This window comes from Dicentrarchus labrax, unplaced genomic scaffold (assembly GCF_905237075.1).
Source record: "Dicentrarchus labrax unplaced genomic scaffold, dlabrax2021, whole genome shotgun sequence".
NCBI lineage: Eukaryota > Metazoa > Chordata > Actinopteri > Moronidae > Dicentrarchus > Dicentrarchus labrax.
The window spans coordinates 24,466,869-24,699,936 of record NW_026136711.1 but is presented as its reverse complement, the minus strand read 5'-3'; the positions used below and the strand labels follow the sequence as shown (position 1 = coordinate 24,699,936).

The following is a 233,068-nucleotide window of genomic DNA, read 5'->3' as shown; positions in this document are numbered from 1 at the left end:
TTTTTGAATTTGAATGACCAACAACCCAGTTACCATCTGGAATAGAATCAAAAGTGGTTCCTTTGTACCACTGAATCACAGCATTCATGTAAATTATTGTGGCATTTTTCTTGCTTCAGTACAGTAAAACTGAACCAAAGGCGGAAATGATAAATTATTCATGTATGCTTAAGCAAAAATAATGCCAATGTGTGTGTGTGTGTGTGTGTGTGTGTGTGTGTGTGTGTGTTGACAAGCATGTCTGCATAAATGTAGCAGCTTGCAAGTTGCCCACCTGTGTGCAGCTTTTGCTTATGCGTGTGCACACAGTATGTGCACTTGCACAAGTGTGTGGCTGGAGTGCGTGCAGTGATTAAAGTCAAGGTCCGCAGCGAGAGAGTGAAAGAGTGTATGTATCATCAGTGCGGTGATGGTGGCGGTGGTTTAAGGAGGAGGAGGAGGAGGAGGAGGAGGGGGGTCGGACACAGAGAGACAGACGCCAGCCTTGGTTTGGAGCTGAGCCTGAGGAGGGACTGTGGCTGATGGAGAGTGGAGGGACTGGGGAACGAGGGAGAGAGGGAAAAGAGGAAAGGAGGAGAAAATCTGGAGATTGAAATGCTGAAATATAGATGAACGACAGAGAGGAAGAAGCTGTATGAGCGATGAATGAGCCGACAGAGCGGAAAGAGGCAAAGAAGAGAGATATGAGAAGTGTGGAGAGGCAGAGAGAAGGAGGAAGGGAGAAAAAAAAAGGAAAAAGAGAAGGGGGGGTGTTGCATTGTATGAGCTTGCCGCTGGAGGGATGCCGGGGCTGGGGGGGGGGATGAGGAAGAAGAGAAGGAGGAGGAGGAGGAAGGGGGGAGAGGGGGCTCATTAACCAGTGCGAGATTGGAGCCTCAGTGGCTTGCTCGCATTCAACCACACTCGGCCTTTGATGAGGGTTGGATCCTCAAGCTCAATCAGTCCCACATGAGTCCAACTGAGAGGGAGACAGAGAGGCCAGAAAGACTGGGAGAGGGAGACAGAGGGGGTGGTAGGGATGGAGAGACTGAAAGAGGGATGGAAGACAGGAAAGGAGAAAAGAGACAGGAAACGGTATGGTATAGAACAGGAGGAGCGGAGGAGGAGTGACAGCCCAGGGGGAAGAAAAGAGCAATAAAGGAAGCAAACGTCAGGATATGGCTAAATGGGTGCTCACAAAGAGCCACAGAGAACTGGTTTTGGGACTTTTCCTTTTGAAAAACAAACTACTGTCCGGAGTGAAATTGTTTTTATAATACAAAAATATTTGAGTGGATACATGAGTCATTGTGAGGGAAGATTCATGAAAAGAAAACATACAGAGAAGTTTGTGACTGTACATATATTTGCATCACCCATAACAACATTACTGTGGACTGGATGTTTGCACATCCCACTTTTTTCCTGTGTGTTACTTATTTGTGCATTAGTCTGTGAGTTTAACTCTTTTATTTGATTAAATCTGTGTGTAGAAAACTAGTCTCTCCATGTGTGTTCATACATAATTGTGTGGCATGTACGCATACTCTTTCATGTTGTGTTTTATGCCTCACCATATGTGTGTATATGCGTACGGATACATGTGTATGAATGGCAGTCAAGACCACTCAATGTACTGCTTAAAGGTTCAGTGTGTAACATTTAGGAGGATCTATTGGCAGAAATGGGATATAATATTCATAACTATACTTTTATTAGTGTATAACCACCTGGAAATGAGACTCGTTATGTTTTTGATACCTTGGAATGAGATGTTTGTATCAACGGGAATGTGATTCGCCTCTGTGGAGTCCACCGTAGTTTCTTCTTTGCACTTGGAAGAGGACAGTGAAGTGAGCAAGTAGATGCCACTAAATCCTACACACTGGTCCTTTAAAGGCAGAATTAGTTGTATTATCCTAAAAAAAATTATAGACTCAATTATCACTTAGAAATCAACGAGAAGTGTTTGGCTGCGTCTGTATCTGCAGAGACCCTGCCCTCTGCCTTTATTTTCTTATTTTTCTGTGTTCGGAACATTTCTGGTCATCAACTTTTGGGCAGTGGGTGTGTAATCCACAGCCAATAACAGAGTGTGAGGGCAGGACTCGTAGTGACCAGGTGCCAGATCCAAGCAAGTATCCAAGAGGAGCCATTGAGTCGGGGAGGACGAGCCAACTTTGAATCTTGGGTTTACAAACCGCAACTGACAAATACTACTCATTCTGCCTTTAACTTACACAATGGGCAAAACTCAAGTCAGTTGAGAAACACATTCACCATTTTGACAATGCATACTGTGCGTCGCCTAAAGAAACATGCCACAAATACAGAAATGCTGCAGTTGCACCAGGGGACCCATAAACTAATGAACATGCTAGTATTGAGGTAGTGAAAGGCTAATGCTGGATATATGACCAATATCTCAACAAGTCTTCCAAATTAAACAACGACATGGACCATGTGTTTGTGCCCTCGAAAATAACACATAGGAGCGTCAGTAGACTAGTAAGGGGCAAAATGCAGTCCATTTACCATTAGGAAAAAGTCATGTCTCGGGTTGTCATGGTTACAAAAATAAACACTTGGTTAAATTAAAGTTTGGGGTTTTCCAGTTAAAAGAAAGCAGCATTGACTGTAAGTTGGAAATAGGAAATGAACAGTCTCCTGCGATAAAGTCTAATATCTGATGAAGAACGTCATCAAATATCCTCCTTTGCATCTTTGTTACTGTGGTCACTAGAGGCCTTTGTCACTTCCAACGTCAGCATTGGGGGAGCAAACATTCAAAACTATTGGAAGTTTTCAAAAAACAGATAGCATAACAATGAGAAAGTAAGCAGAGTTTGAACGTCTCTCTCAAGCTCATTTCAATCTTCACATAACTACTTCTGTCCCTTTCTGTGTGAACAAATGAGTATCCCAATTTGTGCTATTCATCACATTAAGGCTACATGACACATGGTTCTTGGAGAGAGATCAATGCCACCATCAGGAGGATTTGATGGCTGATTTCCCCCCCGCCTTCGACTGTGGCCCTTCTGAACATCTACAAACACTTTTACCTTCAAACGTGGGTTGAATAACACATATGATCTAGTTTGTCTAAAGCATATACTAGCTTTTTCCTGAGCTTTCAACCATATCACACAGCCTTCATCGGAGAGAAGAAGACTCCATCCAACAAGTCTTACAAATTAAACTAATACATTGTTTGCCTCTGCCCTTTGAATAACACACAGAGGTGTTTTACGATCAGTCAGGACAGGGTTGTGATTGTTTTGTTAGACTAAAGCAGTATTTTCATATTTACTTTTGTTTTCTATATTTGCAACACGTTTCTGTTTGCCACGTATGTGTTTTCAAATTTGTCAGTGCGTTTCTCAATTTGCTAATGTTTGGTTTTCTGTCTCTTATCAAAATAATGAAAATGTATGTGTGCTTATAAGTAGGAGAAAGAGTGAGATAGTGCTTGTGCACACATGTGTGTATATATGAGTGTGTGGCTGATCGGGCGACTGGCGTGTGGCATGGCGTCACTGCCGTGGATGAATGTGGCAGCATTTAGTGGTTCTCCTGAAGCTCAGGTCTCTCTCTCTCTCTTTTCCTTTCTCCTTTGCTCTCTCAACACCACATCAGCACCAGAGGGCCACAGGATCATTACCCAATTACTGTGTCTCTAGCAGAGGCAGGATTAAACTTACCGCCCCATCTGCCTCCTTCCTTCTCTTCTCTTATCTAAGGCGTTCTGCAGGAACCAATTAATGGCAGCAGCCATGAGGATTAGCAATTAGCAAGTGTTTAACTAAATCAAAACATATCCCTCTCACTGCTCCACTGCTAGTTAGTCGTCCTGCCAGTGGATGTAAACATTGACTTAACTAATGAAAGGCCATTAAGCTAGCTGAATTATTTTGTCTGGTTGAGACAAACTGTGATAGATGAGCTGATAAGACATTAAATCAACATGAAACAAGCTCATTCCAAGTGAGAGAAAATCTGTTTTATATGATGTCCTGCTTCTGTAAAGGCAGAGATGATAGCAGCAGAGATGTAATTTCATCCATGATATAAAACGGGATGATGTTATCTGGATGATAACCTAAAGGCTGGATGTAACTCTATACTCTCCAGTTATATCCCCTCTACCACTTGGCAGACGTATAGAACTGAGGTTACTTTACTGGTTTCCCTAATTGGTGCCAGTTTCCATTTTCATTTCCAAAAATTACAGTGGCATAACGTTCTGTTCATTCTGCATGTGTGTGTGTGTGTGTGTGTGTGTGTGTGTGTGTTAGAGAGAGAGAGATTGAGAGAGACATAAATAGATGGGGGGGTGACAAAGAAAAACAGAGATAGAGGGAGCTGAGAGACACTGCTGAGCTGCATTTGTAAACGTATGCAGTAACTCTATGATGACTGTTTGTGCTTTGTTCTGTTTATGTGTGTATAATGAGTCATCAGTGATTGGCCAAGTTGATGTGGTCAGCGATGGAGGCAGAGGGAACACTTTACAGTAAGTGCATCAATGGAAAGAACCTCTCTGGGAGGGAGGAGGGGGAGGGATGGATGGAGGGGAGGGGGGGCTGGTCAGAGCACAAGAGCACATCATTCCTCCAATTGTAGGAGTAAATTACACAAAAATACACAAAACTCACCACAGTTGAGCACAAAAGCCACCATGACGGAGGAGCAGAAAAAAGAATACTTTAGATTTGGATAAACACACGTGCAGGGGCTGCAGGAAAAGTAAACAAGGCAAAGAAATTTTTGGCTGGGACGAATGCATCACTGGAGACGGTGAATATGAGAAGGGGGGAGGTAAAACTGCATTAAATTATAAGTGTGGCATTTTGAAGGGAAGGCCTATTAGAATCAGAGTGTGATCTGGTATATAAGGGAATATGAAACTGCTGCTTACTATTCAAACATTAGCTCATTGTGTTTCATCCTGAAAAGCAACTGTTAATCGAATGTCTTCAGGTTTCTCTCTCTCTCTCTCTCTCTCTCTCTCTCTCTCTCTCTCTCTCTCTCTCTCTCTCTCACACACACACACACACACACACACACACACACACACACACTGGGAGGGGCCGATCAGGGAGGATAGACTGCCCTGCGACTACACCCACTGTGACCTATTATTCAGCAGCTCTTCCCTGTAAATGTGATAATTATATGCTTGCCCATTCACAGAACAGCACAAATATACAAACCATGCTGCTTCTGTTTATTCTCCCTGTAATTCCTCCATTATTTCCTCCAACACTTAGTTAATCCATTATAAACCAACATTGTTACACCATTAAGTTGTTTCCTATGTGCACTATTATATGGTGGCTTGTGAGCGGTAACATTTGCTTTTTTTTTTCAAAATGCAAAAGACAGTGAAATAAAGAATATGAAGCTGTTAGGAAATATAATTCTACAAAAATATACTTAGTTGGGATATGTGCATCTGGTCTTGCGTGTTGATCAATGTGTGTGTTCAAGTATGCATAACACGCTTGTGTGAGGGTGTAGGTGCATGTGTGCGAGCATCCATGTGTGTCTTAATGTGTGTGTGAGTGTGTTTGTGTGTGTGTGCTGGCAGGCCAAAGCGCCATTGTGCAGCGGCGACCGCAGGGCCTCCTTCTCCCCCAACCCGCCACAACAAAGAGCAATTAAACGCCGCTGCCTTGCCAGCTGAGGAGCCAACCGCCAGCCACACTTCCACAAACAGGCAGATCTGTTTAAAACCAAAAGGGAGAAGCAATAAAAGCCAACCTACCGAGAGCAACCCCCTCCAATCCCCTTCTGTTGATTCAAACCAGAAGGTGACTGGCTGGCTTCACCCTATCACTCACTATCACCGTTCAGGCCGCATTACCATCAGATGTGCAGTTTTACATGCAAAACTTCCAATGACCGTGCAATGATGTATTACACATGGTTAGTGTGTATCAACTACACAGACCGGGAGGTTAAAATTCAACACAATCAGCAAGTGAGGAACTTTGATAGGATGTGTTGAAACATAATAAGGCTACTGTGATCACGCAGCTTCATTCAAAACTTTAGTTTTCTGTGTATTACAGGTCTTCAAGATGTAAAAAACAAAAAAAGGAAAAGAGCTTAGATGTGCAGTGTTCTTCAGGGTTTGTTGCTGTATGTCTTTTTCAATGACAGGCTAGTTCTCTACAGGATGCGTACATGGAATTGCACTGTGTTTGTTTGACCTGCCAAAGATCCTTTTAAGGATTAAAGCCTTTTCTTCACCACATTAAAACAGTGGAAATGGTAGCACATAGCTTACCAGCTCATTTCATTCTCTCATTTTTTGGCGTCAGTCTTTGCCAGGCACCTACTACTGACTGCACATACTGTCTGTGTTTTGCATAAATGTACTGTATTTGTTTTTACTTCAAATGTTGCATTGGTGGAAGTAGTATTCAGATATTACTGCTAAAAGTAGCGAGTATGTAAAATAGCGATAGTAATGAGTGTAAAAATACTCAATTACTAGCCGTGCATTCAAAATTTTACTTAAGTAAAAGTACAGTATTATCAGCTAAACACAGTTAACAATAAAGTGTTATATAATTGCATATTAGATCATTATTACTGATGCATTAATGTGTATACATGTCTTTTTGCTGTTTACCATAGTTAAACCTATAGCACTGCATCATATTTTATAGACTCATTGAAAGTTCTGTATGTAAAATCTTAATCTGGTAACTGGTGACTATTTTTCAGACAATGTAAAAAGAAAAAACATTTCCTTCTTAAATGTGATTGTGAGTTAAAATCATCAACTAAATTACAAGTACCTCAAAATTACACTCACTGTTGTACATGTTGTACATGGGTAAATGTACCTCGTTGGAATGCTTTTCATCTTTTTTTCCCTAAAATATCAAAGTTAACTAAATGTACATAGAGATGAATTAATCAATAAATACGTGAAAATAAATAAATAAATAAAGACACAAAAAATGCGGCTTAAATACTTCTCAGTGGGGCTACTGGCCTTCTTTGTCAGGTTTTCATAAAACTTCAGTCATTCAGACATACAAGTCTTTGATGGACTATTCTGGCTTCTTTTTTTTTTCGCACACATTTTTTTGTTGTCTTATTCCTCTGTGACCCCAGCAGAGGGCAGGAGCGCAGGAACCTGCCATGAAGCAGCTGTGGAGCCTGTCCTGGCCCTGGCCTAGCCCAGCCCACCATAGCCCGGCTCGGCCTGGGTTCAGCGTGGGCCGCATCGCGGTGTCTCTGGTCAGGCAGCCTGGAGCCCTTGGGCGCTGGCAAGGGGTGCGGGCGTCCGGGAGGGGCCCCCTCAAAAGCCATCTACGAGGGGCCACACCCACACGGCCATTACGGTGGAGGCTGTTCTGGGCTTCTCCCGAGGCCGCCCGCCTTCCATTTTTAGAGCAGCAACAGAGTAGACCACATGCTGTGGCTTCAGGCAAGTGGGGGGAAGGAAGGTTTCTTCTTTATTTTCAGTCAAAGCGCCATGGGCTTTGGGAGAATTTCTACATTTGCACTCAGTAGATTCAGTCAGTGTGGAGAAATTGCTCACCTCTTAGACTGAATAAAAAAAAAAACCTCCCATCTTGCTTCCTGATTAAAGTTCTGTCCCAGCTTTTGTTTAGCAACAGGACACTTTTCACTCAAGAGAAATTAAAATGGCACATCCCAGCACCTTTAATCAGTCTGTTTTAGTCGTGTGGTTTGGTGTTTCTCCCAATCATAAAAGAATAAATGAACTGAAAGTATTACATTTAGTTCCAAGATCTAGTGAAATATGTGAAGTTCAGTTGATTCAGTCCTGCACAGTCTCAGTGTTTTTCAGGAGAGTGTGTGGGTGAAGCGTTGGGTGGTCTAAAGGAGAGAAGACTTGAGCTTCCTCTTGCACACATATGGTGCGGCTTGGCCTTTTTGTTTTGATTTTAGGGGTTTTAGGTTATAAGTAATAAAGTCCCCTTTAGGTACGGCCTGCTTATTTTACCTACCTATAATGTCATTCTATTTCTGTATTGTATGCCCTGCCCATTCCTCTCACCGTTTCTGAGTCCTTACAGCCTTTTTCCAGCTTCAGCTTTCTGCACATTCAAACTCTAGACCTTTTGCATCTATCAAGCACCAGTTATGACAGTTTTGAACCCCACTTTAATCCACAACCCCTTCATTTCTAACCCAGTTATGAGCCCCCTCTCTTTTCCTGATCAGTATCACCAGGAAGTCCCCACATCAGTCTCCTCTCCAAAAGAGGAAACACAAGTCAAGAACACTTCACTTCTGTTCCACACAATCACTCAATAGATGGGGACATCTGATACTGTTGGTCACCCGTCTAGAGCATAGAGACGAACGCACTCTTTTGACCCACTTGAAGATGTTATCCCTCTCCTGCAGCGCAATATGTCTCTCATAAATAAACAATCATTCCAGTCCTCCAAACCACATCGTTATGGCACTAAGACATCAAATGTAAAGCTTTGAAATATCCTCTTTAGGAGTAAAGGAGCAAGAGAGATGGAGGCTTTGTCTTGTGAGTGGCTGAAGTGGATCTCATGAGGGAGAAAAAGTAATTCTATACAGACAGAAACACTCACAGTTATAGTTACGTTACAGGCCAAGTCTGTAAAAGTAAAAGCCGTGGTGGAGGAAGTATTCAGATCCTTCTTAAGCAAAAATACCAATACAGCAATCTATAAATACTCCATTACAAGAGTCAAAAAGTCCAGCATTAAAAATCCTTCTTTACTAAATGTACAAAGGTATTATTTTCTAAATGTACATAGAAAAGTGTCTCCTGTGACTAACATATTATTAAATATGACATTATTGGATTGTTAATACTGATGCAACAATGCATAAGCAGCATTTTACTGTTGTAGCTGCTCGGTGTGGAGCAAGTTTTAATTGTACGATTTGGTAGTACTTGTGTCCAGCGTCCCAGTGTTTTACTGGATAAATCTGAGGGCTTGTGAGATGATCAATGAATGGAATAAAAGTTATTTTATACAACATTTGTTGCCATTTTTTGGACCATTGTGAATAAATGAAGCAGGTTTAGAGGAGATGACATGTCTCTTTGGTAGAACTGCTAAAAACAGACATCTGACAGTAATATGCACATAACTTGTACAAGCCAAAAAGGTTCGGAGCCAATGATTTAGTCTCTAACAAGGCATCTTATTTCAAAAGCCTTAAACATTAATCTGAGAGGCAACTAACTGTAAGCTGTCAGATAAATGTGACAAAAGTACAATATTTGCCTCTGAAATTCAGTGAAGGAGTATAAAGTAGTATGAAATGGAAATACTCAAGTAAAGTAAACCTAATTTACTCAAGTAAAAAGTAACCTAAAGTACCTCAGAATTGTACTTAAGTACACTATGACAGTGCTTGAGTAAATGTACTGAGTTTTTTTCTACTATAGATTATTATTCTATTTAAGTATTTAAGTTACATTCAAGTTTTTACATAAGACTGTAGGTTGACATAATTTAAAAAAGTATAAAAGTATAAAAGCATGAACTATTTCTAAGTAAAATGTCATGTCAAAGGGTTTTATAAGTTGACAAAAATGTTAAAATTAATTAATGGACATGACTTCAAAAGCAAGAGGCTTTACCAAATACAGGGTATAATTCTGGTTATTTCAGTGAAATAAGCACGAGAGGGGAGTTCATTAAATTAAATAGAACGGAAGTTACTTCTAGGGTGAGGGGACCAGAGAAGACTGCTGGTGGCACACACACGACACATGGAACAGATCACACGACGCATGGAGTCGGATTTGCCCGTACGAAATAAAGTAACCCAAAAAAGAAACCTCAATTTACTCCCTTTAAAAAACCCTCCCCTCCTTTTGGCAGGGCTCCACCAAGGAGTAATGAGCTCCTACCCAAACCTCAGCACCAGCTGCTGTCAGGGTCTGGGGGCACTGACTAAATATGTATAAACCAGCAGGGGGAGAGGGGAAGGTGGTGGGCTGCCCTGTGGGGTACAGCTCAGAACCTTCTGACATGACAGTGTTTAAAAAATTAACAAGGTGACAAGTAAAAAATAAGCTAATTGATCAAAGAGATCAAGAGCTTAACTGATAACTGATAAGTCAAATGAAACATCTTGAAGCAAACACACATATACAGTTCATGGACTTCTAACTCACACATATGAGTTATTTCCGCCCCCCTGGACTCAACCACAGTTGGCTTAATCAACTACAATGAGTATTTATGTACTGTTTTTTTTTGCTTATGTGACTTTGCACATGTAGCCCACCAAGCTGAATAATCTTTACGGGGGTTGTGATGATGTTTGAGTCTGAACTGTTCTACACTGGTTACAAACTGAATTACTTTTTTAACACAATAAGAGAAAAGGCTGACTAGCACTTTATTGAAGTTGAAGCATACTGAAACTTGTGCTGGGAGGTGCAGTACACCGTGTCTGGACTACTTATTTGGTGCACACTGATATGGTATTGAGTGGAAGTTAAGCAATATGCTTCTTTATCCTCCCAAATAATGCCATATGCAAAAGTTTGTGCACCCCTTGACAAATAACATATTTTGGTGATTTTTTTATTGAAAAGATGTCCACACAGCCTCTTTAGGGTTTGGGACATAAAACACAATATTTTCAGCAAACATTCATGCATAGTTACATTTTCTATTACAAACTGAACACAAAAAAAAAACATTATTGTGGTATGTGCAAAGGTTTGTCTCAGATTCTTTTTACAAGGTCTCACACCTTCATCAGCTCCTTAGGCCTGAGGCATGTTAACAATTGCAATTAGGAAGCATCAGGTGGTGCTTGTCAGCTTACAGTTACACTTTGTGAAATGTAATTAAAAGATGCAAGTTTAGGAGGTCCAGATGAGATCTGGAAGACCAAGAAAACCCTCGGCAAGAACTGCTCGTATGCCAGTCAGAAAGGAAAATCCAAATGTAAATGCAAAAAACCTGCAGAAAGATTTATCAGACTCAGGTTTTCCACTGTACAGAGCTTCTAGCACAAACAAAACCTTCATCGTGGGGATACAAAGTACTGAGAGTCTAGAATTAATCAACAAATCACCAAAATATGTTATTTGTCAAGGGGTGCCCAAACTTTTGCATCCAACTGTAGCCTTAAGCTGATACCGTATTGTGTTGATGCTACGTGTGTTTTATTTTACAATAAATGAATAAAAATGTATCAACTCATTTGCATGTTGAAGCAGAAATAAGAAATGGCCTGGAGACAATAAAATAAAAATGCAAAACATCATCAGGCACTGAAAGTCTAACTATCAACTAAACAGCTATCGAAGTCCACAGGCAGCAGGTACAATAACAGGCTAACAAGAACTGAGTCCGCTGTGACTCTGGTGCATGAACAAATCAGGTACAAGCTATCTTCAGCGGCAGCTCAGTAAACTCAGGTTGAGTCCGGTCAAGTATACAGGTTGTAGTACTGAAAGGTCTCAGCAGCGAGTGCATACAGCTACAGTAAGCCCCGAGGGGAAATATGTATCAAACATGTATATGCAAACTTTGTCCACAGTACTGATTGAGTTTGTAACTCTGTTTCGGGTTCATCTGACTGGCAGTAGGTTTGGTAACATATAAAAGCTGTGTAGGTGGGAGAAGGTGAGAGCCTTTGTCTGTAAACAACTTTGCGTGAGCATATAATGTATGTCTATTTCCTGGAGGCAGTACACACCAGTGCAGTGCAGTATGAATCAAAATTGTCAGTAGAAAAGAATAATTCATTCTGCACTAACTATATTCCTTTAAGCCCTTGAGGGCTGGTCCAAGTCATAAGTCTTCAGAGGCAAGTCTTTTAGGTCTGAATGTTGACCATAACAACCATCACAAAAAGATCTGAAGATTTTCCTTTCAAACCTGTGTTACAGTAATCATGTCAAGTCTGAAGTCCTCATGTTTGTGACTAATGTCTGAGTTGTCATGTCACAGCTTCGTCATAAAATAGAACATTTGTTTTTCCTTCAAAGAAGCAAACGTTTTCCACACATTAACCATCAAATCAGTTTATTGGAAATCCTAGTGTGGATAGTCCATCAGATATAAGACGTTTTTTTTTCTAATATGCAGTGCAGGTCGCATAAGATATTAAGGATCAAACACATGTCCATCATGCCACACTGCATGTATGTTGCTTCCCAGACAATGTTCAGCGTCCAGTGAAATGCGTAGTACTCCTCAAAGTCCCTCTCATTTCACAAATTATGTATAAAGAGATATTGAAAGAGACTGTCATTGCGCCATCCTTAGCAATTGCATGCATGACGCCTGTTGGGGTCATTAGGTGGCCACAGGTCTCCTCGACAGACGGGGAGATTACAGGCCAGATGTCGGCTTGTATACAGCAAGAAGGCGGTGGACTGGGATTTGTTTGGGAGTAGATGGACTTCTGTGTTTCTAGAGCTGATACTTGCATGTGATACCCTGTATGATAAACAGCATATTAAGCATGTTGCATAACATTTGCAATTCCAAAGTGGGATGATAACTGATGTTGTTCTGCGAACAGTAAAAAATTCTTGATAGAGGGAAAACAATTAAAGTCTCCCCAATGCCATGTGGGATTATTCCTGACGTGTGGTCATTGAGACATCACAGCAAAACGGGAATGAACCAGACTTTGCTGGGGGTGGGAATGTCAGACAGAAACTGTTTTGCTCTTTAGAAACAATGTTCAAAGTAATAGCAGCAGGAAACATTTTGCTTCTTTTTTATTTGCATTTATATAGGAAAGGATTACTTTCTCCTCATTGCTATATGTGATTACCACCATGTCTGGTGACTGAATATGTTCTGTCCACTGGTTGAAATGCAGCCTGTTGGTGGTTGAATTAGTCAAAACCGCCAACATGCCCCAAAGTAGAGACAGACCACTCGAGCCGGGCAGGTCATTTTATTAAAAGCATGTTGTCGCTTTTCATGTCTGACTCCAAAAGGCCTAAGTGACTAACATCTGATGCCATAATCAGCAGCATCAACAGCAGTACAAATGAACATGATATTCACTAGTGCGTTGTATAACCCACCACCCTGTCTCTCTCTCTTTCTCGCAGTCTTTCTGTCTATACATCTCCCTCTTTCTCTCTTCTCCCCCACTTCTCTCGCTCTCTCATTTTCCGTTGACAAGCTCTCTGAATCTTTGACCACACAGCCTGGAAAAATAGCACGGAGTCATGCTGCAAGGCAAGTCTATCCCTGACCCTGATTCCCTCTCACCACATTTCCATCAGCAGCGAAGTAAAACACATCTAATCATTTCAATTTTCCCCCTCCGTCGCAGTATTATTAACATTGTTAATTTTCTGAGGGTTGCAGCCCAGAGGGGAATGTCAAGGGAAATGCATTATGGCGAGATATTCCATTGATCCACCATTATACACACTTACTTGGTGGCTGTAATGGCCTAATGATACCAAGAGGCCAATTTAGAACAAATGTAGAAAACAGAAGGCTATTCACCCCCCAAAAGAAAGATACATTAAAAACCAAGCATGTGATGTCAATGTATAGACATCTGAGGAGTCCCACTGCTTTGTTTCATGCTTGTTTGTACTGCTGCTGTGCTTTCGTCTTACCACCAAGACGAATTATCTGGCAAAGCTTTCACTACTATTTCAAGAAAGATGCCTGCTGGATGAACTTAGTACTAAAGTGCACAAAAAGAAGCTACTGAGAGTACCGCATGCCTGCACTGCTCGAAATTCTGAATGAAGTAGGTACTCAGATCAGTTCTAAAAAAACTTGCTAACAATATTTTGTAAAACATTTTCGGAGATATTTAATGGAAGTGAAAACATCATGATTTAGATAGTTAAGCAGAAAGAGTTAAAACTGGACTGTTTTATGTGGAAAAACCTAAAATGAATTAAAATTAAAATGATTACACAGATTACATTTTTCTTGTTTTCTGAATGACTATTTAATGTAAGCTGCCACACAGTTGTCCAGGTTCTGAGGCAAACAGCATTGTCCTTTGCAATGGATGTAATTTCAGCAGTTATGAAGTGAACTTCAATAAAAATACTCAAAATAATTTGTTAACAGTAACAAATTTTGTACAAATACTAAAATTAGACTTTTTTTTAAAGACCATAGTTTGAAGATGATTATATTTACTTTATTTACTTTAACAGGATACTCAAAACTTCTTGAATGCATCAGTGTTTAATGCTATCTTAACACAAAGCAGCCGTACACAAACTTACAACCGTTCGATTTAATACAGTGTCTACATTAGCAAAATGATGGTTATATCAGGACATGTCTAATCAAACTAAACAAGCATTCAAAAAAAGCATCACCAGCTTTTGGTACCTGACAGTTTTCAATACCAGTTTTAACAGAAACATTTAATTCGAAACTCTAGCCCTGTATCATTCCCCAATTAGTCATCAGCCTTTGCATGCTTCATCACCTCTATCTTCTTATTCTCTTTCACACACTTGTGCACACAAGACAAAGAACTTATGCCACTTAAGCTCTAAACACCACTTTCCAGTGGTGACAACAGCAAAAGGCAAACTATGTTGAGACAAGGAGTAGACTATCTCCTCTCAGATATAAGCAAACAAATGGCGCACTCACTGCCATCACTTCAATCAACTTGTTACTGGGAGTGGTTTCATTTTCTGTAGAGCTGAGCAACCAGAGGAATCTTTGCCAGCATGAAGTGGCTCGACTATAAGGTTTGCACGGAAATGTTTACCACTGGTGAACATGATGGAGACAGTCTATGTTGGTCTTATTGCTTCCTGCTTTTTTTTTTGTTTTTTTGTTTGTTTGTTTGTAGTGAATAATTGTCTGGGAAGAAAAAGGATAAAAACAATCAAAATGCACAAGAAGTTGATGCCAAGCCTTTGGAATACATTATGACTTCTATAAAAATAAAAAATAAAAAATACTGCAATTAACATTTGTCTCTGTTCTTGATGGTTGTGAAAGATTGTGACAGTCTGGTATATGGCACAATACGGATTACAACAAACAAATATCCTACACATACACCTATAGCATTTGTATGCCTGTATAGAATTTTGGTAAATGTCTTAAGGGTTGCTTATTCATATTGCCAATGTGAATAAATGTTTGTGCTCGTGAATCCACGCTTTTGAAGCAGCTGTGTCAGGTGTATCCAACGGTTAAAACAGTCCTAGGAAAAAAACAAAACCCTTCATGTTGACAGAAAAAGGAGAGGCTCCTTCCCTTTCAAAGTAAATGTCACCATTTCTATTCAATAATTGTATTTTTGTTTTAAGTTTTGAAGACCCTCTTCTTTTTGGGGAATTTTTTTCTATGATATGGACAAGTTCAGTGTTCGCCATTAAGACCACTCTAACGATTAAACACACTGATAAAGTCAAAAACAAAGTTAGTTAGTACAAAGTACTGGTATATCTGTTACTTGAGCTCCCAGCCCTGAGACACAAGTCTGACTTCTGCAGTGTTAAAACTTTACCCAGAATTCTCTGAGGGCAAAGGTGCAACATGCTTACTTGAGTTATATGTACCGAAGCATAGAAAGCTATGAATGTTGGGGTTGTTAAAGGGAAAACAAGCTTGCAATGATTTTTGTTTATTCACATGCCACTTGTTGCATTCAAACAGGCTTGTGCTAATGAGCTAGCAATACTACAAAAACCTGGAACTACTAATACATCTGATCGCTGTCATATGGACAATAGCCATCCATAAGAAACATATAATCAGCCCTGGGGAACATAATTGTGCCCACCCAACGCCCCGAGGTTCATCAAGCCTTCAGTGCCTACTGTACATACCCAAAAATCTAAACCACACAGAGCAGAAAATAGTAAATAGAGCAGAGAAAGCTTTTTGAAGAGGCTGTTAAGAGCTTAACGCATTCTCTAATTATAGATCTCACTTGCTCCCTTTTGAAGAGACCTGTAAATGGGAACACGCCAAAGTTTTAGATTACTACAAGTCTTATAAAAATGAGGAAAAGCAGCCCATTTTGGACCACATCGCAGCAGAATAGGAGCTTTTTTTTTTCTTACCTCCCCTCTCATTTTACTGAAATGTAAAACATAAAGTACTGATGAACTCTAAGAAGAAAAGGAACAGTTCACTTAAAGACTTACACAAGTAACACACCATGTGTCAAATGAGAGGGGAAGAAAAGGCTCTAAGAAAGTGTGAAAAGATTGCCACGTATAACACATAGGCTATATATCAGAGGATTTTGGCACAAGATAGATAGATAGATAGATAGATAGATAGATAGATAGATAGATAGATAGATAGATAGATAGATAGATAGATAGATAGATAGATAGATAGATAGATAGATGACACTTTACAATCACTCCTACAATGCTGTAGGAGTGTGTGACAGTGTAAACTACTGCATATAGCAGCCTTTGTTCTTCTACTCACACCCCTTCTGGAATAAGAAAATAAAGCGATGAAGGTCAGTTGGAGAGCAGACTGCCAAATATAGCCGCTGTGTTCATGTGAGGGCCAGACTCTCCAGAACGACAAGCCCAGCTCTGACCATGCCCTGTAATTGAGGAGAAAATAAGGACAGAAATTATATGTTTATTTTTGACAACAATTTTAATCTTCTGTGCTCTCCTTCAGAAATCGAGACGCCCACAAAAAGGCGCTGAATCTGTCTCACTCGAGACTGAAAGTTGAGTTTTTGTCTTTTTCAACAAATAAATGAAATTCTAAAATGAATGCAATATACCTGACAGACAGCCTGGATTACAATAAAATATAATAAATGTATCTTCACTGTTTAAACATCGCACAGTTTAATAATAGCACATTGAATAATATGACTTTTCTCACTAAATGCAGATTTATTTATCCAAATACTCAAATTAGTATATTCTTTTTAAAAATAATAGTTTTCTATGAAAAGCTTTTTTCTCATGTGTTCATTGTGACACTGGAGTTACATTGTATGGGAACAAATGAAGTTGTTTAAAATAAATACATTTAATGAACACATTTTTCATGTAGCTTACATAAACTTGCTTGTTGCTACTATGATGTGTATGAATATTTGAAATGTAAATATATGCTATAAGATATCTGTCAGGCAATAATATAAAAAGAGAGTAAAACTTTGGGTTTGTAATCCTGCAATGTTGAAGGTAATTACTTTTTATTTAAAATAAAAGATAACTAATTCCCTGGAGTACTGATAAACCTGAAGTTTTACAGTGAGTCAGTATGGAGTTATATGATTCTTGTCCTCATTTTAAATTAGTTTAACAGGCAGAGAGAGACCACTGCCATTAGCTTACATGCATGCAGCAGTTTGGGGGATACAACTTTAAAATTGGTAAGTCAACTAAATGCACATTTTTCTTCTGAAAGAGTTTTATCCCAGAAAATCAATAATGACAGAAAGTTATTGAGACGATTTGGAAAAAAAACCCACTTCGCAACCGTCTTTGGCAAGACTTTATATTCTTACATTTTCAAATGTCTCCTCTTTAATTTCTTCCTTTTTTTTTATCAAACGTCTTATTGAGGACCCCCCTCTCCACCCTCCATACCTCCCCATCCCCGTGAAGTTGCCTGTTTGAATTCATTTTATTTGATGCGATAATCTCTTCTTTATTTTATTTAATGACTTGATCCTTTTCTTCTCCGCCTGTCTCTGTAGTTCAGTCCCTTTAACCATCACAGTTAATGTCTAAAAAGGCAGTTAACTGCATTTAAGAATATTGGAAACAGAGAGAGGGTTGAAACCAGAATAATAAAATCTCGGATGGAAACCACAGACTCGGGCAGCTTAATTTTTTTGATTTATGTGTCGCAGGCCGAGGCTACATGTTCTATTGTTATTTTTCCTCTCTCACAGGAAAACGGCAGAGCGCTTTAGTCTGTTTTCACTTCTTATTTACAGTAATGTGTCTAATAGCGGCAGTACAAATGTACAGCGTGCTCTTGATGGATAAATCCAGGCTTGATCATTCTCTTGTGAGATGATGTTAACTGTTTTCCCCTCAGACTCCACTGGACTAATCCCAGTGGAAAAAATAATGCTAGTGAAATTGAAATAATGTCCGCATGGTGATTGATGAGTAACCCATTCATGCATTTATCTTGAAAAATGATTCAACACTCTCCGTTTTGGTGGGGGGTGGGATGTCCCTCTTTCTATCCACCAATCTCCGTGCATTCTCCTCCATCTCTGGGTTTTTTTTATTGCCTCTTAGCGAGTCTTCAAAGAGCCCAGAGCCTGTAATTAGGGGGCGGGCTCCCCGTGCCTCAAAACACTTCCCCGCGTTAGTGCCCAACTTCTCCCAAACTGTCCCGGGACTCAGAGCTTCTCCCACTCCCCTCAGCTTCCTTAGGATTTTGTTTCTCAGGGATGGCCGCATCTATTCTGGAGGTAGGGAATGTAATTGTAAGTAGATCTTTTTTTCTCCTTCTTCCTATTTCTATTTCACACTTACTTAACTGTTGTTGTGTCAATGCTGTTGAACCTCCAGCGAGAGTTTATATTAAAGTCCTGCAGTTGTGAGCTGGAGTTAGGGAGTAGTTTGGCGTCTGAAGAATGATATATGGCTGACTGTAAATGTGTGACACAGCAGGATAATGAACATTATAATGCGCACTAATGAGGAAAGATCTCAGGTCTTAATGGTGGGTGATTTTAAGCAATTTAAGGGTGAGCTGCTGAGTGAGACTGCCTCACTACCATGAAACTTTACAACTCACGTCTAAGCCTCTGTTTAATCTGTGCATGAGGGTACATTTACATTTCCTCTTTGAATATTACCTCTATATCCAAGAGCAAACTCAAAATGACAACTTTATAGCAGTTTATCTCAGATGGCCATGGGAGCTTGTTCAGTGGATGGAGGAGGAAGTCAGGAGGACAGCAGGCATTATCAAAAGAGCTTAAAGTCTGTGATGAAACATTATTAACCTGAAAACCCCCCCTAACCCACCTCTGAATGGAAAAACCTCTGTCTATGTCTTAAAGTTATGATAATATCTGAGCCAAGAACTATAGACGAGGATTGAATTGAGATATAGTGCGCCTGGGCTGAAAAAGACAACTTTTTATTTCCCGTAGGATTATCACAATAGCCTCATGATACCATAGCATAAAACTTAAAGAACAATAACATCAGTAAAATTACATATTGTAGAAACACTGCAAAGTTCTATAGAGATATTATAGGAATATAATAGGGATTTGTCATTGGTTATATCCACGTGTACAGGGTGTTACAGTAATAGAAAGACAGACATCTGATATGTTGTTAGTTACCTGCCACATGGAAAAGGGAAATACAAGAAAAGGGAGTGTTACACATTCCTTTGGTAGTGGGTTTCAGTCAGATATGCCCAAGAATCAATTAAAAAGCGGAAAATGATTTGTTTTCTAAAAGATTTTGAAGGTTTATATGGAATGAAACATGATGATAAACAGAGACAACAGTAGGCTACATACAGTACGTACAGTCTGTAATAAAATTAAACAGAACAATGGTGAGATTGTTGTGACACAACATACCATTAGTTTGTCTTCAATGCCATGGTGACCATTATAGAAAAAAGCCCACTTGGCAAGATATCTGTGTTTGCTATAACTGAGAAACAGTTAGAGTCAATGTTACAGCACTCATGATTACACAATGTCAGTCTCTGCATGTTGCCTGCGAAGACAAAACTTTACAGCAAACACGAATGCAAAATTAAGAATAGCTTGTAGATAGTGGTTTAAGTGAAACAAAAGAGCAAAAGGGAATTCCTTCTTTGCTGAGCAGAGCAGAACCTTCACAAGCATAAACATTCACTGCTAGAAATTACCCTGACCACTTTGAAAACGGAGAGAGCAGAAAAAGCCAGCGGTGGCAGTCAGACATAAGTTTTTTATTAGAGTTGACACTGACAGAAGCAGCGGCAGCAAGCAGCCATTTCCTGCAGACAGACAGTCTCATTTTCTTCCCTGTCTCCTTCCCAGGAAGACGCACGCTATGGCTCCAGTCCTCTGGCTATGTTAACTGCTACCTGTAACAAGTTTGGCAGCACAAGCCCCGTCAGGGATTCAGCTACACCCGGAAAGACCGGCAGCACTACTCCAGTAAAGAAACCCTACAACATGACCTCTGACCTTCAGACAGCTAAGAACGGGCGGACCGCAGACGGCAGTGGCCTGGCGGACTCCTACACTGGCTCCTTCACCACAGCTGGAGGAGGAGGCGGTGGGCTGCTTACCCCCACTGGAAGCCCCCCTCCTTCGGCCGGAGGCTACACTACAGAATATAACCCTTTCTCCCACTCCTTCCAGACCTCCGTCTCCCAGGATCCGTCTCTTTTAGTGTCCAAGGCCCACGCTACGGCCGACTGCCTTACCAGTGTCTATACCTCGCTGGATATGACACACCCCTATGGCTCCTGGTATAAAGCTGGTATCCACCCTGGCATTACTGCTGCTCCAGCTAATGCCACGTCTTCCTGGTGGGATGTCCACCCCAACTCCAACTGGCTGTCAGCAACCCAGCCCCAGACTGACGGAGGTCTCCAGGCCTCCCTGCAGCCTGTAGCACCCCAGGCCTCCCTTAGCCCACAGCTGCCCAGTTACAGCACCGACTTTACGCCACTCAACCCAGCTCCTTACCCTTCTGTGGGGCTGGGGTCCTCCTCACACCTCCTCCAGCCCTCCCAACACATGCTGCCCCAGGACATGTACAAGCCCAAGCCTGTGCCAAGTGCAGGGCTGATTGAGAGTCCCATGGGCCTAAAGCCTGGTAGGGGCTCAGGGGGCTACAGTGGAGGGGGTGCGCCCACCAGGTCCTCATGTGACTGCCCCAACTGCCAGGAACTGGAGAGGCTGGGGGCCTCGGCTGCATCCCTGAGAAAGAAGCCGGTCCACAGCTGCCACATCCCAGGCTGTGGGAAGGTCTATGGCAAGGCCTCCCACCTCAAAGCCCACCTGCGCTGGCACACTGGCGAGCGGCCCTTTGTTTGCAACTGGCTGTTCTGCGGGAAGCGTTTCACCCGCTCAGACGAACTGGAGAGGCACGTGCGCACCCACACGCGTGAGAAGAAGTTCACCTGTCTACTGTGCAACAAGCGTTTCACACGCAGCGACCACCTTTCAAAGCACCAGAAGACCCATGCGGACTCTGCAATGCAGGGGAAAGCTGTAGCTGTGGAGGGCGAAACAGATCCTAGGAGCGAAGAGAACACAGAGCTCAACACCAGCGCTGTACCCACCAATCCTGTCGCTGACCAAATCACCAATGGAGATGAGAAGACTGGCACACCTAATGGAGTGGAGAGCAGCAGTGGACTGTTGGAGATCTGACTTCATTAAGTCTTCAATCCAGTGGGTTTGTTGTAATGGTGAAAATATCACCTTTTAAATAAAAAAAGACAGTATTTTGTTTCAAGACATACAAAGGATGTCAGACCATGTTTGAAAAGACTTGATAATGATAAATGACTGAACATGTTGCAGGTAGCAATCATTTCATTTTCTCTGGACCACACACACACACACACACACACACACACACACACACACACACACACACACAAAGCCTGCAAACATACACTAGTGCACAAATGTATGCAGACATACACAAATACACACAAGTATGAGCAACTAAGTCAGGATGTACATGGACACACATACGCACATGTGAAAATACACGTGTACAGAAATGAGAAGTATACATGCTTGCACACGCACATAGAAAAGTATGCCTGCATGCACACACACACACACACACACACACACACACACACACACACACACACACACACACACACACACACAGAAGTAAACACACTCATGCACACATTTAGCCTTATACATTTTCTGCCTTTCAAATGAGATAAACCACTGGGGAAATTTAATCTGCAAAAGCAGAAGGAAAAGAGCTCTGAAGCCGCAAAAGGAAAGTAGTTTTAGAAGGAGACTTATGGTTAGGATGGTGGAGTTGATGGAGCATTGCATGCCTAGAGAAAAATCTGATTTACAGCTGTACTTTGATACTTATTCATTATTCTTGAAACAATCAATGGACAGTCTTACTTACTGCTTCTTGTTGCCAAAGACATGTTGATGTAAAGGGTTTTGCATTTAACTTTTGTTTGCTGTTTGCTTCTTACTATGTCTAATTTAATTTCATATTTACATAAATAATCTAATTTATGTCTTAAATTATACACAAGGAATATTATCTTGCACCCTGCAGGAAATATAATGCCTGAAATAACGCAAGATGGTTGAAGCTGGCCAAAAAGAAAATAAAATGCATTAAATTAAGATTTTTTTTCTTATTTATTAGCTATTACGTGGAGTTTGGGATTATGTTTTTAAAGATTTATTTATAGATCTTGAATTTAGATGTGTGCGTAAACTATTTCTATATAATCTTTTAATTGTGAAATCTTCCACACCTGGCAAAGTTATGATTAATAAGGGCTTCCCCTTATTTGTACATACTATATATTTACAACAATATATAGATATTGTTAGGTGTGTTATTTTTCTACTTTTTTTTATGTATTTTCTATATTTTGTGTAACTTTCCACAATGAGCAAGATCTCTATGATGCATCAGTTAAAAGAAACATAAACATAAGAGCTGAATTTGTTGCTCATGGTAGAACTGAACTACCACTGTGTGCTGATCTGTTTTGAAATGAGTGTATAAGATACTGTAAATAGCGATAAAGCATTAAAACCTCGTAAAGGTAAACATGTTGTAAAAGTTGTGGAGTGGAATCATGACAATTTTGGTGCTTTTAAGAGTAAAGAAATTTCAAAAGCATTTTCTTCACTGGTGTTATTCGTATGCAAAAGGTGCTTTAAGATGCAAAAAAAAAATTAAAAGCAGTCGTTCCTTCAGCATGAAGCTCACTCCTCCGCACTTCATCACTCACTGTCGTTCTCTTCATATCTTACTATATTTCCACCTCACCATGGCCAACCAAATACTTTCATTATCTTTTGCAGCACAAACAAAGCCGTCCACTGAAGTGAAGTCTTAACTCCACACAATGACCCCCTTTCAGAGAGCCACTGTAGTTACACTCAAGACAATTACTCCACTCTCCAGCTTGAGAGGGGTAATTACCGAGAGCGATGCTCCAGCAGAGTCAGTAGAGAGGAGAAGAGAGGATTAGGACAGGGGAGCTGTGGTTGTATTGTTTATTGAGGGAGGCGGTCAAACAAAGGAGGCCAATTAAGGCAGGATGCAGGATGAAAGATGTGATGTGGAGATTCGTACGCAGAGGAGAAGCTGGGCTGACCATTGAGTATATTTTACAGTCCGTCAAAAGTCTCTGTGCTGTAGATGACGTTGTCTTAAGGTTGTGCAAGAGTTGAAGTCACGACAAGTGGCCCTTGTGTTTCGTTCTGTCAGGTCATTCAAGCTATATTGCAGACTAATAAAAATACTTGAGGTGGGAGGACACTGCATTAAAAGAGAGATAGCCTCAGGGAAGACTAAATGAAGCCTACAACAGATGTGTTGAGTGCCAGACAAAGTCTTATTCGAAGAGTGAATCTATATAACATATAAACATAGTGGTTTACAGGTGAAACTGATTTTAAAGATGTTAAACAATTTCAGACATATGTTAAAATCCTTATCCCCAGCATGATTGTAAGACTACATATTCCACCAGTCTGGAAAAAGGAAAACAAACACTTTTTTCTAAATAAAAGTAAGTAGTTTCATCACAGAGGTGAAGACCTGTACAGCTGGAACCCCCCTGAAGCTACTGACTCTCCTGTTGTAACATTTACACTTCCCAGGCTGCATGGTTCCAATTTAGGGCTTCTAATGAGCTGTAGTTGAGGTCAATTTATATAAAACGTCCCAGGGCCGACTCTGTCATCAGGGACCGACATGTTTATGGTGGTCTGAAGTGGGCGCACGGTCGAGTCCACAACATAAAAGGCAAACAGGGGGAATGGGGTATGGGTAGGGTGTGTCAGGCCAGCGGGTGAGGGTGGGGGGTTAGGAAGATGGTCAGTGGCTTTTAAAACCTCTGCTGCTACTGGTATTTTCTGCCTTTTTAAAATACACTCCCTCAGTGGTGGTGGCATACTGTAGCCTTAACTTTATTTTTACTTCTTTTATTTAGAAAGCCAGGAAACATTAAGTGTTGCTTCAAATAAGGTCATAAAAAGAAAAATATACATGGAGTGACACATAGGGGCAAAAGAAGAAGCTGGACAATCTGTTCCATATGGTTTGCCCACACGTGCCCCTGTACTCCTTTTACAGAATCAAATCACTGCATTACACAGACTTGTTAGGACTAAAAAGGTTATTACAGTGGATCCCAGACACACCTGTTAAAGCCATCACACAGCCCATTTCCGACCAAACTAACACGAAGAAGTAATTTAAAAACATTCACTCAGGCAGTGTTTAGTTTAGCCATAAGACTTGATGAGTTACATAAACGTTTGCGTAATGAATTACAGCAGGGAGTTTCAGCTCCCTGACATTCCAGCTGTTTGAAATGAAAGAACAACTCATTGTGATGTGTTGAACAAAATGCTAATGAATCTCCTTTTCCTGCTATTATCTGGACCTAACTGAATAGTCAGGTAAAACAATGGACTGTGCTCTGACATAGCCACAGGCATGGGTGAACTACTTAAACCATTCCAATGCGTGCAGGGCAGGGGGGGTTTGTGGGAGGCATAAAGCCGGGACAAAAGCACAGGTGTCTGCAGGTGTGACTGGGTCTCTGTGGCAGAGTGGGGGGAGAAAGGGAAAAGAATGTCAGCACGCCCAGAGGCTCAGCAGTCAGGCCATAAGTAAAAACAAGATAAGGCTTTTTGGCAAAGGGGAAAGGTAAACTGACCTGAGTGAACCATAACATGACCTTAAGAGCAGAAGAGGTCAGGCTACATAAAAAAGGGGTTGAAGAGGAAAACACAACAGATAAGAGAGGGCAAGAGGTAAAAAGGTCATCCTATCTTGCAGATGTACTCTATGTCTATTTTGCTTATCATTTTAGGCCGTCATTAACATTTGTCAGGAATGGAAGCAGCATGTTACAAAACAGCAGACACAAACAGATGTGTCTCTGTGATTAAGTGCTTTTCTTTGTTCATGCCGTAAATTCACCACACACTGTGGTAACATGAGTTCAGATGATGCAACAATCACGTATCTTGCAGCACTACTTCCTTTCTCTCCTCTCTGAATCATTATCACATTGGTGGTGGAGGTTCAACCACCATCTCACTTTTTTTTTTTTTTGGCCTTTTCATGCCTTCATTAGACAGGGACAGCTGAAGATAGACAGGAAATGGGGGCAGAGAGAGAGGGGATGATGCGCAGCAAAGGGCCGCAGGTCGAAGTCGAACCCGGGCCAGCTCTACCCACTGCGCTAAACGGGCGCCCAACACCTTCTCACTTTTGACAAAGCCAGCAGCCGTGCATGTGCCTTGCATCATCACACTTGGAGTGCTTTTCATATTTTCAACTCTAACCGTACAAAGTCACAGTCTTTTCTAGCCCAGAACTGTCTTTAAAGTTTAAAGGGAGTCCTCCCTTGCTGCCCAATGCACCAAATGCGGCACTAAATGAGGCCATTTTGTTTATAGGAACTGTGGGAGGGTTGTGGGTGACTCTGTGCCCCTTTAAAAAGATAATATGCTTCCCATTTAATGGCCTCCGGATGACAAATTGCTTCCAGGGGAAAATTAAGTTACGAAAATTGCATGTGTGACACGTAAAGACATATCCACTCTACTTAGGATGTTTGACATCCATAATTCAATTATACGCAGCAGTAGGTGCAGTTAGGAGTTTTTTGAATAACCACATTTGCCCATAAGGCATGAATAAGAAAAAAAGTACATTCTTTGGCTCTTTGGCTATCAGTGATCACAAGTATTTCTCATCATGTAACCTTAATGTACATTTACTTGATAAATTATTCATTTTACTTCCAGGTTTCAGATTTAAGTTTACTTGAGGGGACCTTTAGTGAGAGCACATACAGTAAAGCTGGCATAGTTTATTTCATTTTGGCCACCATGCAAAGTTTTTTTTCACTGACAAGAGGAATAGCTCTATATCGCTCTTGGATATGGTTGGAAAAGCATTTGGCCAATTATAACCTAATACCCTTACAAATATCTAGAGCGCCCATAAACTGTTCTTTCCTTTTGAAAATGCTTACTATCTTCATGGTATTCTGACTTACATACAGCCCAAACCTCTTGTTTGCTTTTTTTTTTTTTTTAAGTTCAAGCCACTAAATGCTTCCTTGGAACATTTTAAGTGAAGGGATTTGACAGAGACAGTGCAGAAAAGGGGTTGTGGATATATAAAAACACAAAATCCTCAGGAGAAAAGGTAGAGAAAACACAATCAGGGAGACCTGCCACTAAAAGTACAGCGGTAAGTGAGAAATGAGAAGGCGGCCAAATAGCAAATGAATCTGGATTTGGATCAACTGAATGAGGAAACTGAAGAAGGAAAAAGAGTCAGGGAGGAAGGAGGGAGAAGAGAGAGAGAGAGAGACAGTAAGACAGACAGACAGAGAGAGAGAGAGTCAAAATGCAGAAAGAGAGCTGAGTGATTTGGGTTGGAAGCGGGGAGCAGGGAGCCAGGGTTGGCAGGGTTTTGGTGGAGGAGTGTGGTGGTTCAGAAGTCCTCCAGCGCGAGGCGCCAGTGTGTCCGGCGGGGGCCCTGACCATGAGCTGCCTCACCCCCCGAGAGCCACGGCCACAAACCCCCTCTCCCCCTTCACCACCAGCACCGCCACCCATCCAACCCAAAACCCACTGGCAGGCAGCGCTTCACTGAAGCTGCTGCTGCTGCTGCATGTTTATTTAATATTCTGAAGAAATTGAAATATCTTTGTGGGTTAACACACATACATACACAATTACATATCACTCACCCGCACACACATACATACTCGCACACATACGTTCACACACATTACCACCACAATATATAAATAAATAAAGTAGAGTAATAACGTTCTCTTGATCTGTGGCCAAGAATAGAGTTGGAGAAAATCTTTTTCAAATGGTGTTTTCAGAAGCGTAGAGGGAGGAGCGTGAATGTCTGACACTGCATGTTGCCTGAGCAGGCGGCGTGTCTCAGACTGACTCCCACAGAGGAGAGAGAGCATTACCAAAGTGGTTGACAAACAAGAAATAGTTCCCATGAGACAGGAGCAGAGTAACTGCAAAATAAATATTTAAATATATTATATTTAAATTTGCTGCTAGATTTCAAATGTTGGTTCCACCATACAGGGAACCATTTCACATGTTAAGCATATGAGCAACTCTGAGTGTGTGGTCTGTGAATGAGAACATGTATATGAGGCGTTTGTGAAGTGTTAAATGAATAAAAGTGCATGCCAGCCTTTTCCTGTGTGTGTGTGTGTATTCATGCACACACACACACACACACACACACACACACACACACACACACACACACACACACACACACACACACACACACACACATCCATAATGAGTCTCTGATCATTACAAAGCAATTCCTTCAGACAGAAATCCCTTAAACAGCCTTGGTTTTTGGGCTTCATGCTATCCCCCTTCTGTCTCCTCTCTCCTCAACAGCCACCAACCACTGCTGCTGCCAAAAATAACACAGGAGCGCCACTCGAACCCGCGCCTCACCACAGCACAGCTTGGCCGCAAGAGAGGGATCAAAACACACACAAAAAAGGAAACACATCATATTGTGGAAGGAGGGAAAAAGAGCATTCATACAGCTCCATGCTTGAAGATATCTACTGATGATTTTGGCAACCAAAGAACCACACACACTAATGCGCCAGGCCAAGACAGGGAAAAGGAAAGTGTGTTTGTGGATGTGTGTGTCTATGTGTGCATACATTTTGGATGTCCTGTAAACTCTAAGACGGCATTCATTTCTGATCTCATTCAGTCACTGATTTAACCACAAGCTCAATAAAAACACATTATCACGTTATAGGTCAATAAATTAGGGCTTTCAGCTGACAAATTAAGGCCCGGTGAACAAAGCGAATTAACGCTGAAAGTATGAATAATGAGTAGGAGGGGTATACTCTGGTCCCGGATAAATCATGGTGCTTTGATTGTAGGTTTGGGAGTTCAAATGGGAGACAACTTTACTCATTGTCATGGCCGGTTCACTTTGTGTTGCACTTGGCAAAATGTGCTTATCCACACGGACACACTGATGCCAGTGAATGAAGCCATCAGAGTGCAAGCTCTATTTCAACGGTGGCCAGCAGGGGTTTACGAGAAAACCATCATGAGATTAATTGTCCAGCCACAGAAATAAAGGAAATGATGGAAAGGTGGAAAATGTACTGAAATATTTTATGGAAGTGCTGCTACATTAGTTGGGCAGGAGGTTCTGAACGTGTGGGTCCGAAGGATTTTAAGGGTCTGCACGACTCCTCCGGGTATTCACCAGAGCAAAGGGATCCAAGCTAAGCAAAGAAACTCCACCAAAATTAAAGTTGTCCTTCTAGGGTCTTATTCTATAATTAATTGCATTACCATCACTTTTTGCTTGCCTAGATTATAAATAATATTTTCTATTTTATTTAAGCTTTATTTAGCCAGAGAAAATCCCAATGAGGCTGAGGTCTCATTTTGAATGGTGCCTTGGATACAGAACATAATAATAAAAAAAATATAAAAGAAATAAGAATAAAAGCAACTATCAAATGTCATATAATGCATAGTGTTAAAAAGTACAACTCCTCATATAACATATAACAAAGGGTAAAGGCTGCATAGGCCTATTGTCAATTCAACAGATTCTTAGTTGTATATTTATATTTCACTGTGTTGCATTTTGATTTGCAGGACATTCACTGTTGATTATATATAAATATATTCATTTCATTTTGGTACGTTGAATTTCTTTTATTTAATTGTAGTATGGAATTTTCTTCTTATTATAATAATAATTTTGATTAGATTTTTTCACGTAAAGCTCCATGTACCTTTGTTTTGAAAGGTGCTTTATCCATAAAGTTTGTTGTTATTTTATTTTATTTTTTTGCTTGTTTTTTTATAGATGTATAACTGTACATAGCAGTTCATGTCATTTTTGTTAAGTCCTGTTTATTTATGCTGTGTTTGTACACTGGGGGCAAAAAACTCCTTGTATGTGTGCACACAGCTGACCAATAAAGTGATTCTGATTTATTATTGAAGGGTTTATCTTTTTGAGTGCATGCCACAGACAGTCTGGGTCCAAACACTCATCTTTAGTCACTCTACCAAACTAGTGAAATCCTCCGTGCTTTCTGTGTTGCTCTTGAGTTGAGCTGACAGGTGCCAGACAACCCAAAGCACCAACAAAGCCCCGACTGAGAGGCTTGTCGGAGGGCAGATCAGTGACTGGCTGTCGCCCTCTTCTGGTTGATTGCAGTCATAACAAAGTACTTCCCCCAGGGAGGCAGAATGCATTATAAGTGGTCAGGCAAAACAAAGGCTCTCTCGGTAAATACTTGCTCACATGCAGAACCAAACGCGGTAGAAACAACTAACATTTACGCAGGTACAGTTGGCACTGGCACTTACTTGAGTACCGTACTTACATTTTCTGGTACTTTTTCCCTCCACTGCAGTTGTCTCACAGCTGCAGTGGGAAGATTTCAGCTAACTGCTAGCTGCAAAAAAATAACGTCACACTCATAAAGTACGCACGTTTTTTTTTTTTTTTTTTTTTGTTGCTTTAAATGCATTATTAACCTTTTTTAGACATTTTCCTTTTGGTACTGTGTTAGGTTAAATGCGTTTATTCTACTGTACTAGCTTTATGCTCAATGTTAAATGGACAACTTCTACTTTTTGGGTGACTATTTCCACATTGTGAGAGAGGTAACGTTTTCTCCCCATGTTTAACGTAAGTAACTCATTCACCTGTTTCTCACAATCGTCCATGAGGTCGCTGTCTGTGTGCTACAACCGCGTCGGTGTTTTCCGGTGCGCGAAACGAACGAACCCAAAGCGTCCGCGGACCAATCAGAAGTCGAGTTTCTCTGGGATCCGTCTCACGTCATATCTGTGCTGCGCATTTCTAAACTCGGGAGGGCGGGGAGGGTGGGCTTCGTTCGTCTACTCTTCACATGTTGTTGCTTCATTATCTGTCTTTTTTTGGGGGCGGTGGGGGTTAAATACCGTCAAATGAAAGTGTCTGCTTTGGTGGGGGGGGTTAACCATCCGGAACCGATCGGCTCTGTCTGCGTGAAATAGGGAATGAACGACGAGACAGCACCGGACAGCTGGAAGAGAAACTCCGGGTGCTCCAGGTGAAGATGCTATGCTACCATAGCACAGTGGCTAACGGGGAGGCGGTCTGACCCTTTAGATCCTTTTTTATTATTCAAAAAATAAAAAACCTGCAACAATAAATCTGTTAGCTCTGACTAAACACATCGATGTCAGGTAGCTTCAAAATAAAGTGCCAGAAGTGAGACTGAAAGAGATCCAGGTACCGACATTAGTTTACTGTTATTAACTTCCACCTTTGGTTATTAAGCTGTTAGCACAGTAATGAGAATAAACTTATATGGAACTTCATAATAATCTGTTATTAGTGTACACAGTTCCCTGTAGGGAACACACCGGACCCAGTAATCTGTTGTGGTTAGTGTTTGTTATTTAGCCTACTCTCATTGATAGAAATGAGGTGGAGTAAATAATATAAAACACCTGTCAATATAGCGCAATACACCTCAAAAAGAAGCCCAACATCTCTCTAAAAACAGATTGTAATCTTCATGAAGGTAGGAGTTATTGCTTGACTGTTGTATTCCAGTACTAACTACTACTATCTAATAAACTGGCATCACAGTGTAGACGTGTAACATTGCATCCTCCAGTCTTGCATTTTTATTACTACTCTCTTTAAATACAATTATTTATAATAAGTTTTCTAATACCCTTTAGCTTTGTATAAATAAATACTTGACAAAATTATAATTGGTATTATAAAATCTGTGATGGTTTTACTACTGATATTCCTGTGGCCACAATGTAAAGGAGGTAAAGGGAAGCTTAGTTTATGGTTACTTTCAGAGTAAGTTTTATAGATTTGAACAAGCTGGACATTGTTTCTAGAAAGACACATTCAAGTCAATTTTCAGAGCATCGTAAAATGCAGTAAATTCCTGTCACTCTATAGCTGTCATCCATTAAAAGCAATAAAAGGTTATCATAGCAAACAAAAGGACAAGAACACATTCCTGAATTAATCATGCAAAGACTTATTCAATGTTTCTTAAAAGGTAGGAATAACGCTATTTTCTAAACAGTCCTTCTCATGCTGGGTTTTTCTTTTGTTTAGTATTGAGCAAATGCTGGCTGTGAATCCCGGAAAGACGCCCATCAGTCTGCTGCAGGAATATGGAACGCGGATAGGCAAGACCCCAGTGTATGACCTGCTGAAGGCCGAGGGACAGGCCCACCAGCCCAACTTCACGTTCCGCGTCTCCGTCGGAGAGATCAGCTGCACCGGCCAAGGGCCCAGCAAGAAGGCAGCCAAGCACAAAGCAGCCGAGGCTGCTCTGAAGATGCTCAAAGGAGGCCTTGGAGGTCCCGCCGGAGTTGGTGTTGGAGTAGACGGTTTTATTGGGGTTGACGTGTCTACTGATGGAGACGGGTCAGTTTCTTGTTTAATTGTTTTCTTTACACAAACTCTAAAGTTCAAATGAAACTTGACTCAGTTAATGTCAGCATGACAAAGCGTTTTGAGACGGAGATCTGTGTGGTTTCATTACTTCCTCTTCTGTTTTTGTTTTATCTCATCTTCTGCACAGCTCCCAGTCAGAGATGAAGACCTCAGGCAGTTCTCAGCAGTCTGAATGTAACCCTGTAGGAGCTCTGCAGGTGAATAAACAAAAATAACTACTGTAGTTTAAGGTTTTGTGTTGACTTGGTTAGTTGCATGCCTTTTTGATTTTATAAGTATTCACCTGTATGCTTCTTTGCCAGGAATTGGTGGTGCAGAAAGGATGGCGTTTGCCAGAGTACACAGTCACCCAGGAGTCCGGTCCAGCACACCGCAAAGAATTCACCATGACATGCAGAGTCGAGAGATTTGTTGAAATTGGTATAAGGAATCACTTTATTAAGATTTTGTTGTGTGTATTTGCAGCTTTTGTCTCTTTTTTTGCAATATTTAATGAATTAACATGGCAAATGTAAACTGTCTTTATAAATGGCATGCAGAAAACTAATTGAATGTCATGAACATCATATGTGCTGCATGTTAGGTGCTGAGTAATTTCTGACCTTCACTAACCTATACTAGCAACACCTGAATTGCATGTGCATAGATAGTTCTCTGGCACAGCTTACAGTTGCCTCTGATAGACTGAAATATTAATGTCCCATTTTAACAAGATTTAGATCAGGCTAGTTAAATTAGAGCACATATCAAGCAAACTCTTTGTTTGATTCTGTTTATCAAAGTCTAAATGAATGAATATCAATAAGTCAAAGTTGTCATCAATCTGCGGTCATGGCTTGTTCCACATTACTCAATATTACTCAGTCTCCTTCTCCGCTCTAGGAAGTGGAACCTCCAAAAAGCTAGCCAAGAGGAACGCTGCAGCTAAGATGTTATCGCGCATACACGATGTTCCAGTGGACCTGAGGACCAGCAATGACGCTGACACAGAGGATGACACATTCAACATGGTAAAAAAACAAACAGAAATAAAATTCCTCTGTGCACTAGCCTATAAAGATCCTGCATGTTAAATTATTTGACACATTACGGGAAGGGATGCACAACGTTGCATAACCTGTAACTAAAACCCAATTAACAAATGTCAACAAACAAAATGTTTGCATTACATAGTGTGTAATTACGTCTGCAATTTCCAGTTGTTTGTCCTTCAAATGTTATGCAGAAAACCTTAAGCTATGCACCCCATTACCTCCTTTCTTGCTTGTAAATCTTGCAAAGCGATCATAATAATGTTTATTTAATTACCTTTATCTCCTCTGCACACACAGCACATGGGGAGCAGAGCTGAGTCAGGCAAAAGTAAAGGCTTCAGCTGCACGTGGGACTCCTTGCGGAACTCTGCTGGAGAGAAGATCCTCCAGCTCCGCAGCCACCCTCTGGGCATGCCCTCCGACTCCAACTTCTGCTCTCTGCTGAGCGACCTGTCTGTGGAGCAGCGCTTTGACGTCAGTTACCTGGACCTAGGTCAGTTCACAAGCGATAGCATTAAGAAACTGACTTTCACTTCTGCAGAGCACCACATTCTGACAGCTTAGGTTCAACACTGAAAGGTTAAAAAGAAATGTGCAGTCAACCGACATCACTGGCTGTATACATAAAGAGCTGCGTTTTAGTTAGGAACATGTAAATATAATGAATGGGTTGGGCTGACACTGCATACGTAAACCTCTGACTGCTTTCACATCTGCTTTACACCATTTGCACGAGCCAAGACTTTCACAGCATTATTTTTACATTTTGATGGCAGCATACCAAAAAAACAAACAAATGGCATGTTGTGTGGTTTCTATTACTGTCACCAGATATGGAAGAAGTAGCCCACAGCTGCATGTTGTCACAGTTTTATCTGTGGACAGCACTTCACAAACGGACCAGAACTTTAAGCTTTTTTTTTGAGTGGCACGTTTCAACTAATGTAGTGCTGAATTTACTAGTTGAATTAGTGATATTTATTTGTTACTTGTACTGGAAGTTGTTGAGGAGCCAGCACTCAGTGAGTTTGAGATACACAGTTATGTCCATATGATTTATCTAATAAACATAGATTCATACCTTTTTATTTTATTGAGACACACAGAACAGACAGCTAGCATATTGTGAGGAGATATTCACTGAATTTGAAAACATTTTTATTGGAATAGAGTGGCTGACCGCACCTTTAAGTGACACTTAATCTAACTAGTCTGATATCCCCACATCCCAGAAAAATAGAGGGTACTAATAGCTGGAAGTGAATGTAAATCTGCTCCTTCTTGTCAAAATTAAGGTAATTCGCTCTAATCATTTTAATGTCTTTTCAGCCATATATCGCTACAGAGTTTTAAATGTTCAAACATCAAAATAATAAGATCGTAACTGAAGTATGGCTGGTATCTGGGTTACTTTCAGCATGTAAATCACAGTGACATTTATGGTTAGAGTATGAAAAAGGGTCGTAACTGTTAAATCCTTCATCAGATTTATAATGGAGATAGAAATGCCTATGAAATTGACTATAATGGAGAATGAAAGACATCCTCTACATAAACAAACGATGGTGGAAATATCTGTGCTATATTCAAAATCTTGCTTAATCCTGCTGTTTGAAGCAAACAAAACAAAGTCATTGTTTAAAAAAAGAAAACATTTGTGTTCTTTCTTGTTTCAGAGGAGCGCAGTCTGAGCGGCCTTTGCCAGTGTCTAGTGGAGCTGTCCACGCAGCCAATCACAGTGTGCCACGGCTTTGCTCCGAGCATAGACGCTGCTCGAGCCAATGCAGCCCACAATGCACTGCAGTACCTCAAAATCATGGCTGGAGGGAAATGATCAAGTCATCTGCCTCCTCACAGACTCAAACTCATCACGCCAGGATACATTTCCACTTTGGATGAAGGAGGCACTTTTGTGATGAGTTCAAATAACATGAATTACCTCAAATTTGGAGAAGGAGACTTTTTCTGTCCCTAGATGAACCCCTGGAGCCCTTTTTTTTTGTTGTTGTTGCGTCGATTTCCTTTTTTTGCCAAAGAAGATTTAGTTGCCCAAAACATCTCATACCCCTCTCCCAAGACATTTTATTTGAAAATGCATTTTCAATAGTGTTTGTTTGCTCAGCAACCATATGCAGCACTGTATGTTCCTCAAATCTAAAGTTTAAGAAGTCTTTATCTGAAATTATGAATGGTGCTCTTGCTGTGAGTTCCCAAATAACTGAAGACAAATTTTGATGCAACAAAAAGTGCAAAAGTTCAAAGGAGTTTGTAGAAATTGGACTATGGAATCGCCAATTATTGGTGCTTTTGTTTAATCCCCATTCCCATGGATGAACGTAAGAAAAGAATTTCCAGCCGTGTGCCGAAACGTGGAGAGAAATGGACTCTGCTGAATAAGATATAAGAGGAAAACAATTTTAAAGACTGCCCTGTTTTCAGATGAGCCTGATGAAATTGTATTGAAAATGTGGCTTTTGTTGTATGTTCATCTGAACCCTAAAATCTCAAACTGTTAGTATCTGTGATGTATTTAATGTTCGGCCTTAAAGATTTAAATATTTGAGATTTTTCTTGTTTTAAAACTCAGTTTAAGATTACAGTCAGTTGAAACTCACCCTGTTATCTTTGTTTAACATTATGAACTTAAATAAAGTTTAAAAGTAATTGTGAAACTCTTAAGCGTAGTAGAAATCCAGAGAAGAATCAGTAGACTCAGATGGCTGAAATCAATATGAATTGTCCTTAATGTGTTTAATTTTGCCCCTTTAGAGACTTCGTTGCTAGAGTTGGGCTTCTGTTGATGCAACACGATTATGAGAACACTAAGAGAGTATGAAAACACAGTGTGAGTCATTTCTGTCTATTTAATTGTGATGATTAAAGAAAGAAATTACAAAAAAACATTACAATTACATTTAAAATTGACTTACTGGTCCCATTTACTCCTGAATTTTAAAACATTGTCAAGTGTAATAATCACAGCTTGAAAATTATAATTTTTTTCTATTGCTCTTCTTTTAGCACTCAGAAGCTCTAGGAATGCATTTCAGAGTAAAACAGACACAAAGTTTGTGATTAGCGGGAAAAGTACTGTGAGTCTTCTGATAAAGCATTGTTCTCCTTATAATAACATATTAACAATAATGTTAAAACCCACCTTTGACTTTTTAATATCATAGACCAGACAAGCAAAGCTGCCACATATTTTATGTGGCGTTTCAATGTTATCAATATTCCCAATATTGTTTTGTTTATAATGTTGTTTATATTTTTTGTCTATGATTCCTGTAATTGATGACGTTGATTCTCCAGATTATATCCTCCAACTATCTGTTGTGACTCGGTGTATGATTTTATTATCACCCACTTTACTGTATTTGCATATCGGTTGATACACTGCCTTGCACTCATCTAAAAAGTATTGAAAGTAGTAAGCAGTTTGCACTACTTGGAAAGATACTGTCCTTTGCACAATGCAAGCTGACCAACTTTCTGTACGTCTCCCACTGGTTTACAGTACAGTGTGTTAGATGTAACCTCATTATCTGAAGAGGCAGATCTGCATATTGTTTTCTTATTATTAAAAAAAGGAACTTAACTTCTAATTTTTAGTGAATTTTAGGTGCTGAGACCATTGACATCAATGCTGATGTTGCCCAGTTTTAGAAAAACAATTCACTTTAATGTGAACTCCATGTGAAATTGACTGTTTCCAATAAAGGATTTTTGTAAACAACTGCCAACTGCTGTTGTAATAACCTGCACATGCTCTAAATTCCCTGTTGAATTAACATTGTAATAAAATACAGTCCACACAGTATATCATCAAGACCTTTGAACAGTCTTATGTTTACGTATTCACAATATTCTGTATTCAGTGCGAGCACTGAGGAGAAACTGAGTGCTTTGCAAATTTGGAACTTTATTACTGCTTCAGTGTACGTCCTCATGTGACCAAGTCTCTTACAGTACCATGACATCTTAATCTGTTGGGCCTGTTTGACTGGCGGTCTTTACTTGGAAGTGCTTTTCAAATCCACAGTGCAGGAAAAGGTCCACAGGCAGTAAAACACTGCTTAGAAAGTTGTTTACAATGGAGTTCCTGGTTTTCTGTCATCTGCGTGTGTTAAATGAGGAGCTGCCTTCTTCATCCGCGTAGCCGCTGCTGTCTGACTGCATGCTGTCGCCCCGCACCACTTCACCTACACAGGGACACAAACAGTCAGGCAGCACATCCATGCACTGTATACCACTGTATAAATGCAGCTGCAGTGTGACCTGATTAGACACACAAAGGAACATACAGCACTGTATGTTCCTAGTGAAAAATACACCTGCTCAGTGACCTGTATACACATGTGCTCACACATTCATCATTTTCTACATACATTTGTTTACTGTATTCAATTCCTCACACATCATATCTGACCTCAATACAAGACCTACAGTGATCCCAAAGTAACATATTCAAGTTTAGACATTTCACACCCACAAATTGGTTTGTGCATTTAATACACACGTCTTTGTGTGAATGCTGAGCCAAAGCGTTCTGGTTACAGCAGCTGTTATTGTGTTAACTGGCTACACCCTTTTCTTAACACATGTAGAACCATTTGAACTGTGTGAATGCTGTTTTTGTTCTTAATGGGGTCAGCATTTTGGTGACCACACAAACAATTATGACACATTATGTTCCTCATGTTCCTATAAAATATGACTGCGTGTAGCAAAGCAACAGTTTGCCTTTGATCTGTGATCATACAAAATGTTTTAGACATACTATACCTTTGCATAGGCTTTTTTTAAACAACAGGGAAGTTGTTTTTGTAGTATCTGATTGTCCAAAATCTTCCTCTCCTGCACTGTGTACCTATGGAAACAAAAGATATGAAGTTTATGTTATATACTGTATGTCTGTTTTGACTCTTGTATCATCTTGTATTTTAAGAAACAATATCATGAACGATTATATACCATTATGGCTGAACAATGTATTGTTTCACCATGAACATTATATGCTACGCTTTTAGGATACTATGTAACAATCTAAACTACAATATTTACTGATGGAATATCAGTGGTTCAGTGATCATCAGGTTATCCACGTAAATATATATGTCATTTTTCATATCTTATCTTAAAGACAAACAGTCTTAAAGATAAGATATGAGAAATAATGAACATACTGCCATTTAGCCTAATCTAATTACATTTAGTTTACAGGATTTGCAAGCGTGCTTGTTCTGAATGACCAATCAAAATCACCCTGAGAGTGGACTGTTTAGCTTAAAAAGCAGATATCTATTTTAACAACTTATTAGGAAGAAGAAAGAAACTGTAGGAAAGAAAAATGTTGTGGAGCAACAACATTCACTGTGTTGACAGTACTTTTCCACTCTTAACACAAAGAAACTCAATTTATTTTGACCATTAATCACAAAGAGCCATGTATGATGAGTCAATTGCCTGAACCAAACAACGAGGATGATACTCTAAAGATCCCCTCCAGACATGTATTAAGATATATATATAAATATAGTCTTGTCTTGGGACGATGTGTGTCGTAAAAAAGGCATATACTCCTTCTACCTAATTTCTTTTTAATTTCTTTTTTAGGTTTTTCTTACTGGACACAAGATGTCTCTTACTTCACTGTAAAGTCCATTCTCAGTATTTGTGCACTGCTGGCTTCAAGTTTCTACATCGCCCCTTAAAATCAGATTTCCAATGAGCACAGAGAAACTTTCCACTTTCAGCAGATGAATGTGAAAACATCCTTCATGTTTAAAAAATCTGCAAACCATATTTCTGACTGGAGTGGATCTTGAAACTCAAATTTTAATTTAATTAAAAGAAATGTTAGTATCAAAATCTCTTCTTTGTTGTCAGCTTTTTGTTGAATGCTTTCATCGTGTTTCTTGAACTCATTTATGGAAGAGGTTTGTAATTTAAAGAAGTATGATAATCATGGACTTTAACCAGGATTAAGTATGGAGTATTTAATTATATTGCCATGCTATATTCTGATGATGGTGATGATACAAATGCTACATATACTTTATCTGGAGAAACGTTTCTTTTAAATATTGCAATTTATAAAAACAAAACGGACAAAAAAATATACAATATGTTATTTTTCCCCCCATCGTTCCCCCACATTCAATCTATGTGCAGTACAGTTGTAACTACTGTACCTCCTCCAGGTCAAAGGAGTTGCCCTGTTGCAGGCTACTGGAGATGTGCCCCAGGCCCTGAGGTGTCAGTGGATTCAGGTACTGGCTTTTCCCCTCGTTAAATGACTCCTCACGTGTCTGGACAGCTGAAGTATGACCGGAATCTGGCGTGTTCAGGGAACAGGAAGAGATGTTGTCACCCTCCCAGCCAGTCACAGTGATGCAGCATTGGGTGAGGCTACCACTGGAGGCTAGGACAGGAAGTGATCTGGATGAACCTGTGTGTGAGTCCTCGTCAGGCTCAGAGACAGTAGTTTGTTTATGAGATCCAGGACATGGTCTATCAATGCGTTCTGTCTCTGAGGAGATAGGAGGTAAAGTGTTTGTTTTTGGACTATGTGTGCAGAAAGGCGCCTGGTGTATGCTCTCGACTATCTGCGGACAGATTAGATCATACGTAACCTTGGCAACTGGTTTTAGAGCAGTCCTTGTGTCACTTTGAGTTGAGTCCAGCTCTGGATGATATAAAATAAACTGATGACCTGTTTCTATGACCGTTTCTCCTGATAATGATGATGCTAGAGATGTTCTTACAGGGTAAGTCGTGCTGTCAAGGTCTGCTGTGTTATCTGTTTGTTTACCACCCTGCGTCTCCTTATGACAGATGTTATTTCCATTTTGAAGAGTTTCTGTGTCCGCAGCGGTCTGCTGTGCTTGCTCCTCTTTCCCGCTGTCACAGAATTCATCACCATCTGCAACCAGTCTGACATCCACAGCTGAATTACATTCCTCCAAATCTAGTTTCTTGTTCACCCCAGTCTTGACTTTGTCCAGTACGATATCCACAACTTCGGGGAGGCTGGACCTTTTCCTGGGTGACGGCTGTGGAGAGGTGGAGTCTGACTCGCGAGGAGAGCCCGTGTAGAGACACATCTTGGAGACGGTGTCCTTCAGCCTCTCTACTGGAGAACGTGGCTCGCTGCGGACGCTGCTCCTGAAGCGTTCGATCCTCTCCACGGGAGATGAGAAGTTAAACTCAGGTGTAGCCAGTTTCTGTAGAGGAGTGCGGGACACGTGAGAGTAGAGGGAATAGAAAGCGTTGGCCATTGCTGTGAGCACTTGCACTTGTCTGAAACGACCTGTGGAAAGAATAAAAATGTAAATTATTACAAGTAAAATGGATCTCATTTACTACATCCCAGTATTATTTCACCTTATCACACAATAAATAATATTATACAGTTCACATGGCAAAGATAACTTACAGAAGAGTGATTTAACAACTGTTTAGTCTTACTAGCTAGAGAAAGGCTGGGGTCTTCCTCTCGTATCCGCCGTAGCTGTGAGTCCAGGAAGAGGCGGAAGTTGATACCCTGAGCCACAGAGGGGAAGGTGAAGAAGCGAGGAGGGATGCGAACAGTGACCTGTGGCTCATCGCAACCGAAACCCAACTCATACAGTGTCTCCTCTGCATCCTCCGAACACAACTGCAGGACCTCTGATATACTAGTGTGCATGTGAGAAAAAAAGTTCCCCTGTTAAGCCCTGTGAGGCCAATTTGTGATTTTGGCCTTTATATATAATTGACTTGAAAGTTGTACTCAAGCATGTGCAATGCTTATTAAGAGAGTTACAGAGTGCTTTACAAAATAATGAGATATGGGACCAATAAATATAACTGAAAACAATAAATAAAGAAAACAAAAGGATGAAATACTATTAAACAGAATAAAAACCGTATATATCATTCAGGTAAAAGCAAGAAAACTGATTTGGAAAGCAGCAACATGTCAGGTCATTCAAAGGCAAAGAGCAGCCTGGGTATTAGTCTTCATACCTACAGAATAATAAACCTTTTAGACGTGTTGAAGCCTCACCTGGATGTAGTTTTACAGGTGGAGGAGGAGAGGCAGCTGGAGGCCATGCTGTGGCCCAAGTTCAGTGACGGCAGACATAGTGCCTGGCGAGGGGTACTATAGAGGAAACATGTGAAAAGTTATGACGTGGAAGAAACATCCAGCAATTTGAAGTATTAACCTTAATAATAACACACAGTTGCACTTCCGAATGTAGTTAGACTAGTCAGTTGTTAGACTGGTCCTTTAAACAAGGAAGAGGTCGGACACTAACCTGGTGAGTCTGCTGTGACCTTGTTTGGAAGATGGAGGCTGGGAGAGGCTTCACGGTCCGCACAGATTGAGGAAAGGAAGAAAAATAACAATTCATTCAACAATACAATTCTTAATAAAGTGTCTTTAGTGTTGATTTAGTAATTTCAGAGACACATGTCGTCAAATATTCTTTCAAAGGTAAAAAAAAGTCCACATAACGGACCACAGTTTAGCCGATCAAGTGATTAATGAGTGCTATCTCATTTACACTTTACAGTAAGAACAGCCTCAGTATGTTTGGGTGTAACCAGGACCTAAAAATATCAGCGAAGAGACACTGCTGGAGTTAACTGTGTTGGTGGTGAGGTGGGAATTAAATTGAACATAGTGTTTGGACTGTGTAGTTCACATGCCTCTAGATCTGATAGATCTAAACATCAAAGACAGTTCCGCTCCCGCCCGAATGAATCGTGTGTTATTCTTGTGCAGCAAATAGGAAGTGGGTTTAAAAATACAGAATGACCTCTGTCTGTACAATGATTAAAGCAACATGGATTCATGTTAACTAATATTCACTAATTAAATAGCCCAACATTCCTCGTTTCTTGTTGTTTGCAACTGTAAGATTGCAGTTGCTACTCACCCAGCTTCAGACGTAATTTCTCCACCATTTAACACAGAAGCTGGAACAAAGAAGAATGTGTTGATATGCATCTGAATGTCAGTTTCACGGTTTATTTGCAAACATGTGCCCATACAAATATGTGTCTGTGTATGTGTTACTCAAGTGAAATTTGGATTAAGAAGACAGCACACCTAGGCGTACAGTCATTAACACTTCATGCCTAATCTTGTTAACAGAAGCTGTCAACTGCTGAAAAAAAGACCTTACTTACACCTCACTTACCAGAATGTCATTCAAAGATTAATTCATATTGTAGTATTGGATTCATATACAAAAGACCAAAGGACATATAAACTTAACAGCAGTAAGCGATGAAAAACAAAGGCATTATGCAATTCTTTACCCTGCTGTTACACCCCAGGATATGAGTTTCATCACTTATATGGTAAAATAATATGATATTTTGATCTTCCAAAAACTATTATATAACTTTCTATTCAGATGCAAAAACTGTATGTGTGGCCTTGATAGTTCTGTAAAGGTAAGTGTAGTTACATGTCATATAAAAAAACAGAAATCTTTTATAAATCATTCATTTTTGAGGTATTAACAAAAAAATAGAACTTCCTACCCAACACTTCCCCTTCTCAAAACATATCCTTCTTGGCAGAGGTACAGTAACACTGGACATTTTAGTAAAATATTACAGTTGATATGAACAAACGGATCAGTCTCTCTTTGTGCGTCTTTGTCATCACTTTAACAAACAATGCATTAGCTTGTTGCACCTCATTTTCCTACAAGGACATTTCCTGCTTTGTGTGCGTGTGTGAGTGTGTGTGTGTGTGTGTGTGTGTGTGTGTGTGTGTGTGTGTGTGTGTGTGTGTGTGTGTGTGTGTGTGTGTGTGTGTGTGTGTGTGTGTGTGTGTGTGTAGCCTACTTACCATCAGCACCAAGACTCAACTCATCGTCAAAGTGGTTGGCTTTCAGCACAGATTCTAAAGAAAAGAAACACATAGTCAACACATTCAGTCATTTCATACGTAGTTTCACATTATATCTTAATTTTCTGAATTTATCAACTGTAGGTGTGATTGGTGGAAAGTACTTATTTTTCCATTTAATGCTACTTTCTGCTATTACTCCACCACAGTTGAAGAAATATTGTTCTTTTTACTCCTCTATATTTATATATAGCAACTATTTACTTCACTGATTAAGATTTTACACACAAAACATACAGTGAGTTTATCACCTATGATGCACTGTTATAGGTTAAACTGCTCAACACTATATAAAATAATTACCAGCTGTTTTCAGTATTTCAACAATATAATACCATTATATTCACAGTAACAATTTATTCTGAATTAAAGTATTTTTAGTCCACTTTGCTGATTGTAGTTACATACTTTTACTTATGTGACTTTTGCTTGCTTAGTATAATGGAGTATTTTTATTATGCAGTAATGCTACTTAAGTAAAGGGTTTAGATACTTCCACCACTGCTGGTGACTATGGACAGGACTTAAGACAAAAGTTTTTTATGTTACACATTTGAGTTGATTTGCATTTACTTCATGCAACTATAAATATGTTAAGTGCATCACACATATCGAACTTGGTAAATTATTAAACGGTAAATGGCACATTGCTGTCTGTAACAAGGCTTCCTTTCTGTTCATACTCACCAAAACTCAGCTGACCAGTGTTTTCTGAGCGGGGCTCTGACCTGTGAGATATAGCCCAATATTAATGCTTAAATACACACGCACACACAAATATCTAGTCAGTGACATTTGAATGCTTCTTCTATCAAATAAGTGATTGCGTTTGCATAGATAGTCTCATCTGGATTATGATATCAGCCTAGCTCCAGTATATGCTTGTTCGAACCACTTAGACCAACTTCCTACTCAGCTTTCAACAGGCTGCTCAAACTTCCTCTTGTATAAATGTTCACATGCTGAGCAGAATTAACGTCTTAACACCTCCAAACCAATCCGGTAATTTTCACGTTGAGTTCGCAGAATGCATTAACTGTCCCATCACCCCTTTTACTGTATTCTTACTTAGTGTTAGGAGCCGTTTAGACGCTGACACACTGCATGTGGAACATCACTGATTACCACCAGTGCAGCTTCCTTTTCAATGACTGAAATAAGAGACATTCAATAATGTCTGTGTGTGCTGACGTCCCAACAGGAAGAAGGCAGTGTTATTTCTGTCTAGTTATGTAATTATTTTACTCTAAACCATAAGGACATTTTGAAAAAGGTCAAAGGGCTCACGAGTTGTGTGCTTTCTTGGACTTACCCTGACAGTAAGATTTTTACCATAATCAACATTACCTTAAAAAGCAGTCTGCATACTAACATTATGGTTTTACAGAAATAAACAAGCTTATTTTCCCCAAATGGAACTGTAAAAATACATCATTTATGGCTATTGTAGCGAACACAGTACTGTGGCTTCCTTACCACGCTGTCTTCCTGGAACACCTGACCTCAAAGAGTTTCCACTTTCTACTTACTCTTTGTTAAACCAGTTTCCAGCGACTGCCACATTGTCCTTAAGAGCCTTTTACAATCAGGGCTAAAAAAATGTCATCTTAAGAAAAAAAAAAAAAAGTAGTAAAGCAAGCTGGCTCACCCACAACCCAGGAGCCAGTTCTCAATCTTTCCTGTGAAGCATCCTGTGGAAATCATACATGTACAACACTTAGCTTTGTGAGTAATCCTCAAATTAAACAGATCTTTTCTTTTGAAATGTCAAAGTTGTCTGTTTTTTTACAAACACGCCCACTCTAAATACAAACTGCTGATGGATTTTTTTTAATCAAAAACTGGAACCTCTGGTTGCATTGAAGTTATACTTTATCTTATGCTATTTCTAAAAGAATAAGTGATCTAAGTTTCTTTCATTTTATATCTGTAATGAAGAAATTTCAAAATCTCCAACTACTTTCCCTAAAACCCAGACATGATCATGGGCATCCTACATAGTTGATACTGGACAGAAGATTAGATTACATTAGATTAGATTAGATTCAACGTTATTGTCTTTGCAAGTACAGGTAAAGGACAACGAAATGCAGTAAGCATCTAACCAGAAGTGCAAAGTAGTAAAGTAATAATAATAACATTATAGATAGCCTATATATATGAATATACTGGCAAGATATTTACATTATGAACAGTATGAACAGAACGAACGGAATGAGGTGAATACACCAAGGATTCCTCACACTCCTATGTTTGGACTCACCCTCAGAAAAGACATCGTCGTCTGCTATAGAGGCAGAGGGGAGCTTGCACGGCGTCCCTTCGGGGTCCAGTTCCTCCAGAGTGAGCCACTGTCGGCTGCTGTTAATCCAGGCTCGCCGCCTCACTGTGGATGACGGGCTCTCCATCGCCTCAGTTCACGGACTGCTGGGGAACATGTAGCTACTGTAAAGAGGCACAAAGATGATAAAATGTGTTTTAGTTTCACCACTGACGTTGGTTTAAAAGGCAGAGACTGAACATTACACACTGAAGTCCATGGTATTCAGAGTTTTGGAACTGTATCCATTATCATAAAGTTGAGCTCTTTATGCCATAGATTGTTAACAGGATGCTTCCTCATAACTCTGGCAAGTTTGACAAGCATTTGAAACAGTAGACTATGTTCCGACACTAAATCTCAGAATCATTTCATTCTTTTACATGGATTAGCAGCCAGCACCAAGAGAAACACTATTAATTAATCTAAAAACATCACTGAACAATTCATAAAGCATAAACGACTTTTTATAGAGATATATTTCCATAAATGTAATTCACTCACCCAGTAAAATTGGATTAAGCGCCAATATAACCATAATAAGAATTAAACTATTCCATAAAACACAGCTACACTGTATCAAGTTCAGGTTCACGGTCAACTTTAAGGTAACTGTAAATAGGTATATATAGTTATATTTTAATAGTACTACTTTGGGACATAATGTAAGACAAACCATTAAAGTACGAAGACAATAACATCAAATATCTACATTGTATTGTTGCGTGAAAGTGTGAGTGCAACAAAATATATCTCAGTAGGCTTATGTTCAAATAAAGTGCACACAGCAGAGTAAAGAGATAAAAGGAAACATAATGTCAGTGGCAGACATAGACACAGACACAAAGAAAGAGTGGCTGATAGACCCATCCAAAGCCATTTAAAATAAAACCTGCAAAGGATAAATAATACATCATTTCAATTCACTCTTATGTGAAAGTCCCAAATAACTCATATATGAGCCCAACTATCTGGTTAGTTTAGAAATAAAGACGAATAAAGAACATTGCATCATATTAAAATGATTTACACTGATCGATGTTGTGATGGATGTTGTGATTCTAAAAGTTTTTCTTTATGTCATCAATACATGAAATAAGACTTTCTCCATAACCAGCGATGAAAAGGTGTCTCCTCAAGTTGTGTCAATTCATACACTTTTGTTTTTTTTCTGGCATTTGAACCTTAAAATAAAAGCAGCGCATAAGGTCGACAGAAGGGAAGCAGCTCTTACCTTCATCGATTCAGGTTTCAGTTCTGTCACTGGCGCTCTTTCTCTCGTTTCCTGTTGTTGCAGCAGGTTGACATGTCTCAAACTTATCTGCAATCTTCAGCAAACCCTCGAGCTGAGTCCGGCATGTTTCTGGGTATTAATGATTAATTCACGATTACGGCTTTCTGCTCGTTTCCTCCGATTCACGTCACCGAGCCTGCATCTGTGGTTGGAGTAAGTGTGAGGATGAGGCTTCGAGCAGACTGTAGGAAGTGACTTTGCATCTCATCTGAAAACACAAGTTTTATCGGTGTGGGACGCAGCTACGACACATCCTGCAGAACCAAAACGAGACAGACTCCAGAAAGTTTTTTGGAAATGTCAGTGGTTAAAGGTTGATCGTGATCAGAATAATTTCTGTTGCATGATCATGATCTTATTCACATTACAGACTAACTGTGACCTGCAGACTTCAGAGCAACTCTCAAATGAGCTTATTTCTGTAAAATGAAGAATTTATAGTCGATCCATATCATCGTCTCGCTGCAGCCGACAATCGCACATTAACTTTGGCACCATTTCAGACTCTATAAACAGAATATGAGTAATTAAGGGTTAATTAATAATTTACTAATACTGTATATATCATTTATAAGTTACAGGCAACTTCTCAGTTGCCAGGTTATTAATGTTTGTTTTCCTTCAGCATCATGCATTGTGTCTTTATAGTTCATCATGAAGACTCCTCCAGTGGACTGTTTGACCTCCACAGGACCACACAGACCAGAGTGTTCATTAACAACTTATTAACATTTAATATGCATATCTGGATATTGCAAGATCCCTTTATCAATGACTTATTAACATTTATAATTAAAGATGCTTTGCATTAATGTTTTTTGTGTCATGCCTGTAGCCTACCATAGGCATAAGTGCTTAAGCTTATGTTTAATTTGTTGAGTTTATATATATATATATAGTTTATATAATGTTTTTGACACTTATACAGTCTCATGTATTGGCTTGGTAAAGTAAGCTCATGTGAAATATGAACTCATTTATATTAATGCTTATCTATAAAGCATTAGTTACAACTTATAAAGCCTTCATAAGGGCTGCTGTTTAGAAAGTTGTATAAACTGTTCTTATGCAACAGAAGCCATGTGTGATTTTGATAAAAGAGATTAGGCATGAAAAGAAAAACTTCATGCTTTAACAGAGATAAAACAAAAATGGCAGATAAGTGCATTTACTCACTGTACTTAAGTACAATTCTGAGGTTCTTGTAGCTACTTTACTTGATCGTTTTTCCTATTTTATGCTACTTTATACATCTACCTCACAATTAGACCTTTTATTCTATATTTATTTGACTGATGAAGTTTTTTGTTACTGTGCAGAAGATAAAGGATTAGACATTTTGACAGGTCAAAGCATACAAACATAGGTGTTACATAATTAAATGAATGATTTTGTTCAGTTTCAAGATCCTGGTGTTGTGTATGCGGACGCACTGTCTCACTGTCTCACTGTCAGGGCTTAAAGAGCCATCATGAATGTCCTTATGTAACACCTGTGCTTTTCCAGTCTGCTTTGAAAAGGACCTTTTGTACATACAAAGACTACGATACACTTATAAAATATGATGTTTTGTTACCCAACATTGTAAAAGGTAGTTCAAATTATCTTTAGCTCGTCAAACTAAAAAGCATTATGCTGGTTATATATTAATGCATCAGTAATAATATAATATATAAAAACACAGTGGGCAGTCTGCTGCATGATTAGCAGGCTACTTTTAGTACACTATGTTGTACTTGAAATGTAATGAGGTATTTGAATTGTGAAATAAAGGATCTAAATACTTCTTTCACTAAATGGAGTCAGTGCATGGTGCACTGGCAGCCAGATGCGGTATACTGCAACATGGTTAGACTTTACTGGTGTGTGTTTGTGTGGAGGCGGGTTGGGAATAAATATGACTCAAATATGATCAGACGGTGTGAGACAGAGTTGCGTGGATTTAGGCCTGATGATGGACTCCACCCTCTGTCCTGTTTACATGGACACATGTGCTGCTGCACTGACAGCCCACTCGTCCATCCAAATAATAAAAGCCCTCCCACAAGCGAGCCATTTTCTCCTCCCAGCGCGGTTACAGCCAGTGTTTGAGTGTGATGGGGTCTCCTCTCCTCCACCCTGGCTCACTCCTCCCGCCTCCTTGCTGTTTCCCAACCCACAGCGCGCCACCAGGGAGTGGCCAGTGGCCACGGAGGCAAGACTTAAATGCCCAGTGCGCCTTCCTCCTTCCCCACCTCCGTGTTCAAGACGGGCATAACAAGAGATGAGCCTGTAGGACTTCACACTGTTGAATGATAAGACAATATCAGAGCTTAAGTAAGGGGAAATATCGATGTTTACGTGGACATATTTACTCATGGCGCCTTTTAAGCGGAAAACAGATAACCCGACGTCAATCATACTCAGCGGTACAACCTAACTTGCGAGGTCTCGCCCTATTCTCCGCATTTAGCCCAATCACATTGGCTGGTTGAGTCTCGTCGACAGAGACGACCTTTCCCATTGGAGGAAAGCAGCAATCCTTCGCAAGAAGCTCGCAGAGGGGTGTGCTTCCTTTATGTACCGGAATAGGGCGATTAGTTCAGTCATCAGGTGCCAAAATTACAAACACGACAGAAGCATTCATACCCTTACGGATTTATTACGGGTTGGACATGTGGGATTGTTTAGGGGCAGTGTTTAAGTCTAAACGTTAGTAATTACAGCAAATAAAGTTTATTAATCAAGGTAATTGCGTGTTTTAAATGTGGTTTTGGTGAAAAAACCGTGATGACATAACTCATCTTAACGTGTTCGGTCCGATATTTACCGTAAGTTTACAGCCTCAGCTGCAACTTAGATCTCCGAGCCTTTAAATATATATATATTTAAAAAGCGGCCACTGGGTCAGTTTCTCGTCAGTGCATAATTAAACCCTGTACGAGCTATTTTCTGGTAAAAGTCCGTCATCCTCGCAAACTTAACGGGCCACACAGGTCACACAATCTAACGCACCCGTCTGTCTCCTTCATTAGGAGGAGGGTGGGGGGGGGGGCAGCCCGTCAAGTTTGTGTGAAGTTGTGAAAAGTTGTCAACTCGAAAAAAGAGCAGAGAAACTCCTCCTCGTCTTCACAATTATGAGCAGTAAGTGAACTTTATTTTTTGTTGCGTGTACAAAAAAAAAAACCCGTCGCTGGCATGTTTGGGAACGAAGGGTTAAATTAACAGTGAGAAGTAACGTCAAATAAATACCGTCGGTTTCAACAAAAAAAAAAAGTGTATTCCCTGTTGTAAGCATGATGTATTGTTTAGCTAGCGTCTCAAGCAGTTTTATAAAAGTAACCCAACTACTCAACGTTGACTGCTAATGGTAGCTAACATTTAGCCCACTAACTTAACTTCTGTTGTTAATTGACAATACCTGCGTACACAATAATGTATCTGTGTCCAGTTCCCGTGAGCTAGCCGACTAGTTATATTTAGTAGTGCGTTTGAAAACACTTAAGTTCGCTCTCTCTTTAGCTAAACTACTCGGCTGCTTTTCTTTTCCTCTTTTTAACGTGACTTGTTGTGGTTGAGTTCACGTTAGCTTAGCCATTAGGTTAGCTGGCCCTTGGAGCACTTGTGGCATTGGTTTCCTTTTGCTTTTCTGTCCTGAGGTTGCTTCACGTTGACTGCTACTACAAAATAAATCCTTAGAAATGTGGCGTTATTTAGGTCAGCCGTGCGTATTAACGTTATGTGTTATGTGTGTTTTTCTCTCTCATCCTTCAAATTGTTGACCGTAACATCAACTTGGATGTTTGAACTACTTTTTTTTTTTTTTTAAATGATAAGTGATCTTACAAACTCTTCTTCCGCAGATCAGCAGCAGGGTGAAATGGCCGCTGCGGAGAGCGGTGGAGGCTTCAGTCAAAAGCGAAACACAAACTCACAAGTAGGTTAACCGGACTTGTTTGCCAAAAAAAATCCCCACGAGTGTCAGCATTGTTGAAACATTAACCGTGCTCCCCGGTCATACCCACTGGACCTGTTGTGTGTTTTATGTGTGTTTTGATTGTGTTATTCATTTGTGTGGCGACTTGAAGCGCGTTGTTGATTTTCTCACCAGAGCACATGTCACTGGGGTGGGGAATGGGCAGGTAAATTTCGCCCACACGGGGTGTTCCCGTCAAACCCCGGCACTTCATGTGCATTTCGCTCGGCCCATTTGGCTGGGTTTGGAGGGGGTGGCTAGAGGAGTGTCTCAGTTTATAGGGCAAAATAAAGTGTGGGAGGGAGATGGGTGGGTTTGGGGGGAGGGGAAGCCGAGCCCGCCGCTGCACTGGAAAAAAATGCGGTCCCTCCCATACTCTCCCACCCTGCTCCCCCCCCCGGTCACTCTACTCTCTGTGAAGTGCTGGGAAGAGACTTGTGTGATCAAAGGAAATAGGTTTCATTTTATGAATGGCGTATTGGGAGTGTGTAGCATTTAAAAAGCCAGTCGCACATTTTTTTAAAAAATAATTTATTTGAATGTAAACTCCATTAAAGGAATTTAAAATTTTAAAGTGAAAATGTTTATTTTTAAAACCTAATTTGCCCTCTTAGTTCAGGCTCTTGGACTTAGCCCCTTTTTAATGTTGTTCTTCCTCGAACCCCCATTTATCTTTATCAGGTCAGCTTTTAATTATGGGTATTGGTTTTTTTTTATCACTTGTACAATTATCCTCCTTGATTACATTTTGTACTACTTTTTAAGTTTTCTCATAAAAGTGCTTGAAAATTATTGTTGGATTGCATCACTACATTGGTATTATTTCAAATTTGAACTGTCAGTAATTGTAACACTGCTCAAAATATGTGTGGACATTTGTACAGCCAGTTATACTTTTTGTCACACCTTCAGCATTAATGTGTATGTTAGATAGTGAGATGTATTTTTTGCTATACAAAGTCCTTATTTTTTCCTTTCTGTCTTCTTTCTCTTTCCAGGACTCTCAGCAGCCATCTCCTCTTGCCTTGTTGGCAGCCACATGCAGTCGAATTGACACCCCAGGAGAGAACGATTCATCTTCAGACCAACAAAACCAGCAGCAACAGCTGGACTTAAACCAGGGTGTTTTCACCACTAGTGCCAACGGCTGGCAGGTTATCCCTCTCAGCATTCAAGCATCCTCAGGCACTAACACCATCACCACCGACTCCTCAGGGGTGATGACAGGAGGTGATGGAGGCAAGGGCAGACAGGTGCTGTCACAATCAGTAGCTGTCGCAAGCACTCAGGGACAGCAGCATCAGCCACAGCAATACGTAGTAGCTCAGGCTCCATCGATGCAGGGTCAGCAGGTCCTTACCACCATATCCGGTATGATGCCCAACATTCAGTACCAGGTTATTCCCCAGTTTCAGACTGTGGATGGCCAGCCACTGCAGTTGGCACATGCTCAGCAGGATTCTCTATCTGCTGCAGCACAAGGGCAGCAGTTTCAGATAGTGTCCTCTCCTAATGGCCAGCAGATCATAGCCGCAACCAACAGAGCTGGGGCAGCAGGAAACATCATAACAATGCCCAGTCTCCTTCAGGGAGCCATCCCTATTCAAAATATAAGTTTGGGCAGTGGTGTGCTACAAAACCAGCCCCAGTTCCTGGCAAATATGCCTGTGTCACTAAATGGAAACATCACTTTGTTACCTGTCAGTACTGGAACAAGTGGTACAGGGGGAGATGGGGGTGGAGGTGATGCAGGGGGAAGCCAACTTGTACAGCAGCAGCAACAACAACAACAACATCCAGTGTCCTCCAACAGCGGGGCAGGTTACATGACAAATACGTCCACTGTCACCACGCAGACTTCCACTTCTTATGGAATGACCCAAACGCAGAACAGCAATGGAGTGATGACCGGGACATTCCAGCATAACACAGCATCTTCTCTGGGTGTCCCGATACAGCCAGACAACAGGGACGGGCAGCAGCCACAGCAGATCCTCATCCAGCCTCAGCAGGTTATCCAAGGTGGAACACCCCTCCAAACTATCCAGGCCGGTACTGTCACGACCGCTGGCGGTCAGGTATTTGCAGCTCCAACACTCAGTCAGGAAGGGCTTCAAAATCTTCAAATTATGCCAAACACAGGGCCCATCTTCCTGCGCACTGTAGGCCCCAATGGCCAGGTGAGCTGGCAGACCATTCAGATCCAGAGTCCGACAGGGCCACAGATCACGCTGGCCCCCATGCAGTCTCTCCCCCAACTTGGCCAAGCTCAGGGAGGTGCTGCAGCTGCAGGAGTATCTGTCAACACAGTGCAGATCCCAGGCATCCAGACCATAAATCTCAACACACTTGGAAGCTCTGGGCTGCAGATGCACCAGCTGCAGACAGTTCCCATCACCATTGCCAGTACAGGAGGTCAGTCACTCACCCACTTTCCAGAAATAATCAGTCAAAACAAACCATATTAACATACAGTATATTAAGTAAACAACTGTTGTGTTTCAAAGATTTTGAGCTGTTTGTAACCCAGTGGCCCTTGTGTGAAAAAGGACTATATGGTACTAAATGATGTAATCCTCACGCAGGGCTATCCATATTTCTTAACTGAATTGGTTTTTATGTTATTTGACTTTGTCATTTGTAGTCATTACTTTTCAGACATGATAAAAATAATGGAGGTTGAAATGAATCGTTGATTGTGTTTAGTTATTTTAGGCAAGATAGGGGACCAACAAGGAAGGTCCAACTTTTAAAGTACACAGTCATTGTTCAGAAGTAGCTGGCAGTTGAGCTGAGTAAATATTGTTAAGTAGTCTGGTAGACAATTAGGTTTCCTTGCTGTATTCGAGGTGTTTGCACTGTAGTATGTTGTATCTCTGGGTTTAATCTCCTTTCCTCTTTGTGTGTCAGGTGCACTACTGTATACTAGTTTAACCAGTTCTGCTGGCCCAGTGTTACCCCATGCTCTGCATGTGTTTGTGTTTAAATTTTCTTTTTTCTTTTCTTGGTGACACTTTCTTCATATCATGATTACACTACTGTAGTTGTGGGTGGCCACAACTTCTGTGTCACAGTGGGGGTGTAACTTGACCCCTCCCATCTTATAGCAACCTTTTATCATAAGCCATTCTTCACTTCTGTTCAAGCAAGTGTATATGCTTGCTAGTCTACATTTGATCAAATACTAATGTTTGTGAGGAATAATGGAGCCTGTTGTTAGTGCATGTAGTTTGCTCTGTTATCCTTATTATGAAGTCATGTGCTTCCCATCAGCTAGTATGTAACAGGCTTTGTTTGGACTCCAGCAGGACTGAATGGCAGGCTTTTCTACACACCAGTGTCAGTGCTCACATTACACTAACATTTACTTTAGCCTAGAACTTAAAGCTTGGAGGGCTAAGGCTATTTGGCATTCGACTTAATATACCCATGCAACTTACAGTATTACTTATATTCAAAAAGTACTTCTCTGAACACCCTGTGTTGTTATCCGCTTCTTAAGCAATGTTGAATCAAGTTATTGTAATGCTCTTTAATGAGGAAACATCAGAAGTAACTGGTGAAATTCTTGACTCTTTATGTCACTGAAAATGACTTGCAGTAGATCAGAATTGCCCTAGATCCTTAAGTTGCAGGCAACATACAGTTCAAGCTAGTACACCTTTATACATACATATAACTGGTTTATATTTATTTTTTTCTTAAATTGGTAATTAAGGGTCCCCTGACATTTTACCAGGTACAGAAAATATTGCAGAAAAACTTGGTGTATAAATGAAATTCTTTTTAGTGTGTTGTGAATCGGATTAACTAAATCTTATTAACCAAAAAAGATCTCAAGCTATCGTATAATTTATCTCACACTTAAGTATTTTCTATTCAATCACAACAGGAGAGCAGAACTTACAGACAGGTGGAGAAAGTTTGGATGATAGCACAGCTATGGATGATGAGGATATAAGCCCACCACCTCAAGGACGTCGTAACCGCAGGGAAGCATGTACCTGCCCCTTCTGCAAGGATGGAGAAGGACGGTATGTCACTGATGCACGTTTTTTAGACACCTGCAATCACACTCTAATGCAATCCAATACAACTGCTCCAGCATAAATACCAGTTTTATGACACTTATAAATCAAGTTAAGCTGGCAAGTTTTTGTTGACACTGTCAAAAGGTATTAATTGAATTATATGTTTTAACATTGAGGGTCATAGTTATAGTCATGTGTTGTACTGGACTGCATTATATTAAAAAGTGTTTCTAATATTCTGCCCCCCTTGTGTATGTAAACATGAGGGACAACACAGTAGAAACAACTTTTACTAAAATGTCCTGTACAACACCACCTTTAATTATGACGTCAATAATAAACAATTAAAAAAAGTAATATAAACTAATGATGAAATACTTTGTAAAGATAGATGTGTTTTCAGAAATTACCTATTTAATTATTTCTAACTCATTGTTAGATGTCAGTGTGTAAGATGACTAATAATAAACTGTGATTGTTAATACTTAAAGGGAAAACTACAATTTATTAGAACTGTTAATGAGATCAAAAATAAGTCAAGTTGTAACAAACTATATTATAGTTTCACATAGAAACTGCATTTTCCATTGATTTTATGTGGTCTCCTCACAGAGAACCTAGTAATTGTCTTTTTTTGTCTGTTTGTTTTAATTGAGCAGTGATCCAAATAAAAAGAAGCAGCACATATGTCACATCTCTGGCTGTGGGAAGATCTACGGCAAGACATCCCACCTGAGGGCCCACCTCCGCTGGCATACAGGAGAACGACCCTTCGTCTGCGGCTGGTCTTTCTGTGGCAAACGATTTACCCGTTCAGATGAGCTTCAGCGCCATAAGAGGACGCACACAGGTGACATTGAGGATTTATTTTAGTTTATTTCACAATTGACATTGACAAAACATCAAAGATGAAGAGACAATTAAGTCTGGAGACTCCTTTGTGGTCCTTGATGTAAGAATAGTAAAGAACAAGCCTATGTGCATCCGTAAACATCTGTTTCTTGGCAACATAGCTTTCAAAGGAATGAATTTTTTGCAACAGGATTAATTAAAGCTGAAACAAGTAACGGTTTGATCGACCGAAAATTAGAAACTACCCTGATAACTGATTTATTGTTTAGGTCTGATTTTAAATCACAAATTTAATTTTATTGGTTCCAGTCTCAAATGTGAATATCTGATTCTCTGATGTTTTGTTTTTGGCTTCTACAATATTAAAGGAAACCTCTTTTGGGCAAATCTAGCAATTTGGGGCTTTGAGAAATTGTGCTTTTTTTGTAGTATTACCTCACATTTTATGGGTCAAATGATAAATCTAGATAATAATTGACAGATTATTGATAACTAACATAATTATAATGTAATTATCTTAATATGTTGCATATCCTCAACCCCAAAATATATTTTTAAAAATGTGTTATTATTATTATCATTAGTATTAACTGGTCATACCAGCTGCAGCTATTTTTGTATTTATTTTTATTTCCCCTTCCATATTCAGGTGAGAAAAGGTTTGTTTGCCCAGAGTGTCCCAAACGCTTCATGCGCAGCGATCACCTCTCCAAGCACATCAAAACCCATCTGAACAAGAAAGTAGTAGCCACCAACACCGGCAGCACCACAGGCTCGACTGATGCTGCTTCCCCTGCAGCAGGAACAAAAGTCGAAACAGGAGCAGTGTCATCCAGTGACCAGCACACCATCGTCACCATGGAAACCTTATCTGCAGAGAGCATAGCTCGATTAGCCAGCAGTGGGATCAACATGATGCAGGTGGACCTTCACCAAATTAACGGCAACAACTACTAAGGACAGTGGAGGAGCAGGAAGACACCATGGTGGATGTTGCATTCGGACATTTGGGGTTAAAAAGGGCACGTCTGACTGCAGACACAGAACCTCTCAAAGGCTTCAGACAGGAGAGGTTGTCACAGATGCAACACAACAGACTATTGAATTTGAGAACTGAGGCAGGAATATGGATTTCCGTCTTGTATTTAAATACCTGTGGGATTTAAGGGTCAGAGTTGGATTAAAATGTAAGACTAGAGAAATCATCATGAAATCTTATTTCCCCTGAATGGAAATGGCACTACACTAACATTTCTCCCACACGAAGGCCCGATCTTACTTGATGGTGAGATTGCAATAAAACACACAGACCAGCACACTTGATGTAGAATTGGTGGCAAGTGATCTCTACATGCTTCTTTTAGTAAAGAGATGACACTACTAAGTCAGATTCACCCTTGTTTCCAAGGCTGTGAGCTTTGCTACTTGTCCCTCTTCACTTCAGGTGTCTCCTGTCCTCTCAAACTGGGCTGCTGTATCAGGCCAGGCATCCGCAGGCCAGGCTAACTGGCCCATATTGGCCCATAATGCTAAATTCATCCCTAAAACTGAAATTATAATCCCGATCAGCAAATATTTGGTTCCCACATTTCTGCGGTTGCAGTTTTGCGAGAACCTAACATGTTCCCAGCCTAACGATCCCGGTGTCATAGGAATAATAGTAAAGCGTTTTAGGGTGGACCGTTAAGACGAGGGCTGGAATACATGAGGTCACAACCAGGTCAGAGCCAAAAGCACTAATCAGTGTGAGGACGTAGGTGTGTCAGGGCACTGAAATCCTGAGAATAACTCTTTAACCTCTTATGTAGGTACACACATTCAAGCCATCATGCTTTGATATGTTTATCATAGCAAAAACATTTTGATTTTTTTTTTTTTTGTGTATATATAATTTTGGTAAAGGCTAAAGAAATTCTTATCGTAGGCAGGATTATTTTACACGTTTGCAAGAGATTGCCTTTCAGTTGTATGAATCTCTCATGCACAATCAATCTTAATCTTATGTTATTACTTTTATATATATATATATATATATATGTAGATTAAATGTGTAAACTTACAAACCTTTTGGTCATAGAATAATGTATTCTATACGGTCAAGATCTTCCCAGTATGTTTCTTCTGTGGTATACTTATCAACTTTGCCTTGCAGTTCCATCAAGTTTGTTTCCAGTCTGAGGAAAGGTGTTTCTTTAGTCATATCTGGTCAGAGTCAAGTGTTTTGTAATAATGTCCAGACAGCATAAATATGTAAGCTCAAAACCAAAGGTTCATACTCATTTTATGAGCAAAACTAGGAAATCTTTCTTTGGTCCATGAACTTTCTAATAATTTTTACTCTTGTAATACATGTTAAAATTCTAACTGGAAAAGATCCAGCTAAAGGCAAACCTCGGACACACATCCCTTTGTTGTCCAAATAAATAAGTTGCATAAATATTAAGGGTCAAAGTTTTTCTGAAAAGATGCCTCACCTTTGTTCAAATTTTCTTTGCTTTAGAGTTCTGTTTTATTTGAGAGATAATTGTAACTTGTATGTCAGAAAATGTGTTTAAAAGCGCTCCTTTGAAACTCTATAGACTAAGTTCATTGGACAACAAGTGCTCTTATTTTTTTGCCCCATTTTAAATAAGGGATTTTATATTGTGTGTGTGTGTATACAACTACTGCAAATGCCAACAGCTGGATTAAAATTATAAATATACCATGTCTCGTTTCTTTGCAAACATCTAAAAACAATATTGCAGACCAACTGTTAAAAACAATCCTTTATTCATTAAAGATCACAGGTTGTGTATGTTTTTACTATGAATAAAACAGACCCAAAACTTACACAGAAAACAATAGTTTGAACAATTGCTCCCCCTAGTGTTGATATCACATCTCTACATCGTTGTCCTCACTCTTCAGTTTGTTACGCAGGCTGTAAGGAGAAGAATGACACATTGTACATGTTTGTCAGTTCCAACACTTAGTGTCACTCATTAGGATAAGCAGCATAATAACCAGGTGTCTAATATGACAATCCCCCAGACTGAACGACTTGTGTTTCTGCAAGCACCCCACCTAGGGCCACATTGTTGGACCTGGTGGGGCTCCATGTAAATATACACAGCAGTATTTTCCGTGGTAAAAAGGTGATGTCAATTATATGTTGCTAATACATTAATCAGCAACTTGAAAACGCCAGACATTATCAAATAAAACCTTATGCGTCGTTCCCCACCTGCTGAGGTAGGAGTGGACGTCAGAGAAGCCGTGGTATTGAGCCAGGGGGAACAGGATGCCAGTGGGGCAGCGACCATCACGCTGGCGGCAGAAGCTGCAGTTGCAAATGCCGCGACAGGGAGGACACTTCCACTCCTGAGGAGATCACCAAATGGTTAAAACACTAAACTTACTGGTGTCAGACAAAGTACACATGTAAAATAATAAAAACAAACAAACAGTATTTAACTTCATAGAAGAAGTGCAACTACTTTGACCTGCAGGGCTGCTAACAAATAACAAACAGTTATTAATCTACTGACGTGAATACATTAAGTCACAAGATCCATTAGATCCGACCTTCTAAGTCAAATTTCAATGTGCATGAAAACAAAACGTTTGCTGCAGCCTTGGACTTGATTTTAAAGCTACGCACAAGGGACTGATAAAAGCCAGATTAAACCCTGCCCTTAAATCCATCCATCCATGGAAGCCTGAACACTCACTGACAGATAATACTGAAAAAATGTGTGTGAAATTAATCTTTTGTACATCTACACAAGTGCAGAGTGTATGTTGGTGTATCAGCCGTCTAACCGGATCACGCAGCGCCTTCTTGACATCCTCTCCATATCTGTTCCTCAGGCACGGCCCACAGAACTGACCCTGAATCCCTCGACAGTCCTCACTGCGGCAGCACGTCTTAGTGTCGACAGTTTTCTGGCGGCACTGATGACATGTGGAGCCCTGGAAATATACAAAGAAACCTCAACAACAGAGATATAGTTTTATAGAGATTGAAAACAGTTTTTAGGCTTCAGTAATGGAGAGTTCGGCACCTGATATCACATCTCTGAACCAAAGTTGCCACAGCTAACAGATTTGCCAACAAACCAAGCTGATATTGGTACAAAATCTATCATGTCCATATATCTCACTGGAGAAGAACTACAGGTACAGTCCGGCAGAGAACTCACTGTGACTCTGTTGTAGACTTTTTCAGTCATGTTGTCTGCGACCAGCTGAATCTCATCCTCTGTGATGTCCTCCACAGGACGGATCATATGCGGTTTGCACTGGTTCGGACGTGGGGCGCCTCTGCGCTGTGGGGCTCGGCGTACCTGGAACACAAAGATGAAAATAATGAAAAAATAATAAACATTTCCCACTGGTCATTTATAAATGACAGAGCTGACCTCCAGCAGCTCCTCCTCCAAGCTGAGCTCCAGTTCTTCCTCCTTAGGGGTTTTAGGATCCTCACTTCCCACCATAGAGCGGGTCTGTCTGCGAGTCGCCCGCTCTGGGTTCTTCCTGGACTCTCCTCCAGCTGCACCAGAGCGTGGTGGACGCTGCAGGTGATGGTGGATAAAATCACCTCATTACATCAGTTTATTTATTCAGAGCTCTACCACCTTGTTAACTGAATACGCTGATTCCCATTCTGCTTACTTTAGACTTACAGTCAAATCTGGGGATCTAAATTTCTTCCCACCATTCCTCATGTGAAGTATTAACAATTGCCCTTGGGACAAAACTCACTGGTGTGTGAGATTTTTACATCATCTTCTACTCACAGAACTTCTCTCTTTTGTCTTCTGTTTGGCTTCTTGTTTTTTCAGAAACCCTGCACCTCCTGGCATCTTCTGCAGGTCCGCCATCAGCTGAGCCAACTGTTAGAAAACAATGAGGATTAAAGAGGATTATAGATTAGATGGTAAACATCCTGAGTCATTTTAGCTGGGCAAATCTGTCAGCACTTGAGACTAGAAGTATTTCTGCATTAAACCGATATTACAATTTACTTAACTTTTCAATTTCAACAGCCCTGAACCTGCACAGTGTAGGTACTCAGTGTCAAATAAACATTATAACTTTTGAAAGCAAAACAATCAGGTACGTTGTTGACAAAATTACAATAAGTCATTTCTGAGCAGAATGTTTTGCATATTGCTGTTCACATACTGAGTACAAATATAAAAGATCTATAAAAGATAATAAGATCTGCAATAGATAATAATAATAATCTCTGTGGGGTTACATGCAATGAATTTACAGTGAGTCTAAACTTTAATTTGGTTGGGAACCCTGGGTATTCTTTGGCACTAGTTTGGGAACAGCCACACAGTTTGTTGCATCAGGCTGTCAGTACTGTAAATGGTCTTGTGTCTATAGTGTACCATTGCTTTATTGGCCTTGATGTTCTGTTGCCTCTTGGCCAAGAAAGAAACAGCTGCATCATCGGCTGAATCGGATCCACGCTCCTCAGAAGGAGTCGGTGGGGCCACTGCGGACTCTTCATCTTCAAATTTAACACGTCTCATCCTCTTTGCCTGACTGGTCTTTCCTGCCTTCTCAACCCTTCTCTTTTTTGTCTTCTGTTCTTCCTCCTCTGCCTCCTCCTCCTCATCATCAGTGGACTTCTGGGTAGAGACAGCGGAGCGGAGAGCCACCCTCAGTCTGAAGGTGTGGGCACCACAAGATGGTTTTGATGTGGCTTTCTGCTCTTTGGGGGAAAGGTCAGGCTTGGCTTCATCTTCATCTTCCAAATTTGAATTCTGATGGACACAAATAGAAGTGATTTCTCTTACACTGTAGTTTTCACAGTTAAATGTAGGGCTGCACAATTAATCGCAATATTATTGAAATCACAAAATGCACTGAAGAGATCTCCAGATTTAAGAAAACATGTTTGTGTGGTATATACCCCAACAATTGTTACATCATCTTGATTTTAATCGGGTTTTTGTTTTCAGTGAAAAATGAATTTGTGATGCAAAAATGATTATTCACATACTAATCATATCTGTCAAAATAACTGTGCAGCCCTAAACCAGCCAAACCAGGTGCCTATCACACACCTCTACAACATCTAACCACAACAAGAACCACACAGAGAACAAGTGCTGAAACTGGGTCCTTTCAAAATAAAATTAAGGTCAAATCCAAGACATAAATTAATATTTATTTCTGCAATCTGATGCTGGATCTGCCGCTATGAATGCCTCAATTTAAACCAAATTACTCACCTTATGGCAATGGTCGCTGATTTCATGGTCAGAAAAGCCGTGAAATGTTCGCTCACTATCGGAGTCCTCCGCAAAAACATCCGCTAACGCTAGCTCTTTCGGGACCGTTTGCCTTCCTTGAACCCCTTCCTGAAGAGATAATAACAACAAACTTAGTTTACAAATATTAAACTCATGTGTACTGCGTGTTTACTCTGATAAAATACGAAATTTTAAGTTACTTTTACCATTTTATTCTTGATAACCGTGGACTAGCTGCTCAAGGTTAGCTAGGTCCGCCCGCGCTCAGGTACCTGTCCAATTAATGTGATTGCCTGTTTTGTGTATTCGGGCAGCACGGATGCAAAGAATTAGCCTCGGAGAATGGCGCGTTTTTAAACTCCGCCCTCAAGAGCTGAGCTGAATACCTAAACATGCAGCCTTTCAAGACACGAAAGTAGTACCAGAGTTTAATCCTAAGTGTTAAAATGTTTGTTACTGTTGGAGGTTTTCTTCGAAATAAAAAGTCTAGATAATCAAAATAAGTGAAATAAGTGTCTATTAAGAATATATATGATTTGAGTCTCAGCTAAGCAGCAAATGGGAGGTTGTATTTGTATCAGTGTGGAGGGGAAAGGCTGTTGATGAGTGGCCGAAAGGGAAAAGGGAAAAATACTCATAGTAAGTAAAAAGAGAGAAAATATTAAACATTTGGATATGGACTCTAAGTTAAAACTGAGAGAGTAAAAAAAAAAAATCTGACTTTTTAAAAATAAAAATATGAGTCTCCCATCATGTGAAATGCTGATGTAATGGTTAAGCAGGCAGGTACAATGTTTACCATGTTCTTAGTTCTTTAGTGTGTTCAACTAAGGCTGGTGGGAATGTCAGCAATTTTTGCAGGTATTTAATCATAAACCAAAAGTGATTTTATATTTTAAAATGTTGACGCTGATGAAGGTGCTAGAAGAAATGTCAGGGGGTCAAAGTCAATAGGATTCATCCTCAGGGGGACATGAATTTGTGTACATGACAATCAATCCAATGTCTGTTAAAACATTTCACTTAAAACTATAAGTTATATAATGGCACCAGAGAAAAAGTCAGGAGATGGCTTATAAAGTAAAGTGATTTTTACATAATGGAACAATTTTGACTCAGAAAGACAGATATTGACTTAATATATTGTGATTTTTAAAAAAAAATCATAACTTTAATAATTCCTCTATATGACATATAATCTACATTTGACTCACTGTGAGTGTTTTTATTATTGTCTTTCAAATATTTAAGCGTTTGTCTTCTTATCCTGACATAATTGGGCTACCTTGCTCTGACGTACTATGGTGCAATGAGGAATAAAAACAAGATCCCTGGATGTTGTTGCTGAGTTAAAGTTCCTTGTCCTATGGCCCTGGAGAATTTCTCCGAAACCTCTTCGCTTGTTTGAGTTTACCCATGGCCCTAAATAACTAAGTCAGCTGCAGAAAGCATCCCACTCGAATGCAGATCATATTCCTAAACAGTGGGAGATGATTGTGTTGACGGTATATGTTGTACACGCAGGTGTGTGGCAGTGGGAGTGATGCTGGGAAACGTGGGAAACTCCTCTCACATTCCCAGGAATGACAAATATTCACTCCCTACTTGGCTGGTCTGGACTCAGAGTGACCATGTTCCTGCAACAGTGGCGACTGATTTTGGCTTTGGGTGAGTGCATTTGCTCTTAAAAAAACCCCTCTGTTTCTTGTGTTTCTTTCTATTTTGTTTTACATTTCAATCTTAAAATGAAAGACTTAGATATGCGTGTTTTGCTTGGATAGTGACAGTAGAGAGACACAGGAAAGTCAGGGGAGAGAGAGGGGATGACTTGCAGCAAAGGGTCCAGGCCGCTGTGTTAAGAACTCAGCTTTGATATGTGGTATGCGAGCTACCGGGGTGCCCCTGATTAATGACTAATAATTTGCAGTTTGATAGCTGATAGTAATGGCTGTGTCGCTGAAGCATTGTATAATTTGATACTGAAATGGCAGTTCAGTAGGAGTATGCCTGCTGTGGCTCCTAACCTTAATAATGAAATCATTATATTGTGCATATTTTCTTTATTTTTATCTTTTTTTATATGACTTATGTATGCCTACCTCCTTTGAGTCTTGTTTTTGCCTAAAATCAATACTACATAGGTCAATAAACACATTAAGATTAAGATGGCCATGCTACCTATGCCCTGTAACTACAGTGAATGTTAAATGTTCCTGGAAAAGATTTTTCTTCTTCAGTGGATAGTATCACCTGCTTCAATAAATATCAGGTAAACAAAGATGGAACTGATCATTTGAACAGTAATTCACAGGAAACCATAGAGTCAGAAACAGTGTAACAACAGTAAGCTCATATGTGTTGTGATTTTTTAATATTTTTTTTGTTTTTTTTTTTTTTTTTTTTTTTTTTTTTTAAACCCATTTATAAATTTTTAAAAAAAAAATTTTTAATATTTTTTTTTAAGGGAAACCTTTTTTAACCTTTTAAAATTTAAAAAATACCCTTTTTTAAGGTGTTCATCAAGTCTAACTGTTTAGTTTACTGGAAGTGAAGTTGATTGTTTGTGTAAATAAATACAATAAATCTAATGACATAAGTCCTCTTGTTACAATAGAACCATCACCAAAGAAGGTTAGTCTTACTCTAAGACTTAATTATAGCTTAGCTTGTAGTCAAATATTTACTTTGGCATTTAGACAATATAGTTGGCCCGAAAGACAAACTGTGAGTGCAACACTAGACAATAAGCTGAAGAACCTTAGTTTGTAAGATTATTTTATAAAGTACAAGAGTCACCATAAATGCCAGATCACACAGATCACTGTTACGACCAGAGAGAAAAGATCACATCTACAGCTGCTATTTGTCTTTCTTTCAGAATGCATCTTTACATGCATCTCCAGCCAGTCTTTTCTTCAGAAGAGACAGTGTGCTTTCCAAGTCAGTCCCCAGAACAACAAATACGCAACTGCTGGCAATGTGAGTGGGTCAGTGCAGCTCTGTGAGAACACCCAATGCTGCGTGGGCTACTTTCTGATCATCAATGGCCAGCCGCAGGTTGACCTTCTTGGTAAGAAACCATAAACTAAGACATCTGGACTAGGAACTCGTTTCCATGGTCTGGATTCTGTTTTTGTAGTCAGTTATTTAAAATCTACTCAAATTCACCAACATCTGGCTCGTATTGACTGAAATGTATATTATGCAACTTGTAATAAATCTAGGTGAGTCTGCGGGCTTAGTATGGTTCTCGTGTTGTTAGTAGTCTATTGTGTTGCTGATTTTTCTGTTGCAGCTTGTGATATAGCTGAAAAGTCCTGCCCAGATGCAACTTGCAAGGCCCAAACACGTTTCAACCATCGCCTCATCAAGTGTGTGTGCAACACAGACCTCTGCAACAGCAACATCACTTGGACCCCAGAGTCGGAAAAGCTTCGACTTGCCTACTCTTATTCTGGAGGTAAATAATAACATCACTAACTAATCATTAAATATCACTTTAACCCACGTAGTTATAACATAATAATCTGACATTATACCAAAGTGAAGAATTTTCTTTTCATTGCAATAAAGGGTATCAATTAAAATTTACTTTAATTTAATTTGAAATTTGACACTTGGAAAATTACAATCATTTTGCCAGATCCCTTTTTTCAGTAATAACAACTGCTCTTTTTTATTTGCTATGTTAATTAAATGAAACGTTTCAGTTAACAACTACACTTGCTTTTGTTTTCTTTTTAGATGAAATTGTGAAAACTGTAATAATTCTGGTGGGAACTTTGCTAGTCATGTGCTTCATGATCGTTGCTGCCAAATGGAGACACCACTTTAAAGAGAAAAGTAAGGTTTTTTTTGATAGTGATGCAAAAAAATGTTTAATAGAATATGAATTCAATTTAAAATTTTGTTTGCCTTTGTTTAATATGACTGTCTACTTTAGTGGACAACATTAGGAAGTAAATTGAATTTAACTCTCTTTCAAGACCTGTTCTTGTCACAGTGATCAATGACATGATAATTGTTTTTATATTTTTGTTGTTATTGCTAATAATGTGTTGATTTGCTTTACTAAATACAGTAGCATAAAGTGGAAGTTAAACTAGAATTAAAATAATGCACAGTTAACTGTTGATGTTTGCGGGTGTTGACTAAGCTTACACGCGAGAGGAGTTATTATCTTGATCCCTCAGTTTTAGATCAACTTGCACATTACTGCTCATTGTGGGAAGACGGAATAAAAGTTACAGCTCTTGAATTAGCTTAGAAAGTGGCTTAGAATTGGATTCTGATAAGACAGGCTATAAAATTGTTGGCCTTAAAAAGGTAAAAAGATGAAGTTGTTCTGTATCAAATACCCTCTCTTGGAACTAGAAAAAAACCTTCATCCATGTTTCCCCGTTTTCTAAAGTCAGATTCAGCTCTCATGATGTCTTTGTTTGACCTCGGGACTGTTTCATTCTCTCAACCGACTGACCTTGGTCTTTATCTCTGTAACACTCCCTTTTACCTCTGTTCTTTGTTTGTTACTCTTCAGTCAGATTTCTGTGGCGATTCAGCTAGGCTTGTTCAAAATTAATAGTGACTGTGTGATGGAGTGTCAGAATACCTTCAAAGAGTGTGTGTTGATTACAAGACTTTTATTATTTTAGAGGAGAATCCGTCCTCCCTTGATGATCACAGCGTCTCTCAACTGTGTTCCTGCCAAACAACAAAAACCTCTGACATTGACGTTGCCAACATTGAACTACAGCAGGTAACCCCGCTATTAAGTGGATTTATACTGTAATGGCAATCACTGTGCAAATATGGATAGAAAATACAATTAGTTCATATATCTTGTGCCATGTGCTTTACCTGAATGCTCATACCTTTTTACAGATTATGGGCCATGGGTGTTTTGCAACTGTTTGGCAGGGGAAATACCAGGGATCCATGGTGGCCGCGAAAGTTTTCCCTGCAGGCTGGAAACATAAATTTATCGCGGAGAAGGAGGTTTATGAACTACCACTAATGAAGCATGTCGGGATTGTCGATTTCCTGGGCACTGGGAGGAAACCGGATGGAGGCAGTTGGCTTATTGTCCTGGAATTCGCTGAAAAAGTGAGTGGTAACCATTCAGAAATGATTGAGTTAGTGAGTATCAGTTTTTGCAGAAGAGTCATGGTAGGGAAGCAAAGAAAGGGCATTAGGAAGTTTAACCACTACTGAAACTATTCGGACTGAAGCTCAGACACCAAAATTCAGTTAAGTTAAGTTAAATGCTTTTAAAAATCAGATTCATATGGCCTTTCTTTTCTTCCATATTAGGAATACATGTAGCTTTGAATTTCATCTCCATGGAGCTGCAAGTGTTACCATTCAGATGTTCTGATCAGGAGAATTAGCATTTCTTCTGTTGAGAGCTCTATTTATAGTGTCCTTATAGCCCAGTTTTTTAAATCAAGCTGTACATAAATAACTGATTTCAACCCTTTGATTTCAGGGCTCTCTCCACTCCTATCTGTGTAAACACACCACCAACTGGATGTCGTCCCTGAAGTTGTGCCAGTCTTTATCGCAGGGACTTTTATATCTCCACTCTGACCTTTACATACATGGTACCAGAATATTACTGTGAGCAAATGTGTGTGTGTGTGTGTGTGTGTGTGTGTGTGTGTGTGTGTGTGTACTGTATGTACATGTTATAGCGTACCTTTGTAGAAGAAATTCCAATGCTATAATTTCATTAAGCTGTTGTCATCTAGCAGAATTAATTATATTAAGATGAGTATTTTCCAGGTGATATCAATTTTTTTTAAAGCACAAGGCTGCATACAAACAGATGATTGATTATAAATTCACAGGTAAACAGCATTACAGAAGGGGAGGCATTTGAGTCATTGACATGTTTAGTGGCTGCCCCTCTTGCCAGCTAGTGGGATACATAAAGTTAGCTGCCATTTAATATAATAATAAAGAATCTTCTTCCTATTACAAATGTATCAATGTGTGTCTTTTATTGCAGGTGTGCATAAACCTCCCGTGGCCCACAGAGACTTGAGCACCTTCAATGTGCTTGTGAGAGCAGATGGTACCTGTGTTCTGTGTGATTTTGGATGCTCTACCATCCTGCGTTCTTGTTCAGGGAATCGCCACTGGTCGAGCCACACAGCAAACATGGTGAGATCCACAACTTACTATTGATAGATAGATAGATAGATAGATAGATAGATAGATAGATAGATAGATAGATAGATAGATAGATAGATAGATAGATAGATAGATAGATAGACAGATTCTTTATTATTTTATTATGTATACATTCATCCATTTACATACACATAATGGCTGCCCAGGTGTTTTGTTAAGTAATGCTATAGTAGAAGAGACAAAACTTCTGCCATAGCGAGCCCATAACCAAGCCAGTGATCAGTATCTTCGGATCTTTGGATGGGAGCAATGTGAAAAATGGGTTAAGGGGGTGTCTGGTGTCATATGCAGTGATGTGTGCTTTTGTTTGTGAATGTTCGTGGTGTGTTGTTCAAAGCTCAGTTTATTGTCCAGAGTGAGTCCAAGGTATTTAAAGCACTCCAGTATCTCAAAAGCTTCATTATTGATGCAGGTGAGGTGGTGGGTGGAGATGTGGGCTGTGCTGTGGGCTGGAAGATTTCAACAATTAAGAGTTCTTTTTTGTTTTTGTAATGTTCAGCTGCTCATAGTTGTTTGTGCACCACTGTGTGAAGTGGCATATGGAGATAGTCTAAAACAAAGTTATTGTCATTACCGAGTCCGAGGATGATGGTGTCATCAGAGTATTTCATGTATATACACCGATCAGCCATAACATTATGACTACCTGGGCATCCTGGTCCGACCATGTCGTCGATTCACCGCTTTTCCTTCCTTGGGAAACTTTTGATAGGCGCTGAACACTGCAGATCTGGAACACGCCACAAGAGCTGCAGTTTTGGAGATGCTCTGACCCAGTCGTCTACCCATCACAATTTGGCCCTTGTCAAATTCTCACACTCCCCATTTTTCCTGCTTCTTACACATAAACTTTGAGGACATAATGTTCACTAGCGGTCTAATATATCCCACCCACTGACAGGTAACATGATAACGAGATAATCAGTGATATTCAGCTGTCTGTGGTCATAATGTTATGGCTGATTGGTGTATGTAGTGATAGGTGAGGAGCTGATAGCAGTCATTGGTGTCGAGAGTAAAAAGGAAGTCACTCAGGACACAACCTTGTGGGGCTCCGGTGTTGGTGATGATGGTAGAGGATGTTACAGTGTCAGGTGGTATGGTACAGATAAATAAAAAACATATCATTAAAAAATAATAATGATAATCCAAGGAAGAGAGTGGCAACATCAAATATATACACTATAAAACAATCACTTCACATTTCTGTCCATCTGCAGGGTCTTGCTCAGTTGGGCAGGCTACGTTACATGTCCCCTGAGTTCCTGGACGGATCTGTAGACTTGAGAAGTACCTCGTGTTTCCTGCAGGGGGACATCTATGCTTTTGCACTACTGCTGTGGGAGATCTGGATGCGCTGCTCTGATTTATTTGAAGGTAAACTTCCATCCTCGGATAGATACGTACATACATACTTAACTAAGAGATGGAATAACTAAAATAGACTAAATAAAATATAAAATACAATAAATAGTCCCACTATGGTTGGAAACCTCTTTTGCAAGGGAGACCTGGCGAGGACAGCAGCATAAAGATTCAGACAGGACAATACAACATCATGCACACAAATAAAATAAAATGAAAAGCCAGTTAAGAATGAGGCGTTCACTGCCAGAGGAGCTCCCTGTCTAGAGCAGCAGAGGATAATAGTGCGATAGCAGCTGACAGAAATGACTTCCTGTAGCATTCCTTATCACAGAGGAGCTGAATAAGTCTCCTACTGAAGGAGCTCCACTGTTCGACAAGTGGGTTGTGGAGAAAAACAAATGTGGGCAGAGAGTTCAGATTTGCATATCTGAATACAAATTTGGAGATTTCTTTTTTTTAAATCTGATAATGCATACACAGATTCTGAATACACATTTGCAGATTCTGAATACACATTCATAAATCTCAGTACACATTTATAAATTATGTTTACATACACAGTTACACAACTCTCTGGTCAAATTTGTAAATAGTTTTGCTACAGTAATGGCACCATTTATGAGACATTATGCATGATGTTTGACCGTTTGTGTAACATCTTCCTTTCCACTACCACCTCTGACTTAGCCCGAATAATCCTAAAAGTAATCAGTAATTCCAAATTGCTGTTGTCATCCAGAGAAACTCACTTTGGAACTAACAATTCTGAATTCTGAATGCTGTTACATACAAATGTCTCCTTTTGTAGGCGGTGTTGTTCCAAAGCATCTGTTGCCTTATGAATATGAGCTGGGAGCCAATGTAACACTGGAGAGCCTCATCCAGTACGTGCTTCACATGGACAAGAGACCCTCCATACCTAAACACTGGGAACTGCTACCACAGGTATTCTTACACAGGTGCTTCTGACCTGAACATACAGTTTCTTTTATTGGTTAGGTAGCAATAAAAATAAATTGATTAAAGTGAACTGTGTTTGTCAATGTAATGACTACATTTTCACAACTTTCAGGGATTTGCACTGGAGCAGATCCTGACAGATTGTTGGGACTGTGAACCGGATGCCCGACTGACCGCCCAGTGTGTTGTGAACAGATTAGTCTCTCTTCAGTCTTGTTACTCTACGTGACTTTAATGTTTTTTCAGGTTGACTTGTTGTAATCTACATATCAGGGATTTGCACCGCTATCTTTGTGTCACTACTTTTTAGCTTTTTTAGAATATTTTCATCAATTTTAACTGTATACATTGCTCCTTTACTTGACTCTTTTTCTTTCTATTGGATACTTCCGATTTGGTTATTGGATTGTAATCCAAGTACCACGGAAAAATTGTTCATAATGGCGTAATGGGAATTATTGTTGGGAGGGAGATTAAGATGTTTTACTTCACTCTCAGCAATGAGTGTGTTTGTTTTTATTGCTTTCCTATTCTAATTGTATGTAACTATGATAAATGATTTTAGTTTTGTGTTTTAAATAATTTTAAACACAGATACAACTACTAGTTAAACCTAATGTAATATATGTTTTCACAACAGAAAATTTTGTCCTGAAAAATCATGTGGAGTTGATGGCTCTGTTACATTCAAATTATCTAGTAAGCAAAGCCAGTAAGCTCGCATGCACAACAGTTTTATTTCTCACTCAAAAAGTTTTGACATGTCACAGTCGCCATATCACAGGTCCAGATAGTAAAATGAATGATTTGAAATCTTGCTGTTGTGCATGTTGGCTCACTGTCACACTGTCATGACTCACTGGGACACTTTAATAGAACAGAGCCGTTGCTGATATTAATAGTAACAACTGTGGAAAAAAAGCCTGTTGGTATTTGTGGAAAAAAAATGGTGCATGTTGATGGGTTTGGTTATGTAGGTGAAAAAAAAACCAAAGTTGTGAATTATTTTGGTTAATGTCCTTGTTGTTTCTGTCCAAAAAGAAATGAATTAAAGCTCTAGAAAACCCTGTTTTGTGTGCCTGTTGTCTACATAACAACTGATCCATGATGTAATGGATTTATGTGTGACTATGGGGTAACAGCTATATACTGTCAATGGTTCTGACTCAGCATCCAGTCAGGTGTGTCTGTGTGTGTGGGTCATGAGCAAACCCCTCCCCTTTAAAGTATAACTTACAATGGTTACCATGGTTACGATGGTGTAAACATCCCTCATCGTTTGTACCACAGAAACACGCAGATAAACTTTTCATCCAAAGCTCGCTGGACTTCTGCCAACAATGTGCGCAGCCTTTAACAACGGGCGTGGCTTCCTGGTGCATTTTTTTTTTTTTTTGCTACTTCCGTGAAGCTTAATGCGGAAGACAAACAGGGGATGAGGATTCTTGACAAACTTTAACGGACCGAGGCAAGTTTCTGAGGTAAGTCTGTGCAATCTAGTCACTGACTGACAGTGATTGTAAGTGTGTTTAAAAAAAAGCAAGCTGTCCGATGAGTTAGACCTATTATGATTTCTGTCATAGGCTACCTGTAATATAATGAAGGGTTAAATGGAGAAAGTGTTGAGAAATAACCACTATTTAAACATTATGTTACACATCTCATAACCTGTGATAGGTGTCTTTATGTAATGAGTAAACAATGTTCGCAAGAGGTATAGTTTGTGTTTAAAGTTCTGTTTAAACAAAGTAGGGTCACCTTAGCCAGCAATGTTTTAGATCGAATTTGTTTTATGTGCACTTAATAGGCTGCAACTGAGTTTTTATATTACACAATAATTCTTAATACACCCAATAAAATCCAAGTTTAGAGCAAATACTGTATATAACAATCAGATGTGGTGACAGACACAGAGGATATTATGTCGGATCAGAAACCAGAGAATTAAAAAAAAAAAATTGTGACTTTAAAAAAAAAAAAATATTTAATTATATGATAAAATACAGTGTTGTTACACCCTTATTAAAAGTTTCTGTCATGTAATTTTACTTTATAAAATATTCATTGTATTTACTGTCTCACTGTTTCCCCAGGATTTTATGTGAGCGTTTGACTCGTCAGGTCAAAAAAAACAACCATGTGGCCAAATCAAGGTGGGATATCATAAGTAACCAGCATATAATTGATGCAGTTGTGCAGTTTTTATCCAGTTTTATAATATAGGTGTTCTGAATAATAAGGTGTGTGTATTTGTGCTTTCATGTATATCAGGTCCCCCGCCTCCATATGGCACACCAAACCCTGCCTATCCTCCTGGCTACAACCCTGCATATCCTGCTGCACCTGCCCCAGGAGTCTTCCCCCAACCTCCACCTCCAGCTTACCCAGCTGGCCAGTACCCAGCTGGTATGAACCCAGCTGGTATGAACCCAGCCATGGTACCAAATGCACCTCCAGGGGTGATGCCTTACGGAGCTCCAGGACCTCATCCTTATCCTATGGCTCCAGGAGTCCCGCCTGCAGGTGTTCACCCAGGTCCATACCCAGGTCCATACCCACACTCTCCAAAAGGGGGTCACCACAAAGGCCACCACAAGGGTCATCATCACGGAGGGCTAAATCCCATGACCGGAGCATTAGCCGGAGGAGTGGCAGGAATGGGAATGGGGATGGTTGGACATAAAGCCAACAAAAAGATGAAGAAGAAGATGAAGAAAGCTCACAAGGGACACAAACATGGCAAGGTGAGATTACTTTAAAAGATACACCTTGTAAGAGTTGTTAAAAGGACCCCTCCTTCAGGTGGAATATGAATGGAAATACTAGATAAAGAGGTGAAACTTGAACCCTCCTATGCGCCTCAGCCCCAGGCCCCTTCAGAGCTGCAAACCCACACCTTCACCAAGCAATATAAATACAGGCATGACTCTATGAGTGCAAAGTGCAGCAGAGCTTAAGAGATACAGAACTGTTGTGAAACAGCATGGTTTACATGCTAGTTGAAGAAGTATATATACTTTTATAATTAGGGTTTCATGGCAAATCAAAACAAACAATAACCAGTCACTAGATTGCAAATCATTAGATTATAAATAGTAGTTATGGAAAGTAAAGTTATTTGTTTTCTACATTCTTTGTGGTAAATATAGTGCTGAACTACTTTTATTGTCGATTAGTCTGTCGCTTGGTCTATAAAATGTTGGTTAAAATGGTTCCTCTGGCCCGAGGTGACTTCTTCAAAATGCGTATTTCTGTTCAAAACCACAAACTACTCATTTTGCTACTATAAGACTATTAAAAGGCTTAAAAGGTATTAAAGGCATTCAGGTATTGAATTTATCTAGTTATATATTATTTATTCTTATTTGTCAATCAGCTGATTGATATATTGTTTCAGCTCTACTTAAATATCTCTGCTTTGGGTAAATATTTATAGGAAGAATTAGAGAAATAAAAGACAACATGAAACTATATTACATTTTAGTAATTGATTCATAAATACCTTGATGAGTTTACCACATAAACACCTCACAGCATCAGTGGCAATATGCATCACTGCAACAAATGTTAGCCTTGCTCTGTCAGTGTGCATTTGACTGTCTTAGATCTACATGTGGATTTAAATAGATTCTGTTAAGACTGATGCTTTCATGACTTAAACACATGCATACAAACATTAGCTGCAGTTTTATTTTACCAGTTAACATGTATGCTGGGAGTACAGTGACTGTGCAGTTACTGTGTTTGCTTTTAAAGATGACTATTATTTTAAATGTATTTAATAATGTGAAACATTTAGTTCACACTTAGTATGCTACATAACACCATACAGGTTGAATGATATTTTTTCCATGCTAAAATAATATAAAGTACTATAGTTCAAATCAGCATCAGCTTTAGACCCACTGAGAGTGACCTCTAAAGGCAGCTGGGAGATTTATACAAGAGTATAAAGAGGGTTTGTAAACACAGCTGTGCATTAAATTATAGGATACAATAGTCAGGTTTAAGAGACAGTGTGACATCTACGGGAAAAATTAACATCTGAAACTCTCAAGTATAACTAAGCAAAAGTCCCATTAGAAACCAGTGGACATTCTCAGGTTCAGCTGAGCTCTGTTCTCGTTCTTGTTAATTGAGGTGAGGTTAGGCTGACTTGAAATTGTTGAATATAGTTGAGTCTGAAAAGAGCTCTGGGTGGGAGTGGCTGAAAATCCACCTTTTTAGACCACGTCTTCACACCCGATACAAGCACTCACTTACATCTCAGTTCTTAAAAGAAAAGCCCAAACCACGTCGACAGTAACACTGTGAAAACAGTTAGCTCTTGTTCCTACCAAGTTTATATGCACTTATTTCAAGGTGGTTTGGATAAAAGTTTCTGCTAAATAAGGGAAAGGTTTATTTTATTGCCTCGGAAAAAATACAAACATTAAGCTTAATACAGGGAAAAACAACAAACTGAGAATATACAAATTCAACACCTCCTTTTGATCTTCAGAGAAAAATTGTAGGCAAGATGAAATCCAAAAATCCATTATCCATTACGACCTACGACAATAGATTTGTAGTCAATGAGCCTTGAAAATAGGTAAATAATAATAACCATGTTTCCACTTTTTATGACCTTGTCTACTTTGTGAACAATATGAGGTCATTCTCAACCTTTCACATAATCAAATTAATAAGAGTTACAGAGAATTACAAATGTTGTATTTCTTAAATTCAGCTTAAATGAAATTAAACATTTATTAATAATTGTTCTCTTTTTCTCTGCAGTCCTCCAGCAGCAGCAGCAGCAGCAGCAGCTCTGACTGAAGGCACCAGTTCACAGTTCAACACAAGGCTTTCACAGAAATGCTGCTTTACAAGGGGGCAAACTGACTATTAACAAGAAACACACAAAAGTCATACTTATATTCTCTGAAAATGCAGTGTTTTATCATATCTACTATTGCTGTGAACATCTCCACAGCATGTTGACTGTATTGGCATTCCACTATGTCTTAAAGTTTCCTTCTCTTTTTTGTTTTGTTTGTAGTATATGTCCTATACACTAATGTACAAACACGAAATAATTTGAAGACTGCAGCACTGTGCAGACGACTTTCTTAACGCACTACTTTGTTTTAATTGTTTGAGAAAATCTAACATTGTGATTTAGTCCAAATCTGTTAAATCTGTTTTGAGGATTAATTTAAAGGTGGTGACTGATCTTGTATTATATTGAGTGTCTTTTTCTTTAGGTCTGTAGATTGTAGAATATGCACTACTATACTTTGTTGCCAAAAAAGTTATTCTAGCCTACATTGCTGTGTATCTGCAATAACTGTAATAGATATAAAGCTCTTAAATCAACCCTGCTCAATAAAATGGATGTAAATGAACAATCTAAGCTGTGTCCTCTCTAGGATGGTAAATCATTTAAGTTATAAACCGAGTTGCAGTTCACTTTACGCCCACTAGTGGCCCTATAAATAAATAATTTATTGAAGTTTATATATATATGAACATCTTAGTAACATTGGTGAAGCGTATCTGTTTTATACTCATTGTTTAAATACATGTAAACCACCGTGAGTTATTTCCAACAACATACCCTTCCTGTCGTTTTTAAACAAATGCAACGATGTTTGTATTGTACGCAATAACTCTTCATCTTTAAATGTTATCCTTCCATTTAAACCTGCCATATTGTAGCATAATGTGCCACAAACGTGGTCCTCTAACTTTTTATTTTTATTTTTAAATAGAGGTTGAATTGGGGGCGGAGGAGGGGGGGCGTCTTCTGGTGAACTCGGGATGGGGGGGGTTTTGGGTTTGGGTGAAAGTTCAGAGGTGATAATTTTGTTGTCTTTGTGTAAAGGAGTGGAGCTCGATCTCACATCACTCTTCCCTCTCCCCGAGTCCTTTCTAAACTCTCCCCCGGGTTTCTACCCTCCCGAACCTCTCCCCTTCTACCCTTACAACCCCAACCCTCCCCCCGATCACCTACCAGCACACGAACCAGGTGAGTTTGATTTTGATGTTCGGTGTTTTTACGCTTCTTTTTTTGTTATGATCAGAAGTAGCAGAAAGAAATCGCGCCCAGCAGCTAGCGGCTTGTTGTCCGGCATGCTAACAAGGCCGCACGATGATGATGATGATGATGATGATGAGCACGCAGTCTCCGTACGGGATCGCTGGGCTAGCTTATGCTAACGTTAGCCACGGGGAAGTTTCACCTTAATGTCGCGTTAAGAAAACGCCTGTGTGTAGTTCAGCGCATGTATTTGAACAAACGCTAACCTTACCACCATGCCAGGAAGGCTGCCGATGTTTGGTCGGCTATTAATAACGCTGACTAAATACGCTAACGAGCTAGCTTTGCTAAAGTAGCGCACGCATGCTTCATTCATTTTCCCCGAGCAGGGTGAGCGACCGAAATGCTAAGTGGCTACCAGACTTACAACAAGCGTTAATAGTTAAAATAGACTTACTCTAAACCGAACAACACGAGTGAAGTAAGCGATTAAATGTTTGCTTTTCGTAGCGAACACACTTGTGAATGTATTTTACGTGATGTGTGTCCCGCGGTGGTGAATTGTGGAGTAATTGTCCGCACATTTGTTGACAAACTTGGATTTCATAGCTAATGATGAAGTCACCGTTAGCATGCAGTTCACTATGTTTTGCACTGCGGTGCTTTTTATTTATTTTTTTTAATGCTAATTTACTTGTTAGAAGTGAGATAAGTTGGGTCGCAGCAGCATTCAGATGTCTGGAGATAAATGCACGCCACTAGCAGCGTGTAGTTGGGCACAGTGAGAGTGAGCCTTAAGCCATTTTTTTTTTTTTTTATGATCTATCGTAGTACGCATCACTTTTCATTTGCATTAACGCTAGCAGAAGCTATGCCACAAGATTTATCTTCTTTTTAAAAATAAAAATAAAATAAAAAAAGGTTCGTTTTTATGTTGAATAGGTTATTTGCCAAGTGGAAAACGAAGTATAACCATCATCCGTTTTACAAATGTATCATCCAACATCACGCATTTGGTCCAAGGATGTGGCATGATGTGATTTTAACTCAGTGTTTTTGTCTGACATATAATTAACAAGATAATGGCTTAATATTAAACTGGGTAAATGGCATCCGGGGACGTTTTAATCAGTGTCCATTTAATAACGTTATATCTGTATGCAGCAGGAGTATGCTATCATTGAGAATTATGTCACTGGGTCCGAAAATGGTGTATTAAGTGTCCAATTATCTCACCATGGGTGGGAATGGTGCTGTGACTTTATGCTAAAGATATATATATATATATAGATAGTATTTACTGCTTTGTTGACCCTTTTTACACATGGAACTGGTGGCACTTGTTATCCCTCATCTGCAGCCATGTTATATGTTGTTTTTCCTACACAGTTGCAATTCAATCTTGTCACATGATCATCATTGGTGTATAATTTCTTATCTGCTTTGTCTTTATGTCCTTTTTAGATCCATCCCGGTGACCAAAGACCCCCAGTTCCGTACGAACGACTAGGTTGCAGTTATGGACTCCGGTGTGATTGAAGGAGGGCTCAATGTCACCCTTACCATTAGACTGCTCATGCATGGCAAGGTGAGGTCACCCATCAGCTCCCTGTGTGTGCACTCTTATAGTCTATGGTATTATATTTATGGAAATGGAGCTCCTCTGGGATGTATAAAGGGCAGTGACTGTTGTGATGAGTAAGGCTATTGACTCAGTGACTGGATCCTGTATCAAGACAACAAAGTGTTTTGGCATGTTCCTTTGTTTGAGTCTAAATGTATTTTCCAACTTGAACTCACTTAATATGTATCTCCTTGCTACTCTTTAGTTATTTCAGAATTAATGGGATGTTTTCTTGAGAGTAGAGTTACAATAATCATCCTCTCAAATAAGCAGTTATAGCCTTTATACCAAAATTATATATATCAAAATTATGGCGACATCTCCCTCCCCTCTCACAATGGTCAGAGCAGCTTAAAAATCAAACCATATTACAAACATGACATCTCTATCTCTTGGTAAATTTCTACAACCAGGAGGCATGACATTGCATTTGCCGTCGCTAATCCATCTGGCTTTCACGACAGCAGCATAGGCACACACTTGTTGCATCTTGACTCCCTCAGTGGCCTTTTGTTTTTTGCGATCTCAAATGCTGAGATGCCATGTGGCAAGAAGCGGCTGCTCAAAATCTGACACGGACACGTCAGCCTTCACTGCGGACATACCAAACTGTGACATACAAGAAATGGTTCCCCAAAAGCTCTGGTAGCTCGTAGCATCCTAAAACAGGCCCCAGCACTAGCTAGGAATTAGTAGCCTACACATACTGTGTGCTGGAATGAATCCTGGATCTCACCGTGGTCAACAGCACCATCTTGAGTCTGTGTGGGATTAGACAGAAACAAAAACTGCCTATGGTAGAGAGAGAGTGCTGTGGTATATATGGTGAATCAGGCTGTTTGAGTATTTATGTCAGTTTAAAGGCCATTTGTAATGACCTTTGGCCAATTTTGATTAGCACCTGATGAAAGAGAGCAAAACTGTTAGAATTCATTGCATCTTGTGACCATAAGCATTGAGGAATTTCTGTAGGAGGATTACTTACAGTGACTGAAGTGGTGTGGAAACCAGAGTCTTATTTATTGAAGGTTTTTCATTGTCTGATAACAAGCTGTTGCTAGAGATGTTAGATGAGTCCAACTTTATGGTAGTAAGAAAATAACAGGTGGAAAAAGATGATTAATCCACCTAATGAATCTGTGTCTCTTTTTATTTTTTAGGAAGTTGGAAGTATTATTGGAAAGGTAAGTTTAATTTAACTAAAATTATGATTGTCCATTAGGGTTGGGCGATATGTTAAAATTTTCCAACCGGTCACACTGCCAATCACCGATCAGTCCAACAATTGGTGATTGGCAATATATTTGCACATGTGCTGCGCAAGCGTCCTTTTCTGGCTGTATGCGCTGTCGTTGCCTCTCTGATGCCCCACCTCCCTTGCTACTCTACCCGCTATATGCCTCTCCTCTCCTCTCTCATGCCGTCCCTCTGCTGTCTCAGGCTGTACCTGTTATGTCCCCATCTTCCCCGGAGTTAGTCTTGTTTGGAGCGTCTGCGAATCACCTTGTAATAATATTCCTTTGTCAAACTAGTCGAAATAAACCATTAATTCATTGAAGTTAGTTGTGAGAATACACTGGCTCTTCAGCTCTCTTCCTCTCACTCGTTCAGCGGCTCAGTGTGCGTACTGCGGCACTGAACATCTGTCACCGAGCGGCTCTCGTTCTTCAGAGGCAGACCATTAAATTAGCTAAATAAAATATAATAGTCCAATCGCCCAACCCTATTGCCCGTCATCATTACAAGATCTGTCTGTTTAAAGTGGTAATATGTCTGACTTTGATGTGATTCTCTGCTAATAGAAAGGTGAATCTGTGAAGAAGATGAGAGAAGAGGTAAGGTTGTTTCTTCTTACGTTTTGAATCAAATTATGGTAAAGTACAACAGAATGTAATGTTAGCCACAGTTGGCAGGCCTGCACCGTGTCTTTACAATAGGAAGTCTTCCAAATTTGGTCTTTCAATTCCTTGCTTTTCTCTTTGTCTGTAGAGCGGGGCTCGCATCAACATCTCTGAGGGCAATTGTCCTGAGAGGATCATTACTTTGGCAGGTCCAACCACCGCCATCTTTAAAGCATTCTCCATGATCATTGAAAAGCTGGAAGAGGTGGGTCACAATTTATACTGACTAATGGATTGCAGGTCAGAAGTAATCCTCTCAAACACAAACCAGATTAACCCTCGTCTTCATATTTTTTTTTCAGGACATAAGCAGCTCAATGACGAACAGCACAGCTACCAGCAAGCCCCCAGTGACCCTACGCATTGTGGTGCCTGCCAGCCAGTGTGGCTCCCTCATTGGGAAAGGTGGCTGCAAGATCAAGGAAATTCGAGAGGTATGTATAGAGAAGAGCAAACATATGAAACAAAACCTTGCAAGCACCAATCCACCAACCTGTAGAATTTAGTACATCAAACACTGATACACATTACGTCGTGAATTCTTATCTCATTTACTCTGTATGTTCCAGTCAACCGGTGCTCAGGTACAAGTGGCAGGAGACATGCTCCCCAACTCCACGGAGCGAGCCATCACCATCGCTGGCACTCCCCAGTCGATAATTGAGTGTGTAAAGCAGATCTGTGTGGTCATGCTTGAGGTAAGTGGATGAAAGCAATGGACCAAATGAAGTGGCAGCTTTTGACTTGTAAATTAATGATGTGAAATGGTGTGATCTCTGGGCTTTTGGCTGCTGTGTGTTGGGTTTGGACCGGAGTTGTCACAAGCAGATCCACAGGAACTAAATCATGACACCCCTGATAGAGCTATGTTCAGTGGTGTACTACATTTGTAGTAAACTTAATTCTAGCATTATTAAGATTTTGCAAAGGTGATATGATAACATGTGTAGTAATGTAATTACACATCCACTTGCTCTTTCTCCTGTACAGTCTCCCCCTAAGGGGGTCACTATCCCCTACCGACCCAAGCCTTCAGGATCCCCCGTCATCTTTGCAGGCGGACAGGTACATATAATCCTACAGAGGGACACGGGAGCCCACCTTTTCATTCTTGATGCTTGTTTGTGTGTTCGTTTGTGGGGGGGTTATTGCTTCAGTTGTCTGTCGTTTCGGCATGTATAAGTATGTGATACATGTCTGTGCAGAATGATGTATGCTTGGAAATCTTGATGTGTGATGAAAGGCTCTGAATATACTTATAACTCAAAGTAAGATAAACCTCTCGAATTCCAGATTTGGTACTTGTATATGATGGTTGGTTAAGAGTTACTGTAGAGGGTATTTAAGTTTAGAGAACAGCTTTAATAGTCTGATGACCATAGGACATTTGCCCTCAAGGCAGTTTGTTACAGGACTTTGTCTCTGTATATTTCCCCAGAATTTGTTTCATTGTTTCAAGCATTAGGTTTCAAAAGTGTGGTGGCATATTTCCCACTATTGTTGGTCTGAACCAAAATGCTTTCTGGTGCTTGTTGGCCTAACTTACAATATCTTTTATCTCACTAAATTATTATTCTTTGAAAAGAAAACCTCCTTCTGGTTTTCCTTAATTCCACTATAATGTATATCTAAAGATTTCTCTTTCCCCAGAAATGTGGAGACTTTGGACAAGACATACATGTTGACATTCTTAATTCATATTAGTTCACAATAGATGTGTTTGAGTCTTGGGAGAGATATATCTGGAGAAGTAACTTGATCAAAATCAGATGTGAGGCCTATGAAAGCTTTGTTTCATTTGTTTCAGGCATATGCCGTACAAGGACAGCACGCGATTCCACAGCCAGATGTAAGTGCAGTAGACATTTTTACCTGACCCCACCACTCCCACCCATAATTACAGTCCTCTTCCAAAATGTGCAAACACCCACCCACCCACGCCTCATTTTACAGCCTATAACTGTCGGTGACCTTGGCCCTAATTTTATTTTGACCTACTATTATCAGATTTTGTAATCATTTAGAGAGCAGCACTGTTAGTCTTTCATGTTTGTACAGTTTCTCAGTTGACTGGCAGTCAGTTTTTAATTAAACTGACATTTGTTGTTTGTGTTTGTCCAGACTCTCCACTGTTCCATGAATAATAATCTGTTCCTGCTGCTCACCCTTTTCTGTTTTTCCTTTTTTGTTCTGTCTTGTTTTACATGCCTCGTTCATTAGGCTGTCCCAGATAAACATGTGGTTCTCTCCCCCCGTTCTTCATTAACCCTCCATTATTACTTTATGCTCTGCCCACTTGTTTCTCAACTTAATTAATCTTTCTCTCTCTCTTTTAAATGAGTTTAGATGTTCCATCAGGAGCATTGGATGTGATAGACTGCACATTATTAGTCTTATGTGTAACTGAATATTGGCAACAGAGCCAGGAAGTGCCAGTCAGATATAATGTAGAACATGATAACATAAGTTTAAATTTGGATTGGCCATTAAGCAGTTTTAATGTTTATGTAATTACACTGTAATTGCGTATAGCAGTATTTGTATATTAAAAGTATAATCTGTGATGTCATAAAAGTGGCATAGAAACCTGTCATCACTTCCTCAAATCTTCCCTTCCAGCTATATTGGTGATAACTGGTGATGCTAATTCATAATGCATATTGAGAGCCCCCCTCCCTTGTGTATTGTGACTTTGCCCTGACCCCGAAGACTGCGAGAAATCATTACCAAGAGATGCAGCCTGCACTTTGGAGGAATACCTATGGGGTACCCCACATAGACAAGTCATAAAACACACTGTCAGACACCAGTGATCCATGTAGAGCTTTGTAAAAGGATAAGAGATCTACACACAGCAGCATTGAGTGACGTGTGTCTTTTCTTTGTTTTGTTTTCGGAGGTTCTTTGTGTAGCTGTCTGTACTGATTGTGATGTTTTTGTTCTGTTTTTCCCTCTTCCTGTGTTTTCCATTTCCTCCATTTCTCTCCCTGCCTCCTCTCTCACTCTCACAGTCTTCCTCTGCTGCTATCTCTCCACAGCTCACCAAGCTTCACCAGTTGGCTATGCAGCAGAGCCCCTTCCCCATCGCACCAAGCAACCAGGGATTCACTGGTATGCAGCACAACGAGGCCCGTTGGCTTTCAATGCAACTTTCAATGCAATTTTGTCAACCTCAAAAATCAGGATGTGTTGAATGCGTGTACAAAATCATCTAGGTTGTTTTGGTACCTCAAACATTTAAAGAAAACATTGTCTCCAAAAAATTACAATTATATATTGTATAAGTATACTATCACAAATATCAAATGTTCTTTTAATTCCCATAATCAGTACAGTTGAATGTTATTTTTGTGTGGTGCAGTGATATTACTGTACCTGATCACAAATCCATATCAAGGATACATTCAAAGTTAGATCTTACTCGCCTGTTGGAATTTGGGGTTTTTTAAGGCTTAGTAACCCAAATACTTTCTGAATTGATGATAGATCATATATATATATAAAATAACATAACATTTGACATTCTGTATTAGTAGTAGTAGTAGTAAGGTCTACACACCTCATATTGCATGATTGATTTGCCCATTTTGACATATTGGTTTGGTTATTTATATCATTGTTGGTTTTTCATTTTCTTGTTAATTTGTTTTCCAGGGATAGATGCTTCAGCTCAAACCAGTTCCCACGAGATGACCATTCCAAATGATGTAAGTGCTTCAAAAAGTCAATTTCTATCCCATACAATAGTAAAGTTAAGATACCTTTAATAATCCACAATTCATTCAACTAAACAAACTGTGCACCTTACTGTTAACGATGCTGTTTGACTGATATAAAACCACAAAAACTAAAAAAATGTTTTATGACCACCTTTCATGCATAAAATGCTTTGTTATAAACTTGTTAATTCCATGTCGTCAAATTTCCCAGATCCATTTGTTCGATATGTTATTCAGGCTCTAAGAAGAATTCCTATCGCTTAACTTTGCTGCTCTTCTCCAATACAGCTTATTGGGTGCATCATCGGCCGCCAGGGAGCCAAGATCAACGAGATCAGGCAAATGTCAGGCGCCCAGATAAAGATTGCAAATCCAGTGGATGGATCGACTGACCGCCAGGTCACCATCACAGGCTCACCTGCCAGCATCAGTCTGGCGGAGTACCTCATCAACGCAAGGTGAGATAACCCGGTACTACATTAACTGCCAACAGGTGATCCGTCCAGTCACAGGCTTTAGAAGATCAAAACATTGCATCAGCTATGCTACATGTCGTTTCACTTTAAGTCAAATTATTTCTCTGCGTCAGTTCAGTTTGATTCAATCTATAAATATTAAAGGAAAAACTAATTTACTAATTTCACAATACTACAGTAATGCATAAAAAAAATAAGTGCAAAAAACGTGCCTACCTGCTGCATTGACTTTCTAGTTTGGATTTGTGTTCAAATTCAAAGGATTCGGTTAATTATTCAGTATTTTTGGCTGCTGCTAATCATCACTTTGGTGTTGCTAGCACTCTGTCAGTCTGCACTTGTGTTTTTCCCTTTAAGTTGCTCCACACTGATCCGTCACTAGAGATATGATTTTTTTTCTCTTTTTTATTTTTGGATTGACACATTCATTTCTAATGAAGCCTTTTTTGTCTTTTTTTTTGTTTTGATCACATCCCTGAGTGATTCCCCCACAACCCCCCGCTCACACCTCGCCCTACGCCTAACTCAACCTCCCCCCATTCCTCCCCCACACCCATTGCTCACCAGCCTGCCCTGTGATCCATCCCGACTGTGTTGTCCCTCTCTCCTTGTCTCTCTTTCTACAGTGTAGAGTCCTCTAAACCTCCTCCCTCCTCCTCCTCCTTGAACCCTGAACAGACCAGCCCGTGCCCTCCCTCCACCTCTACTACTACTACTACTACCACTACTACTACTACTACTACCACCACCTCCTCTGCTGCTACCTCCTCCTTCTCTTCCTCCTCCTCCTCTTCTTCCTCCTGTGTGGTGCCCCCCTCAGCCTCCATCCCTCTGTCCTTGTTGGCTCCAGGGCCGCCTCCTCCTTCCTCTTCCTCCTCCTCTTCCTCCTCCACTGATTCCCTGCTCCCCAGCTCTCCTGCCTGTGTGTCAAGTCTCCTCAGTCTCAAGCCCCTCCCTCTCCTGGCCCTCCATGTTGTCAGCGGTGCCAGTAACCCTGCACACCCAATCCCCACTGAGCCCAAAATCGCCCCAGAGCTGAGCTCCAAGTCTAAGAGACGAAGGCTCTCCCCTTACTAACGAAGGAAACATAAGTCATCTACTACTTAAGTACTGACAATGCTCTTTGTTGTCTGTACCTGCACTTGCTTTTGTATCTGGCGATGCCACGCTTACTACAGAAAACGAATGCACACAAACAAGTGTTACACAGGCCAGACAGATGGTTGCTGGCATATTTATAAAATAGATATCTGTAGCTTGATTTGGCCTGTCTCTTAAACAAATCACATGTTGAGCGCAATATATTTTTAAATGACTTTGAACTTAGCATGGACGGTGAATTATTTCACTGATTTACTGAAGCATTTCTCTCTTTTGTGTAAGCTCTGCTCAGGTAGCGGCTCTCTTTAAGATGTCACATTGTATTTATGGGAATAGTTTTCTTGTAGGGAATTTTAAGTGACTATTGTTAGCGGTCATAACGGAGAGTATATATGTATCATGATGATTTTTGTTTCGGATTTTTTGCTTAATATGTACGACGCAATTGTAATTTAATTTCCAAATCTGCCCTCAGGTATCAAAGGCACCCTTTATTTTGATTCTTTTGTTGATATGAAGAATACATCAAACATCAAACCAATTTAGTTTAATTTAAAAAGAATAGATTGACATTTTGGGAAAAGCTTATTTGTTTTCTTGTTGAGAGTTAGATGAGAAGATACCACTCAAATGTCTGTTCAGTAAATGTGTAGCTAGAGCCAGCAGCCAGATCACAAGGAACTGTGTGGGAAACAGCTATCCTTGCTCTGTCAAAAGGTAACGAAATCCAACTAAACGCACCTCTTAAGATCAATAATCAACACTTTTCTTTATATATATACAAAAAACAATGAATAAAAACAGCACGTTGTGGTTTTAGAGAGGGGTTATGTGTCAAACTATTTCTTGGCCAGGAGAAGTGACTTTCTGGAGTCTCAACTGGTTGCCTAGCAACCTCGCAGTCACGACGAGACGGCAGGAAGTTATAGATTGTTTGGCTGTTGTACAGATTAAACAAATTAGATCAAATGTGTTAATAAGTGAGCTTTTCGTGGTGCTGGGAGTCTTTTGTTACTTTTGGACAGAGCCCAGCTAGTGATTCCCACCTGTTTCCATTCTTTATGGTAAAAGCTAAGCAAACCAGCTTCTCCTCTTCCTTGCGGCAAGAATGCAAATAAGCCTGTTTCCTAAGATATTGGACTATTTCTTGAAAACAGCTCCATTACCACACCATTATTTACCAACAGTTGGTTGAGAAGAGTTATCACTGACCAGAGGAACAGCCAAACTAGACTAATGAAATTTTTTTTTTTAAATGTCAGAGCATACATTTCCTGTGTAATAAATCCAGATTATCTAGCATTTTATTATAATGATGTAACATACAGTAAATGACATTTATCTTGTCTGTCTGATTGCATGCCTTATTTTCTCTCCCTCCCTGGTCTCCGGGTGTCTCTTTGTCTGTTTCTCCAGGCTTTCCTCTGAGGCCACAGGACTGGCAGCCAACTGATAAGACACTGCATCTGCACTAAATCTCACTTTTATATCATCGGCTACCATAAAACAATGCAACTATCCAACTTAAGAGTTTATATATTATACCACCTCTTCCTCGTTTTGAAATCATGTCATCCGCCTCTGATTTGATCCGCTGAGTTCATTATTTATTTTCTTTGTTTTGGTTTTAGTCAAAAGAAGCAAACAATTATGTTTTTAATTCACTTTTTGAGCCGAGTTGGAGGTTTTAATAATTTGTTACTAGATCCTTTTTTTTTATGGATCCCTCGCTCTCTTCCCTTTTTCTTTCTTTACCATCACAGAGGAGTAGAGTTGGAAAACTCTGAATAGGCATATAGATTTAGTTCTGTACAGTCAGTTTTTTTCTTTAAAAAGGAAAAGACAAAAAAGGAAAAATAAAAAAAATATCAAAAATAAGAATAGAGTGACTGTTTTATTCTGTTTATATACACGCCCCCCCCCTCCCTTTTCCTCACCCAGTTCCACAAGTCAGTCTGTCCATTTTATGTCCATACTCACTTGCTTTAAACATACACAGCATTCTCCCCCTTTGTCAACTTTTCAATTGAAGTGCTTGTAACATGAATTACACTCGGGTCACTGACAATACGTAGCTGTACATGCACTGTCACTGATTATATTTGGTTATAACAGCAAATGTTCTAACATTCACAATTTGAATTTATCCAGATAATTTAAAATGTGTATTATTACGCGTTCTCACTTTTTGCCCCTCTACATGTCATTCCTGTTTTTTTCCCCCCCCTCTCCTGGTCCTAAGATCATGTGTTGATATTTTGCTGGGATGGGAGGTTTTGGGGGTTTGGACTTGGCTCTAGGGGTCAGAAGCAGAGGGTTGTCCTCGCTTTTTTTGTAAAGACTGATATATACTTAAAAAAAATGTTGGAATATTTGTTTTAAATGGAGGAAATATTTTTTTTTAACTACCAAAGGGGGATTAACTCCTGGACACTGACTGATCTGTCTATCAAATGTGAGAACTGAAATCATTGAAGCTCTGGAACTAGACAAAGAAAGGGTTGTGAGTTAACACTAGTTTCCTGCTCTTTGCTTTGCTCAAGTCAGAATTTATTTTATTTTTTATTTGCAGGAAAGAAAAACTTTTGTGCACGTTTTTGAGACTGTAGACCTGGGTGCCACAACATTGTTTAAAAAATACAGAAATAAAGATGTGAAATGCTCAAACCACAACTTGTCTTGAGAATTTTGTCACCATCTGAAGTGTATCGAACACACACAGGTTGAGATTTTACAGGTTTGATTTTATTTTAAATTGTTTCTTAAATATATTTATTGTACAGTTACAATAATGCAGTATAAAAAGCAAACGTTTCAGTTCATACAGGGTTGTTTTAATCGGCATCGTGGGAAACACAAGTACCTCCACAATCGAGACACTAGAGGGCAGTAGGTTTGCTTTTTGGCAACATCTTAATCCTGCAGGAGGATTTCTAGCTTTAAATATTGGGGGTACAATCAGCCTAAAATGCTTTACAAATTGAAAGTTAAAAACTTAACACCAGATTAAAAAAATAGAAGCTGCCATTTCTAGCTTATTGAGTGGAACCTGATCAGTCATAAATGAATGGAACAGGATGTAATGTGCTGTTGTAGTCAGATTGAAGCATATGCACACATGAAGGCTTGTTGAGGGACACAAGTACATCAAAACCAGAGTTTTATGTATCATACTGTGTATTATGAAGGAGCCCTTACGCATTAGTGACAAATGACGTTGGACAAAATTTAAGCTGGTGAGGACTGTAAACCGATGAACCACATCATGGGCTTGTAACTTCCCCATCTAAGTCAATCTGCTATGTTGGGGGAAGACAATAAGTAAAAGTAGACAAATTAGGATGTCACAGGCCTCATTTTTAGGTGTACACTGATTTTATGAGTGAGCAGGAAATTTTTGATCCAAATATTCCAAAGGATGTGAGCCAAATGATCTAAACTCTAATCATCCTTCTTCCTGGTACAAACATAGTGAGGCCAGAATGATGAATGCAATCTCATTCTGCAGTTATTCTGAGATTCATTTTGGTGTTTTGTGTCCCTGTTATCCACATGCCTTCAGTCATTAAACTTTAGTCATTAAATGTCTGCCAGAAATCTGGAGTCTTTGTTTTGTTGTTTTCCACTGTGGATGGTTCTAATATGTTACTTTGATCTGAGTTACAAACTGTGACCAATAGGCTATCCATACATTTTCATAAGCATGCTTTTTTGATGTTATATACACCCCCAGATGCTCGGAGAGGGATTTTCAAACTGGTATTGCGTTTTAATACAGTAAACACTGCAATACTAATAAAAAAAGCCTGTCTGCCCTGACTGAACTTAGCTCTGGTTCTTTTGACCTGTCACACTACAGGACATACTATACCAGAGCAGACATATTGCTTTTTCTTTGTTCACATGTTGTTCCTCTTTTATCTGTTTTTGATGCTCAGACATGAACAGCAGCTACAGTACATTCTACTACCATAAGCTTTTTGAGGTTCAAATAGAGTAGCGCCACCTAATTAGAAACATCAGCACCTTTAAATTATACAATCTCACATTTTAAAAATTTGTTCATTTTACAACATCACATATTTACATTGTTATTTAGACAAACGAGTAGAAAATGGAAACATAACCCATGACATACATTTAAATAAAAGACGTAAACAACACAAATGAAAAATGTAAACATTGTTTTTGAATATCAATGAATTCACTGTAAAATATCAATAAATTAGTCAGTGCATAACGTTTTGAGAGGAGATGCAATATGACACGATGATCACGAAGAAATCAGTACATTTCATAAATTAAGTGCAAGAAGCAACATCAGTGGGTGTCCCAGTGATCTTCACGACAGAAACATTAAAATATAATAGAAGCCCTGATAGGATTTTATGATCATGTCCTTGCGTGACAGCATGTGAAATAATATGACACATTTTCATGACGGAGAGGAAAATACAAATTGACATGGAAGATGACAAGCGACATTAATAGACAGTCGAGTAGATGGCCTCTTTGACTGAGGCGTCTGTCGCTGAGGTGTCATTTGAAGTGTTTTTGCAAAGCTGATCTCGCTTTGGAGGGAACAGAAAAGGGCTGCTGCTCCGTGAGCTCTGCTAGTGCCCCAATTCAGTTTCACATCACTGTGATGCATTTATCTAAAAGGGAATGGGACTTTCTGGGGGGGCTTTTAACGGGATATTTCTTGAAAACACTCAGAGGATTTGTTTAGTGTTCCTGGTTGTGATGAAGGACACAGGCCTTCATTTCCTGCTTCTCTGCAATGTCCCTGATCATGACTCCATGTAATCTAAGGTCTGTAAGAGTAAAAGAGGATTTTGCAGGCTGTATCTGCGGGTGTTTGAGTGGGCTGAGGTGATAGATTTTCACCAGTTGGTAGGAGGTTGGCTGGGCTCTGCACTGCCTGAATGGTCCAGCTCTGCACTGTCACAGTCCGAGTCATCATACAGGCCCTGGTTTGGAGGAAAAACATGAATTATCTGAGTTAACACAGCAACCGGCTCTCTAATGTTGACAACAAAAGCAGATTCTGACCTATTGTCTGCATCTCAGCTATTACTGTATGTCTCTACACATCAGTCTAGATCCAGTCTTCTCCCTCCATTCACTCTCTTCGACCTACCTCGTAGTTACGGTCATTACTAGCGAGCTGGGTCTTGACTTGTCGAAGAATAGCTTCCTTCTCAGACAGCCCGTCAGAGCCCAGCTGGGTTGGGTCAGACGGGTCAGCGGGAATCTCGGAGCCCTGAGACAGCAGGTCATCGCTCTTGTCGTCCAGACGCTCGTCAGTGTTGGTGCTGACCACGTCTGGCGTGCCGCTGTGAGAGTGGTCGGTGGTGTTTCCCTCCTCACCGTCTGACACCGACAAGTTCTCTGAGCTGAAGGTGGATAGGGACTGGCACTTGGTCATGCTCACAGGACGTCTTCATGGGAATAAAACAGAAAAGAGTACATTTACAGTATACTGATAAACATTTGTTCATGGCATTACTGCCTTTGTTGGTAACGATGGGTGAAAAAAGAGATTACATGGACCCACGAGCATGAATTTAACTAATAGATGCTTCGAATGGATGGAGATGTAAATGAAAATACAGTTGGTCTTCAATAATTATATTTAACTCTTACCGTCTCCTTGGCAACTCCACTTCACTGTCAACTTCCCCCTCCTCTTCCTCTGATGACAGCCCACGTCTCTGTGGAGAAAATTAACAATAAGTATGAAACCAGAGTGTTTCCCCGTTTCAGTACACACTAATCACTCTTATTCCTGCCAAGATTCCTGAGCCGTCTGGTAAGTTAGGACCCTGATGACACCCCGGGTCCGTACTGTACATGGTACCACTTTCAGAAAGTCAAAGGGGCTGAGGTTTTGCTAAATATTTATCACTCATATCAAACATACAAATACCCTCAACTAACACATATTAAACAGGCAGTTGAAGTTGCAACTACCAATACTGATAAATCAACTATGCACCAGTGGCAGCAATTATCTACTAATTAAGTGGCCCATAATTAAACACTTGAATCTGGTCTTTCCACCGCGCTCTGTGGTTTTGGTGTGTTATCTTTATTTGTAGCATTGCATCTATAAATGAGGATTGTATTTCATGGAGTGATGTCAACTATTTTTGGCAGATTAGAGCCAAAATGTTTACACTATCTGGACATCATCCGTGTCTAATATTACAACAAAACAATTAAATAATCTCAGCATGACAGTATGCCACATGACATGCAGATGGTTGTGTGACAACACGTAGCAATACATATTTTATCTGAATAAATTCTATTGTGACACCTCTACGGATGCTGGTTTGTAAAGTCATTACAGAGACAATTTTTTTGTCAGTGACAAAATGGACAATGAGGCAATACTGTTAAAGTCTTACCTGACTGCGTGTGACTGCTGCCCTGTAGAGCAGTGCTGCGGGTGTGAGGCGCTGACTTCTTGGTGAGCGTGTGATCACTGTCCCGTCCTCCTTCTCCTCGCCCTCGTGGGAAACACGAGGGTTCCCGAGGACAGACGCCCTCCCCGCAGCTGCTCCCCTCCCACACGGCGAATCAGGGCTACTAGAGAACGGAATAGAAGCTGCATCCTCGCTGGGCGTGTCACTGCGTGGAGGTGTTTCTGCAAGATCATCAGTCCCCACACCTACATCTGGCCCCTCGTCTTGCCCTCCAGTCCTGCTCTCCCCGAGCCCGGCTGAGGCGCTCTGGCTACCTGCTCTGTCCAGCCCTGGCCTGACCTGCCCCTTCCTCCGGCCTTCAGCCTCCAAAGTGGTGGAAATGAGATCCGGGCTGGAGGAGTACATCTTCTTGAGCAGCAGATCATGCTGCAGGCCCCTGAGGGCTGCACTGGGATCAAGATGCTGCTTGCTGTTTGGAACAGATGTGGTGGAGTTGACCATTGCTAATGAAGAGGAGAGAGTGGCTTTCAGTTGAGCCAAGTCCCCGCTGCTGCCTTTACCAGCCTTCCTGTAGCGGGGTTTTCCTCGGCGTGAGCGGCCGGGGGAGGTAGAGCCCTTGTTGGGGATTGTGACCTGGGTCATGGAAGAGTCCAGTTTGGGGAGGATGACCTCTGACTTGAGTAGGTCCGGCCTGCAAAGGATAATAAAATATAAAGAAATTGAAATGCATTCATTGCTGGTTTATCCCCTGCACTCTTCACCATATAAATTAAGATAAGGCTGGTGAAATTCTGTACTTTTATTATTGTCCATAAATTCTCTAAAAAGATCAAAACTAACAATTTGTCCATCATTCAACACTTTTCAACTCCTCTTCCCTGTATGTGGCACTCAGCCCCAAGCCCATTACTTCCTACTGCAGATGTCTTTTAAGAATTGGATCATAAATATACATATCATTAGTTTTAAAAAGGGATCAACACTTTTACTCAAACAGGAGTAAATAGTGTACATCTTGGGGACTATATTTGGGGTCCACATAACTTGATCAAACCATCTACATATAAATGCAAATGCAACATCTTGCTGTCTCACCTCTTGCTGTATGAGGGCAGTTTCTGAGGTACGTTGCGTTTCTTCATGAGTTTCTCCATTGAGTTGGAAGAGGCTGACTGTCTGGAGCTGTGGTGCTTGAAGCAGCCTGGGTACTTCTTGTCCAGTGACTGCTCCCTCCTAATGTTTAAACACAAAGCCAATACCCGTTTAATGGATGTCAATGGATACTTGGAATAAGAGAGCACTTTGTTACATGCAATGACCCTGTGTGACTGGATTTAATGGCCATTCACTTCACATTACGGATGAACTTTTCCATGCTCTTTCATTACAGAAACACTGTTTAACCAACGCCAATGGATAAAGCTATCCAAAGCTAGCGGAAAATTACAACCCTAGTTCTCCTACTGTTACAGTGCGATACATTTAGCACAAACCAGAAAAAAATACAGTATGCTGCCTTATGCTTGATTTCGAACCTGCACTGTATCATCTGTTTATTTGTCTGAAATTCACTCCCAATCCTCATGCAACATGGGAGAACTGGAGGAGCTTTGCAAAGAAAAGAATTAGGTGTTAATTAGCTGATACTGCTTCTAGTACTACTGACTTCTAAACTACTGTTTTTACTAGGGTATTTTTCTGTCAGTGTCAAAAGACATATTAAAATCCTCTTCATTTAATGTTGTAAAAACAATAAAACATGAAAGCCTCCAAGGGGGTGAGTATTTTTTATAGGTACTGTAAATCAATGGCAGTTTTCATACTTGTGCAGTTCTTTCTCTTTGATCTCCAGCTGCAGCATGATGGCGTTGAGCTCCATGTAGAGATTGTTGGCTCTCTCCAGTTTCCTCTCGTAGTGCTCTCGGATGTCAAGTGCATGTCTGCATGGAGAGGAAAATGTGGAGAAGGACATAAATACATTTATCTAATACTACCATAATCTCAATAGTTAGCTTATCCTTGTGTCTTTGTTTGTGGAGGAGATATTTTCTATGTATCCACACATCTGTAATTTCAAGGTCGTGTGTCCATGTTAGGATTTCTCTGCTAACCTGAGTTCTTCTCTGCGTCGTTTGATCAGCTCCTCATCCAGCCTGTGAAGACACGTGCCCTCAGACTTGATCTTCTCAAAGTGGTGCCGCACCTCGTCTCTCCACTCCACCTGGTGAGACACATAAAACGCATCCATCAGAGCAGGCATTAATAACTTAGATTTCACAATTTTACAGCTAAATTTCACAGTCTGTAGTAAATACAGTTGCAATTACAAATGGTGTCCTTCACCTTCTAATAATTATTACTTCTATGATCAAAGCTTCTACTTTCAATACTTAGCCACCACTAATATTACTACCTCCAGCCTTTATGTCACATCGATTAATTATGTCCTGTATATGTCTGTACGAGGCAGTACGACCACCAGTGTCAGTCAATCAGTAAATCAGTAGCTTATCAGCTTGTTCTTTCCGGCTGTATGTCTAATTTTTCTCAGGGCCTGTTTTAAAAAAATGTTGCACCTTGATCTAGCAAAAAAAGCTCTTAAGTAACTGAGGTTCATGTGTATCACTGTAACAAAACCCATTAAGCTGTCAGATGATAATCAATACACAGGGAGTGAAACTGAACATGAACTGACATGACATGAGCACCAAAAGAAGAAAAAAAAAGAAAAAAAAAGACCCTGGTATTTTCGGGTACACACTGGAGCGTGACAGCTGTTATCTGATACCTGTCATATCAAAGGACAAAGGAAGTCAGATTTATGAGTGTGTGCACGTACATGCATGTATGTGCACCGTGTGTGTGTATTTCTGTTTGTGCATGACTGATGGTCTTCTTATTAAGCTAATGGACTCTGTGCGCACTCTTCTATGTCTCCAGTCCCCTCTTTCTCCTCTCTTTGCTCTCTGCTCCCTGCCATTAAAGCAATCAATACACTCCAGCAGCAAATACCTTTTTCTAACGTCACAAGAAAAATCCATTATGGGGCAGAGAGGAGAGAAACTGGGGAGGGTTGCAAGTGTGTGGGGGGGCAGGGAGAAATAAAGGATCAAGGATAAGTGGAAAGAATGAAAGAGGTTTGTATTTTGCATTGTGAGATATAAATGGAGGAGGCAGTGGGCTGCTGGGAAAAGGGAAATTAAATCATATTCATTTTGTGTGTTTGTGTGCACAAGTGTGTCTCATGATTATACATGCTTGAGTTATAAATGGATCTGGGGTTCTGCATGGCTGAGTAAACATATATGTTCCACACAATTATACTTTTTCTTCTTCTTCTTCTTCTTCTTCTTCTTCTTCTTAGTCTCCTGTCCTTTATCTGTTTGGGTTTGCAGTGGTCTAACATATTTGTCATGGACCCCCATCCCCCATCCTATCACCAACACATAACACGTACCCTCCCTCTCCATCACACAGACCTTCTCCATCACCCTTTATATGATGGAGGTTGAAAAAAGGGGCCCTCTCTCTGACCGCAAATCAGCAGTCACGTGTGACAAGGAACAAAGACCAAGGAACCAACAATAATATGTTGTGATTGAAAGCACAGGTATTATTAGTGGGCTCCCGAGAGGCCTGGGGCCCAAGTGCAGCTGCACACTCTGCACTGCTTGTAGTTACTGCGGCAGACTAGAAACAAATGGCAGTGGGTTGACAGCAAAATGACTATTAGAGATACTGGCTGCTGTTGACAGGAGGTTTTCTATAAAGAGGCACACAGAGCTCGTGCCTACCTCATCCTATGTCTATTTATGTATTTATTTGACGAGAGAGACTGAGAAATTATGGTTCTCAATTATATTGTTGCTTAATAATGACACATTGCAGTGGCTGAACAAGATTGTGAATTAAGTGATGTCTGACTCCATTGTCCTTGTCTATCAACATTCTTTGTAATATCTACATTGGTACTGATAAATAATCTAAAATAAAAATAAATGTAAATATTATATAAAATTGTACCCTCCTTTAGATGTCAAAGTAGCTGTTGGCAGAGATAAAGGAAGCTTACCTGAGACTGAAAGTAAGTTTCTTGTGGAGTTGATAGGATATCTGCTGAGGCGATGTCCAGATGCAGGAGGATCTGTCTGAAGGAAGGCCTGTTTCTTGGCTTGCAATTCCTGTGAACAATTTAAACAAACGTTTTGTCATATATGGAACTGACATGTAAGAAATTCCTCTCTTAGTATTAGCTACCTCTTTGTAAAATATGTTTTTCTTCTCCTTCCATCCCCGGACAACTTTCACTCACTCAGCCTTCTTAAAGTTTCTAAAGTCTTTATATTCTCTTTGTGCTGATACATCATCTTTCTTCTTCCATATCATTCTTCCACCCTCCATCTCTCTCTCTCCCTTCTCCCCTCCCGCCTGCTCACCAGCATTGCCTCAGGAGCAGTTTGAAGCTGTCTGGACAGCTATCAGGTACCGGCAGCTGCAGACTGTTGTTGCCCACTCCCCAGATGATAGCGGAGGAGTCTACATCCTTGTAGGGCACCTCTCCTGTCAGCATCTCCCACAGCACGACACCGAATGACCTGCAGAGAGATGTGACATATTTACTTAGAGACACGTTGATAAAGATGTGAAGTGAACTGATGAAAGGAAGCCTGACTGAAATGTCACACTTTTAACTTTTGCAGAAATAAATCTTGAGATTTAGATTAACACAGCTTTTATATCTGATTTTACAACTTTATCACTGTAAAAAACATATTTGATGCTATTGCCTTTTAGGCAGTCTTTGATAGCTTAAACTGATAACTGGCAAGGTTTAATCAGTTTGCAATTAAATGTTTTGTCATTTCTATCATTGGAATCATGTTAATAAAAGCTTAACAGTTTCACTTGTATTAGCTATTCTTTATATATGTATGTTTTACTAATATTCCTGGTGTCAGATCAATTCATATATGTCCTGATAAATACAACACAGCTCCAAGGTAACAGCAAATGGTGACAAATCATCATTTCCCAACTTTTGACAAAACATGATGCTTTATTCACCACAGTTCAGTGCTGCATTGATGAGCTACAGCTCTACATCTGGTTAGTAAAGGAGCAAGAAAGCAGCACCCATGGGGAAGGTATCCAAGGAAAGTCTGTTGTTGGTGACTCTCTGCGTTGCCATGGTGACCATGTACCGTATCCAAGGTGCCAATGGCACATCACACGCAGCATTGAGGGGGTGTGTGTGATATTGTGTTTACGTGTGTATTTTTAGAGTCTCTCCATCTCCTTGTTTATGATTTGTGATCTAAATGCTTATAGATACTTGATTTCAAGGCAATGGATGTATTTTTTATACCAGCAGACTTAATATTAGCTGTTAATTAGATGATGGGTTACAATTACATTATTGATTTTTTTTCTATATTGTACAGATAGATAGGTAGAAATACTTTGAGCCATTTGTCAATTCGGTATGACTTTTTTTGTTTAGTTTTTACCATATTCCACCAAGTCAAGCAAATTCTTGCTGTGTTACAATTATTTACTATAATACAATGCAGCCTTATACTGAAGCCAGTCAATATAGAAGAATATATATTTATTTATTAATGTATTTATTACCAACTGGAAATATAGGTTTTAGCTTATAGATTTGTATTGTTTTTATCTCAGTGATTAACAGTATTTTATTTGTTATCCTAATAATTGTGTATACAATTGAATAGAGTTAGAGTTATTAAATGTTAGATTTTGTGTAGTAATTTGTATCGCTTTAAAAACCAGAAAAGAACAGGAGTCATATCAGCAAGTGTTGCTAGATAATACCTCACCACAGCCTCTCCTACTCTGACTCACTCTTTTTGTGGTATGGACCACTACATAGTTTACAGACATTTAAACAAAACTGCACAATATGCACCCATGCTTTGCTTTCTTTCCACATCAAAAGCTTTTTAATCCTATTTTCACTTCTCTGCTAATGCACTACTGGCTCCGGGCCAAACCATCCACAGGCTCGGAAGGTTACTCCAGCCTCTCCTGAGCACTGCAGCATCTGGCAAATCAATTATTAAATTAGCCAGCGTTCCTTTCAGGACGGAGAGGAAGAGTGATGGAGGGATGTACGATGGGGGAGGGGGGGGTTGTATTGGGGGAGATCAGGGCTTAACACAGGGCAACCCATCAGATATGGCAGAGGCCCTATAGAATTTCATGTAATGAGATATTGTACATAATACAGAATAGATTTTCTGGAAATAGGATCCTGTGCTCTATACTGTAGTAGGCTGTACCTAATGAGATTCTATGACAGATAAGACAGACCATAAGGGAGAATTGCAGAGGTTCACCACTGCAGAAGGACAGTTTAAAAAGGTTGTAACACCTACCAAATATCCACTTTCTCTGAGACGGGTTCGTTACGTATGACCTCTGGAGCCATCCAGGCCACCGTACCGGCAAAGGACATCTTGGTGCTCTTGTCACTGAGCTCTTTGGATGTGCCGAAATCAGAAATCTTCACTGAGTCATCGTAGGTGATCAACATACTGGAATGAAACATTGAACGGCAAGTTTATATTTACATGTGTGAGTTCATCTGTGTACAAAAATTTTAAAATTGCTAAGTTAAATCAGCTGTTCACTAAATGTATACTAATCGTTGGGCCAGTCAGTAACATGACATGTCATCACAGTGTCAAAACCTGAACAGTCTATACATTAATTATAGCATCTAACTATGGCCAATCAATGTGTCTTTGTAGTGGTTCCCAGCCTGTGGGTCAAGAGCCCCACTGCAGGTCACAAGAAATCTAACAGGTTTCTGCTACACAAAATTATGTTTATTTTTCCTATAATCTTAGCTTTTTCTCTGTTAATTACTAGATAATTTCATCTCTTCGGGCATCTAAAAAGCATTCAAATGAACTCCCAACTAACTCAGCTAACTCACAACTGGTAGACACATCATGCAACCTGTGACGTGGGGTTGCAAGTAGACACTGCTTTGTTTCAAAACCCAACATGGTCGGAAACTGTTGTTCTAAAGGTTGGAAAGCAGTAGAAGTAATTCACTCCGATTTCTATCCAACTCAGACTGATAATGCCTGAGATATCACATACTTGACAGATTAGAAAAGGAGCATGAACCTTCATCCTCACCTGCATCACATGAAGCACAGTAAGTGACATCTCACCCTATATTTTTACTAGTGAGACTCCTAGCTCCGACCTTATCATTTACACTTAAATTACAGAGCTGTAATCACACCGTTCATTTTCACCAGGTCAACAAAACTCACTTTGGTGACTTGAGGTCTCTGTGGATGATCTTGTGGAGGTGAAGATAGTTCATGCCCCCAGCAATGCCCATGGCCCAGTCCATGAGCAGGGATGGATGGATCTGCCTGCCGGCTCTCAGCACCTCATACAGCTGTCCCTGGGCACAGTACTCCATGATGATGCAGTAACATGGAGCCTGGGTACAAATACCTCTGCGAGTGTAGAGAAGTATGCACAGTATGTTAAGACAGAACATATTGGAGTTGTTACAATGCCAGTAATGAATGGTAAACTTTACTTTTACATTATAATGTTCCAATGTAATTTGAACAATCATATAGTTATCTTTTGGTTGAGAAAATGTTAAAACCATTTTGGTTTATGCAACATTCACAGCTTTCTAAAACATAATAAATAATCAGCTTTGAAGCCCCATTGTAAAAACTCAAGGCGGCATTTCTTAGCTCCTGAACACCGAACATATAAAACTATAATTCTTGTGATCTAAAAAGCCAGCTGATCATTTCTACTAACTTGAAAGTGATGATGTTGGGGTGTTTGAGCTTGCGCAGGTGCTTGATATCTGTCTCTTTGATGTTCCGCACTTTCTTTACGGCTACTTCCTGTCCGTGCAGTTTGCCCAGAAAGACAGCACCCTGGGCTCCACTGCCAACCCACTGCAGGTCAGATATCTCCTCAAATGGAACCTCCCACGCCTCTGAGAGTGGGGGAAAAGATGGAGGCAAAGTAGTTGGTGAGTTTATCAGTGTAGTAACATGTCAATTATGGATATACTGTAGAGCAGAGTGATGATTTACAGATTATTTTTACCAACTTGGACGAGTGCAGCTGATGTTTCATAACATAACTAAACACCAGACCATTATAAAGAACTTTTGATGGGTAATATAAATATCCTTTATGTTCTTTATTTTATTTGAGTCTCTAATTGATCCCTATTTACTTGTGCTTTCCTTTTTCCAATGTTGTGATGATTCATTTTACTTTAATACAGACATTTGTCTAGTTACATGATTGAGTTATTTTGATGTTAGTCTCTTCATACTTTATAAGAATAGTTTGACATTTTGGGAAATGCTTTTATTTGCTTTCTTCTTGTGAATTAAATTAGAAGATCGATTCCACTCTCATGTCTGTCCATTTAGTTTGAAGCTACAGCTAGCAGCTGGTTAGCTTAGCTTAGCATAAAGACTGGAAACAACTAGCCTGGCTCAACAAAATTCCCCTGGTTTAGTCCATACAAAAGTGTAGGAATGACACGTTGTGGTTTTATTGGTGCACTATCTTCCTGCAAGAGACCAGCACATAACCCCTTGAAAACCATACAGTGTCATTTTTATGCTGGTTTTTGTATGTATTAAACAAATGAGATACAACATGTTAATTAGTGAGCTTTCGAGGGGCTAGTAAGCAGATTTTGTTACCAGCAACAAAGATCTTGGCTAGCTTTTCCCCTCTGTTTCAAGTCTTTGTGCTAAGCTAAGCTAACTAGCTACAGGCTTCATATTTACTGTAACCACGTGAGTGCTATGGATCGACTTAACGATTCCTTAATATACTATTCCTATTATTTGAACATGTTTATATGTTATGCTAATAAAATGAAAAAAACATGCTCATTTCATGTTTATTTGTTGTATAAATGCAAAACCTATTTCAAAAGCTAAAACCATTCAATCAAGACAGAAAAAACACTTGATACCAAAAAGTTCTGCAACAGGCTATGCTGTTTTGTAATAACAGACATGTAACAGTAAAACCTGTCTCAAGCCCCTGCTCTTACAGTCAACCCAGAGCCAAAACTGATATCTTGTTCTGTAGTTGAACCTCACTTTAACCTAAGACTCAGGGTGAGCAGGCAGACAGACAGGGAGCTCTAATCTCCAGTGAGTAATTCTCCCTCAGCCTCCTAAATCCTGCTTAGTGCCATTGTGGGGCCGACGCGAAACAGGGGTTCAACGCTCAGGAGAGGGTTGGAAGAGAGAGGGGATTTGAGAGCCTAATGTGGCTGTATAGTGAATGGGGAGGTGGAGGGGTAGTGACGGTAGTGGTGATGGTAAAAGAAAAGACGGGAGGGGGATTCCCCACGGGTCGGCAGGGGTCCATGTGGCCGAAGACAGACTGTTAATACAGAGAAAATCTACACCCTGCTCTGCTGCTGTTCTTAGCCCAAGAGAAGAAGATTCAGACACATTTATCATATTAATAAGGATAATATGAATGATTAATGCTCTCCGGTGATAGATTGAGGACTTGGCCTCTAATGAGCCCCTCAAATGTTTCACAGTAAAGACATAAAGCCACATCTGATGTACCAGAATATCGTTAGGTCTGCTTTGTTTGATCTGAAAATTAGACATCATTTAGGACAGCACCAGGCAGCACACACTCCTTCACAATCAATAAAGGACAGATGATTTTTCCTGCTTTCTATTGTGATACATTGTGCCTTCTTACCAAAGCATAAGAATAGAGCATTGAGATTTGGTAGCAGGCATTCATTTGCAATACCCCTATTTATTTCACTTTTATAATATCCGTTTTGCTTTTGTCAGTGTGTGTGACTCCCTGTAATGGTGCACAGAGGAGGGGAGCAGCGAGGTGCAGATGGGCTGGGAGTGATAACAGCACAGGATGAAAAGGAGAGGAAAAGAGACAATGAGAGATGGAAGGAGGAGGGGAGTGGAGGGGAGATGTGGAAGTCAAACGGGTGATAAAATATCAGAAGGCTATAAAGACAAGGAGACATATAAATCTACCACCTTCAAGACTCATGTGTGATGCTGTATTTATTTTATTAAGTTTGTTTTTGGCATCTTATCTGACTTTATGTGTTTGTGTCAGTGCTAGATATTAAGTGTTTCTATTTGTGGATGTGTTTATGTGTGCGTGCAGTCCTCCCTGGGCGCATGCTCACGTATGTGTGCGTGCGTGTGTCAGGTCTGCGTTAATAGAGATGAGAGGCACAGGGTCAGAGCGTGGCCATGCATAATTCATGAAGCAGATTTGGCAGAGGAGTCCCGGGGGAGCTCTGCGCTATTGTAGTGGCTGCAGACATAAACAACACAGCGTCACAGGGAGCTAGTTTCATTGGAGGGTGGTAGTGGGAGGAAGGTGGGGTAGGCACAAGCAGGCTAAAGGATGGGGGGAAAATATCAGGGGAAAACAAGCCCTTTGCAGTTTTGATAGAGTCTCTCTCTCTGGCTGCAGCCCGTCAAGGAAAGTGTTTGTTTACAACATGGCCTTTGTGGGAGTCATTTTTCTATCAACTGTTTAATATAATTAAAGTGGGGGATAAGCTCATTAAATTAGCATATCAAAGATTCAGACTGGAATTAAATGAAAGCTAGTGGTTGCCGTTATTGGAAAACTAAAAGCAACCATTGATGCCAGTGTGTGTAGATGTGTTTATGTGTTTCCAATGAAATGGATTGGACTGCTAGACTTACCATCCAGGTTGTGTTTGTGCTCTGTGGAGTAAGCTTTGCCAATCATAGTCCAGACAGGCCGCAGACACCCAAACAACCCCTCCAGAAATCCTCCTCCTCCTCCGGTAGACTGGCACTGTAACCTGGCGTCACCCGCCTGACTCCTGACCGCACTGCTGTCCATCTCCTGCCCCTCTCCCTCCGTCCTTCCAGGACTCCCATCATGCTCGTGGAGCTTCAGGACACTGTTGGCAAAGTGCTCCTGTTGTTCCTCGCCTGGCGTCTGGTTGTGCCCAGCAGTATGCCCCTCTCCTCCTCCACCCCCGGGCTCGACAGCACCTCCGGTGTCTATGGAGAGGACGTTGCGAAGGACGCACTGGGTCGGGGTCAGGTCCATTTCTGGGGTGCAGGGTGTTTCAGCATCGAGGCGGCGGAACGAGGGAGGATCAGAGAGAGGTGTGTTGAAGCCAGATAGAGAGGGAGAGGGGGCACGAGGTTCATGAATAAGCGCCATGAGGGCCTGTGGTAATCAGAATAACTAGAGAACTGGAAGACCAAACATAGAGAGAGAGGGAGAGAGAAAAAAAGTGCAAAGTGTTATAAATCAAATAAAAGTTTTCATTTTCTTACCTTGTGGGAGCAAGAAAGGTTGATTTAGCTTAATATGGTTGGAGAGTGTCACCTCGAGAATGATTATTTAGGCCTCCTAAAAGTAGAACCTTCAGCTATAATAGCTCTCAGTTATTGTAAGCGAACTCAGTGAAGTGACTGTTGTGCACCTCAAAAAGCTCAGATCTGAGCCATGCAGCTCTGAACTATCTACAAATGCAGGCAGACAAGAAGGCCCATTTTCCTTCAGCTGTGATCAGTATCAAAGAAATTCACATTCATGGTTTCTAAACTCCTCTGGTTCTCGTCAATTTGTTATTTTTCCCAGAAAATGCTCTGCAGCTTTCTATAAAGAGGGAGTTTAAGGACTGTGCAGGGGTTTATGGTGAAGGGTAATAATTCAGAGAGTGCACAACAGACATCGGAGTCTGCATAGAAGATAAGTATCATGAAACAAAGATCACACATAAGTCAAAACAATAATTTTTAGCATTTCTCACAACTTAGAAATAGAAATGTATTGCGTTCTGCTCCACTGGTGCAATTTGTAAAATGAAATATAAGCAGAAGATGAGAGCAGTGGTTGTCACTATACATGTGCCGAGTGATCAGGGCAATGACATTAACTTATGAGTCATGATGTCTGATTGCTGGAGAAATCAAATCGATACCAGACTGTGAAACATTGTTCAGGATGTGTGTGTGGATACAATATAAAAGAGCAGCCTGTCTGGAACGTAAACCTGAGAAAGCCTCAGTTCAGCACTAAGGTTGATGAAGTGTGCAGCAAATAATTTAATCTCTTACAGAATATCACATACCAAGTGCCGTATTGCTTTTGGTTCTTGTTCATGATTAACAAAAATCAATGGTCTGTATAGGCAGAAGGTTGCCACAGCTGGTTATTTACATCGAGCAACATCACTGGATACTAAAATGGATGAGCTCAAATGATGGCTGTATGATAATGAGAGAATTGTGCAAGCCTCTTCAAAGCCTGTCATTTCTCCAAGGAGGACAGCATATAGACGCTCAGCGGAGAATGAAAACACATTATTTCTTGTCAGAGCCTTTTGAAGTGATCCACTCCTCCTCTGCTATCTCTAACAAGCAAGAGGTGAAAGGTTTTATCTGCTTTGTAAAATAATGATACAAATCTAAATCCTAAACCGTACCAGCATCAACCTGCTGTTGTATGGTATATGACACAAAACGTGTTTGTTATCATCTAGTCATTGTATGGGGGACTTGCAGTATCTTACATTTGCTGTCAATATCCTGTTTGAAGGTCAAATTACTAAACCTAAATGTATCTACTGTACATACTATTAAGATTATTATACGTGACAGTTATTCTCACTATAAGTAATGTGCCTGGCATCTGATGTATGAGGCCCACTGTGTCGTGATACCACTACCTATAGCTGTAAATAACCATCCATAATTCATAAAATAGTAAGAGAGAAATCCAAAACACGACAAGACACGGCCTGGAGGACTCATTAACCAAACCACAACCATGAAGCTCAAAGTCTGGAAAATATCATCCTCATTATAATGTTGTGCGCAGAGAGAAAACCCAACCACTGAGACACATCTGGTGTCTGAAATCTGGAATAATCACACATCATTCACATCCGACTGATCCTGTCTCCTAATAGTCCTGCTCGGGCTCTCACTTTATTTATTTCGGGGTATCAGCTGCGGGAGCTGCAGGAGCAGGCTACGGTCTGTTACAGGCCAGTGCATTGTGGATGTATCGGAGGGGTTTCTTGCTTCGCATCATCGCTTCTCCTCGCACCTCTTGCAGTTACGACCCCCCCCCCCAGTGCATCCGAGGAGCATCACTGACAGCACTGAAGTTACAGTCAAACACACTACTGCGGTTTATATTTGAATGATAAAGGACCGGATGCGTTATTTAGGGATAAGATCAGCTATGGACCTGCTGCCGTCTCCTCATGACGGCGACTGAATGGTGCCAATGTAAAATCTGCGTTTTCTTACCTCACTGCCGACAGCTTAAGTCCATCGCTGGTGACTGCAAACGCTTATTCCACTGTATAGAATGATTTATTCTAATAACCACCTAATATTTCTGCCTTTCTGGGTTTTGTCGGTATCCACGCTTTTCCCTCTTCCTTCCTTCCTTCCTTCCTCCTCCTTCTCTGTGCATCCAGCGAGGTTCCTCCGCCCTGGATGACTGGAAGTCTGCGTTAATTCTCCTGCGTGTATCCCAGTGAACAGTAAACACAGCTATAGCTACGCTCCCCTTTGGTTCGCTTATTTTCCTGCCCTTACACCACCTCCTCCTTCTTTTCCATTCTCCTCTGAGGATGCGATCTGCGCACACTCAGGAATTTATACCGCTATCTCACCTATAGTAAACACGACCGGAGAGGAGAGGAGAGGAGAGAGGAGGAGAGCAGAGGAGGGAGGGAGGGAGGGAGGCAGCGTTGGTATCCTCCTATCAGAGGAGAAATGTGCCGTGACGAGCTCGGTGAGACACGGGACGAGCGCAGGTAAACGGGTTTATGAGGCTACTCTTAGGCGGGGAGGAGGGTGGTCAGCCGGTATGTGAGGTGATCAAAATGATGTCATCTCCAAGGCATGCAGCATTTGACTGGACAGCGCCGTGTAAATCCCTTCAAACCCTGTTAATGCCCTCTGTATCGAGTGTAATTGGTGCATAATCTGTGAGCACTACCCCGTCTGCCACAGAAGGGACATGAAGGAAGGACGACAGGTCGTTTTTTTTTATTATCATCTCCAATCTCAACTGACCCATTTCTCTCAGATAGGGAGAGTGGGACAGCACAGGACCTAAATGGGACTTTCCCCAGGCGTGATTTGTTTCCCTCAGCGACTTCAATTAACCTGAATGAAATAAAATATCACACTAATTTGAACAACTGTCATATTTCAACACAAATCTTTTGAAAATCGTAATATATGAAATATACCACCTGATCATCATCTTCATCTTTAAGCAGAGGTGGTATTTCCAAGGACTGACATTCTTGCAGTCCTATAATACAGTGGTTCCCAACCTTTTTTCCTTAAGGCCCCCCTTGTCTGTGTCCAAGACAAGTCAGGCCCCCCCAACCCCAACCCCTACCCGCATACACGCACTAAATAGGTGATAAATAGCTTAATGAATTTAAATGTGAACCAAAAATATGTTTCAATTTGGATTATACAGAGTTTTGATTATCCAATTGGGTGTGTTATTGGGATTTTATAACTTTAATTTTTGTAAATAATAATTTTGGTAACCTCACAACCTCAGCAAAGTTGTGTTGTGCGAACTAAATGCATAAATGGGCCTACAAGATATCACAAAGCCATTTAAACATATAGATTCAGAATGCTGTAAATACATTTTCAAACAAAACTGACCCTCAAAAAGTCCCACAACGAATAAATCACTAACAAGAACTGTATAAGCCTACTGGATCAGAATGAATACTAATTAAATTAACTTATTTCTTTCTTTTCTTGGACACTAAAATATTTTGGGGTTTTGTTCAGCCATTCCACAGGAAATTAACACTAAATCATCATGGTGAGCTTTAAGTATAAATCAACAATAATATGGCACTCACTTCTCCCAAATCACACAACTCGCACATTCAAGTCAGGGGAATCCTGCATGATGAACGTATGTCAGTGTATCTCTGCAGGCCAACTGGGAGATCATCAAATCACTGCAAACACTGAGAATCTTCCAAGAGTCTATTTGGCTGACACGGAGGAAGATGTGAATTGTGGAACAGCTGGGGATCCCATGTCTGAGCTGTGTGTTTTCCTCCAGTCTAAATGGTACGTGACCCTTTTTGAGTGCTAAATCCAAATCCAGCTCTTATCTCTCAGATTAAGCTCGTGTTGGGCTTAAACCCTAACGATGACCTCATCGCATCGCTTGTGGACGGCGGGGAAACCCCAACTAGTGCGCAGACCAACCATGTGAGACTGAGAAACCTGCACAGTACACACGTATTCAATGCCTCTGCTTCTGTTCCTCTCAGCAGAGCTTTATAACATCCTGTAAAATCATCACACTGGCTGAGTTTGATACCTTCAGTGAAAATAGGATTGTTTCTGTTTTCATTTATTCATTTTTTGAGTTTTTTGTTGGCATTCTGCTGCGACATGAACTCTGTATTGTGGTTCTCTCAGAAGTAGTGATACAGGAGCAACATAACAAGAGGTTTTTTATAACTACATTTTTAGAACCACTAAAGGGAAACAGAGAGGCAGCAAAATGATAATGGACCTGTTTCATTAAAGTAATTAAATGTTTAACCACCTGAGTTGCAACATATTCTAATAATTTAAACCATTAGGGACACGGTCAGATAATTGTTGCACTTCTAAAATCATTTTTAACAGTGGACGTCAATGCTTATGTTTTAATTTTACAATATAATAAGATTACCTTCAAGTTCCCAAATGAATATTCAAGTTGCCAAAAATGTGGTTCATGAATGTTTAATGTTGGTTTTAATATCACATGAAATAGAAATAGTGGGCAAAAATCAGTGGCTTTAATCATTCTTGCTATTTCATGCCATCCATATCTATAATTCCCCTTCCTACTCTGTCTTAAGGCAGTCTGAATGGAGCAGCACATCCTCTGTTCTATTTCTATCTTTTTCTTAAAACTTTCTTCATGATTTATTTATTGGTGCTTGTAGTTACAGGATGGCTCCTCGTCAGGGATGTTCAGTCCTCTAAGGGTCCGTGCTGCTGCCTCTGATGTCCACCAACACAGCTTCTCCTTCTGTTATAGTTACTCCAGCAGAAAGAAGCACAGAATGAACGCTGCAGGGTATCACTCCTTATCAGATAAAAACTTCAAATCTACAAAGCGACAGCTTTTTAAAAAAATATATGCAGTGAGACTGCACAGTGGATTCAGAATGAGCTACGTGCATTCTCCTGTCATGTTACAAACCCACTACATACATGCAAAGATCATCTTGTAATTTAAGAGAAAATAAACTAAATGTGAACAATTAGAGCTGCAAAGCTTTAATCCGACTACCAAAGGAATGACTGTACATCACTCTATGGTATCCACCACAGTCTGATGTAAAATGCTGCATTGTTTGGCAACATGCCTCATAATCTGTAGGAGGGAATTAACAAAAGCCTGCAGTGAAGTCGAGAGGAATGTCATGTGTGTGCATGTGCGTATGGATGCCTTTGACTATGTGTACAGTATGCTGTGAAAGACCCGGTGCCAAGTGGTCACAGATTGTCCCAGTCCGGTTAAGGGGGAAGGGGGCAGAGTATAAGTGTGTGTGTGTGTGTGTGTGTGTGTGTGTGTGTGTGTGTGTGTGTGTGTGTGTGTGGTTGGCTGTAGAGGATGAGGGGGAGGGCAGCTTCTGGCTCTTTGGAGAGCCTATTTATGGATTCTCATCGAGAGCCCCTTGTGTTACCCATTGTCACTTTCACTCACACACTGCTGAATAGGTGGCCAATCATCAAATCCACTCAACTCTGTTCCTAAAGGGAACGTGAACAAAAGAAGCAAAGATAATTGGCTCTCTGTTTGAACATCATATTGACTGAAAACCAACAATAGCAGGGACATTCTTTTAGGTTTCAGATGAAAGAACACAGGTTAGCATGTGTCTATATTTGTGCACGCTTGTGTATGTCTGTGTCAATATACACGAAGGAATGATCCCTTCCTGTCTGCCGGGGGAAGTTGATATTGGACCGTATTGTAATCAATCAGGGTTGCCACTACTGTGCCTTTCATCCATATTGCCCACTGATGGGATTCATTAAGATTGGCGCCAACCAGTATTGGTGGGCGGGTAAGGAGGTTGGTGGGTGGGGGATTCTCCATTTCAACAAGATGATCTCACCTCCTGTCTGGAGCTCAGGAAGAAGAGTTTTCATTCATAAAGTTCATCAATTCACACAAGCGTGTGTTCAGGCACGTGCACACACACACACACACACACACACACACACACACACACACACACACACATACATGACAAACATATCTCCCAACGGGACGCCGAGGAAACAGTTGAGCCAATGAGGCAATATGCAGGTGAGATCACTGCCGGACGCTGAGGTTCCTCTTTCCATTTAAAAACTCTATAAAAGATGAGTGTTTGATGCCTTTCATCATTCGACCTTGTCTGCACCACATACAGGGTAACGGAAAGAAGATGTCATGATAGAAACTAACTGAAAACAAGTTGGATAAAAGGTAAACAAATGTGTGCATCTTTAGTAACGTTCTGTGCACTTTTACAATTTCTCAAAATTGACCTAAACCTACATTAACTGATTTTCTGGCCAGTTGGGGGCAGTGGAAACAAGCTGTGAACACAACACTAACATATTATCAGCTTTTACAATTGCCTAATTCCACATACAGCAAACATGGAAGCTATTAACGTTCATTTGGAGTCATGATTCTGGCCACATGATTAATATGGGACAAATATTTACTCTCACTTTAGCTCGGTTCTGTTTTTGCTGATTCTTTTAGCTGCTAACAACAACAAAATTACGTCCTGAAAGTTGTAATAAAACTCTGTCTAGGCTGTGGGGAACTTTATCATGTCACTATGACCCAAACCCTTTCACATACAAGTAGTCACGTGATACATTGGTGAAGGTTATATATACAAAATTCCCTGCTAGAGCACTGCATCTCAGAAAACAAATGGGTGCGAGAGCAGTAAATTTTACCAGCCACCCAATAGATTAACGTAGTTTTTTTGTCCAGTGAGTGAAGCAAATATTTTACCAGCATTTGGCCGATGGCTGGTGCTAATTTTGTGCCCTGCTCGCAAATAATAGTAGAACATATCTTAAACTGGACAGAAACATCTTTCTTAGTCTTTCCACAGTTTTTGCATCAATTGCCAGCACTGGTTTGGTCAACATAAATCCTTAATTCACAGAGTTAGATGTGAAAATATTTGCAAAATGGGCTGTTAATTGCAGCGGGAATGACAGCTAATCCTTGGGACCATCAGAGTACATCCACTAAAAGGGCTTGTTTTCCAAACTAACGAGCTCAGATTGTTGTACTGACAACATTATAGAGAGGCACCCTACAGAGACAGACCTTTTTGTTTAACCAGAATCTATTATATCTCTTTTGTTTGCCACCAGAATCCATAGACAAAAATGGTAATTTTTCATTGTAACTTCAATGAAAATGGTGTCGTCAAAATAAATTCTTAATTCACAGATGTAGATGAGAATAACAATCACTATGCTCAGTTGGAAACGCAGGGATTCACATGCATGTGGCTTAAACAAAGCACAGACAGGCTGGGATAGCAACACAGGCAAAGGGAGTGTGACGTCATTCTCTGCTCAGGACGCTGTTACTGTTTTACAGTGGAAACAGCTCTTTGCTGCGATATTAATGTTTTAAATCTCATATATGTATATAGCCTTTAACATGACCCACTTTAAACTATTATAGATTATTCTCTTGTTGACAGCTGCAAGATGTGTCACAGACAACTAAAGAAGCATATTGACTCATTTCGGCGTGTTCTAAAATATGCAAATCCGACATTTAGATCAAGCACTGCTTTGATCTTCCAGGGAGATTAGAGATGCGTCTGATTTCCCTTTGAAACCTCTGAGAGGCGAGAAGCCAGCCAGGCAGCCTGCTGTGGAGAGCCTCTGGCAGCGGTCCGGTCAGGAGAGGGTTAATAACAATAAAGGGGAGGTTGGAGAAACCTTCCTGACAATCACGTGGTCTGTGCCGGGAAGGAGAGGGAGGGAGGAGAGGAGAGGCGGGAGGGTGGTGGTGGGGACGGGCGAGGGGAGGAGTCTGGAGCTTGTTGCCGTAGAAACAGAATCCTCAGTTGGCCGGTGTGAAGTCAGAGGCGTAATATTAGGCAGTGACTGCAGTTAGATGCTGCTGGTGGTGTGAGGTGGGTGGATGGGTGGGGAAGGAGGGGTGGGTGACTCACACAGGAGGACGCACTCTGCATTCTAATGGAGGGACACACATGTGGACACACACACACACACATACAGTACCCTCTGTCTACACCTTCATTGGCTACATCACCTCAAACGTTCAATCCAATGTCCATTTCGCAGGTTAGAATCTCCCTCATCTCTCCACTTTATCTGTACAGCATGGCTCAGCATTATCCTGCACCACTCTGCTTCAGAACATATAATTAATTCATTATGTCAATGGAAGACCATTAGTGTACGTCTTGGTGGCTTCACTTGCGTGCGTTGATAAAGGGCATCTATTAGAGGGAACCAAATGCTTAGACAGGCTAGTAAACTATAGCCATGTAATTGGTGACGGTATAATTGCATAGCACACGTAGCAATTAAAGCGATAATATGTGTAAACCATGCTCAAGATTATCATTGGATTAACTACACTTCCCAAATGCCCTTGAGTCTAGAGGCTCACCAGCTGTTACAGGGGAAGTGTTAATAATTATGCGGACGATTTTTAGGGCTGTTGTTTGGAGGGTCTTTTTTTTTTAGCTGCAGGGGAATCAGTTTGTATCTCATTAGAGCTGTTGTGGGGAAAGAGTTCATGTTAATGAACTTTTTCTCTAAGGATACGGGAAGAGAAAACCATAAGCAGCAACACTAAACAGATATTTTCTAAAACGGCCAAATGTGAATCCTAACAATCAAAAATATATGAGATTTGGCATGCCTCAGGGTTGACGAAGGGAAAATAACAGAAGCTGGAATTATTTTGTTCATTTTATGGTCATGAATTATCAATGTAATAATGTAAAGGTCATTTTGATGAATATCATCCTATGTCTATATCTTTTACTTCAGGCGAGACTTGTTTATGTCAACTGATTGAACTTTAATAACAATAAAGAGATATGATTTCTCTCATTTGTGTAATGATTGACATAATTTATATCCAGTGAAGTAATGAGAAGCATAATTCTTATATTTTTGCTTTCCAGTTACATGACAACCGCAGCCAAGACAACTTACTTGCTACCGTTCAGTGCAGCCACTGCAGTGTGATAGCTCAGGGGAATGTGACGTACCCTTGCCCTATAGCAAATAATTGACTTTTTGATTGAACCCTCCTTTGCGCTTCCTTTTAAGGAAAGCCAGGGCAGGTTTCATTTCCCATCATTGCTGCGTGTAAAACGGGAAGCAGCAGGGAAAATCATAGGCAATGTGACGTTTTCTCGGTCACCACCCACAACTGTATCTCATGGTTTGGGGCGAGCCAATGGGGGGTGGGGGGTGGGGGGGAGCAGGCTGGCTGTTTGATACAGTGCTGGCTGGTCAGTGCTGTAGGAGGCTGGCTGATGAACATTATTTTCAGGCTTGTTTATTTCAGTTTGCCTGTGACCATGACTCATTCGATTTTTGGGAAAAAGGGGCAGCTACAGTATTCTACAAGGCAAAACCAAACAAACCAGATATCTCATGATTCTTTTTTGTTTAGGTTTTAACTTCTCATCATAAGTTATGGCCTTAGTGTGGACAGCAGTAACGAGCAGTTCAACCAAAAAGTGATTTTTTTTTTCTTCTTAAGTTACTTGATTTGAAGGATTTTTACAACCGTAATCCTGAAGACATAACAAAGATAACTAGAGAATGGTCAGAAAATATTAATGACATTAAGTGTAATAGAGCAGAACCGATAAGGCATGATTAAATTATTAACCCATCCATCTATGTTTAAATTAATTGTGTTATTAATGTCATATAAGTTAAAAGCTATTTGTAAATTAGGTGCCTTCTTGAAGAGTGTTCTACCTTTGTTTAAGTAACCCTACCTCCTTCCTGCTGGGTAACATTTTTCTGTTTTGATTCTACTGTATATTTTGTTTGCACTCTATTTCATGCCATCATGTTCTTGAGTCAATAAATTTGAATCTTTTCTTCTCCTGTCTCTGTTTTATTAGGCAGCTGTAGATGTCCAACAACAGTCTGTCAACACACGTAACTTGTTAAAGATGAGATTATCTTTCTCTCATTTGCCTAATATATTCAGAATAATAAGAGGTAGTGGCATTGTGTCCCAAATTTGTATTCTGGAAGAATACCAGTCACCAATTATACAGAGTTATGCTAATTACCCACTTGACTGGATCACATATTACCAATATTAAGAGCCATTAATTCAGTAGAAGCAAAGAGGCCAATTATCATGTTACAAAACTGTGATGGACGTGAAGGCATATTCAGAATAAAAGCATATAAATGAAATGAAAAAAACATCATGTAGCCAACATAAAAGAAACATCCACTGTGCAACATCAGGCCAGTTTAGTCTGTTGTTTCAGTGCAGTCGCTGTCCATGGTGCTGATCAGAGGTTATAAAGTCCTAATACAAAAAGTACCTAATGCATTTACTTATTTAACCTGTGACTATGAATGGGAATAAAAAGATGTTGAAAATGGTGGTAAATTGGATTAAATTGTTTAGCTATAGCAGGTTTTTAGTAAGTTTTTAATCTTACAATCTAATTATTCTGAAGCAAATGAAAACAAACTGTATTTTTATTGACCTAAATGAACCTGTTTAAAACACACACTGCAATAAACTGGCATTATTTATGTAGTTATTGTTATTATAAGTGATTTAAACTGATTCTATAAACGTTTTGTTTTTTCAGCAAGTGAAACTGTAACTGAAGCAACTTTCTCTCCCTATTGGCAGTTTTTAGCTTTTAAAGCTCAATACAAGACTAAAAGGTTAAACAACCTCTGCACAACACTGTGGCCACTTTGACACGTAAAAAAACAACAACTACGAACCCACCAAACTTTTCAAATTACATATAAGTGATTTGTTTAGAGCAAATCAAAGGCGAGATGTTATGTTATGTTATTACAACAAGTAGATGGACCATGGGCGTCTTTTTCAGGAGAAACCCTACACCCTAACCCTCTCAGGAAAATGGAAGCCCCTCTCAAATCAATGTTTATCGATTTCATTAGGCTGAAATAAAGAGTTTGTTGTGAGCTGATGATGTGCGACCCAGAACCCCAAGACCGAGAAGCTCTGCAGAATGATTGACCAACAGCGCCACCTGGCTGTTGTAAATATAAACCCTACAACGCACCAAATGTTCTCCGACTAGATTTAACTGATTCAAATATTGAGACCTTGAAAGGCTCTCAGTTATCCCGAAACAACTGACATTGCATTTTTTAAAACTCATAGCATCTGTCCGTGCGTTACTGCTAGTGCAATATGTGCACACAATTTGCAATTCACACAGAACAGGATTTCCATCATCGGAGGTCTGAATGATGCCCTGCAGGAAAAATAGATTCTGCAATCATAGTTCAGAAACCTACCTTTGGCAGGCTCGGTGTTGGCCGTTTGGCTTCCACTGGTGGGTCGGTTTGCGAATGAAGAAAGAACAGATTTCCACACGAGAAAAACCCTGAAAGACGTGGTGCCTCCGTTTAGTCCGAGTACTACAGGGGTCCCATATGGTTAATTACCTTGTCAATAAACCTTGAAGGGGATACCGCGAGAACGGGAGCTGAGGGTGAGAGCTGAGTCTGACCTTAATAATCGCATCCCTGTTCCAATGTTGTGATTCATATTTGACCGTACTGTTTACCAACTCTTAACTAAAGACAACGAAGCCTTAACAGAATCTTAAATCTTGACAAAAACATACAAGGTCTCACAGATGTGATCTCAAATCATAAATAGAAAAAAAATCTAATTTTTCACAGTATGTACAGCATTTTACATACATGAAACGAAATTTGTCCTCTGTATTTGGCCCATCCTATATACTTTACTATATACATTTGGAGCAGTGAGCAGCCGTAGGCGCCCGGGGAACAGTTAGGGGTTAGGTGCCTTGCTCAAGGGCACCTTGGCAGTGCACAGGAGGTGGAACTGGCACCTCTCCAGATGCCAGTCCACACTCACACTCTATACTGTGGTCCATGCTGGACTTGAACGGGCGGCCATCTGGTTCCCAAGCCAAGTCCCCACAGACTGAGCTACTGCGGCCCCAAATCATTGTTCTGGTCTATATTTATGTAAGCATCTACTCCCAAATTGTGATCATCAAGGACCATTTTTGTGGTTTTTAGTAATTGTGCATTACTTAAATCTATTTGGGACTACAGGGTAGAAGCAATATCTGTCTATGTAGCTTTGATACACAGTGTTGGATTAACTTGCCAGTGGGCCCTGAGGCGAATAGCTGTAGGGTCCTCTGAAATTAAAACAAATTGCCATAATGAACCTGGGGTCTTTAGGGCCTCTGAGGGGTCAGGGGCCCTGGGGCTATTGTATTTTTTTTTTTAAATATATGATATGTAACTCTAGAAATCCCACTAGGATTTAATTTAGTTTGAGTTTGTATTCATTCCTGTTCAAAGTGTTCTTTGTTTGGTATTATAGAAAGGTAAAAATACTGTAGCTACAGTACTGCAGTGGTGGAAGAAGTACTAGATCTTTTACTTACTAAGTAAAAGTGGCAATGTCACAGTGTAAAAACACTCAATTACACTAAAGTAAAAGTATTAATATAAAAATATACTTAAAACACCAAAAGTAAAAGCACTCAATACGGGATGGCTCTTTTCAGAACAATGTATATAATATCACTGGATTATAATTAGTTGTGTATTTATATGTAAGCTTCACTGATGTTGCAGCTACTAAAGATGGTTTCAGCTACTTTATATTGTCAGGTATTTTAATCCATAATAATACAACACGATTTAAATTCTGAATCAATAATCTGAATCTGAAAAGTAGCTCAACCCATGTCAAATAAATGTAGTGGAGGAATAAGCGAAATACTTGCATCCAAAATGCCGTGTACTGTTAGTAAGTATAAAGTAGCATCAAATGGAAATACGCATCTCAAAATTATACTTAAATAGTACTTGAGTAGATGTACTTAGTTACATTCCTCCACTGCTGTACTGTATAAATGTCAAACAGCGCCCCCTGCTGTCGCAAAAGTTCCGTTTGCATTAAAATTCACTCTGATCTCTCAAATGTATATCACAGATAAGATTTCCAGCTTCAGTTCAGTTATATAATTATTATTATTATAAAGACTTTTAAAGTAGGCAATCTATAAAAATACAAAAAAAACCCACATGTTTTCCCCGGTTCACAAAACAGGCGCACCACATCCGGTCCGACTGCCAAATGTGTCCGCCACCCGCGCCTCTCGTGTAAAGTCGCGTTTAAATGTGGTGTGTACGTACGATAGCACGCAATTTAACAAAACCCGCGTCTCAAACAAACCCAAACAACCCAGGCAGTGTTTTACGCCTGTTGCATTCACACACCAGCCGCCGCCGTTTACTCTCCGCAGACGTTACTGACACAGAAAGTAGATCCATGTCCACTCAGCCCAAGAGGCTCTGCACTGAAAACATGTCTGTTCAAAAGATCGGAACTCACAACGGCACCTTTCATTGTGATGAAGTGCTGGCCTGTTTCTTCCTCCGCCAGCTGCCCGAGTACGAGGTAGGTTCAGTATGCTGTGGTTGTGGAGGGAACCCCGTATTGTTCCCGTATTGTTCCCGTACTGCTGCTGTTTATGTCTGTGTCGTTACTACTTCAGAGTAAAACCCTTGTTGTTGTGATTTGAAGGTGTTTTGTTCAGTCTGAATCGGCTGATTTTTATTAGGATTTTGTTTTGGGCAGAAGCTTTTATTTTTCTCTCCTGTCGCTGATCCCATGTCATGTTATAATACTCCAAGTGGGGGTGCTGCTGTACAGATAAACGGAGCTCTCAAAAGATGGCATGAACACCTGTAATAGTTCTAGTATAATTATACATTTTACATTTTAGGAGACAATACAGTGTCAAAGGGTCAGTCAAATAAACACCTTCCATGCCTTATAATCTTGTTTCCACATTCCTTTTTAGGGGTATATTTACTTTTTAAAGTGACTTATTGTCTGGAAAGTACTTCACACCTCATAACGTTGATAGTCATAATTATAACACCAATTGAGAAATCAACCCATTTAACATGAATGAGATTCTCAGTATTTGTTTCTGTAATGGATCAATCCTTGTCCCAAGTGTAAACAAAGTTGTAGCCCCACCGCCAAACTTAAAACATCATAATAATCACAAGATATTTAATATCATATAATGATACTGATTGATATATCTCTCAATACAGCTACATTTATTGACAGTGAATTGAGAAATTGTTGGGAAATCTAGTTAAATAAATTCTTTATAAATCAAGGTACTTTATTAAGAGAGATAGCAAACATAAAGATAAACTAAGAAGCAGATTTAATGCTTATTATTCATCTAAAAAAAAAATTACATGCAGTTTATGTGGTCATAAATTACAGATTGTGCCCATTAGAGCTCTTGCTGCAAGCCAGCTTCTAGTGGGTCCAGTTTTATAATAATGGTATTCAGAGAACTGATTAAAATGCACTTGGCTCTTGGACATAAACACTTCAGAACACTTGAATGAAGCTCATACGTAAAATTAGCATCCAAATCTATCAGATGATAGATGATTGCAGCTCTACAAAACCTTCTGTTCATTGCACAGGATGCAGAGATCATTCGGACCAGGGACCCGACAAAGCTGGCACAGTGTGACATCGTTGTAGATGTGGGAGGAGAGTTTGACCCCAAGAGGCATCGCTATGACCACCATCAGAGGTAAGATTTTAGTTATCAAAGAGAGGATGTTTATTAAGTTTTCAGTAAATGTTTGGAATGACCAGAAAATATATAAATGTTTGTTGTGCATCACCTCTCATGGTAATGATATTGTGGGTTTATTTTGATATGGCAAATTATGATACAGTGTTTTTTTTAAAAAAGTACTAAATTAATATTATAAAGCAATTACTATAATTTTTCAGAGTTATTTTGAGAAAGCCTGCTCAAAGTGACAGTTCATGTTTAACTTTAAATCACCATGTAGTCCAGTGTGGTGGACACCAGCCAAAGAACTCGGTTAGTTTCTTTACATAAACAGATATAAATCAGGAAGGTGTACTAATTATCATGTTTTTTTTTTTAAATTCAAATCACTCAACATGTAAATGATACTAAAAGATGTTTTTAGTGATGGAAAAAATACCCAGTCACTGTAAAATAGGCCACAGTAGGCCTCTTTCATGTCAGACATTTTGACATGTCACAGCTGCAAAGCCACAGGGGTAACTAATATTACTAACACTTGTTCCCTTTAGATGTGCCAGTAATGTCATTGAACCAGGCACCGTGAGAGATGTTATTGGTCAGTATTAGTTTAGTGCGGCTATATCTGCATCAGATGGAGCTGAAACAGTTAGTGGATTTAATTTGATAAGTCAATTGATGTAACATTTATCTGTAAGTATATTGTAATTTTTAAACTAAAATGCCAAAGAGTATTTCTTTCCAGCCATTCAAATATGTGGATATACTGCTTTCTCTGTTTTTGTATAATTGCAAACAGACAAACATTTTTTTTTTTTTTTACTAATTTCTGGCATTTTATACACAAAACAATTAATCAAAAAAATAAACAGCATTATTGTTTTCATTCATCTGTAATGAAAACAATGAAAACTTCTGAAACTGTCACCTTGGCTTTGGGGAATTTTTAAAAACTTTTTTACAAGTCGATCCATTGAGAAAATCTGTCTAGTTTTTTAAGTGTAAGGAATCATATTTCATTATGTGAGGTCTGAGAGAGTGTATCTCTCTGCGGCTTCTGTTCTGATACTGTTGAAGCGACCTAATTGCATGAATCACGAAGGAACAGGCTCTGTGTTTTCTGCAAAATTTCCTGCCAAAGTTCCTTCCGAATGATTGCATTCACTCGAAGTCTCATCACGTTGAGTAATCAGCCTATTCCAGATGTCTTGTCAGCTTAATGTCCCGATGATAATCAGAGATAGCTTTTATGACCACGGTGATAAAGATATGCCAGGGCTCTCTTCCTGGCAGGTGGTTAGTGATAATTAGCACTCCTTCAATTGGATGCCCCCCTGCTGTTGGTTCACGAGGCACAGAGGCTGCCACGACACTGTGAGGGGCCGCAGGAGAATGTGGCTGTCACTCACATGCGCGGATGGGGGAAAGATGGTTGTGATGGCAGGGATGGATGTAAGTGGGCTTGGGGTGCTTGAGGAAGTTGGAGAAGGGGCTGACAAGAACAATTAGTCCTCATTTCAATAGCACCTTTTTAAAACTGTGACACTGTACAGATGAAGTTGACAGCAGTAACCAATACATCACAGTAAGAATATTGAAATAAGAGTGTCAAATTAAGCCATTAAAGACGTAGTTCAGCATTTGGAAAAATACGCTTATTTGCTTTACTGTCAAGAGTTGGAGAAGATTGATTCCACTCTTATACCTGTATGTTTAATATGAAACTGGATCCAGCAGTAAGTTAACTTAGCTTAGCGTATATAGACTGGAAACAGGGGGGAACAGTTAGCCTGGCTCTGGCTCAAAGGTAACAAAATATGCCCACTAGCTCACTAATCAACACGCTGTATCTTGTTTGATTAATCTGTACAAAATCAAAGTGTAAAAACGCCAATTTACCACTGGACTATTACATGGCTGGACTTTGTAGAGTCTTGTTGTCACTGTGAGGTTGCCAGGCAACCTGCTGAGACCCCACGAAGGAACAGGTTGCTGTATATGTATGTATGTTTGTTAATATACAGAATATTCAGCAGCTTTGTGTGTGCACTGTGTATTTGAAATATATAGTGTCTGATTGTGTCTGACAATATGTGACTGATATTAACTGTTCATCATAGAGATGGCATGAGGAAAGAACATGTTTTTGTTCTTGTGTCTGGTTGTCTTGGTGTACAGAGATCTCTAGCGCCTACCAGTGGGGGGAAGTTGTAACAGGTTTAAGGTGTGATGGGTGTGCAGTGATGTTTTCTGCCTATTTCCTGCCTCTGGATATGTATAAGTCCTGAATGAAGAGAGGGCCGGTTGGCACCAGTGATTATTTATCCAAAATTATGCCAAAATTATCATTCCCACATAATTGTCGATTGTCTGTCAAAAGAATCACAATATGATGTTTTTACCATATGGTGCAACCCTACTAATATAGACTGACTGCTGACTACAAATTATTTCCCTTTATTGAAGCCTAAAGACAAAAAGAACATTAGTGAATTTTGTTTTTTTCTTTAAGATGGCGTCTAATGTGAGAAACTTCTGCATATATGGAAAAATGTTATCTTTGAAGTTTCTTTTGCAGAGATGGAAATAGAGTTGGAAGCATGAGAAATGTTCTCTAAACACCGACCAAAGGTTAATAAAGCAAAACAGATTAGATCCGCCAGGGATTACTTTTGTGGTTGCTCACACTAGAACTGCATTCACGGCTCCCACTCAGCAAAGAAATAAAAGTAAGCAAAAATATTTTTGCTACTGTGACAAAGTGATGAATGTTGTCTGCATTTTGCAGAGAAATCTAATAGATAAACTGCTTTTATGCAGTTTTGTATTGTGACGCAGTTTAAGATGCTTCCGCTGGCTGTATGCTACTTGCAAACCAGCAAAGACAGATTCATGGACACAGCAGGCTTCCCACTTCCCCTCTATTCAACAAATAGCTATAATGAATAATACACAATTACAACTTGTATGTATCTCAATAGTAACTCATGTGTGCACAATAAATGTAAAAATAAATGCAGGCATTGACAATTCCTCTCTTAAATCTGTCCAAATGTTTAATGTTATCCCTAATCTGGCAGCACTGTGTTACATATATTAAATTGTTCTCAAATGTTATGAATCCAGTAGAAAGGTACAAGCTAAATCAGGGATGACTTGGAGGTCATTACAGTTTCTATAAGACCATTTAGTCTACTCTACAGTACTGAAGGTCACAGTGATATCTGAATGAATTAAAGAGGAACATCCCCTACCATCTGCCTCTCAAAGGAGGACATGACTAACCAGATTGGAATTTCTCAATCCAGTTTGGAATTTATTTGTTAAAATATATTTGTCAGACTGAAGAGTTTCTTTATAAACCACAGGAAATACTGTTGTAAGGAGATGGGTCAGTCAGGGGTTGGACTGTTGAATGGCTCTCCAGTAGTTAGAGAGGCACTGACATTACAGTGACATTGGCCTTTTATTGTGTGAAAATGTTAACGTTTAAAGCTCTTGAAAGCCCACACAGTGCTCTAATACAACAGTCTGTATCTGTCCTATCACTCTAATGGAGTACTGGGCTCAGAGTAATGGGAAATGACTGGCCAGTAATATTGTTTTTTAAAAAGTGCTTTAGTTTCTTAAGATGCTTCGAGTAGAGGAAAGATTCATGAAGCATAATTTTCCACACACAGTAAATACTAATGCAATAAAACCATTATTTTTAATGATTTAGAGTGATGAGCAAAAGTGGTTCATCTGGGGCAGTGTGGGAATAGTAGTACATCATATGTTGAGTATGTGCTTTGTAATACTAAAATGTGTGTATTAAATTCTAGTTTACTGGGAGAAGTAACTTGATTTCACACAAACAGTTTGATGACTTCTCTTTGGGTTAGCATGTCTTTTTCAGCCGTTTCACTCACTCAGTCATTTTCCTCTCGCCCATTCACTTCCATCTCCTGATAATCAGCATAGAAATGCCTCAGCTTGGCCAATTAGCCCTTTTAATGGCTGTGATTACCCCCTGCTTCCCTAGCATGTCACTCATTCATTTGACGGTCTGTTTTCCGCTGTGCTGCAGCCCAAGCATCCTAATTAAGCCTGAATTAAATGACCAGCAGTGGCTCAGTGCTGGAGCCCACCCATCCCAGCACGTGGCTGAGGAGAGACCTCCGGTGGCTTTTATTTATGTGCTCACGCTTACAAACACACTGGAGCATGCTTTCTCTCTCCGGTCAATGCAAACCCGCTTTCTGAGGATGAAGAGAATATTTATGGATGCAAGGTTCTTTTATTGATATCTGATACACTGCCAGTAATGTACAGTAATCATCTGAATGCAGCAGACATTTTATTGAAGAGGCCAGTTATTGGAAAAAATGTTTGTTTATGAGCAGAACACTAATGTTTAATCTCCCAATCCTCTGCTTTAGTATTGAACACTGGATATCATCTGCCTACAGACCATCAAGCGTTTTTCAGCTCTTAGCATTGATATAAGCTGATTTTCATTTCCTTAATATCTTACATGCCTTTTGTTGCAATACTGGAATACTGCAAATGTCAGCAAACAAGTTGATCTCTTCAGCTCATAATTTAATAACATTTTCCTTACACACGCAAAGAAACCTACAGTCATTTATTTCACTAATTCACTCCTTCTGACCAGCAGTCAATAACTCACAGATATTCGGTTTACAGTGATATTAAACAGAAAAAAAGCAGCAAATCATCACAATTAAGAAGCAGGAATTAGGGAGTTCTTGGATTTTCAAATAAAAATGTCAGAATAATAGTCGCTTGACATAATCGACTGATAATTGCAGCTCTGACTAGGGCTCCACAAGTAATTGAAATATTATCGAAATCACAATATGGACAGGTGGAATATATAAATCTCAGAAGCTACAATTTTCTGATAAAGGTAAAATGTGTGATGAGTTTGACATTTTTTGAGATACAAAAATGATCATTCCCACACTAATTGAGAGTCATATCACATTGCTATCAATCTGTCAAAATAATCGCAATATGATTTTTTTTTTTTTTTTTACCATATTGTGCAGCCCTAGTTCTGACTCTAGATATTATTTTACTATAGATTATCTATTGATTATTATTATTTTACATTAAGTTCCCACAGCCACTAAATATCTTTAAAATGTATTCAAGTATTCAATTTACATTGAGATGAAGTGTGTTGAGATGTCATTTCTGAATGTCTTCCCTTTGTTTAGGACCTTTACAGAGAGCTTCCATAGCCTGTGTCCAGAGAAGCCATGGGTGACCAAGCTCAGCTCAGCTGGCTTGGTGTACCTACACTTCGGTCGTCAGCTGCTGGCCCAGCTGACGCAGCTGAAGGAGGGTGACAAGCAGCTGGAGATGCTCTTTGACAAGGTGAGAGGGTGAAGACGATATTTATTGCAGGCAATGCATTAGCAACCATTGTGTTTCATTCACAACACAAACAGATGTATCACCTGAGCAGCCTAAACACTGTCAATTTCAGAAACGTCTATTAAGATGTAAAGAGGAAAGCTAGCTCATCACTTACTTGGGTAAATTAGTTACAATAGAATTACACTTATCTCCATGTTGGTTGCTTTAAAGTGTTGCTTTCACGCAATAAAATGCTGAATGCTTATTGTTAAAGTTTATTTTATGGGCATTTTGCCTTAATCAGACAGTTGGCAGACAAGTGTGTTTAGAAATAAAGGGAGAGAGAGAGAGAGGGATGTGGCAAAGTTCCTCTGCCAAATTCAAACTGAGGACACTGCAGTTATATTTAGACAGCCAGACCAGCAGGAGGCCTCGGCACACAGAGCAGTTTTGATGGCTAGGCCCATTAAGCCGGCCAATAAATATTAGCCCTATTAACTCATATTATCATTGGCCTTTTGATGTGTCAGTTTATGTAAAGCCCCAAGTAATCCTTTTACTCATGGCGCGGGCTTTATTTATTTTAGGATGTAGTATGTCTCGTCTTCTGGCACTCCAGACAACTGAACCTCTATTTTTGCCCCAAAACTTAGTTCCAGTTGTAAGCCACTTGTAAAATGTCAACTCTTTGGTGATTGACCTTCCGGTGTACTGAGGAGTTGACTTTCCAGCACTAAATATTCCTCTTCTCTCTCTCTCTCTCTCTCTCTCTCTCTCTCTCTCTCTCTCTCCCCCCTCTCTTTATTTTTTCCAGTTTTCCTAGTGAACTGTAAAATAGCAGCAATTTGTCTTTTCCTTTTGGTTTAATGACATAGCCGTGCTTTAAGCCTTCGGTAACTGCCCACACACTGTGACCAAGTGTACTTCAATCAGAATACTGTTATCCCAGTACATTACTTCCCCTTTTACCGACAATTCTTCCTTTTCAGAATGAGCACAAACGGCTGATTCCTGTATCATTACACTTTCACAACCTTTCTGTCACACATCTCTCTCAATTCCTTGCAGCTGTACGAGAACTTTGTGGAGGAAGTAGATGCTATAGACAACGGCATTTCACAGTTTGACGGAGAGGCCCGCTACTCCATCTCCACCACGCTGAGCGCACGTGTCAGCCACCTGAACCCATGCTGGAACAGCAAGAGTCAGGACACTGAGGTGATGGACTGCACGAGTGTGAATGTCTACACACACTGCAGCACGTTTATATATCAGGCAGATGAGACGGAAAAGTTGATCTTTTAAACTAAAGATCACTAATTATGTTTTGTGTGTGGGTCCGTATCTGGGGTGTAATAATATTAAAACAGAGCGTGTTTTTTGTGTTTTTCAGTTTTAATTTAAAGACCAATTGACTTCACAAGAAACTAAACATTAGTTGCAAACTGCGGATATTTTCAAGGTCAGGTTTGGATTTTAGGATTACAGGGTTTGGTTTAGTGGAGAGGTGTAATGTGAGGAAATGGTTGTATCCAGTGAATGTCTTCATTTGCATTAATCAGACAAATGTAGCAGTATCGCAAGGTGTAACAACACATTTCATTTTAAGGAGGTGTGAAAAGTGTGTTTGTCGCCAAATAAACAGGATATATCAGGATATCCTGAATCACAGCATGGCAAAGTCAATTATCTTTGGTTGCATGTTTGTGTCTCACGGTGCTCTGTGAATATAGTATAATAAGTACAATGTTTGTTCAGTCATTGGCTGGATTTCTACTGTATGACTTGTGGACACACTAAGTATTACTGTGTGGACATTATTATATCTATTGAAGGGAAAACCGTGCCAACTTGCAAAGTGACAACCAAATGACTCCCAGCACATAAAGAGACATTGTGTCTCCTTCTCTATTTGCTCTGTTGAGAACAAATGTACATTTAACATCCCTGGAGGGTTTTTTTTTGTAAGAATTTATTTATTTGTGGGACTTCAACACACCTTGAATCCAAGGGATAACAAGTTGAAGTGAGGACACATCTTTCTAAGGCTGCAACTAACAACTGTTAGTCTTATCAACTGTTATCCAACACTCCAAACAGCCAAAGATACTGAGGTACCCTTGTATAAGCTGAAAAAGAAGAGCATATCCTCACATTGGAAAGGTTGGGACTGGGTATATTTGGCATTTCTGCTTGAAAAATTACTTTCTGATTCATTTTCTGTCAATTGGCTAATCTCTTAATCCACTGATTTTGTTTTCCAGCCCTACTTATATTTAACATTGTCCCCGACGGAAAAATGTCTTCAAAACCCAAACTAGATCAGTACAAACTAATCCAAAAATGAATATCCACCTCAAAATACAACAACTAAACAATATCTAAATGAATGAGTGAGATGATGAGTTTTTCTAGTTTATGATGACTCAGCAACTTGTAACCTGCATTAACCCTGACCTGACCGCCCGGAAGTCCTTTTTGTTTTCGACACCTTGATATTTAACTGAAGGCTGCTCCACAGTTTGGTCCTCCATTGTTAAATAGGGCTTTTGGCGACATAATCTAATGATAATCACGCACAATGGGCAACCTGGTGAAACAAAGATGAGTTAAGTTATGTTGAGGGAAACTCAACAGGTGCACTGCAGCGCAGTCAGTGTTCAGAGGTTAATTTTAATGCCGTGTAGAAACATGCCTCTCATTAGTGCAGGAGGGGAATACCTGCAGGGAAAGGGCACCTGTTTTCTACAGACTCCCACGAGACAACTGCAGCCTGGCTTTGCATATTTGTTGACAATGCCACCATTTTTTTCCCATCGTTGGGGCTGTCTCAGTGGAGTAGCTGGCCTATTTGTTTTTTCACATTTCAGTTCACATGATTATAATTCTTGTCCTGGCACTTTCCTCCACTTTCCCCACTAGCTCACACTGCGAGGCAAGACGGCTCTGGGAGATCAGAAAGTGTGAAAGATTTGTATTAAAAAATGTTTGGCAGACAGCTTGATAGCAAACTGACCTGGTGAACTCTCAACAGTGGCTGTTTGTGATAATTGAAAAACCTAATGGATTTTCTGTTCCTCCTTCTTGTGCTCTCTTGAGTTTTTGCTCACGAGACTATGAGAGAGTGAGGCCAGGCTGGGGTTTGTGCCTTACATGACGGGGAGCTGATGATCACCCCCATTGTATTTCACATCAAACTCTATTGGAATTCAGAGGTGGTGTAGTATTGACGAAAGATGTGAATTACCATGAACGATTCTGAGCAGTCAGACTCGTCAGTTGTCTACCTTCATTATATGATACAGTATTACTCTCATATTCTTACACTGTATGTGACAGTAACATGTATTTGTACACATGTTTTTACTAGGAGGGTTTCAAAAAGGCTATGAAGATGGTTGGGGAGGAGTTCCTGGACCGTCTGGAGTTCTACCAGTCCTCCTGGCTGCCGGCTCGCACAGTGGTGGAGGACGCTGTTAAGGAGAGGCATCAGGTATAAGACTGCACAAGCTAATGTGTACATTTTTGTTCTGTTGTCCTTTGTAATCATTGTAACTTGGCACAGGGTCCTTGATTGTCCATCGCTCACCTCAACAATATATGCGTTTCTCTTTTTCTCTCAAATTTCCCCTTATGTTAAATCATTTATATCGTGTAAACTGGGTATTGTGATGTACAGTATTGATGTATTGGTAATACAACAAATAATACCAACCATCTCTAAATAACTGTTGGTCCATCATCTATAATAGAAGGGGGGATTTCCAACAAATCCTTACTCACATCCTTTGTGTTGCTCTCAATGAATTGGGAGATAAATGGTGAAATTGCAGTTTAGTATGGAGCCAAAACAGAGCCTTTAGCTTTTGACTTTGAAAAACTTCTATTATCTTTTTAAAAACTATTTGATTTATTTATTGCATTTCCAAAGACAGTCTGGTGGGGTTTTTTTTCTTTTCTGTTTTGTTGGAGGGAAGGGATTTGAGGGGGCTGCATGGTTTCCATATTTGGTCCCTGTGTTGTTTTTCCCAGGGGGAACGTTTTCCAATATTTTTTTTGTTTTCATTTTGTATTTCAATGACAAATTGTATTTTTTCGGTGCCAAAAACTAAAGACTCTGTTCTGGCTCCATATTTTAGCTCTAATTAGATCACATCCTCTAGTATTATTTATAATCTTGCTGATAAACTTAATCATAAAGTTTTCAAATTCAAGCACTTATTATCTTCTCTTTGTCCTTATTTTTTAAAACATATCTTAAAATTTTCAGAAAACTCTCTACTAAAGCTGAAGGTCTCCACTTTTTGTGAATATTCGCATTAGTAACACCCAGTTTACTGCTTCTCCTCCCATTTCCAGGTAGATCCCAGTGGGGAGGTGGTGTTGTTCTCCCAGGGTGGTTGTCCCTGGAAGGAGCATCTGTTTACCCTGGAGAAAGAGCTCCAGGTGGAGACACCCATCAAGTTTATCCTTTACCCCGACCAGAATGGACAGTGGAGGGTCCAGTGCGTCCCCGCCGGGCTGAACACCTTCCAGAACAGGTGCGAGTTCACCCAAAGTCCATTTTTAGATACATTTTATTCAAGGTTATTTAAATGGAATTTCTGCTTCATGGTCTCAGCTTGTGATCTCATGTGCAGAGAGAAAACCTTGCATGAGTTACCTTAGCAGATATCAAACATGCAGAACTCACAAGGATGTTGTGACACTGACTCTCTCTCTCTCTCTCTCTCTCACACACACACACACACACACACACACACACACACACACACACACACACACACACACACACACACACACACGAAATTCAGGATTTTTTTTTTTAAATGTTGGTGGAAAACACAGTGACAGGCACAGATCTGGAGTCTCCCAGACGTGTTGAATTGAGTTGAGCTCTGGTGACGGAGACGAGCCATGGTGTATGATTTAACTTTCATGCTTATCGGACCATTTGACAACTACTCGCGGAGGGTTTGACGTGTCATCCAGTGAGAGACTAACTCCTGCTTGGATGGAAGGACTTGTTTGTAGGATGAGGATGATCCTTTAGGTAAGGCAGAGGTTTTGTTCTCACATTGCTCTCTAAGGAGCTGAGAGGATGTAAACAGTCCCGACACCTGAGGCCTTTCTCCATGCCCACCCCTCAGTCAGGTGTTTCCTTTTTGTTTTCCTAGTGTTAATTACACCCTCTGCTCCAAATACAGGAAGCAGGAAGATATACAGTACATGCTGATTGTGACAGCTTTTATTTACAGCCACTTACTTAAACATACTCCAGGATTTTTATGAAGGTGAATAGAATGTGACTTTCATGCTCTATTGACCAACAGGGTATTTTTGAATACACACCATTGTCTCCTCGTAACCAGTACTGGGCAGTATGACCAAATATTTCTGTCACCATTGTGCATGCTGCTGTTGTTGCGGAGCATTTCTGCATCTTTTATCAATAATGAAGCCCCTCAAACCTTCAAGCCCGACACTTCAGATGATCATTAGATCGCATTGCTATTATTGTCGTGTCACTCTCTACATAATGACAGTGATGACAAGACAAAGATATAGCATGTCAGTTTGTCAGATGATTAACACACTCAAGTTTGTGTTTGTTGCCTCTGGAGGGTAATTGTTTATCTGAGGTGCGTCACATACTCTAACCCACAATGCCTCTCTATTAACGTCATCAGCAACACCACTGGAGTCTTATACTTGTTTCACTACTGCCCTAAATCCCAGCATACAGCACACATGATCAGTGTATGGAAACATGCTCCCTGCTTATCATGAAAGACACATTTTCAGTTTCATCTGTCACCACATACTGACTGAACATTAGCTATTACATAGAATGCCTCATTTTGTATTTGTGACAGGAGACCTCTCCAGCAGCCATGCGGCTTCCTCAATGTTTTTTCATGCTGGATTTGGTTGTCATGCTCCTAAGGTTAATGACTTGTGCCGTGATATTGATCCCTGCTCTTCAAAGTGGTAGCAGTGAGTCTTCACCATGTGTACTACTAGTGAGTTGTGCTTTTCAAATGAAGAGGCAGCAGGCTTCTCATTTATAGCCTCATTCTCATAGATTGTCACTGTTTAAGATAAAACAACATCACCAGCAACACATTAGATTAGCTGTAGCTAATTAACATTAATTCGGTAACAGCTAAAATAAAATGTTTGGATCTTCTGGTTAATATGCTCTGTGCAGCTGGTGTCTTTGTTTACAAGGATTGTTTGTGAGTGACAAGACTCATCACTCTATAATGCTCTGTAGAGTGGCAACTCCTCTCTTAAATATATTTAATTAACATTTCATGTTACGGTGCTCATCATATTTTAAGGTTGTAGTTAATCAGATTGTGACCATGAATTAGTCTGCTAATAAAAACTGTTGTGCTTCCTCCTTTCTCGGCCAACAAAAGGTAATCAGACATTTTTGAGTTGTAGTTATTTTTACTTTTTAGTTGAAAGTGTTGAAGGGTAAAATCAAATAACATTCGAGAAAGGAATTTGAAAGGACTCCAATTTGATAAGTGGATTAGATGCTGGATTTAAATTTGATAAAGTGCCATCAAACCCTGTCCTTAGCATTGCGATACCCGAGATTGGAAATTGAAGCTCTTAATGGAGATAATACTTCAGGGGATGAGGAAGGAGTTGACTGCTAATGCAAACCGAGAAAGTAACATGTTGCCTGTGGATCAACTAATGAAGTTGGTCAGACTCAGTTTTTTATGTGTTCATATGAAAAATTTAAATGCACTTTATTTTGCCTCCATCTTTAGTCACACAGACAACTTACTGTCATTTCACTCCACCTATTCACATAGGCCTATATTATCATAAAAGAATCTGCCAAATGTTTCCACATAATACATTCAGGAATAGTTCAGGGTCATTCTGTTCTGTAGAAAATTATATTGGCTTTTGCACAAAACAAAATTAAATTTCATCTGATTGTCTGACATTTTCACTCTTATGTTATTTCCCCTGGAGCACAAATCATGCAGCTTTCAATCACATTTCTTTGCATGAGTAATTATTATTATGACTTCTATTTTATGTATTTATCCGAACCCCCCATCTAAATGATTTTAGAGAGCAATTTTCCCTCATGGCGAAGCAAGGTGCAATCCAGATTCAATCCTGAGGGAAAGTTTAATAGGAAATGTAATGGTTTATATAAAAGACAGCTTCGTTAACAGGTGTGAAAGAGAAGATAATTTTGTTTACACCTGTGACAAGCTGGGACATTTTCTTTATGATTTCTAGTCCTTGGATTGATTTAAGTGATACAAGTCTAACTTTTATCCTTGAAAATTAGCTTAACCTAACCTTGTTACACAACATTTTTACTCAGTCTTATAGTTTGTGTACTAACAATGACAAATAAATTCAATTTCCTGTGACTGCTTCAGAATAAAGGCCACTCTGTTGCAGAAGTAGTAAGTGTTCAGTTAGCCTTAGCAGCTCTGATACAGCATTACAAGAGAGAACAGTAAACTGTGAGGCTTTTTGATGAAATTATAAATGTAAACATGGGATTGCATTCATGTATTGTTTCTCATGAATTTCTTATGCAATTTTAATCTGGCACTAGAATGGCGGACTCCGCCAATGACTACTGTGTTGCTCTTCATTTTTGTTTTGTGGAATTTTCCCTATTCGAACCAAGTTGTCATATATTGAGATAAATTTGTTATTTTGGTGTGTGACATCTCAGATATACCTCATGCCAGGCTTAAGACCTGCAGATGGTCTCTAACCCTCCTCCACCTGACCACCATGCTCTTTAAATGTCTTGTTACCCCCCGACAGTATGTATGTGCTGTTATGCTATTATCCTGTGTTTGACACGTCTCATAATTGATACACTGTGGCTTGCCCAAAGACACAGGAAGAGGGTGGAATTGCTTTTTGACTGCCTTCTATTTTCACCTCTTTCCATGTGGTCATCTTGCTCTTGGCTCTCCCATTAATGTTTCTTTTCTGCCTCTCTGTCTCTCTCAATGTCTCTTTCTCTTATTTACAGTACTTCGGTCTCTGTCCTATAATCATCCTCTTCCATTTCATCACCTTTCTTCCTATCTGTCTTGCTTTCTTCCCCATTAATCCTATTTCTCCCCTGTCATCCACCTTCTCCCCTATCTCGCTGTCTCACCTTTCACACCTTCTGCCCCTCCCTCGCCTCATCCCTCCGCTATACTTTTTTCCAGTCTGCTGCCGAATCTCATCAGGCGGCAGCGCTTTCAACTAAAAAGGCAGGCACCTGCTTGTGGTCGCAGAGCACTTCAAAGATTTAATTTAATGCAAACATAGCAGTTGGTGTGAGGCTACATCAGAACAATGGCTTGTGAGGTGGATAAAAAAAAAACATATATCCAGATGGCTCTTTCTCTGGGTGGCCTGCTTCTTCCCAGTGGGCATGTGCCGACTCTGCGAAAGGGGTGTTGTTATCACCTGTGTCCCTGTGACTGCACCTCGGGGGGGAAAGGTCTATTTTTATCAGTATCACATTGCTAAGGAAATGTGAGCCGGGAGAAGGAAGAGAGGAGTGGAAGCAACCCCTTCCTTAGAGATGCAGTGTATAGAATAATACTGTAGGTTGACAGCAATATGAGCCAGAACATATACCTCTATTCCTAGAAAAAAAAAAAAAGCACACTGGCTGCTGTCACTGTTACCTACTGTGTTTTTGTATTAGAGCTGCAATGACTTTTTTTTTTTTTTTTAATTATCATATATATATAATCAGAAAAAAGAGAAAACTGCCTATCACAATTTCCAGAAATCCTAGGTTACTTCTTCACCTCTCAACTGACAAATACTCCAAAAGCTAAAGATGGTCAATTCATTGTCACAAGGGTGAAAGAAAAACAGAAAACTTTCATCACAAATAAGAAGCTAAGAAGCTGTAGCTAAATAATGTTTGACGTTTTTAGCCACTGATTATTTTTTGTCAATCGACAAATCAATTAAACTAACCATTTCAGATCCAAGCTGTGTGACATCATAATTTATGGGTAGATAAAAAGCTGTCTTGTTTCTTCAAAAGGAGCCAGAATATGCATGTTGTCCCCCCCCCTCTTGGCACTCTGGTGATATCCGTTTGCTAAATCACCGGTGTGGCCTCTGTTGAAAGGTAAAAAAAAATGTGTGAAGTGTGTAAAATTGCAAAGATGGTTGAATTATGACTCGGCAAGCTGCAGAAGGATTCAACACCTCTGCATTTATACAAGTGTCTCTTGTTGTCATCTTGGAGAGGACGACCGAACAGAAGGCTCAAGTTCTGTAAAACACCACTGAACACATGCTGTTGATATTTTATGTTTTAATGACCTGTTACCTCCAGTATATCTAATCCTGAGTACTATACTTTTTCCTAATGAACCACTAATTCCCAGTGTCTGCCTTATTGTGATATAGTAACGGTCTTGGGCGGGTGAGAAGTTTATTTGCTAATTGTGGGATTATTTTTAGACGGGTCATCTTGAGAATTAGAGCTTCCTGGACTGTCATAACAACAAGTCATCCCCCTCCTACTCGTTCCCTCATTACCAGCCCTGTTGACCTTTCCTCTTGAGCTCATTTTCCAGCCATACTGTGGAGCTATCGATTGGTTGATTCATTTAACAGGGATTAAGGTTTTGCCATGCTTTTCCCCCCCATGTTGTCCTATTACAGTCTTTATAAGGAGAAGATGGTGGAGACTTGAGATAGTGGCATGGAGAACAGACTTAGAGAAGAATTACGAGTTTCAGCGAACATGTACATGTGAAAAAAATTGACATTACTGTTCACTTTAGCTCCTCACTCTCTGACTATCACAATTTAAGAGGATGTTTTACAGAATGGCATTAAATATTCAAAGGCAGGCTGAATGTCTGGAAAATAAACCCCTCAAAGTCAAGAACAAGCGAAAACACTTAATGCATTTCGAACTGCAGCTGTGTATGACAACCATATCACTGTCTGACAGGTTGGACTGTACTGTTCAGTTCCACAATTCATCAAGCATGTGACAGAAGAGCCCGTGGTTGGCGTGACATCTTTCATGAAATGTGAAGCTTTTAGTTGATTTAGCCACTTTCTGGCCTCTTCTATTTAAATGATTTCAGAAGCTGTGGGAGGGTGGAAGGGTGAGCGATGAAGGGATGAATCACAATTAAATCAGAATCAGAATGCAACATCACTAAATATATCAATACTTGGTGAAGAAGAGCAGTCTGATGTAATGGAGATAATAACTCCATCAAGGCAAGAATCACACACACACACACACACACACACACACACACACACACACACACACACACACACACACACACACACACACACACACACACACACACACACACACACTAATAAGAACTAGTGTGGTGGTGATGTGTTTTACATTATGCACCAGGCTGTAGACAGGTGTATGCTACATGCAGTGGGTGGCAAATGAGCTGCTCTACATTTTAATGAATGTTCAGCCTCTGAACTGAGACACTTCGTCGAGGTCAGCTCGTAAACCCTCACAGTGCCAATCTTTTTCCCATTTTGTAAGATTGCCCGTTGACTCCGGTGCCGGTGACTTCCAACTGCTACTTCAGATCTTTGATTTTCCACATTACTGGAGAACGATACAGCTATCTTTTATTGGTCTATTTGCTGGGCCTGATTGTGGGCGTGCTATGTGTGAGGGTTACTGCAGATTACCTTTGATGGCAGGAGTTTACCCCAGGTCATGAAGTCTGATAAGACCAGAATAATCATCAATAATCATAAATAGATAAAATCTTCATTTAATTCACATCTTACAATGTGTTTGTTGCCACTACTGATCCAACTAACAATTTATTCTCATTATTGATTATTTTTTGTTTATTTTCTCAATTAATTGAAAACTTAATCCAAAGAAAAAGTTAATTTCGATTTATTCTGTTCTTTCATTGATATTTTGTTGATATTATTTATCATTCAGGAGCTGGTTTTATAATTGCTGTTTATCTGCTTGTGCATACATGTACAGCACAGTGTGTTTTGCAAAAGCTGTGTGTCAACAGGAAGTGAGCAGCTGACCACATAGTGTCCATCTCTAAGCCAACTTGCCCTTCTGTCTTCCTGTCCCAGGCTGTCCTTGCTAGAAGAGTGGCGCGGTGTTCGTGATGAAGCACTGTCGGAGCTCAGTGGGATTAAGGACTGCATCTTCGTCCATGCTGGAGGCTTTATTGGCGGGAACAAGAACCAGGAAGGAGCCCTGGAGATGGCCCGGAGGACCCTGCAAGCCGCCGCCAAGTCCCCTGCAAATGGAAGCAGCTGAAGGGTCAGAGAGGACAGCGAAGAGCACATTTTGTTTCTCGGGGGTCAGTCTTTAGAGAGGATAGCAAGGATTAAAATGTTAGTTTGCAGCTTGTTCGTCCCAGCCAGGGCTAATGTTGTTTTATTCTTCCTTGCCAGGATGGGGATGGTATGGAAATGGCAGCCAAATAACCTTGGACCAATTCCCTAATTACCTATATTCCAACACAGACTCACTCTGAATCATAATGTTGACTCAATGTTATTCTCTTTCTCTCTACCTGTTCTTCTAAATGTAGGTCTGTTTTGTTGTTCATTTGCAATAAAAGACTATTTGGATTACATTGTGCTCTCATAAACATTTCAGTATTCAGTTAAATCTTGCAATAAAGCAATTGTGTTTCCAATTCTGCTCATATCTCTCTCTTTTTTTAATGTCAAGGGCATATGACAGACAGGCAGTCTGACCGACCAACATCTTCAAAGCCTGTGAATACCACGGTCTTACCTTTTCAAGGGTCGATTTATATAGACACCTGGACAGTGGTTCATCCTTTCATTCCCAGCATGCTGACATTAAATGTAACACTACAAAGAGAGGCAGAGGCTACTTCCGCCTGGCTCCAAGATCAAAGCGTCAATAATGAGGCCTGATTAATTCTGAGAAATTAAATTTTCCAATGCCACAAAGAGGTGCTCCTTATGGCAGCCAGTGTCGTGACAAGGTTACGGGCAGTGGGACGAGCCGCACAGTCAATTTCCCTGTAATAAAGTCAGGGGATGTGCCTTGAATTTTCTCATTAATACTCCAGATTTTCTCCCCCCCTATCTCTACCTGTTCCCTCTTCCCTTATTGCATTCTCCACGAGGCTGCTGCTCATGCCCCAACATAACATATTGCTGTACAATTTCACTGTTGTGCATTTTATTTCCATCAGTGCCAGTGCCACTGTGTAAATGCTGTAGCAGAAAGCAAATAGTTCTTTGTTGTTACTCGCAGCTGTTAACGTTGCTCTGTCGCTTTTCTTTTCTCCTCATTTGTCATTCGTTGTGTTCAGTGGTGCGGACTGTTAATTCTTCAGTGACAAGATCCTTTTATCGTCTTTCTTTGTCATTCTTGGTTTCTGTCTTAATTGAAATGGAGATGCCTTTTATGCTCTGAGTGGATCTTGCTCAGAGACATTTGAAGCCTTTAAGTCTAGTAATTTATTGTAATGGAATCGTCATAATGATGCAGCTCTTTGTGTATCATCTAATCTATATTTAGTCTCAAGTTATTCTTTCCCTTTTAGCTGAGAGTGTATTGGCTATTTTTAATAGCTCTGGAAAGGTATTCTTTCTCTTGCATCTTATTTTCCACACTACCTTTGTCTCACACACACATACACATTTTAGTGTTATTACTCAGCTCTCTGTTGTACTGGATCTCAGCCAAGGTCTCAATCCAATCTATACACATTTGTGACAGCCTTTTACAGTCACGTGGTTCATATTGTAATCTCTGCCAACCAGTGCTGTGTTGTTTTGGGAGATACAGAAGATGACCCTTTCCCCCCGCAAATACCTCACTGAAAGAAGCAGGAGACAGCAGAGGTATATTCACTACAGCAGTCTAATTGCAGACACTTTGAGAGAGAAACATCAAACTGAAAAGGTAAAAACTTGCAATAATAATATGTATTGATTTGAGTTTCCAGCAACCACTTTACCATTGCATGCACAATTTCAGGCTTATTCATGATCAAGTGCACTTGCCTGATTGCTGTGCACAGGAAATCACAAGATGCTCTGACTGTATTTTAAAATTCAAAGCATCCTCAAAAGCCTTTTCCTGAATTTGTGTCTGTTGTGTGTTTTAGTCTATGCTCCGGCTTCCCCTGCAGAATCACACAATCCTGCCAGCATTAAGTCCTTTCCTGCCACCCAAATTACCTACAAAGCAAAATTTTTTAATACTATGTTTTGTCAGCAAGGATCATTTTCCATCTGCGTTGTGGTTTCTAACAACACAGCAACAGACAAAACCTTTGTGTTGGTCCTCGGTCGTAAGCATTTTCAGACTGCTCCAGCCCTGGCAAGTCCCAGTTGGCCACGCAGTGGAAAAATGGCTACTGAGAGTCTCAGCAGAACACCTGCCCCCAGCCTGACCTGTTGTTAGTGGATTCAGTCCCAAGAGAATGACAGGCTAGTTACAAGAAATGCTCCACTGCTTTTGTATCTCTCTTTCCCACTCCATCGGGCGTACTCAATATGCAGCCTGGACATGTATCTTGTGGTTTCAGTCCTCATTTCTTTTCACGACACAGATAATAGACTAAATCATAACCATGCGTGCACTCTCTGTCTTAGAGGAGTAGATTTCTGCCACTGGCTGTCAGATATTTTCCACTGCCTCTATCGGTTTACATATTTATGTATGGTTGAGTCAGTTTTCCACTCGGAGGACAACAACCAAACCAAACGGATGATGCCAAACTGCTTCACTTCACTGAAGTCAGGTTTTCTAGTAGAGTTCACACTGTCAACATTGTCTTCAACAAACTGCTTGTAGGCATGTACATCTTTTAGAATCGCTTCCTCTGAGAACATCCCAGATAGACAGTGCACAACCACCTCCCTCCACTCATTTTTTCCATTTCTGTTTTTCTTTGTTGCAAATTGAACTTCTCACCCATCATCATTCCATTCCCTCTCAGCTCACAGACCTGAAAAAGAGACAATCTGTAATACTTTTTCTCTCTGCCATCATGTGCTTTCTCATTATGCACTCCTTTGTCCCCTGTTTTGTATCTGAAAAACCACAAAACTCAGTCTGTCCACAACCCCATCTCTGGCAACCGCGGGGACAATCACCCGTCAAGGGCAAAGCATTCACAAAAAATCAGCTATAAAGCGGCAAACAAATGCATTACACTTACACACAGCATTCTGTATTTGTCGGGAGTGGAAATGTCATACTTTTCAATTTTTTTTTTTAGCAGTTTGATAGGAGCAGGACAGGCTCGGGTGGCAGAGGAGGGATACGAGGTGCCATCGTGGCTGTCAGACCCATCCTTTCCCCCCTGAGGGCTCTTCTGTAGATCGGCAGACATTCTTGCTGCTTGTGGTGGAAAAGCAAAGAGAGAGAGCAGGGCACTTGTCCTAAGAGTGAACCTCCATGAATAGCATTGTCCACATCATGTGTCACTGTGTGTGTGTGTGTTTGTGTTCTTATTATTTATATGGAAATCTGTGACCCTGTTAAGTGTGTAAGAGGGTCAAGGTTGCCTTTTATCCAGCGTCTCCTTTTTGTGAATGCATACATTTATTTGTATGCAATGTAGAGCTTTTGCCTACTGTGTACATGAATACATGTTCAAATAGGTCTTCACTTTTGACATGATATATGTGATATAATACACGACTTGATGTCAGTGTATTTTGAGGTCTTTACACAGTGATAGATGAGGTCTCTTTCTGCCTGACCTCCGATTCTAAGCCTGGGAGAAAAAAAAAAGACATGAGTGATTGGAGGAGGTGCATCTTCCCTTTAATGTTGTTTTCTTTGGGCTCCATCAGTCAGTAGTTCTGTTTGTCTTATTGTGACAGCTGTGACACATCTTTCTAAGCAGTCTGGCACCTATTGCAAGTTCACAGCTTTGCACGTGACATTTAATATTTCAGGTATAAAAGCTGTGGTTATTTACAGGGTTTCTTTTCTTCTTCTTTTTCTCTAAAAATGCCTTATCACCTGTGAACCTAACCTGTCCGCGATTCAATCAGATTTTGCAGGAAGGGAAGAATGTAAGAATCTAATTATACTTACAGGTTATTAAGTTAATTCCTCCTATAGAGGCAACCAGTGTCTTCTCAGAAACCCGAGAGGCTTGCCATCTCTAGTGCGGACAAGAAGAACTTATGATGGCACACCTCCCATGTTTGTCTTTGTCTCTCTGTCTCTCTCTCTCTCTCACACACACACTCACACACACACACACGCGCGCACACGCACGCACGCGCACAGAGAGAGGAAGAGGGTTTGCCCCACATCTTTGTTGCTATAACTACCCTCTGTTACGGCAGTCGGTGATGAAGCCGTCTGCAGGCGACAAACCACGGATCCACTACTGATGCCCTTCACATAGTTTCCCCTCAAATTTAGCTACACTGAAGAAGAAGATGATAAAGATGATGTCCTCTCTGCCGTCGGGAAAAATCCGAAGAAAAACTACAAACGGATTTTAACAAAACATTTATCCACCTTCTGGATCTCAAACTTTAAAAGAAATCATTTTACAGGTAAGTCCGCAGGCTGTGTAAAATCGGTATTCTATATATCCTCATTATTATAATGTGTTTGGGTATATTAATCAATGGTCATATTGTTGTTGTAGTCGTGGGTTCCTCTTTAATTTGCATCAACTTTTTTAATAGTAGCCGAAAGGGGCAAAAGCTTTCTTAAAAGCCGTTGCAAACTTCATTTTTATGATTCAAAAGTTGCAAAAACGACGCATAAAATAGCCACATTAGTCTGCTTGCATAAACCTTAAAGCTGTTTTACCTTCGGATCGTCCAGTTGACCCGTTTCACCCAGGTTAATGTAATTTATAGTCTAAATGAAATTTCCTCAGAAATGTTCAGTGCAGGTTAATCTGATAAAATCAAGGTATGATCCTGTAGATGAACTCAGATAGCAGGGAGTCTCAGTAATATTTTCTAATTAAAGTTGTCCTTTACTTTGAGAAATGGGGACGGATATTAAAAATATCTAATTGGAAACTGCATCAGCTGTAAGCAGCAGTGCCACCTCTCTCCATCCCTGTCTTTTAAGCTTTCACATCCCCATTCATAATTATGCAGCAGATGATTGTTTTTGTTAATTGGGGATTTGCATGCATCTACAATTCCGTATTTTAATAACAGGGCGCTTAATGAGTGGTGAACTAAATCCTCACCTCTGCTCATGAGAGACAGAGGCCACTTGATGGGCATCACTGGGCTGTCAGTCAGTCAGCCAGTCACCTTTAGGCTTATCAACCAAATCTAGGCCAATGTTAGTCAGGGGTTGAAGCCTTTAGAGTATGCTGTCTGTCTGTGCAGGAGGATAGAGACAGTTTTGATTTTCTTATAAAGATAAGGAGAAAGCAGAAAGTGCTTGACATTTAAGGGGATGGTCTAATCAAATTCAAGGAGTGTATTGTGATTTCTGCCTCGGAACAGGGACATCATTCATACTGTACAACGATGTTCTAAAACCACCTGATTAGATTATGTGAACAAACTGAAATGACACCATTTACAGACCCACATAGATAAAAAGTCAGACAGACAGGCAGATGAGGCTGAGCGGCTCTAAAATAGCTTAACACAAATAACACATGTAATGTATTCTCCAGTGGTTTTGCCCATGGGATGCAGAGTTTAGCCAGATTTCTTTTCTTTTTTTTTTAAACTTTTGCCTCCTAGTGAGCAGATGCTAACACTCAGACTACAGCTGGGTTATTTTTTCCAGCTCTGTCACTTATTGACACCGTGGGACACAAGACAGGATTTATGTTCTTCCCGTTAATAGTGTAGCAGGCAATACTTGGGCTATCGATTCCCGCCCCCCTTTCTAACCTCCATCCCTACAATGCACCCCCCCCCCATCTCCTCCCTCTATGGATTATGATTAAGGGGCTATGGCATCATGGGAAAATAAATAGAGGGATAAATTAGATCATGTATTGATGATAAAATGTGATACTTTTCTTCTGGTCTTGAATTTTGAGCCGCATGAAGGACACAGCAGGAAAAGGGGAGGGAGGATTTCACATAGTCGTGTATAATGATTAATGTCCTTTTAATGCAGACGTACAAGAGTCGTTTCAACCTCATCACTTAAATCATCGTTACTGCTATAAATAACAAGGGATGTTTTTCTTGCACAGAAATTGTTGTCCTGTGCATTACAGTGTCTCTCCGTGCAATATTTATCAGATAAACCAGCTTAAGCTCATTTCATTGTCGATCTCTCTACCCACTGACCCTTTTCTCCTCCTAAACATCATAATCTCCCCTGGCAGTGTTCATAGTGATTGCATTTGTTTGAAGGGTTTGTAAAGAGAGAGACGGACAGAAGGAGAGTCATCTTTTCCAGACTGACCCTTTTTTCCTCAATCTGTCAGATTCTCCTGCTGCGACGGTGTGTGGCGTCTGATTGGGACCTGGTGTGCGTCAGGAGGCTATGGTGAGGCGATGTGCACAGGCTGGTGTGAGGAGAGATGTACCAGCAGCAGTGGAGGAAGAAGGAGAGGTAAAGGAGTGCATCTTCGTTCATGGCTGTGCATCTCGCTCTTGTTCACAGCCCTGTGGGGCCAAACGTCCCCCCAGTGCCCGGACAGTTGCCACTGCGCCTGGGACACGGCCACGGTGCTGTGCTCAGACGCCGGGCTGCGGGAGATCCCAGAGGGGATCCCACTGGAAACGGTGTCCCTCCACCTGGAACGCAACTACATCCGTAACATCCCTGAGAGTGCCTTCCGTGACCTGGTCCATCTGCGTGACCTCTACCTGTCGCACAACCGCATTGACTCCCTCGCCTCTGGGGCTCTTCGACATCTGGGCCCCGAGCTGCGCCTGCTGGACCTCTCACATAACCAGCTGAGACAGGCCAGCAGGGAGGAGTTTGGCTCCACTCGTGCAAAGACACGCCTCTACCACAACCCCTGGCACTGTGACTGCGCCCTTCAGGAGCTCATGGAGACTCTGAACCTGGAGCCTGAGACGGTGAATGGGATCATCTGTGAGAGCTCTGTTCGGGGGGTGGGTGAAGGGAGCAGGTGGGAGGACCCGGGGTCGCTGGGCGAGCACGCAGGTCAACCGCTGGTCAAACTGTTGGATTCTGGGGTGAATTTTTGCAGCCTGCAGAGGAAAACCACTGATGTAGCCATGCTGGTGACAATGTTTGTGTGGTTCTTTATGGTCATCGTGTATGTAGTGTACTATGTAAGACAGAACCAAGCCGAAGCCCGTAGGCATTTGGAGTACCTGAAGAGTTTGCCCAGCCCGCGCAAGACCCCCACAGAGACAGACACTCTAAGCACAGGTTTCTGAGCTCCGGCTCGGCTGTAATTTAAATGGAATAATAATAATAGTAATAAAATCCCATTTTTATGGAGAGTGACTGATAAACTCTGTAAGCTGCCTGTGGAAGATGCTGATAAAGAGGAAATTATCCTTTTACAGCTGTGTTTTGTGATTGCAACATTTCTTTATATTTGTTACTACTGAGCCCCCCGATGTTTTTCTTGATATTTCTTTACCTCAATTTAATGAAAAATGAGAAGTGAGTGTTTGTTAATGTTTACTCATTCTACAATGTGCATTGAGAGAAAAGAGTGGAAACGGAAAAACAAAAAGCAGCAGATGGAAGATGAAAGGATGAAATAGGAAAAGAAAGGAACTTCTTTGAACTTTATAACCTTCTAACTCCCTCTGTTGTCCCTCTTTCCTTTTCTTTTCTTCTCTCGCCGTGGTCTTCTATCTTTCATTAAGCCCTAATTAGCAGTCTTTAACCAACTGACCCTTAATGAACACTTGAAAGGCACTAATCAACAGGAGTGTGTTCATCAGGTCAAAAAGGAGAATGTGCAAACTCAAATGTGTGTCCCCATCTAATTGCTTGTTTCATTTGTGTGTGTGTGTGTGTGTGTGTGTGTGTGTGTGTGTGTGTGTGTGTGTGTGTGTGTGTGTGTGTGTGTGCATTGTTACGGCCATTTTTACTCCGATAACATTGATTTTGCACGGATGCTATTTAAGCCTTTCCCAATACATAACCACTAAGCCAGTTGTTTCGGTGCCAGTGGAGAACTGCTGATCTAAATTTACTCTCAGGAAGCCATTAGAGCTGGAGGTAAACTATTTTGTCTCCATGCTCCACCAATCAGCTCTAAAATATCTGGGCAGCTTAGTGTACATATAGTTGTCACTGATTGGTACAGAGAAAATTCAGCCAGATTTAGAAGTGGATTATTGTTAAAATTTAGTATAACCATTTATCCTGAGGGACGCTTTTAGTTTGGCTTTAATTAATCTCTTGAGTCCTGCTTTTTAGTCCTCTCTGCACTGATTGCTGTGTACAAATCGTTCTGTCTCCCATTTTCCACATAGGCTGTATCATAATTGATTTTTTTTCGAGCCACTGTAAAAATAAGCAAAACACTTTGATAATAAATTGAATAATTTTCTCTTTTCATTTAATGAATGAAATGTTAAGATTAATGCCATTCCTGACGTGTATGCTGTAGATGCACTGAATATCTGGCTCAGTGTTCTGCATAAATGGAACAAAACCTGACTGGATTAACAGCCACATTTTCTAATTTCACTTGAGTTCATTGTAATCATATTTATTGTGGCAATACCTGCGGAGCATTATCCTCTGAGCGGAGTGTGCATCCTGTGGTTAATGTATAAGTACTTGTCATTCTTCACTGTTACAAATACAAACAGTTTAAGGCCTCTCTCAGTCTGATTGTCAGAAACATTTAATGTGTCTTTAGATCAGTGGTTCCCAACCTGGGTGGAAGGTCCCCAACAAGAACAAGAAATTAGATGTAAGCGGTCACAAGATTACTGACAAGATATTAAAGCAGGAAAAAATACACTACACAAAATTAGGTTCAGTTTTTTCAGACTTTTCCCTTAACGTTTTGTTGTTACATATAATTGGATAATAAGGGCCAGAAGCAGCCATTGCTTTGTTTTAAGGGGTCACAAACCAAATAGGTTGGGAACCACTGATTTAAGAGGATGTTTTTGGCCATGCTAGCAGCATAGCTCTATGGAAATGTTGATCTGTTGATCTGTTGATCTGTTGGTCAAGAGCTATTGGATGGATTATGATCAAATTTGGTACAGAAGTTAATGTACGTTTGTGATCCCATAATTTTAATTTACGCTTTGGTTTAGGACTAAATGCCTGCAAAACTAATGACATTCCCATAAGCAACTATTGCTAATTAGCCAATTTTAGCATGCTAAACATCAGCATGTTAGCATTGTCCTTGTCAGCATGTTAACATACTGACGTTAACATATAGCTCTAAGAACCGCTGTGCCTAAGTACAGCCTCAGAGCTGCTAGCATGGCTGTAGACTCTTATTCTTGCGTCTTTAATCTGTGATGGTTTACAGTGTACAGTTGCAACCCCTCTACGTGTTCATAGATGTAATAAAACGTCAATGTACCCCATTTTATCTAACAATTGGGTTGGAAAAGTGGAAAAAACTGAGGCAAAACCTAGAATAGGAACTAACTTTCTGTGTACTGTAATGTGCTAAATGTGGTGTGTGTGTTCGTAATTTACAGAGAAGGACCGGTTGAACTTTGTGCTGTTCAGGTGGAAGACATACTGTGAATTAGAATTAAACTTGAGTGGAAACATATTGATATTGTTATGATAACTGGTCCATGTAAAAACCTGGTCTTAGTTGGTAGACCACAGGCCAAAACATCTGAATAAGAAGTTGGATATTTGTTCTGTGAGTTACAAAAGAAAACTGTATGTGGATACATACATACATTGTGAAGCACTGTTGGTGTAAATTTACATACTCAGAATGTTTCCTGAATGTTACCCGCCTGTCACAAATCATACATCTAATGTTGATGTGCCAGAGTTTCCCAAATACATCTCCACCATTAGTACAATCATTAACCCCCCCCCTTTTTTACAAAACTCAAGAACCAAGCATGCCTTCTGTGTGCAGTTGTTTCTGTAGGTATTTTTTAATGGTGATGTATTTCTGTCCCAGTGATTTGTTTTTCTCTCTTGTTTGTATGTCGATAAATATTCAAACAAGGTTAAAGTCATGATCGGAAACCATTACATGAAATAATAAATGATCTATCAAAAATGATTTTAGGGGGAAAAAAAAGAAACAAATGTAAAAAAGAAAAGAAACGTTGCTCTACTTTGTTTATATAAATGCTTCTACCTTTTATTGCTACTGTAGGTGGAAAAAAGGCAAGAAGATGAAGAGAAGTAATAGAAGTACAGGAAAACATTATTAATTCACAGAATGAGCTAATCATGCTTGGCAGTGTTTCCTATTTCTACTCTACCATGCATTAAAACTAAAAGAAAAATGAATGAAAAACTATTTTACATATATTTTAAAAAGTACATGAAATGAACTGTCACCACCTCCTTCTTCAACTTTTTCATTGTTTTTTTCAAACAAAACTCAATCAAACAAAATCCAAATGACCCCGCATTCATCCATCTCTTCGCTGCCTTTTCTTGAAATCTGAGGTGTTTCTCCCCCTGGAAATATGTCACCACAAAAACACACAGTGGAAGTGGGGCACAGTGAAATGTTTAGGTGTGGCTTTTTGTAAAGAATTTCCTTGGGGATGAGAAAAAAACCGTTGCCTCAGATATTTCCACACGGGGGAGAACGAAACATGATATAAATAAAAAGCAACTTCAGCCTGTTACTTGGTTTTGTCTTTTATTTCCAATTTACATTAATTAAAACGTAACAAAAACAAGTCATGATCATAATAATATAATAATGCTATTATTATTAATAATAATACTATTATTAATAATAAAAAATATACACAACCTCACACAAATGAGCCCTCTGCGCTGGCTGTAGAACTGGAGCAACAAAGTCAAACACACCCTGAATCTCTTCAACCGTGTGTGTGTGTATGTGTGTGTGTGTGTGTATGTGTGTATGTGACTGTGTACGCCGAGGCAGAGGGCACGCCCTGTGTGAGGGGACTGATGGGATGACGTAGAGAGGGATGGGGGTCAAAGGTCACAGCAATTGGGGGGCAGCAGACTGGGCTCTTTTATGACCAAGCTTCTCAAAAATATTGGTCATTAACCTAAAATACAGAGTTTTGTATAAAAAAATTCAGGGGGAAGGCCTTAGTTTGATTTGTGAAGTTTTTTTTTGTGTGAGGTAGCTTTAAAATATCAAAACAAAACTAAAAAGAAAATTAAATTCAGTATTAACTCCAAATTAGACATGCCTCGACTGTAAAATCTCATCATGGGCACGTTGGTTTACATATGGGGGTTGAAGCAGGAGGGTGGGCTGAGGCAGAGACATTTATCACACTGAAATCCAAAATCCCAGGGTGAAATGCTCTCTCTGAGAAACTGTATATATATGTATACACACATATACATATATATACATATATACAAGTCACTACATATTAGTATCTGGTTGTTAAAAAATACAGACTGTTTTACAACAATAGCACCATTGACTTTTATTATAATACACAGTAACTTTTTGATACACACTGTGGTGGTAGAAATAGGAACACCTGCGCTTTCTACGTATCTAGATTTTTGGTTTCAAAGAGATATGTATGCTTTAGTGGATATGGTACAGGAGTGATGGGGTGATTAGAAAAGAGGAGGAAGTAGGAGAGGAAGTTGGTGGATAAGGTTTTCTTTTAAATATGTGTAAGTGGGCTTTTTATTACTTAGCAACAAACTCAGTCCTACCACACCTGGGACCCAAACCTAAACAATAAATAAATAACACCAACACATTTTTCTCTCTCTAGTTCCCTGGTATGTTCCCGTACTCTCCTCATACTTCCTCCTTCTTGTTCATAGGGCTCGGTAGGTGGGGTAGGGGTTCACCCAGGGTGAATTGGGGCTTTTGGGGAAGGCTGGGTGTCCATAAGGGGGGGGAGTTAACAGGAGGCAATGCTGGATGAATCACAGATGACAATTGCTGGTGCCATTCAGTGCAGATATCCTACGGAGTTCGACTTGGAAAAAGCACTTTTTACTTAGAAAAAAAGTCCCATTTAAAAAAAGTGTCTTGATTTTTCTTTTTCACTCTTTCTCTCCTCCTTTATCTGAAGTGTGCTCTTCTTTCTTTTTATTTTTCTCAAATTTCCACTTCTTTCTTTCTCTTCTTTTCGATCCCTCGTTCTTTACAAGAAGCAGACTGCCCCAACTTCGACTCCAAACTCCTGGTCTGCTCCACCAATATCCATGGGGGCAATGTCCACGATGGGCAGACGAGAGGTCTTCTGCGATCTGTATTCAATCACTGTCTTGCCCCACTGTCCCGTGTGTTTCTGTGCAGAGAGAAAAAAAACCACAACAGCTGTTAAATGACGTATGACTTTCTCTAAAATTGCATAAAATGGGATTGGGTGAGTTGAGTGAACACCAGAGAGTAAGAGAGACAGACATCTATCATAGAGCCAAAATGAATCGTGTACCAATTTTAATAGTCTAGTTTAATCATATTATGTTCTGATGTACCCCAATTAAGAAGATGCATATATATTTAAGTATTATGTGTAATGTACACGCATATCAAATCTTTCCAGTCTTACCGTGCAGCCATCCTCCATCACGCTGTAAGTGAAGCGGCTGTTGCCCTCGGCTCTGATCTCCACGTCGTTGGAGCCCTGCAGCAGCACGGCCTTCTTCAGGTTGCCTGTTGAGGCGTCCATGTAGGCCACGCTGTTCTTACAGTGGTAGGTGAGGTTTTGAGAAGCCTCGGTGGACAGAAGCCTCAGGAAAGTCATCTGAATGGCAGCAGTGTTGGGTGCCAGGCTGTCATCACCATAGCTGAACTGCATTGGGCCGCAGGTAAGGAAGAGGAAGTGAGAATAACAGTTAATATCTCTGTTATTATTTTTTGGGATTATTTGAACTGTTACGCATTTCTAATGATGAGCAAGTTCATCGTTTGGTTTTTTGTGCTAAATTTTTTTTCATGAATCAGATTTTCACCTCTATTTTTGTTTGTTTTAAAAGAAAATCCAGTTTCACAGTCCATCCATTATCTACACCCACTTATCATGGGCAGGGTCATGGTGGCTAGAGATGATCCCAGCAGCGTGTGAGTGGCCATTGGCTAATAATAAAAATTAATACATTAAATCATGGTGCCACTTACGTGGAATCCTCCATTCATTGTCTCTCCGAACCAGATGTGCTTGCGGTCCTTGCTCTTGCTGGACCACCAGTTCTTGCGAGGGATGCTAGAAGGCTTGGGGAGGACGCAGGACTCTCCAGTCTCCATGTTGCAGAAGACCTTGATAGCATCAATGGTGCAGCCCTGGTTGGGATCAATCCAGTACTCTCCTGCAGGGAAAAAAAACACACATCAGGCTTTTTTTTTGCATATTTTACTTCCCCTTGGCTGCATAAAAAACCTCATAATCATTGGAAATAATAATGTTATGGAATATTGTGTAATTCTGACATCTAAAAAACTGATTCTGGATCAACCACATCCAAACTCTCCTAGACTACACACACTGTGTTTAACCTAAATGTTGAGCTGCCAACGTAAAATGTCACCCAAGTTATCTATCATCTCACCCCAATTTAACCAATTCCTCCCAGTGTCACTCACCACTCTTCCAGTCAGGATGGCAGAGCTTCAGGTCCCTGCAGGTACGAGCTGGGTTCTTCTTAGATCCCTCGGGGCTGCGGATGTTCTCAATCTGATTGTTGAGAGACTTGAGTGTGGCGTCGACCTCGGCATCATGCTGACGAAGGTTTCCGGAAGCCTGGTCGGCTCTCATGTACCTGAGAGGATCAGGGCCCTTTTCAGTCTGACCCAGACCAGCGAAGGCAGACATGTCAATGCCAGGGCCAGGGGGTCCTGGAGGACCTGGGGGTCCGGCGTTTCCAGGTGGACCCTGAGAGGAAAAGAAGGAAGATGGAATGGTTATATTTAGCACTAGACAACATTTAGACATTTCTGTTTTCTTTGTCTAGTCATTGCTCCACTCCATACTTTTCTTTCTCACAAATAGTGGATTATTCTTTCTTCTCCCTCGTCATCTCTCACAATGGGTGCAGGAAATGCTGCCATCTGTCCTGCAATCTGTTCTCTCGTCTCATTTCAATTTTCTTGTCTCGGACTTCACTCTTAGTTTCAACAATACAGGCGTCCCAAACAAGCTGAAGTGATGCCAACTGGAGTCCTTGCTACATCTTATGTAATTGTTTTAAAACCCCTTTTTAATTTTACCTTTAACCCTTTAACCTCTTTATTTGTTTTATAATTTGATCCATTTATTTATGGAGCAAGTCTTAAATGCAAAAGTATTATGAACCATTTTAAATGGGAAATGAACATCTGACCACTGCTCTTAAAAAGCTTGTATGATATTGTTGTGATTCTTAAGTTTTGAGGGTTTGTATGTAAACTGAATCTGATTGTTTTCAGTGTCTTTGCCAATGTGGTGCCAGTGTGACATAAGGAGAATGAATAAATGCCTTAGATGACTGAACTGTGAAAGAGTTCAATTCATACCCAGCAACAGAACGACTTACACCTCATGATGTCATTATATGGTATGACTGTTTTACGTAGTCAGTCTTTTGCTATTTCTTGGACTCTCAACAGAGGAAGATCAATGTAACAGGAAGAGAAACTGCTTGTGGGTACTCACAGAGGGACCGGTCTCTCCACTGCGACCACGGGGTCCGGGGGGTCCAATGGGTCCTGGCAGACCGTTTCCACCATCCTTTCCAGCGGGGCCAACAGGTCCAGGTGGTCCCTATACACACACAGATGGAGGAAGATCTTTAATGTCAAGCACCAAAGGCACTGCATGTGAAGAAACATATTTTATTAGTCTTTGAATTAAAAGTGATATTAAAAAAAGTATTTTTGTAGCATTAGCACTTACTCTTTGTCCAGAGGGTCCAGCAGGTCCAGTAGCACCCTGGTCTCCAGCTTGACCCTAAAACACATAATGATTACATTCATACATCAGGGTTTCTGCAGGGTCAAGTTAAATTTAAGACTTTTTAAATTCCACATTAAAACACAGATGTTTCACGGTCATATCAGTCATACCAGTAGGGACAATATTATTATCAGTACTTTCCAAAAGTAATTTCTAATGATATAAATAATAACCAGGATCTGGATTAGTGGTATAAAAGTAAATCTGGATGCTCACCGGAGGTCCGGGCAGACCCTGCAGACCAGTAAATCCTCTGTGTCCCTTCTGTCCTCTCTCACCGGCCTCTCCAGCCTCACCCTTGTCACCACGGGGTCCTTGAGGTCCCTAAAACAGGTGGACAACAACCTAGTTAGGAAAATGTTCACTAAACTTCACCAAACAATTTAAGCAATTCTGTCTTAGAAAAGACAGACTGACTGACTTTCAAGGCTTCATTTTCCCTTTGCAATTGATACACCAATTCAGTTTTCACTTTTGTTTGTGCACTGAGAATGCAGGTGTGTATGTTACTGTTTAGAAAGACACATACAGGCATTCCTCTGGCTCCAGCAGGTCCTGAAGGTCCAGCAGGTCCTTGTGCACCCTGTGAAAGAAAAACAAAAGATGGTCATGTTAGTCACAGTAGAAACATTAAACTGCCACATAATCAAATAATGTTGAAATAGAAGAAAATCTCTGCTGAAATACACTGAATAGATTCAATGTAAATGAGAAAAGTAATCATAGAGGTTATTTTTTCACAAGTTAAGATTAACACTTGAGACATCCTCCTCTGTACTTATGTGCTATCAGGCCGTATGCTAATTCCCAGCAGGTGAAAAATCCACTTGTGTTGGAGTTACTACTCACAGACTCTCCACGGTCTCCCTGTTTGCCGGTGGGACCAACTGGGCCACCAGCACCAGGAGCGCCTGGAGCACCAGGAGCACCAGCAGGACCAGTGTTACCACGATCACCCTGCAGGGCAAAACAGCAGAAAAGTTAGTCATGTCAGAAAAGCTGCATGGTACGCTACAGTGGGACAGTTGCTTTAGTCTGCTCTGTATTTCAAAATGTTGAGATAAGACAGCAAAGGTTTTTTTGTGGAAATTGTTAATTTCCTCTGTATAATGAAGATGGAACTAAGATTTTGCAAGGGTATTTGAATAAAAACCTTATTGCGATAACAAGTCATTTTTACAGGCAGTTTCAGATCAAATCTGACAAAAGCATCAGTGTTCACATAAAATAATGACACGTTTTCATCCTGTTTGGGGAAATTACCACTGAATGGAAACCCTGTATACAGCAGGTTTACATTATTTAAATTAGATGGTGTCAGCCAATCAGTGTATAGTATATTCAATTTATTCCTGTCACTGATGTAATTCAGATTTAATGACATATCAAGAGGAATAAGAGTACAATCCCTATCTTCATCAATAGAATATCTGAAAGGGGGTTTGACCTTCTGTATCTTACGTTGCGTAATTGCATTTTTCTCACCTTGATTCCAGTCGCACCATCTCTACCAGGAGGTCCATCAGATCCAGGGTTGCCCTGTCAGATGACAGAACAATATTAAGTGTTAATAGCTTCCACCTCCACCAAGCCAGATGTCCTGAATACTGATCAGCTGCATAATGATCTCTGCTCCATAAAGCGCAAACACAATGCAAATGTACACATGACGCAAATAGCAGCGCATTTTTATTGACTTGGCCAATACACAAGATTCTGCCATTTTAGCCATGGACTAAATGCATTGTGGTAGATGTAAATCCAGACACACAAATGCTGTCTGTTGCCTATTCTCTGACCTCTCTGCCAGGTTCTCCTGCAGGTCCAGTTAGACCAGGTGGTCCGACAGGTCCCGGGGGTCCACGGTCTCCGCTGCCACCAGGAGCTCCCTGCTTTCCGGGCTCACCCTGAGAGGAGAAGAGAGAAGAGGACTCATTATTACATTAAATTTGTTAAATTATAGGGTGTCATGAATTACCAGGAGATACGACTTATCATGTAATTCATCTAGTGGTACATTCACTCACACTTCTGTAATTATATGTTCAGTCATCCCAGTGAATCATTGGTTTTGGAAACAGCTAGGATTAGATCACCTGACACACTGGCTGATGTATCTGGCTGATAACAGACTCTTAAGTTAAAATCAGATATTGTGTGCAGATAAGTCCTCAGGTGAAGATCAGGACAAGCTTTTATTAAACAATTTTCATTTGCATTCTGTAAAATCAGCAGTGACTCCTTATATTTATAACAGGACAGCTTGAAAATATGATGGTTTAAATCCATGTCAGAGGTTTTCCCACAATGACAGCAATTACCTTTATAGTTATGTTGCACAGCCATTCTACAACTTAAAAGCTCAGTTTTTGCCGCAAAACCACCACTCAGATACTAAATTAGACCAGTCAGATACTTTAGATAGCAACATGATTGCCACCTCCAGAGACTCCCAAACCATGTTAACAGCTGTTACTAAAGTAGATGCTGCAGATATAAAATGCAGCATGTTTCTGAAACTGCTTAGTCTATTAATCTCCTCAGAATTATTTAGAAATAGTTTAGAAGAGATTTGTCAAAGTTTCCAGAACACTGGTGAAATTAACAAGCGGCGGTGACTCCAAACCACAGATCTATTTAAATGAACAGGCTGATCTAAGATTATATAAAATGCATATAATACTGTATATAATGAAGCATGATTTTGAAACTGCTTGGCCTATTAATATTTAATTTAGAAACTGGTTTTAGTCGCCATGTTCCTTCAGTCAGAAAAATGGATGGAAATGTTTATCCAGTCAGGTGTTGGGGACTTGATGTCTTAATGATGTAGAAAATGTATTTCTACTTTCTACTTTCTATTCCACAGCCAACTTGAAATGCTGTTTTACCTATGACCAAGCCAGATGACAATGAGTTACCTGAAAACCAATTTTTTATTTTATCCTCATACTTTTTACAAATAGAATTTTTATTGAAAACGATCAAATTTAAGGATATCGAACACGGCACCGATTCCATAAATATTGCTATTAAAACAGGTTCAAACTGAGCTGCGGCTGCCTTCAAACGGAGCGAGCTTTGAAGAAGCGGTCACATAAACTGTATCTGTAGTTCAAACGTCACTTCTGACATTAAAAGCATATTCTCGGCTTGAAACATTCCTGGGTGAGTTGGGCATCACCGCTTCTTTCTTGGCATCCCTTTCATCCGTACTGATGAATAATTAATGGTAAGGACATGCCCACTGAGATGTTGTAAGTAGGGGACATGGCTCATGACACATATCAAATGGTGTGAGACGTAAGCAAGGGAGCTTTCTTGTCACATGTCATACTGAACATCAAATGCAATCAGTTCACCAAGAGAAAAGTCCTGGCTCATGTGAGATGGGATTTGACTATGATCTAATTAGGCAGAATGACAGCCCAGAGTCTGTCTGTGGGTTGTCTGCTTTCTCTTGTGCTTAGTGACAAAACGTTATTGGTTATTGTGCTATTAAGGCAGATTCATGAAAATTTATTTATTTCAATATTATAGTGAAAGAGACATACCTCATGTCGTGACCAGTAAGTGTTTAGTTCCAACCAATAAACACTGAGGTAAGAGTCACAGTACTTATCTGAAATATATTTTAATGCATTTGCACAAGAGCTGAAACAATTAGTTGAGTTAATCGACAACAATTTTGATCATTCATCATCTTTTGCCACCCAAATATTTGAGTGTGTGAGTTTCAGCCTCTCGACTGTGAGAACTGGCTGCTTTTCTCAATTTTTACTGTTATATTACCGTGCTGGGCTGCAACTAAAGATTATATACAGTATCAGATATTACGATATTGATGAACTGGTCAATTGTTTGGTCCATAAAGTGTCAGAGAGAGTGTAATGCATTGTACCTTATTTGAAGAGAAGCAAATAGCCCTAAAGTGTTTTCTTCAGTTGCAGTTAAAGAAGTTAAGAAGCTGAAACTTGGGAACAATCGTCATTTTGGCTGATAAAATAACTTAAGTGAGCAATCAAAATAATTGCTGATGTCACCTTGGGCTCTGGGGAATTTGTAACGAGCAGACATTTCTGGACTAAATAAAATCATGAATCAATCATTTGTGTGAAAAGACAGATTCATCGATGATGAATACAACTATAAGTTCCAGCCCTAATTTGTGCATTAATTGACTTGATGGAGCTAACAGCTTGTTACTTACAGAAGGTCCGGGCAGACCAGGGAATCCTCTCTCACCACGCTGTCCAGGCAGACCAACGATACCACGCTGACCACCCAAACCCTGAGGACCTGAAGGACCTGGAGGACCCTGAGAGGGGAAAAATGTGTTGATTATGTTTTTGTTTTTTTTCAAATTATCTTTTCATTACAGACACAGTATACAACTATACCACAAATGATACTGGGTTTTGAAACCAATTCTATTTTTTTATCTGTTATTACGTAATGATCTGGCATAATTTGGCATTTCTGTACTGAAAAATTCTGAATGTATCCAACATATAGTATATAGTTTGACATTTTGTGAAATACGCTTATTCGCTTTCTAGCCGACAGTTAAGATACAAGATATACCGTACAGAAGATTGATACCACTTTAATGTCTGTACTTTTCATATAAATGAATGAATGTTATAGTCAGCAGCTGTTTAGCTTAGCTTAGCACAAAGACTAGAAACAGAGGGAAGCAGCTAGCCTCGCTCTGTCCACTGGATTGGAAAAATGTTTTAGAAAGTCGTATTTGTGTTCTGTTCTTTCATTTTTGTTTAATTCATTCTGTTCTTTACTTGATTTATATCTTTTGTCATTTGTTCCATCTGGGATTTTACAACAGCAACACAGATCAACATCAATCTCTCCATCATCTCTCTGCTCTCTTTTAGTCACACCACCACTGTCCACATGTCCTGTGGTGCATCAGTGAAAGCCCCCATAACCCATGCTCACAATAAACACAAGTGACACCTGAGACACACCACTCATCTGACTGAAGATTTTAAAGTGTTGGTACATGATTCAAGATTTAATATATGTTATCTATAGGTGGGGAGGGTGTCGACACAGCAGCATATCTTCACGTTGGAGTATGCAGTCATCTGTGATATGTTATTATCTTGACAGGACCCGTCGTCATGTGTGACGGGTGTGTGTGTACAGCTGAGTGCAGGAAAGGTAAAAGCCTGGGGTCCTGTCATTAGCCTGTCGCTGGGCTTGAGCTGCCCTGTGCTGTCATATGTCTTGGTCTGCTATTACAGTCAGTGATGGACACTGACAGCTCTGTGTATTAATGGAGAGTGTGCTCGGCGGCTGTCCATTACTGATAAAATTGGCTCTTTGGGTTGATAGAGCTACGTAAGAGTCTACAGAAATGTAGAAAACAAACACATTTTAATCATTTTCTTCTCTCTATAACGGACACCTGTGTTCACCTTGACGATGTTCAAGGAGATGTGCAGTCTGGAGAGAGTGGCTAAACATGTGGGTGCTAGAGGGACTGGAGTGGCATTTCAAGTGCCACTTGGCACTCTATATTATGTAAAAACCCAGAAAAGTCTTGAGTGTACATGGAGGCATATGATTAAAGTATGACAAACTCACAGGGGGACCATCCTCTCCAGCATCTCCCTTCTCTCCAGGAGTCCCAGCAGGGCCGCGGAGCCCAGCATCACCCTGTCTGCCTGGGGGTCCACCATCTCCCCTCACACCCTTGGGTCCATCTTTACCAGGAGGGCCGGCGGGACCAGCAGGTCCAGGATTACCCTAGAGGAGGATGACATAACATACATAAAATTAAATGACATTACATTATACATGTCAGCTGTGGTGTACATGCACAGATCATGTTTACAGAGCCTGTGGGATTATAGTTTCTGTTATTGCGAGTCCCCGTCAGGCTTCTGTGCATCTTTAAATAACTTTTAATAACACATATCTCATATTAGCAGTCTCACAGGATCTGACTCGTTTTTCACAATGTGTTGCACTTCCTTTTAGCAAGGCTGTAAAAATATTATGAACGAACTACAACAACTCCCACTGTGTCAGACATACTGGTTGGTTTGTGCGTGGGTGCTGAAACAGAATAAATGTTTTACAGGTGCAAATTAAAAAGTCTTCCTATGTGACAATAAGACAGGTGGCATTTAGAAAAGGTTTCTGTATCTATTCTGCTGCACCTGCTACTTACTTGTAAAACATAAATCTAGTCAATTTTTCTTCTTTCTTCTTTTCCACACCTAATTTCACATTTCACAGTGTATAATAAAGGTTGAATTTATTAGATTTATATTTAGTTTACACAATAACAAAGTCAATCAAACAAAGTCAAACAAAAATAAAATATCTAACAAAATCAGTATATCCCGTATCTACTGTCCGGTTATGGCCTCGCTAAGTGGTTGAAGGGTGTGAACTTACATTGGGACCAGGGGGTCCAACTCGGCCAGCAGCACCAGGGAAACCAGTGGCGCCCTGAAAGAGAAAGAAGTTAAAGTTTATTTATTCAAAGTAGGGACAATGCACATAAATTTGCCTAAGGACATCAGGCATACAGGCTTATTTCCATCTGCAGTCTGTGAAGTTAGATGTAGGCCAAGATAACAACAAAATGATGATTTCTACATGAGCTACTGTGAGACAAAATTAAAAAAGGTGTTTTAAAAAGGTCACTTACAGGAGGTCCCTGAGCACCACGAGCACCTTTAGGTCCAGAAACACCAGTAGGACCCTGGAACAGAAAACATACAGTACATTACTGTCTGACACTTATTTTATGTTTTATAACTCGTCTAAAACACTTTCAGTTGCTTTAAAATGTTTTTCAGTAGGGGGTTTGTCTGCTCCAGCTAGTTTTTATTCTGCCTGGTATAGCACAATTAGTGACACGGTTTGATTCTGACTTTATCTTAACTCCACCACAAATAGATGAACGTTTTAAAAAAAGATGTAATTTCTGCTCATTTGTGCACAGATAACATTTTCTCTTCTCATGAAAAAGACTGTCAATCAGTGTTTGTCTGGTTGTTGTATAATGTATTTGATTATTAAGAAATAAAACTTCTCTAGGCAATAAACATCCAAGGATTTGGTAGAACCCCTCATTATTTAGGGCTTTGGCAAAGCCATGAAAACATTATGTTTGCTTCAGCAAGTCTTGAAAGACACCCACAGCAGGTCCAGGAGCACCAGAGGGTCCTTGGGGTCCAGGGGCACCAGCGTCACCCTTCTGTCCAGATTCTCCCTGCTCTCCCTTGATTCCAGGCTGACCGTCAGAACCCTGAAGGAAAAAGACAGAAACAGCTGAATGAATAAAATATGTCTGAATGAGTGATTTGTTTCAGATCAAGGACAAAAATAAACAAACAAAGGGGCACTACACAGATTCTACACATACAGTTTATGGTTAGTACTACTCAACCTATGAGATTAACAGTATTATGGCTAGAGTACAAATTTATAACAGAAGGTATGAGGTAGAGATTGGGGCATTTACCAGGCAGAGAAAATGTAATGCAAAGAGGCTGCTAAGTTGTATTATGGGAAATGTAGGATAGAGTGTTTTTGGAGCTTGACCTATACTACAAGGACAAAAAGCCAGGACATCTTATTTATCCTATATTTAATATGAGACTCTTGTGAGTCTCCCAACTTCATGGAAGTGCAATACTTAGTCACTGGAGTAGTCCTTTAAGATGGAGAATGCATATAAAGAATTATGATTTAAATTCCACTCAAACCAGTAACTAATAAGAAGCCAAGACACATTACAACCACTATGATATAAGCAAATATGGGACCTTTAAAGTTCATGCAACCTTTGAAAAAAAGAAAACATATTGCGCTTCTTATAAATAAAAAGTTAAATTCATGCTCAATTTAACACACTGAGGGTTTGCTTTAGGCCTTTTTCAAAGCAGCCATTTGGGCATGAAATAGCAGGGTAAACACTGTGTTACCAATGATACTACTAATTAAGGTTCTGATCAAACAGAGTCAGGATGCTCTTATTGTGCATAATGGCTCACTGGAAAGGCTCTGCTACACTAAATGGAACAGAACCTTAATTAATATCGTTAGTAAAACCTGCGTTAACCCTACTATTTCATGGCAAAATGACTGCTGTGAAAAAGGTCTATTGGCCGACTTTTTCAGTTAGAATTCTCCTCTTCTCCTTATCTGCGTATTACCATTTTCAAAGTCCCATTTAGCCATTTTAATGCTCCCAATGTGCAAAACAACAAAGATAAGGTTAGACAGATACAGTTGTATAACTGCTTTTGATGAGTTTGTGCACTGACTTTATGAGTTTTCTCATTAGTGGTACTGTTTATCATTTACTATTACTGTGTAATTGCCACTTGTGCTACAGTGGCTGATGTTCAGCAAAAGTTACATAGACTTGCTTAAGGTAGCAGCAAGAGCTATTTACCATAGAAGAAACATACTTAAAAACTTTTCTTTATCTTTCGCACACAAGACATGATTGAGATTGTGACTGATTCAACAGTAATTAAAGTGTAGAAGTGTGAACCCAGATTTCAAAATGTTCAATAAGAGCTGCTGATATTCTATGTAGCATCCATGTCTATTTTCAGTCGGTGTGGTGATGAGTTGTGATGTTACAGTCTCTGAGCTGTTAACTAAAAATGATTTAGACACCTTGTAGTGTTATTCATCCTGACATAAATTCAATAATTAATCATAGTGCAAGCTAGATAAAAAAAAAGTATGATAAATTGTGTTGTCACAGAAATATTGATGAAAATCCTTTTGGAAGGAGGCAGCTTATTAAAAACATTTATTTGATGTCTGCCTGGCGTCGTTGGGAGGAACTAAATGGATGTGTTATACGAAGATTTCCGACTGTCTACACACTAATTTCTCTCCACAGAATAATACACCGAGGAGACAACACATATATCAAGATGAAAAATGATTCACAGAGGCCTAAAACAGAGGTAAAGACAATTAGATAGCCAAGTGTTTCCAGATAGTAGTAATAGAAAGGTTTGAAACAAAAAAAAAAGCTGTATCAGGTTGATGTCTGTCATCTCGCAGCTCATGACTCTTTTTGATGTAAGAAATTAAATTAAAGCTGGAGTCTAATTTTTCAGGTGAAAAACACAAGGTCAGGTTTTGTATCCATTTTTTATCTAGAGAATAAAATAACCACATTTTGACTGAAACTTGATTTGATTGTTATCAAGGTGATGAGGTTATCTATTGCATGTCTACTGTGCTTTAATCCAATAATTAAATATCAGATCTCTTTTATTTTAAATGCTGGAGGAGTTACTAAAGGAGGTGCTTAACATTTTCCCTAACTTTGTGTTCCTAGTTTAGAAAAGTGTGCACCTTTTGTATTTTTAGGTTTAATTTATGCTTGATACTGAATGGATTTTAACTACATAATATACTGAGTGCTATTAAGCCTTATTTAAAAAGCCAAGCTGTTGGCTTTATGCTCTTACTGATTTGTCCTTCGCTTAAGTTCAAAAAAGGTCAGTGGGGGAAAGAGTACTCATATCTCTTACTTAAGTAAATGTACCACAAAATACCACAATATAGAAATATAGAAAATACTTGATATAGATATAAATAGAAATAAATAATAAATAAATAAAATGTTCTACTTAACAGTTCTATATATAAGGTTTAAAGCATTAATATAGTAACAAACATCTATTTGCTATGTAAAGATATAGTGGAGTAATAGTTGTTTCTGTCTGTTTTGAAAGACGTTATGATGTCACAGTGATACACAAGGTAAAATTAATGTTCTTGTGGATGGAGTCTGGTGGCGGGCGATAGCAATATTTTGGCTGTTTCTGGTTAAACAAAAGGTCTGACTCTTTAAGGATCCTTTGTTTTCTGACACTTCAGCAATCAGAGCCTGTCAGTGGCAAAAACAAGCACTTGTTGTGGACATACTTTCACTTTACTCTGAATTAAGGGTTTATTTCAACCGCATTGGTGATTGCCTAACAACAAGACTAACAAAGATTTTTTGATTTCATTTTATTTCTGTTCCATTGTTTTGGTCTTGGATGCTGGTGCTTTAGTACGACATGTATACATGACCTTTAATTAAAAATAAGTATTGGAATCATAATGAATTACCAAAAGTAAAAGTACTCATTATGCCAATTCAGAATAATATATTTAAGAATATATTACTGGATAATAATGTTTCTTCTTGTGGGGCTAATTATTACTACCTACCATTTTTCTTATGAGTATCTTGAGAATTTCACCCCTGGCATCAATAAAGTTTTTACCTTAATTAAGTACCTCAAAATTGTAAGGGCCTTAGACTGTCCTGATATTTAGATAAGGGCCCGGGAGTTATGCTCTTTAAGAATAGCTAAGAACTGGTCAGTGTTGTTATTGTTACTTACAGGTGGTCCAGCAAATCCAGCAGGCCCAGGAGGTCCAGTCTCACCCCTGTCACCCTGAAAGAGGATGGAAAAGTTTAGTTCAGCAATAGTTTATAAACTCTAGCTTCAACATAGACAGATATTATTTTATACCTTTATATCTATAATCATACAAAATGACTGGCTCTAAAGCAAAAGCCTCTATTGAATATTGTTCAATTATTGTATATCTCACACAATGCTCCTTCAAACTTACAAATGGATGGTGGTTACAAGGTATTATGCACTAAAATCATAGTTTGGTTAAACTGTGACACTTACAGGAGCACCGCGGGTACCAGGAGCTCCAGAAGGACCAGCAGGACCAGATTCACCCTACAAGAAAACAGAGTTAACATTAGCACACACAGCAGGATGTTTACTAAAACCTCAAGAGGAAAATATTATAGTGCCAAATTCCCATAACTACTGTATATAATAATAAAATCTTTATCACCTTCTCGCCATTGGGGCCACCAGGACCAGGAGGACCAATGGGACCAGTGAGACCCTGTGACAGGAAACAGAAAAACAGTGTGAAGACTTCAGCAAAAGTTAGAAGCCATTTTTTAAAAACAAAGGACTTTTTTTACGATCTAAAGGATTAAGCATAGATGATGCAATAAATGAGTGGAGCTTCATTTCTTAACCATGGCAACTAGAAAATGGATGACAATCACTCACTCGAGCACCGTCTTTGCCAGAAGCACCTTCGGGTCCTTTCTCTCCAATGTCACCCTACGAAGATTGAAAAAAATAATGCAAGTTCATCACCTGACAGGAATGTAGGCATACAAATACAAATCAAGTAGATAAAATTCTACATAATAAATGTGTAAATATTCAACACTTTGTTCCCATCGTGGCTTACTCTGTCTCCTTTGGGTCCAGGAATGCCAGCAGATCCTCTCTCTCCAGGCATACCCTGCAGGCCGGGGGGTCCCTGAGCTCCAGAGCCACCAGAAGGTCCTGTGGCTCCCTATTATGGAGCAGAAATAAATTAAGAGGATAAAATGCACAGACAGCAACAGACACAGACAGAAAATGTACTTCAGGGTCATTCTATACTGAATAACTGTGTGTAAGCAGCAGTGAAGCGAACAATCAACAAATTAGTTGATTAATGTTAGACATAGAAAATATCGCTACGACCATGTGTTCCTTTTGATTCTGGGTCCACCTTTAATTCTGTATTTAAAGTACGAATATCATCATAACAAAATTTCTATTCCACATATCAAAGCCAAGATTATTCAGACTTAGATTTTTTTCTTTAAGTGGCTCCACCAGGCCGAGTCCTGGTCAAAAGCTGTGGGGCTTATCAGCAGTGCTTTGTACTGCAGCCTCAGACTGAAGATCAGATGCACAAACACTAACTGCTGCCGCCTATCTGCAGTCATTACGCTGTAACCACAGGGCTCATACAGCCTCGACGCTGGCTGTGAATACATTCAAACGGTATTTTTACTGAAGGGGGCAGATGTAGAATGTATTTCTTGCAACAAATTGTTCTGCATGTGGTTCTGAATTGAGCTTCATCCTCCGCAAACTGCCTGCTCATCCCTCCTCCATCACCATCGCCCTCTCACTCCTGTCAGCTCTATAATCCTCATCCTCTCTATCCGCTCCTGTCTGACCTTAAGGGAATAAAAACCTATGAACTGGGATTAAAATCTGACCAGATAACAAACCCCAAGTGAGAACTGCAGCCGCTTTGAGCTTTTCCTCTGAAATTTGTTGATGGCTGATAAGCAACTGACTGTCTACTGTAGCTTGATTGAAAATACGTTTAGATACCAGTTGTTTAGGATTAGAAAAAGATTTTGTTTCTCCTTGAAATACTCGCAATTTATGAATACATTAAATGTAGCATTTGAATGTAGGTAAAGAGTCTTGAATCGTGCAGTGTCGTATTATGGTAATATTGCAGTGTTCTATTCAAATGATAAATATACAGGGCTTCCCACAGTGTTTTTAAGGGAGGTGAGTCACCTCGCCTGAAATAAGAACCATCCCCATTAATATCATTAAATTAACACAGTTTCAAAATAATAATAATCCTACAAAAACACTAATTCTGTTTTTGTTTGTCATCATATAGTCATGTTTCTCTCCAGATGTGTGTTTATAGTCTGTATGCTTGTAGGTACATGCAGGTTTCTATATGTATATCATTAAATATATACATATATACATGCATGTATTGTTATTTTTCATTAAAGAAAATGAGAAAAGAAAATTACTTCTAGGAGCCATATGTTTTCCTTTATTGGGGATTTGAACAGTAGAGAGATGACAGGAAATGATTGGTTCATGGTTTGGTAGTTCATAGGCCAGTGGTTTAATAACTACTTTAGCTTGTGACCCTTTAAAACAAAGCACTACTTGTCACATAAAGCATACCTTTAAGAAGCAGAAAATGTTTTTCTTTCTACTCCTGTTAATTATTTTGTGACCCCTTTGATTAATCTTGTGACGTCTTGTGGGGCAGGGAACTGCTGCCTTGGGCCAACAGGGCACCATAAAAGGAATACCCAAATATGACATTTATCTTCAGCTTTAGGAAAACTGAGCAGAGGTGCAATTTAATAAAACAAATGCCCACCTCTAGGGCTTACCACCTCTAGTAAAGTATTTCTGTAGCAATACACTGAATGTAGCCAACACAGCTTAACTCAAACACGCCAGAGGAAATTATTATTTATCCATATGCTCAAATGTGTTGCTGCTGTTGTATGTGATAAGAATGTATCAGAAAACTGGCAGTAGAACCACAGAAGCATATTTGCCAGTTGTGTGAGTGCACCTTAGGCGATAATAATTTGAAAACGTGTCTCTTCTTGGTTTTAGACCAAATGTTGGACTTACCTTGGGTCCGTCAGTTCCAGGAGTTCCAGGCAAACCACGAGGTCCCTGCAGACCCTGAGGGCCGGCAGCTCCTCTCTCTCCGGGGAAACCACGCTCTCCCTGGTGACGGTGACACAGCGACAATCAGTGACATGTCTGACAATCGATCAGTCATACAGTTAGTGAGGTTTAATATAGACAGCTTACTCTGGGTCCAGTACCACCAGCAGCTCCAGCCTCTCCAGGAACACCCTGAAATGAGAAAAGGATGAGTTTAAAGGAAATATATTACTACTACTGCAACTGATATGTTAAGTTATAGTTTAGCTAGTTAAGATAACTCCACATTATTAATGACAGGGTGTGTTAAGTAAAAAAACATTATATTAAAGAGAACAAGGACCTCTACAACATCTCAGTGCTACACTTTTCATTCACAGTGAACTTTAAGATGACTGTGGAAATAAATGCCTATTTAATAGCAAAATAACTGATTGATAACTAATAACTGTATTTGAAAGGTTAAATAAAAGGATAAGCTGTTGTTTACAGCTATGCCCTGTTAACAGTTTAGCAGAAAATATGTATCCTGTGTAGCGTGGGAGTAAAGAAACTGCCATATTGTGGCACGATTTGGATGTCCAACAAATTACTTTGGCACAGATTCTTTAAGGACCTTCAAGCCTATGACAGAACAATGTTAGTGTTTCCAGTGATTTTATGTAACTTTATGAGTTATATTTCACCTAAAAAGTGCACTCACCTGGTCTCCAGGCTTGCCTCCCTCACCTGGGGGGCCAGGAGGTCCAGGTAGACCCTAAGCACAGGAGAACAACAACACTAAGTCAGAAACGAACAAAAACCATAACAAATTCATGTAGAGCAATACATCAGCACATGTTTGTTAACAAAATATTTATGTAGCAAGAAAAATTTTCAATTTTAAGAAGAAAGTCATAATACAATAACTTTCTGTCTTCGCACAGCTCATTGAGAGCAGGTGATTTAGGTTTGAGCAGACAGACTCACCTGGAAACCAGAAGGACCGGGCTGTCCTTGCTCTCCTCTCTCTCCAGCGGGACCCTGAACAGATAACCCATAATCACAGTCAACTTATATCATAAACCAAATTTCAGGCATTTCACGGATGACTTTGATGTTGAAGATGGTGGGAAAGTTTTGCTAAATATGTGACATTTTAGCTTTGAGGTCAAACAGGCTTTATTTTGTGTAGCTCACTAAAACACATACATCAAAACAAGTTGAAAGTGTGTGAGTCAGTGATGCCATCTTACATGATGTCCAGGTATTTGTGTCAATAACTTTTTCTTTTAGTGACAGAGCTATCACGGAGGCAGTTTGGGAAATGAGTGCAGACTGTCAATAGGGCAAGATAATATCAGTGTTGAAGCTAGGCCTATATGGAGTGGGTTGAAGGAGATAGAGATACGTACGGCAGGGCCAGGGGGTCCAGCAGGGCCGGTTTCTCCATCTTTGCCAGGCAGACCCTGAGGAGAGTAAGGATGAGAGGGAAGAAGAAGGAAGAAGGGGGGGAAGCAGGAACAGGGCAGACAAATAGATAGATATCAACAGTAAGCCAAAGGTGATGCTATTAACTAGATAGACATCGGATAGCTATAATTGAGCTTCTCAACATGCTGGAAGCTGAACTACAGAAATAACAGTGGATCAATGGCGAGTCAAAGTTGCCCGAAACTACAAAACAACCTACTGAAATAAAGGTTAAATTTAATCTGTTTAATCATTTTGATTATTATAATATTCATGAAAACACAGTCTACGCTACTCTAGCATCTAGCTTCTTGTATTTTTCAATTTTTGTTTCGGTTTCAGATTCAGCAGGTTATTAAAAGCAGAAAAGGTCAATTAACTCACTCTCAGACCAGGAGCTCCACCCAGTCCTTTCTCTCCAGACTTGCCAGGCTCACCCTAATCACAACAGAAACAAAAGGCAGTGGTTAGTCACAGGGCCGCCACGGATGATTAGCTTGGTCCTCTATTTCGGGAGGCGAGAGATACACAGAGATGCACATCAAATGGCATAAAATTGTTCAATAGCACCTCAGGTGTTGTAGTTCTGTTCCTGATCGAGGGACTTATTTTTAGAAAGGACAAATAAAACAACAAAGAAAACAAAGTTGTGTTGGCCCAAAATCTATTATGTGAAAAAGATTTGTTCCTACACAGACAACACCTTTAGCTCGGTTAAGCATTCATATATTTAAATATATGTACAGCATATATGTATGAAATTACTCACAGTTGCTCCCTTGGGTCCGGGGAATCCCATGACACCAGGCTGTCCACGGGCTCCCTGTGGGCCTGGGGGTCCTGGGCGACCATCCTCACCAGGAGCTCCCTAGTCAGAAAAAGTCAAATAAGAATCCAATTAGATCATTTACGCAGTATGAGCAATCATGTAGTCATGATAATGTTTCTGTAAATGCTAAATCACACTTGGATTCAGACTGGGAATGTGTAATGGAAAGGAATAATTACTAAGAGGATCTGGTCAGAATTGGGTCTGGAGGTTTGCAGTGGGGTCTAGCAGTGACATGTCCAGCATGACCCAAGGATATGCAATAGTTACTCAGTTTGTTGAAATTTCCATTGAGCCTAGAATAAATAAATAAACCCTTCAGGGGTAAACTAGGAAAGTCAGGAAGTAAAGCAATAGCAGATCAGTCCATCAATCATTATCAGTCTGACCATATGCCAATCCTTCAGTCATTTAAAACATGAAACAACTGCTTAATCTCTCAGTAAACCGTAATGCTTTAATGAAACATAGTCCCTGAGCAGCCATCATAATGTTCATATAGCCAACATAAAACGATTAAAATATGAAAAGGATGTGTGATTATAGCGCAGCAGCACTTTCAGCACTTCAAAGTGTTTCCAGTTTACCAAAAAAGGTTGCACTGTATGGTGCATGAATGGCAACAGCTCAACAGTCTACATGAGGAGCCAATCGTTGAAAATAATTCAGTGTCAGTGAAATTTTTTTTGTAAACACTTTTATAGAGCTTTCGACTAAAGAAATGGATTATACTGAAAACAACAGATTAAGAGTTAGCATGAAAAACAAGGATCCATCTAGCCATGAGGTCCATGAAGCAGAGACAGTTCAGGCTGAAACACAAACACCACTGGGGATCTGACTGGTGGATAATGGGTGGATAAATATCCTGCAATTCAATTTAATGAAAGCACTTATGAGTCATTATGTGATGAGAGCATATTTGGTAAAATTATAAGTCTCTCCCCCCTGCTTTACATGTGATATTTAAAAAAAACAACACACAGTCAATCGTGCTGGGTGAGGATAAATACTGTGTAATTGCTTTTATTGATTCGTGAATACTGCACTTACAGAAGGTCCAACTTTGCCTTGAGGACCAGCGTCACCAGGGCGTCCAGTCAGGCCCTGTCAGAGGAAGGAAGAAGAGTAATAGAAACAGGTGAGTCATCAGACATCTCTATGCAGACGTGTGCTTAAGACATGTGGGAACATATGGCACAGTGGGAAACTGAATTTACACATCTGATTGGCTCTGTGTGCAACAAGCAACAGTTCAACACCTACTGATAGAGATGACTAAGAACTAAAATATGAATGAGAGCACACTTCAGTACACTGCTGTTAATAGGCACACAACAGGTGCATTTTTACACTCCCTCTGTAGTGATTGCACACACTTGTGATGCTGTTGGGAAATGAAATCATTCTAGACGGAAGTAGAAATGGTGTCCAGTTAAAACCATGTATCTGCAAAATTGGTAACTGCATTTTTCAGATAAAATGAGGGATTAAAGGGTTAAACAGATTTAGAGATTTCAAGTTGTTAAAGAGGAACTCCACCTATTTAAGAATACATCTAAAAGTCTTGGTGAGCACTGCTATACACGTGAAAAAAGTTTTATAAATACGGCCTTTTTGTGGCCCCAGAGGTCAAATTAAAAAACAAAATCTGACCTCATGTCCGCTCGAGGCTAGCGGCTCAAGGCTAAATTAGCTGCTACCAGCATAACACACCCAAATCTTCAACCAAATTGTCAGCGATCGAGTTGTGTTGTGGGTAATTTACGCGCTTTGACAAGGAAGATGAATGTGTGGAATAAAAAAGATATCATCAGTCCAAAAATGCTACAGTGCAATGCTAAATCAGTGGAGTACTCTTAACGGAGAACTGGCAACTGTTCCAAACTGGAACCTGAAAGATGAGGGTGTTTTTTTAATTTAATTTTAATTTAATTACTTTTTTTCTGGGCTTTTTAATGCCTTTACTTGATGGTGACAGCTTGAGATACGCAGGATAGGGGGGAGAGAGCGAGGGGACAACATGTAGCAAAGGGCAGCGGGTTGGAATCAAAATGCTGCAGTAAGGACTTCATCTTTAGTACATGGGGTGCATGTTCTACCAGGTGATCTACCAGAATGCCCCATTAGAGTTTTTTTAATGTCAAGATTTAGCTGGTTGCATTGTGGGGAACCTACGATCCAGCGTTTTTGGATCTCGACCCACACCATGGACTAAAACTCAATTCATTTGTATCTCCTAACTCACTGGAGCACCACTTTAAGTGTTCCTTTTGTCCTTTTTTTTTTTTTTTTTACTTATTCTCTACTAAATCAACCATTGAAAAACCAATTTGATTATCTAAAAAATACATTGTCACAAAGCAGAAGGCAGACAGCCTTGAGCTCATGACAAACTGACTTTTTAGAGATACGTGTTTTTCACAAGACAGCAATGTGGTCAACTGAGAATAAAAATACAGCAACAAATTAGGATGGTTCCCAGACCTTCAGCTAGACAATACTTTGTTAAATATTATGACAAATGTATTATTGTCAATGTGCAATCTTCTAAAGAATGGATCACATCTGACATTGTGTGTATTGTACTAACACTGATCTGTGTCACAATTACACAGGTAACAACGTCAAATAGTAAAGCTTTACCTAGTAAAGATATATTGGAATTCATCTAAAAATCACTGATTATTTCCTTTTCCCTGCATGTTTAACAGCACATTTCTGAAGGTCAGCAACATCCAGATCCATGGTACTGTAGGTAAAGGACATGCTTACTCTGGCACCAGGCAGACCAGGTTCTCCAGGACGGCCAGGGTCCCCGTTGGCACCCTTGGGACCACTGGCACCAGAGGGTCCACGCTCACCAGGGGCTCCCTGTGTTAGGAGAGAGAATAAAACAGTTGGTCACTCAACTCAAGTCAATCACTAAGGAGGCAACACTTCAATTCTCAAACCGCAGAGGAAATAAGTTTCCCTTTTAATAATGTGAGTTTCATTGACCTGCTGGAGATGAGAAGATTAAACTCTGACAGATTCATTTCGGGATAAATGAAATTGTTCAGGGGAGATAATGTTAAATGAGAGGCTGGCCTTTGCCGACACGGGACATGTAGGTCACTAGTGTGTGACGGGTTTCTGAGCTATGCTGCCATCTTGTGGCCACGTCGTGGAGTTACATGTATCACTGAACTGATGAAGAAACAGGAGTGTTAGGAATCTCACTCTATGATTTATTGTTCTTCATTAACTCGTGTGTGTGGACCTTGAAGAAGCAATCCACTTATTACGCGCTTTATCAAACACATTATATCAAAACTGTACACCGCTTTGTGCAATATAGCTTGATTTAAGAATTATTATGAGTTAATGAGGTAAAAAATGATATCTCAGAGATGTCATCAGTATCAGGGATAACTGAGTTAATAAAATGCTCAGTGAAGTCTTGCCAAAATAATGTTTGTCCAGTTATTTTTTCTCTTACCACAGTGTAGTCAGATGTGACTAATGACTCAGTTTTGTAGTAATTCCAATTCAATATTTTTAGGTATAAGATAGATGGTCTTTTTCTTTATAAATGAATGCCTCTGAAAGACATTCTTAACCTCTGGGTTTTTTTACATGTATAATCCTAACATGTACTCAATTGTTTTGGTCTTGTAACAACTATATATCAGACATAAATCTAAATGGATATGGTCTCTTATATTTAATTATCGTAATAATGCACAGAAGCAGCATCTGAGTGCTGGAAAACTATCTTGCTTTTTTGCCCAGTTTGTGTTAAAATGGTAGGTCACATGCACACGTTCAACTGCAAGTGACAAAAGAAAAATCCTATTCCTATACAGGCCAGTTTGAAGCCCAAAGAGCGCTGAATGTCTGCTCTCTAAAAAGTGCTATAGCAGAATTCTGCAGAGACGTACAAAATGTTAGACAGGTAGGTTTTTAAGTTCTGATGACACTACAGTTAATCACACTACCAGAATAGTAAGAGCTTAAAGTATCTTTTCTGTGGTTGGATTTAAAGGTTACTGAGTCAAATTGAGTGAAGTTGAATTATAATATGTGGTGCTGTAATTTTTGAACAGTAAGTCCTAAAGTATGTGACAACATTGTGATTAAGTGACTCAGAAATGTTATTTTCTCACTGCAGCAGTCAAACACAAATATAAACCCAATAGGAATATTGGACCATCATTGTTAATAGCAATTTCCAAATGCAATAAGCAGCAGATGGTATATTAATTGTCATTTTCACAGATTTACCCCCGTGACTATTGATGCATCAGCTGCATACATTTCCTTATCTTCCTCTGCCAGATCTGTAGCCTCTAAAATCATGCTATTCATTTTTTCTTTCAGAGCAGATTTTCTGTTCCTACAGCAATAATAAAGCAATTTCTCAGGAATGGGTGAAACTGTGATGATACCTCACCTTGAGACCAGCCAGACCGTCTTGACCAGGGAAACCACGGTTACCAGGGGCTCCCTGGACAGAAAACACAACAGCAGAGTAACAGTTATGATTATAAGAACAATATCTAAGTCCCTGAATCTAACAGTGGGGGCCAACAAAATATTTTAAATTTAATTTGATGAAAATTATCCTCATTAAAAATTTAGTTTGCAGTTTCACTCTTATCAATGTTATCTCCAAATGTGCAATAAACATACCTATACAATTCATCACTGGTTCATCAGTGACAAAAACATTCCCATAAGAATTTTTTGGGACAAAAATATTGGCCAACCTCTGATCTATAAATCTACACCAGAGGAAACCTGTTCTTCAACAACAACATTTAATTAACCTGTTTTAAAACAATATGATGTTACTCACTCTCTCTCCAGGAGGTCCAAGCGGTCCAGCAGCACCAGGCTCACCCCTGGGTCCTCTCTTGCCCTCTTCTCCTTGTGGGCCGGTAGGTCCCTGAAGACCAGCTGGTCCCTGGAGAACACATCCGTAACATAACATGTTATTACAGGAAGAAAAAAAGACCTAATTTGACTACTGTAACGATTGCACATGCAAAGATTAATGTGAGGAATTCAGCACCAGGAAGAAAAGCTCATGAATATTTCTCAGTCGACATGAGAAACCCTCAGAAGTACTCAGTCAGTTCATGTAATTTAATTTGAAGTATCTATAATCTGTTGATTAGAACATTTAATTGATCTCAGAAGTGGTTGTTATGCACACTTATTGTTTGGCTAGATACAGTAGATTTCAGTATTCTGATTTAGCTGAATAGGTGAACAATTAGAGAATACAAGGGCAATAAAATAAAATAAAACTCACAATTTCTCCTTTGGGTCCAGCCTCTCCCTTGAACCCTGGAATACCTGGGTCTCCCTACACAATAATGGACAGACAGACGAGCAGCAGGTTGTTACCATCATTTCTGTGCCACATTATTATTTGGAACATAAATGAATGATTAATTAATGAATGATTCAGTGAGTACATACAGAAGTTCCTTTGGGCCCAAGAGGTCCAGTTGCTCCTTGAGGCCCAGGAGGCCCACGAGGTCCAGGGAAACCAGGAGCCCCAGCAATACCAGGAGCACCCTACAGAGAAAGAGAGAGAGAGGGAGAGACATGACATCAATCGGCTGGTTGAACACTCTCACACGTCTGAATGGATGTAGTCCACAGTAGGATTAGACAGGCAAATTATGTGCAGTGATGATTGTGATCCCTTCTGAAACTGAGTGTGTGAGAAAAACAGCTGCACTTCTACTGTACAATAAATGGGAAAATACACAGTCAGTGGGTGGCAGAAATACAAACATGAGTTTAACACTTACAGCTGATCCTTTGGATCCGGGGATACCATCAGTACCGGGGTTTCCCTGTAGAGAAAAAAAGAGACAAAGCAAGTGAATACACTGCAACAATCATATTGTTCATTCATTGTTATGGGAGTGATTGGTGTAATGTTAAAATATGTTGTCATTAAGAGTCTCTCTACAGCTCAGTTCCCTGTACGATTTATAATCTGAAAACTGTCAACAATAAACCATTGCACTGCCTCAACATACTGTGTATCATGACTTTTAGGTCATGCTTTGCTATAGTTAATTTACTATGTTTTCCCTTTTAAATGCATGGTTATAGCATCACTTACAGAAGCACCAGAGGGTCCGGGTGATCCAGGAGTGCCAGACTCTCCACGGGGTCCTTGAGCACCCTCAGGTCCACGAGCACCAGTAGGACCAGCTTCACCCTGGTTAGCAACAGAACAAAGAGAAATTTAAGTACATATGATAATTGACAATCAGCAAAAAAAAAATCCTACAGTAAACAAGCCACAGAAAAAGTAGAATGCTGGTGGCAATACATTTCCCTTATAAATTAAAAAGTCAGTTATTTTTTGCCAACAGGCTGCCACAGGTCTGATATTAAACAACGACAAGGTCATGTAATAGGAAATAAGAAGAGATGGGATTCAACCAGAAGTTTAACTGAAATGACATAGCTTTTTATCAAATATGTGCTCAAACATGCAAAAGACTGGAGACTTTATGTGTTAAGACGCATTTATACCCTAAACGTAGAAATGTACATATGGCAATGAGCTTGAAGATTTTAAAAAATTAAGTTATAAAACAGCAAGAAAAAAAAGAAAGATAGGAACTCATCTGATAGGATTAGCTGAGATGGACATACGCTTTTATCTAGGATCTACCTTATAATGGGGAAAAACTTTTTAATATTAATAAAAAATAATATTACAGTGTAAGGTATACATTTAAAGACACCCCAATATTGCAAATATGTGAATAAAAAACAACAACAACCAAAAAGAAAACTTAAACTCTGATAAATGAATGGGGTCTAATACTAAACCTGAATGTAAGATATCAATATTGCTAAGCAACAAATTATTGACAGTTCAGGCTGCTAATCTCACATGACACTTACAACTAGTTCAAACAAGACACCCACCTAAGGCTATTCTATACTCCTTGCCTTGTTGATCATTACAGTTTAGCTAAATTGAATGGAAGTAATCCTTCTTCCTGCTGTGACCATGACTCCAATCACCACTGTCACATTTGCTATCTAGCTACCTCAAATGCCAACTTAGGCAGGTTACTGAAGGGGGAACACAAATCGACAAGGAAACAGACTTGGACACAACACTGGTGTTGCCCTCTAGTGATGGCCAAAGCAGTTCTTTTCAGTGTACTGAATAATTAGAATCAGTTCATTAAAAAAGTGACCGTTCAGTGCTTGTAGTCCCACTCACCGAACTGAAACATGGCGGAACATTCAGTTGAGCTTGCTAAAGTGAACTGATAACGGTCGCTCATGAAGCCAGTGTGTTGAAAAAGTAGATTTAGAAGACACCGTTTGCAAACTGAAAGCTGCAATAACAGTCTTACCCTATTATTTAAAGCATGTATATTATGATGAAATTGAATTATTAAATAAAATATTTGTTAATACTTCCTACTTCAAGACTTCAAGGGAGAGGCTTTAGTGACTGTTTAGCACTCAGTGCTCACATTGACTGTGTTGGACGTTCTGTGAATGAATCACTGATCATGCACCGTTCCCTTGCAGTGAAAGGACCTGAGACACCACATATTAAAAACTATAAAAAGGTGAAGGGATTTTTTTTTTAAATTTAGGCATTGTCAGCTGTAACCTAGCTCTTTTTTTAAATGCATTAGTCTGACTGAGAGCTCAGCAGATTGTTTCAGGAACACTGATTCAAACCAGAGTTTTACAGTATTTGCTGTTTCGGCTAATATGTAGGCTACACTATGTCATGAGTAGATCTTTTGCCCGTTTGAGTGCTTCTGGCTGCAGATGCTGCTCTACTTTGGCTACCTGCTTATTTTTGAGTATTATTTTTTATTTATAGTGAATTTGTTCCTTGTGGTTCATTTTGGTTGTGCATTGTGAAGCTGCAATGCTGTAAGTTTACATAGTGATTGAATATGTTGTTTCCTCCTTGCTGCTGTTGTTTTGGGGACCTTATGTTGTCTTGCACATTGCCCATTTATTCACATTATTTCCCTATATGAATATATAAACATTTTCTTCACACACAAATTAAAGTATTGTGTTTATGTGTGACATCTTGCTCCTGCTGCACTCATTGCTGACACACCACCAATGTATTGTCATTCTACATTTCATAATAAGAAATTGCCTTGATTGATTTTAACATTTTAACAGCAACATAAGTTAATAATTATCTGTTTCTTAGCCTGCTGATGAATATTAAACTGGGTTCAGGTTCATCTCAATTCACTAAATATTATGATGAGGTCAGAGCATAAACATCAAATTATTAACTCTGCACACACTACTGACATAATAAATCTGAGTTGGCTGATTGAAATTGCTTCACAAATTGCATATTATTTAATTACTTAATTCAAGAAAAACAAACAAATAATTGCTTAGAAACACATTGGTGTCACACACCACTAAAAAATTGATTTCAATACTTACATAAAATAGTAGCATTTAAGTGAACTAAATAATCTATTGGCTTCTGTTACAACGTGTGCTATCCAAATATGGGTGCATAATGTTTCGCAGACCTTCTGGTTCAGTATAAAAGTAGGACTCGGGCCACTGTTCAAAGGAACTACAGACGCTAGTCAGAGATTTAACCATACTGGTGGTATGCAGCTTTTTCAGCATGTTGGTGAATGGCATTCCTTTGCTATTGCTGCAACTTTGTAGAATGTGCAGACTCAATAGTATGACATAATAGAGTTTGTAAGTGTTTGTGAAAATGGTGGTAGTGTATTAAATTATTCTTTCCCCAAAGCCTACTGTCAATGCCAATATTTTACTGGCTCTAAATCTAAGGAGAAAAGTGGGGCAAAAGGAGAAGCATCTGCCAGTTTCTTTAAAGTTATGGAAAAATTCTCAGCATTTTAGAGGCGGTAGCTCAGCTGTAGTTAAATTATATAACATGCTGAGACTCAATTGCTTTCAGTAAAAGATGTCTAGGTTAAATCTTTTCAGCTCAGGAGTACGGTTTATTCAGTTGAGGTTCAGATATTTGTGTTGTTTCAGTCTTGCTAGCTATTTTATTGTGTTAGTCTTGGGTCCTTTTTACTGCACAGCATTGCTCAAAGAGGAAGAGACTAAAACGAGGCTGCATTTCATGAGCACTCAGGCAGGCTCCTGAAGGTACAGTACAATAACAAAATGAGATTTTAACATTCCTCACCATGGGAGACTTCCCATGAATAGAATATTACAAAGTCGCACATTCACACACATTCACACACAGGTTCACAAACTCTCCCGTAGACCAGCATAAAATGTTTAAGGGTGTAAGACGATACAGCACATAAACACACACACACACACACACACACACACACACACACACACACACACACACACACACACACACACACACACACACACACACACACACACTTTCACATCTTGAGCTGAGTTTGCCTTGATTACTTCAAGGGGTAACTCCTGGATTTTGTAAAGAGATACTCCACTTGTAATTCCTAAAAGACTTCCCAAACTATCAAGGGGCTCACAGAAGAAAAGCAAACCACCAGCACTGGGCCCTCAAGCACAGAACTGAGCCTGTCTGCCATGCAGCAGGAATAAATCACATGGAAAGTAGAGAGGGAAAAGAAGAAAAAGACAGTGAGAGAGAGTGAGAGAGTGAGAATAACACGTTTAAACCCCCTCCTCCCTTATTTTCCACACAGATGAAAGGTTAAAGCACTTTTCAATGCAGACCAGCTCTCTCTCCGGTTTCACTAAAGCATTTCAACTTGTCCCCACAAAATCCTCCTTGAGCTGTGTGCCGCCATTTTCTGAGATATTAACTTTTTATTTGATTCAATAAAGTCTTATTCCAACAACACAGAATTCACATAAAACACATTTTTGCACCTGTTATACAAACAGCTGTTGTTTTTTTAGAGAGAAAAAGTCCAACTTATGAGGGGCAATGTTCCATTATGTTGGCTATTAGCTTTTCTCATAGAAAGGAAGGGACTGGTACAGACAACACAGTCACAGGATAAACACAACAAAAGTGAAGATGAAGAGAAAGTTGGGGTATTATTTAGTTAACTTGTGACTCACCTTTGAACCAGGAGAGCCAGGGAAGCCTGGAGCTCCAGAAGGACCGACGGGGCCCTACAGAGAAAAAAGACCAGGTGTAGAGGTTACTATCATACTGCAGTCGGGGGTTTTATGTGGAGAAGTGAGGATGGATTTAATCTACAGTATTTCTTACTCAAAGCAAATGATGAAAACGAAAAAACAAACAAAAAACTGATGAAAATGAATTTAAACTAATTATACTTACTGGGGGACCAGCAGGACCGGGCAAGCCATCATTTCCGCGTGCTCCCTGCATAAACAACACATTATCAGCACATGGCATCAAAACCTTCGGTCCTATATGTTTTTATTATTAATGGGACATAAATACTTTTACACAAATCAGGACACTACCTTTGAATTACAGTATACTGTAAAAAATATGCTCCCAAACTATGTAGTAGAAACTAATAAAGCAAAGAGAAGCATATAATCCAAGTTTTAGATAGAAAGATGACACTCACAGCAGCTCCACTGGGTCCAGGACGTCCTCTCTCACCAGGCAAACCACGAGGTCCCTGCATGGGTGAGGGGGAGGAGAAGAAACAATTAGTTTACAGTTATAACTTAGACTGGATTGTACATCTTTTTTTTTGTTTTCATGTGTCGTTGTGATGTCAAGAGGTACACACCATCGGTCCAGGAGCGCCATTCTCTCCAGGAGCACCAGACTCACCCTAAAGGGAGGAAACAACATTTAGCTGTTAGTATGGCAAGGCAACCTTAAATAAGCAACCTATGGTTTGTAATCTTGGCAACAACTACTCCTCCTAGAGTCTGTATACATTGTAGTTTGGTGGAACACTTAACCAATTGACTCACTCAAAATCACCTCATAGCAGTTGTTATTTTACTTTTACTTGATTTACCACCGTCAACATGGAGAGACATACAAAAAACAGTGAAGCGGTGCCTTAATTAACAAGGACACAGTGGATACACACACAGAATAAAATCCTACCTTAGACCCAACAGCGCCAGTCTCTCCCTTTGAACCATCAAGACCTGGATAACCCTAAAAAACAGAGCAGAGATGGTACACAGTTATAAAAATGATCATAAGAACACAACACAATCAATAACCGAATTTTCCTGGAATCATTAATAGACAACTCACTCTGTGTCCTTTAATGCCAGGCAGGCCAGGAGTTCCTGGGAATCCACGAGCTCCCTGTGATACAACAGGAGAGATAATGCAAGAGATTAATACACAGCAAAGGGAAAGAAGACAAAGCTAAGAGTGTAGAATAATTTTGCTATCAAGATTTCCTCCACTGGATGGAACAGGTTACATCGAGGCAGACTTCCCCCAAAGACTAAAATGTTTCAAACGAGTTTTAAAGTTATTTCCATTAAGTTGGAATTATCTATTTAAAGCAAAACTTTAGTCTAGGTTTGGCTCCAGCTAATACTGGCCACATGGGATCTTCAGACCAAATAAAAAAGCTCTGATTCTTGGCTTGAGATGATAAATGACTCCATCTGAAACTCATAACATAATTATAATGAAAGTAATTTACAGGTTTGAACTCAAAATATAGAAACACTCTGTCTAGTAATCCATCAATACTGTCAGTTATGCTGCTTTATTGCATAATCAATGTAAAGTAAAATGTAAAAATACACTGACAAGATGAGATAATTATGTTATTTTGAAGTGAGAGCATCACTACAGTGTAACTGTATGTGAAGTCTGTTATATTAAAGTTCAGATAAAGATTGTGTAGTTCCCCCAAATCAGATTATCTATAGCCAAATAATCTCCTTCAGTCTGTGAGCTGATATTAGAAACTCATTTAACTTAAAATTACATTATATCAAAAGAAACTCCCCACAGTCAAAATCAACAGCCCGAGATATCTCACCTGAGGTCCAGCAGGTCCGCGCTCGCCTGATTTGCCAGGTTTGCCAGCCTCCCCCTAAAACAGAAAAAGTTATATGAAAAAAAGGTCGGACTCATACCCATGGTGAGCTACCACGGCGCTCCCATTATGTAAAAATGTTATTAAAAAATAATCTATAACTGTCATGTAAGTTCTCCTTTTAAAATATAAAATTCTGAACTGTATATTTAATGCTAATGTTGGTGTGAGAGGGAGGACTCCTAGTGGACACATTGTGACATGTCAGGTCTGCTGCCATCATGTGGCTAAAAGTAGGAATTACATTTTTATGTCTATGGCCCCAGTGTCAGGAAAATACGAATTTCAGAATAAATGAAAAACACTAAATGAAATAATTGAACACATTGGCTATTTCACAGACTAAAACAGGTAATTAATGCAAACTCCATTAGTGCAGCATGAGTGCTGTGTTTGGTCACAATAACCAACTACAAAAGACAGGTCACTTCAATGTCTGATCTACAGTCTGACATAGATGGCCATAATAGCATACATATTGTGGTATCGTCAGAGTTGCTGGGTTAGCTTAGACCACAAATCCTGTATTTTCTATGGTAGTATAGCAGTAATAATACTAAACTAAAAATGCTGAACACTGTAGAACACTTTGAAAGACCAAAAAGATGTTGAAAATTACATTCAGAGCAAAATGATACACAAAGGTAGAGCAGTAAACTAGAATAATTAAGCTGAGCTTGCAAAAATACTATGAGGAGCAAACAGAGACCATTAAAATCAATTTATAATGGAGACACTGTGCGATATAATAGTATCATTAAAACAAATGAATAAAAATAAAATTGTGAGAATTTACTTGTCTTTCTGGTGGTTTTAGATCAAGTTTAAAGGACATTCGGCGGAGATATTTTACAGAATACAGCCACAATAGGTGATATGAGGACAGTAATTTAGCTTCACTAAATAATGTATCAGACTTTTCAGACATCCTAGTGAAGTTAAGACAGATACACTTACATCATCTCCAGGTTTTCCAGAAGGTCCAGGGGGGCCACGGGGACCCATGGGGCCCTATAAGTAAGGAGAAAACAAGCAAAGGTGAGACACAGTTTCCTTTTGTAACCAACAGAGGGCAACATTTAGACTCCTGCTCTTTCACTTTACAACCAGCTCTACACTTCAGCACATGACTTTAATTACCATTTGAACTGTATAAGTGATCCTTGCTTTCTAATTAAGGTGAACCTCTTTGTGTAAAAGCACATAAACTGAATTACATTCCAACAGTGTTACGATTCTTAATCACAGTATTTTCCAATGACAGGAAATCGGAATCAGAAGGATTTAGAGGAAAGATTAGGCAAAAAAGATTGGAACAAATGCTTTGATATCCTTATCCAAAATCCTCAGTACAAAGTTCAGATGTTTCCATCTTTGTTCTTTCTGTCTGCCAGTTTCTTTCTCAGCTTTCTCACTTAATGTGTCGATAGGACTATTGGTTCTGTCACTATTTTTTCCATCTAAGTGACCTTTGTCATTCTTTTTCTGTTAGTCTGTCTTGACTAAGCAGGTGGAAATAGAGACAGAAAACTTGTTGAATTAAACTTGAATAAAACACTGACTTGCAATAACATAAGGGGGATGACATATTAAAAATATATTTATTTTCCTTATCCGAATTAGGTAATTTAAGGCAGCTTGTTGGTAATTTTATGCTCAGATGGAATACACCGTCTTGACTCAGTGTGATTTCAAAGACTAAAATTATCTCAGGTCTTCACAAACACTCGACCAAAACTGTGACCTTTCTACAACTGTCAAGTTATTTTCTGGAAGGAGGCTTGATTTTAATCGCACATAATGATGTACTGGAGCACTTTTAGAAGAGAGGCCACCTCAGAGGCTGCACATGTGAACTCCACAGGAGCAGATTAACAGAGCAGAGGGGGAGACCCTGCATTACCGACCTGCTGAGGGAACGGGAAGGACAAGGGAGGGTGGGTAGTCTGATTTCTGGAAGTTTCCTTAGAGGTAAGTCAGAGTGGAAACTACACAAGGGGTAAGTAAGGATAAAGAGGGGTAGAGCTGGGGCAGCAAGGAGGGATAAAACTAAAAGCATGGTCTTTGGTCTGGTAGGGAATTATTGGAGGAGAAATATAACACGGGTTTGAGACACTGTAAGCATTGACTGAAGAGGGTTGTAAATGTTGAAACTGAAGGAACCAACCGGTCAAATACAGATGGATACAGACGTTAGCGGTGAGCAATGAAAGGTTAGAAAATGTGAGGAAACTTTATGGGAATGCAGTATAGCTATGGTGAGGTAGCAGTGACTAACGTTTCCACATAAAGAACAAATACAATATGGATGTGATGATCACTACACTATAATATGTATATTATCTAGTTGTGCCACACTATTTTTGACATCTTTTAAAAATTCAAACAGACATGAAAGTAGAGAAAGAAGGAGATTAAAAAAGGGAGAAGAGGTTTATACTATGCTTTACAATAGAGAAAGTATTTATAATAAACTATGTATTGTGAACTGGAGCAAGGACTCTGTGGGATACTTACAGATTGTCCGGGCTCTCCAGCTTCTCCTGGGTTGCCTTGGAAACCTTGTGGGCCCTGGGAAGTAGAAAGAAGAGACGGGCTGTTTAATGAGAGTGAGACTTTTTTATATGCAATGTCTGAGGGGAGGTTAAATAAATATAAATTAAAAAAATAAATGAAACAGAACATTTTTCGCCAGGGATCTAAATGACCATTTAAATATTTTTATATTTTAACAAAACAGCTCACTGGTTTCATCTTCTTAAATTAGATTTTTTTTCTATGGTTTTAATCAACTTCTATGAATAGCTTTGGGTTTTGTACTATTGGTCCAACAAAATGAGCAAAAATAAGCATTTTTTTTTTTTCTACTATTTTCTGAAATTTTATAGACCAAACAATCAATAAATCCAATTATAATCAATTATTTGAAGCGACTGAAAATAAATCATTTGTTGCAGCCATACATCTTGTAATGGCAACTGTCATCGTGTGGCAACAATTATATACACACTATGAACATGATTATGTAGTAAATCTGTGTAATTTGTAGATCTTTTAATGGCATATCTTAATTTATAGTTTAAAATGAAGAGTTAGTTCAATATATACATCCAACAAAATCAAGTACATATGCACCTGCAGCAGTATTGAGTAAAACTACACCAACAGTTATTACAAAGCTACTTCTTTGTAGCACGCTGCATCTCTGTGTCTGATTGTCTACGTTACAAACTGCAGCTTGCTCAAAATTACACTACTTCCCTACATCTCTTTAGACAATGTCTTCCTTGTTTGAGTCTTATCTACAAGCAGTCAAAGGTGTCCAAGTTGAAAATCCTTCCCTCCAAATGTGGGCTCAGGGTGAGTAAAACCATCAAGTTGAGGCAAGTCAGCTGGCATTGCCTACAACTTAATAGCTTTACTCAGGAGGGCTGAAAGGGCTACAGGTGGAGCTTGGTTGCGAGTTAGAGCAAAAAAAAAAAGGCCGGGTGTTTGTGGAGGCGTAAGCCCATAGGCTCTTTGAACGGTAAACTGACAGGTGTTCAGCAGTATGTCCGGATTGTGGCATAGGAAAAAGCCCTGCAGCCTGCAGCTGTGAGACCAAAGTATCCATGTGCCACCTTCCTCCGGAAAAAAGCAGACAATCGCACTTAAAATAAGGCTGTGTGTAAACACTGATCTCTGTCAGACTGTGTCATCCACACCTTGGTGGACTTTTCATTGCCACTGGTCATTTTGGGGTCATTGTTGTTATTACTCGGGGGAAGTAGACAATCTCTCATATGTACACACAACATCAAGCATGTTACAATTATGAGATTTAACCCAGAGTATCCTGTCTGTGACCGAACACAGGATCTCATCTACAGGTGCAACCCGGATTGTGTGTTGTCTGTGGCATACAGGAGGTACTTACAGGTGCTCCGGATGGGCCAGGTGGTCCTCTGGGACCCATAGGGCCCTAAAGGGAAAAGACAAGAGACACAACATCAGACTGATGACAAATAATCACATTCTCCACTAATACAGACAGTTTAAACTACAAAAACACATAAAACAAACTAGTGCGCAATTATCTATGTTACATTTTGCAGTTCTGAGTGTGGGTGTTGAGAGGAAAGAACTCATTTTTGTCCACTTGAAGTTATAAAAAAAAAATATCACCTGCTTTGCCCTAAAGCTACAAAAAACTCAGCAGCTCTACTTGTCAAATCCATAAATCGTTTGAAATTCCTCACTGGCATTTTCTCTTGCTCTCTATCCTTCTCTGTTTGCTGTCAACACCCCTCTTCTTCTTCTCTCAGCTTTTTTTCCCACCTGCTGTGTGTTGCTATAGTTCAAAGGTCACCAGCGGTAGTCCTGTACTCTTAAGTGTTTGAACTCTACATGACACCTTGACATGGAGTGAAAAACAACATAATGCTGAGCTGTTTGGTTTCAGGGAAATGTCTCATCCCTAAATGTTTCAGGCATCAGAACAGGAGGTGAGATTTCTTCAAGTAAATTCTCTCTGTCTGAACCTTAATCTGCTCTGCGAGAGCTTCTGGTTGGAGTCACACGCCAAAGTAATTTTTACTTCAAATTCATGCACCACTGCTCAAGAAGAGAAAATCACATTCTGTGGAGGTGATGAGCCAAATCCCCTGCTTGCTTCTTCTCTCTGTCTGCCTTTCCATCTCACACACACAAAACACACATACACAAAGAAAAAAACAGCTGTAGAAGGAATAATGGGACTGTAACAGTTGGCGTCAATAAATTCTTCAGTGAAGAAAAACGCCTTGATTCAGATTACTTGTGACAGCTTTCCTGTTGGATAAAAACATATTCCTTTCAGTAGGCTCGCTTTTATAAACCCATATTTTAGCATCATGGTTATACTTAAAAAAATCAGGGATGGCAGCCAAAGAAAACGTCACAGCACGATACACAGTGGCCCTCAGAAGCGAATGAAAGTCACTTTTCAGTGGGTGTGGGAAGCCTTTACCACAGCGGGTAGAAACGTATCAATGGGGCTCTATATAATCTTCCGGACTTCTGAATGTGTGTTTGAGGGACATGCATATGTGTGCTTATGTGTGTGTGCATACATTTGAGTAAGAGCGTTGTTTGAGTGTTTGATATGTAGGTGTACGGATATGAGTTGGAGTTCCAAGTAGGTGTATAAGGGGTTATAAGCTTGACTTGAGATTTAACAGCAGTCTGTTCTTTCACTGCTCTCTCCCCCAGCAGGCTGGCAAATGCCAAAGTAAATGTGGGCTGGCTTCAAAAAAGGACCCAGTATTGTGGCGAGCTCTCAGACAGACATGTTGAAGGACAGTCAGTAGGAGTGAAGCCACACAGACTGCTGCTAAATGAGGGGATCTGATCAAATCCAGCCGCCCCCCCGCCACCCACCCACCCACCAACCCTCATCCTGGTGTCTCAAACCTCTGTTGGGCTGAGACACTGCCAAGCTGCTCTGCGGTTCCCTAAACCAAAATAGCTCCCAGTGTGCTCCTCACTCCATGACAGCCATGCCAGCTAGCCGACAGCAGCAGCAGTTTTTCATGGGCTTGAAATATAATAACCAACAATGGCTGTTTCCCCAATTTATAAAATTACCCCTCTGTACTGAGGTGTTCATTTTCCATCAGGACCCAGAACTTTGTAGTTTCTTTTCTCCAACGCAGGGGGGTGACTTTTTATCTCTATGTTTTCCCCACAAAACCATTAACAAAGGAGGGGACAAAAATCTCTGGGATTAGTCTTGAATTGGTAGTCTTCCTTGTATCCTCCCATCCTTGATTATTTTAAATCCTTCATGGGTATCTCCTGTCCTGGTGACAAACAATGATGATGATGTGTCCATCTTGTAGTCTCCATTTTTAATAACCATGTGATGCTTCTCTGGTTCATGTAAGGAAGTCGCTTGCGCCCCACCAGGAAGGTAACATTTTTTAATGGGTCTTCAGGTGGAAAGAGAGTCTGTCAAATAATTTCCCCCTGCGCCTGACCCATCCATGACTGTAGCATCCAAGCAGATTCATAAGCAGCCGACTGTAAAAAAAAAAAAAAAAAAAACACATGGAAGTTGCAGCAGGTCTCATCATCGCTCGCTCACCATTGGTCCTTGCATCACACCCATCTGCGCTCCGCCGGCCTTCTCGTCGAAACCACCAGCCATCTGAGCAGCAAAGTTCTGGAAAAGGCAAAAGAAAAGAGCATTAAGAGTGGTACTATGATATACAAAGGTTGTTTAGGAGCCCTTTATATACATTCAAGATGTCACACTGACTGCAGGTTAAAGCAAAATGAAAGGCCAAATAAAATAAATGTATAATATTATTCGAATACTTCAACTTACTCAACTTCATAAGTGAGCTTTGGCTATGTTTCAGTGTCCATAATGTAAAATTTAAGTATTTATCTTTGGGGCCACATGTGTTGTCATTGATTAGCAGAGTTTGGAGGATGTTGTGTCATTTTGGCAGGAGAGAGGATCAGCTTTTAATAGTCATCAGCTTATTATGTGAATCCTGATGCAGACAGAGGAGGGACAGAGGGCATGTGAACATTTTTCATTTCTCTTGCCTTTACAAAGAGTCTCCTTGTTCCCCCCCAAAAAGGCTCCTTCCTTTCCCCTCCCCAAGTCTATCACACTGCCTCCCACCCTTCCAGCTCCCCTCCCCACAATCTACCTCCTTCTTTTCTCCTACAAAGAATGAGAGGCATTCGATCTATTCTCTCTCTCTGCATCTACTTGCTGTTGTCTTTTTGCCTCCTCCCAGCGCCAGCTATTTCCCTCATCTTTTGTGCTCTTAGGATTCTTTCCTTGCTCCATTTTCTCTCTGCTTATTCCACCCAGTCAAAGTGAAGCCATTCTCGGCCTTGCACCAGTGTTCAACCTGTCAGCTCTAATGTCTGCAGTGAATGCGAACCCCCTACTTGTCATGGGATACTTACTCCACCAAGGCCAGGGGGTCCATTAGGTCCTGGAGGTCCAGGGGGGCCGGGGTTTCCGGGGATGCCAGGCTCACCATCTCTGCCGCGGGGACCAGGGGTTCCCTGAAATATATAGACAATATTACAATTAATAAAATGTATTCAAAGGACACAAGAACATGACCTGAAAACCCACGCTGAAATATTTAAATGTCTTGTTTTCAAGTCCAAAACAAAAATATATTCTCTTTAAATCAAAGACAAAAACAAAAAACAGCAAAGATTCAGATTTGAAAAGCTGGAACCAGTTGATTCATATCAATAATCCATTATTATTTTTCGTTCTACTGAAATATTCAGCTTATGTTTATATTTTTCCATCTGCAATGAATTACATATCTTTCAGAAAAAATCATCCTGTTTGTTGTAATCTCACTTTACAACTATAAACACACCAAGCCAAATACCTAGACTTTCTTATCATATATAGGACAAGAAAGCGTTAAATAATAATTGATAACTGATTAATTCCAGGCCTTCATGCCAATATTTGAGCACAGTTGTACTTTGGATAAATTATTGCACAGTTGCTGGCAGACGAAACACCACTGGACTACATTTGTCAGATACTGTTGACAGACATTGAACCTTCTCCAAACTGCACTGACGGTCTACATGAGGGAACTTGACAGTGATCCATCAGGACTAAAGTTTGTCTTTTTTAAATGAACCAATCATTTAAAGGTTAAAAATCTCATAAAAGATCGTTAACACTTACACCATGGCTAAATATACAAAATAAAGATTTTTTTCCCTTACAGCTTGTAGAGTATGCTGATGATTTATCAGAGCAAATCAGACTACCTGGCATACCTCTGAGCATGTAGTGACAAACTACCCTGCAAGGGGATCCTGAACCAAAGAATTTGCTGAACTCCTAAAAGTCTGCTTAACCTCTGCTAGCCAAAAACTGAATCCACCTTGTGCTTAAATCTACATAAACAAGATGACTACACGACATAAACTCCTCGCCTGCAGCCATTATCACATCCAAGTGTTGTTACATTAAAGCAATGATCAAAGCTGGGCGAATGCGGTGACACATGATTTCCAACACTGACTGACTGAGGCCTCAGAGAGACGCAGTGTCCGACAGTCCCACATCTGTTAAAAAACCCAGACCACACAGCCTAATGGAAACTACACATGACTAGTTAGACTGAGCTGCTGCTCCATGAAAGGCTACCATTCTGCAAACCTGCATGCTATAGCAGATACCCCGTCCACCCACCTCACCCCCAAAGACCAAAAGCTCTCAGATTCTATAGGACATACTGTATTTCTTCAGGGAGTAGAGTGTGGGTCTTGCTTTTGGCGTGAAAATGGCAAGAGAGGGGATTTTATTTTATTTTTTCAAACTGACCTTCTCTCCCTTATCTCCTCTTGATCCGCGGTTTCCTTGCTCTCCTGGTGGGCCCTGTTGAATGGGAGACAGAGGAGTAGTCAGTAACTTCAGGTGTTTTCTCAGAAGAAACAGCTGTACCTTGTGAACTCTGCTACCGTTAAAGTCAGATCAGTTTCCATTTCCTGTCACTGCAACTGGCAATTAAATGTAATACCTATATGTTTACTCCAAGTGCAGTGACTTTCTATCTAGAATTCTCAGTACATAAAGCAAATAGTAAAAGCTTTTCAAAGAGCAGAAAGGAAGGAAAAATGTATAAATGCAGGAATTGGTGCATACCATTGGGCCAGCTGGTCCTCTTGGTCCTACAACCTGGACAAGTAAAGAAAAGAAATCTGTTATCTTTGGTCAAATGTTATCTTTGAAGTTATATTGGAGTGCACAAACTGAGTACTCTTTATATTTAGGCTCACTACTAAAGCCTACATGTAACAGATGTATTTACACACGTGAGGTTTAGGTCTCTTTTCACCTGGGGGGAGGGGAGGGCATTATCTTTCTCCCATCAGAGCAGGCTTGCTAATTGCTAATCTCTTTGGGCAAAACATTATAAGAAACATACAATAAACAATGCCTTCTTATTTCCTGCCATGAACTCTTGTATTCCCTCAGAGGGGTAAAGCATTTCCAGGTGCAGCAGCAGCAGAAGCAGGGACTTTACTTTCCCACCCCTTCTTCACTGGCCTATAAGGATCTTTATGGAGGATTGTATGTTGGCCTTATTGAGCTTGGCTGTCTTCCTGACGAGTGGGCTAACAGACCTGCCTCCTCTCTCTTTGACTCACTCCTTCTTTCTTTCTTAGACGTGGTGGTGTTAAGACCGAGTTACAGTATAGGGATAGTTTGCTAAAAACTGTGCTGGAATGTAACTAAGCACATTTACTTAAGTACTGTACTTCAGTACAAATTCAAGGTATTTGTAGTGTACTTACACACATTTATCTGGCAGCTTTCATTACTGGTTACTTTGCAAGTTTAGATTTTACACACATATGATGAGCTTATAAAATATGATGCACTAGTATAGATTATAAACATTTTCAAATGAAAAGGATGGTAAGTTGTATTTTTAGTGCTGAGTGGTGTTGACTTACATCGGTAATGTCTCCTGGTTCACCTTTCTGGCCCTGATGTTGAACAGACGAAGCATAAAAACAGCAATTAGGATTAGAACAGAAAAAAGTTTTCTTTCAGTTATGTCTTCTCTTACACATATTTTGCAACCCTGCCCCTAAAAGACCATCTGAGAAGCACATCCGATGGGAAATTAGCAACTTTGAAGAAAGCTGGTCAGCAGAAAAATGTTGAGAATAAGTTTCCCCTACAGTAGCATTAGACACACAAATTTGGCCCACAGTGTTGAGGAGGAAATAACTATCATCCATGTGGCAAAGCTTTTTCACATCACAAGGTTTCATCTAAATCCATAAACTACCGGTCCTGCAGGTCTGATATCAGTCTGGGATACATACAGATTTAATTGCAGGTGCTTTACACACGCACAACATCATGATCACACAGACATACAGACATACAGACATATCCACACACAGCGTTTTAATATCCAGTGTCTCACCTTAGCTCCAGGTGCTCCTGTTATGTGGTCAAGCGGGTTCAAGGGGAGAAATAGATCACAGTTAGCAAACAGATAACACACAGACAATCCATGAGGGTTATACAGTATTTCCTAGAAACCCAGAAGGTATATGTGCTGATTGTATTTTCCTAAATTAAACTACTCTAAAGACCACCACCAAATCATGTTTGTAGTACCCAAAGAGCCCATCAGGATTAAAAAAGTGTTGGTTGTTTCACCATCTTAAGAGCTCAAAGCAGAAGCAAAGCAGCTGCAGGTAAAAGGGATGATAGAAAGACAGAAAAGAATTTGAATATCTTTTCAGAACATTAAATCTGATGTAGGCCATTTCTATATTTCGAAGTATTGTAATAAGCATTATTAAGCAGCAATGTTGATAAATTATGAGTTTGCATATTCTTTAGGTAGGGCTGGGTGTCAATGAGAAATTATTGTCTAAATACCAGTAGTATTTGGACGATAATTTTTGCCTCCATAATAGTCGGCAAAATGTTGATTTACATCAGGAACTATCTTAACAAAAATCAACTAAACAAGATCATGAATATTCAATGCCACCTTTCAGTACTTGACAGTGTTGGTAATCTGAACACATTTTAGTCAGTACAAAAAAAGTATTGAATTTCGACAGCCAGCCCTATTTATAGGTGATTGATAACTTAAAATGAAGCTGTATATGTTACATACTTACTGAGCACTTCATTTAGCCTTAAATGGAAGATAAGTACTTTAAAAAGCATTTTAATCCACAAGCATGCATTGTAAACAGTGACACTTCTGATTCCACTAATGCTCCTCAACTGACTTTGTTTATATTTCCAAAGCTGACCAACGAGCTCCTTGTTTATCAGGAGGTGATGGCAGTTTTAAAAGTGGCTCCTTCAAAAAGTCTCAGTCGAGTTTCGCAGTTTTTCTTGCCATCAGATCTGCAGAAATCCACAGAGAGGATATAGAGTAGAAATGTGAGGCCGTGTCTGCTTGACTGAGGTATTTCCTTAATGATTCCCACATGTTTTCATGATACTCAGGGAAGGAGAGAGTATTCAAACAAGATGGGGCCAAGGTGAGCCAGCGATGGAAAAATGACGTTGAGGTAGCATTTCACTGAAATCTGGTCAGATGTGTCACTGTTATTGTGTATTTCTTATCATTTGTTTGATTTGGGGACAGAAAACTGTATTCAAATCAAAGGCTGACAAATAAAGGCCTGAGTAAAGTTAAAGAGGTTTAACTGCACCTGGCCAACCTTTGATTAATACCAAATGGTCCATGTCTCGTTTTCTCCCCAAAATAAACAACATGATCTCGTAGAGTAATTTATTTATGAGAGGTGTGAGATAAATAAATTACGACCAATGGGTGGAGACTGGTCAGCTGCACAGATGGGGCAACACTCTCCGAATGGGATTTCAGGTTTGGGGCAGTCTTTTAGCTCCTCGCAGACAATTTCATCACACAGGACGGTTCCAGTGTCACACACACAGATGCGACAAGGCTGTGGTTTCCATACATCCTTGTCGCTATAGCGCTGTCCATCTTGTATACAGCTTAAAACATCCTCCTCTGTGTGTGAGGTCATAATAAAGGCCCGGGCAGGTAGATGGTGGGAGGAAAAAGGAGATTATGCATCAGGTATGAAAATGTGTTACTCATAAACAACAACTATTGTATTTACTGTAAGTCATATCATGTCTATGAGATAAAAAGCAAACTAAACCATGTTTTGTTTAGGTGGCAAACACACTAACACGCATTAATAGGTCCTCCAAAGTATGATTAACTGTCTTACACAGTGGCAGGTGTCAACAGAGAGACTTAAACTGTGCTCATATACATCTTTCTAGCAGAAAACAAACCTCTGTTGCCTTTTGATGACAAATTCATCAACATAATTCGTAAAAATTAAGTGTTTCACAGTGGCTGATGGACTTAAGGAGTGTCTACATTATGGATGGACCTAATGATTATTTTCATTATTGATTATTCTGCCAATTATTTTCTTTATAATTTGATAAATCTGTCTATAGAATGCCAGAAAATTGAACCTGGTGAACCTTTGCTGCATGTCACCCCTGTCACTTTCCCCACGTTTGCACGTCTGCCCGTTCAACTGTCCACTATCAAAGAAAGGCCAGAATATTCAAAGAGTAACCTAAAACCCTCCACCCCCCCAAAAAAAACCTTGTGCCATCATACTGTTTATCAATAAGTAACACTGAGTCCAGTAATTAAATTAATACAAACACGTGCAACCTCTCAAATAGCCACAGGATGGCAGTGTAACATCACAGAATCACAGTGAAGCTGAGCAACACCTGCAGGAAACCTCCAATAACTTCATAGGAGCTGGAGACCATGTGCCTAAATTCCTCGACAAGTTAAATATAGGGTGAGTTTACATTGCGGGAGACACCCTAATTTACTGCAAAGGAGACAGACTTTGCATTCAGTAAATGAAAAATGTTTGGATAGCACAGCTGAACGTGCTGGAGGTGGAGCATGTTTCAATACAGGTACTGTACTTGGTCTAAATTACACCATTCAAGTAAATTTAACAATGGACTTAGTAATCAGCCATACTCCTGTTCATTTTCCAGTCTGGCGGCGCACTAAAAAGTCAACAGAAGGCCAAACAGTTGCTCAAAGAAATGCTCTGATTGGAGCCACTGAACCTGTACCCAGGGGTGAAAGTGGTTGACACACCAAAAGGGAGGCCTCTGCTGAGGGTTTGAGAGGAGAAGGAGCAAGTACAGTAGCTATATTTACCTTAGAGTGCTGCTTAAGTCTAGGTAACCTAACGGACCTCAGCAGCAATGAATGAGGTCTTTCTGGAAAGGGACAGAGTGGGCAATTCACAAACTATTGCCTTGTATAAACATGGGGCACATTTTTAACCCCATCTGGAAGCCATACCTGTGTCAGATGCCAATTCAAACACATCAGAGAAAAGAAAATGGTCACCTTTCATGCACATACCTTGCGGTTTTAACATTTAGTTTTACAGGCCTGGATGCACTGTCAAAATAATGCACCTGTCATTTCACTGGCTCAAATATGAAAGATTCTCCTGATATGTGATAGTCTGGGACAAGGACTCCTCTGTATACTGGAGAGCTGATAGAAAGCTGGCTTTTCGTCACTGAGGATAATTTGTAAGTATCCTCTCCCATGTGTTGGCAGCCATACTGTTTTCCAGGGGAGTAAAATGCACAATGAAAATTGCAAAGTGAACCCAGGTGTACTTGGAGGACAGTACAGTCAACTCTGTTTTCACTGTAACTTTTAGGCCTCTATTTCTCGTCTACCTCTGTCTGATAAACTTCCTGGCCTCCTCGCCTGCATGAACGTTCAGTCAGTGGCCTCAAAACTGTGAGTTAAAGAATGACCCCTGTCCCCTCTGAGTGACTTAGGGCCATTGAGCCTGCTGTGCTGAGGTCAAAATCAGACGTCTTTGCCACTTCAGCGTCTCTCAGAAAAATGCTGAGAAAAGAAGGACTTGCATTATATCCAGGGGCCTATTTCTCTGAAAGGGTAACCTGAGACTTGCAATTGCTTTGCCGTGAGTATTTTTCCCCTTTTTTCTCCTCCCTCTTGGAAAATACACCTTTTTGTTTCTTTAAAAGCTTGGTAAGCTTGACTTATTGTATACTGAGAAGACTCTCAGAATCAAAAAAAAAAAAAAAGTCCCCCTGTCTTATATTTTTCCAATCACCTCTCTCTTGCACCTTGGCTCTGTCTCTCTCTGGGCTGACTGTCACAGCTTATGGGTAATCTTTTAAGCAGATGGAAACCCTGAAATCATATGGAACATTATTTCTGGCCCCAATCTGCTGGCATAACTTCACTTTCAAATGTCTCTTGTGAATACTAAAATAGATAATGATGATGAATAATCCCACTCCAATTTTATTCAAAAAACTACACAGACAGTACAAAGTCTGCAGATATGAAGAAAGATACAAAGGACATTTGATTCTTAATGAAGCGAATATTCATTTTAAAATAATCACTTTAAAACCCCTCTTTATGGAAATTTTGGTTATTAGTGCACCTTTCCGCCTCGACAAGCCAGGATTCGCCTGGATGCCCTCTGACAACAATGGAATGTGAACACTTTTCACCAAAGGCCCTTGAGCCTGACCACCTTTCACTTTGTGCCCATCCCCTCCCCCTCTACCCCTCTATATTAAGTGAATCTGGAGTTAAAAGGAGGGCCTGTCAAGACCCCTAAAGCACCCACAGGTGTCCAGCAGCTTAGCTGAGGAAAGAAGGAAGAGGTAGGGTGAGACATTGGGCTCCACTTTATGGGCATCAAAATTTGAATCTCATGTATGATTTTCGCTTTCCAAACTATATAAGAGAATGTAATCTTCAACGACAGTGAATAAAAACTAAAATATAAAAGTAACTTTAATTACCAAAAATGCCCACAGAAGCAAGAAAACAAACAGCTCCTGCTCTGTGCGCGTTATTCTGCGTAAACCTGCCACATCTCTCCATCCATTGCATCATTTTTACGCACGTCGACAACATTGATATATTGAGTTTTATCACACCTTGCAGATACAGTAAGATCAGCACTCTTGGTAGACAAAAGGTCCACAACTATAATCAATCTCATAACTTTTCATGCAACAGAGTATCCAAATAATCTTGAACTGTCTGTGCGTAAAAGGTGTGAGGGAATAACCAAATCACTCCATGCACCAAAACCAGCTCTAAACTATTCAAAGTTCAGGCTCTGTACTTAAAAATAAACCAATTGCAAGAGTTATCTGACTTGGAAGAACACCTGCTCTCCGTGTGCACCATGATTTCTTAAACTTCTCTTCATTATAGCTCTTGGAAAAAAAACAAAAAAGTGTCACTTACGGTCCTCCTCCTGACATCTCACAACGGCTAATAGACAGACTTGGGTTGCTACAAGTAGCAGTACAGTCCTGGAATCCTTAAAGCTGAACATGTCTAAATATTAGACATGCAGGGCCCTCAAGGGAGAAAGAAGGGTGCGAAGGGAGCAGAGGCTTCTCTCAGTATTTAGTGTTTGTGTCCCCGGTTACAAAAGCCGAACCATTCGAAATTCACCCTTCCCAAAAAAACGATGGGGGAATCCAGCGGCAGGACCCGGACCTGCAGCAGAAACTCAGCACCGACCGCTTCAGGCCAGACGCTGTAGTTTTATGTCCCCGTTGCCTTCAATGAATCTTCGTATATTCCCAAATATCGGCCCGGCCCCTTACCCCCTGTCAGGCTGAAACTCGAGCCCCGTTTCCCTCCCATTTTGTCTCCCAGGTTCCATTATTCCAGCCCCAGACCACTCCTCTCTACACGTGCTGCTACTGAACCCAAAAAACTGAAACTTTTCCCCTTAACTTTGGTGCCCTCCCCCTTTTTCTCCCCTCGCGTTGTTCATGGAAAGCACAGAGATGTCAGAATCACTTCGTTACGCCAATTGAAGGAGCTTCTTTATTTTGTCATGCAAGTCTGTGTGTCCTGTGTACGACAAACAGCCTGTTGCAAAAACGAATTTATTCTAAGAAGTTCTGTGAGTTGGCCCGAAATTATTTTTTTTTATCAACAAGTGATGATTGTGTAGATCAACCTGTGTTCATAGGGTGTGAAAATAATAACATAATAATAACTGAGTACCTCAGAGACACATAAAGGCTTTGGCACAGGGAACGCACAAAAAGAAAGAATATTTATAAATTAATACGTAGACACAAACAGTTCCTATAATGTGAAGATATATATGTTATGGGAATTCAAACAACAAGAAAAGAGAGATAAGCTTATACCATGGCAACACTTTATGACAAGTGTATAAAAGTTTAAATACTGTAATACATAAGTAATGCATTATTTATAGTTATTAATGCTTTTAATGCAAAATGTGTTTTGAATACCTATAGCCCAATATGAATGCACATTGAAGGCATTATTATTCACGTGATTACTATATTCAGTGGTCCATTCATTTATGAAAGTTTACTTACAGTTAAGTTATATATTTACTAGCATGTAGTCAAGCTGTAAAAAAAAAGAGAGATGTTTTCTACACCTGCGGTCACCCTCTCTATAAGCAAGCTGTTTATCTGTAAGCAAACTTCATACTTTCTTGCTCATTCACCAATATTGACTGAGCCACAAGAGTTCATGACATTCTTCATAATGGAGTTTAGAGCTACAGCTATTCAAATAGAAAGAAAATGGTAGATATTTGATTTAATGTTTCAATCATTTTGTAGGAAGAAATGTCCAAAATTAGTTTGTTCCAACTTCTCAAATGTGATTATTTACAGATTTTTAAAAAAAATGTGTGATCAAGTCAATAAAGTATCTTTTTGTTTTGGAAGATTGGCTGGACAAAACAAGTAAAAAGAAGTCACTTTCAGCTCACCCTGTGAACATTTTTCATGCCTTTTTGAGTTTTGTAGATTAAATGATTACTTGCCTAATCAAATAAAAATAATCATATACTGTAGGTGAGAGGTAATGAAAGTAATCATTAGTTGCAGCCATAATGGAGTTGTTTGTGAGGGTAAATGCATTAAATAAACATTGTTTGTGGTCCTGTGTTCATTTTGCATTTGAACACTAGCTCATAGATGATTGTTTTTACACCTGTCGCCTGGATAACATCTGTATCCTTCAAGATAAGAGCCAAAAACACTTTATTCCTATGTTCCTACATTTATTTTTTTTAACAAAACAGAACATTGGCTTTTCTTTTTCCTTCTTTTTTCCTTCATTGGCTTGAAAACCAAAGAATCCTCCCAAAAGTGCAGGCCAGGTGTCTCACCTGGTTTGTACAGTGTATTGTCACTCCCCTGGATGTATTAAGTTGCCCTGGCATGTGTGCACAAAGCTCAGACTAGAGTTAAGGGGAGAAGTCTGTTTCAGTGTTACAGTCACATTTCTGAGAGGACTGTGGGAAAAGAAAAGATGACTCTGGCTGAGGTTGAGGGCCTGCAGAATGCAGACTGTCACACATCTCTAACCAGATAATCACATTCTCTTAACACGGTGAGATGGATGTGTATGACAGCTGGAGAGATTTTGAGGGCACAGTTGAATTGTCATATTCCGATTCCCAATTTAGACAGTTCCCAACGGGGCTAGAATCGTCAGTTTTCTCTCTTGGTTTCAGGACAACTGCTGTGAAGAGATGCTGCCTGTGTGTCTCCTTGTCTGTATTTCACCCACTACCATGGCAACCCAGTTCTGTTATGGCTCTGGTGTCAGATCGAATATGCCTTTCAGATTTGAAAGTTTCTCCGCAGCTTGCTCACATTCTCCCTTGTTGATTTTCGATCAGACAAATGATTCCAACAGCGATATTTATCCTGCTCCTTGTAGCTGCTACTTTGTACATTTCTGTGTCTCACTGGCTAATAATGGGAGGAAAAGAATAGGTTTTAAAAAGCTGTTCTCTGCTATTGACTTCAGGTGAAGTTTACTCACCCATTGCATGGTATATTCCAGTCACCAAGATCAGACCAGCACTAAAAGAGGTTATATGCAGTTTATTATTTTTGGGTGTGTTTATTAATCCAGTGTGATGCATTCATTGGTATAAAAGACAGCGAGTACCAGTGTTTCATTAGTACTGTGCAAAAGCAGAGGGAGGGATTTTTATTAGAAGGACTTTATATTGAAAGTTAAATTGCTAGTTTTGCATTAATTTCCACTGCGTGCATTTCAAAGGACTACAGCTGTAGACCGTAGTGACTGTAGATAGCTTCATGAATCTTTATATATATGTATATATGGGTATCATCTTTTGTGGACTTTTCCCCTTCATTTAAAAGGATAGATCAAGATGGACAGGAAAGGGGGGGAGAGAGAGGGGATGAGATGCAGCAAAGGGGCACAGATTGGATTTGCTGCGGTAAGGACTCAACTTTCTTACATGGGGCACAAGTTTTACTAGGTGAGCTACAGGGGGGCACCCATCAGGGTTCAAATGGATGTATATTTGCATTATATACAGTAGTACATATTGTACATGGTAGTGGTGACCTTAGAGAGTGATTGATGCACATTGGTTTAATTTAATGCATCATTTTATGAGCTCATCATATATTTTTGTTAGTAAAATCGTAAACTGCAAAGTAACTAGTCACTTCCTGTCAAATAAATGTCGTAAAAAGTACAATAACCCTAGGCTTTATCAAGCTTTAAAGCAAGTATCAGCTCATTTCATATCTGTCCGGCCTGCAACTAATTGTTTTGGTTTCAACTTCCCGCTGTCATAGCTGTCGGCTTAAAACCCCACTGTACATTGTACACTCAGCACCAAACAACAGACAGACAAAGTTAACGACCAGCTGGTGAACATAGTTGGACATAAAGCAGCTAAAGAACCAGATATTGCCCTCAGTAGTTGGTAGAGACCAAACATAGAACTGAGACAGAGTGAATGTTGGACTTAACATTCATCAGGTGGCCAAAAACACGACTCCAAATTAATCATAATGTTGCTCAGAATATCTACTGAATAAAAGGCAATTTCAATGTTCACAACTCGTTTCCACTGATGCAAGTGGCCAAAAATCTGTTATTTCAGGTTTAACTACAGTACCTGACTAAATGTATTTAGTTACTTTCCACCACTGATCATTATTCTCCCTGTTAAAACAACACTTCCTCTAAATGTAAGATGCGATGGCTGCAGCAGGAACACCAATTCTATATTCTCTTCAGTATGATAATCTCCAGGACCACTGTTGTTAACAGAGGGAACACATGGCCAAACCAAACAGCCTTGATCTTCCCATCAGACCTCTGGACTGAGCCCATAGTTTGTGCAGTAATGACACTCTTGTCCCCACTCTAACCCTGTCACATGTAGCCGAGGTTCTAAATCACAGCGACTAACTCAGTGCTCATGGAGATGCCACGAAGAGCCACTCTGTAGCTACAACTGTAGCTATATTTAAATGGCAAGGGACAGTTTAGTTGCATCATTTATGTCAGGTCTTCACCCCTCTGCAGGTTGTGACCTGTGAGCTTTGACCTTTGACCCCCTTCGCACTTTATTGGAAACGGGAGCAGCTGGTGCATCCTGAGTGTGCAGCATTAGTGCTATTCTCTACCGCTCGGCTGTCTAAGGAGAACTGTGGTTTTCCAGTGGATCAGAGAATCTTACTGCATGTTAGTTTGTTTGTGAGGGTCATTTATTGAGTCCAGGTTCAAGTGAACTAATGACTGGTCGCTGATCAGTAGAGTACACTGTTGTAAACACCTGCAAAAATGCTAATCACTGAAACTTGCAAGTAGACAAGTTTAGCAACATAAGTGGCAGGGTAGATTTTTGGTTCCAGCCAAACACAATTTGACTTAAATACACTACCAGTTCAACTCTGTGGGTAAAATGTGGTCAAAACTGAACCTGAGTAATAGTAAATGTTGGTCTTTTACTTTTCATTCACTCATAAAAGGATGTAAATATGTTTTGCATAGGTTGCCTCAAACGTTTGCTTTTCATGTAATGCCTCCACAAGCTTACATGGAAATTGTACAACTTGTAATTTCTGCATAGTTTCAGACATTTTCTGCACAAAAAGCGTAAGTCTGATTATGTCTGACTATGTATAGCAAAGTTCCAAGCAAATTATAATTGTTTTTCTTTTGTGATCTTGTGGTGTGCCCATAAGCCCTACACAACCCAGGGATCAAAGACTTTGGATCACTTAACCAACAATTATCTATTCATAGGCTGGAGACCTAAAATCAGCTGTAGTTTCTTATTTTCTTATTGCTAGTAGTAACTGGCAGTCTGGCTGCATTGGCCAGTGCTTTGTGGACTTTTGTCAACAGTTGTAAAACCAAGGAAATAGTGTTGTTTGCTAGAAGTGCATGTGCTGCTTTATGGTATACGGAGATATTGTTAGGTGTGTGTTGAGCAGAGGAGTTTTTCTGCTGTGTGTATTATTTCTTTCAGCAAGCAGCCCACAAATGTCTTTGAAGAGAAGTCTTTGAAGAGGAAATGACACCCTGCGCCTATGCAAAGTTTTGATATTTTGTCGCTCTCATCTCCATGTCTGTAAGAGTGCATGCATGGTTTAAGTATTAAAGTTCACTGTGAATGAGTCAAGACAAGACTTTGCTTTGTATCAGACCTGCAAACCTCAATTATGTCTGGAAAAGAGATGGACTGTAGCGTCCTGTGGCTGGAGTTTGATAACTTCTTCAAAGCGTCTCTGTGCTGAACTGACAGACATGTCCCCCTCCAACAGGGTGTGGGGTTAAGGGTGATGGAGTCCCTGATGCTTCAGAAAAAATGAGAAAACAAACACTGGCACTTATCAGGTATCAAATGTGTGTCATGCAAGCACCCAAGCTCCAGAGATTATTCCTGCCAACAGGAAGACATGAAAAATCCTCCTTTTACTTTTTTGAACACAATTTTGAAAGTTTTCTTTTAATAAACATTGTCTTCCAATAATCTCACTTGTAAGTGAGATATTTCTTCTGTGAATGTGTGACTGTGTGACAAAGTACAGCTGCAGGAAGTTCAGTCTTCTGAGCCTCTTACAATTCACATTGAAGACCTGAGCTTTAAAGAGGCAGAAAATTATGGGAAGAGTCTGTGAATATACGTCTGAAGTTGTTTAGGAATGAAGTCTGTCTGGAAAGATAATCAGAGAGTATGGGAAAAAAAGAGGAGAAAGCGAGAGAGGGGTGGGGGGGGGGGGGGGGACAGACAGAGAAGGAAGCTGCAGAAATATAGAAAATGAGGGAGAGAATGAGAGGTAAGGTGGGTGGGAAGAATGCAGGAGTCAGGGAGGGGACAGCTGAAAGAGGAGGAGAAGGTGGGACGCTGAGAGTGGAAAGGAAATTGATGATGAGAGAGAGAGAGAGAGAGAGAGAGAGAGAGAGAGAGAGAGAGAGAGAGAGAGAGAGAGAGAGAGAGAGGTGCACACAGAATGGAGAGCTTTAACTGAGGCCATGTGAGATTGCCACTGAAATAACAAAAGCCATGACATCACCAGCAGGGTTGGATGTGAAAGAACGCACTGTCAGACTACCTACGACCATAATAACATCACTTACACTAGCCTGGTTTCTACTATGGGGCCAATCGGGGATAGCCAGAATTTACTACCCACACTGATCACATTGTCCCATTAATTTCATTCCAAGATTTCAAAATATTACTAGTTTCAGCTGCAGATTTGATGCGCTAGTGAGTATTCGCAGCAGCAGGACGATGTATCTGGGTCAAATTAAACTACAGTACTCTTGCTCATCATCCAGTACAGTGGGTTGGACAACAATGGTGTTCTATAGCACAGAGGATTACTTGTTAATAAGATCAATTCATTGTTGGTTTTGGTCTTTTTATTGGTTTTATTGGCAATAAGAAAAATATCGCCACACTTATTCTCAGTTTGGACTTGAAATGACTTTTGATTACTTGTGTTTTTTCGCACCACAAATTACATCATGTCTAAATCAGACAGCAACCTTTAATTAGCTGCAATAAAATCTGCAGTCTTGTCATATGAACTCAGATGTTTATTGATGGAACATGAAAAAGGCTGGGAACTAGCAGTCTTATGGTTTTCCAGCTTGACTAAATAAACTGTATCCACTAAATAAACTGTGGCTTATTGATTTCGAACATCACCGTGAGAGTTACGGACATTAAAGCAAATGGGTTAATTGTGTTTGTAAGCAGTGGTGGTTTTGCTCTGTGTTCTTAGTGTTAGTGTAGTGTAGTCCTGTTTTACTCAGGATGTTAAAATCCTGCCTCCGCTTTGATTTGGATAGTAGCGTGTGTCTGAGAATGTAATTTTTTCCACAAGTTGAGAATTGCAATACTTAAATATTATGTCTCCTCAGATGGTTGAAAATATCAAACTTTTCTTGACAACAACTCTTTGACAAATGAATGAGTTTCACTTTTTGAGTTAGAAAGACTCGGGTGTGTCAGTGTTGCCCACTGGAGAGATGAGGGTCAAGAAGTTACACTTTTCCATATATGAATACAGACAATGTGTGCATGTGTGTTTAGGTCTGAGTGGCCACCTCTGTATACCTGATGACTGACTTACACCCCTCTGTCTGGCTGGGGGCGCATCAGTCAACAAAAATATGTTTGCATAAGTCAATGACTGTCTCGCACAAAGCCCTCACTATTTGAATTAGCAGCAGTTGACACCAAAGTGTGAGCCAAAAAAGTTTCACTCACAATAGAGAAAGAAAAAACCCTCTTTTACTTAATTAAAGGTATACACTTTGATCAGACACAACAGTGAGAAGAGATATATTTTAAAACGAAGAGACAGATTTCAGATATTGACCACAATATTTGTGTGGATGCACTAGAAAGAGAGAGTCAGAAAATGAGAGAAAAATAGAGGAAAGCAGTAGAATGTGGCAGCATCTGTGGAAATCTCTTCAAGGAGTCGGGGGTGGGGAGCACTCTGAAATAGTCCAAATCTCTGGAAGAGCTTGGTTTCAGTGGTCCGGGCATGTGTTTTTGAGAAAGAGAGAGAGAGAGGAGCGATGATGATGAGGGATAAGGGTGGGGGGAAGAAGTGGAAACTTCAGGAGCATTTGTGAATGCTGACGTACACATTATTGAACTGCTTCACATATTTCTAAAAGAAGTATTTTTCGTAAGGATTAGAGTATTGAAATAGTAGAATATCCTGTCAAATAATGACCCCAAGAGCATCGATGTGCATTCTCATAAACAAAAGCACTTGCAGTGTTATTTATGTCTGAATTTGTGTATCTAGTAGACAGCAAAGGCTGACAGACATTGGAAACACCTCCGGTATGAGAAAAAATAACAGAAAGAGAAACATGAAGCTTTGATGAATATTTTTTTTTCTGAGTGTACTTCTCTTCAGCTCCACTCATTTTTCTTTCTCTTTGCTCTCTTTCTCCCTTCCTCTGAATGTGTCTGGTTTGTCTATCAGTGTGATCAGTGTTCCCACCTCTCTAACGGCCGAGCTCTGGGATCTGGGAAGGTATTTCTTTCTGCAGGGCTGTCAGGTTTCCTGCCCGCTGTTTTAAATATTTCAAACACATCCAAAAAGTCCACTATTTTTCATCAACAAGTTCTCTGAACATTGTATCCTGTCACAACATGACACAATGGGCCAAAGATAACTGATGTGCTTAAGAAATAAAAAACGTTCTGAAATTCTGATATGATAAAGAGAATTTTGCACTTGTGGTTTTGGTATTGCTTTGAAAACAAGGTCTGCATTGTTCTACAGTTTTTCAGAATTCAAAGGTTACTACAGCTTACTTTTGTGGGAGACTTTGTTTAGAAACCATTGTGGTGAATGGTATTAAAATGACTTGTTGAAAGACCACTTGACGGTAAAGTGTCCATGAAGACCCATGGTCTCACATGTGCGCCAATACCTCACATCTGCTCTCCACGGCCTCTTGAGATTTCCAATAGCATCCATCTGAAGAGCTGGCATTTAACTGAACTGTAAACTGCCTGCTGCCCTCTACCTTTTTGTTTCTACTTGTCATTCGTCCTGGATGTAAAGGTTTCAATCAAATAACTTTTAGAGGTAATTGTGTACGTGTGTGTTTCCATACACCTGTTTTCACACATACGTTCAATTTGGCCCTTAAAAACCTAAGTGGAAACAACAAACAGACACAAAAAACAGTTTTTACACTTGGCTGAGGTGTATAAAAAAACAAGATGTGACAAGAGATGAAAAGTGTCAGTAGATGAAATATGAGATCTGTGTGGAGTGATGATGAGACTCAAATGAAAACATTAAACAAACAGAAATGTCATATGTCCATCATGTTTTGCACATTATTTTCATTTGTTTGTAGTACATCAAAACTCTTAAGCACATCATCTCGTAGCGCCCTCTTCTTCTGCAATGGTTTAATGCCACCTGACAGCTGAACTGGCTCCACCCACTAGTTGTCTTGATGTGGCGAGAGACAAAATAATGTGACCACGCTGTGAAGGACTTAATAGTCACAGATATTAACACTACAAAGGATGTTAATATTAGGATGAAATCCAATTAGCAATATTTATTAGCAATAAAAGAGGACTGATGATCAATACTTTGACATGTGGGGTTTCACACTGGTCAAATTTCAGTTTGAACAGTAAAAAAATAAAAAATAAATAAGGGATCAGTCATTCAAACTGATATAATCCACCTATGTAGCATTGTTTGCAAGTGTTTAATTCAATCACCACCTGTAGAGTTACATCCCCACTAAACTAAACGTGAAAACAATATACTGCAAATGAAAAAAGCTTCATGTAGAAAACTTTTTCCAGTGTTGCTGGAAATGTCACCTCTCAATGGAGTTCTTAGCACATGCTCACTCACTGTGCCATGAACATATATGTTTACAAGCTAATCCATGACAGCTGTGCTAAGATGTGTAATTCCCAATATAAAAGGCCAAACAAAACAATCAGAGCAAAGACAGCAAGGAGGAGCGAGTGACAAACTGTCTCAATGTGAACTATGTAGATCCATCTGGGAGTGATTCACAAGCTCTGATTTAAAGAGATGCTGGCAGCCTATTTATTGTCCTCATGGATGTTTTTCCTTGGGAGAACTAATACTTTTCACCCTTCAGTGAGAAAGACCTTAGTCACTCCAGTTAAAAACTGTTCCTGTGTCATCTTAGGACTTAAGCAAAGGTTCTCAGAGTCAGATGCAAACTTTCCTCAAGTGCTATCCAAACAGCATGAGTTTAGTTACCATACAGGCTCACAATCAAACACATTCATTAATGAGATTCTCTGAGAAACCCGCCGAATGAATGAATTCCACAAATGTTTCCCTACTACCAGCTGAAATTTGATTATAAAATTATATTAAAGTAACATAAATAATAACAAAAGAACATGTCACAAGTGAGCCAGCCTTCTATTATGCATTGATTAGACGAAATTGCACCTTGGCAGTCTAACAAGGAACACAGTTCAGCACATCAAAAACATGTCTTGGTTGATATGCATCTCATAATTGATAGTTGTGACACAGTCAAAACACTGGAGGCCATATTTGTGAGGGGGTACTGTATTGTGGGGTCTCTGTGCCCTGTACGTATGGAACTCATTTCCTGCAGTAGATCAGTCTAGGTTAGGCACATGAATAGACCTATTTATGGGAGCTGAGTGGTCCTGTGGATGAAACCAGGTGGTGAAACCTTGAAGGTGGTGAAAATAAATATTTGAGTAGAAGCAGTTTGTGTTGTTCATTGTGCAGAGAAATTATTTGAAATGATTGTGCTATCTTATGGTAAATGCTGAATATAAGTTTAAAAAAAAGTATATTTTTTCTCTTCCAGTAAAACATAATCTTTAGTATATACATAAAATTAACCAATCAAATGTGAGTTGGGGTCACTAGCTAATCCATACCTTTATATAAAATGGCCCTTGACTGGGACTCTCATTTGTGGTGTTGCACTCGGTTGTACAAATGAAAAGAGATCGAAGTAGTTGTGTTAAGATAAAAAACTGAGACATTGAGTGAGAAGATCAAACCAGACCTATTTTCACACCTCTGCACACCTGACCTGGTTTCAGATAGTATTTTATTGAAGCATTATGAAGCCTTTATTGCCAGTGTCTTAAGTTCAGTGTCCAGGTAGAAACAAGAAAAGACAGCAACTGCAGTCTTGTGCTGAACTTAGCACTGTGATCTTGCTCCCTTTCTCCCATCCACATTCTTGCCCTCAGGAACCCCTGCAGGAACCAGGCCTGGTCCCTCCCCTCCTTTTTAGAGCAACAGCTGCATATGCAGACCTGAGCTCCCCTGACCGATGGTGGACCTGCACACCTCTGACAGGTTGCAGTGATAAACTTTTGCCAGGGTCATTCAAAGAAGCTCAGGATCAAGGAAACACGTAGGGAAGAGAGAGGTAAAGAAAGATGTATCCATGTCCTACAGTATGCATCCTTACTCTTATGTGTGATCTGCTGTATAGGTCCTTCTTCTGGATCGTATTTTACCCCTATATGATAGATCTTGGTGCCGTGCATCTGTCTGAAACTATCAATTATGGTGATAAAAAGGAAAGATATCAAAGTGAGACCACCACCTCTAACCATAAAATTACCCATCAAATGACAGGAAGTCACAGCAACCCGAGCTTTAACTCACCACACCTACATTTGGCAATAATTATAAGACCGTCAGTCAGATTAATTGGTGTCAAGTTGCAGGGAACATACAGTATACAAGTATACACACAGATTCAGACAGTCCTCTCTGTCTCACACTCACTGATACACACACATACTATAAACATATGAATACTTTCACCAAACTTTATTTGAACAAGAAGGACCTATAAAAAGCTCCACCGTCACTGGTACACCAGCCTTTGAATGAGAGAAGTATTCTTGTATATTTTGATAATAGGGTCATGTAGCAGAGCCTACTGTAGGTTGGGTAATCCACCAATCACAGAGTCCCCTTTTTAGTGGGGTAATAGTGGGGTTAAAGCATGCCAGCTCTTCAGATGACAGACATTTGACCAAAACCATGCCATTAAGTCAAAAGAGTGGCTGTTTTTTGTCCTTGAAGTTATGTTTCAGGGGGTGTGTATTCAGTCAACGCCAGTCATTCACTGCTCTGTTAAATGGGAAGGTGGTGGCTCTGGCTCGTGGTGGAATCATGTACATGCCGGTTTTACATGAAAAGCTAAGTTTTGGCAAGAAAAAATAAATTGAGTCAAGTAAAGAAAAGGCTAAAATAGAGGCTGCAAAATGTGTGCATCAGAAGAATAGTTTGACATTTTGGGGAAACAAACTTATTCGGTTTCTCACATTCATTTAAATTGTATGATAATGTATACCACCAGCCTGTTACCTTAGTTTAGCAAAAAGACTTGAGACAAGGGAGCAACAGCTAGCCCAGCTCTGTCCAATGGTAAGAAAACACACAGCAACTATACAGCTCACAAATGAACACATGTAGTTTAATAAATCCATGCAAAAACTGGAGTGTAAACCATAACTTGTAGTTTTAGAGGAGATATGTTACATTGCAAGGCAGCTAGACTCGTGTGATCACAAAATCCCATCTATCTCGCCTGGCTTCAATCTATGCGTTTTGGCCCAACTACAGTGGTTCAGGACCAATCACTGTCTTTTGAGGAAGCACTGGCAGCTCTGGGTATGGGCAGATATACTAGAACTGGAGAGTATTTCATCATAGAAAGAAACGCAAAGGTAAATGGTAAAGTCCTTTTTGCTGTTTTCCATTTGGGTGCAAGTGTTACATCTTGAAAAAAAATAATAAAAAATTTTCCTGGCTATTTACATGCCAACGTCTAGAACTTCAACATACGTCAAAAGGAGCGAAAATGATCGTGTCCACCTGGGTGTCACATTTCCATTACTGCTAATCGAGCTGGAGCCGATGAATACTCTTGACTATACTGCAGAGTCATTTGACTTTACCTTTTCCCACTGAGGACAAAAGCCAGATGTTAGTGGATGTAAGTCGGTTTTTTGTCAAATGTGAAAGGGGCTATGGTGAGTTTTAGAGGTGTTGGTTGGTGGATTTACTATTTATAGTCTTTGAAGAGAGTCAGGCTAGCTGTTTCTACCCTTTATGCTAAGCTGCATTAACCAGCTTCATATTTATCGCACAGACATGAGTGATATCGGTATTGTCTAACTCTTGGCAAAAAAGCAAAGAGGTGCAGTTCCAAAACTTGCTAAAATTATTTGTTTAAATACAGTATGATATACTCATCCATATAGTACACTGATCAGTCATAACATTATGGCCAAGGCTCACTGATGCATGTGGGGGAGTGAAGGCTAGCCTGTATGGTCTCATCCAACAGATGAGCTACTGTAGCTCAGATTGCTCGAAATGTTAATGCTGGTTCTGATAGAAAGGTGTCAGAACACACAGTGAATCGCAGTCTGCTGCGGTGCCCAGGTGGTCATAATGTTATGGCTGATCAGTGTACATTGGTAAAAGATTCTCTAAAAAAAGAACAGGTTCCTATTTATTTACTGGCATTATATATGAATCAAATTTCTTTGCAACAGTATAAATTCATCAGAAAAACTGATAAAAATTAAGATTATTGATTATTTTATCCCTCAGCTGTGTTGTAGAGTATAATAAGGTTGCATAATCACAGGGCAAATAGTGTCTCCTGCTGTAAATGGAATGTTCCACATATAACTGCATGCTTTCAGCTCCTGGCCAAAAACCATGAATGACGGGTTTGACATACATCCAGGAGGAAAGAAAGAGAGAGAGAGAGAGAGAGAGAGAGAGAGAGAGAGAGAGAGGGGTATACATAGTAGATATTTCCCCTCCCTGTTTGAGGTGTTGTAGTAAATTGATGAACACTTGGCATAGTTACATCCAGAACAGCTTTGAATCGGCTTTGATTTGATAGGGAGTTGGTCCAAAAGAAACAGACCCCTATTTCAAAAAAAGAGGACAGTTCTCTCTTGGAAAACAAAGACACATTGAGCACTGTGACTGTGTGCTGGAAAGATGAACTGATTCCCGGTGCCTCAAGCTGGACTGCGTTAGAGAGAAAGAAAAAAGGTAAAGTTGAGTGTTAATGAAAAACAGAAGAGTTGTGGGTTCTCTCTGTCCTTTTGTGGGACATCTTTAGTGTGGCTGCACTGGATTGGCTGAAAGGGTTTTGTGATCAGTAAACAAAAGCTTATTCTTCAGGCAGTTTTTTCTTTCAGTCTTTGTCTGTCTATTTGTTTCTCTCCTTTTTTCTTTCTTTTTCGCACACTTTGTACACCCCCCTAAACTGACTGGGAAACAGAGCTTCACATGTCTGACTTGTCATGCCCTCTGAAAAGCTGTGAAGGATCTCCCCATCTCAACTCATCCTGGCTTCCATCTGGAATCAATCTCTTAAAAAATTGGCTAAGGCACACTGTTGTCAGCACAGCTGTTGTGCCCCTGCAGATCTGAAGAGAAATGACAAAGAAAAAGGGATCAATGAGTAGGATCACGAAAAAAAGTTCCTCAAATTTGTACTAGTTTGCAGACCAGTTTAGGCTTGACCTCCAGGTAAAAGTGTTTCATATGGACTAAAAAAAAATATTTTCTAATATCTTACTGTCAATCTCAATAGTATATACCTGTTTACTACATACCTGTGCTGTACATACAATCAGTACAGCATATTACATACCTGTATGTAGATCCTTAATACTCATCTATGCAATTCTAATGAAGCAGCTTCATATAGTAGACTGTCTGTACTCTAACCATGTACAGAATGTTACCAGGCATAACTGTATATTTTTAACCCTGGAGTACCTTCGTCTTTTAGTAGTTAAGTTTCAAGTTTTATTTCTTGGTGGAAACTGAGAGCAAACATCACAGTACATCATGATAGGTCACAGCTTCGCCCCTTCCTTACAACACACAGTATCCTACATGCAGTTCCAAGTTAAGATTTTAGTTAGTTTAGTTATTATTCTATTTTCTTTACTAACTTTTGGTTTATCTATCTATCTATCTATCTATCTATCTATCTATCTATCTATCTATCTATCTATCTATCTATCTATCTATCTATCTATCTATCTATCTATCTATCTATCTATCTTATGGATGAAAGATATATATATGGAAATAAAACATTGATGAAACTGAAATGCTGTTTGTCCTCATCTCGGTGTGGTTATTCTCGAGCATGATATTGTTCAAAATTATGAACATTTCACACCACTGGCCAGTTCTGCCACAGGAGGTGTTTGTGCAGGATGGAGTTTTGCAGTAAATTTTGTGGTGGAAGTCCTTTGGACACTGTTGTCTGTTACAGTTCTGACATTTGCAACTCTCTAGCCCCAGCTGAATCAATAAAAGCCAGCACTGTCACAATGGTGCACTACTGACCCCCACCCACTCACACGCATCCATGCACGTTCACACACACAAACACACACAAACATACGCTTAGTCATACAGGAAGGCAGTGGCACACAGACAAAGACACACACTCACACATACAAGACACCAGACCGTTCCCAAATATGTACATTCCTCACACTCGAATGATATCCTCGGCTCTTTACTCGGCTTCGTGCCCTCTTGGACAAGGACTCTTGTTACGCGAGTCCAGCCGTGTAGTTCTCCTATACACTATGTTTCTGCAGAGAAGTGCTGACATCATGTTGCTGACCCTATTGATGGAGGTTTGGCTCCAGCACCTTCCAAGTTTTAAAACTAGACTAAACTAGTGATTTTTAATATTTTTTTTCTAATGTTGTCTCAGATAAATGTATGAGCCAAAAATAAGTTTTACAGACGTATTTAATACTAAGTATGCTAGTATACTAAAGGTTTAACATCTCTAATAATCTGATTTTGAAAGTGATATTTAAAATGTTTGCTTGATCCTGAGACTTTAAACCATAAGGACTGTTCTGTTGTGGCACATTGTTCATGGTTACTTATTGCTTGTAGTGACAAGCTACAATAATCATCAGACAGAGGAGGAGGCTGTAAAAATGAAGTCATCACATGGTCAAATGTTAAATGTTATATATGCAAAGACAGATTTCTGTACATAGAAACAGAACTCTGTCATTAAAGAGTTTTACAGTGAAATCATATCTAATTCATGTTGACAGTATTTCTTCTTTTATGCTTGTCCTGTAAAAGTGCAAATAAAATTTAGGCTGCAAAATGGTGCAACAAGCCATAAAATACTTGATGCATTTTCCCTTATCCAGATACAGACACGGGATACAGTCATAAACATGTGTAAACACATCATAAACTAAGGTATAATAATAACATGTATATATATAAGCCAATAGCCCCAGATGCACTAAGGACACAGGACATGTTAAACGCCAGGAGGTAACCACCATCCGAGGTGAAGCCAGTGCAGAACACATACAGTAATCGCAGTTTGTCGACGTCGTCAGTGCGGCAAAAAACGAGAAGCAGGACAACCTCCCTAATCATCAGTAGCTAATTTTACTTTGTCTAATATGTGTTTTGGTGGCCCTTATGTTCCACAAAGAAGACTCAAGAGTATGTTTTGCAGTGTGTTCTTAATTTTGTGTGTCAGTCAATCAGAGTCAGTTGTCATGGTTACCACTTATTCAACTCAACCCAGTTCCTCCCAAGTTTCTTCCCCTTTAATGATGGCACTGAACAATAAACAAAAGCTTCAGATCATCCCTTTACACACCCCTTGGTAGAGTCATGTTTTTACATTATCTATGGCCCTGCCATTCTATTTGGTTAACCAGGGATGAGTAAATGAAATATTTTTTTGTCATGTATCTTGATTTATGTTAAACAAAATCAGGTTTAAATGGCATGTTGGCTATCAACTGTTAGTGTTTCAGTAGATAAATCAACTTGTAATATCACCAATGCAATAAAAGCTACTTCAAAATCAATACAACATGAGCATGAATACATGAATACACATCATACATGAATTACAGTTTATCCAAACCGTCTCTAGGTGTTACTAGAAAGTAGGACTGAAGTAAATTAAGAGATTTCAAACATTTATGATCATGATCTTGTATTTGTTTAGTTTGGATATTTGGCTGTGCTGATAAAATAAATAAATTAAAAAACATCTCTCCCTCTCTCTCGTAAGCCTTACGCTGCAGAGGTAAATGACCATAACAACAAGCTGTAACTGCACTCACTAATCCTCCTGTTTTGAAAAGTGATACTAGTGTATTTCTCTCTCAGCTGTATCCCTCTAGTCCTTAGGTCACGCTGAGTGCTCTGGCCGATTCTATAATCCGACTGAAAACAGGCCACATGGCCCTCTATCTCATGAGGAGATCCCTCTGTGTGGCTGCTCATTCTTTTCAGCCGACATCTAAGCCTCTCAGGAATTCTGAACTTTCAGACTCTGACTTGGACTGAGTGTGCAAATTGTGCATGTGTGTGGAGTTATAGACATTGTGCTTCGGCTTGTGTGTGTGCCAGTGGCATTTGTCTGTGTGTATATGATTTTCATGAGCCATTCATAACATGCAGTATATTGTAAATTACAGCCCTTTAACATTGAATTGGAGACTGAAAGATATATATAGACCTGACTTTATACTCTTATTTTAATCTACACAGAAACAAGTGGCTCTGGGTATATAACATAGGAAGCTTTTTAGTAGCAAGAAAACAACATTGTTGTTCAGACTGCTGGCCCTTCTGGACCCTCAGAGTCTTACAGAATTATGTTTCTGAGTCACACGTGATAATCTCTCAAATGGGTCCAGTTGAACTCATTAACCTTGAGGCTGGTGAAATGGGTCAGTTCTTGCACCACAAAAAGTTTGCACAGACTTTCCCTTGTAGTCACCCTGAAGGGATTTGAATGTGCCTGATATTCTCTAAATAATATGACGGAAGAAATTTATATTGGAACAAAAATATCTATTTGCACATTCACCTTTTTAATTCCATTGTCCCTTTGCATGTTGGCCTTTGTTTGGTTCTCCATCCTGCCTCTCTTTTGAAATATTCTTTTAATATTTTGGTTATCAGGCTCAAGTCATGCCATCCCGTTACCATCATCACCACCACAATATTTATCCTTATATTTAAATATCTAAAAGGACCGTTTTTCTGTTTTAACCTGGCAAGGCAGCTGGACCTGTGAGATCACAAAATCATTGCCAGGCTTCAAGCTATGTGCTTGCGTCCAATCACAGTGCTTCGGACCAATCAGTGTCCTTTGAGGAACTACTGGTAGCTACGGCATGAGCAAGGGGCATGGTTTAGTGCTAATCGTGTGTGAGAAGTGGCTGCTTAAGAGGTTAGTGATGTTGCTAGCATCAGTTATATCAGAAATATCTTCACTGAAAGAAGAGCAAAGAATGGCACTGAAGGCTGTCTTGACGGAAAAGATGTTATTTCGCCTTTCTCCTGACTGACTTTTGTAGGACTTTGACTACGTTATATGGTGGTTTGGTCTGATTGTTAGAAGTTCTCCTGTGATTCCCAGATTGCTCTGTGTAACCATTTGGTGCAGTCAGGCTATTTCTAGTCTACTAACCACTCAAAGTGCTTTACAACAATCTATCAGGAGCAATGCAATGCTTCCTATCGCTATCCGAAGCACTAACGATGATACTCACCCATACGTACACACTCACACACAATTAGCACAGCCATTTGGAGCAATGTGGGGTTTAGCATCTTGCCCAAGGACACTTCGACTGGATAGGGGGAGCCGGGAATCGAACAAGCGACCCTCCAATTACTAGACAACATGATTGGCTGTCTGAGCCACAGCTGCCCAAGTTAGCATAGACAAGACATGTGGCACCAGTAATCAAGAAATTCATGATAAATCTGCTCTTTACCGTCATTTCCCAAAAAATGAGTCCAAGTTAAACTATGTCAGAATCAAGAATTACACGTGTTATTAGGTAGGAATAGAGCCGCTGCTATTTTCACAACAAAGTTACTGGATGCAAGCTTTATTAGCGGCCTGGCCACTGTGATTCTCCACTGTGATACTTTAACCAGGTCAACCTCCTTCACTTGGCGATTTGTTTCTGTGCTGTTATAAGAACCACTGAGTGGCAGGACAGGGTGGAGGTCTTCACTCTGGGACCTCAGGTATTTTATACGGGCCCCTCAAATTATACCTCCCCTTCATCCCTCCTTGCTTCCATCTCTCCTCCTCCTTGGGGTCTGCTTGCTCTCTTGCGTTGAAACCTCAGAGTCTCATCAATAGCCTTTTTGAGCAGGGCTGTTTGGTTATAAACACTGGTTTAAAAAAAGGAGGGTGAAGCCTGTTGATGGTGGCAGAGTTCCAAAAGCAGTGGAAGTGTGAGCGGAAGAAAAGGGAACGAGGTGGTGGTGGAATTGGAGATGGGGAGGGGGATGGAATGAGAGAGGAAATGGAGACAGAGAGAGGCAAGGTGTGTGTGTGAAAAGGCTGTACAGTAGTTTGTGGTCTCCTAAGGTGAGTTCAGCGGCAGCACATGGTGAGAGGTTGGACTGTGTTCTCCCTCCCTAACCCACTGACACAATGGGACTCTGTGTGGCGGACCTGAGGAATGCTGAGAGATGGCAGGGCTTTGGAGAAGAGAGGGGAAGAGGGGGTATTTGGGAAAGAGGGAGGTAGAAAGGGTGGGTGGGAGGGAGGGAGGAGGGAAAGCTTTGGTATGGCTAATGGATGGGGAATATGAAGACATGACAAAGAAGAAGAACATAAAGTGCATTAACCTTTGTGTCTTTCAATGTTTTCTCTTTCTTTTAATTTTTACAATATCATATTCTGTGCTTTTATGTGTGTGAATTAATTATTTTTATTTATATACCTCAAATTACCACTGAATATTGTATTATGATTTGAACTGAAGAATAATAGAGACTGTTGATGGCAGATGAAGATGGTGAAATATGAAAAGCCTACTTTCTCCAGGCAGGTACTTTTAAATATTCTTACTTATTTATTATTTCCAGCTACAGGAACCTTTCTTCTGTCAGATGAATGCCCCCATCAGTTTGGGTAATCTAATTGCCTGGTTCAATAAAGGATATATATTATATCATCAAACCTTTTTATTTTTAAAACTTGGTGTTTAAAAAAATGCTGCTCCTCGTGTTCCTTCGGAGGGATACCCAACTACCACTGAGGTACTCACCAAGTGTACCAGGTGTTTTCTGCTCTTCACACTCTGGGGGCAGTAATGAGCCCATTACAACTTGCTACACCACGGAGAGGCGAAGAAGACGCTGCACTTGAACATTTTAACAAACTACACAAAGTTCAAACTTATCAAACATAGTTGTTTGGATTTACATGAGAAAGGTTTTAAAAATTGAAGACTCGCTGGTTGGTTTAACGTTAACTTCCCTACCTCCTTTGAAGAGCAGTGCAAAGCCGATTCCCTGAGCTTTTTTATGGAATCATTTGGGACTGTAATAGAAATGACTGTTGATAGTTTCCCATAATCTGCTCTTCACTGGCATGAATAAGCAAATAGCCAACTTGTTTTTTTGTTTTGTTTTTGACATTTTTAAGATTATTTGTAGCATAAGTTATATTTTTTTAATTTCTTAAATAATAGAGATGTGTTGTTAAATAACAATATTACATCAGGGACACATGGAGGTTGGTTGAGGTTAGAGCAGGAAGCATTTTCAGACAGACATGTATCCTGAGGAGGTCTAAAGTAAAGAGAAATAGGATAGGGAGAGAGGCAGAAAGTGGTAGAGAATGTGGTGTGAGATCTTGGGATGATAAGAAAAAGAGGACTGGAGAACCGGGTGGAGGTTGTGAGTGAAGAATGGGAAAGTTAGGGATGGGGTCATTCAGGCAGGGGGTAGTGAGTGAAAGTGTTAGAAATGGGAGGTATGAGGGAGGAAGAGAGAGACATGAAAAAGGGGGAAAAAGGTGACAAAGAACATAACTAAAGTAGATTTACTTATTGTAGGTACTTGTACTTAAGCATTTAAGAGAGAAATATTGTACTTTTTATTTCAGTGCGTTTATTTGGGAGCAATCATTACTACTACTACTACTGCACTAGATTAGAGAACTACTCAACAGTATATAAAGGGGTTAGAATTAGCTCCACCTAAACTAGCTACATTGTTTAAAAGCTGCTTACTTAGTGATGCATCAGTAATAATATTACAATAACACAATATAATCATCAACAACAACGAGAGGGGCCAACCTGCTGCCATTCTGCTTCTAGTATTTCTACACTGTGGTAAAGAGGGCAAAGGTAGAAGAGACGGAATAAGATGAAGAAATAAAGGGTTGAAGGGCTGAACGTGGATGAGGTAGGTAAAGAATGTCTGAGGTAACTACAGCTTTTGATGTCTGGGGTGACATTAAGGAAGGAGGAGCTGGATTACTACAGGAACAAGGGTGATAAGCAAGGGAGGAAATGTGAATCGGGACAAGTTCTGGGTAAAGGAAAAAGGGGGAGAAAGAAGGTCAGGTAAGTGATGATGGACACACACACACACACACACACACACACACACACACACACACACACACACACACACACACACACACACACAGAGGTGATGGCAGATGTGTTTACAGACTCCCCCACACTGAGCAGGTTCCAGGGGTCTAAAAGGAGACTAGGACTCTGCAGTTTAAAGGTGTTTTTTGATGGTTCAGATAGAGGAATATTTTGAATGAGGAGCCCACTCTGATTGTAGGGCAAGTTTAGAGCTTTGAAAAATAACAGCCAGCCAAAAATGTGACTTTGGAAATCAAGGGCAGGTCAGAAAAACAACTACAGTAAATATAATATTGATATTTCAAAGGTATTTTTTGGTGTTAACAAGTTCACACAAAGGAAATATTGGGCTACTCTGTAAATACCTGAAGTTAGGCACATCACTATAATACATATACCGTCTTTGTGTAATCCAAATTTGCAATTAGGTATTGGATAGTAGAATCCTAATTAAAATATGCATTAAAATATATTACAGCAGACAGTAACCTGACTGGTAATGACACTCATTACTGTCTGCATTTTGTTCAATGTTCTTCTCACTTATCTTTACTTTGGGACTGGATTTATAGTCCAGCTGACATTTGACAACAGTTAAGATTAGAGACTCCAGTCTGACCACATGTTCAGCAGACGACACTACTGTAAGGGCTGCACACTTCTTTTTGCATGTGACACATGTGCAAGTGGACTGATGATTTCATTTATTGACACCAAATGTACCAAAGGGGGGCAAAGTCAACACTTACGACAAAGTATGAGTGGATTTGATTTCAGGCTGCGGACAAACAGAAACAAACACAATATGTCTTCAATCATGTATTAACGAGTCTTTCTTTCTTTAAGTGGATATAACAAGCTTGATATGAGAGTGGTAGAAGTTAGCTTCATCACTCCCCACCCCATTTATGTTTCTCTTCTGGAAACCTCTTAATAAACTAATTAAAACCAGTTATTCTCATAGCATTATTTTCTCATTATTATTCTATTCATTTTATTCAACAATGCTTTGTTTCTATTAAGTCTGTCTTTACTTAACTTGAGCTGACAAAGGATAGATAAGAAGATACAATAAAAGAATAGGAATTATAGCACACAAACTGTCACTTAAATCTCTGTATGCAAAGCATGAAAAGTTTCCTTGGGGGGGGCACCCCAACTTTCTGGTGATGGAAAATGCTGCCACCAATTTATTGGAGTATGAATTTGACAGGTGGCCAAATCTTACATATAGCTACCTTAATGTGCACATAGAATATATGATTTTGTCATTCACTTTAGCCCATCCTGTACTGTTTTTCATTCTCTCTCTACATAGATAATTGAATTCATATTGCTAAAAAGTATGTGTTACTCCTGCCACCAGAAATGGTTGAGAGCCACCTTAATAGAGCTCTGCAGGTATCTATAATCCAGTTCACTTCCAGCTGAGGGGAGAAACACTTTAGGCCATGATCAGCACTGCTGGGGAAGGCAGGAATGAGGTCACTGGGCCAACGGAGAGGGCTACCTGCATGTGGGGACAAAAGAACACTGTTCTGGATGGGCCAGAGTTAATATGCTGTACATATGGTGATGATAGCTCTTAAATAGATAAAAAGAAAAGCAAACAAATCTTGGTATATTTGTCTTGTGGTTGGAGTTATTCACGATGTGTGTCCGTGAATATGCATCTTTTACACAGAGAGGTGTGTGTGAGGGCTGGAAATAGGGAAAGTGTTATACATGATGTAGGGAATGATTATGCTGTGTGTGCCTGTGTGACAGCCAATTCTAAAGGGAGATTATGTGCACAGTTTTGTGTGTGTGTGTGTGTTCAACTAGGGAACATGCATTCATAAACAGGACCAATATTCAGTGTACTGTACAGTGTAACATTGCAAAGCCTCAGATTAAAAGGCCCCCTTGTGGAAGAAATGCTTGTCAACCTTTTCAGCAAAAGAGCAGCAATCCCCTAAGCTGATTATAGTGCACCATTAAACAAAATGAATCAGGAATTAAACATTCTTGCCAAAAAACTCAGTGGTATCTGCAATGGCAGCGCTGGCATTATATCTGTTTTTAATGGGCTTATTCCAGAATAAAGGACTTAGTCACACAAAGGGTGATTTAAGTCTTGATGGAGAGATCTGCTGTTTGTAGTTCCTTCTTTTTCCTATGGTGAGCTGAGGTTATGTTTCTGATGGACAGTACTATTCTGTAGTCTGTAAGTATAGCTGTGGTAAAAATATACGTATATAAGAAGTTTCAAGAAAGAATATAATAGTAGTGGATTATTTGGGCCAGAACCAGCATTTTCATGGCATATTCATCTACCTCCTACATGTATTCACTTTATTTGTTTATCCTGAGGGGGTTTTCATTAGTCTCTGACAGCAAGAGAAAACTTGAAGTAACTTTATGCCATTCCCCATCATTGCACCTTAAAATGTAACAATGCGACTACATCTGTCTACCACCTTACGGTGCAGGTTCAGTATGCTTCAAAACTCCAGCATGGACCCCCCTCAGTGGCTTAGGTTGGTGGACCAGTGAGCTCTAATCGGCCAGTGGCAGAAGTCCAGTAAATAACTTCAGAAATTAGTTGAATGGCTGCTCTGTTCACCTGTGGTCAGTCAGATGGGGCCTTTCCCAGTAACTCACATGAAAACACGCAGAAGAGATCACAGAAAAGAGCATCCAGTGATTAGAAGAAGGAGGCTGTGGTGTTTTGACAACACCGGTGTGAAGAATCAGGGGCCAGAAAGAAATTATTTAACCAGTAAAAGGCAGAGAAAATGAATCACACCTGCTGAGTTATTTTATCACTGTCGTTTACAGAAAACTGTACTACTTGGAATTATTATCAAATAATCAAAAGACAGTGCTTTACCAATCTATGAGTATACAAGTAAGTAAATTGTATTTATATAATACCTTTCTAATTTCAATGTAACAAAGTGCTTCACAATAACAGACAAAACCAAAAGATGAAACAAAAGGAGGCAATGTTGAAGACTGGAGTTGCTTTTTCACCAGTAGTAGGAAGGATTTAGATTAGGCACACAAAAATAACTAATAATGCAGGCTGACTGTTGGCAAAACTACTCATTTCCCTTTTGTATTGTGTTCGCTAATGGTTTATAGATACTCATGGCCTGGAACAATATGTTCAAGAATCTGTCTTGTTATTCACATTGTTGAATATAAATACTTAGCAAATATGCAGCTTTTACCTCACTGTGCTTCTGCTACTAGACTAATTAGTATTTTTGTCTAAGAGATTAATCGTCATATGGTGTTGATAGACAAGTGTGGATACTTCCAATGTGGCCATTTGAACTTTTCCAGACATTTGCTTTTCTAATAGAAATGTAGAATTGTCGTCTCTGAAAAGGGAATGTCGGTGTTGCTAAACCCATATTTGGTTTCATGTGTCCTCACAGTGAGCAGGAGGTAGGGGTGGGAATGTTTGAGTGGAGGGATGACATACATATCCTCCCAGTGTTTTGGTTCCAAACAGTGTGGGGAAAGTAAAGAAGCTGATGAAGTTTGTTAGGGTGCCAGTTGTGATGATTCTACCCCCCACTCTGGAAACTTTATCCAACTGCAGGTTTATTGTGGGGGTAGAAAATCAAATTCTCTACTAGCAGCTATTTTCTTTGAGTGGGCCAGGATTTTAGGATTTAAAAAGTCCCTCTGTTTATGGTGTTTCCACAGGTAAACTCAGCTCTGGAGCAGAGGTATTTTCTGACACTGCACAAACTCGGATGGCTGGGATGAAATGTGGCTTGCCCTAGATGCTCTGTTTGCTCCACCAAACAGATGAGTTCAGTACAGCAAATGTTTGATGAGAGCCTCAGTTCCAGCCAGGGAAATAAACCATCTTTGGCTGCAGTCATAATACTGCTTTCTCTCGCATAAATGTAAAATTTTTTAGAGATTCGCTCCATTAGCAGGGCCATTATACTGTTTATTTTACTTGACGTTTGAATTAACAGGCATTACAATGAAGGTAATACAGTCTAATGCCAGCATATTTTATCATCTGTAAGTAGCTGGCTCTTTAAGCATTAAGTGCATGAGTTGTTTGAAAATGCCGTCCCTAGTAGACTCATTTTAAAATAATAAAACATGCTTTTCATGCCTACATACATGATCTCCTGCAAAGTTTCAGCTTCAGCATTCTCACTAGTTGATGATCCAAACTGAAGACATGTAAATGAAAAAACAGCACAGTTCTCATGTTGCTGTAAGATGATACTGTTATTTTGTGCTGACATAACTCTGATTGGATGATTAGGTACTTAGCATACTTGAAATTTATTAAATTGAATCTTTACTATTCGTATTTTCAAATGGTACATTACAGCAGGGAAATGTAGTTAGCTAATGATATGCTAACTGCAGCACTTGAAAGAAGCAGGTTACTAATGTAAGCTAGTAGGCTGGACACACTAACATTTGCAGCTGACATTAAAGCAGTTAAACACACCATTTTATCAATTCCTTAGAACTTTGCTTGTGTGGTTTTGGGAAGGCTTCCATGCATGCAGCTTCAACATGTGAAGAAATCCAAATACTTTTCAGGGCTGGAGTTTAGTGAACAGTCAATTGAATTAAAAATTCTCTTACTCACTTTTTCCTCATTGGACTCTGTCTCGTACTCTTGTATCTTTCAGTTTTTCCTCTACTTGTATCTCATAGATTGTTGAAGTATTATGTCCATGTCCCTGACTTCACAGAGAGCGACTTTCTCTATGTCAAATTATTTGAAGTGTAATGAAAAGGTCTGCACAGGAATTTTACACAGATTACAGATACAATTGTGCCTGACCACTGTGCAGCAGTTGTACTTAAACAAAGTGTGCAATATGCAGCTCTAGGAGCAGCAGCTTAATTATACCAATAATGTGACTGCCAGGAATCAGAAAAATACATCAGTTAGTTTTGTGGTCTGCTTGGAATTAAAACATTATTTCTCTGATTTAGTCTCAGACTGGCAACGGGGTTGTTATACCAATTAGAATTTGGCTCTCTGTGCCCCACTGTACCCTCCACGTCTGGACAATTACTTTCTGCTGACTAGATTCTGGAGTTTCATAATGACAAATTTAAAGGGAGCACAGCCTAAAAAGTCTGACAATAGAAGCACTGATCAAGAAACTATGGTCACGTGTGAAGGTCAGCAAACAAGTATCAATTAGATTGGAAAGTGCCCTTAATGAACAGGCTAAATTCACAGCATATTCACAGTGTAATTCTTACTGGTATTTTTGGATGTTTAATCCTCATACCCAGTTTATAGACCTTTCTATGTGTTATCCTAATGGGTTTCCAATGTTTAATATAAATCCTTCGTTATGAAAACAACTTTTCACCCTCACACACATTTTTCTGCCGCTCCCTACAGAGAGTCCTCTATATGTCTCACTTGTGGAATCCTTTGGTCGTCGAGGTTGAACTACGCAGTGCCCAGGTAGGTAAAAGTCTGGATTGTGAAGTGTTCACCTTATACAGACAGTGAAAGCTTTTCAAGCAGCAGAGAACAGGCCTGTGTCAATACTGGGCAAGACAAGGTCCTGATTTATCCAAGGGTCTGACGCAGTAGAATTAGTTTGAAATGTCTACTTTTCCAAGAATGACTTACAGTGAAGTGAAACGAAAGAGAAGCCAGTCACTGCACAAAATTTCCTTAGGTGTTATATGCGAACAGGAATGAGAGAGGGTTACAGCTGTAATAAATAGTAAGGGTCTATGTTTCTCACGGGGCTCCCTTTATGATAACTGCAACATCAATCAGCCCAAAGTATGTGAAGCAATGACTCTCTGTTTTTATTTTCCAGCACTGAGGAAAGTGGCTTTGAAAGACTCCCAAAGGGAATGGAGAAGCAGAGATCATTGCCTGTGCAGTATACCGTAATGAGTGACTCTTTATGCTGCTGCCACAGTATAACAATACAACATTCATCCACAAATCTCTCCACACATTTTCTAAAAGCGATTAAATCAATTTTCTTGTTTAATTGCAAACCTTGTTTTCATTTTTTCACCCCCAAGTTCTTGGCTCATCAATTTAACTATCAGCCTGCCAATAAATAACCCCAGATTGGCTGTTCTTTGAAGCACAGAAAGATTTATGAGAAATCCAAGTAAAAGCCAGGAATCATTCAGTTTACCCGTCAGTGTTTTCCTCCAAACTATTGTCTGATTGGAGGGAGTGTTTTGTGGCTTATCTGTAGATGTTATCAGAGTGCCATGGGTAAGCTGAAGTCTCCTGCAGTAAGCATCCATATCCATCACAGTAGCAATTGGCCCTGTTTTCCAATTTTGCACAAACAGTATAGTTGTAATAAATACTTATATTTGTTCTCCTCTGCTCCTCTGTTTCAATGTCCTCATCCTATCCTGTTTTTTGCTGTCCTTCTCATGTCTCTGATTAAATTGTACATATCCGAGCCTCATTTTCATTTTTTCATAAATCCAAAAAAGTGACATAATTTTTGAGACATTCTCTTGGCAAATTTGTAATATAAAGTAATAGCATAGCTTGGCACTATTGTCTAAGTATGCAGCTCATTGTTAGATTCTTGGTGGCTCCTAAAATCATAATGAAGTTTGAACAAATTTGTCATAAATGTTTTCTCGTCTTGGTTTGTGTATGGTAATAAATGTTCAATTTAAGACAGTGTGCTTCTATATAACATCAACAGTAAAGTTAAATACACATATGTTTTGAGCCAGGGAAACATCCAGGCCTTTATTCTCTCCTGTTTAATTTAGATGACAGACTGGTAAGTTATACAATGTATTCCTGCTCTTCATAATAGAAAAGTCAAACAGAACGTTGCTGAATTCTATATTTTGTGCCCCAGAAAATGGTAAAATCTAATGATGTCCACCCTTGATTAGAAAAGCTGTCCGTAAAGAAACAGCTCATTGTATGGTGACATTTCTTGGAGGCAAAAGAGTAATTGAACCTTTACGTTACAGACTGCAGTTGTAATCAGCCGACGGAAATGTATATGTACGCAAACAGTTTAATAAGGAGGAAAAAACAGCTTTGATTCTTACATGCAAGAGATCTCTGAACAACAAGGCTAGTGGAGGCTTTTCACTGTATTAAAAAAGCATTTGAACAGTGGAAACAGTTTACAGTATTACCTGTATTATGTTATTCAGTTTCTCTCAAACATGTTTCTTTTGTGAAGGTTGGTTTTGCAAAGAGAGTATGCAACAGTATGCAACAGTATGTAATAGTAGTATGACAAACCCTAACCCTAAAACACTTTTTCCATTCTTGCTGTCAAAACAATCACAATTCTGTTTCAGTTAAATCAGTTTAGACTTAGGGTTAATATCTCTATTTGTTGTGTCACTGTTATAGACAGAAATTAGTCTCAATATTGGTGAAAAATACATGTTTCATGATCTACAAATAAAACCATATTTACATTAATGTATATGGAGCGCCCCTGGTGACATTGGATAAAAAAAAATAATGCGTGGCCACGCGTTACTATGTCGAGGCCACGCATTATTATCTCGTGGCCACACATTAACGAGATAGTTATTGCGTTAATTTGGTAATTATAGTCTGCTTTTGTATTCAAGAGTAGCTTTGTTATTATTGTCATGGCGAGTGTAATGTCAATAATAATGCTATGACGGGCTGGAGGAGCTTATATCTAAGTGAAGCCGGACATGTCACTGTTGGTAATGCCAAATGCAGTCCCTCCAGAAAAATGCGATTATGCGATTGCATAATTCAACACATAATCAGCCAAAGTCTGCCCATTTATTTATTTTCAAATGATGCATATATGCATGATTTCATAATCCCTGCATTTTCGTTGCAAAAAAGTCACATATATCTTCGCAGAAAATTGGAAAATGTTGCGTTTACATCACACAAGAGCAGCCGTTTTCCTCCTGTTGCCATGGCAAAGTTATGAAGTTACGTTATCGGAAAGCTGCAAACCCCGCGAAGAAGACACGATGAAGTCCGCAAATCAGTCTCATTTGTGTGTTGTGTTGTGTTGTGTTGTGTCTTGCTAAGAATTACTCCATGCCTAACCGCAAGTGACTGAAGTATGTCATTGTAATTCATTCCTATATTAAAATAAAATGAAATTAATTCAAACTTGTCCATGTTAACAATCAACAGTCTGCATGGAAATGACTGCAATAATTATCTCGTGGCCCCGTGTTACTATCTTGTGGCCACGCATTAACTATCTCGTGGCCACGCATTATTCTTTTTTTTATCCAGTGTCACCAGGGGGGCTCCGTAAATGTATATGGTGATTTCTGTAATAATAGTAATTTATGGTGTCCACAAATTGATTATCAAAATACCAACTGACTAATTGTCACACCCATTTGTAAATCTTGCTTTGGTAGATCATGAAACACACATTTGTCACCAATGTTGAGACTAATTTATCTCCATCAACGTCTTAATTTTACCACTGAAGGCAAATGAGAAAATCCAACTTGCATTGTATAATGATGACCATTAAAATCCCTTCACAGTCCTAATTTGCGCCCCAGATGTATTTATTTACAATGAATTATTCTTCATACTGTAAAAATGTATTGACAATAGTGTAGACTATAGCATCACTTAACTCCAAAATCTGACATGATGATCAAATGTAACTGACATGGGCCTATGTTTGACCTCTACTGTATTTGTGATTTGAGTAGTTCTGTAGTTCTTCTCAGAAATTGAGGGTATAAGCATCTTAATCACGTCAGTTTGAGTCTGTGCTGTCTGTGCAATGATTAGAAGCCTTTACAAAGTTTACATATGATGTGTTTTATTTTGTGAAAACTTTCACCCATTCCAGCCCAACACCCACAGCATCTTGGCTCATTTCCAAAAATTAATCAAGCGTCTTCTGAAAGGAATACCGACAGGCTCTAAAGCGCAACAGAAGCTCAGCCAAAACAAAACCCCCTTGTTTCTCTTTGGAGGAAAAATAAAAGACATGGAGCTTGAGAGAGGAAACAAATTCTCCTTTATCTGTTGCCTCTCCGAATAAACTGAGCACGCTCTCCGTGTTGATTTTGGATGAGCAGCAGAAAAGTTCTTACACAGGAAACCAGACATATCCCATAATTCAGAAAGGGGGACGCAGCCTACAGGGAGTGAATATAATCATATTCTCTCCTACCCAGTCAGTTCAATTCCCAGTTCATATTTCTTGTCATGCAAACAGCAGAATTCTGTACTTTCACAGTTATATTTATTTTTATTAACCACGCTGGCAGCATAGCTCTGTGTTGGTTGGTCTGTTGGTCAGTAATTTGGTCCCGATTGAAATGTCCCAACTACTGGATTGCCACGATATTTAACACAGACATTCATGCCCCTGTCAGGAGTAATTACAATAACTTTAGTGACTTTTCATCTGGTGCCATTGTCAGAATTTTATTTGACACTTTGGTTTAAGACCAATACACCTCAACTGTACTTTACTTTGTGTTTAGTGCTAATTCGAAATGATTGCGCGCTAAATAGGACTGGGTATCCTTTAAAAAATTACAATACAATACCCTTAAAGTGATACTGATACCAATAGAGTACTTCATTAGATACAGTTGAAGAAGCAATTGGCCTTGCAGTGCAGCTGCCCACCCTGAAGTTTTCCCAGTTTTTCCTATTATTGTTATTGTTATATTATTTTATCAGATGCCACAGGTGTGTAGTTTAGCCGTAAGTTTTGCTGAGCTGCTGTAACAAATACACTGATTAACTTTACCATCACAGATTGTATGAAGCTGCTGTATGTGGCTGCTTGCTATAGCTATGGTAGTGGGCCAATCACGTCACATTAAACCAAAGAATGCTTTCAGTGATTGGCTCGAGCAAAACCATACAAATCATCATTTGTTTCTAGCTTTGGATACAAAAAGATACAAAAAGATCTAATGCTATAGACTGTGAAACAACATTATACCTGCATGTTAACGTTTAGCTTAAAGCACCGCTTTGCCTCAGTACAGTGAATGATACACATGATGCTTCAAAGTGTAAAACAAGGTCAGCAAATCAATGGGATTTGTCTGCTTTCTCTTTACGGTGTATCAGCAAATCTCTCTCTCTGGGAAAACTCTTAGAGTAGCTCGATAAAGTCCGGTGGGCTCAAAGTAAACTCAATGCTGTATAAAGTTCTCTTGCCTCTTTTGAGGGTCTTGGGAGAATAAAGCACAATAAACAGAAGCCCCCCTCTAAAGGTCCACAACAAAAGCAAATAGCCCCAGCCTGGCTATAGCTTTATTAGTGGTCAGCTGGTTCCCATTAGAAAGGCTTTGTGAACTGCTATCTCCACTCAAGAATCCCAAACAAACTGACCCTCGGCTCTGTTTGTCTCCCTCTAACCTCTCTCTGCATCCATCGTGCTTCTCCAAGCAATATCCCTGGATACCAGCAGCCCTCCCACAAACAGGGGTCGGCCTTAGTGACCTCTCTGACCACTGATGTCGTTACAAAGCCACTTAGGTGTAGCTGGTGGCGAATGATTTGTTAGACATCTGTTTGTTTTTTTGTCCTATTGCATCAGAGCAATGGCTGCTTTTGATATTGTCTTCCAGTTCAGGCTATGTCCTCTGCCTCTAATAAGTGGCAACTGAATCATTTGTATTGAAAGGAATAGTTTGACATTTGGGGAAATTGTCTTTCCCAGAGTTAGGTGAGAAGATCAATACCACTTTCGTACAACCTACCAGCTCTTCTAAACCTCACTGATTAACTCGCTATATCCCGTTTTAGTATTTAGACCGAAGTGTAAAAACGACATGGGATTTTATACAGGGTTGTGTGTCAGACTATTACTTGTTGGGTGCAGTAACTTCCTGGAGTCTTCGCCGGTTGCTTGGCAATGTCATGATGATAAAAACAGTAATGTGAACATGTGACATTCCTACATTTTCTTTATGTTGTTACCATTGTTAAAACAATTTAGTAATATACAAATGTAATTTCTGGGAGATAGCTCTGTTCAAAGACTAAATATTCCTCACCTAATTTCTCTCCATATGCCATCATGTTATTCTCATAATTGGGAGATTGTGGGTTCATGGTGTATTTGGGTAAAAATGATAAAAAAAAAGATGAAAAAGATATCAGTTTGAGCTGTGATTAGATACCAGCTTGAGCTGTGTGAAAGAAATGGGAGTTTCTTGGTAAAGAATGTGCTGAAGTTGAAATATAGAAGATGAAAACAGAGACTCTTTCCTTTTCTTCATCAAATAAAGTTGGTCAGGCCTGCAGCACTGAGCATCCTTTGTTGAGCCCCGGCTCTTGGGTCTTACTCATACCCTCAGACAGCACCATCTGGATCAAAGCTCCACCAGTCCTGCCCTGTACTTCTTACTTCCTGTGATCAAAAAACAGACTGAGAGAGACAGGTAGAAAGAAAGACAGGTAGCTACAAATCTTTACACATCTATTGTATCAAGAAACAAATGACGACAACATGGTAAGAGAGGGATAGTTGTGATAGGGTTTTGAGGGGGCTCAAAGACCTGACCTGATCAGCCAACAAAGCTACCATTCATGTTCTTCACCCATGGAAAAGGTTTTTCCCCTGACGGTGAAAACAGAGCAAGGGGCAAATCTGCAAAGACAACAGACAGGGAGAGGTCCCCGCCGCTGTGGATTAGGATCTGCTTGCTGTGCGCCACGTTCAGATCTCCACACGGGCGAAAGAAACCAGGCATCTGCACCACAGAGTGCAGAGTAGGGAGGAAATGAATGGCCCGGACTTACTCCTCAGTGAGCAGAAGGATCATATGGCCTTGGAGGCCAGGGGGACCTGTTCTGGATCCTGGGTCTGGTCAGCCTGCTGTAGGCTATAACCAAATAACTGCTTCACTTCATCCCCCTTTAAATTTAGTCTAGGTATGATGTTAAGTCTTTTATTTAAGGTAACACCTAACAATAAGGTCAAAATAATTCAGAGTTAAGTAATTTCTGACTAATGGCTATTTAGTATCCGTAAGCAAACTTAAGTGTCAACTCCTCCTGTGAAGACCCATAAGGGAAGGGGGTACTCTATGCAGCTCTCTATTTGACTGATTTAACATCATTAGCACTTTGAATTACATTGTTGAAAGGTGTTGTACAAATAAACTTGCCTTGTATAGTATGATGAGAACCATATGAATATGAGATGGGAAAGAAATATTGGGGTCCTCAATTCATCACCAGCTACAAATAGTATGCAGCCTGTGCCTGGTTCACTCACGGTAGCTGTATTTATTTAGCAACTCTTTTCTGAAATAGAGAGTGGTCAACCCTGAATCGTGCCAAAGCGTAGCCTAGGCCTGGAAGTGTCAATGTTTCAACATGTATCCTCTAGTGTGTTACATTAGGTGAGATTGGTCTTATAATGGGGGTAAGATATTGCAGTCAAGGGGAGGTGCCAAAGAGAGTATTAATTGCCATACTGTGCCTTACTAATGGTAACGAATCATTTATGATTATTTAGAATCATTTGCTAAAGGTATTATTTATGAATATGCAAAGATATTGTAAAGATTGTTTAGATTCCTCTTCTCTGTCTTATAAAGAAACATGGGCACGAGCAAGAATGGGATACATCTGATCACCAGACTGATTGTAGGAAGTTTAAAATTTACATATTATTGTTTTATCAAAGCACAATCCCTCCTTCATGTTATGAATGAGTTTTCAGATACCCTGTTTAACTTGGAACCAGCTCTGCTTCTGAAAAGATATAAAGACGTAGATGAAACGATGATCAAAAGGTTGAAACAGCTTTGGGTGGCCCCTGAGCTTCCGATTGCCCCATATTGTGTTTTGGAAAAACTTTATTTTGTTTTGGGATCTCAATCTGCTGAAGGCACTAATATGAGTCGGGACATCCTGTTTCCTGAGGGGAAGATGTTTCTCTCTTTCCTCGTCTGTCCTGGGGTGCTGCCTACAGCGCTGGAGAAACTTGAAGGCCACGAATGTTGACGTTTTTATCTAAAAAAAAAGTGTGTGTGTTGTAAGTAGATGTGAGATCAAAGTGCCCGGCGCAGAGGAACTAATTAGGTCAATATATCTCAGAGTCGCTGTCAGTGTGTGAAATCCTGGGGGTATAAAGATGATTAGATAATTCATTTAAACTTTTTCCCCCCATATGATACTACTGTACCCTAGGCTACAGTATATTTAAAAAGCTAAATAAATTATCTCGAGAGCAGTGAACCTAGAAATGTTTTGTTTATACAGGCACAGATATTTGATTAATTTCCTTTTTTCAGTTTAATACCATACAGCCAGCACTGTAAAGTATTCTTAACTTTTGTAGAAACAGATTTCAATTGAAGAATAATTCCTGTTTATTATAACTTGGATTAGGATTTTTTAGTTTTGACCACCATTTCTATCAGTTATCTGTGTCACCCAAGTAATTGCTGGGAACATGGAGACATTGCTTACATCAAAAGAGGAATACAAATGGTCAGAATGATCTAAACTACTTCATTTGGAAATCTGTGTTGTACTGTGTCAAAGTTGTACTGGTCAGTGTATTTAAAAAAAAACAAACTATCAAATAGATTTCAAAAGGCGTTTGAACCCTTGTGTGTCTTGCCAGAAGTGATTTGTCTTTACTGTAGCACTTGTTTTTGCTGTGTTCCCATATATCATCAATGAAAGCTGCTATCATCTATATTTTCATATAAAAGGGATGAAATGGCTATTAATAATGTGAATCATCAGATTAATTTCCCGTTGCAGCAGGCAGCTGTTTTCAGGTAAAATGCTCTGTCCATTGTACACAACCTGCCTGGCACCAAACAACATACAGACAAAGATATAGACCAAAAAAGAAGAGAGTGAATATTTGATTTATATCCAACCAACATAAACGACTCAGAATAAATAGTAATATTCTCTGTCTGTTTGCTATTACAACCCTATAAGATGCACTGCCCCCAAAAGGCTAGAAAATCAAAGATCAGTCTTAATATTAACTGTTTAAAATGGCAAATTAAATTGTAGATTGTACTAAGTATTTTCATTTTGATTTAGCAACAGACTGTCCTGAGTTCTGTCTACAGCACAATGATGTGACGTCCTGAATCAATTAAGTACCAGTTCTTGTCTGCTGCAGCTCTGAACTGTATTGAACCTCCCCTAAAACACAGACTGCTGTGTCTCTCTGCTCTATGCAGGTATTTCACTGTGCACAGTGTCTCCTCAGGCATCTTTTCCCTTCCCTTTTAGACTCTAAAGAGCAGGTTAGGCAGAAAGGAATGTGGTAATTTGAGTTGGTGGTGCCAGTGGTGGGGATGGAGGGGGAAAGTGCAGCTGGGCTTGGTCTTAGGAATTACCTGAGGAATGACAGAACATATTTGTACGCTCCAGCACTGACAGGGATTATTCTACTGACTGTTACAGTATATAGGAGCAACAGTCCAGGTTTTAGTGTTGATAGTGAAATCACTGACTTGTTTTATGGGAAAAGTTAGAATAATACAGATTAACCCAACATAATGTGCAAAGGAAAGATGTAGTCAGAAAATGTCAACCTTGTCTGCCAGAAATGTATATATTTCTATATTGCTTTGCCTAATTTTGAGGAAAACATACACATTAATTATGTTGTAGTTAATACAAGGGGATATTATAGGAAAACAAATGAAATCAATCAATGTTTTAAAGGTACGTTCAGTATGAGCATGTTTCGACTGCAGATATGCTCATGAGAAATCAGGTGCCATTATGATTCTTTCAGAACATATTTGCTTTTGAAAATCAGTAGTATACAACATAATAGTATACAGGGCTGATGAATATATTAAATGAGGTCATATTCTTGGATGAAGAATTGTCCTGTGCAATCATTTCACGATGAGCACCAAGATTTGTGCTTACCTGAGACAGTTGCTGTTGGGTACCAGATAAAATGTGCATGTACAGTAGCAGTTTTGAGCAGAGTTATTGTTTCTTTCATAATAAGCAGTAAAGGACTGAAAAGGGATCTCAAACGCTGTAGAAAATATCCACTGATACACTCATGAAGATAAATGTGACAGCTTATCTTTGCAGCTACACTGCATGGCGACATGCTCATTGGGATAACTACCTGCGTAATGTGCTTCACTGGGCGTTACAGCAGAGTGAAGTAGAGAAGTAGATCTCCCAGTCTGACAGACACAATTACCTTGTCGGTCATCACCTCCCTCCTACAGCAGCCTCATCAGCTGCTATCCCTGTGTGATGACAGGTTAATGCACACCTGGCCTGACCTTCAGCTCACTAGCTGCCCGGTTGAATGTCAGGGAAGTGAGTTGCCATGGAAACATATGGATACCCATGTCAGCTGTTCATCATACACTGGCATAAGACCAAATACTTGATGTGATAATCGCTTGAGATTAAATGAGATAGTTTCACCTGGACGAACTTGTGAAAGGGTTTGTGAGATTATTTCACGCTTAGTTACAGTGTCACAATCTTCAGCTCTTTTCCACATTATGTTATGTGAGCACATTACCGGCAAGCAAGTGGCAGTAAATCAGCAGGGGAGTTGAGAGATGATGAGGCCATAAGTGTGCTGAGTTCAGTGTTTGGTGTAATTAGGACAGAGACAGTAAAAAAAAGGGAGAGAGAAGGGGCTGGGAGGAGGGAGAAGAGGGAGAGGGAGAAGAAAAAACAGAAATAGAAGAAAGAGACTTGTCAGGGGGAGCAGAGCAGAGTTTTCAGCCAGCCGCTGTGCTCTCATTCATGGGCGGTTGGACGTGAACACTGAGTGCTCTGTGTCTATGGAGGTGATGTCTACTGAGAGATGCTATCTTTACCTCATTGATACAATGGTCTCATAGACAGCAGACAGTGTGTCAGAGCCACAGGTCTCCATACTGAGCCTCACCACTCAGCCATAGCCACTGCCAGGAATAGTGCGCCACCTACAGGTACCTTCAGACAGTGAGAATGTGGAGGCATGACAAGTTTTTGTGGATACACTGACCAGTATCTATGAGCAGTTGATGGTATAATACAATGGTTCCATATCTGGGACTGCTAGCATTTGTTTTCTGATTTAGTGGATAGTCTTATCCCTTAAAATTATTTAAAAAAGAAGAAGGAAAGTCACTGTTTGTAATAACATAGGGTCCCGAGAAGACATTACTTTGTTTTAAAGATACGGCTGGTGATATTTTTTCTGCAGTACATTTTTATTCTATATATTTCTAAAATGTGTTGGTCTATTTTTCATTACATTCTTTATTTCTTTTCAGCCTTCCCTACCATGTATGTGGCTCTGAGCCCCAAGCCCACAGTTCCTACTGAAGACAGATCATTAAAAATGGGTCACAGATATATAGTTTCATCTTTTAAAAAAGGCTTATAGGGCCCCTAAAACAGCTGGGCACTGTAGTTTTTAAACAAATCTTAATCCATCAGGAGTATTTTTAGCTGCACATTATTACACATTTAGTGCTCTAGTGAGTTATTTATAGCAGCAGGATGGTGTATGTTGGATATTGCCTCAAAATAAACTACAGTTCCCATCTTAATTTTAATGAAGGAAGTGCAACAGTGTGAGAGATGTCTTTTTAAGATGTCTTTTTTGTGGACAACAGTGGAGGTCTATGGCACAGAGGAATCATGCTTTGGATACACAGTTAGCAAGATCAGTTCATTGCTGGTTTTGGTATTTTTATGGAATTTGGTGACTATATAGAAAACTATAAACTAGCCTCAGACTTTGAGGGGTCAAACATAGGATCCACTAGAAAAATATATTAAAGAAAGATGGGAAAGCAGACAAATGTCTAGGTATATGCAATATGAAAAGAGAAAAAAGTCAGAAAAATTGTCATTGTGTTTCTATAAAAATGAGAACACAACAATGAACAAGCACTACCCAGAAGCACTGACACTGTCATCGATTTAAAGCCAATTTTACTGCCATTTAGCTGCACAGTCAATGTCAGCTTTTAAGGGAGCCTCACAGCGGCAGGTTGGATTTGGATGCATGACTGCTAGAGCTATTTCTTTTTGGCATACCCTTACTCTTCTCATGACGAGACATTCTGGCAAGCAGGAGGGAAGATGAGAATAGAGACTGGGGCAGAATGGAACATTTGGCTTTTTTCAAAATGTACAGATGCCAGGTGTCGTAAAACATATACGAAGTCACACACATCCACAATACATTGCAAGTGCTCCCTCAGTCGCTTGCTACATTCCATGTTTAGAGGATTTTGTCAGGAAGGAAAGTCAGTGAAGAAATATCTTGCCTACTCTTTTCACCTCCTCTTTTCACTATTGCCTCCTCCCTGTCACCTAGTTTTTTTCCCTTCTTCCCACCCTCTCACTCTGTACAATCCACTTTTCGTCTTCCTCGCCCTCCACTGGCCCAATCGTCTCTTTATTTTCATCTTGTTAACTCCTCCCACTCTGATCATTTTCTTTCATACCAGATGCCAGACATCAGCTGTTGTTGAGTGAGTCCTTAATCATTTTATAAGGAGTGTGCAGTCTTTCAGGAATTTTTTTTTGTGTGTGTGTGTGTGTGTGTGTGTGTGTGTGTGTGTGTGTGTGTTTGTGTGTGTGTTTGTGTGTGTGTGTGTGTGTGTGTGTGCGTGTGCGTGTGTGTATGTAAATCAAAAGCATAGATATGAAATGCTTCATTAGAAAAACAAAACGTTTTAAGATTGTATACTCTCAAAGGTCAAGTTTGTGGTCAGTGGAGTCAGACTAGATCATAATATTTTACTGATAATAGCGCTACCGCATAGACTTTGCCAGAGAAACCACAACCCACAAACATTACGCAACTCTGTCATCTTCTCTCACACACATATACACAAATCAGAAATTATGACCCATGCACTTTCTGCTCCAAGTATCTGCCACAAAGCTTTTATTTTTATACTAGAACTGTCACTGAGTCCGAGTGCTGGTCACTGCAGAGGTAAAAGTAAAAAGAAAAATGTGCAAATTAAACCACCTGTTATTTAATCTGTGTTACCAGCTGAGCGTCTGGCAGACAGCTGACCTTATTTCCGATGGGTGGTAAGGCCGTCTGTGAGCAATTTGCATTCTTTTAACTGATGGTTTGATAATTGTCTGCCCCCTTGTTAATATAATAAAAGAACATACATCAGCCTCAAAGACACTTGATAATAACAGTGTGGCCAAAGGCTTTGCAAGTCGACTTGCAAGTTTTTTACCGTCAATGAAATACTTTCAGTCCTTTTTAAGCAAGGCACTGCATTTAAGCTTGAGCTATTTGCAGACTTTTGTGTTTGGGCAACATTATCTTGGTCACTAAACTGAGCCAAAGTACTGTAGGTGGAAAATAAAAGAGGTGGGGATTGTTCTGAGTGGGATAAACTGGTCCATTAATATAGCTCCAATTTGTCTTTGAAAAGTGCAATGTGCAGTGAAGGGACACACCCCAGCTAAATGAGCCCTGACAGGCTCTTAGAGATGCCAGAGCACTGGTACAGGAGAAAAAAAACAGTCATGAGGGGAAATGGAAAACAAACCTTGAGAAATATTTCACCCAGAGCAGAGATTTATACAGATTTATACAGTTGTATGTAATTTGAATTGTGTTTGGATCTAATAGGGGGCATGAGAAACTTGTAGTTTTAATGTTTTATTTATCAAGGGAAGGGCTAAAATGTTGTCTTCTTTTGTTGTGCTTGATCATTCTTCATCCAACAGAGGGCCTCACATGACCAGCAAATGTAGCTATCACATGGCAGTTGTGCAGTATTTTGGAAAGTCTTGCAAGGAGTTGATAGCTCTACCATCTGTATGGTGGGAACCACTGAGCAATTCCACACATTTCAAAGCTTCTGCTACGAATATGCTCCAACTAACAGCTTTGTTAAAGTTGTGATTTGTCTGTCTTTTGCTGTGTAAATGAACATCTTTTCCGCTATATCCTGTTTTTACCAGACTTTACAGGAAACAAACAGTTGGTAGCTGGGGCCCAGGCCAGGTGACGGGATTACTGTCTAACTCCATCCTTCAAAAGGCACTACCACCTCCCCCTCCCTTCATTTCAGTGCCCTGACCTGCATTTCCACCTCTAATGTCCCTCTCTCTGTATGCCTGGTTCTGTCTGTCTCTCTTTCCCTCTCTCAGCTGTCTGTGTGAAGTCTTGCCAGGTTATTGGATTTACAAGTCAGTGAATGTCACTCTGTCGTGCATTTACTGGAGCTGCCTACTGGCACACCCTGACTTGTCCACCAGTGTGTGTGTGTGTGACTGCATGCACATTTGCCACGTTTCTCGTCATAATTTATTGGGTCCCTCCACCCTCCTTCAATTTACTGTGTAATTATCAGACAAAGTAGGAGGGCAGGACTCTTATCCTGCAGTTACCAGCCTCAGGTCATTTGGGTCATTTGGTCACTGTCTCTTTTTGCATCCCTCTTACGGTCTTTGCTCTCTCTCACCATGTCTCGCCTATCTATGTTTCTCAATGTGTATCTCTCTCTCACCCTGCAGTCCTCCCACCTTCTCTGGCATTAGTAAGCTACTGCATACCACTGTCAGTTAGACATAAAACCTTAGGGGAGAAAACTACTGACTCGACGTGAAAATACCTCCTGGACAGTGACAACATACAGGAAACTACAGTAAAGAATAGTATGTAAGGTATAAACAAATACTTTGCATTAAAGGTCCAGTGTGTCGCACAGGTCCATTTATAGATGTCATGAATAGCAAAGGGCATTTATATTAGTTTTTCACAGTCTCTGAGAATTTTAAATGTATATGCTGATCAATTTTTGAAGCACATTTACAGTACAGTAAGTAAGTTTTCAGGTATACTTTGCATTCTCTCATTTTATGCTTCTTTACTTATATAATACTTCTTCTCCACTACATTTCAGATGGAATTGTTGTTATTTTCACAATAATTCACTAGTTACTCTGCAGATTCAGAGCTGACATACAATATGCATGACCGGTTCAGAGAGTATGATGCATTGTTAAAGATTACACTTCCATATAATCTATAAAGTTGCTAGAATTAGCCCCAATTGCACCACCTACACCAATAAAATGCTGCCTAAACATGTACACAAGTACTTTTAATTTGAATAAATTTTGCTATTACACTGATCTGCTATTACTGATGCTTAACTATCGATGTTTTTAGGACACATTTGAGTGTGTGTTAGATTAGTACACTAATACAAAAAACTATTGTGTTTCAATTAAGTAGGTTCTAGATTAAACCATTTAACTCCTTCCAGATGAAAAGAGCACAGACTTCAGTCCTCTTGGGGATGGAGCATAAGTGCAGCAGAAATCCAGCCAGCATGCAAAAGAAAGTTACTTGGAAAAGGCCTGTTTTCCTTGTATTTTATATACCTAGCAAATAAAGTGAATCTGATTCTGTAGAGATAATCATCAGTGTTGGTTATTTGGGGTTTTTCTTTTTCGTGTTTGCATGCTCACTCATCACATACATTCCATGCTGCAGTAAAAGTGTTAAGATTTAATATCCACGTTGTTGCTGCCTGTCAATGATATTTAACTCTTTTCATCAGGGCGGTATATTATTCTTCGTCTTGTTTTCCTTTCTGTCTGTGTACCATGTCCCAACATGCCAAGGAAGAATGCTGTCTCTTTTAACTCCCCTATATTAACCATTTTGATGTGTAATTACGTTCTGTGCAGGATCTCATAGCCGGGGGCCACATTTGCTCCAATTTTCCTAAAAGTGAAATGCCACATCCTTTGATAAGTTAAAAGACCAAAGGCTGAGAAAGTCATGTAGTTACACGCCTGGTAGAACACTTGTTTGTATGTCACAATGATGGCCATGTAAACTGTACTTATATTGTAACATCCATGACAGCAGTATGTATTCTGGTTCTGCCACCAGCAGTCGTTGCTAATAGCAACCCCTGTTCCAGAGCACTTTAACTGACAGTGTCACATCCACCATTTTGTCAGATCTGTGATCTTTTAGCTACTCCCCAAAATACACTTGTCGGAGCATTAATCTGTAACTACTTGTTTTAT

At 39.9% G+C, this 233,068-nt stretch overlaps 12 protein-coding genes and 1 long non-coding RNA gene across 24 annotated transcripts; 8 read left to right on the top strand and 5 right to left on the bottom strand.

The window, feature by feature from the left end:
• The first annotated feature begins 18,282 nt into the window (after positions 1-18,282).
• On the top strand, positions 18,283-22,780 carry sp7 (Sp7 transcription factor). 4 transcript variants are annotated; one of them, XM_051414313.1, is made up of 2 exons: positions 18,283-18,375; positions 19,960-22,780. In XM_051414313.1, exons 1-2 carry the CDS (start codon positions 18,355-18,357, stop codon positions 21,304-21,306), a joined length of 1,368 nt encoding a protein of 455 aa, XP_051270273.1. In that variant the 5' UTR covers positions 18,283-18,354; the 3' UTR covers positions 21,307-22,780. The 4 variants fall into 4 exon arrangements, with proteins under 4 accessions (XP_051270273.1, XP_051270272.1, XP_051270274.1 ...); XM_051414312.1 differs by having other exon boundaries at positions 18,302-18,390; XM_051414314.1 differs by having other exon boundaries at positions 18,304-18,390; positions 19,964-22,780.
• Positions 22,781-30,117: 7,337 nt separating this feature from the next.
• tarbp2 (TAR (HIV) RNA binding protein 2) lies at positions 30,118-36,031 on the top strand. Of its 2 annotated transcripts, none has more exons than XM_051414320.1 (7): positions 30,118-30,284; positions 31,322-31,636; positions 31,794-31,863; positions 31,969-32,086; positions 32,531-32,676; positions 32,998-33,193; positions 34,377-36,031. In XM_051414320.1, exons 1-7 carry the CDS (start codon positions 30,232-30,234, stop codon positions 34,532-34,534), a joined length of 1,056 nt encoding a protein of 351 aa, XP_051270280.1. In that variant the 5' UTR covers positions 30,118-30,231; the 3' UTR covers positions 34,535-36,031. The 2 variants fall into 2 exon arrangements, with proteins under 2 accessions (XP_051270280.1, XP_051270281.1); XM_051414321.1 differs by having other exon boundaries at positions 30,121-30,284; positions 32,549-32,676.
• LOC127371498 (uncharacterized) lies at positions 31,037-32,099 on the bottom strand. The gene is made up of 2 exons (XR_007886413.1): positions 31,950-32,099; positions 31,037-31,857 (listed from the first exon to the last, which is right to left on the bottom strand). It is a non-coding gene; the product is annotated as an uncharacterized LOC127371498 (long non-coding RNA).
• Positions 35,551-46,522, bottom strand: tespa1 (thymocyte expressed, positive selection associated 1). The gene is made up of 12 exons (XM_051414307.1): positions 46,168-46,522; positions 44,877-45,058; positions 44,262-44,304; positions 43,301-43,341; positions 42,554-42,607; positions 41,628-41,667; positions 41,004-41,051; positions 40,751-40,846; positions 40,171-40,379; positions 38,895-40,012; positions 37,486-37,570; positions 35,551-36,902 (listed from the first exon to the last, which is right to left on the bottom strand). The coding sequence occupies exons 2-12, from the start codon at positions 45,019-45,021 to the stop codon at positions 36,814-36,816; spliced, it is 1,968 nt and encodes a 655-aa protein (XP_051270267.1). The 5' UTR covers positions 45,022-45,058; positions 46,168-46,522; the 3' UTR covers positions 35,551-36,813.
• A 2,707-nt stretch (positions 46,523-49,229) lies between these two features.
• On the top strand, positions 49,230-57,769 carry sp1 (sp1 transcription factor). Its single transcript, XM_051414306.1, has 6 exons — positions 49,230-49,350; positions 50,070-50,143; positions 51,181-52,597; positions 54,075-54,216; positions 54,873-55,063; positions 55,715-57,769. Exons 1-6 carry the CDS (start codon positions 49,344-49,346, stop codon positions 56,020-56,022), a joined length of 2,139 nt encoding a protein of 712 aa, XP_051270266.1. The 5' UTR covers positions 49,230-49,343; the 3' UTR covers positions 56,023-57,769.
• A 51-nt stretch (positions 57,770-57,820) lies between these two features.
• Positions 57,821-61,614, bottom strand: LOC127371489 (cell division cycle-associated protein 7-like). The gene is made up of 9 exons (XM_051414316.1): positions 61,526-61,614; positions 61,299-61,427; positions 60,450-60,827; positions 59,847-59,942; positions 59,469-59,621; positions 59,250-59,393; positions 58,870-59,019; positions 58,292-58,428; positions 57,821-57,988 (listed from the first exon to the last, which is right to left on the bottom strand). Exons 1-9 carry the CDS (start codon positions 61,526-61,528, stop codon positions 57,943-57,945), a joined length of 1,236 nt encoding a protein of 411 aa, XP_051270276.1. The 5' UTR covers positions 61,529-61,614; the 3' UTR covers positions 57,821-57,942.
• A 1,298-nt stretch (positions 61,615-62,912) lies between these two features.
• On the top strand, positions 62,913-70,906 carry LOC127371487 (anti-Muellerian hormone type-2 receptor). Its single transcript, XM_051414311.1, has 11 exons — positions 62,913-62,987; positions 64,198-64,389; positions 64,615-64,779; positions 65,064-65,162; positions 65,972-66,075; positions 66,201-66,422; positions 66,805-66,919; positions 67,327-67,481; positions 68,732-68,888; positions 69,688-69,824; positions 69,952-70,906. Exons 1-11 carry the CDS (start codon positions 62,951-62,953, stop codon positions 70,066-70,068), a joined length of 1,500 nt encoding a protein of 499 aa, XP_051270271.1. The 5' UTR covers positions 62,913-62,950; the 3' UTR covers positions 70,069-70,906.
• A 260-nt stretch (positions 70,907-71,166) lies between these two features.
• prr13 (proline rich 13) lies at positions 71,167-75,229 on the top strand. Its single transcript, XM_051414329.1, has 4 exons — positions 71,167-71,320; positions 71,933-71,992; positions 72,111-72,583; positions 74,619-75,229. The coding sequence occupies exons 2-4, from the start codon at positions 71,977-71,979 to the stop codon at positions 74,655-74,657; spliced, it is 528 nt and encodes a 175-aa protein (XP_051270289.1). The 5' UTR covers positions 71,167-71,320; positions 71,933-71,976; the 3' UTR covers positions 74,658-75,229.
• A 442-nt stretch (positions 75,230-75,671) lies between these two features.
• On the top strand, positions 75,672-87,355 carry LOC127371495 (poly(rC)-binding protein 2). Of its 5 annotated transcripts, none has more exons than XM_051414327.1 (13): positions 75,674-75,849; positions 77,326-77,449; positions 78,646-78,669; positions 79,288-79,320; positions 79,475-79,591; positions 79,689-79,820; positions 79,956-80,084; positions 80,377-80,451; positions 81,194-81,235; positions 82,425-82,497; positions 83,041-83,093; positions 83,394-83,563; positions 86,099-87,355. In XM_051414327.1, the coding sequence occupies exons 2-13, from the start codon at positions 77,381-77,383 to the stop codon at positions 86,133-86,135; spliced, it is 954 nt and encodes a 317-aa protein (XP_051270287.1). In that variant the 5' UTR covers positions 75,674-75,849; positions 77,326-77,380; the 3' UTR covers positions 86,136-87,355. The 5 variants fall into 5 exon arrangements, with proteins under 5 accessions (XP_051270288.1, XP_051270287.1, XP_051270284.1 ...); XM_051414324.1 differs by having other exon boundaries at positions 82,398-82,497; XM_051414326.1 differs by lacking the exon at positions 75,674-75,849 and adding an exon at positions 76,049-76,251 and having other exon boundaries at positions 82,398-82,497.
• Positions 87,356-87,405: 50 nt separating this feature from the next.
• Positions 87,406-113,896, bottom strand: LOC127371477 (mitogen-activated protein kinase kinase kinase 12-like). Of its 2 annotated transcripts, none has more exons than XM_051414290.1 (14): positions 113,781-113,896; positions 101,874-102,398; positions 98,938-99,121; positions 98,424-98,615; positions 97,512-97,670; positions 95,550-95,708; positions 95,186-95,294; positions 93,225-93,334; positions 92,937-93,053; positions 92,209-92,346; positions 91,096-91,804; positions 90,329-90,396; positions 89,823-90,123; positions 87,406-89,652 (listed from the first exon to the last, which is right to left on the bottom strand). In XM_051414290.1, the coding sequence occupies exons 2-14, from the start codon at positions 102,364-102,366 to the stop codon at positions 89,566-89,568; spliced, it is 2,826 nt and encodes a 941-aa protein (XP_051270250.1). In that variant the 5' UTR covers positions 102,367-102,398; positions 113,781-113,896; the 3' UTR covers positions 87,406-89,565. The 2 variants fall into 2 exon arrangements, with proteins under 2 accessions (XP_051270250.1, XP_051270249.1); XM_051414289.1 differs by lacking the exon at positions 113,781-113,896 and adding an exon at positions 104,469-104,867.
• A 1,700-nt stretch (positions 113,897-115,596) lies between these two features.
• On the top strand, positions 115,597-134,160 carry myg1 (myg1 exonuclease). 2 transcript variants are annotated; one of them, XM_051414319.1, is made up of 8 exons: positions 115,597-115,938; positions 116,997-117,109; positions 122,323-122,482; positions 123,533-123,682; positions 125,835-125,957; positions 126,824-127,005; positions 133,586-133,818; positions 133,913-134,160. In XM_051414319.1, exons 1-7 carry the CDS (start codon positions 115,657-115,659, stop codon positions 133,773-133,775), a joined length of 1,200 nt encoding a protein of 399 aa, XP_051270279.1. In that variant the 5' UTR covers positions 115,597-115,656; the 3' UTR covers positions 133,776-133,818; positions 133,913-134,160. The 2 variants fall into 2 exon arrangements, with proteins under 2 accessions (XP_051270279.1, XP_051270278.1); XM_051414318.1 differs by having other exon boundaries at positions 133,586-134,160.
• A 3,333-nt stretch (positions 134,161-137,493) lies between these two features.
• LOC127371474 (leucine-rich repeat-containing protein 3-like) lies at positions 137,494-144,211 on the top strand. The gene is made up of 2 exons (XM_051414284.1): positions 137,494-138,031; positions 139,900-144,211. The coding sequence occupies exon 2, from the start codon at positions 139,970-139,972 to the stop codon at positions 140,825-140,827; it is 858 nt and encodes a 285-aa protein (XP_051270244.1). The 5' UTR covers positions 137,494-138,031; positions 139,900-139,969; the 3' UTR covers positions 140,828-144,211.
• Positions 144,212-144,980: 769 nt separating this feature from the next.
• Positions 144,981-191,305, bottom strand: col2a1b (collagen, type II, alpha 1b). Of its 2 annotated transcripts, XM_051414282.1 has the most exons (54): positions 190,983-191,305; positions 187,464-187,673; positions 186,090-186,106; positions 185,608-185,640; positions 184,793-184,825; positions 184,472-184,525; positions 183,070-183,171; positions 182,228-182,305; positions 180,041-180,085; positions 178,642-178,695; positions 177,082-177,135; positions 176,068-176,121; positions 175,320-175,373; positions 175,164-175,217; positions 174,835-174,879; positions 174,667-174,720; positions 174,408-174,452; positions 174,182-174,235; positions 170,217-170,315; positions 169,897-169,941; positions 169,559-169,657; positions 169,389-169,442; positions 168,930-169,037; positions 168,525-168,578; positions 166,865-166,963; positions 165,143-165,196; positions 164,030-164,128; positions 163,645-163,698; positions 163,203-163,256; positions 162,778-162,831; positions 162,512-162,565; positions 161,956-162,000; positions 161,770-161,868; positions 159,773-159,880; positions 159,586-159,639; positions 159,359-159,412; positions 159,184-159,237; positions 158,884-158,937; positions 155,655-155,762; positions 155,160-155,213; positions 154,904-154,957; positions 154,085-154,246; positions 152,688-152,795; positions 150,277-150,384; positions 149,963-150,016; positions 149,327-149,434; positions 149,007-149,060; positions 148,694-148,801; positions 148,418-148,471; positions 148,178-148,285; positions 147,130-147,418; positions 146,668-146,855; positions 146,099-146,341; positions 144,981-145,834 (listed from the first exon to the last, which is right to left on the bottom strand). In XM_051414282.1, the coding sequence occupies exons 1-54, from the start codon at positions 191,071-191,073 to the stop codon at positions 145,688-145,690; spliced, it is 4,473 nt and encodes a 1,490-aa protein (XP_051270242.1). In that variant the 5' UTR covers positions 191,074-191,305; the 3' UTR covers positions 144,981-145,687. The 2 variants fall into 2 exon arrangements, with proteins under 2 accessions (XP_051270242.1, XP_051270243.1); XM_051414283.1 differs by lacking the exon at positions 187,464-187,673 and having other exon boundaries at positions 190,983-191,303.
• Between the last annotated feature and the right edge of the window lie 41,763 nt (positions 191,306-233,068).

Bases quoted from the DNA above. Each gene is read 5' to 3' on its own strand.
- sp7 (XM_051414312.1), top strand. From the start codon at position 18,355: ATGGCCGCATCTATTCTGGAGGTAGGGAATGTAATT. The intron at 18,391-19,959 runs GTAAGTAGATCT...TCTCCTTCCCAG, and splicing joins TGGAGGTAGGGAATGTAATT to GAAGACGCACGCTATGGCTC.
- tarbp2 (XM_051414320.1), top strand. From the start codon at position 30,232: ATGAACGACGAGACAGCACCGGACAGCTGGAAGAGAAACTCCGGGTGC. The intron at 30,285-31,321 runs GTGAAGATGCTA...TCTTTTGTTTAG, and splicing joins AGAAACTCCGGGTGCTCCAG to TATTGAGCAAATGCTGGCTG. The intron at 32,677-32,997 runs GTAAAAAAACAA...CTGCACACACAG, and splicing joins AGGATGACACATTCAACATG to CACATGGGGAGCAGAGCTGA.
- tespa1 (XM_051414307.1), bottom strand. From the start codon at position 45,021: ATGGAGAGCCCGTCATCCACAGTGAGGCGGCGAGCCTGGATTAACAGC. The intron at 44,305-44,876 runs GTGAGTCCAAAC...TGATTTCCACAG, and splicing joins CGACGATGTCTTTTCTGAGG to GATGCTTCACAGGAAAGATT. The intron at 41,052-41,627 runs GTGAGTAGCAAC...CGGACCGTGAAG, and splicing joins GAAATTACGTCTGAAGCTGG to CCTCTCCCAGCCTCCATCTT.
- sp1 (XM_051414306.1), top strand. The intron at 50,144-51,180 runs GTAGGTTAACCG...TTCTCTTTCCAG, and splicing joins AGCGAAACACAAACTCACAA to GACTCTCAGCAGCCATCTCC. The intron at 55,064-55,714 runs GTGACATTGAGG...TTCCATATTCAG, and splicing joins CCATAAGAGGACGCACACAG to GTGAGAAAAGGTTTGTTTGC.
- LOC127371489 (XM_051414316.1), bottom strand. The intron at 59,020-59,249 runs GTGAGTTCTCTG...GTATATTTCCAG, and splicing joins AAGTCTACAACAGAGTCACA to GGCTCCACATGTCATCAGTG. The intron at 57,989-58,291 runs GTGGGGAACGAC...TTCTCCTTACAG, and splicing joins GTCCACTCCTACCTCAGCAG to CCTGCGTAACAAACTGAAGA.
- LOC127371487 (XM_051414311.1), top strand. From the start codon at position 62,951: ATGTTCCTGCAACAGTGGCGACTGATTTTGGCTTTGG. The intron at 68,889-69,687 runs GTAAACTTCCAT...CTCCTTTTGTAG, and splicing joins CTGCTCTGATTTATTTGAAG to GCGGTGTTGTTCCAAAGCAT. The intron at 69,825-69,951 runs GTATTCTTACAC...CACAACTTTCAG, and splicing joins ACTGGGAACTGCTACCACAG to GGATTTGCACTGGAGCAGAT.
- prr13 (XM_051414329.1), top strand. The intron at 72,584-74,618 runs GTGAGATTACTT...TTTTCTCTGCAG, and splicing joins AGGGACACAAACATGGCAAG to TCCTCCAGCAGCAGCAGCAG.
- LOC127371495 (XM_051414324.1), top strand. From the start codon at position 77,381: ATGGACTCCGGTGTGATTGAAGGAGGGCTCAATGTCACCCTTACCATT. The intron at 81,236-82,397 runs GTAAGTGCAGTA...TCACTCTCACAG, and splicing joins ACGCGATTCCACAGCCAGAT to TCTTCCTCTGCTGCTATCTC. The intron at 83,094-83,393 runs GTAAGTGCTTCA...TCTCCAATACAG, and splicing joins AGATGACCATTCCAAATGAT to CTTATTGGGTGCATCATCGG.
- LOC127371477 (XM_051414290.1), bottom strand. From the start codon at position 102,366: ATGGCGCTTATTCATGAACCTCGTGCCCCCTCTCCCTCTCTATCTGGC. The intron at 92,347-92,936 runs GTATGAAAACTG...TTTAAACATTAG, and splicing joins AAAGAGAAAGAACTGCACAA to GAGGGAGCAGTCACTGGACA. The intron at 90,124-90,328 runs GTAAGAGTTAAA...ATTCCCATGAAG, and splicing joins GTGGAGTTGCCAAGGAGACG to ACGTCCTGTGAGCATGACCA.
- myg1 (XM_051414319.1), top strand. From the start codon at position 115,657: ATGTGGTGTGTACGTACGATAGCACGCAATTTAACAAAACCCGCGTCT. The intron at 117,110-122,322 runs GTAAGATTTTAG...CCCTTTGTTTAG, and splicing joins CGCTATGACCACCATCAGAG to GACCTTTACAGAGAGCTTCC. The intron at 125,958-126,823 runs GTATAAGACTGC...TCCCATTTCCAG, and splicing joins CTGTTAAGGAGAGGCATCAG to GTAGATCCCAGTGGGGAGGT.
- LOC127371474 (XM_051414284.1), top strand. From the start codon at position 139,970: ATGTGCACAGGCTGGTGTGAGGAGAGATGTACCAGCAGCAGTGGAGGA.
- col2a1b (XM_051414282.1), bottom strand. From the start codon at position 191,073: ATGTTCAGCTTTAAGGATTCCAGGACTGTACTGCTACTTGTAGCAACC. The intron at 187,674-190,982 runs GTAAGTGACACT...CCTCACACACAG, and splicing joins GAGATGTCAGGAGGAGGACC to AGGAGGATGTTTTAAGCTGT. The intron at 159,413-159,585 runs GTGAGTGATTGT...TTCCTGTCACAG, and splicing joins CTGGCAAAGACGGTGCTCGA to GGTCTCACTGGTCCCATTGG.